Genomic DNA, 243,793 nt, shown 5'->3' with positions numbered 1-243,793 from the left:
TCTTTAGTGCACCAGGTGGATGCTTCCTATTTGTGTGGTACTTGCACTACTCCAGTGGCTTGGGCAGGCTGGAGTTGTTCTTGAATGGGTATTGGGTTGGAAAACAAGATGAAGGATAGTGTTGAGAAGGAGAAATCCTTCATGAGTACACAGAGGTGGTCAGGGTGCTCTGGCTATGCTCCACCTATAGGAGTGAGAGACACTGGCTCACATAATCACAGAATCACAACAGGTTGGCATGCCTGAAGCTGGTGAGTGGGGTGTACGGGCTGTTGTTCTCAGAGTAGAACAGCTGTTAGGCTGGCCACTTACCTTTTCCATGTGCTAAAACACTCGATAGTGTTCTCTTTAACAGTGATGCTGAGCTGTGTGGAGTGGGGCAGATGCAACGCTGCAGGATGTTCCAAGTGCCAAGGATGATGGCTGACAGGACATGGCAGGCAGCTTCTCAGAGGAGCTTCCATTCAAACATGGCAACCAATTATCTGTACTTAGCATTCAGCCTGAATCTAAGGGCTTGCAGAACCCCTTTACAGCCCAATCCCATAGGGCCAGGACACTTTCCATGACTGCTCTGGCTGTACCATTTCCTGTTGAAGAAGATCTCCTAACAAGGCAGATAAGGAGGAAGAAGCTGACAGTGGTGAGCATGCCTGGCCACATGGTACTCACCACCCTGACCACATACTGCTGAGGAATAGTATTCAGGCCTTGGTGGATCAAGTCCTCACAGTTCACAATCTGCTGGTGCATCCACATCAGGCATCAGTTGGACCCAGCTCCACCAGTTGCTCCAGCACCTCCCTTTTCTCCTGGTCCCACCTGGCTGGCACAAAATAAAATTGCTCCTCCCTGAGAAAGTCAAAGCTGCCAAACAGGATCTTGGGGGAGGTTGACGTGGCTGACAGTGGTCTTATGGGGAGAGAGGAGGCTCATGAGGCAGCTGGTCATTAGAACAGTGCATAGGGTGCAGCACAGCAGCCAGGACAGTGAGAATCAGCCCCATTCAGTCACCACTTCAGAAACTGAACTGGTGTTGGCAGCCTCTCTGTTCTTGAGTATATCTCATCCTCTGATTGCCTGGGTTTTGGCTGATTGGATTCGGTCTCACTGTCATGCTGTGCTACAGTTACTGATACATGGTTGTAAAAGTCAGGTTAGTAAAAGTAAGAGTCTAAAATGAGTCCAGTTATCCAAGTATCATGGTTTCCCTCAGCTGTGAAGGAAAAAAAAAATACACCTGAGAATATAGGAGAAAGAGACTAGAGGAGAAAAGTGAAGAGGTCTCTTGCCTGTGGACAAAATAGATACTGCTGGGGACCATGGCTTTCAGTCAGTCTCACCAAAAAAAGTATCAAAGGAATAAGATGTTCCAATCTAAACTAGCCCAACTAAATTTAACTGTCATTTACATTATGTCTCCATTGAATGAATTCAAAATTTTAATGATTATTGAAAGTTAATTTATTATGAAATGGCAGACACTAAAGAATCACTTCCCTCAGAGAATGTACTATGGCCGCAGGCAGCTAATATACTTAAGGGCAGAGCTTAAGGGGGACACAGATGAGCTAGGGAATGGGCTGTCAGGAACCTTATGATCTTGAACAAGAACAAAAACAAACTCCTGCACCTGGGAATAATCTCTGGCAACATTACAGCCTTGGGACTGACAGGCTGGTGAGCAGCTCTTCTGAAAAAGATCTGGGGTCGTGGTGGACAGAAAGCTGAATATGATCCAGGAGTGTGCTGTGGCAGCAAAGAAGGCCAATAGCATCCTGTGCTTACAAGACCATAGACAGTACATCAAAGGAAAGGATTATTAGCAGTTGTGAGACCCTATCTAGAACACTGCATCCAGTTGAGCGCCCATCAGTACAAGAAGGACATTAATGAACTGCAACAAGTTCAGCAGAGGATACCAAGATGGCCTGGAACACTTGCCATGCGCAGAGAGTCTGAGGGAATAAGGCTTGTTCTGCTTGGAGAAGAGAAGGTTCTGGGGGCACCTAATAGCAACCTTCCAATACCTAGCAACCTTCCAACACCTAGGCAGGTGATCAAGAAGATGGAGTCAAGCTCTTCACAGAGGGAGTTGGGAAGACAACAGACTTAAGCTGAAATGAGACCTTCCAAATGGATATAGAGAAAAGCTTGTTCACCATGAGAGCAGTTAAGCATTGGAATAGGTTGCCCTGAGAGGCTGTGCGGTCTCTGATTACATAGGTTTTCAAGAACCAACTGAATAAAGCCCTGAATAACTTGACCTGACTCATAGTTGACCCGGCTGTGAGCAGGATGTTGGACTAGATGACCTCCTTGAGGTCCATTCCAACCTGAATTTTCCTACAATCCTATAATCCCCTAAATGAGCTAATTAAAGGAGCATTATGTTTGGGCATGGATTGTAATTTCCCTCTATTTTAGGTAGATCTTCCAGGTGATCTTTATCAGCTTGGGAAATTTCTACTTGTTTCCCTGTCCAAGTAAAGCCATATGAAGGGAGCTCTTCTCACAGGGAACAGTGTCAAGACAAGAATCATTGTACTCAAGTTGCAATACAGGAAATTTGTTTTGGATACAAAGAAAAAATTATTGCTCCAAGAGTGGGTCAGCACTGGAACACGTGCCTGGAGACACTGCAAAATATCCACCTTTGGAGATTTTTATAACTTGGCTGGAAAAACCTGAATAACCTGATCTAGCTTTGAAGTTAGGTCTGCTTTGATCAGGAGATTGGACTAGAGACCTTCACAAGTTCTTTCAAACCTAATTTCTTCTGTGATTCTATGATTTATGTGCCAGGCAGTACCAGCGAATCTCTCTTTCACTTCCATTCACCCATTCCTTGCAAAATTGTGTGTAACTCAAGTCATGTGCTCATACCTCTCCAGTTCCTTTTTGCTGCTTCTGGTACAAGCTCATGGGATCCAATTACTGCAATTATGTCTTCACCAGAACTGCTGTTAGTTTCAGGTAGCGTGTAAGATATCCACAGAATTCTTTCGAGATAATTACTTTTAAACGTTTTAAAATTTTTGTTACTGTGAAGAGTTTGGCATTGCCATGTAGCTTGCTAAGAATACAGTTATTCTATAAAGCTTTATTTTGAATGTAACTAAGATGTTCCTGTCTTGTAAGAGGCTTATGCTCCGTTATTAATTATCCTACAATGACAGGGAAGAAACAGACACAAAAAATTCCCAGCTCTTTCCCATACTGCACAGCATAGCAGCAGAAACCTTTTAAAAACTTTTGGTTGCTAGACAGTTCCATGTTGGGCTACAGTAACTGTTTTAATATTTACTTATACAAATTCTGCAAAGAACCCGACCACTTCTAGTTGTCACCCTGTTGGAAGGTTACCTCATGTACTTCAAAAAATACACAACAGGTAGCAGTAATAATAGGAGCAAATGACTCACAGAGGCACAGCTTAGACATAAAGCACTGGCAGCATCTCTCTAAGCAAAAAAATAAAATAAATAAAATAAAGGCATTCAGAAGGCGTGCTGCAAGAGGTATGGTGTTAATACCACCTTTATGTCTATCCTTTTTACAGATTCATAAATTAGGGTCACATAAACAGGATCGGTCCCCACAGCCATTATGTGTTTTTCAACCATACCAATATGAATATCCTGTCTGGGAAAAGACATCCTTACTTCTGGTAAACTTCTTGCCTCCTGAAGACACAGGTATCACATACATGCCAGTGATTCATCTGATGCTGCTTAACTTCAGAAAAAATAACCTCTCCTAATTACATATTGAGAGACAAGGTCAACAAGGCCAGACTCTGGATATGCATCCTATTTGACACTCACTCAGAATATGTGCAATTCATCATTTTCAATCCACCTGTGTTGTTTCTGGAATGCTGCCCAATGAACAACCTTCACAGCAGGATGTATTAAAATGGCTTTGCACGACTGCATGTTAACTGCCTGTTCTGTGAAGCTTCCAGCTTGGAATTTATTGCCCACTGACCAACAGCAGTGTGAATCAGCAAGCTTCTTGTGGCTAGTTAACTGCCTTATTTTTCCACTCCGCAGCTCTCATTCTAGACTGCACAGAAAGGCTGGGATGAGCTACATTCATGGTTATGGCCTCCTCAGTAAGTCCTAGGGCTGCTTTTGCTTCTAGATCTGTTACAATGTAAAGATGGACTAGGTGTTCATTTTTCAAGCCCTGAAAGTCTAGTTGATGAATGCCTGCAACAGGCTGCAGTTTTTACCTCCTCTCTCATCAGATAAACAGTTAAGAGTTGTCACTTACACTGCCCTACAAGGTGCTAAAGCAATATGGGTTCTTTAAATGCTGTGTGTACAGAATTAAGGACATATACAGGCATATGTGGCATGGTCCTATATGGGCTGTAAGGTCTTTGTGGAGATTAGGCCCATTGCTATCCATGATGACAGCCAATAATTAAAGGAAACAGAAAAGAAAGTGGCAGAGTAGAGAGATGTGAGGCACGCTGAACTCAAGCATCTCACAGCCAGAACTGCTACCCATACCATACACTGACAAGACAGCCAGAGGCCGCAGGGTTGGGGTGTGAGAGTCATGGGAATGCCACCATGCTGCGAAGCTAAGAGAAGCCCACAGGGCAAGGCCGGCAGCCAAGGCCCGGCTCCCTATAGCGTATCTCGTTCCTCCCCTGCCTCGCGGCGCGAGGGGGCGCCCAACGCAACGGCCCCCGCACCACACCGCCTCCTTCAACACCTCCCAAGCTCCCGCCTACTTCGCCTTAAATTTGCATACCAGGCCTCGCCCCTCTGTGTGACGAACCGATATAGCCCTACCTATAACAGCCGTTACTCCTCCCTTTTCTTCTGCCACCGATAACGGAAGCGCCCGGGAGCCTCAGCAGTGACGTGCCCTGAGCGGCCGGGCTCGGCCTGCTTGACACCCCCACCCGCCCCCCTGCCACTCCTCCTCACCCTCCGGGCAACATGTGGGGAGCAAGCCCGGGGTGGGCGGCCGATGCGGTGAGTGCGCGCGGGGAGGGGGATGGTGGAAACAGCCACTCCTTTCGTCTCGTTCCCCCTCCTCCCGCCTCCTCCTCAGCAGGCGCGCTCCAGGCCGCAGGCCGCTGTCGGCCCGTCCCGCTTTGCCCCACCCCCTGCAGGCGAGCGCGGGCGCCCTGAGAGACCGTGTTGCCAGGCTGGGCACGGGGAGGGGGGGCACATGGCGCCACCGCTCTCTTTGAGGGAGGACGAGGAGCCAGATAGGAGAGGAACTATTTAGCAGTCTCCCCTCATTCTGTCCTTGAGCTCTTACAGGCTCACCTCTGGAGAAGGGGTAGGAAAAGGGATGACTGCAGCAGCGGTCCTCTGCAGAAGTGATGATGCAGAGGGCATCTCCCCTCTGTAAGCTGACTCCTCAGCAGCAGCACAAGTACAGACCATGACCTGTTCTTTCTCCTCTGCCACCCCTTCTCAGCACTGTGCTGGGAAATCTTGGAAAAGTCTCCTTCTCAGATACTTTACTACCTACAGAAGGCCTGGAGTCTCGCTTTGGGCTGCTAGTGGACCTAGCTGGGAACTATACAGAGTTGCAGATTGTTGGTAAAAGAGTCTCCAGCACTAAAACACAATCCAACAAATGGATGTAGACAGCGCAAGAAAATAGAATAGCTATTTGGAGGCACTGTAAAGCATATTTATTATTCTGACTTAAAACTCCCTGAGAAATGAGCAAGTGTTAGCATTACAGCCATTCAATTACAGCACTGTCATGATATGACAAACATTCTTATAAGAAACTTTTTACTGTCAGAATAAAAGCTGCAACTTTTACTCAGTTTATAACTCCTGGGCCGCTAATAACAGTGCTAGTAATGGGAAAGTGCCTCTGTTAGCAACAGCATTGCTAATGAAATTCTCATTGCTGCATCTTTGATTGTTGACATTCTGGTCATCCCGAAAAACCCTTTAAGAGTTTCTGCTTGCTGGGCATACATTCAGAAGCTCTGGATGAAAAACTACTTACTCTTTATAAATGGAGTGGATTTTATTTTTAAATTCATCAGTAAATTGAGCAGTCTTATTTTAAGCGCATGGAATTTCAATTACCTTTCAGAGCAGCTCTCATGTTTTCTTTTCAGTGCTTACGATTTGCATCATTCTTCCATATTTAGAAGCATTGAGGAATCTATGCAAGATTCTGACTGGGATAATGTGTGGACTGGAAGTAACATTCTTGGAAGTTATGAGAATAACTCTGTCATTGATAAATTTCTCTACCTTTTCCCCACCCAGGGGCTCTGTTGCTCCCAGAGGAGTACAAGTGTGTTGAGAGGTGCAGATGAACATACCTTCTCTGTTTGTAACTATTCCAAAGCCATTAGTAATTTGATCAGATTCAAGGCCCTGTACTAATGTTGGATGGACCTGAGGTCTGGTTATTCTACTGGGAAAATGAGAAAACTAAATTTCTTTGAGGCACAAGTTACCTTTTTCTTTTTAGTTTTAAAGTAATGTAGACTCAGCCTGTAGGTGAAAATACGGCTTTTCTGTTTAAAATTGAGGCAGCTGTCCTTGTAGGTTTAAATAATGGAAGTAAGCTGTCAAGACCTTTCAGTATTGTGTGGAGTTCTCATTTCATCAGGCCTTTCTGCTGGAAGGAATGGATGCGCTTCCATTTTTGCTGAAGTCGGTGTTCCCTGAGATTCTGCAATTTAGAGATATCATGGAGGTCTGTCACTGATTTCCCTGTTTTCCAAGCATTTACATTTGTAGGAGCTTTTGCTAATTAGAAATCATGCCTTATTTGAGACATAGACTTTAGATATTTCCATGAAGCAGTTCCTGTGATTTTTGAAAACACCCTTGAAGGTTTGCTTTGGAAAAACATGGGGGAAGATAGTACTAGAAGAGCACCATCTGCTTACAGTTCCTGCCTGCATAGCACTGGCCAGTTGGCTCATACTTCTTCATCTCCAAGGTGCTTTCTGAAAGTCTCTATTGTTTTCTGGGTTGAAGTGTCCAGGAAAGCAAATGAAACATCCAGGTTGTTAGCTAGAGAATGTTTTGACTTATTTGTGGTGGAGTGTGGTGGGCCACTTTTTGGAAGCAAAAGTGAAGTTGAGGAAAAAGTTAAGAGTGCCAGCCTTGGTTAATCAGTTAGACTGGATAAATTGCTACTTCTTTATGGGAATAGGGCAAGCCTGTTTCTCCAAAAATTTTCCCTTCATTAGAATTTGTACTGTTGTTTATTAACTGGTTTTGACAAGTTAGGAGATCTATTCAAGTAAAATCAAATTCTTTCAGAATTTTCAGGATTTTATTGTTAAGTTAAAATCTGATAGGGGCTATTGTGAAGTTTTTCTGGTATAGCAATTGGTTGCTTTTTCTATGAACTTGTCCAGTTGCTTTCTGAACTTGCATAAACTTTCAGGAACCACAGCATACCATGCAAAAGGATTCCATAGTTTAGCCATCTATTTTGTGAAGATGTTTCCTTTCGTTTGTTTTCAACTTAACACTTACAAGTTTTGTTAGACATCCCCTTAGTCTGGTAGATAATATAATCAGTTATTCTCTGTTCGACTTTGCCATGATTTTTTAGCCTTCTGTTATACAGTTTCCTCAGTTCATTCTTCTGTCCTGAAGAATCCTAGCTTTGGTAGTCATTCATTGCGTAGAAGCCACTCTGCTTGTTTTTTGGCAGCTTTATCTGTACCTTTCATGATTTACTGTATCCCTTTCAAGGATTTTTTTTTTTTTTGGGGGAGGGGGGAGGAAAACAAACCATCACCAAATACTGAAGAATAATGCACTGTGGACTTATACAGTGACATAACAATGGTGCTTGTTTTAGTCTCTAATTTTTTCCTAGCAGCTCCTAACATCCCATTTCATTTGTTAACTTCTGGTGAGTATGTAGTAGATGTTTTTGTCAAACTATTCCAGAGTAGTATGTAAGTTGGAGCCTATTGTATTTGACTGGATTTACTCATATAGCCATCATTGTGAATTTAGCACCTCTATTTGATCTGACAAAGCCTATAGTTCTTGACCTGATTACGTGTTTATAAACATTTAAGAAAGAGTTGGCTTTGAAAATGTTTACCTAACTTTACAGGTAGTATTTTTTAAAATGGATAAGAAGGAAATCTCTTTCTTCAAGAAAGAGAAAACAAATATGTCCCATGCTTTTTTTAATTAAAGTTTTGCATTTAACGTTATTCTACTTCTTTATTCTTTGTTGAATTTCTCAAATAATGCATTTTTGCAAAGAGTATCACAGAAGACTTTTTTTGCATGTGTATGAACATTGCAGGAAATGCTTCAAAGAGCATCAGAAGAATTTTTTCCGAAGATGGAAAGCGCAGTTGAAGAGATGGATACATCAGACACCCAGTGGGGCTGGTTTTATTTGGCTGAGTGTGGTAAATGGCATATGTTTCAGGTAACTACATGTGAAGTTATATTAGCTATGATGATTTCCATATGTCAAACTACTACTGAATTTGCCTAAATCTGCTTTTGATTTGTTTTAAAGACTGATTCAAACACTCATTGCTCAGTTAGCAGTGAAGATATTGAAAAGAGCTTCAGAACAAACCCACAAGGATCTGTTTCTTTTACTACTGCAAAATTTAACTACACGTTAGACTTTTCAGGTATGTCTCTTGTTGTAGAATAAATGAAATAATGGAAGGTGTCAGATACACTGGTTGATATGTTCATTAAGCAAGTTATTTTCCTCATATCTAGTGCAAAAACTTGTAATTGGAAAGGTCTTTATTGGAAGGTATGTGTGAGATTTTGGAGGCAGCTGCAGTGTTATGTTTTCTAGTTTACTAAGAGTAAACTAGTTTACTGATAAGGTAGCATGCCTTGTGTAGTAGTGCTCCAGAATTTTACCTCTGCTTACCTTAGCTGCTGGTACTATCTAGCTTTCATTCATGGGTCTGGGAAGTTTGAACTTTGTTCTTTAACATAATCTTCCATTCAGAGTTTATGTAAGAGACATTGATGTGATGGAAACTTTCTGCAAAACATTGGCATTAAAGTGATTTTGTAAGTTAGCAGGTGCTTTAAGGCAATTCTGTTGCTGGAATACAAGCTGATACCTGAAGAGGCTTCTCTAGTAAAGAGCTTGCTTATGCTATATTATTGGATTCTAATGGCATTTATCAACTGACTTTATCTTATACAGAAGCCACTTCCAGGTCAAAGAAAATAAGTTTTTCAAATAGAGGAAAAGGGGAATGGGTAGAACAGTGATGTATTGGGAGTGAAGTACTACAGAAAAATAGGAGTTTGAAATATCTATTAAAAACCTTCTATTTTGCACCTGTAATAATAATAAAAAAAAACAAATACAAATGCTAAACAACTTTACAATACTCATAGGTCATGACTTCTTGCATTAAAAATAATAGGTATGTTTAACTGTTGCAGTATTGTATTTTTCCATATTACTTGTATTAAAGTTGGTGGAAATTTTGCCATTGATGATGGGGATGAGTATTTTCCCAATAGTGTTTTAACAATAAACATAATTCTTTATAGAGCATTTACAGATTTTGCCGGCTGTTACAAAGGATGATTGAGGCCAGTATTTCAAAACATTTCTCTAACATATTGATTTATTAATTGTTGAAATAGGAGTTCCTGTTAGGCAATTTTTGAAGTAGTAATGCTATTAAGAAAAATGACACTTAAATGTTTCATATGCTGTAGATGAATTCCAGAAACTTTCATCCTTACTCTTGTTTTATGCTCAGTGATGAAACAAACCAATCTAACTACCCTTAAGCAACGTCCAATAAAGCGAGCTCCTTTTTCTATCAGTGCTTTCAGGTAAGGAAATAAAATGAATTATTTGAATTATCCTTATTTGAATTTTATTTTTGATTCTTCTAAGTAAAATGAAACAAAAATGTTTTATATTGTTTATATTTATTTACTTATTTTTACATCAAACAATTTGAGAGGTAGAATCAGTTAGGAGAGCAAGTCAAGTGAAGAAGGAAGAAATTTCACAGGGGATGAGTGAAAAAAATGTTTTCTTTTTTTGTCTTCTATTTTGGGGAAAGTAAGGAGTATGAGATAGGAATTGCTTATAAGACATACTGATTACTCACATCCAGCTTACAGGGTTCTTTCTTTAGCCTTTGGAGTCCCTTGCTTTAAATACTTAATAAATCAGAGTTGCCACAGAAAAGCAGCAGCAAAGAATGGAGTTTTGTTCAATTTTAGTAATGATCTCATAAATAACTTAGAACAAATGTTGTAACAGTCTGAAAAGGTTGAGTTATATTTTTTTGCTTGCAGTTGTTTTGATCATTTTCACTAAAATATGTGAAATGACAAGAAATTGCATCATAATGACCAGCTGGTCTTACAAGTCTAATTGCTTTCGATTGTAAGTTTCTTACCATTTGATCAGTAATTACATGTAGTGCTATGCTGGTGAAGACTGGGTGTTTGCTAAACAACAAATTGATCTGTGCAGTGATAATACCACATAAAACATTGACTTTGTGGATTGTGAGATTTTTTTTTTTCAAATAGTTTCTTAGAAATAATTTTAATTCTGAATTGTAATCTGGTTTTACTTTCAGAACAAAATTTGGCATTTATTATAAATATTGCAGCAATCTACACTGGCGTTCTGAAAACCTTTTTGTTTTGTCAACTGTTAATTTTTCAATGGATGCTTGTTGTAGAATGCATGTAATGTTGTAGAAATTCAGTTTTGTTGTTCTGTTTATTGAAGAATTGCATTTAGCACTGCCTCACTGTATCCTCTGTTTTCATGTGATGACACTGTTCTTTACTTTCAAGAGATTGATTAATTTAGTTTCTTTTTTATGACATATACAGTAGTGTTTAAGCACATTTATGTATATGCTTAAAATACACGTTTTTGTATATAAACAAATTCAACCATAATTTTCAAGTGTACGCTTGTAGCATGATGCTCTTAAACACTTAAAATGAGGGCTTAGTTTCCAGAGTCTTAGGCCAGCTATAATTCCTGTTACTTTGGAAAGTTCAAGCTGTATCTACACTCCCACATTTAGAAATCAGTGTTGCTCTCCATATGTTGCTGAACTTTCTGACTACCTTTTCTGATTTACCTTCCTATCTTTTATTGGGTGGATGGTATATTAAAATTGTTCATTACTATGATTTGTTTAAAGTAAGCAAAGCCAGAATTTGAATACAAACTAAGACCTCTTGCCTTTGACCTTACATATTGTCTCTGTGAGAATTAAAACCCTATGTAATTTTGTATTAGCTTTTTCGTAATATATTGTACAGAATTGGCATTCCAGTGGAAGATGAAAATGCCTTGTCTTTGTGATATTTTAAAAAATTTTTTTTTTAAAGTTTCATCTGTGAAAATGAGGCTATCCCTATGCCTTCACACTGGGAGAATGTAAATACTGAGGAACCATATCAGGTAAGAGTTTATATGTGAGCTGGCCGAAGACGTGGTAATGAAATAATGCATCTCAATGAAATTGTACTAACCTTTTTCTTTCCAGCTTATTCCTTTGCAAAAGAAAACAAATGAATATAGTGAAGTTTCTAGTCTCTTTGGAAAAACAATGGATAGCAACCGAATTAAAAGAATTAAGAGAATACAAAATCTAGACTTGTGGGAGTTTTTTTGCAGGTGAGATTATTTTGAAAACCAATATTATTTTAGGACTATTAACAGCAGATATTGAAGACATGCAGCAGAAATGTATCTATTTGCTCTTATTATGAAGTGATTAAAATACTTCTGTTATTTTTTTTATCAGTTTTATCTTCATTTGCTTACTTGTCATTCCTTTGTGACTTTATTCAAAATTCCAGGCTCTGAAACTTCTACATGTGCAGAACTGTAATACTTCTATAAATACATTAAATGTGGATGTGGCACAGATCAGACTGATGTGTTGGAAGGTGCTGGCACTTATCATCTTCAAGTATCATTCTAATCTAACAAGTTGCATATAAATCAATATTTAATACCTTGATATATTGCTTTGTGAAATACACAGTTACTAGTTGTAAAGGAGAAAAAAATGATAGCAAAAGTTATCATACTGGTTAGAGCCATTTACTGCTATAGGTTAACATTCCCAAAAATGTTAGCTCTAGGGCATCTAGGGCAGAATGAATACGAACTGGAATTTTGAGGAATATATAATTCAGCTCTCAGATGCAGCCATACTGAAGTTAATCATTCCAAGATTTTTTTTAATTAGTGTATTGTGTTTGGCACTGCTATCATTCTCTTAACAGTAATGCCAATCTCTTGGAGATTGTCAATCAGTAATGAGTAAGAGATTGTCAGTAATGTCAATCTCTTGGAGAATTTGACAGATATTTTTAACTTTTAACATTTCTATTAAGTGATTTGAACTAAACCTTTTTTATTTCTTTGTGAAAAGGTTGAGAAGTCCCTATTCTTTCTAATTAGAAGCATCACTCTCTTCTGAAGGAGAATAAGATGCTAGACTTTTTCAGTTTCATACAGTTTTTAAAGATAGGAAGTCGTTGAGGAAGAAGTGATTAGCCAAATGGTAAAGAATATGCGAAAGTGCCAGGAGATTGACGTGTTAGCCTGTGGATGTCAGTTATTTGTGTCTTAAAAAAAAAAAAAAAAAAAAAAAAAAAAAAAAAAAAAAAAAAAAACTTTTTTCAAACTCCTCCCTGTCTGAGTTTCCTGTGCTTACATGTGGTCAGTGTTCAGGATGTCTGTGTGGTAGAGGCCGATGATATTCATAGTGAAGTAAACAGGAAAGGAAAAAAAAAGCTTTTTGTGAAATGAATCTCAACAGGCTTGTATTAGTCGAATTTTAGTTTAAAAAAATATATTTGGGACTTGTCAAATTTCTCAACTTTATGAAAAACATGGTAGGATTAAGTATCCAATTAGCACCTAATCATGTCATTTCTCCAAGTTTAATGTTTTTCCAAAGCTATTCCTAATTTCTCTGCTTTTCCCTTTCATATTGTGCTGGGCTGAAAGAATTGCAAGTGCTGAAGTTTTGTTTCCACTTCTTTTCTAGTATCAGTATTAAGCAGTTGTATTTGACAAAGGTTGTCAGTCTTGTCTCTATTGGGCATAGGGTTGTTAAAAATAACGAGTTTAAATAGTGAAGAAATACTGAGGAGACATATACCAAAAATTATAGCAGTTGTATGCTTTGTTTTTTGAAAACTCTAAGTTTTTATATATTGAGATATATCATGAATATGCATGAATAGATTAATTCAAATTCTTATTTGAGAGACATAGCCTTCTGTTAATTGTAAATCTATACAGATATAGTTACATATTTAAATATAAAGACTTATTTGCTTGGCCATATGTTCTAACATTTATTTTTCTGTTGTATAGTATATCAGCTTTTAGTTCAAATTAAGATTCTGTAGCGCTCTATTTATACTATTTTAATGTGTAAATTTTTGAGACTAAGAATAGTAAGCAGACTTTAAACTAGATATCTCCGGTTCTGAGTTCCCAGTACAGATGAAAACAAAACAAAACAAAACAAAAAAAAAAAAAAAAAAAAAAACACGGAAGATTAACGACTCCCTCCCTTTCCCCACCTGTTAAAAACCCAACAACTTTTTGCTTAGATAAGAAACTGATGATCATTTGGAGAGTCTGCTAGTTTTCCAGGTTGGACAGTGGGTAGAATTCATGATTTAAGAATTCTGAGTCTATGGATTTTGTGCTATAACATTCTTAAAGTATGATACAAGGATGGAAATGGTAATTTCACACATCATTGCCATATGACTGCAACTACAAAACTGTACTTTTTAGTAGCTGTATCTAAATAAAGGTATATGAAAAGTAATTTTTCCTTTATGAAAAAAAATATAATTGACTATATAACTAACTAAACTAACATAGGAATTGCTAGGATACAAGTATGCAATTAAGGCTTACTGCTTTTATTTCTCTGCAGTTGCAAATTATATGTTACCATTCTGTCATTTGCAGTAGATAGGCTTACACATACTGATGAAGAGATTATTGCTCAGTAGTATATTACACAGAGATAAGAATTCAAACATTTTACATTCACTAAAAGTTCTTTTCATGTCCTGAGAAGAAAAGTGGAAGTAATAAAATGTGAATCATAGTCTAGCATTTTTTTTTTGACTCATGCATTCTAAATCTGGATTTGTAGTGGAAACGGAAAATAGCACTAAATAATACTAAAACAATGTAACAGGATAAACGCATCTTTCAAGCTGACTACTACAAGATTATCTGTCACTACTGTTAAATGTACTAATGAGCAAATTATGAGTAGTAACAACTAGTAAGCATTCTTTTGTCACTGAGATCACTGGCCATATTTAGAAGGAATCTGCTTATGTACAAACAGCATGTCTATGCGTATTTAATTTTACTTTAGATTTCTCCTTTCCTAAGCAGACTGGCTGTATGAGAGTCTTCTGAGTGGTGGGTAGGCAACTTTTGTTTTATTGGATTAGCTCATTGCTGCTGGTGGAAAGTGTTAGGTGATGGTTTTTTTAGTGTAATTAGACTCCTAAAGATAGAATATAGTTATAGTCCAAATCAACAAATGTCCTCCTGTGGTGTTTCTGCCGTCTACAGAAACAACAGACTGCATTGAGCAGATCAGGAAGTTATCAGGTCAATAATTAAAAGAGCATTGTTTGAAAGGATATTTGCATCATTGCAGAGGTCAAAACACATTTGTTTTAATAGCTTCCATATTGTTCACTATTTTAAATTAGTTTTATGATTTCTAACTGGTCAGAGATTTGTGAAAGACTATTACAGAACATTTTCAGGCAATTGTAATACACCTGTTCTATTTTAAGAAAAGTTACTCTGGGCTATCCTTATACTTTGTCAGGGATCAGCAGGCAACCACACAGAGTGCAAAAGACTACTTGAAAAATTTCAAATGGTACTCTGCATTGTTGACATTCGGGTATGAGGTGGAGCTGCTGAATCTTGAGAAGAGCAGCAGTTAGGCAGGGAATCTTGGCTCCTGGGTTCTGTTGAGTTGCAAATGCAGTAGAAGTGGGGTGCCTGAACTTCTCTGCTTCTAACAAAAAAGATACCACAAATAAGTTTATTAATGACATCTCCCAAATGCTTTTGAGTTTCTACTGCTGCTCTTCTGGAAAGCATTTTTTGCATGCGATATTAAAATTTATCAATACATAGTTTATTTCACTTTGCACAATGTTAAGAAAAAAGTCCAATAAAACAGAATAAAAATTTCAAGCCTATGAGATTATCTATCACTCCTATTAAAAGTACTAGTAAATAAATTGAATAATGGCAATGTAACACCTTTGTACACAATAAAGATTCTTTGTGTCTCTTTCATTGGGCCTCATTGGTAGACTGACCTTTTCAGGTTGCATCTAAACTGTACTTCCCCAGTTCTGGCATGCATTCCAGTTGTAAGCAAATTGTTTAATTGCTAAGAATGTGCCTTACTTTCCATCTTCCCTCATGCACTATGCTTTTGTGGGAAGAAAATCCAGGTATACAGACAAGAACACAAACTATGATACATTCTAGCTTGTTTTTTTTCTGGACAGTCAAGGGCTCATGACTGTGAATAGCTAGTCGTTTAGACATAGCTCCAGAGTCCAGTTTTTCATGGATCTTAGTGGAAAACCTAGCTGATAGAAACTCACTAGAACAAAAATTGATGGAAAGTATGTCTGTCCTTTATTGTAGGAGAGCAATGGTCTTCTGCCTATGAGAGTGTAGTATTGGTTGATGTGTAATATATATATTGATTAAAAAAAAAAAAAAAAGATGTAATCCTCTCAAAGCAGGACCTATCTCTGTTAGGAAGCATGTGAACCATTAATTCATAAAACAGTTATTAAATGATCCCATAGACGTAATTTTAGGTAACACTTTAGATAATTTTATTTTAATGGATTTTGTGATTTTTAGTTGGATAATTATACTTTATAAGCTACTAACTGATTTTATCATGCCATATGCTATCTAAGCAGATGAAGGGAATGAAAACAAAGCCTGTCATGGAAAATCAATCTTTTTCTTTCAGTAATAAATATGTAGAAAATGACCTTTCTGAAAATAATGGCAAATAAGCAGAGCTGAGAAAATTGCTTGGGGAGGGGAAAAAAAACATTTTTTGGTAAACTTAGGTTATGAAAATAGTCTACAGCATCTGGAAACTTGTGATTTCTACACATTTATCTTAAGAATTCTGGTCTGTTTGAGAATTAGATATATCTAGTCACTTGTGAAAGTGGAATTTATACTGTTTTTAGGTCTATCTTCTCTGTAGTGTTTTCAGAGTAGAAACTTAATTTGATTGTACAGATGTTTGTAATGCTATATTGTTTCTTCTCTGTAGGAAAAAGGCACAACTGAAGAAGAAAAGAGGTGTCCCCACTATTAATGAGCAGATGTTATTTCATGGCACCAGTAATGAATTTGTAGAGGCAATATGTATTCATAACTTTGACTGGAGAATAAATGGCATGCATGCTGCTGTATATGGAAAAGGTAAATATTTTTGTTACATGCAACAGTTAACAATACTAAACTTTTAAGATTACTTAAATGTTTCCTCATAATGTTCTTTGAATTATTCTCTCTATATATGTGAAGAGCTGCTTAATATAGCTCTGACTTTAATATAGCTCTGACTTTGAGGTCACATGTAATTAAGAAAGCTAGGATGCTGTAAGCAATTTAATTTTAACAGCTGGCTGGTAGGGCTGGGTGGGGGAAACAGCAAGCAGTGCTGGCTCACAAGATGACCTCCTTACTAAAATGTTCTCACCAAAAATATTTGGCTAATGTTTTTGTTATCTAATGATGTAGAAAATAATCATTGGATTGCTAATAAATGTTAAATAATGGACATCTTGCATCATTTTCATATCTCTATCAGTGTTCTAGTAGTAAAGCTGTCATGATAAGAATGTCATCAGATTTTTTTTTGAAAGGGACATATTTCGCAAGAGATGCATCATATTCCAGTCGTTTCTGCAAAGAAGATATAAAGCATGGAGATACTTTTCAAATTCATGGTGTGAATCTTCAACCTCATCTGCATAGACCAGATAAAGTCATGTTTCTTGCTCGTGTATTAACTGGTGACTATATCAATGGTGATTCAAAATACATGCGACCTCCTTCAAAAGATGGAAGTTTTGTGAACTTGTATGACAGTTGTGTGGATAATACCTGGAACCCAAAGATCTTTGTTATCTTTGATGCCAACCAAATCTATCCTGAGTATTTAATAGAGTTTTGTTAATTTTGAAAGGAGCTGAACTAAATATTTGTTTGTGTCGTTTTTTGACATTTTTTTTTCTTTTGCAAAGACAACAATATAAAAAACATGAAGATTGAAAGGACAGAGGTGAAGGGGAGGGGAAGCACATGTTGAGGGTGGAACTGTTAAGTATCTAAAAGACAATGTCCAACTCCTTTTAAAATCTGTAAATAAACTTTACTGATACCTTTTTCAAATGTAGGGATTATAACAAGTTTGAAATTGCTTAGTGAGTATTAAATTGGGTGTTAGTAAGTTTTCAAAGGCAGGAGTTATGTTCTGATTTTTTTTTAATATATTACAAGTATTTATTCATGTGGTAGAAATGTCTATGATACAATATATATATGAATGAAATTAATCTTTTATAAAGACTGTCTTTATAATTCAAAAAAAACCTAAACGGGACTTGGCTATATGTGTGTGTCTGTGTGTATGTGTATATGTGTGTGTGTATTGTGTAGGAAATGTTGCTTGCATTTGGAGAGCTCTTAGTTTGAAATCTAAACCGACAAAGAACCAATTTGGAGAAGAGAGATAAAAGGACCTAAAGTTCACCAAAGCTGCTATGTTTAACTTTACGTACTTGGTAGTGCTTCAAATATACTTGCAAAATTACAGAACTGAACTTTGATTTTGACTGAAATGATGCCCTAAAGTTGTTACGGTTCTTAATTTTTTAGGTATGTAACTGTTAAGCTCAGTACTGGGATATCAGTTGTTGAATAATACACTTGGCTTTTGTTCCCCAGAATTTCTTGATGTTTTTGGTATTGAGTGTGTGTACCCACATGTGTGTGCAGTTGGCTTCTGTACTTGTGCTGCTGTGTTTCTCATCTCATCAGAGTTGAACAATAACTTTGTGCTGGTGTACATGCTTTTGCTGAAGGCAGTGTTTAGATTAACTTTACTGAGAATAATACAGAGTTAAACCAACAATGAAAACTTCAAAATAAGGCATCCTTTCATTTTTAAGAACTTTAATAAAAAGCTTTCAATAACACTTGTGCAGAATAGTTCTCTGTGAATCAAATTTTCATAATTTGTATAAGTGTAAAGTTAAAGAGCACTTTTGTCATGTAGAAAGAAACAAGATTTGGGTAAAGAACAAACTTGGCTACCCAAATACCTGAAGAAGGAACAGGGGAATATTACTGTGAAATACACTGAAATGTTAAATGATTTGCCGTGAAAATGTGTCCCTAATATTTTTCTTTGATTAAGGACTTAGGGAACACAAAGGGTCTAACAATGGATTCTTCAAGCCTAGAAGCTTGAATTTGATTATGACCAATAACAGATGCTTACTGAAATAGTATATGATACATAGCCATGGCAACTATAGAGTGGTCTTTGAGTGGTCTGCCCTGGAATTATTAATGTACTTCTTGAGTCAGAGGCTGTATTTAAAAATTGTGTTCACGAAGCTTTGCAGTCTGTATGACCAAACCTGCTGAAAATCATATTAAACCCATGGAACTGAAAGCAGAACATGGCTACATATTTATCTGGCATGATAACTGCACAAGCATCTCTTCTTTCTCCTTAGCCCCAATACAGCTATCTGTTAGTGCATCTTGCACAAGTTGGGCCTCTTTTTTTGTATTTAAAATTTCATAGAAGCTTCTTTTGCCTCTGTTCCTAAACTATTTAGGACAAAGGTGTATCTTGGTTTATCTTAGCACAATAGGATCTGTGATCCTTGATTCCAGCTGGAACCTCATGCTACCATGTTGTGGCCATGATTAGTATTTGGATTCAGTAACATGCCAGCTGTGCAGAAGGCACATTGCTTCCTATATCTCAAAATATTTAATAGCAAATCATGTAGGGAGTTTGTGTGTTACCAAATTCACTTTATTTTTATACAATATTACATAGAACATGCACTCTGTGAAACTAACAAATACATGTGCTGGTGTTCCTTTGATGTGGTCTTTCATTTGTTCAGAATTTTTAATTGGACTTTGTAGCTAAGAAAATGAATTTTTTTATAGTGTCTCCTGGACACAAAATATTGTAAGCTGTACTGAGTTTAACTTTTTTTTTTTTTTTTTTTTTTTTTTTTTTTTTTTCCCAGTAGCTTGTGTGCTGGTGTCTTGCTTACTACCTAAATGCAATGAAATTGAACAGTAGAATCTTAATTTGTCAAGTCATGGCACAATTACAATTCTCTTTCTCTCTAACTCTTCAGTATTTGAATAGCATTTAAAATACTAAGTTGGACTGTCCTTATTAAAAAAAGAAGCGTATATCTGTCACTTAGTTGGAGTTATCTCTGTTATGAAGTTTGTGATCTTTGTGCATTTTGTAGACTTATTCAGCTGCAGAAACAGATTGCTACATTACTGCCTACTATATAGTGGTCTAGTTCAATGGCAGCAGACAAAATAGTATCTGTTGCAGTAATTTCAGATACATCCTTTACTTTTCCTGCTTACTTGGCTTAATTTTGTTAGATACCCTTCAAGGAACATTCTCTGTGTAGGGAGTAAGGTGGTGGTGTTAGTGGATTTTTTTTCCTCTTTTTCTCTTTTCCCTCTCCTGTTGGGGCTGTCCTCTTAAAAGTAATAATGCAAAGACTAATTTTTGTAAACAACTCTCCATGCAGTTCCTCACTAGCATGAGAGATTTTGTTGCTGTAAGGGTATGTGAAGTGTGAGGACACTTGCTTCATTAAGGTTATCAGCTCAAGGACATTTTCAGTTCAAAGGGCTAATAAGTGAAAGAAAACAATGAACAAAACACAGGGACACAAAGCTAAGCAGTAAGGAAGACAATGACAAAGAGCAAAGCTCTACAGGCAGTAACTGACACCCTATTAGCAAACTACGGGGCATAGCTCTGGAGAGGTCCAACTTGGACTTTGTAACTCATGGAAGGGAGAAATAAGACTAAGAGGAAGATATGGGATATTTGAGAGGGACCTGTGGGACTATATAAGGCTTATTAAGGAAAGTTTAGGGAAAGGAGATCAGGATGGAATAAGGAGGGAACATCAGGGAATAGAAAGGAGGGGAGATAAAAGGGGCCAGTTGAGTGTAAGCAGCTGCTAGTCAATATTTTTGTCTGCCAGTGCCTAATCACTGCAATCTAGCCTATATGTGTAATCTCACTCTTTATACCAAGTGTGAGTGCTGCACAGCTTGGGTGCCAGCAATTAGAAATGCTGGAGTGAGTAAATTAAGTGCCAGCAACTAGAGTCAGACCATGGGCTATAGCTTCCTCCAGGTCTGTGGTATCAGCAGCTGGAGTGGGGACTACAAGCAATAGGGCTTATACGCCTGGGCATTGGCAAGTGGGAGGACTGGAGTATTTATACTTCCCCCCCCCCCCCCCCCCCCAAGCTGGTGTGTGTGTAAAATTCACTAGCAAACTTCAAGATGGACTTTTTGGTGAGTAGGAGGGCCAGGGTCCAGGCATAGATATTAGGCAGTCTGAGAGTCGGTGGGGGTATTTGAGAGAGCCATGAGTATGAGGATGCTGGTGAGATAAGTGTGTGAGTTGATGCATCTGTTAGCTAGTAAGCATCAAGTCAGACTAGCTGATGAATAGACATGTGTAAGGCATGAGAGGACCAGGAATCCTGGCATAGATACTAGACAAGCAGAGAGCTAGTGCTGATATTCAAGGAATCTTGAATATGTGTGTGCTTGTGGATCTGTAGTTGCAGATGTTTTCCCTAGTGAATTTCATCAGCTTAGAGAGGAGAAATGGAATCTGGCTATCTATACTTTTTTATGTGAGTTCTGTTTTTATGTGAGTTTTGGTGGCGTTATATGTGCTTGTTAAAAGACAGTGCCCTATCTGTGGCAGTCTGTGTAGCTGGCCGTGTTAGTGTCTTGTATGAGTGTGTGTGGAATACATGTTCAGCTGTGTGACTGGTTGAACAAACAAGAAAGCAGCAGCCTAGGAGGGAGAGGCCTCTGGCACACTGATCTGCACTCTAGCTACTGGACAGGAGGAATTCTCAAGTCCCAGAATCTACTGGAGGAAGTGGCCCTTGTAACCGCCTTTAATGCCAGTCTTAAAATTCACTCGACCAGCGTGTTGGTCAATGATATAACCATGATTTTTTTATTAACCACTGCCAAAACAGCAGACCGCTAGAGGAACTTAGATCTGATCCAGTGTAGCCATCTACATTTGACAAAACATCTGCTATTTAGAGACATTAAAAAATAGTGGAGACTAGGCAGAATACTTAAATATTTTTGTGTTCCTCCATGGATCTCTTGATTGTCCTTTCTCCACTGACACAACTCTAGAGAGTGGGGAACTTGAAAGACCTAACTTTTGAGGAGCCAAAAATTTGATAGCTCAGTTGTTTGTGTTTGGGTTTTTTTTTTTTTTTTTTTTCCACTTCAGCAAAGACTGAAACTAATTATGTTTATGAATTCACTGACTTTATTTCTGCCTTTTACAGTTTTGAACAGCTTATGTCAGCAATCTACACTAGAGGTCAAACATTTTTTTGCAGAAAAACTGTATTGTATAGCAAGTGGGGATAGACTGTGGTCACAAAAGCAGTGTCCTTGCAGGTTTTCAAAGCAGTTTTTATTCCAGATGTAGATCTGGAGTATGGTACTCAAACTTTTCCAAACTTGAGTATAGGGCAAAAAATAAAGAAATTTGTGAGCTATGCAAGAAAGAAAAGGACTTTTCAGCTGTAAATTGAGGGATGATTGTGTCATGTAATACGCTCTGCAATTCTAGTCCCACACTTGTCCTAACTTGGGGATATAGTTAGAGTGGTCTTGCAGCCCTTCTGCATTACACACCCACATTTCATTCTTACAGAATGAAGGCTCATAGTAGGATTATTTCTACCTGGTTTTCATCCTAACACCTGAGCAGGAGGCAGCCAAGGTGAACACAAAGACTGGAAGCCTCTAAGTTCTTCTGGGTGGATCCTTTACTTTTAAAGGACATACTTGAATGTACAGAAGTAGGAAAATATTCAGTGTAAGGGAGTGAACAAGAAAATTGGTGGTGTAATAGAGATAGGGTGTACAGTATGGGAAAAGGGTGATCTGATGTACAATTCAAACTAAACTCTGCTGGTTCAGACTTCAATCATTTCCATGGAATACCATAAAATAAGTCTTTTCCTTGTGTGCTTTGAGCTGATATTTTTTTGATACTGTTGTCACATTAAATAAGACAGCAAACCACCTGGTCCTGGCTGTTTGCAGAGCTGTTATCAATACAACATTTACCCGTTGGGTTCACATTTAAAGGTTTCATTTACAGCTAGTGAATTTAGAGTCATTTGCAGAAGAGCTTGTGACTAACCTGATGAAGAGCTTGGGTGTTATTTTTTAAAAAAATATTTATTTTTTTTAACTTCACTGCTCAAAACAGCTGTTTTAAGCTATGTCCTTCTCAGCTAGTGGCTTTAAGTAGAAATGTCATTAATTTTTGTTTTTATTTTGCCTGCCTGTTGCATGAGGATGGCTTTGAGGCTTTTTTGTTTCTTTGTTTCAGTATTTTTCTTTTTAAAACCAGTTTAATTGATTTGCGACTAGAAATAGATGGAAGAAGAATGAGAAAGCAGAAATTGGTCAGCATCCAGGGAGCTGCTTTGTTCATGGGCTGAGAGTGTGCCTCTCAGAAGGCCGATAGTGGAAACAAAATTGTATATCCAATTTAAAACAACAGCTAGACAGGTTTGCTGTTTCAGTCTGCAGGCCAATATATGCCAAATTGTACTTAAAAGGAAAGAAATCATGTAGAGACCAAAAAAAACCTAACTCTTCTCTTTACTCAGGTTCTCCACTGATAAGGTTTTCTTCCCTTTTGGCTAAGAAAGCAATGTAATATGTAAACAAATTACAGGTGGTGATTATGTGACTTATGTCCTGATTTCATGAACAATAGACGACAACATAAGGCCTGCTCACCTCTGTCTTTCTGTTCCCCACCTTCTACTTTTGTTTATGTTGTCATAAAGTAAACCAGATAAAAGACGTGTGTTAAAAACTAATTTGGGGTGAGGCAGATGGTGTGGATTATTTAACAATGCAGCTCCCTTTTCTGGTCTCTCACTGCTGCATAAAAAAACCTTGCACAGAGGAGAATGGGAGAAGGTGGTGAGATAAATGTGACAGGAATAATGGACGTGTCTCTTTGGCGGTAGCTCCAATTTATGGTCTCTACTGCATGGAATGTTGTCATCTGTAAAAATAAGAATTCACCACCTCAAACTGCATGAGAAGGCCATCATGCTAAAGCAGGCAGAAAAGACCTGAAAGATAACACCTTTACTCATCAATAGATGAATGTGTTGTAGTCACAATATGATTGCTTCATATGACAGACTAAGTCCTTGAAAGAAGGATCACCTAATTACCTAAAACATATATGGAAAAAAAATCAACTTTAACAACATTAATTGGAGTAGCCTTGCTTATAGTTTAAGGTGTAGGAATTGGAACAGTAGTTAGCTTGTACTTCCTGGTTTTCTTGCTGAAATGAATAGGAACAAGAGAAGAAAAACCTGGAAAAGAGATAAATGTAAAAAAAAAAAAAAAAAAAAAAAAAGTCACTTTTCAGTCTTTTGTCTAAGATTAAGTGTAGTATCTGTTCTTATCAGTTTAATATCTGATATGTACTTGATGAAAAGACTTTATCTTAAACAGATTTCTGGCTATTTTTTTTCCAACTCACTAAGCGGGCACCCATGTCTTTGCTAACAGGTTGGCAAGCCTAGTAAGGAGAGCTTTAAACTAGGAAGGATTGGGGAAGGGGAGAGTTATAGAGACATTGTAGTCAGCAAAACATAGCTCAAGTCAAAATAACCTCCAACAAGTGCATGCAGCCAAGGAAGTATGCACAAGATGTGACTGTGGGGGATCCTCTTGCATGCCTCCTGGGAAATCTGCTGGTCAATTACCTCTCTGAAGTGCCTGTACACAAACGCACGGGGAATAAGCAGGAGGAACTGGAGGTGTGTGTGCTGTCGCAGAGCCATGATCTCATTGCAAGTACAGAGACATGGTGGGATAGCTCGCATGACTGGAATACTATCATTGATGACTATGTGCTTTTTGGAAAGACAGGCCAGGAATTCGAGGTGGTGGAGTTGCTCTTTATGTGAGAGAGCAACTGGAATGTATTGAGTTTTGCCTAGCGGTGGATGAAGAGCAAGTCGAGAGCTTATGTGTGAGGATTAAAGAGCAAGGTAACATGGGTGACACGGTTGCAGGTGTTTACTACAGCCCACCTAATCAGGAAGTGGAAGTCGATGAGGCCTTTTACAGACAGCTGGAAGTAGCCTCACAATTGCAGGCACTGGTTTACATGGTTTACACAGCTAGGCTCAAATAGTTCGGGAGGCTCCTACACAGCATCAGTGATAACCTTTTGACACAGGTGGTTGAGGAGTCAATGAGAAGGGGTGCACTGCTGGACGATATACTAACGAACAAAGAAGAACTGGTTAGAAACGTGAAGGTTGGAGGCACCCTTGGCTGCAGTGACCATGAGACAGTGGAATTCAGGATTCTGCATGGAGGAAGCAAGGCAATAAGTAGCATCACAACCCTGGGCTTCAGGAGAGCAGGCTTTGGCCTCTTCACGGACCTACTTGGAGGAAGCCCATGGATTAAGGCCTTAGAAGGAAAAGAAGGAAGCAGAAGTCCAAGAGACCTGGCTACTATTCAAGCATCACTTCCTCCAAGCTCAAGAGTGGTGCATCCCTTTGAGCAGGAAGTCCAGCATGGCGGGCAGGAGACTTGCATGGATGAGCAAGGAGCTCCTAGCAAAACTCAAACAGAAGAAGGAAGTACACAGAAGGTGGAAGAGGGGACAGGCCACATGTGAGGAATACAGGAAAGTTGCCAGAGTAGGCAGGGATGCGACAAGAAAGGCTAAGGTCCATTTGGAATTAAATCTGGCAAGGGATGTCCAGGATAACAAGAAGGGCTTCTTCAAATACAACGGTAGCAAGAGGAAGACTAGGGAGAGGGTGGGCCCCCTGCTGTATGGGGTGGGGGCCTTGGTGACGAAGGATACAGGGAAGGCAGAGTTACTGAATGCTGCCTTTGCTTCAGTCTTCACTGCTAAGGGCAGTCCTCAGGAATCCCAGACTCTGGAGACAAGAGAGCAAGTCTGGAGAAAGGAAGACTTTCCTTTTGTTGTGGCTGATAGGTTAGAGATCATTTAGGCAAAGCTGACATCCACAGATCCATGGGCCCTGATGTGATGCCCCCACAAGTACCAAGGGAGCTGGCACATGTTGTTGCCAGGCCATTCTCCATCACCTTTGAAAGGTCGTGGAGAACAGGAGAGGTTCCTGAGGACTGCAAGAAAGCCAGTGTCACTCCAGTCTTCAAGAAGGGCAAGAAGGAGGACCCAGGCAACTGCAGGCCAGTCAGCTTCACCTCCTTCCCTAGGAAGGTGATGGAACAGCTCATTCTGGATGTCATCTCCAGGCATATGGAGGAAAAGAAGGTGATCAGGAGTAGTCAGCATGGTTTCGCCAAGGGGAAATCCTGCTTAACAATCTGATAGCATTCTATGATGGTATGACTGGCTGGGCAGACAAGGGGAGAGCAGTGGACATTGTGTACCTTGACTTCAGCCAGGCTTTTGACACTGTTTCCCATAACATCCTCTTGGGCAAGCTCAGGAAGTGCAGGTTAGATGAATGGACAGTGAGGTGGATTGAGAACTGGCTCCAACACCCCAGCTCAGGCAGGGTCACCTAGAGCATGTTAGACAGGGTCGCATCCAGATGAGTTTTGAATATCTCCAAGAATGGAGACTCCACAACCTCTCTGGGCAACCTATTTCAGCGCTCTGTCACCCTCACAGTGAAAAAATCTTTTCTCATGTTCAGATGGAACTTCCTGTGTTTCAATTTGTGCCTGTTGCCTCTTGTCTTGTCACTGGGCACCACTGAAAAGAATCTGGCTCCATCCTCTTGACACCGTCTCTTCAGGTATTTGTATACATTGATAAGATCTGTCAGTCTTCTCTTCTCCAGGCCAAACAGGCCTGCTCTTGCAGTCTTTCCTCATAGGTAAGATGTTCCAGTCCCTTAATCATCTTTGTAGCCCTATACTACAAAGCCCTCTATTGTCACTATCAGGAAACTGCTGGGAAACCCTCACTTAGCTTCAGAGGTAATAAATACTCAGTATCTACCACAGTGTACCATGTGTATGTATATCAAGAGGAAAAGGCTTAGTGGGTTGGGTGCGAGGAAAGAGGAAAAAGCCTGATTCTTTGCAGTAGTGCCCAATGAAAGGACCAGAGGCAATGGGCACAACTGATGTGCCAGAAATTCCATTTAAACACGAGAAAACCCCTTTTTTATTCTGAGGGTGGTCAAATACTGCAACAGGTTGCCCAGAGAAGCTGCAGAGTCTCCCTCTTAGAAGATTTTCAAAACATGACTGGATAAGGCCCTGAGCAACCTGCTCCAGCTGATCCTGCTTTGAGCAGGGGGTTTGGAATAAGTGACCAAAAAAGTCATTCTATGGTTAAAGCTCCATCTTAAAGAAACAATGAAAAAAAAATCTATATTCTTTTATTCCTAAGATAGCCTTGCAAAACAGAGTTATACCGTTGCAACTTTGGACTATATCTCTATCTTTAATGTCACACTAGCATGAAAAGTCAAACATTTTCTTTACTCTGGAAAGTGAAGTGATTCAAGAGCAGATCAAGCTGCAGGATGCCCAGTTTCCTAGCTGTCAGTTAATCTAATTTCTGTTTTTATAGCCAATCTGTACTTTTCTTGCATTGTGTTTACATCTCTAGTTTCTATTGAAAATATTGACTTTTCTTTTGATCCCTAGGAATAAAAAAACCTGAAACATATGATGAAAGAATGTTGAACTTTACTGTTGTGCTACCTCACGTTGTGCAATTTTAAAGGCAATTAAAATCTGCATCACTGTGGAAAGGTAGGCTTGTTATTAACAGCCTTAAAGTAGAAAGAAACCTATACTTTGCATCCTAACAGTATGATGGCTCTCCAGACTGAAATAAGCATCCATCACCACAACATAGACTGTTCTTTATGTAGGATGAGATTTTTCTTTTTATATTGTTTGGCATTTCCTGACTTAGTGTTGCAAGCTGTCCTGTGCCTAGCACCTGCTGCTGTTTTTAGTTCTGGCATTTGCATAATCCAATGGTAGAGACAGTTGTCCAGTTTCTAACTCATTTTAAACATAACTGTCAGAAAGATCCTGGCTCTGGAAAATATGTTTTGTTTTCTGCCCTTGTATTTTTCAAACACTCTTGCTATTTTTTTATTCTTTGAAAGAAAGCAAGTGAGTTTGTACCCTAGACTTCCCTGAGGACAATTTTGGACAGATATAAAAGGGTAGAATTCTTTAAAATATTCTGTTTACCACCATAATTTAAGCCTAAGAACATAGGCTTCTTTATGCTAAGAAGCAGATTCATGCATATGAAAGAGTAAAACCTTTATCCTTGGTTTCTTTTTCTTCTTTTTCTTCCTTGCAGTTAGTTTCATAATCTCTAACACCATGGATTTGATTCTAGCTCTGTCTGAAGAACAGATTTCTGGCTGCATAAATCTGTCATTCTTTAGTTGTATGCTTAGCAGTTAGGCAACTGAGTGCACATGAAGGTATGTGATCAGAAACCCCTGAGAGAAATCACAGTCACCATGAAGGGCAGTTTTGAAAGCATTTTTTTACTCTGAAACATGTTTCTTCAGCATCTTGGAGGCTGAGGTTTTCCAGGTAGTATATATGCACCAGGTATACCAATCCCACTGAATTTCAATGGGAAAATTTACCTTTATACTGTATGTGAAAGTAGTTCATTCCTTCTGTGGCTTTTCTGGGGGTTGATAATTATAGTCCCTTACAGCAAGCTGTTGCTAGTCCTCTAGGAAACATAGATATGCTCCTGATGCTCCTAATTTCTGCCACTCCTCCTGCCTATGAAAACTTTGATCCAAGCCCAGTATTTTCTTTAACTCTTTTCTCCACCCTGTTAAAGAGAAAAGTAAAATCAAAAAGATATATTTTAAAGCTGAGGACATAAAATGAGTGGGTCTCTTATTGCCATGATCTTCTATTTCTAAACACAAGAACAAGAAGCTGATTGGGAGCTGCCAACATGGATTTACCAAGGGCAAATGATGCCTGAACTTTCAGTGATGAAGCGCTGGTTGTGTGAACAAGAGAAGGACAGTGAGTCTTGTATCCTCTGACCTTAGCAAAGCCTTTGAAATGGTCTCACATAGTCTCCTTATCACCAGCCTGATGTGACACAGGCTGGGTAAGTAGATGAAAAGGTGCATAGAAAATGGTCTGATGGCTGAGTTCAAAGAATTGTGACCAGTAGTGCTAAGACTAATAGTGGCATCTCTCAGGGATCAGTTCTGGGATCAATACTGTTTAATGTCTTCATTAATGACCTGGATGATAGGGTAGAGTCCTCTCTTAGCAAGTTTGCAGATGACAGCAGACTGTGGGGAATGGCCACTAAGCTAGAGGGCAGGGCTGCTATTCAGAGGGACTTGGACAGTTCAAATCATGAAGTTCAACAAAAATAAATATGAAGTCCTGCGTCTGGGATGGAATAACCCCATGTAGCAGTACAGGCCAGGTCCTGACTGTCTAGGAAGCAGCTCTGCAGAAAAGGACCCGGAGGTCCTGGAGGACAAATTGAACATGAGTCAGTAGCATGCCCTTGCAGCAGGGAAGCCCAACTGCAACATGAGTGATACTAGTAAAAATGTAGCCTGCAGGTCTGGGGAAGTTCCTCTACGGGACACTTGTGAGACTGCATCTGGAGTATTGTTGCCACTTTTCGGTTCTCATTACAAGCAAGACATGGACATACTGCAGCAAGTCTACAGAGGGCAACCAAGCTATCAGAGGGCTGGAGTATATGGTATGTGAGAGGCTGACAGAACTGGGTTTGTTCAGCCTTAAAAACAGAAGGCTCAGGGAAGATGTTATTGCTGTTTGCTGTGACCTCACAGGAGGCTACAAAAAAGACAAAGTTAGTCACTTCTTGAAGGTATGCAGATACAGGATGAGAGGCAACAGAAACAATTCAGAACATGTGTCTGGGAAAATGCAGAACAATGTTGAGGTGATAAGCGAAGGAAGCTAGCCAGACCATGCTGTGGGAAAAGGAGTATCAACAGGCCATGTTGCCTCATAAACATGGTCACGCAGTTGGGCCCATGCCAGAGCGCTGCTACACCTGGGCTTTGAATTGAAATTAGCGATGAACTCAGTAGACATACTGCTCTTCTGTATAGTACATAAAAACCTTTTATAGTACTCTTGCAATGTTCCTCGCAATCAGCCAACACTCAGTGGTGTCTTGGATTTCAACTGGGAAACTTCTGGGGAACTCCCGCTTAGATACAGAGGTAACAAATGCTCCGTATTGACCATGATGTGCCTTGTGTTTGTATATCTGTCCCTACCAGGAGTCCAGGTGGTGCCCTTGCCTCATCCTTACAATTGGCATAGTCAGAAGGATACATAAACAACAATGCTGTGGCCGAGGAGAATGAAGAAGGAGGGCGAGTGCCAAGGAGGGGCTACTCACCTGCGGCTGTCAGAATGGCTCCAAACTGAGTGGTGGGGGCTGGTAGCTGCATTGCTTGCCACTATGGCAGTCCCGAAGGACTGCCAGAGTTGACACAGGGGGAAAATATAATTCTGAGGGCTGTTGAATCTGCATTAAATGCTATGTCCTTCTGTGCTGCTTTGGAAGCAGCTCAGAAGCTAGCTGGACAATTAGTGTGGGCACTGTTGATAGGCATTCAAGCCTTAGATCATAGAATCATAGAATCAGTAAGGTTGGAAGGGACCTCTGGAGATCATCTTGTCCAAACCCGCCCTGCTCAAGCAGGGTCAACTAGAGCATGTTAGACAGCGTTGCATCCAGGCAGGCCTTGAATATCTCCAGAGGAGACTCCACAAGCTCTCTGGGCAACCTGGTCCAGTGCTCTGTCACTCTCACAGTGAAGAAATTCCCCCTCACATTCAGGCGGAACTTCCTGTGGTTCAATTTCTGCCCATTGCCTCTTGTCCTGTCACATGGGGCAACTGAAAAGAGTTTGTCCCCATCCTCTTGACACCCTCCCTTCAGGTGCTTGTACACATTGATAAGATCCCCCCTCAGTCTTCTCTTCCCCAGGCTGAAGAGGTCCAGCTCTCGCAGCTGTTCCTCATAGGGATAGTATCATCTTTGCAGCAATGAGTAAAAGACCTGGAGAAGGAAACTGGAGATTTGTGTGATGCAAAGGTGGTAGCACAGGAGCTGATTACAACCCAAACTCAAAAGAATCTGGAATTAACCCAGAGGGTAGAATGATTAACTGACAAACACCATGTGTGCTGTACTAAAGCCCTAGTTACAATTGTGCAGGTGAAAGCAATAATAGCTAGACCTTCCTGGGACCCAGAGGGGTGAAATGGTAATATTTGGAGTACTTTATCTGATTCAGAGGATGAATTTGAAGGGGAGCCAGCTGCTCCTCAGGTCCAACCTCTTATGCAAATCATAGAATCACAGAATTGGTAAGGTTGGAAGGGAGCTCTGGAGATCATCTTGTCCAACCTCCCTGCTCAAGCAGGGTCACCTACAGCATGTTAGACAGGGTTGCATCCAGGCGGGCTTTGAAGATCTCCAGACAAGGAGACTCCACAACCTCTCTGGGCAACCTGGTCCAGTGCTCTGTCACTCTCACAGTGAAGAATTTTCCCCTCACATTCAAGCAGAACTTCCTGTGGATCAATTTCTGCCCATTGCCTCTTGTCCTGTCACATGGGACAACTGAAAAGAGTTGAAATGAAGCTGAACTGAAATGAAGGGGGAGAGGCAAGTAGATGGGTACACAGTGGAGCAATCTAGGACATATTCCAGCAGCTGCCTGGGAAGTCTTTGTTAGCCTGGTTAATGAGAACATGGGATGCAGGTATGAGATCTATTACTATTTTAAGAGAGGACCTGAATTTAATGAGCCCCTTATGAACTGATGCTCAATTACAGTATTATCTTACCAATTAATTTATCTGCAGGATGAAACAAGAAATGTTGTTGCAGCTCCAACGTTATATCAGTGGTTATGCACCACTGTGGTAGGTGCTTACCTGTCCATGGGCAAATTAGCCGCTACAGTGGGAGCATGGTGTACTTTTGAGGAAGGGATCAATGTGTTGCAGCAGCTAGGGTAAGCAGATGGAGATGGACTGGATAGTGTGGAAATAACATGGCAGATGAGAAACCAGTTATTAAAGGCGTCTTGAAGTACCTTAAAGCCATTACTGCTTGGCATAATAATGCCTTCAGCTGGGACAACAGGGGCTTTGGTAAACAATATAAGGGATTTGGCACTTGTTGGTGAACCAGGTCCTAAGCAAGTGAGAGCAGTTTGGAATTCCAAGGCAAGAAAATAGGCAGGGACCACTAAATCGACGGGAAGGGTAATGAGGCAACAGATAGGGGCTGATTTGCTGCAGGCAGGGGTATTACGTGACAAGATAAAAAGTCTACTATTGACTTCTTTAAGCAGTGGCCGTGGTTGCCTGCTAATCAGCAATATTGAACACAGCCTGCCACTCTCCCACTCTTTCCTCCCCACCCCTGGAAGCTCCACTCTTACGTACCCTTGTGAATTCACTGGCACTCTGATGGAGAAATTGCTGTGCTTGCTTTAGTAGATACTGGGACAGAAGTTACCATACTACATAGTATAGTAGCTCCAGGGACAGCTACCACCTATAAATGTGGGTTGGCAGAACTGGTCACCCTAGAGATTCAGGCTGTAGTTATGTTAAAAATTCACAAAAATCCCCTATTTTCTACCCCTGTTTCATTAGCATCAACTCATGAGTACATTTTCAGAGTCAACGTGATGATACTCGGCAGAGAGATTCAGACCCTGCAAGGATTGTTCTCCTTTGAAAAAAGTCCTGCATTACCACAGTTACAATCCATTATTCTGATTAGAGGGTAACCAAACTGGGACCCAGTGGATTTACTGGTTCCTCCCACTGTGGTGCAAGTGAAGCAATATAGAATTCCTGGTGGGGAAAAAGAGATTCAGGAAACTATAGACACTTTACTGCATGCTCAAGTAAGACACCATGCCCTGTCAATAGTACTATCTGGCCTGTTTGGAAGCCTGGTGGTTCATGGCATATGATTGTGGATTATAAAGAGTTAAATAAAATTGCCCTACCATTAACAGCGGCAGTACCTGACATGGTAACTGCTAGAAGGAGTAGGGAAACATCTACAGGAATGGAAAGCTGTCATTGGTTTGGTGAATACGTTCTTCTCCATTGCTATATCCCCCCCAATCGCAAGATCAATTTGCATTTACATAGGATAATAAGCAATATACTTTTCAAATCCTTCCTCGAGGCTATAAACATAGCCCTACCATTTGCCACCGGATGATCTCAGTTGATCTCCCTTCTCTCCTTACAGAGTGTACCATCCATCAGTATATTTTGATAATGGGACTTTGTAAAGATCGAGTATGTGAACAGCTATCATTGCTAGTACAGACCCTACAGGAGCGGAGGCGGGCTGTAAACCCCAAGAAGGTACAGGACATTAGTGTGCAATTCTTAGGGATACTCCAGAGGGGAAAGATGAAAACTATCCCTGGGAAACTGTTCAACAGTACCTTGTTCCCACTACTGTAAAACAACTATAAGCTTTTTGGAGTTCTGGTGGAACTTTTTACCCCGTTTAGTGTATTTAATATGGCTGCTACAGCATTTGACCAAAAAAAGTAGCCAGTGTCAATGGACTAAAGAACAGCAGCAAGCCTTTGACCTGTGCAAAGAGGTGGTGGTTCAACAAGCCAAACTATTCACTCCGTATGAGGGACAACCTTTCAAACTAGATGTCTTGGGGCTTGTGGCAGCAACGTGTGCATGCAAGGTGAGAACCTGTAATTTTCTGGTCCCATTGCGTGCAAGGGACCACAGTAAATTATACACCTCTGGAAAAACAACTTTTGACTGTGATGTGGGCTTTGCAGGATACTGAATGAGTTATGGGATGTGACCCAGTGACTGTTCACATCCCCATCCATCCCCATTCAGGCATGGGTAACTGATGATACAGTCAGAGCCCATGTGGAAGTGGTCCAAACTGCAACTCAGTGGAAATGGAAACACTGTTTACAAAACTGGTTTAAGGGGTTGGGGAGAAAGGACATGAGAACCCTGCATACAGCCTTGCTAGGGGAAGTACATTTTGAGTTGGGAGCGTATGTCTCTATTGTCTGAGCCAGAGGAGCTTCCCCTCCCTGCTCCCTCAATAGAGCCATCGCCTGTCCAGGAAGCTCCTCCTTTTGAGATACTTTCTCCTGAGCAACTTATGATTACTGAACAAAGAGTTGTAAGCTTACATTTAAGATTTGACTGCCCTTCACAGTGTGTATGGTGTTTTCACCTTTGATATCTGTTCAGATAGTGCCACTCTTATTGACCTCTTCTCAAGAGATATCTTTCCAGGTATCTCTATCCATGCCAGTGAATGTCTCACAGGGAGCACCCATACTGTGAGGAATTCTGATCCACAGTGCTGGAGTGCCTCAAGTTCAGCAAATACCCTCAACACTCTTTAGCCAGTGTGTGGATACTGACTCCTCAAAGGGAAAAACAGCCTGGCACTGTTTTAGCAGATGGTCCAGGAGCCACTGTTCTAGTTCTTCCTGATGGCTATACCATGCCTTTCTTCCTTCCAATCAACAGGTTATCACCCTGGCAGTAAGTTGCTGTTGGAATGTTGCCTCTTGCTGACCATGACAGATGCTATTGATCTACCAGACCATCCAGCTTTCCCTGTAAATATATGGATTGGGATTGCACAAAGAAGATCAGCTAACCTCTCTGCTTTCTATACTGCAGGAGGATGACCTGTGAATGATGTCTTAACTACACGTTACATAGGTGTACTAATCCCACTCACAGTATTGCAGTTATATTTTCTAAAAATTTTTGGTATTACTGTTACTCCCATGAATTTATATGATTTGGGCACCTTTTCCCCAAAGCTGACACCTTGAACTTTCTTTTTTCATTTCACTAATATATCTAAAGTAGATGCTTACTTTCGCTTTGTAAATGCTACCTCTTTTCTGTGGAATGTAACCAATACACAGTAAATTTATAATGACACTGTGAATATTACCTATACATCTACTCACCTTGTACTATCATTAGAATGGTTCCTTCTGTGTGGCACTACAGCACATACCTATGTGCCGGCCAATGTCACAGGTGGCCCATGCGCTGTAGGTCATGTCACTTTAAGCATCTTTCCCTTTTTGATGGAGTGGCAGAGGACTCCATAGCATATCCTAGATGCCATGTGTAACTCCCATGTAAGTTTATTTTCTCACAGGAGCCTTAGGCCTATTGTTAAGCTTAGCTAGGATCCCAGAAGTGGTGACGCATAATTATAAACAGAGCATGTTGCCTGTGTTTTAGCTTAAATTGGACATCCAGAGCCATTGCTCTTTAAAAGAAGAATTGGGGGCAGTACGGCAAGGAACACTGCAAAGCCGTCTAGTGGTTGAATATCTCCTGCTGCAGTATAACCACAGATGTCATGACTTCACCAGGATCTGATGTTTTAACATCACTGATGAATTGGTGTTTATTAAGAATGATATCAGCCACTTACAAGACATTATCCAACATATCCAACAGGACAGTGGAGGTCCCTGGCTGGCTAATTGGTTTGGCTCCTAGTGGGATGGCTGGGCCAGCTCATATAAAGAGGACTCTTGTTTGTCTTTTGCTTTGTATTATGCTACGTTTAGATTTCATTGCTTTGTAAATTCCCTTGCCCTCCTACTCCATGCCCTTCTGAAGACTGGGACAGCCTGTAACTAGCTTTCCATTGTGGGGGTGGAGTATATGGGAAAATGTGGAAGACTGTTGACGAGGTAGATGAAGGAAGCTAGCCAGACCATTCCATGGGAAAAAGAGCATCAATGGGGCATGTTGACCCATAATCATGGTCTCACAGCTGAGCTTGTGCCAGTGTGGTGCTACACCTGAGCTTTGAATCAAAATTAGTGATCAGCTCAGTACACGTACTGCGCATGTGTATAGTACATAAAAACCTCTTATAGTGTCCCCTGCAGCATTCCTTGCCATGGACCAATGCTCAGCAGTGCCTTGGATTCTCCTGTGCCTTTATTACCTCAATCAAGAAACTGTTGGTGACCCCCTGCTTAGATACAGAGGTAATAAATGCTCAGTATCGACCATAGTGTACCTTGAGCTTGTATATCTGTCCCTGCGGCACCCCTGCCTCACCCTTACAACATGGAAAATTCCAATCAGATTTAAAGATATGTATATGTATTCTTACCTATGAGGACATTCAAACAGTAGAACCAAAGAGGCTGTGGAATCTCCATCCCTGAAGATGTTCAAGACTTGACTGGACAAGTTCTTGAGCAACCTGATGCAATTTGACTAATTGAGCAGGACTAGAAGACTTCCAGAGGTCCCTTCCAACCTAAATTATTCAAAATTCTTTGTATTTCTGCTAAGAGGTTGGTCATGCTGTCTTTTAAGTTTCATCAGAATTCTGGATTGTATACCATCTGGGGCTGCTTAACAAATTCGTCAGTTTGTTTTAGCATCTCCTCTTGTCAGCTTAGTCTCTGATATTGTATTACCAGAAGACAGGAGATCTTTGGTAGCTCTCTGTAGAAGGATTGCATGCTGAATGGGAATAATTCAAGATTGGAAAGGTGTGTGTTGTGATTTTGAGATCCTGAAATTTAATATCTGCGCTGAGATGTGATGAAAATACGGACCACTAAGAAAAACAGAAGCATGTATCTTCATTATTTAAAATATTTTCAAAGAAAATATAAGCCACACCCTGATCATCTGAGCAATACCAATATATCTAGTTAAGAACAGAGTTCAACACTTGAAAAAAGTTTAAAGTTACAAAATAGCTGTTCTTAAGATTTGATTTGTTTCATTTGTGAAGTCCACCATGCTACATGACAACCTCAGAATAGCCACTGTCCAGCTCTTTATCCTCTCTGATAGAGGTTTGTAGCAAATGTTTACAGAGTAAGAAGTGCAAGTATAAAGTGGCATTTCCTCTCCTACAATGCGTCAACAATAAATATTTTCAACACTTAACTAATCTTGATTTTGCATTTAATATTTAACAGCTCTTGTGGGAGCTTTCTTCCATGAATTTGTTTAATCACTTCACCATATCCATTACCAGTGAATTCCGTAATTTGTGTGTTATGAGAAGCTTCCTGTTGTTAGCACATTGCCTGATGATTTCCCTTCAGTCCACAGTATTTTGTGAGAAACATAGTGGAGTCAAACAGAATGATTGTTCCCTTTCTCATAACAGAAAACATAGGAGTGCTTGTTTGTGAAGAGTAAACAACAGTCATTCTTGGTTTGACTTCTCAGTGCTTCCTGGTAGTGTTTGGAGTAATTTCTTTGCTGGTACAAGGGTTCCTCATTTGTTAACCTCTGTTCCTACAGAAGCTGTTTCATAGTCTTGCTACCCTTTTCTGTACCTCTTCCAGATCTTCCACACTTTTTGAATAGGAATATCCACTTTATTACCTACTTGGGTTCATATTATAAGACACTTCTGCAACTCTTCACAATCAATTTGTTAGTACTAATTATGTATTATCAGTCAATCTCCTTTTATTTTGAAAATGAGTATTTATTCACACCTTTTATTTTCCTATCTTTTCATTACTTTTTAAGCCACAAGAAGGCATTTCCCCTTCTCTCATGGCAGCTTAGGTCTTCAAAGACCTTTTAATGAGGGATCTTGTCAAACTTCTTGAAAATCTAAATATATTTTGTCTACCCAATCCCTTTTGTTCATGGGACATTGGTTCTTCGTGAATTCCCTCTGCAAAAACCATTTTGGCTCTCCTCCATTCTAATGTATTGACGTTAACTTTTTTTTTTTTTTTTTTTTTTTTTTTTTGATTTGGTCAATATGTCCAGTATGGCATTTTACAGGTTGGTAGTTAACCATATCCATCACCTTCCACTCCTTTTGCAGTGTACTGATTTAATCAACAGTTCAACATTTTCATATTTAAATTTCCTTGGAACATTTGGGTGAATTACTATCTTTTTGTGATATGTTACAATTTGTTGTATTGTGTCCTAAGGCCACCTAAGGCCAATGCTTCAGTTCCACAACTGTTCTTCAGAAAAGGAAGTTATTTAATCTTCCATACTGAACATCAGTTCATCTAGCTTTTCCAGCTTTGGACGTAGCTTTGCTTTATCTCTGTTGTCTACTTGCTACACAGATTCTGGTGGCAGGCTTGAGCTTCTGGTTGTTTCACAGCGTTTTTAGTGTTAACTGCAGCGTTCCTAAGTTGCTCTTCAAAATCTTAATTGTCCTGTCTTACGATTTATGATTTTTTCTCCATTTTTCTTATTTTTAAACAACTACTTTCTAAATAGCTTTTTACCTGTAGTTGCTTCCTTTATACTGCCATTTAATCATGTATAATTGTGTGAAGCAGATGGTTTTGGAGGCAGTCTGTTTCATAGCCATTTGTGGCTATGTATGTACACTAAGCAGGTAATATAATACCTTTAATCATTATATATGTAACATGTTATATGCCTATAAACATCTTTATGCCACCTGCCATTATACTGGTATTTCAGCTGTCCCTTTTAATTTCCTTCTAAGTATTTCTCTGTTCACGGAGATGCTTATTTTGAAGTCAAATACAACTGAGTGAATTGCTCTAGCAAGTATGCTGGATTGGAATATATCATAAGGACCATGCCTTAAGAGCTCTTCTGATGTTGTGACATCTACAGTGATGAGAACTAAGCTGAGTTTTTTTCTCTTCTGAGGAGGGGAGGGTGAGTTCTCAGAGAATCTGCTCCCAGACGCAGACACAGCCTAGCACGACATTTTTCTTTCTTTTTTTTTTTTTTTCAAAATATAAAACTCTGAATCAATTGGATGTGAAGTCAGTTCTGTTGTCATCTTCTGTATGTGGGCAACTGGACTTGGGCCAGTTTGAGAAGCTGGCTCATTTCCATCAGCTGCACCTAAAGATCCTGTTGTGGACGAGCTGACTCACACTCCTTTAAACCTCTCTGCCATATGCTATTCAGGTTACATGGAGATAAGTCCACATGCTTCCCCCAGAAAGCCATTTGCCCTTAGTCCTGGCTGCAGGTGCAGCCGGGAACGGCAGTGCCTAGTGAAGTTCTCCTGGCTCTCCAATGTGACTCAGGGGCAGCTCTGGGTTGGCCCTTCTGAGCCAGAGGCAAACATAACCCCACACTTCACCGCACCGAGCTCCAAGCGTTGCCGGGGAGGCGGAGACTGGCGGGAGGAGGCCAGCTCACCGTGGTCCCACCCCCGCAGCACGGCGGGCCAGTAGTCGAAGATGCCACCCCCGCCCCAGCGAAGTTTAGGAAGTTGTTTCGACCTTCCTCCGCTCTTACTGCAACACTAGCTGAGGCGCACACAGGCGAAGGCCGGCCACACTGGCCAGCCAGCAGGGCGGGTATTGTACCTTCGCCTGGGCACCTGCAGGGAGCAGCGGGAGGTGAGTTGGGGCCAGAAGATTCTGGGGAGGAGAGAGAAGACGGTGCAAAGCCAGATGCTCCTAACTGAGCTGCTGGTGGAAACGCATCCGTGGCATCTGCTTTGCCCTTCTCTGCAGATCCAAGGTGTCTCAACAATGCTCTGCTCTTTCTCTGCACTACGCTGTTTGCAAGTTTTGCTTCCTGTGCAGGGCTGTCTGTGAGAGGACATCGCCTTGCAGGCGTCCTGGCAGGGCTTAGCAGATGCTGGCACCTTGCCAGTGATAGCTGTTATCTTTGTGTTTCCTGAGCCCAAGTGCTGAGTGATGTCTCTGCCCCTTCCTTTTGGAGTGGTGGCTGCTTTTACAGCAGGGTGGGAGGCATTTGCTGTGACGGAGCTTAGAAGAGCTCAGAGGGGAGGCCAAATCACCCTGACTGGTCGCTCAGCTAGCACTGCTGAGCTGGCTGCAGTGCAGCCATAGTGAGGCAGTGTTTCTTCAGCCTCTGTGAGTGTTGGATACCACACTAGTAGGCCCTGACCCTTCTTGTTAACCCTAAGCTCACTCTTTTGCTGGAAGGCAGCAGGTTAGAGCCACAGTGGTCACCAGACCAGACCCCACTGTGGGACCCACTATGCCTTTTTCCCCTTCTCTGAATAGCTGTTATACCAACACTGGAATAAAATGAGGTGAGAAACTTGCATTCAGGAAGTTATCTAAGTATGCTGGAGTGTGAAATGTCATGGTTCCTTCTATATAAAGAACATTATAAAGGTGGTGCCCCAAAGTGCTGTAACTGATATTCTTCATAGTGGTTCTACAACAGTCCATATGTAGCTTCACACAGAGGCCAAATGAGTATCTGGGCAGGAACTCATTTCTGTCCTGGTTACTTTTGAAGCTGTCTAGCTGGTTTTTAGTGTACACTTCCTGCAAATGGAAAAGTTAATTGACTGAAGTTGTGGATGGTGATTGCCTTCAGGGTGGAGAAAAATCCACCAGCTGCTCACTGAAGCTGAAAGCGATACTGTTACTGATAGTTACAAAGACAATGCTTGTATTCCTTTACACTAATTTGATGTCAGTTTTACACTACTTGCCACCAGTGTGGTACTGATTTAGTTTTCTGTCTTTCTTGATATTGAACATTTTTTATAACTCCAAGTGATAGCTATAAAGGAACTTTTTGCTGCCAACACATTATTATATTTCTTAATATATTTAAGCAGTGTAGCAGATTTTGACTGCAGATAATGAAACTTGAGTACTGCTACAGTTGGGGAATGGTCTGATCCCTCTGTAATTCAACATTCTTAATCTTTAATGATTCTTTCATCCAGAATAAGCACTCTGACTAATTTAACATACTTTTCTACTTTCTTTTCGCAACTTTGTGTTTTTTAACATCAGTCTCCAAGTTAGTTTCACTTTTGCTTTTAGCTGGGTTGTATGAATTCTGGTATATTGGTAAAAGTTTATTGATTGTCTGTGAGATGTCCTAAGCACTCAGATATCTGGTCCCCAAACTTCTCACTTGGGACTTCAGTATTGTTCAACTTGAGAAGATAGCTATTACAACCAAAAGAGTGAAAATTAAATGTCAGTCTTCTCTGTACTAAAGATAATTTATTAACAGAAAACACAGCTTACTAACAGGAAAAAAGATCAGTATTTCAGCTACAAAGACCAGATGTATTTCTTGCAACTGATTAAGTAGCAAAAGAGATTTAGGGCAATAGTAGTTAACAGTCTCCTAATCTGGAGGATTAGTCTACTAATCTATGGAGATTTAAATTCATTGTGAATGAAATGAAAGAGATGATATATCTGGTTATGTTTAAGACACTTCTTCCCCTTTCTTCTGTTGTGTTGTAGACTGGAAAAGATCTATAAAGAAAGTAGCAGAAGTTAATGCACTAGAAAGTATTACTGTACAAGCTTTACTTGTGGTTTCCTCAGCCCACAAGATTTCTGTAGTGCTTATCAAAATTTTCTCTCTTTTCGTCCTCATGTTTTCATTCACTGACAAATGATAAGCTCTCATGATTTTGCAGTTTTCCATTGCTCTCCCCTTGTCTGCCCAGCCAGTCATACCATCATAGAATGCTATCAGATTGTTAAGCAGGATTTCCCCTTGGTGAAACCATGCTGACTACTCCTGATCACCTTCTTTTCCACCATATGCTTGGAGATGACATCCAGAATGAGCTGTTCCATCACCTTCCTAGGGAAGGAGGTGAAGCTGACTGGCCTGCGGTTGCCTGGGTCCTCCTTCTTGCCCTTCTTGAAGACTGGAGTGACACTGGCTTTCTTGCAGTCCTCAGGAACCTCTCCTGTTCTCCACGACCTTTCAAAGGTGATGGAGAATGGCCTGGCAACAACATGTGCCAGCTCCCTTGGTACTTGTGGGGGCATCACATCAGGGCCCATGGATCTGTGGATGTCAGCTTTGCCTAAATGATCTCTAACCTATCAGCCACAACAAAAGGAAAGTCTTCCTTTCTCCAGACTTGCTCTCTTGTCTCCAGAGTCTGGGATTCCTGAGGGCTGCCCTTAGCAGTGAAGACTGAAGCAAAGGCAGCATTCAGTAACTCTGCTTTCCCTGTATCCTTCGTCACCAAGGCCCCCACCCCATACAGCAGGGGGCCCACCCTCTCCCTAGTCTTCCTCTTGCTACCGTTGTATTTGAAGAAGCCCTTCTTGTTATCCTGGACACCCCTTGCCAGATTTAATTCCAAATGGACCTTAGCCTTCCTTGTCACATCCCTGCCTACTCTGGCAACATTCCTCCCATGTGGCCTGTCCCCTCTTCCACCTTCTGTGTACCTCCTTCTGTTTGAATTTTGCTAGGAGCTCCTTGCTCATCCATGCAGGTCTCCTGCCCGCCATGCTGGACTTCCTGCTCAAAGGGATGCACCACTCTTGAGCTTGGAGGAAGTGATGCTTGAATAGTAGCCAGGTCTCTTGGACTTCTGCTTCCTTCTTTTCCTTCTAAGGCCTTAATCCATGGGCTTCCTCCAAGTAGGTCCGTGAAGAGGCCAAAGCCTGCTCTCCTGAAGCCCAGGGTTGTGATGCTACTTATTGCCTTGCTTCCTCCATGCAGAATCCTGAATTCCACTGTCTCATGGTCACTGCAGCCAAGGGTGCCTCCAACCTTCACGTCTCTAACCAGTCCTTCTTTGTTCGTTAGTATATCGTCCAGCAGTGCACCCCTTCTCATTGACTCCCCAACCACCTGTGTCAAAAGGTTATCACTAATGCTGTGCAGGAGCCTCCTGGACTGTTTACGCCTAGCTGTGTTGTCCTTCCAGCAGATATCAGGGTGGTAGAAGTCCCCCATGTGAACCAGTGCCTGCAATTGTGAGGCTACTTCCAGCTGTTTGTAGAAGGCCTCATCGACTTCATTTTCCTGATCTTGTCGGTGAACACTGTCAATTCTGTTGACAGTATTAGAGAATTTTTTAAAGAGTCATAAGAATTGTTTGCATGACCAAATAATATTTGTTAACCATTTTATGTTTATAAAATACTAAATTCTCATATTTTCTTATCTGCAACCTGTCTGGTAAGTGTGGAGACAGAAGTAACTTTTGTTCCTGCAAAGTTATGGGATAAATGATAATCTTCATTTAAGTAGCAGATGATAGAGAAAAAGGTTTTTGCTTTCAGATATCAGTAATTATGAGTCAGGCTGTGCTCTTGATCCTTTGCTGATGTTGGTAGGAATCTTCCTATTAATTTCAGGAGAGCTGAATTTCAGTGATCCAAAGGCAGCAGAGAACAGCAGATGGTGCTATCTTCAGTATAATAACTATTAAGCCCAAGTATTACTTTATTTTTTAATGATGTAATCACTCCTTCTTTACATCAAAACTGAAGAAATTATGCAGGCATAAAAGTAATATTAAAAGAAGTTACTTCATGGAGTTGAATAATGTCAATATGTTAACATAACTAAGTGTAACAATAGTGACTGCTACCTTTATATTTAAATTTCACCCATTTCTACCTCATCTGTATTAATATATTACTTTTTGTTGTTTTATAGTTTTTACAAAGAACAAGATCATCAGGTAAGACAGCCTAAACTCTGGATAGATTGTGCCATGTTTCATGTTTCAGGAAGTCATACTAGTGATATGGAGTTAATACACTGTTATCTTTAGAATGGGTGACTTTTATTCCAGCATGCAATGTTAAGGCATATCTATGGCTAGGAAGTGTTAGTGATCTGCTGCACTACAATGGAACTTCCCCCTGCCATAATCCTTGGAAGGGTGAGTTTGCATTTGTTTATGAATCTAGCAATTCTAACCTGGGCATTTAATAGATGGGTTCCCGTGCCAAGCTGCAGATTAAAAGCCACTATGATACATTTTCTGCCTCTACCACAAGAAAGATGCCCCTTTTGTATAGCAACTACACAAAGAGCTCTTTCCTTTTCTTTCTTTTTTTTTTCCCCTTTAGTAAGAAGAATTTTTTGTGACCCTTAAAATTAATGACTGAGACATTAAGGATGGTATCATGCAATGTGACTGAGCAGAATTAACAGCTTTCTTCTGCCCAAAGTGGCAGCCCTAGTCTGTTCTCTCTTCCCTGCTTCCAACCACATAGTCTTTGTGCTGTGGCTTTAGGCCATGATACTTCTCTGACATGGTGAGCTCATTCAGCTTACTTAACCAGCAGAAAATGATGTGCTATTCTTACCTTTCTGGGGTAGTTCTTTCCCACATTTAGTAAGCTGAATCAGCAAAGGGTCAGATAAACAAAGTAGAGGCTAGCTTACTGGGAGTTCTATCCCATATGCCGCACTTAGTCACTGTCACATTTATTGTGCTCCATGTCTCAGTCTAATAACTATTTGACTTCCTTCTCATGCTCTTCTTCTGCTATACCGCTATTATATATTTGCCCTGTTGTGTCACAGACTGCTCCTTGCTCTGATATCTCCTTTTTAGCAGACAAGAATGATTGATTAGCCATACCATTACACAGTGGGAAGATACCATGTTGCTGAGCTGTGGCCAGGGTGCAGGCTGCCTTGAAGGGCCTGTGATCTCCAAGGAACCTGGCCAAAAGATATTTACCCTACCTGAAGCCACATGCTATAGCCCTTTTTTCTCAGATGACTTGTCTTCTCTCTTCTGTGCAAAGTCGTAGAGGATGTCAGGAATGTTGAACAGTCTTGCTGAAGAACTTTTGTTAGTTAGCATGGAGTGCAGCATAATGGAGGTAGGGATCCTGCATAATTGCAAGAACTAGGTTTTGACCAGCTCACTCACAAATGAGGAAGTTGTATTTCCACTTGAAAATAATGATGACTTAAATTACAATTAAGAAGCCAAAATAATGCATTTCTAATTGTGTTGCAAGGGTTGCTTTTTGTAGAACTATACAGAATGAGGTACACTAAACCTTCCAATCACGGATAATGCATAATGGTTGAAAGATGTAACATACTAGAAGTAGAATGTATGTTAGATTTCAAGTAATTTCAAACCAAATTTTTGTTGGTTTTGGTGCAAAGAAAACATTTTGGTTTTCAATCAGAAGTTGTTACAGTTTTAGTGAGGATTTTTGGAGGAGGCAGAATGTTTCAAGAATTTTTTTGTAAAAATGATGTACTTTACACCTCTTTTCAAATGTTTATGTTGACTAGATTTCATTAGCTGAAAGTGGCTCCATATAGCAGCAAGTCATAATGAAATCCTGAAAGATAAGTCAATTGAAAGGAAAGTATTTTACTTTACCAAAATATTTTCCAGGACTTCAATTCAGAGGTGGTCTGTTCTCAAAGCAAATAATTTGTCAAGAGATAATACTTTCTGCAAGAACATCGTATTACAGATTACATTGTTCTTTAGTAGAATGATGTATTTTAATGATTTGCGTTTACTTTCAATGCTGGGGACAATGAAACACAGTAAATTGTGCAGTCAAGTAAAGCCAATTGACTGTTGTTTTCACCCTGCTTGGAACGTGTTCTGTGTGTTGTAGGGTCCTCCTTCTTGATAGTAGGTTTTGCTTAAATCATAATCTCAAATAACTTTTTCTATTTTGTAAAGAAGTCAAAGAAATGGTGAAATAGGATATATTGATTATGCAACTGATAATGTAACTACCGTTTACATGCTAACATTTACAAAAACAATGCTGCAGCCACAAATGTTAGCCAATGTCATTGCCCAGAGTAAGTAACTAGCATGTGTTTTTATGCAATAAGGTTTTACTGAGGGGTTAGAGCGCTAGAGAGGAACATAGGGGAATACACACACACTTACACCACCATCCTGCTTGAATGTTTGACAGGTCGAAAGTTTCCTGAAGAGTCAAGGTTCCTGCAACAGGTAGGCAGGGAAGGAACAGGAGAGGGGGAAAACATCTTTTTGAAGAAAATGTCCTTGAATCAGGCAGTAAGACCAGGTGAAGGGAAAGAAGGAGAGCCTGGGTCCTTGAAACAGGCAGAGGCAGCAGGCAGGGTGCTCACAGCACTGGTGATCCCAAGATTATTCTACAGTAGTGATTTCCAGAAAACCTATTGTCTGTTACTAGCAATGGCAGTACTATTCTTACTGAGTCACTGGGCAACGCAATCATTCCATCTGATAGTTTCCCTAGTAGTGTACTGGAACAGCGTTTGATTATTCTTAGTTAGACTTTCCACTACAAGTAGATATGGCGCCATACTTACTTTAATGTAATATTGTATCAAGAAACAAGAGGATTAGGGCTCCTGAATTACTGGGAAAAGATTATTGATGCTTCTTGTGCCTTTTTAATTCCCTACATAAGCAGAATATTTGGGTTCCCAGCATGACAAAGACACTTCTTAAATACATTAAAAAGGAAGCTTCTGAAGCAATGAAGCAAGTGGAAAAGGTGCATTTCCACTAAAAGTCTAACCACTTAGAGAAGTTTTTTTTTTTTAACTCAAGGAGCTTAACAGCACTTAGGAGGTTCTTTTAACATCATGGTGCCTCTTCAGTATTATCCCTAAGAGCTGCTAATATTTAGGCACCAAAAATGAGAGAAGAGGGTCCTGGAAGGCGAGTGAGAGGTTCTGTGATTATAGCTGCCTGTACATTAGTTATTAGTGTCTCCATATAGAAGGAGCAGAATGAAGGTTAGATGAACCTGCTAGCTATCTTTTGTTACTTCTGTTACTTCTTGATATCTACATTTTGCCCCATGGACAATTTTGTTTACTGCTTCCATAGAGGCTGTACAGACAACTTTCTTCTCTGTCTGTGTGGGAAGCTGACATCTGAGAAATACAAATTTTCTTCCAAACCCAGTGAAAGCTAATTGTTTGGATGTAGATGTTAAAAATAAAAAAGCTTAATAAGGATGAGATCTACAGTTGGAGAGTTGAGATCCCGCATGATCATGCACAGAAGAGAGGTAGTATTTTTTATAAGGCTTGAATTTGTAGGTTGAGGCCCCCATCTAGGGGCAAAGCCAAGTGAGGAGTAAGGCACCGTACCACTCTATGAAGTCCTCTCTAGCCACATTTGGAATCATTACTGCTGTCATTTTTAGCATCTCTTCTGTTTTCTCCTGTATTTTCCAAATACATTGTGGAGAATGTGCTTCTGATATATAGCCTGTTTTTCTTCCTTGTTCTTTAGTTTTAAGTCTTTTCTTTTCTTTAACCAGTTATCTGAAAAATGAATAATTCCATTTATATGGTTGCCATGTCAGTATTTATAACCCACAAACTCATCTCCCAAGCCTTTTCTCTCCTTAATTTCTGCTTCTCTCTCTTTCTTATACTGATGTAAATCAGAAATAATTTTATGGAAATCTACACAGCTATCACAGTATAAATGAAGCTTTGGGTATGTGTCTTGCAGAACACTGAAGCAGACAAACATAATTGTCCCCTTTGGCTTTAAAATTTACAATCAGGGCTGGCTGAAGGATTTCTACTAAGTCTATTTTAAAACAGAATTTGGATGTCCAACTCAAATTCACTCACAATACAGGAATTTCTATATACTTAAAAATTTCCTTTTCTATGCAAGTGGATGCACAATTCCTTCCCTGCATGCCTTAGCTGCTCCCTTAAAATTATCTTCATGGCACATTGCTTTCTGACTGTCCTGTTGTACTTCATAGGAACTCCATCCTGCCTGAGAATTCTCCCCTCCACAGTTAAACTCCCCCACCTATGTTGTACTGTCTCCTAACATGAACAAGATTGTGCATCATGAAAGAAGCTACCTGGTCAGTGAATTCAGACTATGAAGAAAGGAAGCTGTTAGGACACACTTGCATGGTTTTGCTTGAAAAATCAAATTTAGTTGGAGAAATGAAAGTCACATTCTTCATCTTGTTAAGTCTAGGTGTTCATATATATGGTTAAGTCAGACTTAATAATGCTTTTGTGAATGCTTAAATGGTAATTGTTTTAGTCAATAGAGGAAAAATATGGATTTTTTCAAGTGCATGGCTTTGTGTCTTTGATAGTTGTTACAAATACAGAACTTGAATTTCTGTCTTGAGCTCAAAAAATCACTTAAAATGGCTAAAATGACTTTGAGGTCCACTAGTGTTGTCTTCTTTCTTGAAGGACTTGCTACTTTTTTTTAAATGGGCCTATCGCTGGGCTAATCAGTCTGTATCCAGGCAGGTAAGTAAATGATCTGATTTCAGAGAATAATGAAAACCAACCTTCTTTCAGTAACTTGGGAAAAGGAATAATGAGAAAAAAAATGCCCTTTTTCTGTGAGAACTATTTATTTTTGAAGTGATTCTTTATAAATTATTCATAGATTCGGACAGAATCATAGAATCTCCAAGGTGTTGAGGTTGGAACAGAGATCTGGAGATTATCTAGTCCAACTTCCTCACTCAAAGCATTGTCAACTAGAGGAGGTTGCTCAGGGCCACATACAGTTGGAGTTGAATATCTCCAAGAATGGAGATTCCTCAACATCTCTGGGCAACTTGTTCCAGTTTTTGACCACCCTCACAGTACAAAAGTTTTTTCTTATCTTTTCATCTGTCTTTCAGAGATATTGAGCAACTGAATAACCTTTGAATTACAATTAGAGTTCAAATAAAAAGAAAATTAAAAATAATGTCCTAAGAAAATATATACTGAAACTCAAAAGTCTGCATCACATTGCTAACTAAATAATTGGATGATACTGGTGTCTTCATATCTTTTTCTTTTTCTTTCTTTTTTTTTTTCTTTTTTTTTTTTTCAGTGAGCCATATAACATTTCATAATCTTTTTTCTCTTTTTTATGTATAAGTGTTGAAAAGTCTTGAAATTAAACTTTAGGACAAAAAGTGTCTACCTATTGTGGAACAGAGAGAAGCTAAAAAAATTCTTTATTGAAATACAGAGACTCAGAAATGGGAATACAAGTAGAATAGCTTCATACGTTTTTAACAATCAAAATGAGGGAGAGTAAGATTGTCACAATACATAACTTCTGAAATCTGTGGATCAGCACTGCTATGTAACTCTAATGTTTGATGATTTATGGCACTAGACTGGAAAATCATGATGGATCAAAATGTCAGTTGGAATATTGGCAGTGACCTGCCTTTTGAAAATCAGTCCAAAAATGCCTCATGATTAACCAGCTGTAAGAAAACTCATAAAGCTCACAACCTTTACTAAGTATTAATTGGAGCTATGCTTGTTTATATCAGCTCATGGTATGACCTATTTTTACATGATGCTATGTTTGTAGTTAAAAGAATGGATATTAAAGATGTTAACATATAGTTTTCAAATTGTAAACAGTTGATTTGCTCTATCAGATGGATGAGCAGATGAAGCTACTTTTATTATTTAGAACTGACCTTGGAATAATTACAGTGGTGCTCCAGTAATGGGGCAAATTGCAGTTTTAATCTTTCATGTTATTACCAGGATTTGCAAGGTATCAGCACACTTTAGGGATTAAAACAAACTGTACTAGCTGTGGAAGCAGGTCTAATGATTAAGAATATTAATGCATGCTCTAATTTAATTTCCTGCTATATTTAAGATAGTGGGTGACTTCTGCTTGCAGTGTAGCAAGTTTTACGGTGTGTGTGAAAGGTGGGGCAACTTCCAAGAAGGTGAGGCTCCTGTAATGCACGTAATTTTATTTTGTGGTATAGAATTATTTAGAAAGTATGGTGACGTTTTCTTAATCATATCTGTGCTGTTTGCTAAACGTAAATAACTTTATCAAACAGTGCATAGTGGCTCTTTGTTCCACCATTTTTTATTCTGTCTTTATTCTTTCACATGCAGTTTACTGTTAGTTGAATAGTCATTTTTTTACTTAAGAAAGTCTATACTCCTGTGCACAAATACAGGGACTAGCAACATTTACTACAGTGATTAGCTTAGAAAATTCCTGCAGTTGTGGCCTTCAAGAAATTGCTGAAGTTTGAAAAAGAAAAATTTGATGATTATCTAAAACCTTAGGCTTGTGAATCAGAGCTTGTCAAGACCATCTTTAGGCTGCACTTATCCCACTGAATTTTGGTATCTTTGAACCTAATTTAACGTTAGTGTCACTGGTAAGTTGAAATTGGTGGTCTAATTTTGATTACCTCTTACACAGTGTCAGTCAAGAATTTAATTTATAAGTGAAATTTTAGCCGTGTAAAAGCAAAATGAAAGGAGAATCTGATCCAGATAATACTGCCGCAGTCTGAATGTGGCTTGCTGGGACGAAGTAAAGATTCATCCAGCTCAAATACTGTTTCCAAGACTGGCTAATATTGGAAACTTTTGGAAAGGGATTAAGAAACAGAGCAATGACAGAGTGATCTTTCCCTTAGTATAACTTTCTAGTTGACGATTGTTAACAGACTTTCTGAGCTAGAAATTTTCTAGCTAGAAAAGAAAGGGCAGTTGTAATAGCCAAATGCCCCCTCTTATGTCTGAAATATTTTCCTGTGTCGGAAGAGAACAAGGCTTCAGACATGTCTCCTTATCCTCATGTGTGTGACATGGGACTTTGAATTAGGAACCCACAGTACCACCTCAGAGCCCTGAGAATCCTCAATAGATTCACTGCAGCGTACCTTAGATTCTTTGTTTTTTCTCTGCTGTCTTTCCAGGTTTGTTTAAGGTAACTATCAAAAGGTAGTTGTATGTTACCTATATGGGATATATGTTAAATGTCCCATTATATAATCTTATCCTGCATGGTGCAAGATCTCTCTCTTCTATAGCTTGTAGCCTTTCGGTGCGATACTGTTACATGTTTTGGCATTTATGTAACAAACATGGTGAAACACACAGGGCCCCTGAATGGACCCTCAAAATGATGGCATTTACTAGCCACGTTCATTTTTCAGGGCCTGCTTGGGTGTATCAGCACAAGTTGTCTGAGAAGCTTACGGTGACTTTTTGGGTGTAGAGTTCAGTGAGCACCACTGGAGGGATCACACATTAATGAAATGAATGTTGTGCAATGCCAGAAGGTTGCATACATACTCAGGAAAAACATCTTTATTCAAATAGTTGGTATCTGTGTTTATAGAGTATGCCTGACTGTACTACATGAAAACTGAAGTAAGGCCTGTTACGAGAGGAAGTTTCCTAAAATAGAATGGCATTGTATATGGCCATCAGTAGCTTTCTCTTAAAATGACATTGCTGTTTTTTTTAAAAAAATCTGCTCTGCCATGTGATGACTGTCTTGAGCAATGGTAGAGTTTAGAGGTCTGCCATAGGAAGCATTTTGACAATTGAGTTCTGTGGTTATGAAACACCTTATTTCAGCTTTGGAGAGTATTTGAACTACAGTCCTGGGATGATCAGAGTTGCAAGAGAGAAAGAGAGAGAGAAGAAAAAAAAATTCCAAGAACTGTGTGCTCACCTACATGGGAAAGAGCCCTAGAGCTAGATATGCTAAATTTACCTACATTTGCAGATATTCTCCAAATGGAGTTTCAAAGTGCTTGAGTGATTTACTCATCTAAAACACAGGATGAATTGAAGTCAATGGCACTATCCAGTATACAGTGCTTTTGTACTTACCTACAACATGGAAAGCTCATACACTTGGAACAATCTGACATGGACCAGCTAGTAGAGAAATCACTTTATAGAAAGTCAGAACTAAATGGAAAGCCACTGAAAGCCAGAAGCATGAGAAACTGTACATCTAGGAAGTTAGGGAAAAATAACCCTAGGCACCAGTACAAGCTGGGGGCTGACCTTCTGGAGAGCAGCTCTGCAGAGAAAGACCTGGGAGTGCTGGTGGATGACAGACTGACCATGAGCCAGCAATGTGCCCTTGTGGCCAAGAAGGCCAATGGTCTCCTGAGGTGCATTAGGAAGAGTGTTGCCAGCAGGTCGAGGGAGGTGATCCTGCCCCTCTACTCAGCCCTGGTGAGGCCTTACCTGGAGTACTGTGTCCAGTTTTGGGCTCCCCAGTATGAGAGAGACATGGAACTGCTGCAGAGAGTCCAGCGTAGGGCTACAAAGATGATCAGAGGGCTGGAGCATCTGCCCTACGAGGAACGGCTGTGAGAGCTGGGCCTGTTTAGCCTAGGGAAGAGAAGGCTGGTAGTAGAGAGAGGTAATATAAATTTTCACCAAGACTCTTTTGGAGGATGATTGTACTCCTTCATGGCTGAAAGTCAAAGCCCTAGCTGATGAGGGTGAATCTAAATAAATATTTCAGAATTGCATAATCCATTCTCTTTCTCTAAATTTTATTTAATTAATTTAAAGAATATTATTCATCAGGTTCCCTCAGTCATCCATTATCTTCCATTCATTAGTTATCATATGGATGTGCTGTATTCCAAAGCACTGGATACAAATTGTGATATAGGGTATTAAGATGATCACAGTCAAAAGGATACCACCTGAGTACTTGTTGTGTCTTTAAATTGTTTTTTAATTTTGCATATATTTCTTGTGTTTTCTTTTTGTTCACATTAACGGATTGTCTATATTTCTCACTAAATTGGTTGATTTTGCTTTGAGATTCCTCTTCAGAGCTAGTTTTGTCTTCCTCTCCTTTCTCCAGACTCTCCCTCCTGATTTACTATCTCATTTGAAGTGTCATTACTCCAGACTGTTAAAGGCAAGCATATTCAGAAAGCTTTTTCTTCTAGGCTTTAGTGGCTAGTCAAAGAGATGGCTGTGTGGAATGCATCATTGAGAAGGTCTGATTTGCTCTTTTTCTTATCTTCCATGCACAGGTTTCAGATTAGAATTTGTGAGTAAATGATATAGTGGCATTCCAGAATAGTCCTGTGACCAGACTCTGACAATGGACAGAACACGAGGAAATTGTGCCAGTCCTGTGTCCCCAGGAGATGCAGAGAGGAGCAGGACTGGAGAACAGGACCCAGAACAGACTGTATTGGGAAAAGCAAAGGAGTTCTTTCAGATATGTGATCTGGAAGGCAAAGGCTTCATCACTCGTCAAGATATGCAGGTAAAGCAAAATTGACTATGTAAAATAGTACAATGAGAGAAGCTCTTAACGGCCTCAGAAAGTTGAGACCAATTAACTTAGAGTTAGAAATCATAATATCACTTTGATAACTTTAAATATATATTTAGTATATGAAATAAGCATTGAAGTCTTACATAATCCTTACATTTTTTTCCCACATACAAAGCCATGAATAAATGGAAAATCAAAGTAACCACAATTCAAAAGAATGCCCCAGGAATTTAATTCAATTTTTGTTGAGAAAGAGCACATTCATTACTCCAGCAAATTTATTACTTTGTGATTTGCCCCAATGTCATGAATATATTCTGTCCATGCATTTTCTCCTACTGTTTTTTTTCAGCAAAAGAATAGGTAAACAAAGTCATTCGCTTTGTTTTTACCTGTTAAACAATGTTAAACTTGGAGTTTGATCACATGTAGGAGGTATAGGAGAACAGTATTTTAGTATTTCAGTGTTCACAAAAATCCTACCAAATTATTCTTAAAATAATTATAGCATTTTAGGGGCCAAATCCAGAGTTGCTGAAGCTGTTGCTGAAAAAAGCCATCAAAAAAAAAAAAAAATCTTTTGGATTAACTGAAAACAGGATTGGGCTCTTATTGCAGAAATTACAAAATGATTTAACCTAGTATGTGGAAGAAAGTGAAAACTTACTCATGCTTGACATGCAAAGCATCATTTCATTCTGTTAATTCATTCTCAGTTTAGGAATAATGGGTGAAATAAAATTGGAGAACAGTAGCAAAAATAGGTTTAGGGAGCATGGAGCAAAATAAATTCAACTCAGACTACTACCAGCTGATGTATCTAAAATAAAACTTAGAATCCTTCCATATCTTCAGAAGAAAAGGTGCATCTGCATGTAGAAAAACAGGACTGAAATGGTAACTGCCCATGTTGGAAGAGCAAAAATGCAGTAAATGCTCTGATTACTAGCCTTCAAGAGCCTTCTGTCCCTTACTAGCCCTCAAGAGCTTTGTGTGTGTTGCTGAGTTTTGTGATGGCCTGTGTTAATCTGCAAAGTTGAAAACATAAAGATGTTTTCAACATTTGATCTCACCATGAGTTTTTATTTTTTTTTAACCATAGCTGACAACCATACCTGACAACGTTGGTATAGTAGTAAGTGTCTGATTCATTTAATACAGAAATAAGGATACACAGAGCACTGCAAAAGATATTACTTTGTGTTTCCTTTTATTTCTTGCTGATCTGATTAAAGAAAAATATTTCAAATGCAAACCTACTGAGATACTGGGGTTGTCATTCTTGGAGTCAAAACCTGAGCAAGTCAGGAGTAATTCAACTGAAATCCATGCAGTTCCACTAGGAAAAAAATAGAGGGAGACCCATCTCCATTTCATTTTACAGTCAAATGTAAATTTACAGTGACTGTGAATAAAAACATACAAAATCTGGAAAATTATAAACCAAAGTCTTTTTTATTAATTACAACAATTCAGTAAGCCTGATCTTTTGAAATCAGTAGCAGCCTTTTCATCTCCATCATAATTCAGTAGTGGACTAATAGAAATTTAGGTAAGCACGAGTGATGATCTACAATGTTTTTCTGATGATTTGTTATCCAAAAGGCTTGCCATCCCTGCAGCAGGTGTTTGAACATGACCTCTCTGGTCTCTTTGATTTTCTGGTTCCTGAATGCACTGCTGTATCTGTGCCATTGTGTTGGCTACTGAGCAAGGATGTCACCTTTCTCCCAGCCACAGAAGCATGGCCTTACTAGCAAAATGCTTATTATTGTCAGAATGAACTGAAAGACTATGAAGGCCCTGTGTGGGTTCAGTAGTTGTTGCTTCAAAAGAAATCTGATTTGACCTTTGCTCAGAGCACAGCTTCATTGAGGAAGCATTTTAGGCTATATCAAAGTTGAATATGCTGTGGAAATATGCTTAGTTTTCACAACTGAGAACCTGGTTCTAAATGAGCTCTCTTGTAAGTTATCCGTCTATCAGTCTAATTACAGTATACAGCTATAAGCTGTGGATTTGCAATATGTGCAGTTTTGTTTTGTAGCTTTAATTGAACAAGTACTGCAGCAAAAGTTAATGACAGGAGCAAACAGCAGGGCTGGTTGCTCTGCAAGGGACAGTTTGCTGGAAGCTGAGGGTGATAACACAATGGACAGAGACAGTGGCCTTGCTAGTAAGGGCCCAGTGCCATGGTACCCAAGTGAGGTGAGCAGAGCAGGTCTGGTGTTGGTAACCAGGGTCAGACACAGTCCAGTGATTGCCAGGCAAGTACATTGTCGCAAGACAGGTCTGAGACCCAGCTGGGCAGCCAGCCCACAGGTCAAGGTACTAGTCTGGATCAACAGAGGCCATGGCTAAGCACAGGCATGGCTGTGACACAGCAAGAGCTGTAGCTTAGGCAGGAGCCTAATGGTAATATTTCAACTTAAAGCAGCTCCAAAAGGAATGAGGTCAGTCCTTGCTGAAGCTTCCCTGCAGTGCTGTTTGGGACTGCTCCATCCAAGGTCACCAGATGAAGAGGGTTGCCCTCAGCTGTGCTGTCTCTGTTACCCCGGCAGTCAAACCTATAGGAGGGGGTATGCGCTCAGGTCCCTCATGGTTGTTTGGAATGATCATATCACTAATAGAGCTAGCTTCACGCTCTGCTTAGAAAAGGATATACAGATAAATTTAATGGGTATGATATGTAAAAATAATGATACTCTGTATTGAACAGCTGAACAGTAGAAATATACTGTTACAGTTATTCAGTATACATGATTTGGATGACTTGCTAACTGCAGTCTTTGTATTTCAGGCATGAATTTGAAGTCAGTGTAGTTGATTTTCATTGTGGTTTTTCATGAGGTTCAATCCCTATGACAAAGACATAATCATTCAAGTAAATCTTTTTTTTTTTTTTTTTTTTTTTTTTTTTCTGTAAAAGGTATTCACTTTTGCATCCTGCTGTTTGTTAGTTCTGTACTGCTTACTGTTAATGAGGCAATACTTTAAATATGGAATGCTAACATTAAGCTTTTAAATCCTTAGTTGTATACTTGATCTGAGGGCTGATTTTCAATGGGGAGTGCAGAGTATCTAAAATTTATAGTAAATAGTAAATCTTATATTAAAGATTTACTCCTGCCTGATTATACCATGCTCTTTATTTTGAGATTATGTTAATACTGCTTGTTTATAATTTTTCATTTAATTTCAAAATTTTATTTTATGTCAAACATGCTCAATTTTCAAACAAACAAAAGGTTTTCCAAACTTTCAAGAAGGCAAATTCTACCTGATATTTGAAATCACAGCTTTGCATTTGGGCCTTGATGTTATCATGAGTAATAGGGATTAGTTTTGTTTTATTTTAATGCACAAAGTACAGTAGGGTTCAGTTCTTTTATCTGTTTGACCTCTGTATTTTTATTTAGCAGAGTAAAAGCTTGGTATTGTCAGTTAAGTAAGACTAGATGTCATTAAAGCACAGAGATGGAATAGGTAGGAATGCTGATAAATTCTCTTTAAGTACTTTTTGGATATAAGTTTTTTCCTTCCTTTGTTATGAACCTCATGTTGGACAGAACTATATGTTTTTACAGTAAGTTCAAGACGAACAAGTAAACAAAACCTCACATATGAGATCAAGAATAACATTTTGTTTCCATAACAAAAACTTCTTTAAATTTTTTTTGATTAATAAAAAACAGAGGTTGGGAAAACTTTGACTTAATCTTACAACAATGCCAGCTGCGGCCCCAGACCTGTACTTATCAGGTCCAGTAATTAATCCTCAGAGAATTTAAAGGAGCAAAACATTGCTGTATTCTTCAAAATCTCCTATTTTCATATTTATTCAAGGAAATAGATGTGACTACATCATTTCCTGTGGTGTTTTGCATTGCAAATTTAGTATGCAAATTTGGTTCGGAATTTGAACTCTACAGTAGGGTGCTGAAGCTGTAACTGGAAAAGCGTATATTTTTGTGGCAGGACTGGTCTATATGGTCCCAGCTGCTTCTTTCTTCCTCTACCTCACTCACTCCATACTGCCACAGCTGTATATGAGCTGCATGGTGAACCAAATACCACATCCTGGTAAAAGTATGTTTTTTTAATCTCAATCTAGTTTGCGGCAGGGTTCACAAGGAGTTGTTCTGGAAGAGCAGGTGGTTCCATGTATGTGTGTGACACTGTGACAGGAAGGGGCAAGTATATTTGCCTGTACCAGGACTCAAGAAGCACTCATCCAGCAATTTTGAAAGATCTGTTAGTGGGAGGAGAGTTTCTGTTTTTCTAAAAGTAAAAGGAGTAGTGTCTGAACACCTCTCTCATCATTGCAATGTAGGCTATAAGAAGTTTACAAAAGAAGCCAACAAAATAAAATTTTCCATTTTAATCTAAGTAATTAAAATCTAAAGTTTTGGGAAGATGAGTTTGCTTAGATGAGACATTGATGATAACTCAGGTCTATCTTTGGTGATTTGATTTATACTGAATGCAAATCATGTTTCCTTAGTTTTTTGGAAGCAGACAGCAATGGACAATTACCCTACTCAGAAATTCCCTCTGGGCCATTTCAGATAGTTTTGTGCTCTAGAAGTTCTATCACTCTTTCTAAGATCATGTTCAGAATTCTTTTTACTTTTCTTCTCTTTAACTCATACAGATTTATAATTTATATCCTAATCTGCAGGCATCTGCAACCAGGGAAATCCTGGTTGCTACACTCAGCCCATGCTTACTACATGGCCTGCTATCTTGGATGGTAGTTTCTGTTGTTCTTGGATCAAAAGAGGTTCTGCTGACCTAGAGTCTTTTCTTCCAGTGAGAAAAATCAGTTCTTTTGGTCCAACAAATTTTATCAAGCTATTAGCTTGCCATTTTTAGATACAATATATTATATGTACAATAGGGTTCAAGGAGGGAATTAAGGGATTAGCTAGTAAAGCAGAGAACTTCATCAGTGTGTATTTATATTACTTCCTTGGCTGAGGAAGGGTTTTATTCCTTACAGTGAGTGCTGTCTCCCAGAGTGCATTCTTGCTAGTCTAGTTGTCTGCTGCTCCGGCATTCTCCTATTTCTGTGAATCTTTCTCTATCATTAAAAGAAGGACAGTAAAATCATTAGGGCCATATTTAGAGAGTAATGTTTTCTCTTCTTTTACCTGTCTGTAGGTTCTCAGAAAAAAAGTTATTTTGCAGAGCTGGTTTCATAAAGTATGGTCCTTCCTGTGTGAGTCCACTGCATTTCAAAGTAGACAGATATGAACAAAGCAGTAGGTTTGCTCCTTGGACTGTGTAGCTTCCTTAGATTTGTTTTATTTGGTTTGCACATTCTAAAGCTGATTTAATAAGAGAATATACCTTTTATAATGTTCATGTTTAGGAAATCTCCTGAATGACCTCATAATGACAACGGAACTGGATTTACAAACCTACTGGCAGATTTATCCAGCTGCATGATAACCAAGGCATTTTGCCAGCATGTTGATAGTCCACTTCGAATTATACCTCTTCGCTGTGGGCTGGAATCCAAGTCACCTGCTTCCAGAGAGAATGTTCTTACTCTTATATCAGAAAGGATTCTCTGGCAAATCTCCCTCAGTTGATATTGTTTCACTCTTTGTGATGTATTTAAATATTCACTCTGGGAAACAAGAGCACCTATCCTTCTGTATTATGGAGATTATTTTCTTGTTCTATAAATTATAAAACTGTCCTCTTATCCTGTAATAGCGGTGAAGTTGCAGCATATTTTTCATTCCAGAGACTGCATCATGAGTTACCTCTTAGCCTGGAAGAACTTGAAAAAGTTTTTGTTACGTTGGATGCTGATGGCAATGGCTCACTTACCCCAAAGGAGTTCACCACAGGATTCAGTGAGTTTGCAAAGCATGTCTCCTATATAGAGCTTTATTCATTTTCTTTACTCTTACCTCAATAAAGAAGCATCATTTCTTAAGGGTACAGGTAAGATACACACAGGGAGCCAGATTATTCTCCAGATATAGCAGGTCTATATTACAGACAAAAGAAGTGGTCAAATTATGTCTATAGGAATCCATTCTGATCAGAGGGCTTTCTCTCCCATATAAGACAGAAAGTCATGGCACAATATGAAACATATGATGTGGCAATCTGAATCATAGCTCTTCTGACCTGTCAAGCAGAACAATGAAGAAATTTTGGAAAGTTTTCCTTTGGGTAAAAAGTCAGGTCTTTTATTTGGTATTTTGTAAGGCCTGATATGAAAAAAACCCATGAAATTATTACATGAAATACCTTTTGGCAGGGTTAATATATGCCAAGAATGGTCTAAATTGGTAATACTACTGCTATACATACAGCTGTGAGAATGGTTTCTACAACACATTAGTATTTCAAGGGATGCTACTTTATTTCAAAACAAACAAGGTGAGGCAATTGCTAGTACTGTATGGTGCAAATCTACGTATAAGGAAGTTCTTCGTGACTGCTTGCTTTGCAACAGTGCTCTTACCATCATGTTTCCTGTTTCTGTGAAAGGGTTGTTTTCTCCACAACTGTGAGGTTTCAGATAAGATGTACAGTGTTAGTGAGGCTGATTGCTCAAAAGGTTTACCCAGAATTCAATTTTCATAGATTCATAGAATCATAGAATCAGTAAGGTTGGAAGGGACCTCTGGAGATCATCTAGTCCAACCTCCCCACTCAGCAGGGTCACCTAGAGCATGTTAGACAGGGTTGCATCCAGGCAGATTTTGAATATCTCCAGAGAAGGAGACTCCACAACCTCTCTGGGAAACCTGCTCCAGGGCTCTGGCACTCTCAAAGGGCAGAAGTTCTTCATCATATTCAGGAGGAACTTCCTGTGGTTCAATTTCTGCCCATTGCCTTTGTCCTGTCGCACAGGGCAACTGAAAAGAGTTTGTCCCCATTCCCTTGACACCCTCCCTTCAGATACTTACACACGTTGATAAGATCCCCCCTCAGTCTGCTCTTCCCCAAGCTAAAGAGGCCCAGCTCTTGCAGCTGTTTCTCATAAGGCAGATGCTCCAGCCCTCTGACCATCTTTGTAGCCCTACGCTGGACTCTCTGCAGTAGCTCCATGTCTCTCTCATACTGGGGAGCCCAAAACTGGACACAGTACTCCAGGTGAGGCCTCACCAGGGCTGAGCAGAGGGGCAGGATCACCTCCCTCGACCTGCTGGCAACACTCTTCCTAATGCACCCCAGGAGACCATTGGCCTTCTTGGCCACAAGGGCACATTGCTGACTCATGGTCAGTCTGTCATCCACCAGCACTCCCAGGTCTTTCTCTGCAGAGCTGCTCTCCAGAAGGTCAGCCCCCAGCTTATAATTTTGTTCTTAAAGTTTAGCTCTGCTGGCTATATTACAAACATCAGATTTGATCATTTTCTCTAGAAAAGTTTATCTTCCATGGGTGAATTATAACATTTAAATTCTACAAATAGGACCTTCATTTTTGTTTACAAATCACCAATAATTAGACATTTTTGTTCTCTCATGTCCCATCTCTCCCATTTTAGGGATTGTTCAAACAAAGAATAATCTTGTTAAGGAATATACTCTAATCCTAGTTAAATTTGCTCTTATTTTAAAATGAAATGATGTATTACTGCCTTTTTTCATAACTAAATTATACATATTTCATAGATAAATGAAGTTTATTTTGGTAAGTTACTAGTCTGTGCAAAACCAAAAAGTTCTTTGCTGTTATTCTTTCTTACCACATCATTTTTAGGGAAAAAATCTCTTTTCCTGTAAGCACTGAGGGTGTTTCCCTTCCTCTGAAATTAGATCAATGAAATTTGATCTTGGGTGTGTTGCTGTTAAATAATATTGTTTCTTATATTGACCTCTGATAGTTCTAAACAACTTTTAACGTATGTAATTTCTAATTCTTAGGCCAGTTTCTTTTGGGGCAGATGGCTTTAAAGAAAGAGATACAGGAATCAGAAGGTGAAACAGCCTGCATACCTAAATGGGAAGAGAGTATGAGTGATGATGAAGATGAAGAACAGGAGTTCTCAAATCTGATGGACCGACTTGGAGCTAAAAAGGTTTTAGAAGAGTGAGTCTTCTCAGAAGCAATAGCAGATTGCATGATCTTTTATGATTCATATTTATGGTTTGATTTAAATGAAATTCAAGTTGAAAGATAGGAATCAAGGCCATTCAGTAACATACTGATTCTTTAAAAATGAATTTTCTTGGTTGCCAAAGATGATAAAGTGTCATTCTACCTGAAACTACCAAGAGCAATGCTCTTGCACCCCAGGCATGTGAAGTGTGCCAGTGCCATATGAAAGCAATACTACCAAAACACTGGGTATTATAGTTTTTGAACATAGATAATTACTGATACATACTTGAGAATCCACAGATGCCACTGATATGAGCTAAATAATGCATGGTAACCACTTTCTTGGCAAGGACTGCATTTAAAGTTTACTAGTTAATCATAAACAAGAATGGGTTCTCCCTTTTTTTGTACCTTTTTTCTCCTCCACACATAATTGTGTGTTGTGAGTGCTATGATAGTGTCCATCTCTTTCAGGACCAGGATGACTCACTCTTCTAGGTGCTATATAAACACAGAATTAGAAAAACATACACTGTTCTATGAGCTTACCATGTGTTGGTGTGACATTCATTGTTTAGTCACTGTGAGTGTTTAAAATCAAGGAAAGTATAGGGGCAAAAATGAGAGAGAATCTGGGTAGATAATGATAATATCTAAGAAAGGCATCAGTGTTCCTCATCGTGAAACAGAAATACTCAAAAGCACTTCTGTTGGCCAGACTGCCTGCTATAGGCAAGAGTTAACTGGCAGCCATCCTGAAATATTATCATTATGAAAAGATTTTTATCTCTTACTTTTTCTATCCTCATCCTCCTTTGTCCTTTAAATGTAGCATTCTCTGCTGGCTAGGTTCAGCCTACAGAGAATGAGGTGAGACTGAGTCAGGACAAAACAAAGAAAAGAAGGGGATTTTGGCAAAGTTTTATAACCTATTACCATTCACAATAGAACATCTTTTTCCAGTGTCTGCTGAACATGTTGGAAGCAGAACATTCTGTTTTTACATCTTTAAATTAAAGTTTTAAAGATGTCATGTTTTGGTTTCTTTTAGCAGTCCACTGTGGAATTAAAATAAGTTGAAAATGAAAATAGACACTAAAAATGCATTTTATGGACATGTCTAAGTAACTTAGGAGGCTGAACCACATTCATTTCTCATGAGAAAGTGTTTTTGATTAGCTTGCCCTCTGCCCCTTGTCCCCTGGAACTGGTGAGAACTTCTTTACTTCTGACAGGAGTGATGTGACTATGCAGTGTATCACATTTGTCTCCTTGCTTCTCCATCCCCAATGAGATGAAGTGTATGACAGGCAATCACCAAAAATGCAGCTCCTGTGATACCCTACAAGCATGGCCAGGCCTTATGATGAGTTTTTTGGAATAAATGCAAATAGAAGGGAAGTCCTTTCCATCAGTTGCCACTCACCTCATCCTTTCCAAATCTGAGTCTTTATAAGTAGCCCATGTTTTTATTAAGCCTTGTGTTCTGACTTTTGATACTCTGAAGCTTCCATTGAGTTACTAGGGTGCTGCGAACATATACTGTAGCCTGAGAAACTCTCTTAACAAATCCTTTCTAATCTCTTCTTCCAGTGAGAATGATGTGAAACAGCTTTGGTTGCAGCTGAGAAAAGATGAACCTCATTTACTTTCCAATTTTGAAGAGTTCCTGACTAGAATTTTTTCCCAATTCCATGAAGCAGATGATGAAAAGAATGAGTTGGAAAGTGCTCTAAAAAAGTTAGTACTTCTCTTTGTTGGGCTATCTTACATACTGTGCACCTTAGAAATAAACAAGCCATCTCAATGGAGAATTGAGGTAACAAGAGTTACTCCAATACAAAATTTTATCTGTAATAAAGAGTACCAGTAAAATTTCTAATAATGGTTGAAATTAGCTTCTCTTTTCCTATTAACAAATTGTGTTGATTGAACATCTTTGCAGATGTCTACTATTTCATTGCCATTTTAAGATGATATTAAGCAACTCACATCTAGTTAGAATAAAACATTGGATTCCAAAGGAGTATCAGATTTACCAGTAAATCTAGTAAATTGTCTGTGTGCTTTGCAACCATTGCATGCAGAATCACTATAGACCCAGATTAACTAGTCAGTGAAATGAGATTTACAGCTGCTTTAAGATGTTGAATCAGCACAAAGTACAGATACAAGTGAAAATGCAAGTAAAGAAATATATTAAAAATATATACATATCCAGTATAAAAAAACCAATGTCAATAGTATGAAAACAAATATATGAAAATAAATAGGTCACCTATATATGCAGTTATCTAATAGAAAAAAGTAGTGATCCTCAATATAAATAGAATGCAAAATGATGCTTACAGTTGAAGTACCACTGTGTTTTTGTTACAAAGAGTCATTTCTGAATTTCAGGTACTTACAGATCTGGAACCTTTTGCTCTTTCAGGGTGATACTTCAGTATTTTTATTCTCACACTGCGAGTGCCTTTCCTGGGAAAATGTGAGAAAAACTTGTACACTTACATGTGAGAAAGAGTGAGATATGCTACTTCTGTAACTTTCCTTAAGTCATTTTTCTGTGAGAAGTTTTAGTACTCTTGTGGTATATGGTACAAAACTGCAAGCATACTTAGACCTTCAGTATACTTACATTAGCCTTTTTCTCTGCTCTGGTAAAATTTCTTGCAATATTTTAGAATCACAGAAGCAGCCTTCAGACTGGTTTGATACATTGTACCAGATTTGAACAATCTGCTGTGATAACATTGCTCTGCAGCTGTATATTGGTACTATCAAAAGGTACTGCATTTGAATGTATTGAGCATGGTCAATAAAACCAACTGGTTCTATACCAGTAGTAGAATTTCCATCTAAGTCTACAAGGTTGATTGTAAGCCTTCAAAGACAGGCAGCCAGCTGGAAAGAACCGAGTGATAGTTAAGGCTCTGTGCTGTGCTAGAGATTATTAGTGACCACAAATGTGGGGAATTTGGGTTTTTCTTGTTGTTGTTGTTTTTTTTAAAGAAGTTTGGTCATGTTCTGTAGGAACCAAAAGAATAAAAATATCTATTCAATAGTTCTGATAAGCACACAGGAAGAACGCTCAAGACAAGACCATATAGATGTGGAAAAACATTTTTTTTTTATACCCACATACTTACAACCACTAAGATGGCTAAGTGCTTAGACTGGCTAGGATTTACTGTGGGGATGCAGAAGAAGGTAAGGGGTACTGATTATTGAGGTCTCATGATGTCTCCCAGGTTCTTCACGGTAGGTGACAATTGCATCTTTTAAGAATTGCCAGTGAATGTGATCTTTCATCTTTCTATCCTGGCTCACCTCTGAGAGTCATTAGGCAGCACTGCATTATTCACAGCCTTTTGTCTTCTTTTCTGTATGTAGACTGTGCTGTTGTTTTAGATTGTTCCTTTTTTTCTGACCTTGATGTCCTGAGAAGCTGCACAAACATGTGCTGGGATTTTTATGACCTGCCAATCTAGATGCCATCAACCCAAGCTGTTCTTTTATCCCGTGTTTTTACTTCTAGTACTTTCACAGAAGCTATTTTCATTCATACTTCACATTGAGGGAAGCTAAATCCAGTGATCTAAGGGGGGATTCCTTCTGTACTAGTCCAGTAAATGTAGGCTGCTGCTATTCCCATTTGTCAGTCCAGCTAGTATTGAGGCTGAACAAGTCACACATATGGAGACACAAGTGGCTGCACAGACCAACACAGATGGGAGAGCAGTGCCTTTACGGGCACCCAGGTAACAAAAAGTAGCATTCACAGAAACATGAAGAATGACAACCTGATCTTATTTCTCTCCTCTAGTTGATAAGGACTGAAGTTTATCAGTGAAAACACACACTCCCCCTTCTTCCCCTTCATTTTGTTCAGAAACACACCTGCATTCACAGATCCCTTGAATTTTAGCATGGGCTGCAAGTCTGGTGGATACTCATTGTAGATATTCATCCCTGCACTGTGGGACCTTTACACAGTTCTCTGGGCCCCTTACACAGTTATTGTCTCAGACCTTGGGTCTTTCCTGATGTGGGCCTCCGCCTGTTCTCTGGCACATCCAACTTGATTGAAGTTTGCTACCAATATATCTAGTGACTCATCTCACAAGCACACTGATGTTTGCAGATCCTTCAAATATTAATATGGGCTTTTTAAATCCTTCCAGTGTCCATGCCCAAACTGTAAGTCCCTTACTCCAGTCATCAGCTCAGACCTTGGATCTATCCAGGTACAGGTCTCCTTCTGCTTGCTGGCTAGTCCAGCTTGAAGGTTGCTAGTCAATAACACCCATGCAATCAGACATCAGGTTCACAGAGAAAATAGTTAGAAATGGGATTTAATAAGAAGATAGGATAGTCTGTAGTGATCAGACACCAAACTTGACCACATAACCATACTTATAATCAACTTGCTTACACTTGGCTGAGCCCTTCTCTCCATTTTAACTTCCTGTTCTTCCCCTCCCACCAATCCACCCTCACCTCTTTCTTGTTTCCTTCTAAATAAACAACTTGTCTCTAAATACTTTTCTTCTATTGGTCCCAGCTGAGTGGCTTGACTGTTTCTTGTGTAACTTCCCCTTAACCACCCGTGAAATCCAGCTGGTTCTCATCGGGCTATCTGTAATTCTTATGTGTTTCTCTTGTCACTTTCTCACCCTGTTACTTGTTACTTTTAGCAGTTTCTCATACAGTATCCAGTAGTTGCTCATGTTCTGTTCATTTAGTTGCACATTAGGCTAGGACTGAGCTATTAGTTTGCATTGCTTAGCACTTAATTTATACTAACATTAAGTGTCTATTACAAACCTGTCTTGCTAGAGGTCAGTAAACTAAGTTGTACTACATATATACTACATGTAGCAGCATGATTCTGCATCTTGGAGATTCACAGTGCTATATTGGGTGTTGTTCAAAGAGATAGGGTTGATTTCAATGTGAATTTTCTAAACATAACATATATAAAAATTAATTATATATATTATATGTATATATAAAACCTATGTAGTAAGTATAGCTGTTTTTACAGAGCTCTCGCAGAGTGTTTACTCTGTTGTACTGTCTACTGCTGAGCCTATTAAGATGCTAGTACCCTTGCCCTCTGAAAACTTAAACTGTGGCACTGTTCAGACTTAGCATGTGACTATTTTACCTACTTAATAACAGACCATAATTCTACTATTAAAGGTCTGCCTTGGTATTCCACGTAAACTGAACATCTCTGGGTTTGTCAGATATTAAGCTAATCCTGGTATTTTATACATCTATAGATATATAAGTGGTAAAGATTATTACTGGAGAAGAAAGTTTCATTTTGTAAAGAGAAATCAAATATGTTTCTAATACATTCACAGAAGTTGTCAGTAGTAGTGCTTTAGACTGAGTACTGTACCAATATAACCATGGGCAGGTTTCTTCTGTAAGCTGATCTGTAATTTTAGCTCAGTAGAACAACACTCAGAGGACTACTGATGTTTCTTGAAGGAAAAAAAGCAAAAACAGCAGTGTTTTTATTCTAAAACTGGTGTTATTCTCCTCACTGGTGTTTCTAATCACAAAGAAATTAATGATGTGCTGTTTTCTATGTGTGTAGATTGTAAGGCAAAAAGCGAACATGATGGTTATTTTGCCTAGCTTCCTCCTATTTAAAACTCTGGATTATTTCTTTATTTCTTTTGATTTAAAGTGAAAGATTTTTACTACAGTAAGATATCAGACTGAATTTTGTATATATATCTGCTCTGATACTGGAATCAGCAATAGCTAAGCTGTGCACTAAACTTGTTTAATAATAACTCTATACATTCACCCATTTTGCTTTTGGCCCCTGTACATCATGTACATTTTTTATTTGCCAGGTTAAGTTAGTTCTCCTTGATTTCTGGTGTTTGTATTTATTTTAAATATTAACTTAAAATCTGATGACTTCTTAAATTTGGCAGTAGTGCTTTTTAAATAATAGGCTGATGTATTGAGTAGGTGAAAAAGTAGCATATAAACTTCTTTGTTAATAAATGTAGGGTAGATAAAATAATCCAAGTCATGCCCAAATAATGTTGAGATTGGAAAGGGCAGTTACCACTCAGGAAACTGGAGTACCCTTGGAGTATTGGAGTATTTACTGAGAGTTCCCAAGTTTGCAATGGTACAATGGTAGCAAAAAAAAAAAAAAAAAAAAAAAAAAAAAAAAAAAAAAAAAAGGAGAGCCTGAGAAAAGGACAGTATGTTTTTGCCAAACCAACGACTCAAGTACTAAAGGCACTTCTGGTCTCTGCAACTCAAGAATCACAGAATCGTTAAGGTTGGAAGGGACCTCTGGAGATCATCTAGTCCAACCCCCCTGCTCAGGCAGGGTCAACTAGAACATGTTACACAGGGTTGTGTCCAGGCGGGCCTTGAATATCTCCAGAGAAGGAGATTCCACAACCTCTCTGGGCAACCTGTTCCACTGCTCTGTCACTCTCACAGTGAGGAAATTCCCCCTCATGTTCAGGAGGAACTTCCTGTGGTTCAATTTCTGCCCATTGCCTCTTGTCCTGTCGCTGGGCACCACTGAAAAGAGTTCAGTCCCATACCCTTGACACCCTCCCTTCAGATACTTACACACGTTGATAAGATCCCCCCTCAGTCTGCTCTTCCCCAAGCTAAACAGGCCCACCTCTCGCAGCCGTTCCTCATAGGGCAGATGCTCCAGCCCTCTGACCATCTTTGTAGCCCTACGCTGGACTCTCTGCAGCAGTTCCATGTCTCTCTCGTACTGTGGAGCCCAAAACTGGACACAGTACTCCAGGTGAGGCCTCACCAGGGCTGAGCAGAGGGGCAGGATCACCTCCCTCGACCTGCTGGCAACACTCTTCCTAATGCACCCCAGGAGACCATTGGCCTTCTTGGCCACAAGGGCACATTGCTGGCTCATGGTCAGTCTGTCATCCACCAGCACTCCCAGGTCCTTTTCTGCAGAACTGCTTAAAGCAGGTCAGCCCCCAGCCTGTACTGGTGCATGGGGTTATTTCTCCCTAGATGCAGAACTCTGCACCTGCCCTTTTTGAACATCATGAGGTTCCTCTCTGCCCAGCTCTCCCACCTGCCCAGGTCTCTCTGAATGGCAGCACAGCCCTCAGGTGTATCAGCCACTCCTCCCAGCTTGGTATTCTTGGCAAACTTGCTGAGGAGGCACTCTGTCCCTTCATCCAGGTCACTGATAAATAAGTTGAACAAGACCCGCTCCCATACTGAGCCCTGGGGAATTCCCTAGCCTCAGGCCTCCAACTAGACTCTGTGCCACTGATGACAACCCTCTGAACTCTGCCTTTCAGCCAGTTCTCAATCCACCTCACTGTCCATTCATCTAACCTGCACTTCCTGAGCTTGCCTAGGAGGATGTTATGGGAGACAGTGTCAAAAGCCTTGCTGAAGTCAAGGTACACAACGTCCACTGCTCTCCTCTCGTCTGCCCAGCCAGTCACGTCATCATAGAATGCTATCAGATTGGTGAAGCAGGATTTCCCCTTGGCGAAACCATGCTGACTACTCCTGATCACCTTCTTTTCCTCCATATGCTTGGAGATGACATCCAGAATGAGCTGTTCCATCACCTTCCTAGGGAAGGAGGTGAAGCTGACTGGCCTGCAGTTGCCTGGGTCCTCCTTCTTGCCCTTCTTGAAGACTGGAGTGACACTGGCTTTCTTGCAGTCCTCAGGAACCTCTCCTGTTCTCCACGACCTTTCAAAGGTGATGGAGAATGGCCTGGCAACAACATGTGCCAGCTCCCTTGGTACTTGCGGGGGCATCACGTCAGGGCCCATGGATCTGTGGATGTCAGCTTTGCCTAAATGATCTCTAACCTATCAGCCACAACAAAAGGAAAGTCTTCCTTTCTCCAGACTTGCTCTCTTGTCTCCAGAGTCTGGGATTCCTGAGGGCTGCCCTTAGCAGTGAAGACTGAAGCAAAGGCAGCATTCAGTAACTCTGCTTTCCCTGTATCCTTCGTCACCAAGGCCCCCACCCCATACAGCAGGGGGCCCACCCTCTCCCTGGTCTTCCTCTTGCTACCGTTGTATTTGAAGAAGCCCTTCTTGTTATCCTGGACACCCCTTGCCAGATTTAATTCCAAATGGACCTTAGCCTTCCTTGTCACATCCCTGCCTACTCTGGCAACATTCCTCCCATGTGGCCTGTCCCCTCTTCCACCTTCTGTGTACTTCCTTCTGTTTGAATTTTGCTAGGAGCTCCTTGCTCATCCATGCAGGTCTCCTGCCCGCCATGCTGGACTTCCTGCTCAAAGGGATGCACCGCTCTTGAGCTTGGAGGAAGTGATGCTTGAATAGTAGCCAGGTCTCTTGGACTTCTGCTTCCTTCTTTTCCTTCTAAGGCCTTAATCCATGGGCTTCCTCCAAGTAGGTCCGTGAAGAGGCCAAAGCCTGCTCTCCTGAAGCCCAGGGTTGTGATGCTACTTATTGCCTTGCTTCCTCCATGCAGAATCCTGAATTCCACTGTCTCATGGTCACTGCAGCCAAGGGTGCCTCCAACCTTCACGTCTCTAACCAGTCCTTCTTTGTTCGTTAGTATATCGTCCAGCAGCGCACCCCTTCTCATTGACTCCTCAACCACCTGTGTCAAAAGGTTATCACTAATGCTGTGCAGGAGCCTCCTGGACTGTTTACGCCTAGCTGTGTTGTCCTTCCAGCAGATATCAGGGTGGTAGAAGTCCCCCATGTGAACCAGTGCCTGCAATTGTGAGGCTACTTCCAGCTGTTTGTAGAAGGCCTCATCAACTTATTTTCCCTGATCAGGTGGCCTATAGTAGGATACAGTGTCCCCCATGTTAGCCAGCCCTTTAATACTTACCCATAAGCTCTTGACTTGCTCTCGATCCACCACTATGCAGAGCTTGATGCATTCCGGTTGCTCTCTCACATAAAGAACAACTCCACCACCTCACTTCCCTGGCCTGTCTTTCCTAAAAAGCACGTAGCTGTCCATGACAACATTCCAGTCATGCAAGCTATCCCACCATGTCTCTGTACTTGTAATGAGACCACGGCCCTGTGAAAAAGGACAAAATGGAATAAAATAAGCCACACAGAATAGCAACTGAATGATTCAGGGGATGGAGTAGTGATTTTGAGAAGGGAAGTTGAAAAGGTGGGGCTCTTGAGCATGTAGAAAAAGTCTGGGGTGGTGATGCTTACAAAACCATGAAAGCAGTGGACAGGCTAAAGAGGAACATGGCAGCTACTTTAATTGGCAGAAATTAAATCTTTGTGAGTGTACTGATCCTAAACTCACCACCTGAATTTAGCAAACCTTTTGGTTAATGTGTTAAAAAACAACATCATCTTCCTTTCCTTTCTATTCCTGTTTATTCCATAGCATTACTGGAAGGAGAGAGATTACTGGAAGAGAAGATTCAGCAATATTGTTGAAGTTATGCATTGATCAAAACTGGATAGTTCGATCTGAGGGAATAGGGGTTTTAATCAAGACATATTTTGCATTTTTCACTTAACATGATAATGAGCTTATGGTTTTTATTATTATTCCATGACTGACTGTGGGGAATAGTTGCCAGCTAATAGATTGTTTTGTACTATTGCTCGTTGATCACATTACTTATAATTGTGTTATACTTGTGTTTAATTTGACCAGTGTTAAGAATGATAAGTCATGAACAAATGCTGGGGAATATTCAGCCTGCAGAAATGACATGTGCTTGTGTGCCAGGCCCATTAAAAAGTGAAAAATTCTTACATTCCGATTTAACTGCTGGATGTAGTCCTCATGGTACTGCCGTACCCCTTACTTAAATCTGCAGGTTATTAGTACTGCACTAAAGTTACTCTCCCTGTCTCCCAGAAGCAAAGAAATTCACGTAGGATTCTCCTGAAACATTGACTGCTGTGCAGTGTGTTTTACTTCTGCAAAGTAATAGGGTTTTTCATTCTATAATCAGCCTAGCCTTGATCAAAGTGACATCGTACTACATGAATACAGTATTTTTAGTTATGATCTTAGCATCCCTATATTTCTATTTAGCATCTAAATATTTGCTAATTCTTTATGAATTGGTGCCATTTTACTCCATTAACAAGTGCTAGTTTCTTATGAGCCCTTTCTTAATTTTAAGAAAATAAAGCTTGAGATCAGAACATGACCTGACTTACAATATAATGAGAGTAAGAGATCAAGAAGAACCTCTGGATTTTCTAGCACTCTCTATTTAGACCAGACAGTAGCATGAAAGCTGTGAAGCTTCAGCAAGCAGTGAAGTTGCAGTGAAAATACTTGCAAGCCTTTAGTTGGGAAACTTAGGTTCCAATATTGTTGCTAGTGTCACATGGAAGCTCTGTGTTCCTTGAAACTGTTTCGGCAGTCATTACAACTGCATAATGAATAGCCGCTCTATATGAAAACAGTAAATGTGTAGCTTTGCTAGGCTTTGAGCTGTTGAAGCTTTCTTCCCATTAAAAAAAAAAAATCTCTGACCTTCTTGCACATAAATTATTCTTTTCTTGTGCTTGGGCTCATTCCCTGGAGTTGTGTATTAAAGCAGAAATGTACTTAGCTGGTAATTGTGAGCTATGACTTCAAATAATGCTACAAAGACCCACTCAGTATGCTTTTATCTCTTATTAGGAAAATTGCTGCTTATGATGAAGAAATTCAGCATCTCTATGAGGAAATGGAGCAGCAAATCAAAAAGGAGAAAGAACAGTTTATTTTGAAAGTGAGTATCTGTCTCTCTCTCTCTCTTTTTTTTTTTCAGGAATAGATTCTCCTCCCACTTCCACTGATTTTATACTCATTCTGAGTGTGAAATGAAAGCTCCCAAAATGTGTTTCACAACAGAGTAGGAGAAAGAATCATTTGCATCACTGCTGTTTTTGCACTATTCCAATGCTCTGCAAATTCAAACTGAGTGACTCCTTGGGGGAGTATAGCTGCACTGTGCTCAGTGGTTGGTACATAGCACAGGCCAGTATTCTTTTGGATGTCAACCAAACTACTGTTTCATTGTGTTGTTGATTCTGCTACTGGTCCAACTTTTGGTCATGACCAGGAACAGTGATCTCAGGGATTGTTCACAACTAATTCTGTCATGTTCTGTAATAACTGTTTTTGTGGGGAAGGTGATAATTATCTCACTAAAGAGGAATAACATATAGTTATCCTTGTCCAGTACAATTTTGAGTATTCCAGTGCTTGAGATTCCACTGCTTCTCTGGGTAGCCAGAGGCAACCAATCATGAGCTAGTGTCTCATGCCTTTTTGTTTTCTTGGAAGCACTCATAAAATGAAAACAATAATGTTTTCATAAAACACACAGTACAGAAATTTTTGGCAAAACTAGTGCACATCCATCTATTACCAATTCCATTGTCAATTAAGTATCATATCTGAAAAATCTCTGTGTGGTCAAAGTGTATAAAGTATTTTTTTTCCAACATTAACTATGTTCCCAATTTATGGAAATACATTTCCGTGTGATTAGAGCTTAAACCAATTGTATAAGGAATCAGTCTTTTCACTTGCCTGCCACAATAGTGAAACTGACCCATATATTTTTTTTCCATTCCAGAGAGAGAACAGATTTAAGTGATGGATTAGATAATCCCCTAATATAAAGTGTCTATATCTCCTGAAGGATATAAAGCATTTGCAACTTTACCTGCCAGTAGTTGCTACAGATGAATTGGTTTGTATATTCTAAAAATAGCACATGACTGAAGTTTCATTGAAAATCCTGAAACAACAAAAAAGACTCTTTTCTATAAGAAGTGATCATTGCATCTCCTAATTAGTTGTATCTTTGAGGTAGAGCCATCTCTTTATATTTAAGTATTTCTATTGCACAATTAAATCAAGTTATAATACAATTATTTAATTAAATGAAATTGTAATTATTTATTATAATTGTATAATAGCCTTTGTATTAAAACTCGCCACTGAAACTAAAGTTTAATCAGCATTCACACTAGTGCCTGTCAGCCACTCCAGAAGTACTATTTCTTGGCAAGACTAATTTGGGGATTTGGGGAGTTCTAATGGTTAAATTCTTTGTAATACAAAGACTAACAAAGACTCTACAGCCTGGAGAGATGTACTGATGTCTTACAAACAGGGAATTATTATGACTGAAGAGCAGCACTTGAAAAATACATTAAGAGAAATTGTTAAGAACCAAATAAGTACAAATTGTTGCCTTTTAAGATATTTAATACCCTGCTGACTGAAAGCTGTATAGAAAGGGCAGTTAGTCTTTCTTTTTCATTTAGATATACATCCTTACATGTAAGAAGCCACTTAACATGCATTTGATTACTCCATTAAGTATACTACTGGAGGGGGGAAAAAACACGAATATGTAGGAACCCTTCCTGTGCTCACCCCTTTCGTGAGGGAATTTCGATTTTTTTGTTCAGAGAGCTAGCTCTTGAGGAGCTTATTGTGGGGGAAAGGGACAGATTCTCAGCTTGTACAAACTGCCGGAACTCCATTTTACTCAGGGGAGGTCTGACAATTTGTCCCAGCTGAAGAGGGTCTGAAGGAGTCATTCCAAATAGGATTGGGAGTTCCCAATGATTAAAGGATACTTGGATAGCAAAGAAATTGACATACCAATATCATTGGTAAGGATACTGCAGATTCTGAGGTCCTGATTGCTTGCTTGTGCCAGTGGAACTTCTGTGAATTTACTTGAATTAGATTGTTGTTAGTAATGGATTTTAAAGATAACAGGTAGTATTTCTTTTAGTTCAGTCTGACTACAATGTGGCAGCAGCCTGTATCACCCCCAGCAATCCAGATACCTTTTATGTCTTACATCTCTGAAAATTTAAATTGGTCCAAGTTGGTTTTTTCTGTGCATTCTCATTATTTCCCTATATCAACAATTGTCTAGTTCAGAAAAATAAATGGGCAAAAAGATTTTCAATGTTGCTGGTTTTTTTTTCTGCTTGGTTAGCTTTCTGGACTAGCTCACTGTTGGATCATCTGAGCAAGAATGCCAATGTAAAAGAGGAGGAGGGTATGTGTGGCTGGAGATGAGAAGCTGGACTGTAGGTAGCTTCACTAATTTAGTTGGCTAAGAGATTTAAGATCCTTAATCTCATGGCTGTAGACTCAAAGTGCCAAAGACAAGAGATTATTAAAGCCTCTTAAAAGTTCTGCTTCCAGTTTGTAAAGGCTCAAGACCTGCTCACGTGCAATAAGCATTTGCTCTAGCAACTGCAGTCATTGAGGTTGATGGAACTATGCAAGTTTAGAGTCTAGTATCATGAGTTATAGCATCTTAGGATTGAGTTAGTTCAGTAGCTAGTTATATTCACTGTTAGAAGCCTACCTATTATTTTCATACTTCACTCCTTCTGCGCTATTAACTGCACTATCTGTTAATTTCCTCTTTGCATTTTGCAGGACACAGAGAGGTTTCAATGCTACAGTCGAGAGCTGGAATGCAAGCTCCTATCGAAAGAACAAGACCTGGAACAACTGGTTCAGAAACAGAAAAGGGTATTAACCAGCATCCTCCTGTGTTATTAATACATCATTTTGATTTGTCCATGTGATTTTCGTTAGGTACCATTTTAGGTACCAAAAATCCAAATGCATCAAAAAGTTGTCTAGCTGTGTCCCTCTGTTGCTTTTGTGTTCCTCATTCTAGATACCTGGTTGCACTTGAAAAATGGAATTATGGTAGATCTTTTTTCCATGTGCTTCAGAAAAATGTTGTTTTGCTGTGCTTCTAGAACAGTCTTCCTTTTATATGATATAATGATAAAGATGATATAGGATATAATGAAAAAACTCTATGTATTCTCCCCAAGTAGCAGGTTGGTTTTATACAAAGTTAGCAGAATTCCACTGGTTTCGTTTGTGCTAGGCTTAGTACCCAGACGGCCTAAGAGCAGAGAAGAATGATTAGGGTCTTACAGTGTGGACCTTTCCTCAAAGCTTGTACCACCTGCAATTTGACTTGTTTCGGAGAATTTGGCACAATGAACTTTAAATATTCCTATCTGAACAAACTTGGCATGCTGCTTCTCTCTCTGTTAACAGTTTTAGAGCAGTGCATTTTTTTGGATGACAGTGGCGTGCCTGCTGATTGACATATTTTTAAGAGGGACTACGATCAAACCCACTGCTCTTGCCATTAGTTCACTAGGGGGATATCAGCTTGTTAAGTTCCCATATTCATGCTTAATGTAGTTTATATCTTAAAAAGCTGACCTAGTTGGGGAAGCAATACTTCTGTGTGTGTAAACTTACTGAAAAGTCTTCAAGGGCTGTGCATGAATGAATAGAAATGAGGAAGGGAAGTAATACTGGAATTTAAATGAGTGAAAGGAATGAAATGGCATGCTGTCAAACCATCTCTCCCTATTGAATTTAAATACAATATATATATAAAATTTCTTCTCCTAGTAGCAGTGACAGGAAGTCACACTCCTGGGAAGCAGGTTGAGAAATGTAGGAGGAAAAGATGAAAGGAGGGGACTCATGTACCTACCAGTTCTATAGTTTTTAGATCATCTTTGATAAACGATAAATTCTGATAAATGAATCCAGGTGCTGCTGAAGTTGATAGGAATTGTAGAGTTGCACAATTGTAAGAGGGGAGATCTCTTAAGGACCATGTCTTTAAGCCTGCTATTTATAAGTATGCAAGTCTACGTGATGAGGATAGGGGGCTGGACTAAGAATCTTGAAAAAATCTGCCTGATGTTTATTACCTTTGTTCAGTACTACTGTAAATCAGGATAGTCATATGATTTTATGGAGGCTGTTCACCACATTCCATTCCTGTAGGAATCACATTGCAACACTACAACAAATGAATCTATTCTTTTTTCATCTATTCAGATCAGACACTTTTAATCTAAAACTAACTGTGAAACTATAAGAAATAATTCATCATAATTTTGTAATGATTATGTTTTAATCTTTAATCTTTAGCTTCATAATAATGTTCAAAATTCCATTATCAATCAGTTACAAACAAAAAAAATTCTCCAAAACTCCTTACCGATGACTCTCTGAAATATTTATGTTCTAAATATGGTGTAAAAAAATGAGAAATTCTTCAAATGCTTACACTCAATTTTAAGCCTGATCTAATCAGGTAGTACTGGCAATAGACTCAGGAAATTTTATATTACAATTATTACCTCCCTGGCCTATCCAGGAGAGCATAAGACAATATCTGTGTTATTTTGTATTGCTACTATTTTTTAATTTAATTTTATATTTTCCTCTGCTAAGGATTGTATTGTTTATTATTAATACTATTACAGTATTTTCTACTATATTGGTAATCTTTATTGTTTGTAACTCCACCTACTCCATGCATATGAATTTGCATGAGTCTCAAGAATAGTACTATTGAATGACAGGATCTTCATATTTCTGTAAAAATTGAGACCGCTCCTTTTTATTTTTATTGGAAGGAAGTGTGTACTGGACAAAGAGGATTCACTATTAGGGATCAGTGAGAGATAATTGATCTAAATGAGAAACTCCATTTGAAACTTCTGTTATTCAACCAGCTGACTAACGCCCATTGTCAATTTTACATACAATATTTGGTTACTTTCTAGTACAGAGACGTACTCTGTCTATTTGAAGGCTTAAGTCAGTTTACTTAAACGTAGTGCTTTGTACGTATTTTTCTGTTTTCTGATGGTCTCTCAATTTTCTAATGACACTCATCCTTAGATCTATTTTTGTAGTGCTCATTTTCTAGTGTAGTGCCTCATTCATCTAAGCATCAATGTGCACTAGGTTAGCTTCCACATGTCTGATTGCCTTATCCAGAGCTCTCTCACACTTTCTCCTCCTCCTCTTGCATGGAAAAAGACTTTGCAAAATAAGTCTATTTTTCTAGATGGTAATGGTAGCTTTATCAAATTACAACTTCTATGGTAGGTTTGGGGAATAATCCAAATGCCTTTTTCTAAAATGCATTAATTATTATTATTATTATTTTTAACTCAGTGTCATTAGTCCTGTGGTGGAAATGATTATAAAAAATGTGAAAGGAAACTTCCAAACTTCCAGATGCAGGTTCTCTTATGAGAGTCTCCTGTCTGATGAAACTGAAATACACATTACATCCCATGCTGACTGTTTGCTGACAGACTACCCAGTTGTTTTAACTTAAAAATTTTCCCCCCTTGCAAGACAAGTGGCATTCTGCAGGCCAAGTTTCCTTAGTCTAGGGCTTTATGGCCTTTACCATTATCTTGAATTGCCTATTTGCTCCCATAATGCATGGCTTAGCTTAAGCACAGGGTATTCTCAGCAGTGCTCCCAAAGAAATATGTTATTGCTTTATAAAACCCTTGTAAGTGTTGCCAAACACTACTTTTAAAGTGTTCCCAAAGAGATGCATGATGGCATGTCTCAAAAGGAGGCACTGAGGACAGGCGATGGCCAGCCTAACATCCAGGGTACAGAATCTTGTATTAGAGGAAGAAAGTAGTCAGGGGTCAGGGAAACTGCAGTAAGATTATGCGCTTCTCAAATAAAATGATGGACTCTGAGCTGATGACAGCCACTCAGGAGCATGCTCTTGGGGTTCTGATTGAGAAAGCCATGAGAACTTCATCACAGCATTCAGCAGAATTTACAAAAGCAAATCAAGTGATAGGACTTGTTAAGAAAGGCATAGAGAACAAAACAAACCTCATCCTTATAGCACTGTGTAAATGTTTTACTCTTCACCTGGAATAAATAGAAAAAAATGAGAAAAAAGTACAGAAATTATGCCAAGAACAAAAGGAATGTGTGAAGAGTGTTTAATGTATGTCTCTTTGTGGGACAGCAATAACTAAAAGCATATTTATATTAGACAATCCCATATCCTTCCTCTGGAGTTTGAACTAGGGAGGTTTTTTCTCACGTTTTTGTCCAAAGAGTATATACATCATCAGCTACTGCTTGATCTATAATAATTGATTAATTCTCTTGGAGCTCTAGATCTTCTTTTGTATGACTGTGTGTCATGAGAGTCCCTCCCAATCACTTTTCATCCAGTGGATGACCACAGAATTTAATTTGCGGCTCCAATAAGCAGAGATCTGTAAGATCTAAGACATTCTGTACCAGGGGAATGGCCACCTAATTAATCTTTCTATTGCTTTGGAACCTCTGTAACTGAATCCTTTAAAGGTAGTGTTTGTTATCACTCATGAGGGTTGTATAAATAATTGGTTATACAGTGCAAAAATAAAGAGCTCTGTGAAACTGTATGAAATAACCCTTTTCCTTCTTGTTGTGTTCTGTGATTTAAATATTATGAGCAATTGCTCTTGAGCATAATTTGAGCATAATTGTTTTGCTCGTGAGAATAAGCACAGAAGATTGTTACCTCTGATTCTGGTAGTGAATGATGGCTACCATTGCATTTACACTACCAGGCCAGTCTCCATTGTAAGTTTTCAGATGGCTGTAGTTTTCTATGTGTGATTTCTGCCTGCAACTTGCCACTCTTACGCTTTTGCTGCTAAGACAGTTTGTGTGGAAAGAAGTGGTCTGATGAAAATCATGGCTTTTTAAAGCAAGAAAAGGACTTTACTACGGTAAATGATACAAAACTGCTGCTATGAGAAAAATAGCTTAGATGTCATCTTTTTAGAGTATCTTAGAGGTTTTGGATGTGTCTTAAAATAGCTACAAATTCTCAGCTTATCCTGCTTCCATAGTTCTGCCCAGTTACAGGCACCTGAAGACAACGTTTTCAAAAGGAAGGTCTTAGAGAATCACAGCTGCAGACTCTTGCCTCGTCTGTGGTACCTGTGTTCAGTACGTCCCATTACTGTATAGTAACGGCAGCTGTAAAAATATGCAAGGCATTGGAATGCTCAATGCAGCTTAATTATTAACCTTAAAAATTAACTCTACTGAGTTATTATTAAAATTTACCTTACTTAAGAATTTACCTTGTTGCTCTAGTCATCACGTCACTGCACACCTTTCTAACGTGTAGTGTTATATTCCTGATGATAGTGATTAATACAGTCTTGCTTCTTACGGCCAGCTCAGGTTACGAATGAGATTACAAGCAATGTGGACCGAATAATAGAAATGGTCTTTTTTGTACAGAAGAATGAGTTTACTGAAATGGTGCTAATGTATCTTTTGTATCTTGTATCTGTCTTTGGAAGGCTAGTGGAAGACTGGCCTCTTTAAGACTAAATTAAGGCAGGTTCAGAAAAAGATCCTTTGACTTTACTTATCATTTCTGGACCACAGTTAGAGCTATCCTTGTCTTCTGCCTAGAGATGTGAAGACACTTGTAATCAAGCTTGACTTCCATGAATGGTAACAGGAAGCAAATTTAAAAATGGCAACCTGAGGTGTATGGACTGGAAGTGATGTATTTTATATGGGCAAAATACTTCAGTCAGCCCAGGCCACATTCAGAAGATTTAGCTGATGAGTTTACAAACTTGTAACAACAGTCAACAAATGCAGTATTTGGGATTAGTTTTCTGGAGGACTGAGTCTCCTTGTTCTTCAGATGGACTTCAGCTGGAGCTGTGAACACTTGCCTATAGTGTGGTGACTAGTAGTGTTGTCAGTTCATTGTGATCACTTTTTGCTTCTCCTCAAACCACTGTTCTGATGAGAAAATCTAGGTACCTGAAGCATCTAGGCTCTTTACTTAATTAGAATAGATTCTTTCATTCTGTCAAGGACTGTTTCATACTAGTGTACATTTGACATCCCTTAAAATGCCTGCTAACAATAATAACAGTAAAATAAAAAGCTTTTGTACATTCAGGTCAATAGTGCTTTCTTTCAAATGAGATGACCTAATTTTAGTCCATGTTACTTTTTCTTGCTCATCTTAACTTGTTCTTTTAGTACGGAGAAACAGATTGAACTGGTTTCTTACATGCAGGAACTATTGTGCTCTGTTTCTCATGGCATGTGTTTCCTTTTTATATACTTTGTAGAGTGACTATCAACGTGATAGCTCTAATTCACACTTCCTGTCAGAATTAAGCCTAACAAGAATTTTTAACCAGAACTCTGAATCATTCTGTGTTGGCTTTGTCATGATGGGAAATAATCTGAAATAGCAGTTGTGGATGTCAAGTAAGTATTCCTAATCAGCCCTGTAAACATCATTTTGTGGTTTAGCTTGGTGCATTTTGGAACTGCTTGAAATTCAGTCACAGAAAGGGTGTAATACTTTGTTTTAGGATGGCATGACAACGTATTCAAAGCAGCAAGAGAGTGCAACAGGAAAGTGCTATTATGCATTATCATCATATGCCGGCTTTGATAGAAGTAGAGTCCCCATTCAACTAACCTCTGGTCTTAAATTGAAAAACCTCAAAGTCAAGATGCTTCAGTGAGTTATAATACTTTGTATTGTCTTTTTTTCCATTCCAGTTAGAGCAACAGTGTACAGAACTTCTCAGTGACAAGCAAGAAACCAAAGCAGAGAACACGAAGCTGAAGCTGACGAACCAGGAGCTGCTGAGAGATCTGCAGAAAACTTCTCATGAACTGAATCTGGCTCAACAACAGTTACAGATGCTTCAGGAGGAATCAGCAAAGCTACATGAAGAAAAGGAAATGTAGGTTTCCAGCTACTGTAGTACTAGGGCGTTTGCTTGGCATGCCAGTGAACCTCCTTCTCAGGGCACTCAGTGCTGTGACTTAAGTTTGCATCATATGTACAGAAACCACCAACAAAACCAAGTGCATTTCTGGTGACTTTTCCCCACATAATTTTCGTGTTTTCTATAACATGTCTGGTTTCTGCAAAATCTTCTACTACTTCTTCAAAATGTGAATGCTCTGTCACCTAAGTTATTTGTAAGGGATGTTTTGGATTAAAAATCAGTTAGTTTGATTCAAAAGTATGCTTTAGTTTTGAAATATCAATAAGATTCTTTACAAAAGTTACAGTTGTGGCACATGATGTTTTGTCCTCTTCAAGGTTAAGTCTGTCTAGGACTCACTTCTCAGAATGTACTCTGGCTATGAGACAGCCAGGATGTACTTCTTTTCTTCATTGAAAGCAAGGCTAGTGTATGATTTCTGACCAAGGAGCCTGAAAAACAAGATAGAAAACCACTTATGCAGCTGAATCACAACTCACACAAGACCTCATAGTGATATTCCTGAACTATCTTTCTTGGTATTCCAGTTTAAATATTGGATTTCAATTTCTATCTCCGAATTACAAAAAAATTTTACAGTAAGAAATATTTACAATTCATTTTTGACAAATGTCTTTTAAGTGACTGCAATCTACTTGTCTTGTTCTGGCATTCTACACAAGGCAAAAATCGTGGTGTCATGAAGCTGTAATTTGTAGATGTATTCACTGAAGTCTGTCTAATGGAGTTCATTTTCAAAAGAGCTTAAGGTTGTATAAAAGCATATTGCTTCCGGTGGAGAGTAGTTGAATGCCAAACCATGCTGCATATCTTGGTGGAATCAACAAATTTCAGCAATGAACTACATATAACATCAGAGCTGTGTCTATTTGGCAAGTTTCAATATAGATCATGATATTGGATCAAATGTCATATTCTTTTTCTGCTAAGCTTTGTGCAAAATTCTGGTTAGTTATTACTAATTTAATCTTTCTTGAGGGTGTAAATAGTGAACTTTGACAAATAGTTGTTAAAGATCTGGCAGTATGTGCCGGAACACTATTTTTAAGTTTATATGTTTGACTTGTAGTTTGAAAGTAGATAGCAGAAATATTCCTCTTTGAGGTGTTTTTTCCCTTTTTGAAGACCTCTCTTTTCAGATCCAGACCAAAAACTGTGAGATGATCTGGTTTTAAAGCTACAGAGGAAATCTGCCAGTGATTGAATAACGCTACTGCATTTACAAAGCACTTTGAATTCAATAGCGTTTTATGGAATTAGAACTCACCCTTGCTCAGCTGCATCTACAGTGTTGTTTTAAACATCTATTCAATCTAATAAGACCTGAGGTGCTGAAGCAGGTTTAATATTCAGATTCTGCACAGGAAGTACTTCAGGTTTCACAGGCTTTTCTGCCTGTTTTCAGGCAGAAAACATTTAGGGCCAGGCACTAAACTGTATTAAGTCATAGCAAATGGTGTAAAACTAGTGTAAATGTCTGAGACTGTGGATCAGTGTTTAAGGTTGCACACCAGTTTAGAATAGGAACTTAAAAGAACTTGTATGGAGTGTAGACATATGAATCTGAAATATGATCCCAGACAAACTAATTTTGTATAAAGCATCATGTGATCCTTAATGGCCAAGAGTAAGGAGATCTTCAGTTGTATGTCTTCTCTGCCTTCAATGCAAGTCCCAGTACCAGCATATCTTAAGCTCTTTGAATGAACAAATTCTAATCCCTCTAATTCTTACACTTTCTTCTTCTAACTCTAACTGCTCTGGTTATACCATTCTACACATTCCTCTGCTGACTCAAACTGCTCAGATCCCATGGGCTTTCTCCTGAATAAGCTTCTTTATAAATTAATAGCCATTCATGTGGAATAAAGGCTATGGAGTTGGAGATGGTGAAGTCTCAAATTCAGGTACACAGTCTCAAATTTAGGAGGATGCATTTTAGCAATGTTGTTACCATGGTTAGAACAGTTTTATTTCTTTATTTCCTTCTGTCATAGGGAAGTATACAGAGTCACAGAAACCTTACAGAGGGAGAAATCAGGACTTCAGAAGCAGCTAGATTTCTTAAGGTAATGTGAACCTTACTTATAAAAACTTCTTAGATTGTTCTAAAGCTATACATTAATAGATTCAGTTATGCTGGGATGATGATACAAAATCTAGCAAAAGGGATGTTTTAGTACAACAGACAGTATGTTCTTATGTCATTTGCACCTTCACAGCCCAAACCTTGCATATAGCAGCATGCAGTAAAGTTGAGAGATGTGCTTTGTTTTGATGTTATGGATAGCCTCTGTTCCAGAAACCAAGCGTAAAACAGCAGCCATGAGCTGTTCAAAACTGGCTCAGCAGCAAAAGCCTGGCCACAGGATCATTGAAGCTTGCTGAAAGGCTCATTGTTTCTAAAGTAATGGAAGCACAGTCAAAATGAAGACACTGCCAATGAGTGTATTTGTAAAATTACATCGAAATATTGCTAGCTAATCTTCTCTGTAACAGTTTGGGACTGATATAGAACTTAGAATTTAGCACTCTTGGCAATTACAACTTTTTAATGTGCAACACTGTTAGTTTTTGTTTGTTCAATAGTAAGTTTACACAGCTATAGATTGTACTTGCCTGCAGGCCTTCAATTTACTGCATTTACTTTCATTAAAAAGTTACCTAAAAACAACCATGCTAAAGTTTGAGGCTAGGTTTGCAGTGTATTTGTACTGCGTCCAATTTTGAGCTCCCCAGAACAAGAGAGACATGGAACTGCTGCAGAGAGTCCAGCATAGGGCTACAAAGGTGATCAGAGGGCTGGAGCATCTGCCTTATGAGAAACGGCTGTGAGAGCTGGGCCTGTTTAGCCTGGAGAAGAGCAGACTGAGGGGGGATCTTATCAATGTGTATAAGTATCTAAAGGGAGGGTGTCAAGGGGATGGGGACAAACTCTTTTCAGTTGTCCCATGTGACAGGACAAGAGGCAATGGCAAAAACTGAACCACAGGAAGTTCCGCCTGAATGTGAGGGGGAATTTCTTCACTGTAAGAGTGACAGAGCACTGGACCAGGTTTCCCAGAGAGGTGGTGGAGTCTCCTTCTCTGGAGATATTCAAGGCCTGCCTGGATGCAACCCTGTGTAACATGTTCTAGTTGACCCTGCTTGAGCGGGGGGGGGGGGGGGGGGGGAGGGGTTGGACTAGATGATCTCCAGAGGTCGCTTCCAACCTTACCAATTCTGTGATTCTGTGATTTCCCAAATGAGTCTGCATAGGCCACTCTATGTGACATAATGTCCCCTGTTCCTGGTGGTGGGGCCACATCTAGAAACAGCTGACAGCAGTGGTTGTTTCTGTTTGTCAGTGTTGTAGTGCTCCTCAATCTCTTTTATAGTCAGGTCAGCAACAGATGATGACACTGAGTGATGCATTGGGCAGATGATCAGAGCTGGCTAATGCCTGGAGTATCCATTTCTTATTGTTTCCACCTCTCCTCTTTAATGAATGGAAGCTGGATGCTTCTTAGAAAGACTTTCCAATGCCAGCTAGAACTGTAGCCCTCAAAGGGACATAAATGACCTTCAGAGCTGTCATCAGATGGACGGAGAATGTATTCATTACACCCTCTCCTCATTAAGATGAAGAATCTACTGTGAAAAGCTTTAAACCTTCTAATTTAGAGTAAATGAAGGTATGTTGACCAGAATTGGTTTCCGTGTGTTAAGGCATTTGTTTTGATAAACTGCAGGCTGAGGGCCAGATGCCAGCAGGTTTTGATCAGCGTAGCCCTACTGGAGCTTTGCCTCAGATAGAAAATCAGCTGTGTGAGAATGTAAATGAAGCATGGTCAAGGATGTATATATGCCAAATTAAAATGCATTGATTTTGCCTTCTCCATTGTCAATTATCTAGTTTGTCTCCTGATGTCAAGTAGAAAAGACAGCTAGTGCTAAATTCCTGGTGCCACTGTTTCTTTTATTTGTTTGTTCTCTCCTTGCAGGGAGAGGAACAAACATCTCAGAGATGAACGTGACGTATTTTTACTGGTAAATAGCCATCATTTCCATTCCCAGTACTGAGCAAACACTGGTCAGAATATCCTCAAAAGATGGTGCTTAAAATGTTTTAGGAGCTACATTTTCGGAATTATAACGTTGAAGCTATCTTAAGGGAGATGAACCTTAATAATAGCCATAACAGGAAGCTAAGGATGCAATCATGAGGGAGTGAGATAATCTCTTCAGTCAAAAGTAGCTAATCTCTTGAAATATCTATATAGCAGTACAACGTATGAATACCTGAATCAGTATTTTGGAAAACTTCTAGCCTGTTGGTATGGGCTAAGAAGAGATCCAGTTAACATTTTGTTCAGCAGCAGAGAATGGGCTCCAAAGAAGTTCCAGTAGTTCCATGACTTAAACTAAGGCCACTCAGTTTACACTTTTTGTCTTTTTATTCCTATAAGAAAATGCTAGTGTAAATCACCACAGATTTTTTTGATTTATTTTCAAAACATTATGGTGATTATTCTGTTTATGATGGTCCACTTAATTCACAAAGATTAATTCTTATGGGATCTGGAGTTTATGTGTTCTGATTGTCCATCAGTGTCAATTCTAAAGCATTTATGCTTTTTAGGTTTTTTTCTACAATGTTTCTGTCATAGTCATTGCACTATTTCAGCATTTGCAATAAAGGCAATTATCCATAATGAACAATAGGAGCTAATTAGTGAGAAGAATTCTCTATTTCTGCAGAAGTGCCAAAAAGGTGTTCCAAAAGCCAGCTGGAAGCAAAGATCAGGGTCTGTCATTGGAAAATACATAGAGGGCAAGTTATTGCCTAACAGGTAAGGGTATATTTTTTCCAAGTGTTCTGTATTTGAATACTATAAGGCTTATACAAAGAAGATATAGAATGCTTTTTTTTTTCCACTATAATTTCCTTCTGATATCACTAAGCCTTGGGATTTTTCAAAGCATGTATTTCTAAAGTGTCTGTCACTGTAAGATTAATGTGCTCTTTAAGAACTTTGGAAATAAAGGGCCATAGTTTCACATAAAACAAGTGTTCTGTCTGCAAAGGCAAAAGACTTTCAAAGCTTTGTGTGAACATGTGCTGGAAGGTACAAAAGTTTGTCCATTACCTAATGTTGAGGTGGTAAAATGTTCTTAGTATCTGCTCCTGAAAGAGCATGCCTCCTCAGCTCTTATTGCAGAAGAAAGAAGTCCAGTGCTAAAGTGTAATAATGTGGGATTGATAAGACATGGAGAATTTAATTCTCAGCTGTGTGATTGTAAAATTGAAATAACAGGAACATGATGGTAATCTCAGTGAAATATTAGTGTTTTCTTTGGGATGAGGGGAGCTGGAAAGAAGATTATGGCAGCACTTGGGAACAGAGGCCAAGACAATGTCCCTGCAGACACAGATGCATGAAATTTAAGGAGGACAAAATTTCAGAGATAAAATTTAATGAAGTTTAATATAGAGGCGTGATTGGCAAAAGCATTTGCAGCACAAAATCATAGAAAGACGTAAGTGGGAAGGGTCTGTGGAGGTCTCTAATCCAATCTCATGTTCAAAGCAGGACTAATTGAAAAACTTAAATCAGGTTGCTCAGGGCTTTGTTCAGTTGATTCCTGAATGTCTGCATGGAGACCCCACAGGCTCTTTGTGCAGCTGTTCCAGTGCTGTCCTGGGGATTTTTTTCCTCCTGTATCTAGTCAGAATTTCTCTTACTGCAACTTTCATCTGCAGCCATTGTGCATCTGAGAAGAGTCTGGATCTATCTTCCTTTCATTATCCCTGCTGTTGAATCCCTGCTTAGCAATTTTTTCTCTGCACTCAGCACATCCAGCTCCCTCTTACCTGCTAAACAGAGAATTAGATTGTACATAGAAAGGATCTAGCTAAAGTAGTTGTTTTATTCTTTCAGGATAGGGGGAAAATATCCCACACCAGAGAAATGTACCATAGCTAGTCCATGAAATTAGAAATGAGGCTAAACTTATTTTTTAAAATTCTGGTCCAGGTTTTCCCCAGAAGTTATTAGCTTTCTCCATGATGCTTGTTCTCTTCGACCACACTATACATACATATAGCTTGTACAGTAAACTGGCTTTTTGACAGGTAATTGACTGAATTAACTGTGTGTGCCTTAAGTAGTAGAAAATATAGGAGGTGAAATTCTATTACATTAGAATAAAACAATAAGAATCCAGGCCTGATATGGTTTTGCGATGTATTTATTTTTTATCTTTGTCTAGCCAGTCATTTGAAGAAGACGATGTTTTCAGTAACTCAGTAAAGAGAAGGGGGTCTGTTGAGCCAAACGGATTTCTCTCTGTAGAGCCTGATGCTGGAGCTACTGGAGGAATATCTAAAGCATCACATCTCCAAAGAATAATATCAATTGAGGAAGATCATCTACCTCAGCTTCTTGAGAGGCCAGTGGATAAGCAGCTGAACAAATGGACTGGAGAAGATGAGAATACTCCTTCTGAGAAGGAAATAAATAAAAAAAACATAGAACAATCTATGGAACATACACCATCATCTTCCAGAGGGCAGCCAGTAGGGAAGGAAACACTGTCAAATGTAAGGAAAGAGGACCTTAGGAAGCATGAAATAGTGTTGAAAGAGATACTGTAATGTGTTATTCTCAGAAGCTAAAATCATTTAACTTATTGTTTATAAGTCTGACAAATTAGACAACTGATCTGCATGAACAGTGAGATGTAAGTGTATTCCAGATAAATTTTGAACACAATTTTAAAAGAAGGGAAGCTAGTCCTAGGAAAATGGTTGATTCAGACAATGTGTGCATGGACTTATGTCTTTTTATGATTGCTAAAGTGAGAGCCATCAAAATAACTCATTTCTGGAAGGATTTGTTGAGGATTAGAAAACAGATTCTGAATGAGTAACTACCCTGAGTGTTCAGGGTAGTTACGCCTTATATTAGGGGGAGATGATAGAAGAAGATTCATTCAAGGATAGCAGTTGTCTGAAAAAGAAGTAATTCTCTCTGAAATATTTATGTGGAAAAGTTGTTCTCTTTCCCTCCGTCCCCCCCCCCTTTTTTTTAACCAAAAATGGTATTTGTTACAATTTGATGATTTTGAGTCAGCTTCGGTAGCTGGAAACTTGGATAGATTTATTACCAAAAAATGAGAGCAAATATCCTACTTTTTAATTAACATTTGAGAAGACTTTAATTGGGAAATTGAAATCTAGATTTGTTTTAGCTCTAGTTTTTATATGACTGTTAACAATGAATTCCCCAGGCAGTAATGATCTATAAAAAGATATGCAGAAAAGTACATTTCTTTGTAGTCTAAAATCTTTCTTGCACTGCTTCAGAGCTAGCTGTGCTTATGATCTAATTTTAGTATTGTTATTAAGTAATCCATTGTTATATTCTTGAAACATACATTAAAAAGATTAAGGTATAGGAAAAAATAGGTATGCTTGGTCATAATTATATAGTTCTTTTCAAAGAAGCAAATATATCTTAAAAATGATGGTAAAATTATACCATGATTGCATAATAAGTTCTAACTGGTACATCTTAATAATAAAAAAAAAAATCTGAGGCACAGAACAAACCTTCCATTTATAAAAAGAAGTTTGTCAAAGCCTTCTCAAAGCATTAATGTTATATAACCACAAGAAACTTAGTTCTGTTGTCAAAAGTAGCAAGATGTCCTGATTTGTGGTGTATAGCTCAATCTGAATTCCCCTTCACTTAATGTCAGGTGGACCCTTCTCAACAAACAGGTGTGCTACTGAACTGAATTACTACTTCATTAATGGGAAGATGTCCTGACACTAGAAACTGCTTGAAAACAAATGATGATTATGCTATTATGCATTTAGGATTTTAATTTAGAGAATGTGTTTATTATTATGATATTAGATAGCAGCCAGAAAATCTGTTATCTGGTTTCTTAAACAGAACTTGAAATATTGACATAGTTCTATGTGTTACTAAAATCATTGTGTCTTATGACTGGAGGAGCATTTGAGAAAGGAAGTGGTCTAATTGACAGGAGATGGGAAGGTGGTAGAGGAAACTGTTTTTTTCTGGTTCTGTGATGTGTCAAGGGTAAAATCATTCCATCTGGTTATTTTTCCCCTCGGTTGAATAACACTGAAATCTCTGGGATAGTAACTCTCTTTTGCACTATAGTAGAGAATTAGCAATCTCGGGCTTTTCCGAACTTTCCAAATCTTCTTTTAAGATTGGACAACAACAACGAGTTTACTCTCTATGACTGTGTATGCTTGACTCCTGTTGAAATCATTAGTCACTATTTGCATCCTTTGAAAGGTTTTAATTTAATATGTACTTCTTATTTACTGTATCATGTTTTAAAATTAGGACATGGTATTTAGGGGCAAGAAAAGCCAAGTAGGTCAACAAGTCCCACTAGGACCTGCCTGTCCTGCCTGCTGAGCTTGAGGAATGATGCTCTTTGAAAGCATATCCTCTCAGCTGGATAGAATCTGGACCTTCCCTCAGAACTCATTTATTGATTTTTTTTCCAAAAGCAACTGAAAGCAAGGTAGGAGTGGAGAGAAGAAATCAGCAAATGTCTGGTTGATGAAAATGTTTCATTTCAGTTTTTAAAGAAACATTGTGAGGATAAGCTGGAAGGTCATTTCCAAAGGTCACTTAAAACTGATCTTTCTTTGTTTTCTAGGAAATGTCAGCTCTAATGAGTTGGCCCAATCCTTAGTTTGGGTTGTTTCTTAGATTGCATTTTTAAATTTAGTTTGAAAAAAGCCCACACCCTCCACATTATAATACTCCTTTCTAATAAACTCTCAGTCCATATGGGGCTGAAGTATGTGCTTCCCTACATGGTTCTCTTGGCCTACTGACCCAGTTGAAAGGAGTGAGCTGGAAACGCTGATTAGCTCCAGCTATAGTGAAGGAGGGGAACCCACCAGTGACTACTCAGTTGACAGCATCCTGTGCTCAGGGAGGTCCCCAGGCTGTGTGAGTGTCTGACCACATCTCTGTGGCACAGAGATGGGCAGTGCTCCATGTCTCTTTCTGTAAACCAGCTGTGACCTGATGAATTTCTCAGATGGCTTTGTATTTCCTGAATACAAAAAAAAAAAAAAAAAAAAAAAAAAAAAAAAATCTTTTTGTTAGAATTTAGACATCAGAAGTGATTTTGTTCCATCCAGTACTAGCACAATGATTTCCTTTCCTGACTGCATGGCTGAGACAGAAGGAGTGATATCCAATTAGTAAGTGTTCCCAGGGCAGCTCTACGTATAAACCTTATCCGAAGCTGATGAAAACTTCAGAAAAGCACTTACTCCACTCTTGCTGCATTGTGATTTACGAGGAGTCTCAGGGGCATATTTCAGCCAGCCTGTTTGTCTCCTTCCTGCTCCAGCCACTTCCTGTCTTCTCTCATGTCTTGCTGTTCAGAGGATGTGTAGATGCCTGTACAGTCTAGAAATACTTGTGCAAAGGAGGCAAAAGTGTTCCATGTAATCATTGTCATGTAGCTCACTCACAAAGGCCGTCCAGGTCCTGTGGCCTACAGTGAGGTCCTGTTGTTCTCTGTTTTGCACTAGGAAGAGGAAGGGTCTAGGAAGACCTGTGTTTTTTTAATCCATCACCATTTGCATTCTTGAGTCTACATAACTTTGTATCACTGCATTCTGTGATCTCATTCCTTACTATACTGAACTCAGACCTCTCCTAGCTGCTGGCAATAAGCTTTCCTATTCATTCACAATCAGTTATTTAGCTGCTTGTGTTTTATGACCTACTGCATCTTCAGGGAGAGTAGAACCAATGTAATTTTTTTCTCCTTTTAGAAATGAATAAGCCTATTTACATCCTAAGGGCTGTTTATGGAAAATGTCTAAGAGTTTGCAGCAACATATGGGGGCCAGCAGCAGCTCTGGAATTAACTGCCAGGCAAAGCATTTTTTTTCTTATGGGTTGCTCACAAGAAGAGGTTACAGTTAACATGAGCATAATGCAACCAGAAAACACCCAAAGAAACCACAATGGACATTAAAGCAACATTTCCTGTCCAAAATCTCTACCTGTAGAGACTCACTGAGGTGCATTTCCCCTCCCCCTGCTCTTTCAGTACAAAATATGGACCACTGTATTTTTCCACATATTCCACATTTGTGTTCAATTGCATGAATGCCAGGTGTGTTGCTGTATGTTACTGACCTGGCTGTTGTTTATATGAAGGCCACTCAGTAGACAACACATCTAGACTTTTTCAGACTGCATTGTAATCTAAAGGAAAATTTTCATTCCGCTTCTATTCCATTTTCCCATCAGCACTTTGTTCAAATAGATTATAAAGTAACTAACCACTTAATATGCAGTGTTCAGATGCAGTTTTGGAATTGTGTTTGATTATTAAGATGGGTTACTTTCATGAATAGGCTTGATACATCTCAATGGAAAATGGTTACCTGGTATATAGGGAGCAGAGCTGAAGACTTCTGGTGTCTGCGAGTCTTAGCACACTGAGGTGTGAGTGATCACCAAGGACAAGCTATTTCCTATCAGCTAGTCCATTTCTTTAGTTATTGTTCTCAGAATCACTGCAAAAATTGTGCCAAGTTGATGTTTATATGTTAATTTGTTTTTATTCACAGAGGTCACAGCATAATGATCACTATTGGAAATCAGCTAATAAGCTGGGAATGTTTTATCTGTAGAACTGAAAATTTGCTTTATATAGATGCATGTGTATTAATATCAGCTTATAGTTGCATTTTTTTTAAGTAAAAGTGAACAACAGAGGTGAGGACTCTTTGTATAGTTATAAAAAGGGGCCAGTCCCTGAAAGAGATGTGCCCCTATTTGGGCCCTCAAAACTTAAGAGTAGTGAATGTATTTCTTTCCTATTATGGAAGACAACAACTCTAATTGCTTTTTTATTCTTTTTTTCGTTCCTCAAGAGTGGCTCTGTAGTTTTTGCTCTTTCCTGTAATGCTTCAGTACATTTGTGCAAAACATTTGCAAGGCCAGATTCTATGTCATGTTCAAAGAACTGTGACACAGAGAGTCCAATTCCGATGCCTTCTTGAAGTCAACAGTCTCAAGGATTCCATGCCTCAAATGCCTGGCAGAGGTCTCTTCCTTCCCTTCCCTCCACTTCCCTCCTATCCTCTCCTTCACTGCAAAAAAAGGAGCATCCAGATCTTACTCCCCCTTCCTGTAGCATTAAGCATATAATTCATATCACACTTCCTCTCATCTTTAATATACTACAACAGCAAGTCACCTAGGGCACCCCTGCAAACTAGCTGATGCTGCCTCATTCTTCCTGAAGCAAGCCATTCTGCATACAAAGAGACGGGATTTGTGAGTAATGGCCTACTTAACAGAGTACATAAATACCTACTTAGCTTAGTACGCAGTAAACAGGACATGGATAGGCAGAACAGATAATTCTTCCTTCTGCTCAAAAAACTAAATGGCAGAAACTTAGTTGAACGTTAGCAGCCTCATTAACTGGGCTTTACTTGTTCTTTGTCTGTCTTCCCTCCCCAATCCCCCATAACTTTAAACAAACATAAATGTGGAGTACTACAGAAGCTCTTGATGCCATAGTAGTAGAGAACCTGATGATAGATGGCATAAGCCAAAGTTACGACTTTGCTTCTGTTATCTGGGTGAAGATGCACTGTTTCTACTGTGTCAGTAGTATGGGATGGAAACCACTGAACAGAAAAGTGTGAAGCATATAGTTTTGATTTCCAGGTATGAAAATAAACTATTTTGATTAGGTTCATGCCTCCTCAGTGCAATTTGAACCAAAGTTTGTATTCAATATACCTCCAGATCTCAGTGAGCCAAATTACTCAACTTCAAATGATCTGGAATGATGCATGGAAATCATCTGAAACCCTGAGTTATTTCAGGAAATAGAATTCTGCTTTATAAGTAATGGAGAACATGATGAGATAAAAGCTTTTATTTTTCCCACCTCAGATTAGCTTAAAAACAAGGCAAGTTGGAAAGGCAAGAGAATTCAGAGTGAGAGTGGTTGGAGACTAATGTTTACTCTTATTTGAAGGAGGAGAGAATAAACTCTGTCCCAGACTACTTGTTCAAGATTATTTTTGTTGGCAATTCAAGTGTTGGAAAGACTTCATTCTTAAGGCGATTCTGCGAAGATCGTTTTTTCCCAGGCACATCTGCTACTGTGGGTAAGTTTAAGAAACATTACAAATATTATTATTGCTCCAACTGATACTAGGCCTGTATTGTAAAATGCAAATGCACAGATGTTGTAAAATCCTATATCCAAAAGGGTAGTAGGACATGCAAAGAGAACTCTGCTAAACTGGGGAGAGATTATTGACAGAGAGAGTTCAGATTAGTCCCTGTAGCAAAATCCTTTCATCACTGAAGTCAATCAGAAAATCCTACTGATTTCATTGAAGTAGAATTTCCTTGTAGATCTCTTTATTTTGAAATTAATATCCTATACACTAGACTGCACTGTATTGTACCATCCCACCTCCACCCCTCCAAGGAATCCAATTTTGTTCTAAAAGAGAAAGTAGCATACCTGAATTTTGTTTAAAGATTTAGCATTATATAAAGCAAGAAAGAAATATGTTAGACCAGTCTTCTCAAAGACTAGCACCTACAACATACATGCATTGCCTGAAGTTGTAAGCCAAGCTTTCAGAAGTCAGGCTTGTAATTAAGGTTCAAAAAATAATCAGATTATTACAAGGCAGCTGAATTTCTGTAAATGACCAGATTCATTATATTTAGTTTGTATATAGGCTTTATTTATTCTGTAGCAGCTATGAAATAAAACTTGTTCACAATAAAAGGTGTTTTAATCAGTGGATTCATCTTGCATTTGTGACAAGTTAAGAGCACTCAGGTGAACAGTTGCTGTAGCCTCCCTGACATATGGAGTAAACTGAGACACCTCAGTTCAAATTTCTACTGGTGCGTTAGGTGTCTAAGCTCATGTTAGAGTCAGTGAAGATCCCAGGGGGATTTGCTTGCCTTAGCATAGGGATTTAGCCCTCATTTTAACGGTACTGGGTATTTTGCCTGGCCCCCAGCTGCTGCTTTGGAAGAGTGTAGGTCTCCTGGGTGTCCAGCCAGATTGAAACAAATATACTGAATACCTTAGGGCATTTTCAGATAGCATTAGGGATGTACAAGCAAGCAGTTGAATCTGCCTCCCCCTCCCCATCAATCCAGTCGGAGGAGTCAAGAGAGCAATTCATATGATCAGGCACCCTAATGTCTACTTCACTGCAAGCTTAATAATTTCCTAGACTCCTAGTTCTTCATTGACTAAATTTCCACTCTAATGGGAACTTAGACACCAGAAACCTACATTTAAGTCTTCATCTGGTGATACATCCTATCCATGTTAACTTGTTAAATGGTTGTAGGATTCTCGTGGCTCTGAGCTCTTATAAAGTGTGGGCAATTGCCTGGAACTTCCAGAGGAAAAGCATAGGAATGAGTCTGATCTTTTCATCTTTTAGCTGCCATCCAATAATGTCGCAAATGCAATGACAAGAAAGTGTTTGTCACAGCTTTGATTCAGTCTTCACATCTACGGGTTTTATAAGTTGAATGACCGGCAAGACAGTTCAAAAGTAATGTGAACAATCTAGAGAAGAGTATATTTCTCAAATTTTTATGGAATAGCTCAAATTCCTTCCCTTGAAATACAACTAGTGAATATATCCTCCATCCAGATTTCTAGATTACCCATTGAAAGAATTCAAGCTTGGATTCTTCTACATTAATGCCAATGGTAAATCCCTTTGATGTGGCAGAAGGCCCCAAAGAAATGGTAGGTTACCTCCTAAAGTCCCTTCTAACCTGAATTATTCTATTATTCTGTTCTGTGATACAGTATGATGTGGTACAATAGATTGCAGGTTGTCAGTAGGAGGAGGCAGTGATTGATTAATGTTGAAGACTCATTATTGTTATAAATATCCAGAAGATGCTTATGTCATTCCTGAAGGGAAGAATTGGGAGAGAATTCATTTTAAAACTTTGATAAATTTGCTTCATTTGCATTTAGCTACATGAAAGTTAAGAGATTAACCTAACTATAGTCTGCTCAGCTCTTATATGCTGTAGCAGAGAGGACATTCTCCAGCTATTCAGCCCTTCCATCTTCAGTGTTCATCTTAGATTCTACTGACCCCTTAGTGTGATGCCTTGAAGAGCCTACATGGCTGGTTCTGACAAAATGCTGAACTTTCAGACAGCTAAAGTTATACAGCATGAATTCCAGACTGAATGGCTTAGACCGCTATAGACTATCAGATGGACTCCTGAATCATGTTTCTTGATTTGAAAAGTTGCTAATCTTACAGCCTCTTCAAAATTCAGTCATTCTATTACCATTCAGTATTTTATTACTGAAGATCTTTTGGCAAGTAAAAAGGTCCTATTGTCTTATAGGACCTTATTGTCTTAGAGACTATACAGAGAGACTAATAGAAATTTGTATTTCTCTATCAGAGACATAATTTTTGTCTCTGTTACAAAATGTATTAATTCAACTGTGTGAATTTATTTTACAGGTATTGTTACCATTTGCTAGATTGGGTTTTCAAAGATCTAACTGAGCATATAAAGAGACAACCTACTTTGTACTTCTATTGCAGGTGTGGATTACAGTGTGAAAACAGTCACAGTAGATAGTAGCCAGGTAGCCCTGCAACTCTGGGACACTGCTGGCCAGGAACGGTAAGAAAAACATTCCAGGATTTTATATGTTTGAAGTATCTGTTTAAAGATTAGCAAGCAGGGTCCTAATCTTCCTTCTCAGTAGAGGAACAAATGTAGGAATATTCTTAACAGAGCCAATGAAATCACAATATGGAACCTTCCATGGCATCTATAACATGTCCTGATTTGGTGCAGTATCCACTGAAATGCTGCAAAGTTTCGTACCATACAGCTTCTTCAGGAGGAAAGCTGATTTAAAAATGTGCCTAGAATTATTTCTATAATTATTTCTATAGCAGAAAATGACTTCTGAGTTAAAACTGAGCTTTTTCACCCAAACAATTCATTTCTAGTTCAGTCTTTCCAAGTTCCAGTTTATAGTGTTGATTTCCCTTCCCCATCTCCTTGCCTATCGTGCAGTTTTCTACTACTAAAAGCAAGGATGATGATGATTTGGGTTTTGTACAGGAAATGTGAAAAACAAAAACAAAAAACCCCAGAAGTCTTGCTATCTTTAGACAGAGCTCTTTGTGACGGAGAAACTTCTGTTGTGATTTCCAAGCCTAAAGTGAAGGAGAATGGGAGAAGGTGAGATACGCAACTTGTTACTGGGAATAACCTATAAGAATTAGACAAGGCAGAGCAAACTTTTCCAAACATTGTCTCTCCAAAACTATTTTTTGCAGGTAATTTATTTGCTGTTGCAGTCATTGGTAGTAAGAGCGTCATTCTTGAGCCTTCTGCTAAATATGAAAAGGGGGCTCATAATTTAGGAAGAATGGGATTACTTACCACAATTTATAATATTCCTCTGCTTTCAAACAAGATCTGCAGTGAAGATCAGTATCACAACTTCTCCATCCTCTAGTTTATGAAATTATGAAGTCAATATATAAGCAAAATAAATACAGATTTAACCCTTACAAAGATTAGAACGTTGGAAGAAACTGCATGGCAACATACTCCATTCTTTTTTTCATTTGTGTTTTACTGGCTTGATATGTAATGTGAACAGACAAATTAAACTCCATTTTTTTGGATTACTGTAAAAACAGTGCAGTATTTTTCACCTATATTGGATGTGTAAGATGTGTAGATGACAAGCTCTACAAAGCAATTTTCTAGTAGTTGTATGAATAGTCCATGGATTTAAAATGTAAGTAATTAAGTGGTGGTGAAATTTTGGGCCCTGATTTAGGAAGATGTATGTTAATACCAGCTCATATAGCTGTGGCCTAAACTGAGCTGAGAGAGGGATAAATGCACAAGATGCCTGCCTGACTCTTGAGGGGATCCAATGGGATCCTGATGGCTACTGTCTAACAGATAGGAATTACATTGTCACTTTATTGCTTCTCTTAGAGAAGAGACCTATAAACAGATTCTTACTTGCAGGTACCGCAGTATTACCAAGCAGTTTTTCAGAAAAGCTGATGGTGTCATTGTGATGTATGATATAACAGCAAAAGACACATTCACAGCTGTCAAGCAGTGGCTCATGAGCATTGAGGTAACATGGCATAGTTTTAAATCTGAACTACTGTGTCACTAGTCTCTATCTTTCTCCAGACAGGGAATGTTAGCTGGAGTAAAGCAGAGAAGGCACGTTTCTTGTGGTAGCAATTACATTTTTATTTCTTAGTGTCCAATAAAGCCATTTTTAGAAGCTCTATGACCATGAAAATAATCATAGTTCTAGAGTTTTAGGGAGTAAATATCTCCAATGAGTACTGATTACTGGATCAGTTCCCTTGCTTCTGGCTTTCCTTCTACTGTACATAGAATGAGGGGAGAAGAGGGAGAGAGGGAGGAAGCCCAGCATGGTGTCTGCTGATTTCTCATCAAGGTTGTCTAGCTGAGGACTCCCATTGTTTCACTGCTAACATTTGGAGATGCTTTGATTCAGTGATACTATCGGTAAGAAACAGTTTGGCAACCAATTACATAGCCCACGGGTAACTGACTGTACTGGAGAAAAGCCAGAAGCCTATAATATCCACATTCTGTGCTGTAAAACTGTCTCATGGTAGAGAACTCAGTTTCCTAGGATAATGATAGGAGAGATCATTCTTTTAACACTAAAAAAAAAAAAAACCAAAAAAACAACAAAAAAAAAAAAAAAAAAAACAAAAAAAACAGGGTGGGTTCTGTTACTTAGAAATTCTCTTTTTTCTCTTGATACATGTCTGTGGTTCATAGACAACATACTGAGAGACTAGGCGGCTGAATTTATTTGTGGCCACAGGAAAAAATAAAAATAAATAAAACTGAAGCTGCTGCCATTAAGGCCTGAGTTTTTAGAGAGATCAAAATATGATGCTTTCTACTTGCTCACTGTTGCTGAATATTGCTGCTGGAAAAGTACGAGCCAAATTGGTCTGCCAGGATCATTTAGCCATATTTTGTTGGACCCGTGTTCTAGTGTAAAACACTGTTTTCTGCAATGGCCACTGGGTGGCTTTGCTGATTGAAATTAGGATTCAGTCGTTCAAATTTTTCCTAACGACCAGAGCATTTCTCCTCTTAGTAGCGCCACTGAGCTACTCAGAATCAGTTCCGAATCAGCAGTTGTTACAATTATGGTAAAGCTGAGAGGAGTATTCAAATTTTTGATGAAGAAAAATCAAATGCTGTGATCAAACCCTTAGTGTTTTTTGCAAGCTAGAACAGTTCACTCATCTTTATGGACTGATTCCACTTACTGCTTTGCCATTCAGCCCACTTTATGAATGTATTCACTGTGATGTTTTAGTTAGTAATAATTCTAACTATGTTCAGAATGAGTTTATATTGTGCCTATTCTGTGTATTTTTTCTCTCCAGATACATTATTTAATTTATTTGGCAGAATTGTGCTCAGATGTCATTGTTATTCGCCCGTCTATGTAATTAAAAAAGCAGTGGCTATGTATGAATAGTGTCAGAGCCTGTGCAGCATCATAGCTTTTTTCTCTCTCTCTTTTTAATATGAAGCCCAAATGTCTACTGTGCTGGCCCATTAATCAAGAATTCTGAGCATTTTAGTGCAGTCTCTAGCAGAATCTGTCTTCTTCATGTCCTTAGTCCAACTTCAGTGCCTGATATGTTCCTAAGAAAAGTGGCACTTCCTGACTCATATATTGTGTCTTAAATTTCATGTTGCACTTTGACATTTGTTTGTTTATCCTCCTCTTTAATTCCTTAAAGAAAATGCTTCAGCTGATATTTGTTCTTTGATTTGCAGGAGGCAACTGGGGAGAATGTACCTGTGCTTTTGTTGGGTAATAAAACTGATAATGAAAAGGAACGAGAAGTCCCCAATGGAATGGGAGAGCATTTAGCTATGGTACAGTACTCAGAAGGAAAATCCTTATAAAACTTGAAGGTGAAGGCTGTTGAATTGAGTCTGAATGTGTCTAAATTCATAGAAAAGCAGATTATTTTTAATCAGACAAATATTTTTAAAGGTGATGAACCTTGCCATACCATCAGTCTAGCTCTCAGTGGTGTAAATGCTGATATTAAGTAGTTATAAAATCATCTAGATAAAAAAATTAAAAGGCGAGTGGTGTCAAAGATATTAAGCATTCATTCTTATTCTCTCTTTCTCTCTCACTTTCTCTCTTCCTTTTTCCCTTCTTTCTCTCTCATTTATCGTTTTATCTCTCTCTTTCTTTTCCCCTCCCTTTCCTCTTTGGATTGAATCTTATGAGTGGGATAATTTGGGAACCTTTTCTCCCTCCCACCTCCTTTAAGACCACAGTAGACTTCCATTGATAGTAGGAGTAGAAAGTGTGTTTATTATTAGCATCTTTTCATCAAGTAGAGAGAAGAAGTAGAGTTAGCAGTCCGCATCTGCCAGAGCACTGAGCATATCCATGGGCCATAATTTAAGCATCAAAGGACTGCAAATAGCAAAGATATTTGTTTATATTCCTATATACCATCATTTTTTTTCTTTTGAGTCTCTCTATATAATGCATATAATGTGAATGCCACTGCCTCTAGAATATTCATTTATTTAGAAATAAGTCATCCTAGTGTTCGTGAGAAATGAACTGAGGTGGGTAGGAGTATAGCTGAATTAAACTGTGTGTTGAATTTGTTTGTCATATGAAAATGGATTTACTGCTCTCGCTGTAATTAGAAGGTATACTACAATGAATAGAAGGTAAGTAAAATGCATAGAAGGTAACTAGAAAAAATATTTTAAAAATCTGAAATGCAGTTAAACTGTTCTCAATTTTTAAGAAAGATTACTGCTGGGCACCTTGCTACAAATGAAAAGTTTAGGGCCAAAGCTCTTTTTTTAATCCTATTTTGAGAATTCTCACAGTCTTGTATGAGCATACCTCCACATTCAGTTTTTTTGTCCATTATTTTGCCTCAACTTCATCCCGCAAAGGTTCTTCCCTTGGGAAATCTGTTTGGTTTTCTTGTAAGCATTGCAGTGCAGTGAATTTCAGGTCCTGGAGGCTTCTAGCTAGGTGAGACTAGGACATATAACACTGAATCCTTCTTTGAAAAAGCAACTGACTCATAAACCATAAATGGCAAAGTAGGTGTCTTATGTGTCATTTAGCTCTTTCCAAAAATTACATTAGCAAAACAAAGATTAATCATTCTGCATGATATGCAGAACTCACACCCCACCAGGCCATTAATTCTAACATGTTATGCAAGAAAATAAAATCTTTTACATAAGTAAAAATAAACAGTGTCAAATGAAAAATGGTAATAATCAAATGAATGGACCCGAATGACTCATCTGAATATTTGATTGTGCCCAGAGGAGCTAAGGGAAGGAATGACTGGTGACAATTGGCTAGCTGAAAAGCAACACAGATATAATTAAATATAAAAAAAAACAGTTTGCTTGTTGAGCTTATAATAACCATTTATTTTAATGAAATATTAATTCTTGTTAAAACTATGGGTTTTTTTTCCTATAAAGCCACATAACAATGTCTCTATTAGCTAATCCAGTTGAGTTTCTTACTTTGTGAATAATCTCACATATTTCTCATAAGTTCCCCAAAATACACTTGATAAATCCGCAGAGCCATACTATGCAAAAAGGACCCTTAGCCTGTCTGTACAAAGACTCAGGTCAGGCAGTCAACCCAGAAGTCCAACAGTTTTTGTAGACTGTCTCAAGTATATTAGGTTGCAGAGGATGGGATTGTTTAAGCTAGTTTTAGTTAGCAGAGAAATGTGTTCTTTCAGAGGGCGTTTCAGCCCAGCTGTTGTAGCTCTTGCTTTGCTTCAGTCTCTGATCTTACAAGTCAGTGTACTATAAGATACAGTAAGAAACTCAGGGGCTCCCATTATTAGGGCACACATCACAAAGCTTGTCTGGCATGGCAGGCAGCACAGTTCTTTATTAAAATGAAGCATGGCAGCCTGAAAGGAGTCCTGTCAATTTCTCACCATTTGAGGAGACTGGTAGTTCCAGCATGATATTTCAGAAAAAGGGGAATAATGTGAGGATGGTGATTCTGGATGGCATCTGAGAAAAAGAAGATCCTGGTGAAGCTTGTCTGTAGCTGGATGAATGTAAGAATAAACATTATGATGGTAGTGATAATTTTGCAGTATTGACTTTGCAGGGGGAAACAGTAATGACAACCAATGTTCATATCCAACACCAGACTGACCTGAAAGAAAGCGTCTGAAACTATTATTAAGAAATGGTAAAGTTAATGGGATATAAAGAAGAACAGAGAGGAAAAAAAAAGAGAAAAGGCTAGTTCATTTGACTTTCCTAATGAAAAGTCCTACAAGGAAATCTCCATTTAGAAAATTTCTCTTTAGCTTAAGCCACTGATCAAGAGACAGTTCAGATGAGCACAATACAGAGAGTATTCAGAGTATAATATGGACAACTCAGAAATATCCTATGTCCTGGTTGAGTGGAGTGCTTCCTCAGCAAGTTTGCTGATGGCAGCAAATGGGGAGGAGTGGCTGATACACCTGAGGGCTGTACTGCCATTCAGAGATACCTGGATCTCTGAATGGGTGGAGAGGAACCTCATGAGGTTCAACAAGGGCAAGTGCAGAGTTCTGCAAATAGGGAGGAATAACCCTAGGCACCAGTACAAGCTGGGGGCTGACCAGCTGAAAAGCAGCTCTGCAGAGCTGGACAACAAGTTGACTATAAGCCAGCAATGTGCCCCTGTGGCCAAGAAAGCCAATGGTCTCCTGGGGTGCATTAGGAAGAGTGTTGCCAGCAGGTCGAAGGAGGTGATCCTGCCCCTCTACTCAGCCCTGAACTGCATCCAGTTCAGGCTCCCTGTTACAAGAGAGACATGGAACTACTGGAGAGAGTCCAGCGTAGGGCTACGAAGGTGATCAGAGGGTTGGACCATCTCTCCTATGAGGAACAGCTGTGAGAGCTGGGCCTGTTTAGCCTAGGGAAGGGCAGACTGAGGGGGTATTTGTCAATGTCTATAAATACCTTAAGAGGTGGGTGTCAAGAAGATGGGACTAAACTCTTTCCAGTGGTGCCCAGTGACAGGACAAGAGGCAGCAGGCACAAACTGAAACACAGGCAGTTCTGCCTGAATATGAGGAAGAATTTCTTCACTATGAGAGTGACGGAACCCTGGAACAGGGCCCAAAGAGGTTGTGGAGTCTCCTTCTCCGGAGATATTCAAGACCCGCCTGTATGCAACCCTATGTAACATGCTCTGGTTGATCCTGCTTGAGCAGGGGGGCTGAACTAGATGATCTCCAGAGGTCCCTTCCAACCTTACTGATTCTATGATTCTGTGATTCTATAACGAGTGCTAAATATTCAAATAAAATGGCTTATGATAAAGGTACTATGCTGGCCTTCAGGCAGCATGTTTTCATTTTGGCCCAGCACAAGCCTTCTGAATGATCCTCTGTTGCTCAATAAATCCTTCTGTATCTCTTTTCCTCACCTATGAAATAAGATGACAGTGCTTCCTTTGTCTGCCTTGTCTATGCAGCCTATATAAGCTTCATGGGATCAGGATTGTTACTGTCTGCTCATACAGTGCCTCTTACATCAACTTGGCAGTACCACTGTAATACAGATAATGCAAATGAGGGAGATGCACTGCTCAGTGTGATACTACATGGCTACACTCATAGGACAGAAGTTGCCCAGCTCCCATTAGTCACCAGTTCTGCATTCATTTTCCTCCCTGTTCTTTAGATGCCTTCTGATTTGTATATAATGTTTTAAAATGAAGTATTTGCCACTGTTCTCCCAGGTTGAATAGCTAATTCCCTGGATAGACATGGATTTCCTGAGTGATTAGTTAGATGTGTTCTGCCTTCTGCTACTTTAGGTTCTTGTTGTGCACTCTGATTTCCCCAATTCAAAGAAATGACATGCTGAATTTCCAGACAGTCTTCCTCCTCCTCCTGAGAGGACTCCTTCCTGAGAAAGAGCTGTTTTCTAGGCTGACAGAAATAAGTAATTAATATCAACTGTGTTTAAATTGTTATCTCTTACAATGCATTTTCCCTGCCACTTGGCATTTCTTGAAAAATCCATTCTGATTTCTGCCAGCATCAGTGGTGTAATCACTGCAAGTTTTCGTCTAATGAAATTCTGTCGTATGTGGGAAGAAAGGCCCAGTATCTGGGCCTCTCTCTTCTTGACTGACTCAAAGTAGCCAGATATTGACCACAGTTGGTTTTCTGGTAGGGTTCTGATCACCTGAGTGGAAAAGGAAGTGAGGAATGTAAATTCGATTTCAAACTTTTGTTTGTGTGGATAATAAAAAATTTGAGCAGGTCAACTTTTATCTTAAAATTTTCTAAGGATAGCAAGACAATTGTAGGGTTACATTATTATTAAAAATCATATAGAGCACTAGTGCTTTCTAAAAATGATCAGTAAAGTACCCATCAAAAGCCAGTATTCCCCAATTTCCCCCTTCTTTCCTGTTTTGTACTTATCTGGCCACCCAAAGATTACCACAAATGGTTAAATCCTGGTGTGAAAACAAATAGAACAAATCACTGACAACATGTTCAAAATTGACATTTGACAATATTGGAACATTTTTAGCACTACTAAAATAAGCTACCATATTGTGGAACTGTTATTTTCCACACTTTTTTTTTTTTTTTTTTTTTTTTTTAATTTCATGAAGATGATGGAAAATTTCAAAAAGGTTTGTAATTTTGGAAGCATGGTTTATTTCTAAAAAACTAAACTGAAATACCCAATCATTTTAATAGGAACTTTAGGAAATCTGAATTTTAAATGCCTTATGAGGGGTAGTTAAATAAATACAGATGCAGTAACCATACTCAGTGGCAAACAAATTAAAATATGCAGATATATGTGATTAAGCTACGGACTTGTTTCCTTGAATTTGAATTTAAGGTTATAAATAACAAGAAGACATGTAGAAAAGTGGAAACTCAATAGATGGTGGAACTGTGGATGACTGAAAGGACATGTGATAATACTGTGGAGGCAGTATAATATTGAAACTGGTCAAATGTCTGTTTTGGAGAGGATATGTTCCTTTTGTCATTCCCACTCAAACTTCTATTGACACCACTGTTGCCAGATTAGCTTTTTGTGGTAAGATGATCTCTTGCATCTATTGTGCTAGGATTGCATCCTTTGTAGTGCTGTACATGTCTTTAAACTGTTATCCTTTATCCATCATACTTAAATGCAAAATCCCTAGAGGCTACAAAATCAAGGGTGCAGGCTGACTAGGGGATGTGAAGAAGATGCAGAAAAATGTCACAAGGAAAAAAAAATGAAATAGACTTGATTTGTTGTTATTTTTGCTGAAAAACTTAACTTTCCATTTGGCTATTGGAAAGCATTGGCTTCAGATTGTTGAATATAGAGAGTTTCTGTTGAAGCTTTCCAAGATTAAAAAAAAAAAAAAAAAAGAAGAAGAAAAGTCAGGGGTATTTTTTTCACTTGCTCTGACAAGCACTCAGTGATGTACCAATTGCCTCATCATTACAAGGAAAGTTCACAATACTTCAGCACCTTACAAGACATGTTTGCATTTGAGCCTTTGACAGATCAATTTATCACAGAGGAAAGCTACTGTATAGAACAAATATCTGCTGAGAAATGCATCTAGTTGCTTTTTGGGGGTACACATTTGTCTTATTTTATTTTATTACTCTTTACTGTTAGCTGCAGAATGTAGTCCCAGTTTTTCCTATAGCCGGTTGGACAAACTGACCTATTTCTTCTACTTTTTCTTCATTCATGTGTTTCAGTGTATCTGTGTTATTCTTTTAAAACTGGAGTGAGGAGATGTGTGAAACTAACTGAAACAATCTTTCTGTTTGATCCTAGGATTACAATTTAATTTTCTATGAATGCAGTGCATGTTCTGGGCACAATACCAAAAAGTCTATGCTTCACTTAGCTAGGTAAGAAGAAAACAAAGTCTGCAAGCTGTAAATGCACCTGACTGTTCCCTGTGACTGATGATAGAATGCTTTCTGTTTACTGAATTATTTTCATAGGAACCTAAGGTGATAATGTTTTTGTTCCTTTTAAATTGGTCTATAGCCTGATCCTATTTCTCCAACCAAGCAGTCCCTCAGGTCCACACAGAGTCTCATGTAAGTTAGTCATACTCTTCGTGGACCCAGAATGACCTGAACTGATGCTAGGAAAACTGTGTGTGGAGGCCCTGGTATGCTTTGATTGTTCTTGCAGGAAGGTGTTGGAGATTTGAAGAAATATAATTGGAAATGGATGCTGCTGAGTCCTTGTAGTAGAGAGTTGGATGTGCTTCTTTCTTTAGTTTGCTCATGACAGCTTAAATTCAGCTGTCTGCCTTGGGTCTGAAAGAGGGGGAAAGGAGGATTTTCAAAACTATATGAAGATAAGGGATGAAAATACCAATAAATCTGTCTTCCCGGAATTCCTTATGCTGGTGAAAACAGGAGTAATGAAAGGGCAGATCTTTAATACTTTTACTCTAGGTGGTGAAATTTTGAAAGTGTGTCGGAGAATTGACAAATATCTACGTACTCAGATGTGTGTGGGGGGGTTGCTCAAGTCTCAGACATAAAAGGTGTCAGACATAAAAGTCTCAGACATAAAAGATCTGTTTTGATTCTCTGAAATACTGAATAAAATACTAATAATCAGTATGAAAAACTTTTTTCCAACTGAATGAACAAAGTATATTTTGTGATGTGATTCACAATTATTTTATTCTGTTTTTGCTTCTTTATTAGATCACAAACTTCTGTCATTTCTGTTAATCTCTGGACTACTTTATGTGTGGAGGAAATGTTTTGTTTTGATCTCTTATGGGTATTATTGACTTTTTCTCTAATTACTTTCTGTTTCTTTCCTCTAGGATTTTAAAGGAACATGAAGATAAAGTGAAGGAGAAAACTATTCAGCTTCAACTTGATACAAATAAAAAGTCTTGCTGTACTAGGCCATAAAAGGATGGTACATGTTTAGAAAAAAGTTGTACATTTATACCACACTACAGTACATCAGATTTTTCTTATCCTTCAAATATCATTTTTGGTGTGTTCTGAATATAGGTACAAGTGAACCTTAACATTTTTGTATGCTCTGATCTTTACTTTTGCTAAGATTGTCTTTAGTTAGCTGACAACATATTTGGAGAAGTGATAGTCTTTTTTTATTCTGTTTGACACCTAACATCACTGAGTCCTGCTTTGTGATCAGGTTCATAGAAGCTGCTTCAATATTAATAAGAAGAAATCTTATAGGAAGGAAACCACTCAGAATGTGAAGTAAATTCTCATTGGCTTGGATGGCTTATGTTCTGAATACTTCATTCACTTCAGTGCTGGATCAGATTCTTTACATCTTGACTGTGTGCTGACCTTCGCTAGTTTTTGTTTTTTAATTGAAATTGGCAGGTAGTTGGTTATTTAAAAGTAACACACCAACAGCTGCTAAGTATAAGAATATGTTTTAAAATTTAGTATGAAATATGCATGAACAAGGGATAGAAGACCTCTGAAGATTCTCTTAAGTAGCATTAACTGATTCACCCTGCACATCGCTGCATATATGTCCTTAATGAAAAAAATATCCTTTGCACTTGGATGTGCTGGATCAGATATGTCTAGGCAGGTTGGTGAAGTACCATGGAGTCTTGTCCAAGCTATCACCAAATAAACTGGTATGTTGCCATGGTGTGAGGTGGTGCAATGCAGAGATTTCAGCTTACTTTCCAGAAACAGTAGTCATGATAGTGCACTGCTGTATTCTGGCTAGGTAGCATGGTGCTCAGAGAAAATCAGCCTGGGCTTTTCATGATATTTGACATGACTGTATTGTTTTGGATTTCAGAGCTTGCTCAGATACCTCTACTTGGCTATGGTTTACTTTGTACTTTTCACGGTGCCCCTTAGAAGTCCCAGAGCAACCTGAGGACAACTTGAACATTCAAGTTAGTTCCCTTTCATTAGTACTAGTGTCCCTAGATAGGAAGCATATTTTGCTGGTGCAGATGGCTATAGCATAAAATATTTTATAGCTGACTGAACAGCTAATGATCTCCAAATGTCTGTAACAAAAGGTTTCATGCCAGATGTTCCTGAGGCAGAATTTCAGAAATAGAGGAAGATCTTGAGAAACATTCCAGCATTTGAGGAGTATAAAGCACAAATCTCAGCAAAATGCAATGGCATATTGCTCATTTTTTGCAATTTTAAGAACAAGTTTCTTCTCAGGTACCCAAATAAGTTGCTGATTTTTAAAAGCATCTGTTGTGCAACATTTTCCTTTGGTTTAAGTATATGCTAGCACTGGGATACAATGCTTGAGAAGTCAAATCCTTCTTATAGAGATCTGCTTTAGAAAATCCCATTCTACCCTCCATCATAAGAAACCTACATCTCATAATTACTTTTGGAAATCTTTGTAGAATAAATGAAATTGAGCAACTTGAAAGTGGGTTATACAGCCAGAATTCAACAATCATTCTTGTTGGCATTTGTCTTTAATGCATCAAGCCACTGTGTAAAGCATTCAAGAATGATTATGCATGATGGTAAGCTTGTTGGAAAAATGAAATGCATGCTATAGTTTTATTTCATTAAAATATCAGAAGCAAAACTGTAGGTGTTTTATACGAGAATGTTACAGATATACATTGTATTTTCAAATCATTTTCTAAATGTTTCCAAAAATTTACTTTTAGCTTGAGTAATGAATCAATTTGAAACTAAAGAGACTAAAGTTAAACACAAGTTTGTTAATTAATTCTCTTAATTTATTTTGGAATAAAAGCTTTTACAATAGTTCACTGTGCTCTTGGGATTTCTGTCTGATCTGTATTTATCTAGTGCCAAGAAACTGATACCCTTGACTTCAGCAAGGCTTTTGACACTGTCTCCCATAACATCTTCCTTGGTAAGCTCAAGAAGTGTGGGTTAGATGAGTGGACAGTGAGGTGGATGGAGAACTGGTTGAAAGGCAGAGCTCAGAGGGTTGTCATCAGTGGTGCAAAATCTAGCTGGAGGCCTGTGGCTGGTGGGGTTCCCCAGGGCTCAGTACTGGAGCCAGTCTTGTTTAACTTATTTATCAGTGAACTGATAAAGGGACAGAGTGCCTCCTCAGCAAGTTTGCCAATGATACCAAGCTGGGAGGAGTGGCTGATACACCTGAGGGCTGTTCTGCCATTCAGAAAGACCTGGACAGGTGGGAGAGCTGGGTGGAGAGGCACATCATGATGTTCAACAAGGGCAGGTGCAGAGTTCTGCACCTAGGGAGAAATAACCCCATGCACCAGTACAGGCTGAGGGCTGACCTTCTGGAGAGCAGCTCTGCAGAGAAGGACCTGCGAGTGCTGGTGGATGACAGACTGACCATGAGCCAGCAATGTGCCCCTGTGGCCAGGAAGGCCAATGGTCTTCTGGGGTGCATTAGGAAGAAGAGTGTTGCCAGCAGGTCGAGGTGATCCTGCCCCTCTACTCAGCCCTGGTGAGGTGTCATCTCAAGTACTGTATTTAGTTCTTAGCTGCCCGGTAGGAGAGTGACATGGAGCTTCTGCAAAGAGTTTAGCATAGGGCTACAAAGGTGATCAGAGGGCTGGAGCATCTGCCCTATGAGGAATGACTATGAGAGCTGGGCCTCTTTAACCCGGGGAAAAGAAGACTGAAGAGAGATCTTATTAATGTGTTTAAGTATCTGAAGGGAGGGTATCAAGGGAATGGGGCTAAACTCTTTTCAGTTGTCATATGCAATAGGACTAGAGGCAAGGGGCAAAAACTGAACCACAGGAAGTTCCGCCTGAACGTGAGGGGGAATTTCTTCAATGTGAGAGTGACAGAGCCCCGGAACAGGTTTCCCAGAGAGGTTGTGGAGTCTCCTTCTCTGGAGATACTCAAGGCTTGCCCAAATGCAATCCTCTGTAACATGCTCTAGTTGACCCTGCTTGAGCAGGGGTGTTGGGCTAGATGATCTCCAGAGGTCCCTTCTAACCTTACCAATTCTGAACAGGAGTTTGCAGACTTTCTCCTACAGCAATTCCTGTTCCTCTGCCAGCACTCATATGTCCTCCTCTTCCTGATGGATTAGGATCCAGCTCTGACCTTCTCAATTCATAACCCCAAATTTGCTGTCACCGTATGAGCATAAACTGTTGTCTCCTTGCTATGCAAATGCTATCTGTCATGTGTTGATGTTTCAGCTTCACAAAACAGGTATGTTGCTTGCCTGTCTACAGTCATTCTAAAAAGAAACAAGTGAAATTGTGGGTGATTTGTTCTAACTGAGATGCTATGGCAGAGGCGATGGCAGCAATTATTGGATAATCAGTCAATTATGGAAGTAAATAATTGCTTTAATAAGGCCTCATTAATTAATGACACTTATTTGTCATGCCAATGAATGTGAAAAATGTGCCAGTGTTTGATGATGATACAGTATTTCTGCTAACTGATCAGCATGATATGTTATTGTTAATCTAATGGATTACATATGCTTTTTCTGAACTGCCATTTTATATTTCTGCAGGAATGGTTTGTGATTAAATTCTGTAGCGATCTTAATCCAGGGGGTCCACTTCTAATGCCAAAGCAGTCTTGTACTGGGATTGCATTTGCATAAATGCAGTTCAGAACTGAACTGCAGAAGAGGATGGTCTTCCATGTGAAGACTGAGGGGTCAACTCTGCCTTGATTTTGCTGACTGCTGTGCTCCTTCAAACACCAGGTCTGATGATTCAGAGTCATGGCTTGAACTGTATCTCAAACATATATTCTGCAAGGAAGTAAGATTGTGTGGTTTCGTTCTATTTGTCATCTCAAAGTTAAAATTTTTTTTTCTGTTTCACACTCATATCCCAGATTTCTCCTCCAAGCTTTCTCAAAACAATGCTATCGTCTTCACGTTGTTCATACCATCATATAACTCCAAAATTTGTTTCCACTGAAACATGAGAAAAATATTAAACATGTTACAGTGAGGGAACAGAGAAGCAAAGAGAGTCAGGGAAATTACATAGGTACATGTAGAGTTAGGAGTGACAAACAAAATAGAATAGCGGAGACTGTAACATTTCTGAGGTCATTAAAAGCCTGTTCATTTCCCTTCAGCAATATCTGGCCCCTGGAATAATTTTCACCATTCACTGCACACGTCTTGGAGACTTTATGTCTGAAGGATTGGTGCTCTGTTTTAGCAGCTACCTATGAACAGTAATCTGGCTCTTTCTCCATCTCACATGTTCATAGCTCACATTTTCATCTCATTTTTGTGTCTATCCTCAGAAGCAGAAGCTATCCCTAAGCAACAAACTTGTTCCATGCAGCTATGTTACTGCCCTGTTCTCAACCAACATGTGCAAAAATACTAATATTCTGGGGAACTGCTGTCTGCCATTCACAATCTCTTTACTCTAAAGCAATATGTGATAAATACATTATAAAATTGTTTTTCTTTTTAAAGTGATTCAAAAGTATTGTTAGACTAGATCTAAAACTTTTGGATTTTTTATTTAGTTGCTTTTTAAAAACACTTACAAATGCTCAAATTCTAGGAAGTTTGAAAGTGGCCTAAAAGATTTCTCTTCTTCTCACCTGTCTATATGATTTCTCTTGTGTTAAAATATATCTGAGAAATGTTGGAAGGAAACATTTCAAAAAGACTAAAATCTCACTTTTCTAATTGAAGCTAGACTGAAAGCTTAATGTCCGTTGAAAAAGAAATCACCTAGCTCTGTTATATGTGACGCACACTGGCATAAACCTACGTGTTGTATACCATCTTGAAAATTACTCATAAAATGCATCCTCCATGCCTTAACTCTTGTCTCCAGGGCAAGAGAACCAGAAGTTCACTTCAGCTGGTGACTCCTGAAGTTACATTATTTGCAAAACCCTTTGATACATTTGTTAGGCACCATGTAACAGCAGCAACATACACCTACACTCTGCCACAGAACAAAGTAAAAGAGGAAAAATTGCAGATAGATAGGTGGTGCAACTCAGCTAAAAGGCTGAGATGCAATGAAGGGTTGTAGGGAAGAGAGGAGCTGCTATGAGGCAGCTCCCAAGGTGGGAACTAGTTGTGTTATTCTACTATCTAATGGGAAGTTAAATTGAAAACAGAGCCAGACTCTTCTCAGAGGTGCACAGTGAAAGCATAAGAGATGATAGTCATGAGTTGTAACAAGGGATATTCCAGTTGAACATAAGGAAAAACCTGTGAGATTGGCACAGCTCTGGAACAGGTGCCTAGAGAACCTGGAGACTCTCCATTCTTGGAGATGTTCAGAATTTGTCAGGACAAGGCCCTGAGGAACATGAGTCATCTTTGAAGTTAGCCCTACTTTGAGCAGGGGCTTACACTAATGACTTCCACAAGTTTCTTCCAACACAAATTATTTTAAGAGTTTCTATGGTAAAATATCCCCAGCTCCCTAAAAATTTTACTGGCCCCCTACTCTTTGCTTTCCAGGATACCTCCTTTTTTTTTTTTTTTTTTTTTTTTTTCCCTCATTCCCCCTTTCCACATATAGCATGAGTCACAACCTGCTGCTAAAGCAAGCTGAGAAAGCAGCTGAGTAAGGAGTTCTGAGTCTTTGGTTCCCCTGAAGAAGGCAAGTGACAAGCTCTGATCAGATAGATCACTTTGGTGCCTTTCTGCTCTACCATCATCACCACATTCTCCCTCAACTCCTGCCATGTCTCTATAAAAGCAAGGCATGCTCACCAATGAGGAGAGTCTTCTAAAACCTAATTCCCCATTTCTATAATATTTATGTGACTTTTAATTTGAAAGTAATTTTGATACTGTGTTTTTTTGTCTATTATATGAATGATGCTGGAACAAGCTTTTCTTAAGTTCATCTTTCTCATTAAGCTTTATTTATATAATTAATAAAATTTGGCTTGCAGTCCTTTATGATCACAAAGAATATGCTACCATCTGCCAGCACGTGCAGTACTTGAAGTTACTAAACTTACACAGGCAGATTGTCCTTTCTGTCGCACTGAGTTTAATCCATATAAATTGAGTCACCTACAAGGCTGTCAGAAAGAGGTTGACCTTAAAGTATACATACGTATTTTTAATATGAGTAGTAAGTGTTAAATGTCAGGGTTTGATGCATGTTGTGCATTAAACAAAAAGACTTACAAATTATTGCAGTCGCAACTTTAGGATTAAGGTGAGACATTTTACAGGTAAAGAAGAGAGTGATTGATTCATTATCTTCTTAAAGCAGAGACTAATTCTTCATTATATACAGCAAATACCACAAATCTTTTCCAAATTTTCTCTCTGAGTGAAGAATTAGTTTCTCAAGACAAATCCTGTAAGAAATAGGCTCAGAGAAGTTTCTTCAAACTAGCTCTGTAGTAAAAATATGCTCAAGTCTTGGGTAATACTGCTGTCTATGTTCTGGCCCATTTCAACCATTTTTAAAAGGCTAAAAGTATAAAAGGGCTCTAAATGCCTAGTTCTGCCTACAGGAAGGTCCCTAGAACAACCACTGTGAAAACCAGCTATGAAACTCCTCTCTAAGAACATCTGTCAAAGACTAGGCGGAACAGGGAATGAGAAGTGCATGTGAGAATGGAGTTAGAGTATACAGTTCTGTAGAGACTCCATGTACGTGTGGAAACATTGAATGGTCCTCTTAATATGGAATCAGGACATCTATCTCCCTAATCCTATAAGCACTCCAAGTGTGCAATTCTACCTTTTAGAGAAATACTCAGTATCTAGTTCCCTTTGGATGCTCCTTTGTGTTTGAAGTGATAGGACAGTCACTGAGAAGAGTTTTGATAGTCCTCAGATCTGTTTGTGGAAGCATCTGCCTTAAGATTAGAATCAAGCTGGTTGCACCTGGCCCTCAAGCTCCCTGTGTTTGTGTTTTCATTCTGTTGCTTAGAAACTCTAGTACTGCTTTTATTCACCTGCTCCCTGAGCAGCTTCCACCATGTACTAAGTGGAGGGACTAGTGTCTGCTGTGCATCATTAGTTCTTACTCTCCATTCTACCCAAAGTAGTGCTGAGGAGATGTTCAGTGGTTTCGGTTATTTCTCTGGCTTCTTTTAACATGTGAGAATGCTGATTTGTTTCATGTATAGCATAATTCTTTAATAAAAAAAGAGATACCAATAATGCTAGCCTATTAAATCTTGTGTATGCTGAACTCGTTGATGCTATCAGCATCTTTGTGGTAGGTACCATCTACAACAGCCTAGGAAGTCTTAATTTTCTTCTAATCACTATGATTTGAAGATACTCAGCACTGCTGTAGGCACTTTCTGTTCCTTATGGGATGGATGGAGCTGTAAAACTGTGATATACTTATGATATGAAGTGAAGAAAAGCATAAGCCACATTCCCAAAGCTGAATGTGATTTAAGTCTGGTCATCATCTCAGAACTGTGCCATCAACCATACTGCCAGGGAACTGCAACGCTGGAGTGAATGGGCACTTGCAGCAACAAGCCATGGTGACAGCTGCAGAATAGGGGTATAAATCTCACTGTCAATAACTGGAAGATGATGCAGGAAAGCAAGTACACAGCACTGCTTAAAATTCCTCTTAGAAACTGGTAAATGATCTGTTCTGGTCAAGTTTTCTCTGTTGTTCCTTGTCTGATGATTTCTGTCATACAAAATGGGTGCATTCAAGTGGAAGCAGGCAGACACTTGTAAATTCTCCCTTTTCTTCATGATTTATCCTTCTTTGTTAAATAAAATTTTCTCCCCCCCTTCCCCACTTCTCTATTACTATAGTAAAGATTCATTCATAAAGATTCAAGGAGGGGGCAGAGAAAAAAATCCAGTAGAATTCCTTACCTTGAAGTCATAGAATCACAGAAGTGTTGATGGAAAGGGACTTCTGGGCATTTTCTGGACCAATCTACTGCTCAGAAAGCAGTTGCTATAGTTATGAGTGACACTTTGAAACTAACAATAATATTTGAAGGATAAGATCCTAATCATTTTGTTGGGAAATATGTTTATTCCTATCCCAAGCAAATGAAAGTAAAGTGCTTTAAAAGAACAGTGATGAATTATGCTGCGAACAGTATACTTTGTTGTTGAATTACAGTTTAATTTCATTCTACATAGATAGATATCATGTACTAGGATCCCTAGACCATAACCTTTAGACTATAAAAAAGTGGAGGTACTGTACAGTTTTCTACTGAAGGGAACAGCAATATAGTTTTCTAGAAAGTGAAAAGTTGACAATCTTATACTGGCAAAACAAGAACCTACAAAAAACTTACTAATGAGCAGCATTTTTAGCTCCTCACATCTTCTAGTTTGCTTCATTTTCAGGTATTACAAAGACTTTTTAGGCAAAAAGCTTATCAGTCTCATCCAATACATGATGAGAACATGATTTAGTGACTAATGCCATGGAGACTGGAAGATGCGTGGATAAGACCAGTAATACAGTTTTTGATGAATTACATGTGATTAAATGGTCAATATTCATATAGTAAAAAAACTTGATGCATATATATCAAGGATTTTAAACAATGTTTTAACTCTAAGCAGAAGATATTGAAAGAAAAGCAATGAGTTTGAGGGAATGTGGATGCTACAGATATTTTAGTAGTATTAGAAGCTACAGACATTTTTTAAAGACATTACCTTGTTCCAACAAAGAGGAACCACTGCACTCTTAGAACTAGTATTTGCATTTTAAATTGACTTATCTATAACATCAACAAAAGTAAACACCAATTGCCTATTGTTTTTTGAAAATGATTTTGTATTAAGAATCTTGTGGAAAGGAGAACTGAAATATGGCATGGCCAAGAAACATGAATTACTCACCATTTTAAAGACTTTGCATTCATCACATTTAAATACCAAGTATCTGACTTCAGAGGGTCTCATGCAATGCAAAATCCAGCTATAAAAACTCACCACAAAATGTTTTCAAGGATTGAAAGTTAATGTTCTTTAAAGCTCTGGCAGACATCCACTTGTGAAAGTAAATTTTAAAATTAATGATCCATATTTTTCCAAATAAACATTCTAAAAAAATAGCTGTTCATTCTTCTGTTAACTTGCAGTTCTTACTTATACTTTGCATAGCTATAATTTTAGACAGTGAATGATAGCTGGACCATGCCAGTGCCTAAAGTAGTGCCAGAAGTAACATTATTATTTTTCCATAACTGTATAATGAGAAGTAAATAATCACAAAACTAATTCCTATTATGAAGCAACAAAATGTTTCTCGTGTAGTGTGTATATATACACATATATATATGTATACACACACACACACACACACACAGAGATATGTATATATAGTATATTATATTAAATATAAGTTCAATAATATTACCATGGCAATGTGTTGTAGTGGTCTTCTATAATAAGGAAACTGTCCTAATCGCCTGTAACATGCAAAGCTTGGAAGAACCAGAAATTCACAGGAAGTAGTACAATTTGTATATGCATCTTCTGCCATCCTAAAGCTAACCAGAATTCTCAAGACTGTTGCTTATTTTGCCTATACGTTTGACAAAAGCCATGGTTCTGTTTACTGTACATTCACAATGGGCACCCAGTGCTCTGTACTACTGCAAGAGGGATCAAGTTACCATTTTCCACCAAGGTAAACATTCTAGTATCTAATATGATAGTCTTGCAAACAGTTATTCCTAGATTGAAGTTCAGCAGTTCAAGACTTGATGCCATTCTCCTTTTCATCTCTCTGAAAGGTTTCTTGCTAGCGCATTTTGTAGTCATTAGATACTGATGTTTCACATAGCTGTCCTTTAAAATCCAAGTCTACTGTGAAATCCAGGTCACGCTGTAATAAGATTTAAATGTAACATGTAAGTAAGACATGTAACATGTAAGTAGCTTGGTGTATGAATTCAGTTATGGTCTCTCATAACTGAAGAGATGTGCAGACTCAGGAGATGACTACTATGTTTTAAAATTTCTTTTGGTTTTAAATGTTTCTAACACTGAAGCAGCAGGATATAGGAAGTGTAACAGCATTCCTCACGTAATCTATGTTTATGGCATCTGTACATATTCTTCTCAAGATTGCTTTAGTGGCCTGGCTTTAGTGGCTACAACTAGGAAGCTCCTGCAATACTATGCTAATGTAAGTATCCTTGAATAATTCTTCAAGAGTTTGTCCCATTGAGATACTCAGTCTAGGGCACAGAACATTCACACTAAGAGTTGTTACAGAATAGATGTTCTGGTGAATTTCCAACTGTAGACAAGACCTCACTTGTTAGTTGTTCTTTATCTTGTATTTACATGTTGTTTGCAGAGCAACACTACATAGCCCTACAGAATGAAGCTTCTCTGTACAGGTTTTTTAAAGGGCTTGTATTTCAGAAGAACAAAGCACTAGAAATCATTTTGAAATCAAGAGAACTAGTAGGTGGTTAGTCTTGTGATAGCAATTAAGAACACATATAAGCATCTAAATCTGCTCTCAGGTACTTGGTGCTAAGCAAGCAAATTAGAAGTGCATTCTTTTTTTTTCCCCCATAAGAAAAGGGTAATAATACATTCAACCTGAAAGAAAATGATCCATTCCCCCAGGACAGCATTAAACTCGAAACAGATTATTCTCCTCTACTGTCATGATAAGGGACAAGCTTCAGCCTTAAATGTGATCATTTTAATGCCAAGTTTGTTTTGTGTTTATTTCTTCCCCTGTATCACCACTACTACGAAAACCAGAAAACTCAAGACTTGCTTATTTTGCCTATATATTTGACAAAAGCTATGGTTCTGTGTACTGTACATGTACAATGGGACCCCAGCCCTCTGTATCACCTGCAAGAAAGATCAGGCTACCACTTTCCATCAGTGCAAACATTCTAGTATCTAACATGATATTTTTAATATTTCTAGTGCCTAATATGACATTTTTACTACAGAAAAGGAAAATAAATGCAAAAGAAGAAGGTAATGTAATGTTAAGATTTACTGCAGCCAAGGAATGGAAAATGCCTACAGTTGTAACAGCTACATGAGTGGATTGTTACCAAGTTATTTAGCTGATTGCATATTTAATACAAAATGAAGAGGTGTTGCTCAATATTTTGGCAGAAAATTATGCCATTATTTCTCCTAGGAGTCATACTTCTCATGTCTTGCTCTTCTCTACAGGCACAGGTCTTCAATCAGACCATATCTCATAGTCTCCTCAGAAGGTAGAAGTGCTGAATCAGTGACATAATTGATGAGGAGAAGAGATTGAACCATATCAGAGAAATGGAAGAAGTGGAACTACAGCTCTCACCAGTCATTATAGCATGATATGTGTCATGTTTTAGGTTTAATTTTAAATAAAACATTAATATTTTCTGTGGAGAGTCATTTAAAAAAATTGATATAAATGCAAATTGAATTTTTCCACAGAAAATTTTCAACTAATTCTACAAGAGAGATGTTTAGTCCACGGGAGCTGTTTCACTGATTTTCTTGTATCTTCAGTTAGGTCCTGCAAGTTGCATTCTGACAGTTACAGGGAATAGATTTTGAAAGGGTATACCTTAAAAAATACTCATGGGCCAACAACCACCTTTAAGAAAAACAAAAAAAATTTTTTTTTTGAAAATGTGACTCCAGTGAGCTGAGTTCCTCTGACAGCGCTCTGTAGAACTTTGATAATCTGAAATCACCATTGTACTTAGTGATACTTATTATTACAGCACGTACCAGCATGCACTTACTGGTACATACACATAACATTTGATGTTAATACTATGTCATTTGCATAAAACAAAAGCACTTAATGGGCTAGTAAGTATCCTTATCACAGAGACTCTTATTTCAGCAACAAAAACCAGGTATGGAACAGATTACTTGTCCAGGCAACCATGTAATTTGATTGGTGAGTTCATGCAGAAGTTGAACTGAACTTTTTTTTTCTTAATTCCATACAGCAGAGTTCTTGGGCATTGAGATTTTTTGAAAATCTGCCTACAGACTTTGAACTAAAAGTAGTTACTCCTGATCATCATGTGTTGGCAGAGGGAAATTTACTATTGGTTTTAAAGGGAGCCTTTCCTGCCTATGTCACAAAATGTGATCCAGGCTGACTGCAGAGGACGGCTGACTTGGTGATGTAGCTGGGTTCTTGCTTCCTTCTCTTGCTAGCTGAGTTCTGGATCATTAGCATTGCATTACTATTCCTATCATCAGGTTTGGTTAAGGCTGTGACTAGAGGTCTTATTAATTAACATGAATTTAGAGCCTTTATCATGTTCATTGTTTATTTATTGATGATTATTTATTGATGATTATTTTTTGTCATCAATAGAGTTGAGAATTAGAAGCAGTGATGCTAACTCACCACATTTTTTGCATTTGGTTTCATGGATATAGTCCCATAGATTTCTTCCCCTCGTCTCACAGTTAGATAGTCCTCTAAGTAGAAGACAGTTTGCTTCCAGTGGGTATAGGGAGCATCAGGTGCTAGAAAATATATATGGGCATTACTTATAGAAATTTGATCATTATCTTACAAATCATATTAGACTTACGAAACAACTAAAAAAAGGGTCTTCTTCTCGTTGGATGCTTTAACTCGTACACTACAATATCAAACATACCTCACAACAACACAATTTTATTGACTTTCAGTAGGTTGTCCTAGGATTTTTACTAGAATATGTCAGAAGTGAGTCACACTCAGCAATAAAGATTACACAGATAATGTTATTGAGTATTTTGGACACTACTTTGATGCTTTCTTTTCAACCCAAACAAATGAAAGTTGTGGAAATCTTTGCCAAAAAGTATTTTGAATGTCAGAAGTCTAAATTAGTACTTAAAATAATTACACAAAACCTGGAAGAAAGGTCCATCAAAGACTATTAATAACAATGACACAGATGAAACCTCTCACTCATGATAGAGCAGATTTTATTTTTCCAGGAGGATATAGCTAGGTAAAATTGCATTTCCCCTTTGATCTATTTTTAGACTTTTTGAGGTCATATGCCATAGGTGGGTACTAATCTAAACAATTTTCCAGTAGAATCAATTTTATGTCCTTTGTAAGTGAGACATAAATTCTGCTAAATATCTTGAGTAAATCTGGGGTTCTTATGTAGAAGTATTTTAGGTATTTAACTGTGTCTTTAAAGGGGAATATATTCTCTTCACTTGTCTTCACTTTGTACCTGAGTATGCACTAGACAGCTATTGTATATCCAGATTTTTTTTGTCCCCAAACCCAGTGCATGTTTAGGAGAAGCTACAGACTAAGTAGGCTACAGATACTGAGGAGGACAGCCACACATTTTGCATTCCCACTTCAAACCTGGACCTCCAATTTTGCCCTATCTGCTATTCAGAAAAGCTTGCCTTTTCAAGCCAGAGAGAACTGTAATATAGGATTATATGGTTCCTCTGAATAATTTTCCAAAATTTGGAATTCTTAGTGTCACAGTGAACTAAATAGCCTTTCTACAGAGTGACTTGCTCTGCACCTCACTCTATCATGATATGCTTCTGGTTCCTGATAAGAAATGCCACCTCTGATCATTGTATGCCTGCCCCTATCGCACAGCTGAAGTACAGCAACATGAGAACTGAAGGGTGGTAGCACTGTTTGTTTAGCTATTCTTTCACCCTAATTTATGTTACTAAATAAAATCAATTTAGGAAGCAACATCAACCACTGGAACCAGTTAGAACAGGTTGCTCTAACTGAGTTTTGGGTATCTCAAAAGATTGAGTTTTCATGACTTCCCTGGATACCTATTCCAGTATTTGATCACCATCATGGTCTGTTTTTTTTTTTGCCTTATATAAGATTTCTTGTGTTACAATCTGTGTCCATTACCTCTCATTCTTCCATTGTGTACCTCTGAAAGAGAATGGTTCCATTTTGTCTACCATAAAGAAGTCAAAGTAATAAGAGCCTTCTCCTTTTTTTTTTTTTTTTTTTTTTTTTTTCTTCCAGGTTGAACAGGCTGTTTCTCTCAGCTTTTCTTTGTGTGCCCGGTGCTCCCACCACTCACAATCTTGGTAACCATCCAAGACTTATTCCAGTATGCTTTTTGTACTGGGCAGCCCAAAACTGGACCTAGTACTTCACATGCAGTTTCATAACTGCTGAGTAGAAGTGGGGAATTATTTCCCTTAACCTGCTGTTTATACTCTGTTATTACAGCTCAGGATGTGATTGGCCATATTTGATGCAATGGCACACTACTGATTTATGTTCATTTTGCTGTTCATCAGAACCCATTGGTCTTTTTCAGCAAAGTTGTTCTATCCAGAGATAGTCTATCCAAAGATGTTCTATCCAATCAGCCCCAGACTCTGTTATTACATGGGATAATTTGGTCCCAGTTTCAGAACTTTGCATTTGCCATTGTTAAACTTTGTAAGGGTTTTATCAGCCCATTTTCCAGCTGACGTTGGTCCATCTAAATAGCAACTCTTGCTCACCATCAGGTGAACTGCTTCTCCCAAACTGGTATCATCTACAGATTTGCTGAGAGTTCACTCTAGCTCATCATGCAGGTCATTAATGAAGATGTGGAAAAATATTGGCCTTACTATTGGTCCCCCTGTGAGATGCTACTAGTAACTGGCCTCCAGTTGGGCTTTGGCTGCTAATCACCACACTTTGAGTTGACAGTCCAGCCATTTTTCAACCCATGTAGTTTTCCACTTATCCAGGCTACATCTCACTAACTTAGATGTAAGGATGCTATGGGAGATTGTGTCTAAGGCCTTGCTAAAGTTAAGGTATTCAGTATCCATTGCTCTCCCTTATCCACACAGCTAGTCATCCCATGGCAGAAGGCATCAGGTTAGTTAGGCATGATTTGGCCTTGGTAAATCCATGCTACTCGTTCCGATCACCTTCTTGCCTTTCATATAGCTGGAAATAGTTTCCAGGTAGATTTGCTCCATTACCTTCCTAGAGACTGAGGTGAGACTGACCAGCCTAAAGTTCCCTCTATCTGCCTTACTGCCCTTCTCAAAGGTGAATGCATCATCTGCTTTTTCTAATAATCAAGAACCTTCCCTGATCATCATGACCTTTTAAAGATGATGGAGTGCAACCTTACAGTGACACTGACCAGCTCTCTCAGATCAGGTGGATGCCTCCTGTCTGGTCCTGCAGATTTATATATGTCCCTGTAGTACTCATGGTACAACCTGAGGCAAGACTCTTGTACTTCTATCACTATCATAGTATAGCAAATCCACCTGTCCAATGGGCTGCAGAACAGATTTCCCATTATTTTAGATACTTTGAATAAAAATTAACCCTCCTCGACCAAATAATAATTGTCTTAGGGCAATTGGAGGGCACAGCAGGGACTCAGAGGAGGCCCTGAACCAAGCATTGGGCCCATTGGTTCCCCCTAAATTAAAGACCAGAGTGGTTCCTGGATCTGCTTTATTTGGTGATATAGCTGTAGCCTCACTCTCATCAAAGAGGGCCAGGGTTTAATAAATAATCCTCATCAAAACCACAAAAAACTCAGGCATGCACTTATAAATCTTAAGAAATTAACTTTGCCAGGATATGCGGTTAGTGGTTCTTCCTCATTTGCAAACATGGTGTCCAGCCTTTCTACTTTGGTGGGCCATACAGTCTACTGGAGAGTAGCTGGAGAGCTACAGAGAGAGCAACTGGAGTTGCTAAGGTAAGATGTTCAGGGAACTGGTGACCAACCAAAGAGAAGCATTCTAGAGGCAAAATGTAGCATTCGATAAGTAATTAGAGACAGAATTTGGAGACATAGCAAGCCTCTCCAAGCAAACTTCCAAGGTCACTAGGCCACCAGCAGCTACAAGACCCAGTTGGAGAAAGAACGATGAGAAAGTGCAAGTCATCAAAGATGAAGGAATCCTGGCATGGGAGTATGAATAAGCATCCAGAACCTCTGAAGTAGCAGCTTGTGAAAGCTATAGATATTAGAGGAATCGGGCATATTCCTCAAGGTTTTCAAGCACTGATGATGAGTCTAGTTCTTGATGCAAGCTTAGAAATATTGGAGAGTGCAAATCCTTTCTCTTCGTTTTTTTGTGAAGGGCAGGCACATAACAGTATGCACATAACTTTGGAAGTTGTGGTAAGTATGCAAAAACCTCTCTGCAATTGGAGAAAGGAAAACATTAAGAAAACTTGGTATCTGCTCTAAGTTTTTGTTCAAATTCAGCCTCTTCTCCCTAATACCAGTTATCTTCTCCTCTTCCTCAAGTGCTTATTTCATATGTGCTTAGGGAAGCTAAGCTCACCTGGAACATGCTGGTGGTCTAGCAGATTTTTTCTGTCCCCATTCCAGAGTGAGCCCTCTTTACTCCAAAGACCCAAGAATCAAGAAAGTCTTTACCCCTTCCACCCTTTGCTACGCTGATACTGGAGCAAATCCGTATCACAGAATCACAGAAATGTTGAGGTTGGAAGGGATCTCTGGAGATCATCTAGTCCAACACCCCTGCTCAAGCAGTTCACCTAGAGCATATTGCACAGGATCACGCCTAGGTAGGCTTTGAATATCTCCAGAGAAGAAGACTCCATAACTTCTCTGGGCAACCTGCTCCAGTGCTCTGTCACCCTCACTGAATATGAGGTGAATATGAGGTTCCATCCTCATATTCAGATGGAACTCCCTATATTTTAGTTTGTGCCTGTTACTTCTTGTCCTGTCTCTTAGTAATACTGAAAAGAGTCTGGCCTCATCTTCTTTCCACCCTCCCTTAAAATGTTTGTGAACACTAACAAGATCCCCCCTCAGTCTTCTCTTCTCCAGGCTAAATAGGCCCAGCTCTCACAGCCTTTCCTCATATGAGAGATGTTACAGTCCTTTGATCATCTTTGTAGCCCTACGCTGGATTCTCTCTTGTAGTTCCATGTCTCTCTTGTATTGGGGAGCCCAGAAGTGGAAACAATACTCCAGATGTGGCCTCATCAGGACAGAGTAGAGACAACCTCCCTCAACCTGCTGGCAATACTCTTCCTAATACACCCCAGGATACCACTGCCCTTCTTGGTCACAAGGACACATTGCTGGCTCATGGTTAACTTGTTGTCCATCAGGACTTTCATGTCTTTCTCCTCAGAACTTCTTTCCTGCAGGTGAACTCCTAATCTGTACTGGTGCATAAGGTTATTCCTCTCTAGGTGCAGGACCCTGCGCTTGCCTTTGTCGAACTTCATGAAGTTCTTCTCCACCCAATTCTCCAGCATGTCCAGCTCCCTCTGAAAGGCAGCACAGCCTTCTGGTGTATCAGCAGTTCCTCCCAGTTTTGTATCATCAAGGTCAGTCTACTCTGCAAACAAGTAACAGCTTGCAGGAACACTCATGATTTCTAAACTGGTCTGTGGGTCCTTGTCATCACTTTTGATACCCATTCACTGGGAGACAGTAAAGCAAAGAATGGCTGGGTTTGAGAGCCAGATTTGCTGACTGGACACATTTGACTGGCAAGCCTGAATCAAATCTCCTAATTTATTCAACAGCTGTTTCTTAAAAGACACATGTATGTTCATATGCATACAGGTAAATAAACACATTCCATTATTCCTTTACAGGTAAAACTATATCCTCACTGATATGAAAGACCTTTCATGTGGTTCTGGCAATATGAGCAGACTTCCTTTACTAATGTGTTTTTTCAGTTAAAATCACAACACAGCAATTACATCCTTATTTAAAGCTTTTTTTTTTATTATTTTACAGAAAACTGCAGTTTTGATTAATGGGCTACGTTCTCTTGAGAAAGTCAGCATTCTGTGGAAAAACAAATGCCTAAAATCCAAAGTGTTTTTAAAATTACACGAAATATTTCAGTGAGAATTCAGAAAATTATCACTTCAGGACACCACTGGTGTGCCTCACAGGAATAATACTGGCGTGGGAAATACTATGGCATAATATTTATATAGAAAGACCAGGGAAGTATAGTTACTGAAAAAATAGGAATATGAGGCACTGAAGAATATCATCCATATGGCAGTACTTTTAGAATCTGATATAAATATATATTTTAACAAAGTACTTTCAGCTTTGACTTTCTCAGGTAAGGGTTGAGAGGTCCTTTGAGGGGGATAAAAAAAGCAGAGGGATTTCTAATCATATTTAACTTATATCAGGCCCCATTTACACTATTTTGAATTGCACAATGGTACTAAGGGCAATCAGAGTCAGCTATATTTTGTTGTTCTCTTCATTAAAGCAATCATGAATTTCTTATGTGTGCTACAACACTGGCTGGTTTACTCACTCTGGTAAGTGATCACTCACAGGAATGGGGTTATTCCATTAAGTGTCTGCTCACCAGGGTAAGTAAGAGTTTCACAGTTAGGTTCTTAGGGCATATATACATAAACAGTATGTGTGAGGTTACATCTTGGGAAAAATGTTGGTTTTGTCCTAGGCTCTGAGAGAAGCAAGAGTTTTGTTGTTTCAGATTTGGGGGAACGTGGGACCAGAGCTACTATATCTTACAGAGGCAACAGCCCCCTGTCTAGTCACAGGGTCAAGATCTACCTAGTGATGGGCATGAACTCCTGGATCATAAGATCCATGGAGTTCTAAGACTGAATGCCATAGTGAAATTCTGCCACTGCTTTTGTGGAATTCCTGGAAGCAGTTGTCTTTTCTTCATCCTGCTCCCACTCTCCCCGAATGATAGTTGTTTTTATTACCAAAATAAATCCTGGTGGTACAATAAATTCTTGTGTACCATCTGATCAATAGCATCCATATACTGATATAAATAGAAAAGAAATGAAATGAAGTACAGATTACCTGTAGAAAATCCCATTTTCTTGTGGCACTTTGTAAATTCAATATTAAAATAGGTGACCAAGGCATGAATGTAATCATTACGCTGAATTTGGAGGCAGAATGCGGAAGTGAATGCCAATTCTTCAGTCTTCACTGTATAAATATCTACTTCCTATTTTGAGAAGAAATAAAAGAATCATATACATGCAGATGTCTGTGCCTATTCTAGGCTTGGACATTTTATCTGTTTTAAATGTTATGCGAGGTATTTAAACATTTTATTTAATGATCAGCAATAAAAACAACCAGCAATCCTTTACACTGCAAGATGGTACACTTGAGTGTATGGTATCATCAATAAATGATCCAGAAGGGAAAAATATGAAACTGGACAAAGCAGCCAATGATAGAAAGACCAGTCAGAGAAGTGAGTGTGCCCTTTGGGGTAGCAGGGAGGGGTTGTGAAAGTCAGCAGAAATCAACATAAAAATGTGCTTTGACAAATAGAAGAAAAATGGATGTGGGAAGGGTTCCAGTTCTAAGACTCCTTCTCACTAGAGGCTGTCAGCCTTACTCAGCATGAGGAAAGATGGCAGAATTAGGTTTTTAACAAAAAAAAAAAAAAAAAAACAAAAAACAAACTTCTGATGTAGGCATCTCTTACTTCCTCTGGAAAGGAACATGCATTGATTATGTCATGTTAAGCAGTGAAAGCATTTGAGGCCTGACAAGCTCTGCTTTCTGCTGGTCATCCTTTAAAATCTGGTGTCAAATAATAGATTCCATAGTAGGCTTACGGATTTTACTCTCCAGGGACATAGAAATAAATCATGTAAAACTTAATATAGCTTGAATGCAGTGTTTGAGATCAATGATATGTCTCCAGGATTCCTTGCTTCCAATGATATTTAAATGTTATTATTAACTTAAACGGAATGCTTTACCAAAGCTTAAGCTGAGTGCTTCAGATTGATCTGAGTTTCTGCATCCAGGTACAGTACTGCTTTTGTATGGGATACTTCATACACCAGTACTCATGACTGGGCTTATATTAAGTCTGAAATACTATTAATTGAATGCTCTAGGAAATCTTTCCTACTGGTATAGTTTTGGATATTCCCTTGATGGATCAGGTTTCACTGTCCCTATTGTAGACTCTTGTCAGGGTACATATGGAAAGAGCCAGATAGCCCAAAATATTTTTCTATTATCAGAAAGAAGAAACTCAGTTTTAACAACAAAAATGCTCTTGCATACAGAGAAATAAATGTTTGTTCTGTAGACAAAAATACAAACTTCCTCTATCACATCAGAATAAATCAGAAATCATATCACTGACTTCACTGGCATTACTTCAGACTTACACTGCAATATTGGGGAGCAGAATCTAGAATGTCCATGTAGAGGACTCTATATTTTGGCAGTTACATTCTATAATCCAAGAGAAGTCTATGAAAATAAACATAAAAATATGCAACTATATTTCAGTTATTGAACTCTTTGTGTGGACCACATATCTTACATTTCTGAGAGTCTGAAAACTTATGGTAAAACAACTTATGTCTTTATTAAGTGAGTTATTGTTTTGGCCTATTTGATTAGCAATATTGTTCAAGAAAAATTTACCCATAATGGAAATGATTCTATTGCTTTGCAAAGGTCATGGCAAACAATGTTGCTAGTGACATAGTGACTCATACTTTACAAGTGGTCTAATTTAAACCTAGGGTAGACTTAAAAGTTTTTTTTTCTCAAAAAAAAAAAAAAAAAAAAAAAAAAAGAACAGAAAAACAGACTGGAATGGGAATTTATGAAATCTGCTCAGGTTGTAGAGGTTAAAATTCCATAGCAACCTGTAAAATTATTTTTAAAAAGCTAGACTGGAGTGGTGGCTGTAGCTGTGGACTTCCATAATTTTTGGTGGCTTTTCAGTGGCATGACTGTGGAGAACCTGAGTAAAGTTCTCCTTTAGTTGCTGACAAGACATAAAAAAGGTATCTAGCTCACTTTCTCTGAGCTATTTTGGCTCTGCAGGGTAAAGTGTAATCAAAAGCAGTAGGAAATATTTTTATTAGAGAATTCAGAAGAAATGTCTCAGAAATAATGAATCAATGTGTTGGGGAAAGGTGCCATTTTTGCAGTCGTTTTTTGTAAGGACAGAAGCAAGCTCTCTTTTTTGCTATGCAGAATAGGAGATGAATTTGTTTATTGGTTAAATCGTAAAGCTTTGAAACTGGCCTGATCTCTGGTTTTGGTGCTCACTTGAAACTTTCTCTGGCTGCTATATATTCTTATATTAAACGTTACTATTCATTGAATGTTACTTAATTACAGCTAATAACCCAGGGGGATAAATGGGATAAATGTTATTGTGCATAAAATTGAAAGTCACGATTTAGCACATTTCACTCTAAACAATTTATGGGAAAAACAACAATAACAAAATGGGCATGGTTAAGCATGGGTCTGGTCAAAATAGAGTTCTTAAGTATACTAAAAGAAAAAAAAAAGAAGTGATGTTAAGCTGAGCAACATTAAAAGCGATAGAAATACAAAGGCCCAGATTGAGGCTGACACTGCATAAAGGACTACGAGACATTCCCTGCTGTGTTTCTCTGTTGCAGAGGGATTGTCAGAGGTTCAGTTCTTGTATGTACAAGAGTATAAAGAATGGTTGTTGGGCTGTCCTGTGCTAATTGCTTTAGGACTGAGTAATTGATGTATAGATCATTTAGAATCATAAGGATGATTACACTGAGTCTGAGATAAGGTGTTGCCAGCTGCTATGTATTCCTTGATTCAATGGTATCATTCCTAGCTAAAGGCAGCCTAACTGATGGGAGAAACAGTCCTGAATGTTTCATCTGCCTAAGGGAAAAATGTTGTCTGGCAGTCTGACCCATTTCCTCAGGCTTGTCCTAATTAAAGTTGTTACAGGGATGCAAGTAGGCTTCTTTTCTTGATCCCCTTTCCAGCTACTTAGCTTGCCCGGTTAGGATTGTGTGAGCAGGGAGATCAAATAACAATTAAAATCTCAGTGAACTGCTTTATTTCTCCCTGTCTATTCCTGTGATGAGTAAAATTCTTTCTATCCTCTCCCCTTGCACTGCCTGGAGATGGTCTGGACAAAGAGGAGATGGTCACCTAAACAGAGGGCATGATGGTGAAGGCAGTGTTTCTGATGGCAGGTAAAGGTGCTGAGCAGAAGCTGAAGGACAGGCACCATCCATAGCAGCAGTATTGTTGGCTTCAGGAACAGGAATGATCTGAAGCAAAATTAATTGCTAGGGAAAGGAGAAAGAGCCAAACAGAATCACAGAATCACATAACCACTGAATTGTTGAGGTGGGGAGGGACCTCTGAAGATCATCTAGTCCAACCCCCCTGCTTAAGCAGGATCACCTAGAGCATGTTAGACGGGATTGCATCCAGGTGGGTTTTGAATAACTCCAGAGAAGGAAACCTCTCTGGGCAACCAGTTCCAGTGAATAAAAAAACCCTCTTTTCTGAGAACAGTTGAGAAAATGACCTATATTGTCATGTGCGCGCGTGCGCGCACACACACACACACAGATGAGGGGAGTAGAGAATGCAATAGTCAGCCTCCCAAACACATTTACATTTCCCAAAGAAAATGTTTCTTTTCTTTCTTTGGAGTGGGAAAACTGGTAGTATTAATGGAGGGAGAGAAGGAATAACATTAACTTTCAGATGTTTTGGTGGGGGCAGTGAAGGGGAAACTGAAGTAACTGACTTTGTTTTGACTAAATGGCACAGCACACACTGGTTTTCTAGTAAATGTAATAACTGAGAAGCAAGCATAGCTATGGCCTCCACACAACAGAGGCTTCAGCCTCCTCACCAGGGCCCCTCCCCTGACAGCCCTTCCGATTTGCACAGGAAGAAATGCTTGAGAGTTAGTAGTGTTTGGAGGGGGGAGTATGTGGGAGAGAGGGCTGATCCTCCTCTCACTTTGATGTCTGCAAGCGTGACATGAGAAGATGGCAGGATAATGGAGGGTTTGTGAAGTAGAAAAAGAAACTGGTAATAAGCAGCTTGTTTAAGAGAGAGCTGTGGATGAGTTAAATTTGAGAATGCTGAAAGAAAAGACTGAAGAGGACAGCTAAAGAGGAAAGAGTGACAGAGAAAGTCATCCAAGGGAGGGAAGGGCGCTTTTCAGGTGGAGAAAAGAGTGGAGGAGAAAAAAGGAGAAACAAAGAATGGTGTTTGAAGACTCCGAACAAGTCAAAATGACCTGGAATAAAAGAGATGGACAGTGAGTAGGTGATAAGCTCCTTTCTTTTCTTTAAAAGAAGCTGAGGGAAAGGAATGTGTTTAGGAAGCTTTCTGAGGCTGCAGTGAAGCAAGAGGATAATCTCCTAGTGTGAAGTTGAATGACTCATCCTGGGTCAAGATTGCTGTGGGAGAAGAACATGTGATTCATTGGAGCTCAGGGACAAGTGCCTCACCTGTGTGGCTGAATTCCTTTCTGAGGAACAGTAATTTTTCTATAGAAAATACTGTTGATCCTTTGAAATTAGGCTCCTTATCAGTGAATAGTGATATTTTCCAGAATTATGGAAATGTCTCATAATACTGGATATTTGAGCTTATAGGATGAATTTTTTTGCTACTGCATTATATTCTCAGATAAACAAGAATGTGAATTAAAAATCACCACCTGTGTAAAAGATTTTGTGCAGGGAAGGCAGTCAGTACTTAGCACCATTAAGCATCTTAGTATAGTGTTGTGACCTGTAGGGGCTTTAAACATTTCCTGGGATTTGTGGAACAAATAGGAGCATAAAGGTAGCTTTTTCATTTTGTATTTTTCTGTAGTTATATAGTGGAGGAGATCCAGGAGCATTTTCCCACAGTATTTTCTATGGTAAACTGAATATGGCTTGTTCTTACATGTTTGTTTTTGTGAGTTTTTGCCACATTTTCTTATTGCAGGTTTTTCTACAGCTGTGTGAGTAATTGGTTTGTTGTTGTTGCTGTTGCTTTTGATGCTGACATCAGAACTAACAAGGAAAAATATGTTTTAGGTAAACCCCAAACCAAATGTATTTCTGTAATGTGCAAGGGGATCAGAAAAGAGAACCCAATTATTTTATTCCATCTGAAACAAACTATTCAAATTTTCAGGCAGTGCTGCTCAGAGCAGTAGGCATTCAGGAGACTTGCACACTTGTTCTGAGATCAGAACAGAATGCTGGTGCTGCCTCTCACACCTTAATGACTTTGGTGGTTACCTGTGATCGAAGACACTTTAGTCCCACTGCACTCCCTGCCTGACTTGGATAGGGGTTCATACAAAGGGCTCTGGCTTGCCAGAGAAAATCTCTTGCCCCTGGGATAGAAATTTATTTTTCTTCTCTAACTAACCTGGATAATATTTAAGACATTATTCAAAGGGAATGCTTCCACACCACAGAGACATATTTCTTGCCTCCTTTTATCCCCCTCAGTGTACATGCAGGTTAGTGGTCGCCTGCTAAAGAATTCCCTAAGAGGTTCAAGACTTGGATTACAGCCCATCCTGGAAGAAGATGGAGGATATTTTACTTGAGGCTCCAACATTCTAGATGAGTGTCATCAGACTATACTGATTTTGTAGAACAATTCAGATCATATAAATTAGCAGCTCAAATAACTGCAGAAGCACAGAGCATTGATTCATTAATAGGAATGCATCTAGTGACTACTAACTGATGAGCAGTGGATCTAGACCCTTCTGACAGGCACACTAGGTCAGGTGACCAAAACAGGCAGGTTGAACATACCTCGGAAAAACGCCATTGTGAATCTAATCTCATGAATAAGCCATGCTTTCTTGAAATTGCATAATAAAACATTTAGACAATTAAACATTACTGCTCATTTTTTCTCAAATTTCTTGGGCTGAAATTATTTCTTGAACTCACAGAAATGTACTTTGTGTAAATAAATGATGTGCAGAAATTAGATTTGAAAAATAAATGCAGTTTCAATTTTTCTGCTTCCATATTGCTAGCTTGAGCAAAGGCTCCCCACCTCCTACCTTTCATTGACTACTTTTCTCTTTTTTAGTGGTTAGTTTGTGAGATTAGGGGTGTATCCTGGAACTTCTGAGAGTGGTGCCAGCTTGGGTAATCACCCCATTTGCACCCAAAGAGCTATTACATGATGAAGCACCATTCAGTGTATGGACAGAAGATGTCAGGCCTTGTAGAGCTAAATATAAAATCTGAATAGGAGCTGTCTGAACAATTTTGTCTGTCTTTTTACACCCAGTTACTTTCAAAGACCTTTCTAGAAAAGGTTATGGATTTATACTTTAGTTAAGGGCATGCAGCTTTCATAACTTTTTATTACCAGAGAAGCCAACCCATTCTGCCATCTGATCTCTTGCTCTCCAGGCATATTTTATGCAGTCCATTTAAAAATCTTTTTTTAAGAGTGGTAAATTGATTTAAACTGTCATAAATGTCATGTAGTCATTCTGGTTACATAACTCTTTCTTCTGTGTATTGTGATTTTAAATTGCTTTTCCTTAGGCATTTTTTAGAGATAACCATCTTGTGTTTCTTTGCGTGAGGACTGTGCATTCGTGCCTGCTAACATAGAGTTTTTAATTTGTTATTTTTTTGGCTGCTTTAAACAGAGGTTCTGCAGACTGAAGGTAAGTCTTTGCTTTTTATATATAGGAATACTTGATGCTGTGTTACTGTCAAAAGGTGACATGGAAAAAAAAAGAAACTAAGTTTTTGGGATAAATAAGTGACATCTTGGCTACACGGACCTGATCCTCCAACTGCTATTGAAGCAAATAGCTTTACTCATGTGAGTAGTCCCCTTTGAGGAAGATTCCTCCTACATGAGATGAATTTCAGAGCTTTCATTTGTTCTTGCAGGCCACGGGTTCTTAGCCTGTGCTTGTGAACAGTGAGCTGTGACTTTTCTGTCTCATATGTAGAACAGAGTCCAAGCTATGTTCTGGCTGCAGATTGAGCATATTGGGGCTGGGAGAGCACAATAACATTCTGGATAAGGCTATGAATCAGGAAATTACACAAATAAGTAAGGGTCCAATTCTGATCTCACGCTCTAGAGTGAATTAGAATTATTCTATCCCAGCCTACCATTTCAGAAACTGATGCTTCAGCCTTTTTACTGCAAACAGAATTAATTTACCTCTTTTCTTTGGCATCTTTGCTTCAGTAATTTTCAACCTCTATTTACAAGAAGTTAGGATAATTAAAATGCATATCTAAGCACAATTTTATCCAGTATTTTCACATTTATAATTTGTGAGAATCTGAAGTTACAGTTCTACTATGATAGTATCCAGATGAGTACAAAGTCACAGGGACCATCTTGTATTTGGGTATTCCGTAAGTGATCAAGGCATTAGCACTCATGTTTAGCTCAGCTGATGTTATTTGGCATGTGCAACACATTAGTACTCACTAATTAAATAACACATGTATAGTTTTTGTAGTGTCACAGCATTCTATGATGATGGCTTCTGCAGAAAGAAGCACAGAAAGATAGTAGTAAAGCAAAAGCAGTAGGTCTCCAAAGAATGCTACAATTAGATGTAAATATTCATAATTAGGTATATTTGGAATTACCAAACCTTTATTAAACAGGCATTGGTCACCACTTGCTTTGGATCTACTATGTCCACCAAAGGCTCCTTCATGGCAACATCCCTAATACAGGTCATGTCAAAGCCGTACACATTCTCCCACCCTGTCAATGCAAATGGATGTGTCAAAAATAAGTAGTAATAATAAAATGGTTTTTCATTTTTCAAAGCATCTTCCATTTGAAAATATTTCTACCATTAGCTAACTTTCAGGTCTCCTCTTTAACCCTTTTTTCCCTGTCCCAGTGGCTTGTGTTACCATTGCCATTTTACAGATGAAGCAATTGTGTTTTTTTTTTTTTTTTTTTTTTTATATCTTTTATATCTTTTATATCTTTTCACAAATGGCCTTAAGTTTTGGGTGGCCCCCAAAACTGAGTTCTGTGAAATTTGTGGATGATTTTCAGGGCTTTAGATATTTTAGAGTATTGCCCCAAATTAGAGCATACTTCATATTGAGACTTGAAAATAGCCATAAGGAGTATTCTGATCTTTTATATCCATTCTGGATAATATTTCCATTTTTGTAGGTATTTGTTGGATCAGCTGTTTGTTTGCATGCTCTATTATTTATTTAAGTAGCCTTAGTTTCATCAAAAGAACTACTGGGCAGAGTAGAATTATAGCTGTGTTTAAGTATTTGGGGAATCAAGCCTTTAATCTGCATGTACATCATGACTAAATGCAAAATATCCTTCTTCTAAATGATATAAGATCCATGCTGATCTTCTATATTTGAACTATTCTTATTATTGTACAAAGAAGTCTTATCTTGCTGAGTTTTTTTTTTCTTGAACAAATGGTCCTGTAGGGAAAAGTACACTCACTCTACTGCTAAGATTGCTTAAAAAGTAAAAACAAAAACCTCAAAAAAAAAAAAAAATGTTTTCACAGTCTTCTGAATCGTATGAGTCAAGTTCCATTTCAAATAATGCTCTATTTGAAAACTTGAACTGAAAGTCACAAAGGTTGTTGTGGGCTATAGCCTGAATTGAATAGAAGAACATTCAGAAAAATGCTATGAACATTTTAAAAAACTAACAACTGATAAACAGCAATAGTGAGAAAATTTCGAATTTCTTTTTTTCAGAACATAGATTTGAACTACAGGTGTTCCCAGTGGCGTATGAGCAATAAGGTCATAGAACCAGTATGTACATATTTCTAAATTACAACAAATCTAAAAATGAATGGTTCTTTTATGTGTTATCTTTTTATTGGGTTGTCAGTTTCTCAACATTTCAGGGGATCAGATCCTTAATTCCTGTCATTATGAATACATAGGAACTTCAGATTATTTTATTCAGAAAAGATTAAAAAGGAAAGAATTTTTTAACACAGTTGTTGAGATCTCATTTATTTGATGGAATATCTTTGAAATACAAACTGTGGCCTCTGTTACAGAGACCTGATGCAGGAATTATGAGATAAAATTACACATTTTATATTTTGTAGGAAATCAAACTAAATAACTATAGCAGTCCTCTGAGGGAGTAAAAAAGTTTGAAAAATCAGAAATCAGTTTTTTTTAGAAGCTTCATATTTTATTAATTCTTAACCAATCCGGTGGTTCTTGAGTGCCCTATGAAATGCTCAGCTCTGCATTTCATGTGAAGGCAAGACAGAAAATTGATATGTAAGGAGACACGATCAAGAAGTTATAAACTGAAAAGAGAGACAAGGTGGTGGAAGAGTTAGGGAGTGAGACAGAAATAACTTAAGAAGATAAGGAGAATAAATGCTGGAGGTATAAAAATTGAAGGGTGAATGAGAACTGAAATCAGATAAGAAAGTATTTTAAAGAAAAACAACATTGTAGAAGACAAAAAGAATCTGAAACGTATTTTTAAAGGATGAAAAAGTGAATGAGTGGAAAAAAGGTGGCTTGTCTGTGAGAAAAGAGAAAGGTCTAAGGTCTAGAAAGGAAAAGGGAAAAAAGAAGAATGTATACGGGAATTTTCTAGGTCAAAATGGCCTTGATTCTTTTACAGAAAGAGTGTCTCCTGCATCCTTTGGAATCTGTGATTTTTTTAGAGGAATTTCACTATCAAGGTCCCAACAAAACTGAGAAAAGAATCTAGGCTGTGCTTGGGGAGAATTGACATAATTATCTCTGACACTTATAGATACTTTTTGTCACTGCCCCACTACACTGGGTTTGCTTTTGACTCAAGGTGGCTCTGGCATAGGTATTGGCAGTTCTGAGTAGTCTATGTCTGGAAGGAGGAAAAGGTCATTGGTGAACACTGTCACTGAATTTGATTAGAGAAATACTAAGCTTCCTTTACTGAGAGGAAATGAGGGGAAAATGAATATAAGTTATGTAATTTTATCCATAGGTTGCCTGAAAGCACTAATCTTATCCAAGCTTTTGCATGCATCCTTAATTAATAAAGCTGCTTCAGAATTTTGTGAGAATTACTTTTTCCTAAGAAAAAGTGCTTTTAAGTCAAATTAACCAGTTCTAAAAAGCGAATAAAAAAAGTAAAAATAAAAAAGTGAAGTAATGTGGAACTCACTCATTTTATCAAGAATATTACGACCAAATAAAATCAGAACTTGGGGGATCTGAGGTACAATAAGTAGAAGATAAGCTGGTAGTAATACCACGTGGTGATGAGGGTGAACCACATACTGAGGTATGAGGAGTGTCTGAGGAAACTGGATTTGCTTAGTCTGAGGCAGCAAAGGATTAAAGGGGGGAGGGGGGAATTTAATTACTATCTGCCACTGCCTTAAGAGAAGATAAAGCCAGACTTTCAGACAGAGGACAATCATCCTCTGTGACAAAGGACAATGGATGCAAGTTTCAGCAAGGAAAATTCTGACTGGACATTTAGAAAAGTGTTTCCCCCTAAGGGTGGTTCAGCATTTGAACAAATGCCCAGAGAGCCTTTGGAATCTCCATCTTTGGACTCTACAGGGCAGGGCCCTGAGTGACCTGATCTAACCTTGAAATCTGCACTACTTTGACCAGGAGGCTGGACTAGATGACCTCCAGAGATCACTTCCAGCAAAAATTATTCTTTGAAATTTTAAGGACAAAAACATTTTAAATATAAAAGAAAGGTCAATTTTATGTTTCTGAATTAAAAAAAAATTCCCATTAAATAAAATGAAAAACTCTGATCTTTATTCTTTATTTAAAAAGTTTCACTTAAATTTAAATATAGAGTTAGAAAAACATTGCATTTGTTTTTTCTTCTTCACAAATGTATTAGATATAATTTCTTATAGTCTTATTTCTTAATGTTTGCAATTCATTTGTATCTTGTTAATTTTTCTGTTTTCTTCTTAATTTAAAAACAAAGAATAGCACCCAAATGCCAAGAGAATATTGCAGATTTTAATGGCAGTTGTGTGGGATGACGTATTTATCAAAGCAAAAACAAAACTAAATCTAAACCTGACATTTTTAAACAGGTAGAGATATTGCTATAACATGAAGCAAAGTCTAGATTGTTTTCTTTTTAAATTACTGTAAGTTTCCTGAATTAATCTCCAGACTAGAATTTTCTTAGTGTTCAGATGTATATTGTAATTCCGGCCTGATCTACATGAGTTCTTGTTTCTTTTCAAAACTTTGTCAAATGAGCTTACAGCAGGCCAGTATATATCAAATATTTGTAGGGAAATGACAATAGAAGAGGATTATTGTTAGGCATGTACTTACAGTGAATTTTGAAGTCCTTGTACTGTCTGTCTTCTATTGCTACCACGTACAAAGCAGCTCGGTCAGGAAACATTAGCCCTCCAGGTTTCTGTTGATGAATTGTGGGGAAATGGATCTCGTAATCTATTCACCTGACAAAGATACCACATTTTGAACTGCACGTACAAAAAACAGACAAGCACCCCTTGCATGCCTTTGTTGTTTTCCTTCAGATTGTCATATCAGCTTTAATAATTCAGCAATTGTTGCAGCCTGTGGCAATGTCATAGATAAATAGTGTCTATATGAACTGCACCAACTGTAATTCAAAAGCATAGATTTTTTAGTTGACCAGTCTCCCAGAGATTCCCTTTGTTAGTCTTTCTGTTAAAGCCTAAGAAATGGGACTTGGAGGAATGTCCTTTTTATGGTGACAGTAGAAGAGAGAAGGCTTGTAGTTAGAAAATAAATGATGACTGCTCCAGCAAGGAGTTTGACATGCAGAGCACCTACCAGCCACTTGTCTCGTGCGAAGATGACTGTGTTTAACATTGACTCATAGAAAAGACAGTAACCCATCCACTCGCTGATGATGATGTCTACTTTATCCACAGGTAATTCAACTTCTTCCACTTTACCTTTAAATATTGTGATTACTGAAAAAAGAATCCAAAGAAATATGTTTCACATGATAAAACACCTGACTAGGACTTCCTTACCGCTGAATGTCAGGCTGACCCTTTTTTTCAAAGATTCTCTTCCTGACCCTGTGTAGATGAGGGGTGACCCCACATGAGTCAATGAATTTTAGACTACTTTAAAATTCTCTACATTGAGTGTAGCATTGCATCAGTATAAAAGAAAACAAACAAAGTAAAACCCATATATCAAAAACAACAGGCCTTACCTAGTTACCTGCAGGATCTCATTTTACCTGCACCTTAGAATTTGGAAATTTATAGATCACTGACCAAGAAATGCAATACCCCTTATCATAAATATAGTGTTACATATTTATGGGCTCATCACAGCTAGAGTAGAGATTTATGGAACTAGGATCTAATTCTCATCTGCTTTTCAAACACATCGTGCTGGTTTCACAAAGAGGAGACTGAGACTAATTTTTTAGTGAATCCCGACTCAGTTAAGAAAGGCAGTTCTAGTTTGACAGTATACAAACATGAAAGTCTGTGCAAGAATGGTTCTCTTATGAAAAATCATTTGTCATTCCTTTCTGCTTTGTGATTAAATCCTTCATAACACATGGGCATACTCACTCTGAATTTTCTATCCAGTTTAGATTTGGATGGCTTTCCCCATTTATCTAAAGTGACTGCTGGAAAACATTCCTGTCAGATATTTTGTCAGCTCGTTAGTTTCATATAGCCTAAAAAGATTACTAGAAGTTTGCTGTAGCAGTATACCAGACCCTCAGAGATGACATACAACATGGCTCATTAAATGCTATACATACAACAATGTTATGCACTACTTACAGAGGAAGGATGGGAGAGCAAAAGCAGGTCAATGAGCAATGAATAGAACTGGTTGATACTAGAGTGGATAATTTGCTTAAAGCAAAATGAAAGCTGGTTCAAATGTAGTTCAATTGTAACAATTATCTCCTTTCAGGATCACTATGTAAATTACTAATCATTCTTGTAATTTTTTGTATATATTTCCTATTTAAAAATGTATTATAAATTATTCAGAAAAGTAATTTTCAGCTTAGGTTTCTCTACTATTCATATTGTTTGTTCCAGTGGGTAGTCAGTCATATGGTTCTAGATTCTTCTATAACAGGGTAATTACAGGTACTTAAATTCTAAGGGTAAAACTGTGGTTAGGGAATATTTTACTTTCCATTATTAATGGATAGGATGACTGGATTGCTCTTAATAAGTAGCAATTAATAGTTTTATTGATGAAAGTGGCCAATATATAGTTTGATGAAGACAAAAGTGCTTTCATTTAGCTAGAACTGTTTCCTGTGCTACAGTGGATTGTGGGTTGACTGATTTTTAGAGCTTAGTCCATGAAAATGAGGTTTCATATTTCCAAAATATGTGCAGTATTAATACTACTGTAGTCAGACATGGCTACCTTATTTTCATAGCAAATCAAAACCGGCAAACCTTTAATCCAGCCTGGCCCTCTAAGAAGTTGGGAACATTCTTACTCAGACTGGTAACATGAGGTATCAGCTGGTGAGAGCAAACTGATTGGAAAAGAGTACAGAGTTCCCTCCTTCTTTTCCGTTTTAAACTTCTGCTACTACGTTTAGTAGTTCAGTAGTTCATCTATTGTCATACCTGTAGTTAAAAGCCCCAGTCAAGCTCTCTTTAGTGCACCTAAGAACATTCATTGTCTCTATTCTTTCAGAGAGAATTTTAGTGATGCTTAGCTACCAGTGTGACACTACTGCAGACTTCAAAGCCCTCTGTTTATATCTAGAACAGTCATAGCATGAGCAGCAGCAGTACAAGTTCCTCCCACCGCCCTTCGCTTTGATGAAACACCTTCATAAGGCACCATGTGGGAGCAGATTGGCTGTACTTAGCTGTATTGCATCTGTTCTGAAAACACTGGCGTGTTTGTTCAGTCCCTTTTGTTGGCTCTGCAGTTCTCTAAACAATTAGGGGAGAAAAAGTAAAATTTTCATAAGCAGCAAGATCCTTGGGTTTAGCACCAGGTCTCATTAAAATAAATGTGATTGTGGATCAGTGCAAAGTGTGAAAGTGTAAATGTTAGCTCAGTGGGGTAATTTGATTATACAGGAAACCAAACTGCAGTTCCACAGACTGCTGAGCCTGTGTTAATGAGTCACTCTTGCCAAGGGGGCGGAATCTCTGCTTCTTCCCCCCTCCACCACTTTTTCCAAGAACTTCATCCTGCTATTTACCTTGTACTGCCTCTGGAGCTCACTGGATTCTTCCTGGAGCTAATTTAACTCACTAAATGTATTAATCACACATGAAATGTACTGTTGCCACAGGATACTTCAGCTGCTCCTAAAATTGAGAGAATGATCCTTCAATAACCCTCACTCACTAACAAAAACAAAAATCAACAGTTTTGTTTTGCTTGAGAGCACAATGTTTGGTATAAAATCAAGAACATTTTCAGCTGCTCATTCTTCAGGGAATTGTCACTCTGGACTTCTAAATCAGCTATTAATTCTAACAATGGTTCCTGCAGCTGTAACAATTCCTGAACCAGGTTGGAGTGTGCTAGAAATACAAACTAATATGAATGACTTTCCAGTATGTTGTCTGTGCAGCTATTTCACCAGGGTTATACTGGGAACCTACTTGCCCTGCACTAAGAATGCACACTAATCAAGCTGAAGTGTTGACATTTCTTTAATGCCTTCTTCTTTTTGTGGCAATAAAGTATTTTCGAGTTCTTTGCTTCCTTCTTTTTCTGAACCAGAATTTACATACACTGACTGGCCACTTACATGTCACTGTTATGTTCATTCTGTTTCTTTCACACCATTTGAATACTTGCTGCATGAGAAATCCTCCCCCCCCCAGGAAGCTACTTGTTAGTCAGAAGCTTTAAGTGACAACAGTGAAAATTAGGGCAGATCTAAAACAGAACAGAAATCCAGTTCTGCACATGTGCTAACACTGCATTAGTGCAGACATAGTGGAGCAGCACAGGATGTAGCCTAGCCAGCTAGGATCTGCCTCGCTTTGCAGCAAAGATAAGCTCTTTATAAAGAGCACCTTGAAACTGGAACGAGCTCACAGCCTCGACTGAAAAAGCCTGATTTCTTCAGGATTTTATAAAAATATCTTACGTGCTGCAGTTGAGGGGAGAACTGAAGAGATGAAATAGAGCTAGTTGGAGATTTTTTTGTTAACAGCTTTCAGGAGGCTTTAATATATATATATTTTAATTGAAATGTTTCCAAAACCCTGGAAATTTCAACAGTTTTCCTTTCAATAAAAAAAAGTGTTTCAGTGACACTATCATTTTAGGAATTGAGAGTTTTGATATATGTGTGTGCGTGTATTTCAATAAGCTTTTTTTTTTTTTTTTTTTTTTTTTTTTAATTTTTTAGTTTTTTAGAAGTTGTAATCATAAGAAACTCCCAGTTAGTGATAAATGTTTATGGACTTGGAATACTTTTTGTTCAGAACCCCATTTCAGGTTGAATTTAAGAGTACATGTGTGTATGTGTGTGTATTGATTCTGTCTAAGAGACGAGGTGGAAAAGAAATGGCAATTCTGATGCCTGTTCAGCTCTAATATGCTATCTGCTTTGCTGTATCAAATAAGCAGCTGATAAGTTCCATTTACTTCTGTTGCCTGTAAGCTTAGAAGTAAAAGTAACTTCTTCTGTGAGCAACTATTGGGTATCTAGAATGAGGTATTGTTTTAGTTCTGTATTTACGTAAATAAATAAATACAAACCCACCATTTACGTGTAAATTACACAACACAAATTAACTAGAGAAAGCAAAAAACAGTTAGCATCCCTTTCTCCTGAAAAAATATACTTATGCATGTCTTACTGTTGTCCAAGTGGTTGGCCTTGATGATTTTTTCTGAGTAATCAGATATGCTTGAGCATTCAATCTAGGAAGAAAAACAGGAGGAACAGTAGTTGTGTGTTACAGACATCAAATATCTGAATAGAAACAATTTCTATTAAATGCAGCAAAGATTGTAAGGGATCTGTAATCACTGATAGCAGAGTACATCAAACCTTTCTGAACATTATTAAGATATTTAAACTGAAGCCTGTTTGTGAGCTAAACAGTCTCATATGAGCTAAACAGTCTCATACAGAAAGGGTTGTTATTAAAACTGTTCAAATGTGGAAAGAAGAGGTCCTAATTACATACAAAATGACATATTTTATCAACTATATTAATTTATTCCTGCTTACCTCAGAATACTGTTCCCCTCCCCACCAAATCTGCTGAAGGGAATCAATTAGCATGACGCTACATTGTTTCATCTACTTTAAAACAAAATACATCCCAACTCTGTGAATTATACTAAATTTCAAATCATGCCAATTCTAGTCTGTTTCAAAAAACAATTGTTTTTCTTCATGAGATTCTATCATTTTTGGCCATGTATGCTATAGAAAAAGAGTTAAGAAATTTTTAACATAAAAAAATTACTGAAGTTATTGTATTTCCAAAAACATCCAGATCTGTGTCTGTCTTTTCCAATGACAAAGATTGTATCACTTGCCACACTTCATTCAAAGATTCAGAATCTAATTTGGCTGTCACATTGGTTCTATAAACATTTCATGCTATTGGATCTCTTTTTTCTTTTGCAAGTATCTTTGTATTTAAACCTCGATCTTTAAATGAGAAGTGAATCAGGTCCACCAACCTCAGCAGAGTAATTACCAGTATTCCTGTGGTGGAGAGGTGTCTTAGTTTGTTTCTGTGTGGCCAGGAAACTGTGTGCTTTGAAGCACACATTCATTAGGTCCTCCAGTTCTTAAAATCAGAGGATTTCATTGAGCATGCTGTAGCTGCCTTCCGGAAACCCAAGCATGGGTAAAGATGGAGCTCAGCTGAATCTCGTCATAACATGGAGTCAAGACAAAGTCAGTTATACTCTTGGTCTCAGGAACTGAAAAGTGTTCCTGAGTCTCATGATATAGACATGCATATAGTTTATTGCAGGTATGAAACAGAGACAAGACCTTTGATATAATCATAGACATACTTTGTATGTCTGAAGAACTTGAGCAGGAGCATATGTGGCTTCCTCTTAGTTTTCTCTCTCCTGCAGGAGTTATACCTTTGCTTGTCCTTCTATCTCCCCACAAACATGAAGACAGTAGGAAGGTGGTTTCCAATGTAGAGTGGAGCATAGCATAAGCCTCAGCCCCTGCACTTCTGTTAAGAATGGAGACTGCCTTTAAGTCCTTCTTCTAGGACTCTGTGGGGATCAGGTGTAGGCGGACAACCAGAGTAAATTATGAAGAACAGTGTTTTGCAGATACAAGGGCATCTGCTTTGCTTAAGTTCTCCTCTGTGTTAACCTGGGAACTATACTTAAGTTCTCCAGTTCTACAGTAAGATATTCAAAGTTTTCCCACAACCCTTCAATTTGACTGTCTTTCATAACTATGAGCAGCTAACACTTGCTGGCAGCTCTCACAAGGTATTCAGTGCTCTCCACTAGACTTGGTAAGTTATTCAGGAGAATAGCCTTCTTCAGGTTAGAAACTCTGCAAGTTATTGATTATTCAACAGTACTGAGTATTCAACAGTTACCAAATCTGATGTTGGAATGCTGCTTTGCTGTCACATACAGACATTTAGCTAAGAAATAGGACTTTATGAAAATGAGAGAGCAACTTCAATCACTCTAAATGTTATATTCAGAATAAGGTTTCTTTAGGTAGGAAGGATCTTGAACTAAACCGTGTAGACCATCCCCCAGCATTATAGCAGGATTATGTTAACTAGCCATCTCTCCAGTCAGCTTTCTTCATTGTCTTATCTGTCTAAGAGTTATAATACTTGCAATATTTTACTTAATTTCTATATGAGGCAACTACAGGATCCACAGGCATCTCAAAATTCACAGTGTCAGAAAAGTGTATATAGGAAAGTTAACTCTAATGAGTTAGCGTGTCATAAGACTATAATGGAAAAATAACATTTTTACTGGCAAGAGCCCTGATTACGTTTGATTCAAATTTCTACTGTACTATGTTGGTTTCTCTTTTCTGTCAGTACTTTACTCAGAAAGACTGACAGAAACATATGGGTTGAAATCAGTGTGTGCACATAGAAAACCACAAAAGAGGACAAAAAGAATTAATTTATTTTAACTTTTAAAAAGGATTCAATCTCATATGGCAGATAATTCTTTGTTTCTTACCCATGTTGACTAGTATGAATTTGGGGATTTTTGTTGTCATTCTCTTCCTTGTATTCCTGGACATTTCTATTTCTTGCATGACTGAACAGATTTAATCTAAATCATATATTTTCACTACATTTCTCCATCCTCTCTGGCTTACATTAATAGCTTTAATCTTTTACTAAGAAAAGAATTACAATGTCTTTTATATTTGCCCTTAACTTCGTTAAAACATGAGCTGTAGTCTAAGTGATTTTTGCTTATGTTTTTGAAGGCCTTTTGACTTCTCTTAGAGAAATACTGCTTTCCCTGAGTTTCTCTGATTTTTGTGCCCTTTCAAAATCATGAGGGCAAAAGTTGTTGGTAATTATCTAATCAATTCCTAATTTACCTCTTCCAACTATGACATTAAACTGTCAGTAACACTTCATATAACCCTTTTCTCCCTAATTCCCATGTATTTAATTTATCCTCTAAGAGTCAGACTGTGCTTGCTGTTTTTTCTGGGACTTTTTCTGATACAGTCACCACCTATTGCATTCTCAGATTTCCTTTTCTATTTGGCTGAGTCCTCATCACTTTCTTATCATCCAGTTCAACTACCATCTTCCATATATCTTCATATCATGTGTCAGTTTAATTCCTGCTTACTTATACTGTCTTGTTTATCTGAAAGTAGCACAGAATTCAGATAGTTCTATTACAGAGAGTAACCTGAATTTTGTAGAACTAAATGCAATAGATGAGTTGAGGATCAAGGGATAAATTCTCAAGGATAGGATAGATTTTCATGGGATAGGATTTCAAGATTTTCAAGGGATTCAAGAGTTTTCACCCTGCCAGTGGTGCAGCACTGGAACAGCCTGAGATAGGATTTGGAATCTCCTGCCTTGAAGGTTTTCAGAAGTGAACTGGACGTGGCCCTGAACAAGTTTTAGCTTTAACGTTAACTCTGCTTTGAGTAGGAGGTTGGATTAGAGACTTTCAGATGTATCCTCACCTATGATTTATACTTTTTGAAGACCTAGAGATGATTCTAGCAATTGGTTGAGTAGTAGCAAGAAATAATTTCCAAAAATGAGTGGGAAGGGATGAGGAAAACCATACAGGGAAGTGGGTGAAATTTGACCCTGGAGAACGAGGAAGAAAAGAATTAATTTCAGTGGCAACGTGGTCAGGAAATCATCACTGAGCATTTTTCAATTGTTCCCACATCATACTATTGAAATATAGCATCTAGATGGCACACCCCCTGCCTGTGCTGAATGTGCTGAATGGTCCATGGGTAAGCTGACTCTGATGTGGCACTGAGATTTATAAGTGTCTGAGGCAGGGCCCTAAGTATAAAGAAAGCCAAAGGAATAATAATAATAAAAAGTATCCCCCCCAAATGCTCCAAACAAACAAACAAACAAAAAAAAATGCAGAAAAGTATTCACTTTTATTTTTCTGAGTGAATTTTCTGCTAGTGACATCTGTGTCTTCAAATACATGGTGGTAGCCAACTGAGTTTTGGTGAACAACTTTGTTGATAAAAAGTACACAGAGGAATAAAATACTGTTCCCTTTGTTTGAGCTATGTTGGCTCTGCAGCACAAAAAAGAAGTCAAAAGCAAAAAGAATTTGTGTTTGTTGTTTTAGAGCCACTACAAATAACTCTGAATACACTTCAGTGTATTTGTAGAAGCAAATCTTCAGAATAAGATGCTATTCCTCTATACTAAGTTCCCCATGGAGAACTGCGCTTTAAGGCTCATACAGCTCAATATATTTAAGGTAATAATTCCCTCTCCTCTCTTAAAAGTATTGCTCTGTCCAGGTTCTCTGAGTTGTAATGGACAAAGCTTTTTAAAGAAATTTGTTTCCAGGACTTCAAAGTTTCAGACCTTAAGAAGAATTAAAAACAGGCAAGATACCTCTCTGAAAATGAACGAGCCCTTTCTACATTTTTCTGCAGTCAAAATAAAATGCAAGTATGTCCTAAGATCACCAAAGATTATATACAAAAAAAGAAATTAATTCTTAATCTGGAAAAGACACTCTACTCCCAGTGATAGAAAACAACAGAACTCCAGTGGAGTCACTGTGACTTGAGCCATACAACAGTTTGGCTCCAGATCTAAGGAAGAATTTCAAATGAAGACAAGGAAACCAGGGTGAATCACCAAGCTAAAATCCATTTTACTTTTTTCCTTCTCAGGCAAAACACAACAAACAAAAACCAGAATATGAAGAAAAGTCTTCTTACCCCATATACCTTCTTGGCTCCCGCCTTTGCAGCAAACATGGAGAGGATTCCTGTGCCACTTCCAACATCCAGTACAATTTTATCTTTAAAAACATGTTTATTGTGATACATGGAGTTTCTATAGGTTAATGTGCGCACTTCATCCTTTAGCATTTCCTATGGTAAAAAAAAGCAGTGTGCTCATTCTCAATGCATTCACCATTGCTGCTGAATGCATTTTCCTGTTAAAATGATACATTCAAACATTATTAAAATCCCACCTGAAGAGTTATGCCAAGTATTTTGGGGTGCACACATCAAATCAGCTGTAAAATGCCAGGTGCTTAGAAGTGAAATCTTAAGAATAAGCATGACTTCATTCATAAGATTCTATTTCTCTAGGTATTAGTTCACTGTTACAAATGGTAACAAAAAAACAACCAAACAAACAAACCAAAAAAAGAATCTGACAGCACTGCTTTAAGCATGGACAGAAATCTCCTATAACATGCAAAACCTAGCATCTCAGCAAAGAGATGTTCCGAGCTTCCTCTTTCAACAGAAATAAATCACTTCCTTAAGCATTATAAAAAGGTGGTCTTGAAAACCTTGCCCAAAGTGATGCAGTAAGTCCACAGCAGAGCTTGGAAATAGCATGCTCTTTTTGGACTCCATTTTACTCTCCTATTCATTTGTTCCTATTACCAATTTCCAGAAGACATGTTAATGTGTAACCTAGATAGCTATCTCATTATTTTAAGCTGTCATTGTTAGGTGCTGATATTTGTTTCATTGATTGCAGTGTATATACATTTCTTTCCTTTGACACCATGAATTACAGTAATCAATAAAACTATCAATAGCAAGTGCTGAGGTCAAGATGTGGGTGCCATTTTAAAGACAAATGTAGGTCATTCAATATACACTTTAACATTTTTTTTCAAAAATTCATCTATTAGCTCTAAAGAGCTGAACCTTTGCTTATACTACTGCCATCACTTCATAGTTTAAGCAGGCAGGCAAATAGCTTTTTGAAGTTCAGGATAAAGGGAATCAGCCCACTGCCCAGCAGATGGAAGCACTAGTGCACCAAATTGTTACATGTATCATCTGCTTGTTTATTTGCAGGAGATAATACTTACAACTGTAGATGAATAAAGGGCGATTTTGTCATTATGAAACATGGTCTGGTGTCAGGCAAAGAAAGAGGCTGAGAAATAGTCCAAGGCCGTACATTGTCCTAAGTAGGAATGCTCCCTGGGAATGTTTTCTGGTACAATTTCCATTTCTCATGTTTCCATAGGATTGTTACTTACATCATGACATTGCTTACTATTGCCAGATGGCACATTATTAGAGTCTGCTTTTACAAAGCTACAATATTCCCTGAATACATAATCTGCTATTGAATCAGAGAATTGCTGAGGTTAGAAGGGACCTCTGGAAATCATCTTGTTCACGCCCCTGCCCCTGCTCAAAGAAGGTTAAACTAGTGCAAGTTGCTCAAGACTTCATCCAGTCAGGTTTTGAATATCTAAGAATGGAGACTCTACCATCCACATCTGACAAATCTCACAATAAAAAAGCTTTTTCTTATGTTAATGTTTAAAAGGAATTTCTGGTATTTTAGTTTGTGCCCATTACCTCTTGCTCTTTCATTGGATACCATAGAGAAGAATCTGGCTCTGTCTTCTTTACTTCCTCATTCATCAGGAATTTATAGACATTGATAAGATCCTCCCTGAACTGTCTTTTCTCAGGCTGAACAGTCCAGTCCTCTCAGAATCACCTCATATGAAAGATACTCCAAAACCTTAATCACTTTCTTGGGCCTTCATTGGACCTACTTCAGTATTTCTTCTACTGGGAGCCCAGAACTGGACAAAGCACTCCAGATGTGGTCTTGTCAGTGCTGAATTGCTTTCCTCAATCTGCTGGCAATACTCTTCCTAAGGCAGCCCAGAATGCTGTTGGCCTTTTTTGCTGCAAGAGTGTATTGCTGGCTCATGTTCAAATTATTGTCCACCAGGACCCCTATGACCTTTTACGTAAAACTAGCCAGTAGGTCCCCAGCATGTGCTGGTGAGTAAGACTACACCTCCCTAGGTGCAGGACTTTTTTCCCCCTCTTATTGATCTTTGCAATATTCCTATCAGCCTTTTTCTCCAGTCTATTGAAGTCCCTCTGAATGGCAGCATAACCATCTTCTGTGCCATTCACTCTTCCTAGTTTTGTATCATCAACAAACTTGCTGATCATGCATTCTGTCCCATCATGAAGGTCATTAATGAAGATGTTAAACAGTATTGGCCATGCTACTGACCCCTGGGAGACACCTCTAGTGACTGGCCTCCAGCTGGACTTTGTGCCACTGATCACAACCCTTTAAGACAAGCAGTTCAGCTGGTTTTCAGTCCATTTCACTATCCATTTGCCTAGTTTGTATTTCACCAGCTTGTGTATCCCCAATGTTATGGGAGACAGCGTTAAAAGCCTTTCTGAAGTCAAGAGAAACAGCATCCACTACTCTCTTCTCATCCACGGAGTCATTTCTTTCACCATAGAAAGCTATCATGTCGGTCAGGTATGACCAAATCTATGCTGAATACAACCAATCATCTTGCCCTTAATATGTTTGGGAATGATTTCCAGGAGGTTTTGCTCCATCACCTTCCCACGGTTTGAAGTGAAGTTGATTGGCCTGTAGTGCCCCTTACTGAAGACAGGAGTGATAACTGCTTTCTTCTAGTCCTCAGGAACCTCCCTCAGTCACCGTGACCTTTCAAAGATAATCAAGACTGGTCTTGAGATGACATTAGCTAGTTCCTTCAGTACTCATAGATGCATCTCATCAGATCCCATGGACTTGTGTACTTCCATTTTGTTTAAATGTTACATAACTTGATCCTTCTCTACTGAGGGTAGGTCTTCCTTGCTCCAGACTTTGCCACTGCTTTTAGGCACATAGGATTCCTGAAGGTAAATCTTACTAATAAAGGTTGAAGTGAAGAAATAATTTTTCATGTCCTTTGCCACCAGATCCCCTGTTCCATTCAGTAGTGGGTCCTAATTTTCCTTTATCTTCTTTATGCTGCAGATGTTCCTACAGAGGCTCTTTACATCCCCCTCCAGATTCATCTCCAGGTGCATTTTAACTTTCCTAATCACATCCCTGCATATGTCGACAATGTCTTCAAATCACTCAAGTCACCTGTCCCTGCTACCACCTCTTGTATGCATTTTTGTTTGTTTAAGTGTAATCAGGAGCACCTTGTTCATCCATGCATGCCTCCTGTCATCTCTGCTTGACTTTCTGCACATCAGGATAGACCATTCTTGAACTTAAGGAGGCGATCATTGGAAATCAACCATCTTTCTTGGACCTCTCTTCCCTCCAGCACTGTCTCTGATGGGAATTTTCCAAGCAGATCCCTGAACAGCTCTAAATCTGCTTTCATGAAGTGCAGGCTTTTTGCCTTGTTCCTTTCTCACAGGATCCTGCACTCCACCATGTCATGGCTGCTGCAGCCAAAGGTGTCCCTGACTTTCACATACCCAACTAGTTCTTCCTTGTTTGTAAGTACTGAGTCCAGCAGAGCACCTACCCAAGTTGGCTCCTCGCTCACCTGTGTCAGGAAGCTGTTGTCATTGCACTCCAGAAACTCCTGAATTGCTAATGGCCTGATACATTGCTCTTCCAGCAGATACTTTTTTGCCCTGCTTGGTAGGGTGGATTACACCTCTTCCTAGCAGTCATCAATTCTTGTCATTGACAGAAGCTGCACAACATATTGACCCACAGGCAATTTCCTCTTCTGAAGACCTTCTCTTTCCCTGTTACGATTGAGGAAAAAAAAAAAACACTTGGGACCCCTTACCCCTGACCGTTGCCCCCTGAGGCCTGTAGTTGTTAGATATGCTTCAGGTCTTCCCTTTGGCAGTATTACTCATGTCCATATAGAAGAGCAGCAGGGGATAATAGTCTGAGGGCTGGGCAAGTGTCAGCAGTATCTCCACAGCGTCTCAAATCCAAGCCCCTGGCAAGCAGAAAACCTCCCTAGACAGCAGAACAGGTCAACATATAAAGGCATCAGTGCCCCACAGGTGGTAGTCTCCCACTAACATCACTTCGCACTTCCTTCTGGTGCTCCTGTATGGCTTAGGCCCAACCAGCAATGCTACTTCAGTGGACAACACTTCCAGCCCCTCATCTCCTATGAGTGCACTGAACCTATTCTGTAGGTGGAGCAGGAGTCTTCCTCCTGTTGCCAGAATTGATAAGCTTCCAGCCTTCACTATCATAGGAATCTCTATTTCCCAACCCAATTAGCACAGACTCTGGTTACATCTCCTTCAATACATTTGGGAGTTCAGACTCTTGTACCTTCAGGGTCTTGGAGAAGGTCCATTCAGTCTCATTCTTGTCACCTCCGATACTTTAAAGTCTATTGACCTACTCTTGCAGTACCTTTACTTGGTGACAGTAGTGCATATCACAGCAGCTCACATCTCTTAGAGGCAAGGAGACTGTGTCCCTTTGCCCCAGCCTCAATGAAAGACTCTGAGCATTCCCTGCATCCTGAGACCTACAGAGCTTTATCATTGCACTGGGATCTGGAGCTGAGCCAAATCCTCTGATGTGCCAGGGTAGTTGCTACGGTTGGCACTGGGGACCATACCCTGTGGTCCATCACCACCGTCTCTAAGCACATTAACACTGCTCTCTGCAGAGGTTTTTGTGCCCTTCTGTTAACAACTATGTGAACTGATGCAAATCATGCTAGTTAGATCTGAGATATCCAAGGCTCCTATAGAAATTTGAATGTCTAACAACACTCGGGTGCTAGAATGAGAATTTAGATACTTATTCTTTAGATTGCCTTTAATATCTCATCTTCAGTGCCTAGGTATGAAACTAGCTATGTAACTCTGGGTATCTATATTTGCAAAGCGTTCTCATGATTTTCTTTCACATTTTTGTCATTTATTCCAGCTGTTAGAAGGAGGGAGACAGCGAATCTGAAGCAGTGAGACTTTGGATGTTAAAAGATAGTGGAGATGCTTAGGCTGGAGAGATCCAGTGACTCTTGATCAAACATAGTACTTTTCTCTTCAGCAGCACCACAAACTTACCTTAGGACCTGAGAGTTACACAAGATCCTGTTTAATTCATATATTGCTACTGCTGTGAAAGTTTCTGTAATTCTAATATAGCCCTCATAAAATGACCAGTTCTACTGTCCTTATTGCAGACTGAAAAGTGTTTTCAGTATCTGTCTGTGGTCTCCTCCTCCCACTCAGCTGTTTACCTTCTTCCAGTCTTGGATTGAAACTCTGAGTGCTAGACCAGCAAGATACAAATGGCAGGTATAAACTTTCTGTTCATGTGCAAGCCCCACACACAATAACTAGAGTAAAGAAATAGATATGTTGTGTGAATGAACGACTGATTTCACGTTGCTTACCTTTTTGTGGTGTGGACTCTAAGAACTCGTCCTGTTGGGTCATGTAAACATACAATATTAGTGTCCTCTGTAGAGTTGGTCTGGTATCAATTTTTTGATTATTGAATGTGGTCTGCTGTATACTGTGAATTCTTTCCAGAAGTGATTTTTCTGGAGGCTATAGGCTTATATGTCCCCATTAATGCAGTCTGTTCATCCAAATAACATTACTTAGTTGCAACAGGGTGTGTATGACAGATTGAACTGGCTTTGGAACAACAATAGGCTGAGGAGGTTGGGATGGGACAGGGCAAGCCTAGGAGAACATGAAATACTGTCAAGAGCCAAAAGACTGCTTGACTTCCTCATGTCAGTTAAGCAGTTGTTCTGCTGACATCTGTGCTCAAACATGCAAGACAGCAAAGGATCTATCTTAACAATAAGGTAATTTCCATGTGTGGTTGAGTTAGTTTGCAGCCTCATCAATGTACTAAGGTACTCAAATGAAAATTACTACTGTACAGATAATTAAGGTAAGTTCTGTGGAGAACTAATATATATACATCTATGAAGATTTAAGTGAAACAGAGTTCTGAGTATGGGTACTCCGGAGAAGTGGGTGATATCTTTAACACTTAACCAGATTGACCATTGTGCCCCAGCACATACAGAAGAATGTAACTGCTGGCTAGTGAGAAGGGGATAAATAACTAATAAATCACCAAAAACTTTTTTTTTTAATTTATTTATTTCTATAATGATTAATGAGATAAAAATAAGTAAATAAATATTACCTCATGAATTCCAAAGTGAGCATAGGAATCAAAATAATAATCCCTGGATGTCATCTCTTCTGGATTGAGGAGTTTTGCCATCTTGCCCCGACCTGGGCAGCTTGGTTGCAATGGGGTGTGTATGACAGATTGAACTGGCTTTGGAACAACAATAGGCTGAGGAGGTTGGGGTGGGACAGGGCAAGCCTAGGAGAACATGAAATATTGTTAAGAGGTATCATTAAAACAGAACATTTCTGTCTATACCTAGCCCTTGGGTGACGTATTATTGTAACTAGCTATGAGATATTAACTCAGAGGACACCTGGATTATTATAAGTGGAACTTAGGGAAAATGTCTGCCTTCTCTTCCTGTTTTTTTAACTTATTTACCTTGTTTTAGAAAATTTCCTTAATGGCTTTTTGCTTGATGCCCTTCTGCAGCTATTTATGGCAGTGCGAAGTAACTGCAAAATATTAGTATCGGCTGAAGTGGGTGATTCTAACCATGCATTGACTAACATAACTGTTGACACAAAGCAGTTAAAAGCTGACTTTTCTCCTGTTGTGGCCTTTTCTGTCAAACTGCCACAGCTTTATGGATGGCAACCTGTAATAAATAGTTCCTCTAAAAGAAGAGCTGATAACCAAAGGATTTTGAATATAATGCTGCTGATATAAAGGACAGGGCTCTTAGTAGATTCTTAATAGTCAGATTGTGCAGAGTGTGATGTAGGTCTGAGAATGCTCACAAAGTCCCTCACATTATATGATAATTTCTCAGCATGAGCAGAAAGTACTATGAGGAGCTATATGGGATACACTATCCCTTACTTTAGTTCCTTTTCATTGGAGATGTAGAATTCCTGTGTTATCAATACACTCCTCCCCCACTGCACTTCATTTTTCCTTGGTATTGTCTCCAGCAACAAAACTTCAATAGAACTAGAACCTCCTTGACTTGGATTTGGCACTTATTGCCCGAAAGGCAGAAGACAGAATGTTTCATAAGCATTTAGCTTGAAAGAGACACAGAACATGGCAAGGCCCATGGTGTTTCTCCATCTTTTATTCTTGGCATGAAACAAAATGTTGAAAGCTGAGAAAGACTGAGTGAGACACTGCAGCTTCACGTGGGCATGAAGTCACCTGCCAACTATGGGTCAACAACTTCTTGTATTGAGAAAGTTGACTCTGCTTAAACTATGTCACACCTTTTCTACTTTTCTCTGGCTCCAGATTCAGCAGTTTCCCAGTGGGAACCAGATTTACTTCAGCCTCTCCTGGATAGTTTAAAAAGGTTTGCATTATCTTCTGTAGTTTGCTACTGTGAGAAATCAACTCCTTGTACACTTTCAGAATAGCATCAATTAGCCTAGTTACTTTGATATAAAAAATCACTTTAACCTTTTCTTCCCTTACTCATTTGATGATTTAAATGTGTTATCATTTGATGATTTCCTTGGTCCATGAATGCTAGTTACATTCCTGTAACAAGTTTCATCCAAAAGGATTTATAGAGGTGTTTTAATTATAGGTCTTTTCTATTTCTATTTCTTTCTTTCTTTTTTTTTTTTTTTTTTTGACTCTATGATCTTACCCAGTTCAACTTCCAGCCAGAATACTTATTCCTAGTTGCTGTTTATATTTTTGTTCTGCTTGTTATTGTACCCTGCAGTCCTTTCTGCATCTGTCTACTAATTTAAACTGTGAGTGTTCAGAATTGTGTTTTAATTTAACACGAACTCTGTAAGGTCTTATGCTTTTCTCCTGAATCGTATCCTTCAGTGTCCATATCATTTTACAAGAAAAAAAACCAAACCAAACCAAACCAAAACAAAACAAACAAAACATTCACCAAACTCTGTTCTGTTCCTCTCTTCAGTAACAGGATTTCCAGACAGAATACAGTACAACATAGGTAACGGCACAAAAGCTATCTATATTACTGGAGAGATGATCTGTCAGTTTTTGTAAATGAAACTAAAGGAGTGTTATCATCTCTATTGCTGTCAAACTGAAAACTCAGATGTGATTTTCTGTACAATAGATTCTGTATAATATATTTTCCATGAGAAAAGGAAATAGAATTGAAGGTGATTATTCTGACTGGGTCTCCGGCAGATCAGTTCCGTTCCCAGCTGAATGGAGTTTGCCTAGATAGGGTTGTGAGAACTGGATTTATTCTGACTAAAGATATAAAATAAAACTTAATTCATCAGTTCAGGCTAAGGAAGCCTAATTGATTTTTTCTGCTGTAAGGGAACTAACATTGTTATCTCATTGTTTGCAAGAGAGCCATATTTTTTCTTTAGAGGTTGCAGCAAGTTTTTGGCTGATTCTGCTACAGTCAAGGAGTGGCAAGATAACTTCTTTTATTATGCCACTGAAGCAGTATTAGAACTTCAACTCACAGTAATTTTCAGGTTTATCTGCAGTGCCTGGAGACTTACTGCTCTCAACAGTCCGTCTACCTCTCTGCCACAGGGTAGACACCTCATGTAGTGGAAAAAGTAGAAAACTGTCAGGTCTGCTTCTCACTTGTCTTTTGCAGCCCAGAATTCTGTAGTAAAATGTGTTGATGGTGGTTGTGTGAAAATGTTAGGCTGGAACACCTTTAACTTCTGTACAGTCCATCTGCCACTGATGCTATTGGTCTCATATCCATGTTCCACAAAACCAGGAAACCCAGAAAACTGGATGGTAAGTGATGATCTTCTCAGACAGCAGCACACTATGTCATGGAGACTTTAATCAGCTTCTTCAGCTCTGCTTTAGAATTTAGGAGTACAGCGCATGCACTTCAAATTTAATTGATGCTATTTTTTTGCAGCATCTGCAATAATTTCTGTGTGTAGCACTTTAATGCTGAAAATGTAAGACAAAAATAATCACAAAAGTAGTTTTGTGAGTGGGGCTCAGGAAATTGCTCTATCATTCCAAGTTTTGCTACAGACACAGTGAACAATTTCAGTTGAGAGGAACTGCATGGCCTATGACAGCAAACATCATGAGAAAACACTTAAACATAATGGACTATTACAAAATAAAGAAATGTGATGAAAGCTATTGTATCAGGAATAATGAAGTCTTCAGGTCTGTGCTTGTTGAGCTAAAAATGACTAAGCTTTTAGAAACATGGTTTAGTTGCTTGAGGAGAAAACATGCCTCCAGAGAAAAGCCATTTAGAAAAGACAGCTCTCTGAATTCCTTTCCATTCCTTTCCCTGAGAAGTATCCCTGATATGATTTACTAATTCAGTGTGTGTGTGTGTGTGTGTGTATAAATATATAAATTTTATATATATATATATCCTACGTGTCAGAAATGATTAATCTTTTAAATAACTCCTGGAAAGGGAAAGTACCTGGGCTGGCAGTAAACCTCACATTAGTCAAGAGGATCTAACCAATTCTATCCAAATTAACCAAACTTTTTACAAATATGGTTCCGGTCAGCTGCACACAACTCCAGAACACTGACCATTACTGATGTTGAAGTCTGAAAGAATGTAAACATCTACACTGGAACATATTCATCAGTGTGCTAAAGAAGCATCCCTCCAGTTTTACATCCCTCTGTTCCTCCTGCAGATGGAATTGGAGGATCTGAAGGAGCTGAGAAACAACCTTTTTCCACCACTACTATGGGATTTAGACCTTGGTGTTGTGTGTCATTTCAACACTTAAGTTAGAAGGAAACTATGCAAATATTTTCCTCCTTTTAAAAATTAAATAAAGTTTATTTCTTCTTTCTTTGGAGGCAAGCAGGGTAGATTACACATGGGTGAGATATTCTCATAGGTCTACTTTTTAAAAACCTGTGAGTTCCTGCAAAAGGAACCCTCATTCACTTCTCATAATCTCAGATCTGAATATCTCAACATAGGTTTCTAAAACAGTTAGTGATCAAATAGTGATCTGATTTTCAGCTACGTGGAAGTGCCCATCTGCTAAAATGGAAATGGTTGAAATTCTTTCTTCTCTCTTGAAAAATGGGCCTATTGATTTTAGGTACTTACACTGATATAGGTTTAGGAAGCTAACTGGATATACAGTTCCAATAATGCAAAAGAGAACTGGGTATTCAAAAATCACAAGCTATTTTGTAATTTGTTGTTTTAGGTATATCCATATACCTACAGAGAAGCAAGATGGGTTTGGGACCTTTATTAAGAGGTTTGTGACAAAAACTGAAGTATGGAGAGTACAAATATGCTTAAATTTCAGTGTAAGTTTTGACATTTCAATGGAAACACAGGACTGGAGATTAAAATTAAATTCTAGTTGTTCAAGCCACAGTGATTTCTCTTTGTCAAATTCTTAGTTATTTATGATATTTTTATGGGTATTCAGGAGGTTAGTAATAACTTCTGCCTGGACTTTTTATTACTAACATGTGCCTGGAAACTACTGTCATAAGAAACTCAGATTGCAGATGGTGTTATAGTTTAATTTGAATCAATTTCATCATTCATTTTTTTAAAAAACAAATTGCTTTATAGCATCTGAATGTTAAAAACAATTATTTCTTGGGTCAGATAGTTTTCCATGTCAAACTACTAGAATTGAGTATGCCTACTACTATTTTCATCAGTCTGAACTTAGTAATATGCACCTTTAGCATAGAAAAGATTACCATCTGATATGCAATCACCATAGCAGTTCCAACAATACAGCTTCTGCCTGCTGCAGGAGTAAGGACATAGCCAAATATGGTTATTGGGAGGTATTTTGCCAAACATGAGTTTACAACAGTTTCTTGGAAGTCATTACCCAGTGGCACAAGTTAAAACATCCCACAGTTCCTTTGACTCACGTACTCTCAAAGTAAGGATTACCCTGGGTTTGTGGGGATGTATCTTGAATGATCATTGGGTTAAACATGGAATCTGGTCCATTATCTAAGCAAGGTAAAATTTAATCTACTTTCTGATGAAATTAAGCCATCACAGTGTCTTGTCTGGGTCTCCCATTGATAACTTTTGAACATGTCCACACCAGTCTTATTTGAAGGAACAGTGGAAATTTCAAGCACATTTGTATTCCTACACATTTCTTGAAAGGCAGAAATTAAGTAGAAGGAAGCCCAATTTAATGATCCATTGAAAGTAAAGCACAGAGACTCCACTTGTTATTCTACTTACTAGCAGCTAATTGAGCCAACTAGTGTATGTTATATGTGCAATGTGTGGTCTCCAGACTAATCATACAGTGTGATCTAATGAAGATGGAGGAAGAAATCTAAGAAGAGCTCAGAATTGAACTGGAAGGTGAGTGAATAAAGTGCATGTACATGCAGAAAACAAAGCTTCATTAGTTTTCCTGCCCATGGAATCCCCTCCACCCCCTTTATTTTTGCCAAGGATGTGAAATGTCCAAGGAGTGTAATGTGGAGAAAGATCAAGGGATACCAAGAGAGAGAGACCAGGTGAGACAAACATTTGAATGTAGATGAATATAGACAGATATTACTGACTGGCAACAAAGACTTACATAGTAGGTAAATGTTTTCAAGAATTAAAGCCTTGAAAGATCAGTAAAGAGAATCCACCTTTCCTGGTGGATTTTCTTTTTCTTAGTGGAAACTTTGTGTTTGTGATATTTTTCAAAATCACCATAAAACAGCCTGTTCCTCAGCAGCCAAATATTTGCTTCCTGCTTCATGAAAATTAGGCTCAGTCAGTTTATTTACAATTGCAAGTAACTATGAGTTCCATGCAACTTCAAATTTATCCACTATATATAAATGTTAAGATTTTCTCAGGAATCAAATATGCTCTGTGAGATGTGACAGTGAACTGATTCTTAAAACTGCTTGTTTAGAAGCTACTACTTTTTCAGCCATTTCAAAGCTGCATGTTCTGAACTTTCCAGATGGAGTGTCTGAAATGCACAATGTTAGATGAACCTATCATAGACAAACCTGTCCACTTTTATTATCAGCAGTTAATTCATTGTCCATTACAGACAAGTAAGGTTCAGTGCACATTGCAATTGTTTCATGTTATCCTTAAGCTAATTGTGATGCTAAGAATATTGTGAAAACTCCGAGACATATTCTGAAATCCAAGGCTCCCTTGTGTGCTCCAGAATAAAGCCTCAGTCTAACAGAACAGTGACTGAACAGACATACAAGGATCTTATTTATACAGTAAGTGGTCAAATCCCAAACAGGACAAAGTAGAAGCAAACAAGTCTTCAGTACGATAAAAGCATGCTAGCATATTTAGGCTTAAGCAGAAATAACACCAGCTCGTGAGAAAGAATGCAAAGACCACAAAAGTATGCAAATAATGTGGAAATGAATCTCTACCAACAGCTATGCTGTCTCTCTCCAAATATATAATGTTAATTTGTTACAGTGCAATGGTCTCATTACATGACTCAGGAATCTGAATTGCAGAGAATGAAATAGAGGTGAATTTTAAGTCACAAAAGAGACCAGCTGTGGTGTTCTATGGCTGGATATTCTGAGGTTTTGTTTCCATTCTTCAGTTTGGTCAGAAATGGAAAGGGTGGATTCATTCATGCCCACTCTGGTTATTTTGACACAAGCTTTGCACCTATAAGTAAATCCAGCAGGCTGAAAATACAAGCTAGACAATCAGTGCTATTGTGTTTAGAAGAGACATTCCAGAACTCTCACCCTTTTTCTGGTCAATACCATATATCAAGACAGATAGGATCAGAAAGATTTCTTATAGAACTCTTCTGGATATGATATCTTGCTGAGAAGCATGGGCTTTCTGGTTGTTGTAGGTTACAACATCCTTTCTCCTGTTCCAGAATCTGGACTGAACAGCTGACTCTGCTGTGTGGGTTATAGAACATAAATTGGCAGCATAAATTTTTCACAAGGCCAGAGGCTCTGGCAGGTTGTCTCTTCTGATCTTACATAGATTTACAGATGACAACATTGCACTTTCTGACAAAAAAAGGTGAGAATTTAATTTCATCATTCTTCTTTCCTGTGGGAGGAGCTGAAATGTAACGGTAAGGAAGAACAGAAATGTACCTTTATGAAAGGTCCTCGACCTATAAGATTTGACTAGGTGAACTTCTGAAATGGTCATGGAACTTAAAATTAAAAAAGGAGGTCAGTTGTGAGAGCAAAGAATGGTGTTACCAGTCATGTCTTACATACTTGGTTTTACGGCTATCAAAGTTTGAGGCACACTTAATATTTAAAATTGCTGTTAAATTTTAGGGAGCACTTACACTGACTGATTGATCACTATGAATAGTTTTCCTTCTCTTCCATTCAATTATCCAGAAAAAGAAAGTAGATATAAATCATGTTGCATGTTTTCCTGGAATGTGTTTTCCTCCAGAGGTTTTTAGGAGCCTTGACAGGACCAGAAATACCAGACTTTTGCAGCAATACATCCAAAGCTTACTAGAACAAAAGTGATCAAGATCTACAGATACAAGAAGGGGAAACAGCCTGGTGTTCTGAAAGGTCTGTCAGAGTCTAGCTGTTGTCTGAGTACAGGGGAAGGTTTGAGGTATGTCTATTGCCTATCTGTTGAAAATCAAGAAAGAGAAAAAGATGATAGCACAATTTTCCTTTTGAATTAGGCTATAGTTTCTGGGAAATAAAGAGCTCTCCAAATTTTGAGCATTATTTTACTTCTCATTTGCATTTCAGGGAATTGCACAAGGTAAAGAAATATCTCTGCACTATTAAAATGCACCAGCTGTTCCAGCTGATTTTAAAATGTTGATCACAGTCTCAGGGAATCTAAAAATAAACCATACCAATTGCATTCCTGAGCATTCATTGCAAAGTCACCTCTAAATCTAGTGTAGACAGTTGTTAATATAAAATGTGTATTACCTGCACTGATACAGACATTTTGATGTCCCATCTGGCCTGATTTGTGTAGACCTTTCAAGGGCAAGTATTTCTATACCAACAACAAGTAACAATCAGGTATGCCATGGTGTTTGGGGCCCAAACTCACACTGCCACCTCAGACTCCAATAATCAGATTTGGTATGGCTGAGTGAGAAGATTGTGGAAGTGTAACACTGTTGAAACAGTGCCATCTTAAACTGCAAGAGTTATTCTTTCTCTTCCCCTCAGACTATGGAACCTCAGCTGTCCAGCTGGTGTCACTGCACTATTTCTGCAATGACAAGTTCAATTGCTGCAGGTAGTCAACTAGCACCAGCCTTGCCTTGTTTTTTGAGTCCTGAGATGGGATGGAAACACTTGGATTTATGTGTGACTGAGTGGAGTCTTCAAGTTCTGCCCATTCAGCACCAATTCTAGAGCACCTGGGCACTATGAGGTAATTTCCTGGAGTATGAGTAAATAATCAGTCAGTAAATAATCAAACAATTTTCTAAGTTTACCTTTACTCCTACATTGTACAGACCTATTTGGACTAGCTGGGAGGAGGATCTAAGCTTCTCTTTGTTCTGCTTTTGTTGGCCCCTTCCTTTCTGTGTGCATCAGAGAGAACTCATCAATGTCCCCTTAATACTTCCCTTCTACAATGTAATTCACAATGTAGACAGACTGCACTGGAGAATAAAAAGCCTGCCCTTTCACTTCTCTGCAGACACCAACTGCTAGGCCCTTTAAAATAAGCGTCCACGGTTTGTCACCCTGGGAAGTTGATATAATGCCGCATAAATTCTGAATTACAGACTATTTATCATCTTAAGCTATAAAGTCGTGAATGATGCGTAGAGATCTATAATCAGAACATTAGAGCCCTGGTAACAGATGACAGTTAGTTGTATTTCCAGGATAACTAGGAAATTCAGGCTTTTCTGTAAGAAAATTTTTTGTCAGGATAAGGTCATTTTCTGACTAATGAAACACTAACTTTGTTAGCATTTGTTTTCACTTTGCCATGAGCTAGGGAGGACATGCTGCAGTTATGTGGGAGCAGTGTGTAGAAATGTTAATGGGACTGGTGTTCTTTATTAATCTCCAAGTGAAGACAGATATTCAAATACCAAATTACTTTTAAACTCCTCACTTCCTAAGGCTCAGATGATTGTCGAAATGGCAGCAGAGGCTATAGGATCATCTACTGAAAATACCAAAATGATACTCTGTGAAGAGGAAGAGTTTGTTGCAGTTAATTGGATAAACAGTTACAAATCTATGAAACCAGAGATGTGTGAACATTTGTGTAGATCCTGCATTAAGACTTTCTTATTTTTTGCTATTATTGTTGCTGCTGCATTAATGCTTGTCTTGCTGAACAGAATCAGGGGTCTAGCATGCTATATGATGTGAAAAATGCATAGCAAATGTTATTTCTCATTCTGAGGAACTCAAGACAGATACAAAGTATCTTTAAGTCACTTTGCATCACTCTGACAAGTGCAGGAATTTTGGCTGAGAAAAGAGCATAGGTGTGGGAGGGGTTACAGCACCCTGTTATCACTGCTCATAATCTGTCTCTTATGGTGGAGGAGTAGCTGTACAACTAGTACTCTCTTCCCCAACCCATCACCATCATCATCATCATCATCATCATGTTTTGTGACCTAGGAATAAGAATCAAAAAACTGTAATAAACTATAAAAACTAGTTATTTTTAGGTCTTTATTAGGGAGTAAACTGAAATTAGCATGAAAAGGATAGTACTTCTAGTTTTAGAGGCTAATTATCAACAAAAATAACTAGAGTAGTCTAGTTGTGCAAATTATTTTCTTAGATTAGCGGAAAGGCAAGTCAAATTTAATGGAAGCCTTTCATTCACTGCAAATAGAAGGCTTACCTAACCAAACTCTTAAGAAGACTCACTTGAAATAAGGAAACAGCTTATAGCTGGTTTAGAATAAAATGATAGGTAATATCAATTAATTAGTATAACTATTTTATGAAATAAACTCCAGGCCTAATTCAAGCCTCTGTATGAGAAATACGAATAAGATTTCAGGCATTATTTAGCCAGTTACTTAAAGGGGTGCTGGAAAGATAATAGTTAAGATGCATTGACTTCGGCTGGACTTAAACACTTTGCTGGTTTATAGTTGCAGTAGATAACATAAGTAGGTGATAGGCTGCAGAAGGAAAGATTGAATCCAATGTGTAGAGAATGTTTTGGTTCCTCTCTCCAGTGTTTTCAATCCAAACAGCTGCCTTTTTGTTTTATTTCTTCTTCTTTTTCTTCTTTTTTTTTTTTTTTTTTTTTTTTTTAAGTCTGAAATGATATTTACTGTTCACGAAAGGCAGAAGATTGGCAGCACTGAAGAATAAAGTCCTCAGTTTATCTTCATAACTGAAACATTTACCATTTTCTCTGCCAAGGTACCTCAGTCTTGTTGAATCTCCATGAGAATGAAGAGAGGAGAGCCCAGACCCATTGCTTGCACTGAGACTACAAAGACCATAAGGTCTTACTGGCATCTTGTATTTTACTGAGGCATGCTCCACATGTAAGGTCCAAGATCTACAGCTGTTGTTCCGTTCATCAGTCTTTACTCAGGCAAATAGGATCTTCCCTTGAATGGTATTACTTTATGAGAAAGGGAAAACCAGATAGGCAAGGAATGCAGTGTTAGTGATGCCATTATGTTTGTGATAGGAACCTAGAGACTGGAGACTGGAAAAAATATATAACAAGATCTGGGTAACCCAACTGTAAAGCAAACAATCAGTCCTGCTGGACATCAACAGCACCTCTTGTTTGTGACAGGAAGCTACCACAAAATAAAATGCAAGTTCAAAGCAATGCTTATTCATTTCTTTCTCTCCATGTGGACACTGGTGCTGAATCAAAAATGCCTCAACACGATTTAGCTTTATCTACTTCATTGTTTGATAAAAATAGCACTTCTAGTGCAGCATAGGTGTCCACTCATGGAGCTATTCCACAATGGGTATTCCATGATCTTTTTCTAAGACAAAGTATTGTTCAGATTCTGCCAGGAAAATTAAATGGAGGAGAGAAGAGGAGAGGAACTCGTGGCCAAACGATCACCTCACATATAGACCTGTAGAACAATGTGATTTCCAGATGAGATGCATGGAAGTTTTCACGTATGGAGAACACTGTGCTCTGTCAGCTCAGTAGAATGAGAAGTGCCTCCTCATAATTACTAAATTCTTTATGTACCTGGAAAACTTCTTAGAAAGACAAATGATTGTTTTCACAAACAAGTTATTCTTCTGACATTCCTTAGAGCTGCACGATAAATTGATCCCTATGAATGAGGTTATGGTGTAACTAGTACATAGAGAATTTCAGGTTTTATTATACTGAGCAACTACTTTAATCCATGGAGTTGTTATAGTACCTCTGAGAGTAGCAAATTTCCCATGTTTGCTGTTTCTCCACACTTGCTGTGGCCATGCTATTTTTAAAGAGGGAGCCAGGCAACTTGTTTTATTTTTAATAGCCTTTGTGCATACAGTCATCTATGCACTTAGCAAATCTCTAATGCCTTGAGATGCCTTTGCATCTGGTATCCAAGCCACTCTCTTCCTTTGTACACCTCAGAACGACAGCTCTAGGAAGACATTACACTCTGTAGGCTTTGCTAAGCTTTAGGATGGCGGAGGGGAAAAAAACTCCAAATGGTTGACTACTCTTCCTAAGTAGGAACGAACTCCTAAGCCTGGCTTTTGCTCTTATCTCATTTAGTTTAGTTTCTCATTTAGCTCATTCGTAAAAAAGACTCAGCCTAAAGAATACCTAAATTTATCCATTATTACTTTTTAACTTCTACAGGAAAAATGAGGACAGAAAGGAGAACAAGACTAAGAAATGACAGTTCCTAAGCGGAAACTGCAGAGAAAATCAATGCACTGATTTACACTGTTTAGTGCGGCTTCAGAACTTCCAGCAAATACACACCAATGCTGAATAGAAGTCCCACATCTGGCACCTTCAGTTATTGAACAGTCAAAAAATAATCTGCTTCCCTGCACAGAGCAAAGGCACTACCCTCTGCCCCCCAGAGCTGTAGTTCACTGGCTCTTAATATATAACAGCACAAGTTTTATTTTGACCTCCTGCCATAACTAGGCTAGAAGTCCTTTGTCCTCAATGTTGGATCTAAGTTCACCTCACTGTATGACTTTGAAGCAGTCAGACATCTCTTAGTGTAGGTTACCCGTGTAATACATCCTTTCTGCAGCTCAGTATTTCTGTTTGTAATGGTTAGAATAAGTCACTTGTGAGGAGATTCAAAGCAACTGTGGAAAGATCTTTGGGGAGATGATTAGCAGAAAGCCTTTACCTTGTGCGTAGGAGCTCTAGCTGCTAAAACAAAGAGATGAGCTTTTCTGCCTCACAAAGCATGGGTAGGTGTGCAGTGGTAGGATAGTTCTACTTCTGTCATGTCTTGGTCACTGGGAACTTCAGGAAGACACTTTCCCTTCAGTATTTTCAAGGGAGAGTGCACTTTCTCTTCTCTCTCCAGACTTTTCTTGGAGTGAGAATATTTTAATTTTACACTGAATGGTTTGAGCATGTTAGTTAAGTTATGACACACCATCCACCCTGAAGCACATCTCTTACTATTTGCTAGGGAGCTGTCTCCATCCTGACTTTTGTTGTTGCCATTTGTTTTCCCTTACTAGCTCTTTCCGTTTTCATAAGAGGCTGGGTGTTTTGTCTCAGGTGGTGCTTTCATTGATGCTGTTTCATAAGGCAATATATGCTATTGTGTGCTGACACGGGACACACACTTGGTTAGAACTAAACAGAAATCCTTGCCTGATTTATGGACATAATGTAGAACTCTTTCTTTACAAATGCCCACCTATGACTGTCCTGACAAGCATCAGTGCCTCTTTGCAACAAGCAACTGCAATTTGCACCACAAAGTGGCAGTTGAAGAAGCAACCACTGTGAAAAAAACAAAGTTGTAATGTGGTTAGCATATTCACAAGAGTGCACATGAAATAAGCATGTATGGTCTGTCTTCTACCTTCATGATCACTATTGAAACAGAGACCACCAATGGTTCATAGGAAGATGAAGATTTTGGCTGGTTCATATTTATCTGAATAGCTTTCCTAAGTTGTTCTTACTGTGTGAAACTCAGTCAGCATATTCTTACCACTGATGAGGGTGGAAGATATTCCAAATACACTGGCAAATGGCCCATAGGTCTTTCAGATGTAGCCACGTACTGATAAATGAGGAGCACTGATCAGGGCAGAACAAAGGGAGACAGCAGGGCAGAAAATGGGGGAAATGTTTGTTTGTATAGGGCAGAATGCCTTGCCTCCACTTCTAAAACATCTGCCTTTGACCAACCAACCCAACTGCCTGACTCATCTGCTTTAGTTGTACTCCTCACTCCCTAGATATCAGGGGCAGCCCATATTGGCCAGATAGACAGAATAATCCTTTCTGCAGGCATGTGAGGGCTGTCTGCATTCTGCTGTGTTATTTCTGTAGCTGCTGCATGCCCTCCCATGCTTTTCTGTTGACATCCTGTGTGGGGTCTGATCCTGCCTTCCTGTTTGGAAAAGCTTTGGCTCTGTCTAGTGCATTCACAGAAGCAGAAGGAGAGCAAGACTCTATATGTATGCATGACTGGCTCTTCTTTCCTTCTATTTGTGAAATAATAGAGAAGTTATTCAAATGATTTCTGTAGCATTACTGCAGACACAAGAAGTTCTTCTGAAATGAGAAGAAATATACTGAGATGAAGTATAGAGCTAAAAGGAAATTATTGGAGACAATATGAGTTGAAAATGTAACTGACAGTAGAAAGATTTGTATAACTGGGCTTCTGTTCAAATTAATTCTGCATTGATGCCTGTGTAAATAGGTTTAGCAGCATGAAGACTGCTATTTCTTGATTCAAGTGCTTTTGATTTGTGATTTTCACTATTATTCACAGGTCTTAACTTAAAAATGTCAGTCAGTGAATCTCAGCTTTATAAAAGTTCTTAGTATTCACAGTTGTGAAGAAAACCTTGAAAACAATGCATTCTCTGGTACTGAAAGGCCTATAAAAGAAACCTATTAACACAATTTCAGTATCTTTTTTTAGCCAATTTCATCACTTTTCCATATACGAGGTTGGCATTATTGCTCTTTAGTCACAGCGTGGGCACAGCATGAAGAGCAGCAATGCAAATTTTCTTAATGCACCTGCCCCATCTGTGTTCAGATACTGGAGTAGGCATTCAGTTTCTCTATTTTAAGTGCTGATGAAAGGGCCAAAAATGCTAAGAAATTCTACTCATTGTTTAGGATAACTGTGAGTCAAAAGGATAGGACTGAAAGTTTCATTTGCTAGTGTCCTGGGCATTAGCAAGACTTAAGAAATAGACAAAAATACTGTAAGTAAGCAAGACAATAGAATCAAAATTCGTTTTCTCCTTATATCATGCTATTGGCCATATCAATGAATTCAGATCTGCCAAAGCTGTTTTATCTATTTCATGTATCTCAGGACCCCAAGAACAGCATTTCGGTCATTCCACTACTACTCATGCCTCATTCCCAAGACAAAAACCTCTTTCCCATTAGGAAGCAGAGTGGTGATTGCTACACAGTGTTGGAAGCTACAATAAATTAACATGGGGAATGAGAAAAGAGGGTTTTGGGGGAAAACATACTCCCGGGAGTATCTTGTCTCTTTGATGTCTCTTTAAATATTTCTCCAGTATATATGAATAGTTGTCAGCTGAGTGGAACAGAGGAGGAGAGGCATTAGAAGCATGAGCTCTCACTTCTGAACTGACTGTACATTTAGAAGTAATGGGAAAGGAGAATTTTCTGACAGGGAGAAAATTCTGAAATAAAATTTGAAAAACACGTAGAAATGTATTTCTCACAGGAAAAAATAGGTGAATCAGGGGTCAGAACTTTTGCATAAATGAAAATAGCAATGGTTGGCCTGTTAAAATTATTGCAGAGACCTTAGCAGTGAAGTGGCACATCTACACACTTTTAATCACATGAACATACTGTACTGAATGATAATATAAGGAAAGTGCAGCACCTGTTCTTGGATCAATTTGTTTGCATAGAAGTCCATACGTGCCCAGAACAATCACACTGACTGTAGATTCTTAATAGAGGGCTCTAGGTTGACAGCCGAGATACCAGAGGTTCTATCTAGGGTCAACGGAAAGAAAGATGCTTCTTTAAAAGGTAATTCAGATCTGAGATGGGCAGAGTTGACCTTCTGAGGGGCTTGTCTTTGTTGACTAGACAAGACAAGCAGGCCACCAACTCAGGTAGCTTGTTAAAGCATTTGGAGTTGTGTGGGCTAAATCTAGCCTCTTCTTCACCCATTTAGAATAAAATGATAATAAAGGTTTATTGACTAGATGATAGAAGACATCAGGACCATAATAAATAAGCTGTGTGTATTTGTTAAAACAGCATGGAAAACAACTTATTGCCAACAAGAAAATCCCAAAGCAGGGGCTCAAATAATTGTTGAATCTTTTCAAGAGCTTAAGCATTGCAAAAGACAAATAAACCATTCAGCACCAAATCAAAAACAGCCCTTATTTTTCTCCTTTTAGTGCAATGCACTCATTTTCAGCAGAATAATTATAAAGTCTCATGAGATTCAGAAGAATGCACCTGTTCCATCACCAGAAATATGATTGACACAAATTGATTACCACAGGCAATAAGCTTTCTTTTGAATGCCATACAGTGGTCTATATTAAAGAAGAAGAAAAACAAGAAGAAGGAGAAGGTAGAATAAAGAAAACTGACACCAGCAACTTCCCTATCTCCTTAGAAAGGTCCCAATAATTAACACCGTTTTGACTACACTTAGGATTCCTAATGAAAAAATGTTTATTAAGTAGTATTTGGATCTTCAGCTGGTGTCAGAAATAATGAAGTAGTTAAGAGATTTGACCTGAAGTGGTGAAAGCTAAGTATGGATTATTGGCAGATAAATTAAGCAATTAACTGCCTTGATTTCCATCATTCTTTATTATCACAATTGAGACTGCAGGCTATAAAGCATTCTTCATTTTATTGAGAACTTATTTTGTCAAGGGTTGAGCAGAGTTAGTACCACTGATGTTAATGGTCAAAGCCTAACCCTTTCACATAAGTCTGAATCCAGAATAAATGCTTTATTTCATTTGAATTACTCCAGGTGCATGTTGCTGTAAGTAAAAGCAAGTGTAGTCAACAGAGATGTGAACATATTCAACATTTCACAGAACAGAACACTTGAGGAGAACAAGTGGCTGTGTTTCTGTGTTGCAGATTCCTAAATTTACTAGAATTTTTAAACATCAATTAGGGGAAGAAAAAGACTGCAGCCTATAAAATGTGTATTGAAAACTCTTAGATTTCAATTTTTATTTATATTTAGCATTTGTTTTGCATATTAAATGCCATTTGAATATAAAATCAATGTTTGGGCTATTCTCTATTTTCATTTCTATTTTTCCATATGATCTGAGATCACAAAAAGCGGGAAATGGGTAGGAACAGGAATCACATCATAGCAGATTTCCTCTTTCTGGCCAAAATATTAATTTTCTGTGTTATTTTACTCATACTATAGTATACTATACCTTACATTCCCTTTATTGGGGCTCTAAGTGCCAGTGGCTTCTAAGAGAAACTTTGATTCCCAGTGGCCTGTGTGCTTTTAACACAGATTACAATTTCACATCTCTGAAAGGCATGCAATTAATGAACAGTAGAGATGCACTCAAGAGGCCCTAAATATTCCATATGGCCTGAAAAATAAAAGTAGTGCTTTAATGTTGGTATTCATTATCATGATATATACCTCAGGAAAACGTGTTGGTAATGATTTAGGAAACACTAGCTGCTAGAAAATTGTTCTTGTCTTTATGCGAAAAGTACTGTGTGCACATAGTATGGTGTTCATACAATTAAGAATTACCAAATGCTTTCAAAAATCCTCACCACAAATAAGTATTTGGTGCATTTATCTGTCCTTGTAATATTACACCAGTCATGGATATATGTAGAGATATAACATTGTCTTCTAAGAAAGAACAGTGTAACAGGTCTTGTTTATATATAATGAAAAGGATGACAGTGACCCCAGGATTAACACCACAACAAGACTGTAAATGAAGCAAAATTGAAATCTTATTTTAAAACTTTAATGATTTAATATATCATCCACATTTGGCTCAGTTAATCTACAAAGTACATCTAATTTTTCCATGTCATTTTCTTAGTAGATTTATAGTTATCCCAAGTATTTCACTGAGGCTTAAAATCCTAAGTGACTTAATGTTGGGTTATCATATTTGTCTGCAATTTCATGGACAGAAATACGTATACGTTTCAGAAAATGCCAGACCTGATGCACAGACATTTGGGATTTGTGTACACTAAATCCAGCACATTAGTGAGGCATCAAAATGACTGTACTGCAGAGTGAATCCCAGGCTTGTTTTATTTGTGGTGTGCAGAAAAATCTTAATTCAAAAAACAGGGTTCACTTGGGCATTCCAGATGAAGTATAATCTCAGGTAATCTTTCAAAATCCTCAACTTTAACCTAGACAAAAATAGATGTCTAAGTAAGCATGGACTTACAGTATTGCTAAAGCCAGGCTTTCAAAAGTACACAGGCAGAGAAATATTCAGAAATGTACGCCTATGGTTTTTCAGAAGTACTGACTGAGCCAGCATATTCCTCAGGGCTGAGATCATTAGTAGTTCAAATATTTAGAAAGCAAGAGACTAATGTGCAAGAGTATAGCACCTTATGGAGTCTAAAGATGGCAACAACAACATGAAGAATCTATTTTAGGGAGCAGCAGAAGCTGACCCTTCCCCACCTGCTTGATGATGAGCAAAGACTCTTTGGGTGTCTTATGTTCTGAATGATAAGCACATTAGTGCTCTCCCTAGCAGCTTGCTAATCCTAGCTGTCTTTGGTATATTAGCTGATAAATACTTGCTTTATCCTTTTGATTTGTATATATTCTGCCTGAGAGATTCTTTGGGCATGGCAAAAGGTGCCTGAAGAAGGTGACTCTCAGAGAATGATAACAACAGTGCATAAAATGCTGAAGAAGTTCTAAGAAAAAATATTTTTGAGAATCAACTTTTTCCATATTTCTGAATGTATTCTTATTGGTAAAAATTTTAAAATATTAATGACCTCTGTGAGAATAATTAAGCTGCATTTTATGCATTTTATTTAAGTTGGTCTGACTTAAAATCACATTTGAAGTGTGCTAAGCATCTTCTTCTGTGAGAGATTTCTGTGACCTCTGTGAGATTTGTAGGTGGGTCAGAACTTCAGAAAACAAGACCAGCTATATATTACTGCTGAAGCAAAGCTGTAAAAGCTTGAACATGAAACAGACATATATTTTCAAATGTTCCCTTTCTGCACTGGGAGTTTGTGTTCCTGACATTTCACCAAGTTAATTCATTCTAAATGTAACTTAGAACATTGTTAGTGTTATATCTGAAATGTGAGCTTATTTTCTCAACTTGAAATGGAAGGCTGCATCTTCCCGTAATTCTCCATAGCTAAACTGAATTTTTCAGAATATTTACCTACAAAGGAAGATAGTCAATACGAAGGATGTTAGTGAAAAAAAAAGCCAGAATTTTTCTGTGAAATTGCCTTTTAAACACAGAGTTTCAGTTACTCAAACTATTTCATCATAATGTAAACAGATACATATATATAAATTAGCTTTCAATGTGATACCAAACTTGAACAAAAATTTTATCATTTTATAGTATTTCAGTCCACAGTGAGATAAATGCATCTTCTGTGCCATAATTCTATACCACTAACAGCCTTTGTGCACAAAGAAATGAAAGTCATAGCAAAATTTTAATTCCTGATTCCAAGGTTGTTACGGAATATATTATCAACACACATGTAAGAAAGAATAAATGATTCTGTCATGTGTGTTGTAGTTTTGATTTCATGTAAATATATAACGTGTGCAGGTGTGAGGTTTTTGTGTGTGTGTGTGTGTGTATATATATACACACGCATATATATAAGGACAGACACACATAAGTAATTTTGTAAGTAAGTATATTGATGTGTGCTGTGTGTCCTTTTCTGTCTGGCTGAAATGACAAATGATCACAATCTTAAAGCTGTTATTCTTATTCAAGATGGGGAGAAAAATAAATTTATTTTCTGGAGAAAGTAAGTACCAAGACTTTCCTTGGTAGACAAGGATCAGGTTAGGAAATGCTTAAAGAGACTGGACATACACAAGTCCATGGCATCTGGCTTTATGCACCTATGAGTGCTGAGGGAGCAGAATGGTGTCATTGCAAGGCCACTCTCAATCACCTTTGAGAGTTCTTGGTGACTGGGACAAGTGCCTGAGGACTGGAAGAGAGCAAACATCACTCCAGTCTGAAAAAAGGGCAAGAAGGAAGATGCAGGGAACTACAGGCTGGTCAGCCGTGACCTTAGACCTAGAAAGGTGATGGAGCAACTAATCCTGGTCACCATTTCCAGGCATGTGAAGGATAAGAAGGTGATCAGGAGCGGTCAGCTTGGATTCACTAAGGAGAAATCATGTTTAACCAACTTGATTGCCTTCTATGATGGAATGACTGGCTGGGATGAGAGGAGAGAAGTGAATGTTGTCTACTTTGACTTCAGCAAGGCTTTTGACACTATCTCCCCTTACAACCTCATAGGCAAGCTGATGAAGTATGGGCTAGATGAGCAGACCTTAAGGTGGCTTGAAAGCTGACTGAATGGCTGAACTCAAAGGGTTGTGATCAGTTTTACAAACTCTAGTTGGAGGCTGATCATTACAGGTGTCCCCCAGGGGTCAATACTGGGCCCAGTACTGTTCAACTTATTCATTATGATCTACACAATAGGGCAAAGTGCACCCTCAGCAAGTTTGCTGAATCTGAGAGAAGTGGCTGATACATCAGAAGGCTGTGCTACCATTCTGAAGGACCTCAACAGACAGGAGAAATGGGCAGAGAGGAACCTCGTGAAGTTCAACAAATGCAAGTGCAGAGTCCTGCACCTAGGGAGGAATAACCCTATGCATTGCTACAGGTTGGAGGCTGACCTGCTGGAAAGCAGCTCCGTGGAAAATGACCTGGGGGGTCTTGGTGAACAGCAAGTTGAACATGGACCAGTAACACGCCCTTGCAGCAAAGGTAGCCAAAGGTGTGCTGGGGTGCATTAGGCAGAGAGTTGCCAGCAGGTTGAGGGAAGTGATCCTTCCCCTCTGCTCAGCAGTGGTGATGCCACATCTGGAGTGCTGTGTCCAGTTCTAGGCTCCACCATTCAAGAGGGATGTGGATTTACTGCATCGAGTGCTGCAAAGGGCTACTAAGATGATAAAGGGACTGGAGCCCCTGTCGTATGAGGAAAAGCTGAGAGTTGGGACTGTTTAACCCAGGGAAGAGGAGTAAGAGGCTCATGTGCGATCTTATCAATGTGTATAAATACCTGAGGCAGGAGAGTGTAAAGAAGACGAGGCCAGACTCTTCTCAGTGGTGCCTAGTGATAGGGCAAGAGGTAACGGACACAAGCTGAAACACAGGAAGTTCCATATGGATATAAGGAAGAACTTTATTGTGAGATTGACAGAGCAGTGGAACAGGTTGCCAGAGAGGTTGTGGAGCCTCCTTCTCTGGAGATATTCAAAACCTACCTGGACATGATCCTGTCTAACATGCTCTAGGTGAACCTGCCTGAGCAGGGAGGTTGGGCTAGGTGATCTCCAGTGGTCCCTTCCAACCACAACCATATGTGATGCTGTGACAGAGTCCTGGTTCACAGGTTCCAGTGAAATTATTTTTTCTCTAAGTTGTACAGAAGTATGAGGAGGGTGGTTAAATATCCTGCTAGTCTAGGATTAGATTCTGCGTGAATATTCATACTCAATGCTATTGACACATATAAGCACCCCAGTGTGCTCAGCTTTTCTTGCATTAGTAAGAGGATACATAGTGAAGTGTTCAAAAATCTTCAGCAATCTATGTTAACTCCAATAGGCACTGAACTGTGCCCATTAAAAGGTGTCTGGTTATTGTATTTCAAAAGCAGTTTTTGATAACAACATAAATAAGACTTTTATAGCTTTGTATTAATAAGAGAATAAGATTTTTCTATTTCAGATCCATCTTTTAAGCACATTTAAGATAGAGATATAAGAAATTATACTGCAAACACTTTTATACAATCATGAAACAATGCAGAAAAATGAATTCTTTAGCAAAAAACACTGCTGATTCATCCTTTTTAACACAATCATTGCATATACATGTTAGCTGATTTGGAGTCTGTACAAATCATAAATAATTCTGCTTAAATTGATGTATTTACACTACAGTAAACCTGCTTTGAGATCAGAATGCCTTTGTTTCCAGCAGGCACAGATAGAATAATCAGTTGCACCTTCTGGAAACAGATCTTGCAAACAAAAATACTTTTGTCTTCCATTTCATAAGGTGACAACTTAAAGACATATTTCATGGTTACTGAGGGCATTATTGGTTCTTTGTTGTGAAAGGAACAGACCTATCTGAATGAAGGGGACTTTTTTTCTTCAGCAGAATAATTGACTTGAGGCTATATGAAAGTATGTCTTCTGCAAAAAAAAAAAAGTTCTGGAATAATACAATTTCACATTTTCATGAAAACCCCACAGTCATGAGTGAGAGCACTTCTTCATTTATCTATCTTTTCCTCTTATTAGGTGCACTGCTTAAACAGACATTCTCTAAAGAAAGTAGGACAGAAATTGAAAGTCAAATATAAAGAAAACAGAAATACAATGCCCATTGTCACAGCATTACTTCCCTTGCTCTTAATGCTTAAGGAGTAATAGCATCTAGGAACATGGAAAAGATAATTGTGCATGAAGAAGAGATTGTGCCATTTATAAGTAGTTCACACTGACATCAATTCAGGGCATTTTGTTGTTTCTATCACTGTTTATACTGCCATAGCAGGTAGGAGACACTGTTACAGATCAAGACTTCATTATCCTAAATGCTAGGCCCCCAAAAACTTCTAAGACACTATGCAACCATGAGAGACAGATGATGAAGTGCAAGGAAACAGTCATGGAGAGTTGGTCTTCATGTTTATGTATTGGTCTGTATTTCTCAGTAGCCTAGCCTTCGTGAAGCATACTTGGAGATAAAGCAAAGGACAGATTCCAGAAAGGAACTGAAGTGGAGCAATGAATTATGATGACTAAGTGGTGTTGCTCTCACATATGACGGGAGAAAGCATTAAAGTATGTTTGAAAAAAATCTAAAAGGTGTGAGGAGGAGTTTGGCATTAGAGGTTAACTTTTTGATATTCAGTAAGAGGATAGATAGGAGATATGCTTTGAAAGGCCTTGAAAATGAAGACAAGTAGCTTTTTTGGATTCAATAGAGAATAAAGATTCAGCAAAAAGATGTAAATAGGCGAGTAATATAGTGAAAACAATAAGCTAGGAAAATGATCTTTTCAATAATGCTCAGAATAGATACAAGATAGTCAAGATTATGTGTCAGGTTCAGTAAGGAAGGTGTGATTGTGATCAAATATGTGATGAGAATTGCCTGTGTGAGCGTTTTATATGTTTGGATGGACAGGACAGCTGGTATCATGAAGCTATTTTGCAAAAGGCATCTCCACAGGAATATCATGCCTTCATCTTGCCCAAGAGCTGGTTACAATGCAAATAGGGGATAAGTGTAGTAAGCTACAGCCATCAGGAAAATGCAAACAAGAACTGAGGGTATTGAGGATGGCATGGACCATGGATCAAAAACTTTCAGGAGAACAATATCTGAAATTGCTGGAAAGGTATACTGTCATGTAATGATGGACTAATTTGATTAGTGGCCTGAACTGACATCTGTCTATCATCCTTGTGATAGAGACTGTGTGTATATGTGTGTGGGGGACACATTAACTTTTTTATGTGAATGTCTGAGACAACATAGAGTTCCTGAGTTGGAGCTGTTGTGTGTTGGAGCTAAGCTGCTTCTCAAGAGCTTGACACTGAAACCGGTAGGAAGGAGTGTTGCATTTTCTCTGGGCTGTACTCACTGGAGTGGTTATAGAATCTGATTTCAACAAATGTAATGTGTGTGTGAATGGATGTGAGAGTGAGTGAAAATCTTTACCTGACAGTCTATCCCTCTCTTAATAAACTGAGTTTAGCAGTGTCATGTCATTGTTATTGTGTTCCTTTTGCCCCTCTAACAGTAAGACTAACATGTAGTTTGGAATCGAGCACCTAGAAAGAGACCTGAGTTGAATGCAATGCCTATCCCAAAGATTTGTGAGATGGGAGGAATCAAGGATTGAGGAAAGAGGAAGCAGAAGAGGCTTGAGAGAAAGAGTAAGATAACTCCAAGACTGAGAAGATAGCTAGACATCTATATCTAAATTTCAGAGAGAGAGAGATAAATTTTAGTTCAGAGACACTGTGAATCACCTGTGAATCATCATGAAAAAGATGGTCATTTATTTCTTACTGTGGAGGAGGACATTAAAAAGATGTAAATGAAGAGTGAGTGCTCTGCAGTCCATGGACTGGATCCATTTCTTAATGCCCCTTCTTTTGTGGGCCTTTAAACATGGGACAGAACATGCTGATTCCAGATGAATTGCTCTTGAAGCTCTCTGCCTCTACTCTGTTTCCTGAGGATCTTACGTCCCTTCATATGATTGAAATTTAGTAATTATGACTAAAATTTGGACATACTTGTTTGTGTGATAGATACATGCTAGTTGTGTGAAGGGGAATTCTTGAACAGGTGATGGGGACATGTCATGCTGTGTAATCAGAGATGCACACTGTCAGAGGACTAAAATACAGTCATTCCCTTTTACATGACCAGGTGTTTACCTATCACACGTTGTAGAAAAGCATCTGTTTTGAACAGATGTACCTCCAGTCAATCATATGAAACCCTTCAAAGCCTCTCTGAGAGGTTTTCTGGCCCATCCTGACTTTCTATTACTAGAGAAGGAAAAGATATGGGAGCTAAGGACAAGATCCTTGCAAATGCCCAACAGAAAATCAGGGCAGGAGGGAAGCATTTTGGGAGGGACACAGAAAAATAATCATTAGGGCTGAAGCAAAAGGAAAAATTTCCAGAAAAAAATGGTATGCACGGTGTCATTTGAATCACTTGGCCTCCTTGGTTAATGATCAATGAAACAGTGTGCTCAGCACACAGTGTGCTGAATGAGTCAGATGAAATTTACCAAACTTAACACTGATTAACCATTTGTCAGATAGTACTGGATCTGGTAAAAACAAATTTCAATGAGGAATTTGAAGCAAGATTTAATACACTTCCTCTTGTTAACTAACTGAACAAATGTCCTGTGCTTTTCTGATACTCATGTTCTTCCCTCATTCATGGTTGGTTGGAGTGGATCATGTGACTAAAACTACATAGTACATCTTCTTATTCCATGACTGAGTAATCTACCTTATGCAGTCAAAAACTATGAAACATTGTTTTTCTTCTCCTTTGCATACAAAGAAATTGAGTTTTGCACAAGATCTTGACAGCTGTTGCAAAATATATATATATATATATTATTTCTTTATACAAGCTGTAAAAGGTAAATTGATTCACTCTCCTGGCAGACCTACCTGTTTCCTGATATTTCTGACAGCAAATTGAAGGAAATTATATATTTCTACTGCTGCTGCTTCTATGGTAGTTAGCAGCTTCTATGGAAGTCGATGTTGACTATCTTTCTGTAACTTTCCTTACTTCCTTTCCCCGTCCCCTCCCCCATTCTTCTTTCTTTCCTCCCTCCCTTCCTTCCTTCCTTTCTTTCCTTCTTTGCTTTTCTTTTCCCATCTTCACAAAATACCTTCAATATGATCTTCATCATCCTGTAAATTTATAAAACATATTCTATTTCATGACTAAATGTATTATCTTTCACAACAGGCCTTTTCACCTGAGGGTGACCTGAAAGGTCCTGTTTGCCAGTTTCTGACAGAAATGTCAGAGATCAAGACAGAATTACCCAGAACTGAAAAAGGTTTATCTGAAATTTTAGAGTCTGCAACATACTTCCTTGCCCCCCCCAAAATGTTCATTTTTTGTTTTTTTCTGTCTAAAAAACATTCTTGAGTCTCAGATTCATTCTTTCACATGCTAAGCCTGCTTCAGGCTTGCAGGGGATCTAGTGATTTATAGCAAATCAAGAAGAACCAAAAAGGTAATGCGCTGCTATCTCAGACTAGTCATCCATTCATATAAGGGATGATGATTACTATCTTTTTATAAAGATCAGAGTGGCAATGGACAGAGCATTCCTGACAATTGCTGAGCACCTGAGTACACCTTGCTACCTGTAAATTCAGCTACCCCTGATTATATTTAGAACACTGCAGCTCCTAAGGAGGCAACTATATCAAGACGTGGCTGAGACTATTCTCATTTGATTTCCTTCTGAATCATGTGGCTTAGCTGTATAGCTATGCAAGATACAAACTGTGATTGTGATTAAGAACCAGCATTACTTCTGCTGTCTCTCTCTTTCTAGGGAAAATAAATAAACAAAAAGTGCTTAATCCAAAATATCATTTTGATATAGATTTCGATTTTCAGTATTATTGTTTTTAAAAGTATTTATAGTAGATTTCATTTTTAAATCATGTAAGAAAAATCATTGACTTGTCCAGGAATAAGTACAATATGCCAGATACACAGCTGAGCTCAGTCAAAAGGATTTCTGTAGAATAAACTGGATGACACTACCTGGCCATATGCATTTAATCAGGCAGCCTTCTGCTATGAAGTTCTTTCAGTTAAAAAATATTAATTTTCATTTTACACACCTTATTTTCACAGAAATTTTAATAAAAAGGAGGTAATAATGGTACTAATACAATGGCCATTTACCCGAGAAGATGACATGCAAAAAGAGATTACTGAGTGCTGAGGTTGTTCAGTTTGTGGAAAAGAGACTAAAGGACGATCCATTATCAGTGTAAAACTCCTCAAAGGATAGTTACAAGGACAACCGAGTTAAGCTCTTCTTGGTAGCAGCAGACGGGATAACACCGGGCAAAGATCATTGCTAGGAGCTTGAGTGATTCAGATGGGACATTAGGAAAAACTTTTTCATTGAAAGGCCAGCAAAGTACTTGAAGAAGTTGCCTAGAGAGGCAGTGGAAACTTTGTCTTCGGAGGTTTTCAAGACTTCGCTAGAAAAAGCCATGACCAGCATGTTCTAATGTTGGTGATTATTCTACCTGAGTGGTAAGTTGCATGAGATGATCTCCAGATATCCTTTTTAACCAACACTTCTGTAATTTTGCAGTGATCGCTATTTATAAAGGACTCAGTGGAGTTACTCCTGATACATCTCAATGTAATTGAGTTTAGAATCAAATAAAACATACACATCCCATCCTGCAAGTAATATAATGTCTATTATAGGGCATAGTGATGAGGTATATGGACCCTAGATAGAACTAGTTCAGAAAGTGTTAACAGAAGGGTTAATACTTCCCTATGTGTGACTATTTGTGACTGAGAAACAGGAAAGTAGTAGCTGATCTTCATCCCCAAATAGTGATCAAGCCTCAGGGCATACAGATGAACTGTACCAGGATGGATATGATAAACAAGTAGGGTAGAAGCAGCAGGTCCATGTACTAGAAACTAAAGCAGATGGCAGGCTCTCCTGTCTTCCCTTCTAAGTGGGAAATCAAGGTCTGCAACAGAAATAAGTTTAAACTCATGGAATAGTGATGGAAGACCTTGTCTTGATTATACATTCCTCTGGGCTCTGAGACTAGATTTGAGCTTTCTGTTGCTATTAGAAAGAATGAAACATAAGCTAAGGGCAGAAAAGGGCAAGAGAGACAGAAGAACTGCTAGGCCATATATGGTTCAAGCGTGTACTGTAGTCGCTGGTGGAACACTTAGATACCATCCCTTGAAGAATACCACTGTTTTCCTAGTAGTATATGTTTACTTTCATGACACTGTTATAATGGAGGGAAATGTTACTATCTCTTTTAAAAAAGGGAGTGGGAATTGTGACAGAATGATTCAGATACACCTGGAACCTGGACAGGACAAGGAGAGCACTAGGCACTTAAGTGTATGGTCCAGACCTGGACAGCATGCTAAATATGAAGCCTCCAACAGCAGTATGATGAAGAGCTTGCCATTAGGAAAAGCCGAGGAACACAGTGGTATAAAATAATCTCTTAATAAACACGTCTTCACAGTCCCTGTCCCAAATTTTGGTATATCATCCAATCTTAGAAAAGCTATCACAGGGAACTCCTTTCCTTTCAATAAAGCTAGAAAAGAAGGTGATGCTCCTACCTATACAATAGTTCACTCCAGAAAGAAAGGCCCATGATAAATATAGTCCTCAACATAACAAAGCTTCTAAGAGCATGTCTTAACTGCAGGACAGGATATTGTAAGTAAGGGAGAAAAGTATTCTTACCTTTTTTATTGTGTTGCTGTCTAAAATTTTAGCTAAGTATTTTATTCTCTCCATAGTTTCTATGTAAGGAAATGTTGTTACTGAAATTTTCTCTTCATTTTGGAAACTGAAGACCTTAAGACCTTATTTATGACCATCTAACATGTCAGATTGAGAACATAAAGAAAAATTATCTTTCATTTTTGCACTTAACAGAATTTTCAGAAAAAGCGAATAAAGATGTAAATATCTGCTTGAATCTATGTTATTTTCAGTCCTGGAATCTAAATCTGCAAATTGTTGATGCAGTTAAACCAAAATAGATCAATTTTATATTCCAGATTTTCAAACTAATTTAACATTTTATATATATGCAGATTATGGATAAGACAGAATTTCAGATTTTTTTTTAATACGGAGTTTTTTCACATAATTTTTTTTTCACAACTGGGGTCTGAAAAAGCTAATGTAAAAGAAATAAAACTATCACCCTCCATCATGATACCCTTCTTAAATCTCAGTTTAGAGCTGAAATATTGAACTGAAATACTGTGAGAGGTGCCCATCCTCCTACAGTTACTGAGAAGTGGGAAAGTTGCAACAGCTTGGCAATAACATGCTGAGGGATTCCTTGGAGCCAGTTAGTGCCTGTTTATGAACAAACGAAAAAGCCAGGCATGGCTGCGATTAGTCAGTGATTATTCCATTCTTGCATGGTGAGGACATCTCTGTAGCCCCCCTCAAGTCACCCACTTAGTGGAGAATCTCATCTTTGCTTCCTTGAGATGCGTGCATCTTGTCTATTTTGCATAGGGCTTATTCCCAAAGAGGAAAAAAAAAATAAGGAAAGGACAGAACCATCCTACCCCCAAAGTCTAGCTCAAAGTAAAGCTGTCATTAAAGCTAGTGAGCAGGACAGCAGCCAGCAGGATGCTTTGTGAAATCAGAGGCAAGAGCAATTACATTCACTACTCATCCCTGCTGGCTGCAGATCAGGTGATCTATCAATGGACTGAACTTTGTTGCAGACTCAGAAAGACTGAGGCAAAATGTTATGAACAACTTAGGTTCAGTGCTTTTTCACCTTTCTGCATTTCCCTCTGCTCCCTCTGTCTCACCCAGGACCTCTTCAGGCACAAGCCTTTATTTTTCGCAATCAGGCTGGGTGGGAAGGCCTGGAAAGGCAGGTGAGTCACACTTGTTAACCCCACTTGGTCTGCGCGAGCAGATAGAACAATCAAAAAGATGGCCGCCTACAGAATTTCTTGCATTCTTCTTTGAAGAAATTAGTGCTTTTCAAAAAGAGAGGCCATACAAAGAATTATTATGACAAGCTCTGTGCAGACTGCTCACTAGTTCCTCTGACTCTTAAAGCATAGTCTTCCCTGGAGCTCTCTTTTAGCAGAGGCTGCATTACCACAATGCCATAATATAACCTGGTCCATGATGCCATGAAGATGAACCATAACCATAAAAAAAATCAGTCTAGTAGAGTAGGTGGATGATCCAAGCTGAGATACTTATCTGGGGACTTGTGCTCTGAGTGATTGCTGTTATTTTTCATTTAAGCATAAGCATTTTTGCATCTTCTTTATGTTGTTAATGTAAACCATAAGTTTCTTCCACAACAGAGCCAAAAGAATATTGTAGGACAATGTCTTGAATTTTTAGTATTAAATTTGAGTAAGGAATGGAATGCATTGAACTACACTGAGAAAATCTTCTGCTGAGCTAAATTTATGTTTTGCACAGCTGAAGTGGGTAGGATAAGATGGCTCAGAGTCATATTTCTGTTTCCCCACTCCTGAATTGGCTAGAAACCAAAACAGCCCCCATGACTACATGAGAACTGCCGTGTTACTAGCCTAAGTAGCATAGGCTACTTAGTTCTGTAAGGAGCACTGCACAGGATCAATACCTAGTGAAGTGCTATGCACCCTTCTTTGACTCAAAGCTGACTCTATTGCACTTGGAGATTTGATTATGCACACGGTGACATCATTCTTCACAGACATGATGGGTCAGCTTCCTGACTGCTTTGTCCGTAGTGCAAAACATCTAAGGGTTGGGCCACAGCTCTGGTCTCTTTAGCTCAGCTATACTACTTGCATTTAAACAGCTACCACAACCTCTTGCTTTTTAAAGATAGAAGATGCTGGCATGTGGAATACCACTCAATGAGGTTAAAGGACATGTCATAAATCACTTCTTCAGCTGGCTATCTGGCACCATGCCAGATATGTCATGACTTCCACTAGCCTGAGAAGCACATCAGAGCTACTTCTCTCTTGGGAAAAAACATGCATTCAGCGTTGTTCATTCATACACGGTGTTCTTAGGAATTTAGTAACACTAAGCAGTAGTATCCTACATCGCCTTTTACTAAGACATTCCAGAATTCTACAGTATGGATGGAAAGCTCCGATACAGGGAGATTAAATGACATGCCTAAGGTCATCCATTGGCAGAACTGGGAACACAACTTAAAAGTTGTGTTAAACAGGAGCTCATGATTTCAACATATTTTATCACCTGTTCTCCCATCAGTAGTGGTACAGCAGTCAGGACACTGTAATTTCCCCATTTCCAATGACAATGCAATTACTTTCACAGACTTGAATTCCATGAGGAGATTACATTCATTTGTATGGGGAAGAATACAGCTCCGCTATTAAATACCAATACCCAAAACATTCAAAAGGAAAATGGACTTTTTTTCTATCTAGAGAAGAATGCTTATATAACAGGACATTCAGGTAGGATTCTGGATGGAAACCTAAGTTTATTTCACTACCATTCATAAATTGTCTAATTTCTCCATTTTTGGTTGTGTAACAGACATCCTTTCTCTCTACAGATATTGCAAAATCTTCAGTACAAGACTTGCCCTTTGTTACATCATTGTGAAATTGCATTGTACAAAAAGAGCGCATTTTCAGATCCTAGAATCTACGCTTTTTCCATATGGAAATGGTGATTTCCAGTAGAGACTAACCTGTTACATGCATATCTCTGTTGAATGTGTATATAAACTGTGGAGTTTTGTGCTATTCCCTTCACCTTGTTCCCAAACCACATTCACATACACTTCCACTTCCGAAATCTCACTTCTTTCAATTTGTTTCCCATGACTGATATCAGGCCTATTACTAATATGGCCTGCCTATATACTCACAACATTAAAAATAAGAAAAAAACCCTCAGAAAATAAAATCCCCAGCAGATCAGCTCTATGAAGTTTGGGGAAATACATATGTTCTCCAAAAAAACCCCACAATTTTTTACTTTGTTTTCTGTCTGAATGTCTGATTACTCCCAGAGGACTTGATGATGAATTTATTATTTATGTAGATAATCCTGTTTTATGTAGACAAGGCTTCTTTCATGACTAAAAGGCTTCTTTCATGACCAAAGATACAGATAATTAATTTTATATTTTGAGGAGACAAGCTACAGCTTTTGTTCCAATAGAACTCCTCTTGAAGTTAATGGGATGATCTGGAGGAATGAAGATTTTCAGAATCTTTTTCCTTCTCACTGAGCACACTTCTAAGAAGGGTATGAAACCATTCTTGCAAGCCTGACATTAGTGGGACTTCTAAGGAATTCAGGGACTCTAAACAGAAAAATACTTATGACTTAATTCCCCTTGAGTTTACTTTTTCCACAAAGCATTATTCTCAGGCTGCTAAAAACACACAAAAAAAGAACACTGAAACTTAGGGTCATGACTGAAACGCTGGCAGACATTCACTATATGCTTGCTGAATATAATTACAAAACCATTCTGAGCCTGTTTCAAAACACAACAGCACTAGTGGCTAGATTTTCATTCACTCAATGAGGCTTTGGATCAAAATATAAGACTATGTGTGTATTGATAATATAAATGTCTTTACAATCTGAGAGCATGGAAGCACGCTCCTGCAGGTTCCCTGCTAACATTAAGTATCCTCCTTGACTGGGAACTAATGCCAGTGAATGATTGCTTTCCTTTTTATTTGTATCCTTGTTTGTAGGATACAGTAAGTATTGTCTAATAGTGTCTTTGGTTTTCCTTTGTCTGTAATTGTGCTACCTTTTCTTTAAGCTTTTTGGCTAATAACCTCACACTAATAAAACTAATAAATAGGCTAATAAAACTTCTGATACAGGACCTATATTCTCTGTCTTAATATATTTTTTGTGAACTGTCCCACTATTGAAACAGAATGTGCGCCATATTTGACCTTGAAAAACTTGGTTAATGCTCTTTGTGCTGGATTTCAACAATTTGATAGACTTCTACTGTGAAGCTGTAACATACTTAATTTTCTCATTTGGAACTTGAAATCAATCTGAGTAAGATCCAGAAGGTTTTGCAATGATTTGGCAATAGAGAATTTTGACCATTTGTTAAATGTTTTAGTGGTTCATCTGTCTATGTAGTTGACATTTTTCAAATCATCCTTATCACCATGGCACCAAAGTACTTTAGAAATTTAATAAGTATCAGATCATGTGTATTAGTGAAACCCCATTAGTGAACCAAGTTTACACCATTCCCTAATTTCCTCCTATACAGTCCTCACTATGATAAATCCAAAAGTGAGATGCTTTACTTCACATTCCTTGTGTCACACGACGTTTACTAACTTCAGGAGAAAGTTAGAGAAATACAGATCTGACGGTCAAATTGGTATCATATGATTTTGCTAAATATAGATGCTTCAAAGGTTTTGGCATATTTTCTCTGGTACATTTCTAATTATTCAGACTAAATCTCTTAGTAGAAAAACAGAGTTTAATAACAATTAGCTGAAAATTAATAAACCAGAAAACATTGTCAGGTGTTATGAGCACATCAGCTCTGCCTTTCTAAATGTAGAAGCACAGCAGAAGATGCCTAATCTGCAATATTTTCATCCTCATTTCGTCAATCTGTCACTGATGAATACTCTATGGAGAAGCTGCACAGCATTTGCATATCCTCCTGACTGGTATACAGCCTTGGAATGAAACTAATGTTATAAGAAAGCCTTCTCTGTAAAAGCATATTTCAATGTGTACAGCACTGCACAAACAGAAAGACAAATGGATTTAAATGATACATACAAATATTGAGTTGAAATGGAAGAGGAAAATTTAAAGAGCTCCTCTCACCTGTTCCCTTGTTGCTATCTAAGGACAATTTCCATTGAAGGAGGGCTTTGAAAACAACTGTCTATGCTTCTACATTTCTACTTACAATGCTGTCTGGGATTCTGGGACCCTTAATGCAATATGTGCTGTCAGTACTATGACAGTTTACAGATGTGCAGCCTGACTCTTTGCTATTTATAGATGCCTCTTCCGCAGACAGTACATGAGGGGGTTGTAATGCGGTAACAGGCACATTCTTTGATTTATTGCTTATATTACATTAATTCCGCTCTATGCCTGGCATGGCAAAGGAGGCATACTTATGAAGGTCAAGTATGTCTTCCTTTGCAGAGAAAGTAGTATTAGGAGGTGAAATGTGGAGCAGGGAGCAGGCTATCCACTGTGAGGACTCTGTGGCAGGAAGATTTATTTGGCAGTACATTGGAGGAAGGAAGAATGGAACAGTCAAGTGCTCAATTACACTGGAGTGCTATTTCTGTTCTTTAGTACCTCTGCAGAGCAACTAGGGAGGGTGGACAGTGTCACTTATGCATATGAGCTGCAACCAGTTGAAGCTGGTTGGTGGTCGATGTCCTTGGGAGTCTGTACATGGCCATGCTGCATATCGAGTAACCATATGTTAAATGTTCAGGCAGAATGCTAGGCACAGTCTATTAATAGAAACAGGGAGTTTGGCATGCACTCATGCTTTTGCCTGGCTCCCTCTCATACACTCCCAGAGGCTGGGACTGCATCCTGCCTCCTTCCACATTCCCAGTGCCAAGAGGCTTTGCATGCTGCCCTGTCCCTTGAGAAGCCTCGGAGAAGTCAAGGCAGCCCCAGGAAAGGGATCGAGAGCTGCTCAGCCCACTGCTGCTGAGATGGGAAAGACTGAGGGAACTGAAGGTAATGGAAGGGAGGAATTACGAAGCTTCTGTCTTTTTTGCAGCAAACCGGAGAGCTCTCAAGACACCCTCTCAGTCCTAATGCAATGCAAAGCACTTCTCTGCACTGCTCGGGGCAGTCGGGCGCAAGAGGGAAAGTTCCTGTGCCCCTCCCCGGCCTTAGGCAGCCCCGCTTTCTGATCTCCAGGGTGCTGCAGAGATACAGCTTCTCCGCAACTCAAACGGTCCTGACAAAAAGCCTCCAAGCCTTTCCTCCAGCCGAAAAACACTGGGAGCTGGCCAAGGTACTGCAGAAATAGACCCTTCTCACTCTCTCAGCCCCTCAAAATAACCGTCCCCCTTTCTTACCGCCTGCACCACCATCACACTCAGACCCCTGTACACCACACAGAGCATCACCTCTACCCCCCACTGCGATGGCCCACCCAGAGCTTCCCGGGGAACCGAGAGAGCAGAGGGTCCACCGGGTGCAAAGTTTTCTGTCAGGTAGTAAAGGGGGCGGGGGGGGAAGGAAAGAGGGAGTCCGTAAGGGAGGCACATGCAGAAAATCACGGTAGCACCAGAGGCAGGGGAAAGCGTAAGGAGCAGGGAAAGTTTATCGGCAGTTACTGCAGCTTCTGCTAAGGAATCTGTGCCTCGGGCTGGGGAAGCTGGGATGCAGCGCTCTGCTCACGTCCTTACCTCGATGCTCTCGGCAGCGTTCTCCGCCATTTTCCTCCTCAGGAGCAGGCAGCGGGAGGAGTGTTTCATTCCCATAAGAGCTAGCCAAGGGACGGGGGCTTCAGGGCTGGTGTTCTGTTTTGTATTGTGTTTTCAAAAATCTCCAAAAGGAGAGAAAAAAATTGAAGGAAAACAGCAATTAAATCAGTCTGCTCTGTCCTTTTTGCTTTGTCCACAGGAATGTTTGCGTCCTCCTGGCATCCAGCGTTCCTTAGGCACTTTCGAGTTCTCCTCTTTCCCTCTCTCCTCCACCTCCAGAAAGCTTTCAGGACGGGTAGAGAGGCGGCACACGCTCTTCGGGTTAAACTACAGGGCAGTCGGGCTGAGAGTCCTCCCCTTCAGAGAAAGCAGTTGGGCTAAATAGGAGAGAAGCACCAGCTAAACTGAACTTGGGTATACGGTGACCAGCTGGGCATCTTTGCGTCCTGTGCCTAATCTTCCAGAGCCAGAGGGAGCCAGAGACAAAGCAACAGGACAAGGAAATCATAGCCCCCTTTTTTCCTTCTTTGGGCTTCTCTCGCTCTTTCGCTCCAGGAAGCTTCCTTTAAAGATGCTCACAGCATTTGCCACCCTCTTTCCATGAATGTCTTTAGAAACAGAAACCCCCTCCCCCCCTTGTCCCCCCCCCCCCCCGCTTTTGCTCTTGGGCTGAGCTCGCTGCCCTTCTCCAGGAATTGCATTGACGTGTCTTTCCTAGAAAAAAATTATACCAAGCCCTTCTCATCCCCTGCCATCGCCTACACAATTTCACACATGCATGCACCCACACATCTGCACGCACACACACATATTGTTTCTCTTTTGCATAGATATACACATTTTTTTTTCTTTCCCATCTCTCTCCCCCCCCCCCTTCTGAATCAGCACCAGTTTTCTTTGCAAAGACTCTGCAAGGGTCTTAGGGGGCCGTGGAAGAAATCTGCTTCAGCTTTTTTTTTTCCTCCGAGTTAAAGAGCAATCCTGCTTTCTTCTTTTTTCTTCTAGTGTATGTGAGTGTGCATTTCCAGCTTCTCTTTCACTTGAATTTTTCAGCAGAAGCCACAGTCCATCAGTAGACCCGGACTGTATAATACAGTCCCGGTTCGGACAGAGCTTCTGCTGAAAAGAGCAGGGAGGGGTGGTTGGAGGGCGGAGGAAGGGAGGAGGGAGGGAGGGAAGGGAAGAGGTCTTGCTGGGGAGGGAAAGGATTAAAGAGGGTAAAAGTGTTTTGGAGTTCTTTTAACCTTTCCCTAATAACATCTTTCTTCTTGGGAATGCGTTGATACTTCCACAAATGTTTGTCATAAAGTGCTCTCTGGCACCTTATGAGTTGTCAGCTGTGAGGGCTAGGTTTACCTCACTTGTTTTGCTGTGGGATAAGGGTGGGAGAGGGGGTGTATTACATAATTAATCTTTCCACCTTCAGTTTCCCCTGCTCAATCTCCAGCCTACTGTTCTCACTTCTTTTTTATTTTATTTTTTTGTCCTTATATGGAGGAGGTGAGAAAATAATGCTAGGGGTGTGTGTGTGCGTTGTACTCAAGATTTCAAGGGCCAAAACAGGATTACTGCTCTATGAACAGTTGAAAATCATTTCCTCTGGGAGTGCTAATAGAAACCCAAAGAAGAAGTCTGAAAGATTACTTTGGATACATATTTTAAGCACATATCCAGTGCAGATGATAACGTCAATCTCTGATCATGATAGATGTGGATTTTTTTTTTGGTCCCCTAGCTCCTATTTAAAAAAAAATTTTAACAAGAATTTATCCTCAGCTGACCTCTAGAATATGTCATCCTGTCAAGAACTGCCAGAGGAACAGGAGGTTTCTGCACACATACGCAGGCAATATTCCTGGGGATTCAGGAATGGGGACATGAATTAAGGAGCACAGAGCAAAATTATTCTCTACTCTGATCTAATGAGGGAGTGAGGTCAAGGAAATTAAATGAGCAAATTTCTCCTTTGGGCTTCAGAATAACCTACAGATACTTGCATTTGGGGACACAGTGTCCTTAACTGGAATCAGTAGGTATAAAAATAAGTTTCGGGAATGTGTGATAAATCACCTGGAAGTAAGCAAGCCAGGGAAGCATAAGGAGATGTGGTACACTGAAATGGCAAATGATAGATGAGAACATGCCACATAGGGAGTGATAGTATCATATAAAAACATTTCAGAATACAAGAGTATTTTGTAGAGACACATGCCATATGACCAGAGACTGGACCTCCATGAGATACCTTGCAGAGCCATTTGATCATTCAGTTGTTCAAAAGTCTGATTTCCTGATATTATTTTCATCTCACATTTATTCTAATATCTCAAACCCTTTCATTAGCTCTACATAACTGCTATTTTTTTCAGTGATCATCTTCTGGACCTCCTTTGTTTATATGTAGAGTAATGTTTGCACCTTTTGTCCATAAGGTTCAAACCACCGCAGAAGTGGATGCAGAGGATTATTTCTTTTCTTTGGGATGTTCATAGAGCTCTTAGAGGTCTCAAAACCTTCAAACAATGAAAAATCCTCCAGCTGCTGTCCATAGAAACCATTCTAGAGTATTCCAAAGGCACCCTCAATGTCTTAGACTATTTGTTATGAAGTGCTTTGACTTCTAGGTGGAAGGATAAGCAAAGAAATCTAATGAATAAAAATTATGTCCCTGCAATCTTTATCACATGTTTTTCTCTGCCATGTTATGAATATCTGGTAGTGAGCGTATGCAGTCTCAATCAGCATGAATTTAGGTTGACCTGCATGTTTTACTGTAGCTTATCTATTTTCAGGTAATATACATGGCCAAACTTAGCCTAACAATACCATTTACAGTAAACCATTATTCTGTATGGAGAACAAGAAGTAGATTTTTCAAAAGAACTCCAGAACGGATTTTTCCAGTGTTCTTTGACAACTAGGTCTGTATTTCTAGTACAGCTCAATCACTCTTTAATCAGTTAAATGAGCATCAGATTTTCAAAAGCACTTAGCAACTGGCAGGCCAAGATTTGATATGGATATTTCCTGCTTCCCCCCCTCATATCCTGTGTGACTTGCCCTGACACTTAACTTACCTTGTCCTTCTCCACCTCTATGGCAAAACACATGATGCCTGACTGCTCAACCCTGAACTGGCTTCTGGTGCTTGTCAGATACCGGGAAAGCTTTCCAGCCTCCCGGTTTCCAGCATAGAGAAGAAAGAGTGTTTTGGTCCTCAGCTCCTTTAAAAATCTGACAAATAGTTGGTTTCCTCACTCCTTCAGTCTTCCTTTTGCCTTCTAGATTTGGCTGAGGAAACTACTTTCAAAACACACACTATTCCAAGAAGAAAATTATCTAACCTTGAGGACAAACCCCAGGAACAGCAAACCTGAAGAATATGAACTTTCGTACTGTTTATGTGACAAATTCTGTCCTCAGACATGTGAATACCAATTATACAAATGTATCCTTATCTACAGATGATAGCTGACCATTGGAACTGAGCTGGGGTACATATTTCTGCCCCCTGATTTGTTTTAAAAGTCAAGTAAAATGGTATTGTCATAAGGAAAATTCCACCATAGTCATAGTGCATGACTATATTTGTAACGCAGCCAGGAGATGTCAAAAGCATTCTAAATTTAAATATATCATATGTAAAGTGCATATGAAGGCCACAAAGCATTATAAATGGATGTGGTGTGATGCTGAAGAGAAAATAAAAAGAGAAGCTTTATTACTTCATATTTCCGATAATAGCAGCTGTAGTTGTGGATGCTCTGTTGCTTATTGAGTGTGACAATAATACTTTACTGGTCCTCAGAAGGCCCAGGCTTATTCCTAGTTTTGTCATTAGCTTGGATGAAGTGCAAAGTTCTGTATTTGAGGTGTAATAATTCCATACATCAGTATTGGCTGAGAGGTACAGCAGTCCTGATAGAAAGTGCATAGGAGGTACAGGGTGGTAGTGGTGCCAGGTTGACTATGCCCCTCATGATCTCTCATCATATATTAAAAAAAAGGAAACGACTTACTTAGTTACATTAGGTGGAAAGTGGTCAACAGATCAAGAGAAGTTATGATTCCCTTGCTACTTAGCAGTGGTGAGACCATGTCTTTGATTTTGTATCGGTTCTGGGTCCCTAGTTAAGGATAGTTACTAAGATGACAGAGCCAAGCTCTAATTGGTAGTGTCAGATTATATAAAAAGTGGCAACAGCTAGAAGCTGTGGTTTGGGACATTCAGATTGAAATGCCACTTCATTTTTTAAAATGAAAACTAACCCTTCTTTAGGCTTTATACCTCAAGGACTGTCTCTTTTTTTCAGTTGTGCTTGTGTGCCAAGGATGACAGCACCAGAGTATGTGAGCTGCTAAAGATGAATCTAAAAACATACGGGAATAGGAGATTACACTTTTGCTCTGATAAAAGCTTTCTTCCCAAATTAAATATTTGGGAAGAAGGTTGCTGCTATACTGTGCCCTATTGGAATATGTACAAAGTACTTCATATGCAGACAATTTGGTATCATTTCAAGTAGGAGGCAATGCCATTAAATCCCATTAAAACATGAACAGGAAATACAAAGATGAGCAAAATACAAAGTAGAGCAAAAGAAAATGAGAATAAAGAAGGGGATCAGGTGGAGGATTGGCAGAGGAAGGCTGGCAGAGAAGGTAAAAAAATATGCAAAGATGTGCATAGGGAAGCACAGGGTAGCTGTGGTAGGCAATGGCAGTGATGGAAAGGCTGAAGACAGAAGAAGATAGAATAAGAAAGTGCTTTAAGGTCACAGAGAGCGTTCATGTGGCCTGGATCAGTGTTAAACTGATTTCAGTGGAATATTCAGTCGTATAAGACAAATTCTTTCCATTGGGTCTTTTAAGCTTTCCTGCCTCCCCTGATTCTGCAACTCAGTCCATTTCTGCTCATGTCACAAGAAAGATTAAAGCAGGAAATTTCACTGTTCTCAATACCTTGCATCTTGATAAAAGGAAGAATACAAAAGATAATCAGCCTGGAAAAGACATCTCCTTCTTCTGTTTGACCTTTCTTACATGTTGTATTTGGGAAAGAGAGGAAGGGGATAACTCTAAGACTGGGAGCAATCGGACTCTAACTCCTGTTTCTGAGTGGAAGAGAAAATACTGTAGCACAGACCTCTTCCTGCTCCAGAATCTCCTCCCTCTAAATTTTGCTTGTTATCTGATCAAAGGAAGACAGGGAGCAGGTCCTTATCTAGTCTTGTTTTGTATTGTTCTTTCCAGTTAGTAGCCCTGCATTAACTGATGCCTGCTGAGGATTCTATTTATGCTGAGGATACTATTCTACACACTCTAACACATTCTAACCTGCTCTGGGCATTACTGCTTCTCAGAGTTATGTTAAACTACTCTTTCCATGGCTACATCCTCCACTGCAAATTTCCAGAATCTCCCATTTCTTCTTACAGTTCTTTACAGTATGTATTTATTTTGTTCTTTTTCAGACAGACTTTATTCTCCCAGCATTTTCTCCTGCTAATAGGCATTTTCAGTACATCCTAGGTATATTTTCAGGTCTTTGAAAAGATTGTGTTGCAGACTTCAAGAAATATAAAATCCAGCACTTAAGGGAACCCAGCCATTTTCCCACTGTCTCATAACCCTTCATCCTTTGCAATCTTCCTATTCAGTTTGTTTTTCCCATTCAAAATTATTACTGTCTGTTTGTTTTTGCTGGATTTGGTTAGTTTTACCTTAATTGTAGCAATTAACACTGGGGATTCTTTTGGTAATAAATAGTGTTAGTCCCTATTAAGTGGTGTTACACACTACACCTAGATTCCTTAAATACTCCTGCATGATTTTCAGCATCTCTAATACTTTTGGTTGAAATATTTGTAACTATGTTGTTAGTTTTAAACTACTGATATTAAATTTGAGTGAGGAAGGGTCTATCAGAAGCTAAGGCTAAGCTGATCTGAGATACCTCATAATTGCCACAAGCCAAGAGTATATGCACAGACACTTATCACTGCTCTGTTAATTCACTATAACTTGTTAAACTATGGAAAACTAGTCATAAACTGAACCCTTAGCTATGCATACAGTGATGAAACACCTTGACCCTTGCAGACTCATTTCCAGAATTTTTATATTTTTTCTAAAGTTGTAGACTTCATTTTATTTAGAGAAAGAAACTGCATTTTACCATCAAAAAAAGGAAGCTTCATTTAAATTTAACCAAAATATTCCTTTCATTATTTTGTTCATAATGAGTGCTGAAGTGATAAAAAGTTGTAATTGGGTCAGCTTAAAGGTTCTGCTGGAAGAAAGTTCTATTCTGAAAACCCCTATATAGGCCACCAAAGTGGGTCTCCCATCCTCAGTGGGTTAGAAGGCTTAGAGGAGCTGGATGGCTACTGAGAATTGAAATTACCTCCAAAGGTAGAGATAAATAGGTATAATATCCTGAAGTGCAAAATGCTGACCTGTATAATATGACCTTGTTCAGCTCCTGCCTAATTATTCTGAAACACATACACTCAGAATGGACAACAAAGTACTTTTGAAGTTTGATATTAACGTCATCCTCAAGCTACAATGAGACTAAGATATACCATAAAAAATATTTTCCCACATTATACAGTTGGTTTCCTATCTTCTCAAAGCTCTCAGGTTACCTTTCTTCTGCAATGAGATGCAGAATTTTTAGTTTCTGAGGAATCAGTTTACTTTTGTTGAAGTTAATAGGTGGATGTTGAAAATCACTTTTGTAAGACCTATCAAAACCCCACATGAGATAATTTAAATGGCTCTTATTGATCTCCTTAAGATAGGAATCAGGTCCCTGATGTGAAGCATCTCATAAATCTCATGACTGGGCTGTTGACTATTCATGTTTCTTTCACTTTCCAGACATCTTGCATTTTTTTTCCTTATATATTATTTTAGTAGAGTAAAGCTAAAATAGCAAGATAGAATTATCAGAATCAAGTCTTTTTTCCAGGGTGCTTATTATTGTGGCCAGACGATTCACGAGCATTTACAGCGTCCTATGTGATCAGTATCTGACTTTGTCTTGGCAAGTTTTTCTTTCTTGCATGTTCAACCTTCAAACTTCCCATGTGATTTTCTCTCTCTCTCTCTCTCTCTCTCTTTTTTTTTCTTTGCTGTGTTTGTTGAACTTCACTTTTGAAAAATACTACCTTAGCCATTTCCAAATCTTCACTAATTTACTGCAGTACTGGAGCCTCCCTTGTACTTCTATGTTCCCTGACATATAAATTAAATTTCTTTGTAGTCTTACTAATATCCTTAGCTATAACATTAAGTCACTTTTCTGAATCCTTTCTCCTACTAATTTTAACATGATGAACTATGCCCTTCAGTTCTCTTTCCTTTTTTTCATTTTTGCTGCAGCTTGCATTTTAAACTTCAGAGTTCAGAGCATTGTCTTAGGAAGACACACTGGCTCTTTGCTCTTACACTGAGGATTCGTGACAGTTTTAGGTTTCTTTATTCTTGTTTTTTTTTCATTTTTAAATCCTTACCCAAACAACTCCTTCACTTCTTCTTAATGATAGTATGTCTTTGTCTTCTCATTAGCACACTGAATACGTCGACTCATGCACATTCTCTTCTTTTCTTTCTCATCTCATATGTAGGTCAGTAATTCCACAACTTTTAACTCTCAAAATTTCACACATGATTCTTGACAAGCTTTGAATTATATCATTATAAAATCTAAAATCGTGCTGCTTACTACGATGCTGTGGAGCGCTCAGTATATTTCTGCACACCATGGAGTAGAGTTGTAAGTTATATATGTAAACATAGTTTGATGGGCATTTCTGGAGCAAATGTTGCTGTCCTACTTTTCACTGGGGATCAGCCTTTAAGCTGAAAAAAGCTTAAGCTTTGAATTCTGGGGAATATATTTTGAAATTAAGAGGGAATATAACTTCCTTTTTTTTTTTTTTTTTTTTTTTTTTAAATCTGGAGACACTTAAAAGCCCTATTGGCAAAGAAGAAAAGTAGAAACTGAGCTTTATTCAAGTCAGTCTTGTACTCAAAGCTTAAAAAGCTGCCAGTCTGGTGATAGTCAAAAACTTCTGAGTGAGCTGAGAAGGAATGGAAGGAACTGGGAACTGCCTCTTCAGCACAAGAAAAATACGGATATACAGGATGAGTCCAGTGAAGGGCTATTACGATGATTAAGGGATGGGAGTATCTCTTATGAGGAGGAGACTGAGAGAGCTGGGATTATTTGGCCTCATGAAGAAAAGGCTTTGGGGAAGGGGATCTTGCCAATGTGGATAAATACCTGATGGAGGCAGGGAGTAAAGAAAATGGATCCAGACTATTCTCAGTGTTATCCAGTGAAAGGACAAGAGGTGATGGGTACAAACTGAAATAGAGGAAATTCTATTTAAATATAAGAAAAAACATGTCTGAATTTAATTCAAGCAAAATATTTTGTTGCCTCGTAAATATCGAATCTTAGCAGATTTTTTTCTTCTTAGGCTACTATTTATGACTAATCTATTTAAGTCAGACAGGGTTAAAGAAACTTAACTAGATCACACATTAAGTTACAATAGTTACAGCTACTCTTCTCTTTTCTTTCTTTGCCCAATGGCACTTTCGTATATCATACTGGTTTCTGTCAGCTTCTGATTTTTAATCCATTTTCAAGTTTCTGTTATTTTTCTCTCATCTTTGTTGGGGAATAGAATACAGACTTCTTGATAGGTTGAAAAATGCCAGATTTATATATCTGCCTCTTTTAGTGGTATGCATAAAGCTTGGAAAGCATTTTAAATGGAAGATGTACGAGAACCACTTAGAGAGCTTTGTCAGGCCTGGTAAATTGCAATCTGCTTTCTCCATCCTTTCTTTTCCATAAGTGTCCTATACACTAAGTCATTCTGCTGTGTGTCTCACTTGTTGATGTTACAAACAGTTTTCTTCTAACCCACTCAAGTTCAGCCATCACTGTGGACAAGTCAGTGAGTCAGGTGGTGATAATGGGCTGGATTTTTTTTTCTTTCCAGTTCATTTTTCCCTTCCTCTTCCACTAAGGAAAACAGAAAATTCTGTTGCATCTCATTAAAACACACACACACACAAAAGAAAGTTTGATATGTACTATAGGTGTTACGTGGGCTGACAGCAGTTTAGCTTATTTTCTAGAACCAGTCTAGAAAAGCTAGGTCAGCAAAAGCCAGGTCATACAGTACTGCCTGATGATGACTGCAATGTATTAAATCCAGTCAGGCTTTGTCCAGGTTATAGCGTGTAGTCAGCATTTTGAGATGCCTAGGATGACGAGCTTTCTGGCTGCAAACAGAGTTCAGTCTTCCAGGTTAATTGATTGTGTTGTGGACTTTGGCAATACTGACCTGGAGATTCTGCTAATTCATCTGCAGTCCCTGCCAGAGGGAAGATAGATTTATTTATACTGAACTCTCTCTGTTCTTTCTCCCTTCGAAACACCATTGTGATACGGCTCCAGTCTTCACTAATCTCCTAATTTGAATGCCCTACTGGGTATCAGATGATTAACAAATCAGTTAAGACTGTCTGTTCAATAAAAGAAACCAGTAAACAACAACCTTTGCTAATGGTGTACTTTGTGCATAATACAGGCATAATATTGTGATATTTGTGTTTATGGTGCCCATCTCTCCTTCTTCAAACTAAATAAAACTGAAGCTGGTAGAAGCAAGATCAAAAAAGCCAAACTTGAGTTGGGCATGAACTTTATACATAGCATTCCTGTATCTTTTTTCTGAGAGAAAACATTTCATGAACAGTGTATTATAGTTTTGCCAGGAATGTTCAGAGACCTGCTTACTACAATAAAGAATGTCTGGGAATACAGATGTATAGAGTATCATTTACTGAAATGAGAGTATAACCAGTGAGTATAGTAGTTAGTCACAGTTTGCATGATTGTGAAAGCTTTCTTCTGAGAAGGGAAGAGAAAGCGGAACAAGATCATAGCTAGTATTACCAAAGGCAAGGCAAAGCTTCTTTAAAGGAAGAGATTTTGATAGCAGCTACTTTAGTAATAATAGTGGCTCAGAGAAGCTCATCAAGTTCAGGACCCCATTGTTCTGTGTATTTCCCTTCAGACCCTGCTTCAGGTAGTTTGCTAAGTAGATGACAGTGATAAGTAATAGCATTCTTTCTCTGTTTCTTGTTTTATGCTAGTGTCACAGAGCTCATGAGAATTAGATACACTGTACAACAAATTCCAAGAGAGCTGGGCCAAAGCCAGTAACTGTTGCTAGGTCTATTTTGGGAGTAGACAGGATCTTTATGGGCTAGCACGTCTTTCCTAGCAAGCTGGAAAAGCTGGGAACAAAATTCAGACTGCTAGATGAAAATGGCATGTAATCAAAAATAGAAGATGTTGAAACTGTGCTACTGCAGAGTTAGAAAACTTCTTGCCACTAAGCTAGTTTGTGTGATCCATTCTTTTTAACTAGGAACACTGCTTACTTCAGTGCGCAAATGGGAGGAACAGAATGGTTGGGTTAAAAAGAAGGCTAAACCAATGAAACTCCAAATAAAAATATTCTTATCTTTACTGAAATCCTGGGGTTTGTGAGAGGTTCGGTAACAAACAGAATCTCTTCAAAAAACTATATCTCTTCAAAAACTATCAGAAAATGACATGTACTCTCCTTTGCACCTAATTTGTCCTGGAAAAAAATAAAAATGATTATTCATGATAGATCATTCCTCCAAAGAAATACTTACTTGGTGAGGAGGAAAGAGGAAATCTAGGAGAATCTAAAATACAGAGGGCTCATGATACAAGTCAATTTAAGGTAAGTTTTTAAAATGACATCTGAAAGGTCACGTTAATTCAGAGAAAGTATAAGCTCAGGAGAAATTTGGGACACACTGTTGTCAAAAATAATATGCTAATCTTCATTTTCTGCTGTCAGGACAACTAAAAAAAAACAAACTTAAGCCACATTGATCCTAAAATGGTCTCTGCAAAGTATGATCAAGAACGAACTTTTAAAGGTCATTTCTAATAGAAAGTTATTGACCTTTCTAACATACATGGGTGAAATGCATTCATAGTCAGAATCATTGTATTCTCATCCTGTCTCTGCCCTGATTTAGTGATGATTTTCTCCCTGTTCCAATTTTTTAATGTTTAATATTAGACTGTTTACTCACCTATCTTTCAGTATGGAGTATTAATTAGCTGATGTCTGTACATGCTTATATTATACAAAATTATCTCTAAATGAAAAATATTATTCAAAATCTTCCTTATATGGAACAGAAGGAGGAGAGAAACTACCTGGATTATTGTATTAGATACTCTAATAGGACATGATCATATAATGCTCTACCAAATACTTATTCTATGCAAACACCCATACACTGCAATTCAAAAATGCTTCATGGTCCAGTATGATCTTACAACTTGCAGCACTGAAGACCAAACAAAAATTCTCAAACTATAATTTACAAAAGAAAAAGAGCAGAAGGAAAGAGCAGAAGAGTAGGGTATGGTCAAATAGAGGGCACTATCAAATAAAGTAGCCTCATCTTGGTTACTCCTTGGGCTGAATGTGTTTTGTATGACTTTAGATCAGATTTTAAATTATGTTACTTCTCTGAGTGATACTCTACCATATCTAAAGGTTGCTTTATCTTCAGCATGAGTATAGATATAAGCAAAGAGAATAAAATTCTCATATCTAAAACTTTCTAAAACCAAAGCAATCCCATGACAAAATTTAAAAAATGAATTGTGCAATAAAAATGAAATTCAAGTTTATGGCCAGGGTAGAGGCCTGTGAAACCTATAAATTATAGATGTACAAATCAAGATATTCCGACCTGAGGAGCTTTCAAGCCTGGTCATCTTGACTTAACTAAGAATTATTTGTGACTATCACCATCAGTGCAGACTATACAGCATCAACTCCATGGTATTATATACTCACAGCTAATTTTGTGTTTGCAGTGATCATGATTACTGTTGTATAACAACTGACCATCAGCAAGCATGTTGATGATGACAGAATTTAGTAAAAGTTTAGTTTTACAGTTTAAAACTGGCCTGATCTATCAGTTTTCTAAACAATTCTATCACAGCAATTCTAATTCACTAGTAAATACATATTTTTATATATATTTATGAGATACACTCATTTGAAATGAGTTACAATCATAGTATATAGCTAGGTAACAGGCCTATGGCAGAATGTCTACCCAGCACAGTCCTTAATTCCATGAGTTTCTCTGTGGAACTTCAGAGATAGTCTCTATCGGGATGAGACAATAGACTGATTTGAGACAATGGACTAAACAGAGACAAGATGACTGACTGAACTCCTAGTTGCCTTCCAATAAGATATTGGACTGTTACAGAAGCTCTCCATCTAGGAATTTCAGACAGTCCTGGAGGTTCCACCAGACAGTTCCTGCACTGCACAGGCCAACATTATTAGCATGTTGTTGTCCCAGAGACTGCCTCAGTTAGTTCCTGGCCTTACGTTGTTGTATGTAGTTGTTTGCGTTGTAACTTCTATTAGGTAGGTGCCTCCCACCTTCAGGGGTGCATGACTGTGGAGGACTTCTAGGGATACCTGGGACCAAGCTTGCATGACCGGACCTGGCATATTTAACACCCTACTCCTCCTGACTGCTGCTTCTGTCAGGAAAGAAAAAGGAAGTGAGGATAACCACTTTTCTGTAATTTTTTAGAGTTCTATGTATCAATAATTACTCCTTCACAGAGATAAAAAAATATCAAAACTCCTTCACAAACATTCAAATATTGCACAATAATTAATGAGTACTTTTGTCTGCCCTGACCTTAACCACAACAAAATCCTGCGCACTCTGTTCAGGAGAAAGTGGCAAGTTATTTTGTTATTTTCTTTATTTGCATGAATGTATTGTATTAATCCTAAACAGGCTCTTGAGGGGATCTGTGCTGGCTTGGAGGAAAGGCCTCTTTCCCAGACAGACATTTGCAATTATTTCCATTGCGCATCTTCCTGCCTTAGCATCACAAGGCCTGATTTGAGCGTGCATGCCAGAGTGGAACAGAATGCTCAAGAGATTATCAGAAGAATACAGGCTTTTTAATCCTTACATCACAGAATCAGATTTAGTTGAAGTTACTGGTTGTAGAATTGCTGTCCTCTAATGGGTATGTATCTGAGTCAGTATGTGAAATGAACTGATGAGCTTAAAATGCAACTTCACCAGGCAATTTTCTCAAAGCCAAGACTAGTCGTCCATTGTTGAAATTTTTGTTGCCTGCATACTTGCTTGTCTGGCTGCAGGCTAAGCCGGACAGGGGAAATGGTTACAATTACAATACTCTTTCATTTGTTTTTTTCACAGGGAGGGACATTTTGCTCTTGGAGAGATTATTTATATTCTATTCCAGTTTGCTAAACCAATTCACTGTTTGGCTGTAGAAAGAGTAGAACCAGTACAAACCAGCTGGAGGGGTAGATCCAAAAGGCAAGGATCATCCCACAAATGGGGGAGGAGGAGAAGGGTCATATGCCTCATTCTTACCTCTACAGAACCTGAGTCATAAAGTCATGGTTGGGATCTCTGTGTGGAGATCCTGGTGACAGACATCTCCAAGCATACCCCCATGCCTTCATCCCGTCCTCAGGTTTATGATGTTTGGGGAAAACTCAGACTGTTTGAAGACATGCTCCCTTTTCTTCAGTCCCCTTGTATAATTTAAGGGACTACCTATGGCCTTAGAGACTGTATTTAAAGCTCTCCTGACTTTCCTCAGGTCCTCAGTTAGAGGTTAGAATACTACAGGAATGTTCTAAACGATACTACATGTTGATGTTTCACAAGAGATCTTGAGCCTGCTGAAGGTTCTCTGTACAGGAACTTACCTTAGTCAGAATTTATGGTTGCTTAAGTAGCACTAAACAAGTGGAGCAGGAATAATATTATGGCCCATTGGATAGCATTAGAGCTGTTTCTTTTTGAATGACATTTCTAAAGTAGAAATGTTGCTAGATTTTTTTTTCAAAGTAATAAAACCATTCATATGTTTTGAATAGAGAGCATTTCATTTGAAGTGTTTCTTCACTGGCTGAGAACTAAAGCATAGAATAAATTCTGGGAGCCTACTGATCTAAAAGCAAATCATGTATTTCTAAGTAAACAAACATGTACAACTAAACTGAGGACTAAAAATGTTCAGGTGGCAGACAGAAATGTAAAGGTCACTGTTTTATTTAGAAACAGGACCTGAATATTAGGCTTCTAAATCCCAGTGATGACATCTGCCAGATCTTTGAAACTGCTGAGCACTAAACAGTTCCTTCTGAATCTTATGCCTGAAAAATCCTGGTAACAAATATTAGCATATTCTCAGGTGTCAAATATGCAGTTGTGTCAACTAACAATGCAGACACTCCTGGAGATAAAAGGTGAATGTGGAATTTAGACATAAGAGAAAGAGAAGGTCAATATCCTCAAGGACATGGCATCTATTACAAAGCTATGTAGAGACCAGTATTCATTATTGTACGAAAGGAGACTGAAAGAGTTCAGCTTATTTAGCACAACAAAACAGAGGCTGAGGAGGAAAACAATTACTTTACAAATATATTAGGAATAAACAGAAGAGCATGAAGGAGCTAGCTCAGATAAAGGACAAAGTTATCACAAGAACAAAAAGGTATGAACTTATGGCTAAATTTAGGCTAGTAATTAGCAGTTATCTTCTAACTCTCTGAGCAGGGAGTCTGGAATAATGTGCTGCTAGGGGCAGTGAGGCAAACAATCTACCTGGTTTTAAGATAGTGCTCTACAGTATGATAATGTTTATAAAATGTGGAACCTGTTATTCAGGTCACTGGGCTTAAAAATCCAGCAAGCTTTTTATGTCCTACCTCCTCGTGGTATTTGTGGCTGTACAGCCACTTTTATTTCTAATAATCCATATTATCTCCTTGTTTCAATAATCTTCCACAACTTGTCTTTAAAGACATGTCATTGTATGCTCAAACTAGGCAGGAGTCATCTTGGGACAACTTCAAACTCATCAAAGACTTGATCTCAGTTGCTGATTCTGCAATAGCAGAATACAACTTTTCCTCAAGTTGTATCTCTTGAATCTGCATTAATTATGAAAGTACATCTATAGATATTATTTTTTGATATTAAGAAGTTACTAGAAAGATTGATAGCAGTGGCTGCTTTCTGTACCATTTGGTAGGGATGCTGTTTAGGGTGAATTACAGAATGCTCTTGCACTTCTCTTTGCTGAATCCTGGCTGAAGTTTTTCAGGCTATTAAGCAGGCAAGGATTTGGCTTATAGAATCAATATTAAGAGGTAGAATGCTGAGATAATATAAATGGATATGTAATATTTTGACTTGCCATACTCAACTTTGACAAGATAATATTGGCACAGAAGAGATCAATATCAAATTAGAGGCTAGAGTTTTTTTAACACACTTTTTTTCTTATTTTATTTTGAGTAATGTAAAACAGTGCAACAATCAGCCAGGAAATGTTGTCATTTCTGCAGAGAAAAACACTCTCAATTCAGAGTTCTTGCAAGTGGTTAGCTCTAGGTGCTTCTTAAAGATTCCTCACTGTGTCAGAAAACTTTTTCACCATCTCTGAAAGAAACAGCTGCTGGTGAAGTAACATGGCTGGCCCCAGGCATGTAACAGTTGGGTAGAAGCTTACCAAGTTTATGATGTTTATCATTTGGAGGAAAAAAAGATTTGTATCATGCTACTCAGCTACACCAACACTAGGATTTTCCCATGAAATACCAGCTTGAACTTTACCATACAGTTTATGAAGCTGCTGGAGCTCTCCAGCAAGTGAAAAGGAGGGCTGGCAGAAATACAATACACGACTGGAATAACATCAGCAAAGACATGGCATTGTACTTTGCAGAGAGGCTATTATCCATCCCTCTCCATGTTGATGGAATGTATGAAGCTTCAACTGTTCTCTCTCCATCCCTATGCATGGCCTACAATCCTGAATCTAGGAAAATGAAGCTTAAAACAGATCAAAATACTTACACTTCTTGTACAGTGGGGGAGTTAGCACATATTTTTGAGGCTTGTCTGTGGGTTGGCACTAGGAAATTTCCATCTGCAGCAGGCCTCACATCTCTACATCTACATGGATCTTGTGGAGTACCAGCTGGTTGGGGACTTTCTGGTTCCATTATTGCATGGTGTTCCAACTGCCAGTAACAACAAGATCATTACAGTGACGTATGACAAGTCCTTCTATGTGCCAGAGAACTGACAACAGACTGTTTATCAGACAAACTTGATAAACATTAAATTAAAGACCCACCATAACAAGAATATTTCATTTTAGGCTGAGGTGATCTTTTGTTCAGCTTCACAGGATTGGTCCCCAGCCCCCACATCAGTGTTGCAGCTCATTTTCCTAAAACTTACCCAAGACCAAACTTGTTAGAACCTGATTGATAGATTTTTAAAATGGGCTCCTGGATTTCCTTTTTAATTAATTTTCCCCTAGTCTCATTTAAATTTGAATTATTAATTTCATTATCTTTCATTAAAGAAGTGTTTAATAAGAGACAAGGCAGGTTCAAGGGAAAGGAAAGCTCTAAGCTGCCCTGCTGGGCCCTGAAAGCTAGGTGGGCTGGAGGGGACTGAGACTCTAAGACACTTCAATGGACCCTGGACGTTGGGCAGGTTCAAGGGCAGCAAGGATCTAAGGTGTCCTGCTGGGTCCTGGAGATAGGGCTGGCCTGAGGGGAGTGAGGCTCAAAGCTGTCCCAATAGGCTCAAGGAGAGTGAGGCTTTAAGGCATCCTGCTGTGCCCTGGAAGCCAGATGGGCTCAAGGGGAGCAAGGCTCCAAGCTGGCCTATGGAGTCCCAGAAACAGAGTTCTCCAAGAGTGGGAAGCTCATGCAGAAGCACTAGGAGGAAGTGGCGAGTAATAGTAGCGGGAGATTCCCTGCTGTGGGAGATGGAGGCCCCCATCTGCTGAACTGACTAGCCATCTAAGGAAGTTTGCTGCTTGCTGAGGGTTCTGATCCAGGATGTTGTGGAAAGGCTGCTAGTGCTTCTCCAGCCCTTGAACTATTCCTGGCGCTCTTCCATGTGGGCAAGAACTCCAGGAAAAACCTGGAGTATATCAAGTGTGACTACATGGCTCTGGGGTGATGGTCCAAGGTAGGGGTCCAAGGTGTTTTTTTTAAACCTCAATCCTAAAAGGGAAAGAGAAGGGCTTGAGGAGAAGTGGAAAGTTCCTATGGGTCAATAACAGGTTGCACAGCTGGCGTCAAAGACAAGGATTGATACACCTGACCAAGCAGGGCAAAAAAAATATCTGCTGGAAGGGCAACAGATCAGGCCACAGGCAATCCAAGAGGTTTCTGGAGTGCCTTGATGACAGCTTCCTGACGCCGGTGAGTGAAGAGCCAATGAGGAGAGGTACTGTGCTGGATCTCACACTTACAAATAGGGGAGGGCTGGTTGTGGATATGAAGGTCAAGGGGCAACCTTGGCTGCAGTGATCACAAGATGGTGTAGTTCAGGATCCTGTGAAGAGGGAGCAGGGCAAAAAGCGGATAATAACCCTGGACTTCAGGAGAGCAGACCATGGGCTGTTGGGGACCTGCTTGGAGGAATCCCATGGAATGGATACCTGGAGAGAAGAGGGATCCAAGAGAGATGATTGATTTTCAAGGATCTCCTTCTCCAAACTCAAGAACAGTCTCTCTTGATCGGCAGGAAAAAAAAGCAAAGGTGGCAGGATACCTGCATGAATGAGGTCCTCCTGACTAAACTAAAATATAGAAAATGAAGACAGCAGGAAGTGGAAGCAGGGACAGGTGACCCAGAAGGAATAAAAACTCTGTCTAAGTATGCAGGGATGGCTAAAGCCCACCTGGAGTGTGAAAGGCAACAGAATGGCTTCTGTAAGTACGTAAGCAGCAAGTGAAAGGCTAGGGGAAAATGTAGGCTTGCTACTAAATTTGGACAGGGGCCTGGTGGCTAAGGACATAGAAAAGGCTGAAGTACTGAATGCTTTCTTCATCTCAGTCTTTACTGAGAAGACCAGCCTTCATGAATCCCTAACCCTTGAGATCAGAGCACAAGTCTGCAGCAAGAAAGCCTTTCCCTTGGTGGACAAGAATCAGGTTAGGGATTACTTAAACAAACTGGACATACACGAGTCCATGGGACCTGATAGGATGCACCCACAAGTGCTGAGGGAGCTGGAAGATATTGTTGAAAAGCCACTTTCAATGACCTTTGAAAGGTCGTGGTGACTGTGACAGATGCCTGAGGACTGAAAGAAAGCCAATGTCACTCCAGTCTTCAAAAAGGGCAAGAAAGAGGACCCAGGAAACTACAGGACAGTCAGCCTCACCTCCATCCCTGGAAATGTGGTGGAACAGTTCATCTTGGATGTCATCTAAGCATGTGGAGGAAAAGAGGGTGATTAGGAGTAGTCAGCATGGATTCATCAAGGAGAAATCAAGTTTGACCAATCTGATAGCCTATGATGGCATGACTAGCTGGGTATATGAGGGGAGAGCAGTGGATGTTGTCTACCTTGACTTCAGTAAGGCTTTTGACACTGTCTCCCAGTCCCGCAAAGGGCTACTAAGATAATGAACGGACCAGAGTCTCTGTCATATGAGGGAAAGCTGAGAGCTGGGACTGTTTAACCTAGGGGAGAGGAGGCTTGTGTGGGATCTTATCAATGTGTATAAATGTCTGAGGGAGGGAGGGTGCAAAGAAGACTCTTGTCAATGGTGCCCAGTGACAGGGCAAGAGGTAATGGGTGCAAACTGAAACACAGGAAGTTCCATCAGACACAGCCCAGTGATTACCAGGCAAATTCATAATGATAGATACAAGATAAAGGTTGGAAGTCAGTCTGCAGTCAGTGTCCGGATCACTGGGGTCCATGGTCAAACACAGCTGTGGAATATTGCAAGCAGGGACTGAATGCCCACGAACTGAGCTTAAATGGAGCTTCTGGGCCCATGGGAAGGGTGTGTGAGTGGACTCCCTAGGTGAGGCTGATCAGGGCCATGAAGGCTTATTTGTGCACTCAGGGCCCTGACATAGGAAAGGATTCTGAACTTTCTGGTTTGGTTTAGGAAAGAGACAGGCAGAAGGAGAGGTGCAGGAGTGATATAGTGGATTCTACTTAACCCAAGTGCATGGCACCAGGAGGCCAGATGGGATTCACCCAACACTGCTGGAAGTGGCCAATGTGACTTCAAGGCTGCTGTCTTTCTACTGTGCAACTTCATGGTATTCAGTTCCCATCTATTGTTGATAGATGTGTGAAAAAAGGCTAACATTACATCCTTTTTAAAAAAGAGAGAGAAAGAACATTGGAACTATAGGCTGGTCAGTTGCACCTCAGTTTCTGAAATGTTCATGGAGTACCTTCTCTTATAAACCATCTCCAAACTCATGAAGGACAAGAAGGTGTCAGTAATAGTCAGTACACATTTACCCAGGCCAAATCATGCTTGACCAACCTGATTGCCTTCTGGGATTTAAAAAATAATTTAATGAAAGAAGACTTCAATAAGATTTTGGACCCACTCTCCCATAGCACTCTTATTTGGAACCTGAGGAAGTATGGGCTAGCTGAACAGCTCTCCAAATATGCTGAATATTGGCAGGAACACCATTGGTTCTATGTCTAGCTACAGACCTATTAGAAATGGAATGTGCCTGAGTCAATACTGAGGCTCATACTGTTCAAATTTTCATCAATGCCATGGGTGTTGTTCCAGCCTCAGCCTCTAAAAATATGTGAATGGCACTAAAAAAGGAGAGAGCCTACGTGATGAAATCAGAACTTCAGTCTGTAGGACCTTGAGAACTTCCAGGACTAGGTCCACAGAAACCTCGTGAAGTTCCACAAGAAGTGCAAAATTATGCACCTGAGGTGGAATTGTAATAGTTAATTCCAGGCTTCACCGCAGGCTGGGGATCCCTGCTGAGAAGACCTTAAGGTTACAGTGGGCACTAAGTTGAATATGAGCCTGCACTCATTGCACTGTCATTGGAAGACAAGTTGCATACTGTGCTACATCAGAAGGAGAGTGACCACCAGATCAAGGGAAATTACGATCCCTCTCCACTAAATAGTGATTTTGCACCTGGAATGCTGTGTTCTGTTTTGTCTTGCTCTCCCTGGAAGATCTGAAAAGAAGCCAGTTCAATCCAGTTAGTAGTACAAAAGTTGTTCAAAGGTAACACCGTACAAAGTGCTAAATCAGCTAATGAATAATTATAAGATGCTTATATGAGCATGTAAGTCTGGTATGGAACCATCTTGTACTGTAACATGACAAGGGGACTGGTAGAACTAAGAATTGTGGATAGATCTGGTTAGTTATTTAAAATAAAGTATTGAATAAGTAACAGCTTACTATTGCTTAAAAGTTGCAACAAAAAATTGCTCTGATTCCCTTCTTGTGCTTCCAGCCAAGTGGCACCTTATTGCTAGCAATAAAACTTTAAAAACTTGGAAATCTGACTCCTGCTGCTCATTACCGGTGCCTGTGAACAAACAAAAGAGAAAAGATGATTCTAACAAATGAATTTTGGAATACTCTTAAGCATTAAGAATATTTGACACCCAATACCCCATTGATTAAATACAAACTTTAACATCAGGCTTTGGTCCCATTTAGTTTATGTGCCTAAGCATTCTTCCTGACCAGGATCTTCTAAACTGAGATTTATAAAAGTAGTCTAAGGAGATAGACTTAATTTTCTCCTAACCCATCATGATGCAAGAATGGAAAAGTTTGTTAGTTAGACACTAATGAGCATCAGATCCACTGACCACAAGAAAAACGAAACAGATCAGTTGGCTTTATCTTATTGTTCATGTAGTGTGACTCACAGAATGTAGGTTAAAATAAATAAAGAAATCACGAACAGTAGAATATTATATATGTTTCAAACTGCTATGTTCATCTAACACATTGTTGTAGAATATCATGAAAGATATCTGTTAAAATATGCTTAAAAAAAAAAGAGAGAGAGAGAGACACTACAATGGAATTCTTAGCCCTCTTTAGTTCCTGGACACAAAATATTCTAAAATTTACCTTTTTATCATAGACGATTGCAGTTTCAAAAGTTTGCAATTGGAAATGGGAAAGGAACTCCTATGACAGAATAGAACGGAAATATTCTAGAATAGAAAATCTGACAATATTTCTAATTTAGGTTTAGGAATATTATTTGCCAGGTTGCAATCAATATTCCACATTTACAGTCTAAAATCTCAGGATCGGCATTTTTACAATTAAGCTCATTCTGTTGCCAATATGTATTAAGTATTGTCTACTTAAACAACCAGACCACTATAGAAACTACCAGATCACTATAGCTGGATTCAATCACGGAAGTGTTGACAAGTCAGTTTGCACCTTAACAAGAGAACATCATATTCCCAAAAGGAATGGAAAAATGCAAGTCAGGCCATGAGCAATCTGAGGTGAGCTGTACTGTGCCAAATTTTATTTGTAATTGTCAGGGTTAATATGATGCATTTTTCTGGTTAAATCTAATCTAGTAGGATAAGATTTTAATTACTAAATGTTAACATACCTCAGTTTTTACTCCTTTCAGCCAACGAGGCTATCCTTTTTCTTGAGGATCTAGTAGGTATAACAGTTTGGGCACCTGTTCCCTTCCCTTCTCTGAGCTCTCCTTGTCCCATGCAAAACCTCTATCACTTTTACAGACAAAGCTATATTAGAGATGAACAATTTTGTTCAAAAATAAGGGTTGATTTAACTGACAATTGTAAATGCGGCAATCCAAATTAGACATGCAAGCCCTCATTCTCAAATCTTTTGAGGTAAAAGTACAAAGCACTGGCCAAATAAAGCAATTTATATTCCTCAGGGATATAAATTCCAGTTGGAGGTCTATCAGTAGGGGTGTCTCCCAGGGATAAACACTGGACCCAATACTGTTCAACTTATTCATTAATGATCTAGACAATAGGGTAGAAGGCACGCTCAGCAATTTGCAGATGATATGAACCTGGGAGGAGTGGCTGATACACTAGAGGATTGTACTGCCATTCTGAGGGACCTCAACAGGCAGAAGAAGTGGGCAGAGAGGAACCTCAACCTTCAGAAAAGGAAAGCCTTGCACCTAGGGAGGAAAAAACCCATGCATCGGTACAGTCTAGGGGCTGACCTGCTGGAAAGCAGGTTTGCAGAGAAGGAGGCCTGCTCTAGGTGACTCTGCTTGAGCAGGGAGATTGGACTAGATGGTCTCCAGAAGTCCTTTCCAACCTCAATCATTTTATGATTCTGTGATGGTGTGAAACTATGTTTTCCAATATTATATCCTATTAAAATATTAAATTAAATGTTTCTGCTTACAAATGCTTTAAAATGTGATAGAGATCTTTACAAAGATTTTCTCTACCTCATAAAATCACTCAAAGTTAGTGATCAATGGATGCTGTACAGAATACTTAAACTGGCAGTGCACTAGTCTTGGGTTGCACTCCCTTCTGTTCAGGTTTTCCCTATTCCTATTGATCTAGCAATTGCCTTTGGCAACTTGTTCCTCCTCTAGATATAGAAAAAAACTGTCACTTCATTTGCATTGACCACCCAAAATAAAGCTAGTTTTTCTCCCCTCCATTTTAGGTATAAACATGAGCTGTAAGTACATTTGTTTTCAAATTCTGAAAGGCACGCTGATCAAAATCACTGTGTTTCTACAGATAACTATGAACAACATTCGTCTACTTTCTTACCAAGAATTTACTTTCAGTGCAAATAATTTGATAAACTACTTTCTTATTATATGTTATTCATATAAAAATATGAATATATACTATTCATACTATATACTATTCTTCTATAGTCAACATCTTTACAGCAGCTTTATTCAACCATAAACATAATTAAAATCCTTTCTTTGAATTTTGAGTTGAATTCCAAATTTTTTATCAAAATGCTACTTAACACATATGATGAATAAGAACATTTCTCATATATCAAATAGGAAATTCATCACTTTTAAGATGCTAAGATTGTCAAAACTGAGAATATGATCTGAATACAGGCATGATTGCTGTAACAAGTTTACACAGAGACAATGTGTCTTCTTGGTTTTCAAAAGAAAGACTGTATTATACAACCAATTCAGAAGCCCTCATTATAGAAGAAAGTAACTAAAATATACAAAATAGAATATCAAAGTATGTGAATCTGCATTTCAAATTTTTCTAGACTCAAAATAAGTTGTTTTATTTAGCTAGATTTATTTTACTCTACTGTGCAAAATGAGACAACACAACTTTCTCTTACAGATTTCACTAATGTAATTCCAAATGTGACTTATGTAAGCCTTTTTATGCTGGTGTTGCAATTTGTGCATGAAGTGGATTTAACTATTTGTAGCTGTGACTCGGCATGAATGCTAGAGAGCAAAATCTTGTTATAACCAGTACAAAACTGTTTAAAATTAAGAATGACTTTAGGCTTGGTTTGGGAAGGGAAAAAAGGCCTATGAATTTCTATGTGCTGGCCCAAAATAAAAATCTTCCATTTGTCGGAATACAAAGTCAGAGCAAGGCTTGCACAGGAGCCCAGGCTGCATCCCCCTACATTTAAGACATCATCCTTGTCTAAGTTTCAAACAGAATTAATTACTCACAGACTAAGAGCAGATGAAAATCCACTCTTATGATTTCAGAAAGGGCATATTGCTTGATTTGGACGAATGCAATGTGTTATCCAAGCAGCAAATTTGGCACTCCCCATTCTATGCTAAGTGCAGTGTAGCTCTGTGTGGTGGCAAGATTAAACCCTTAGTATTTATCAGAAAGGTTTTGGATTAAACAGAATTAGAGAGTGAATTGAAGAACAGCATCTTGAGACAGCTCTTTCAGAATAGAAACACAACACATTAGCAAGAGTAAGGTGAGAAATTCTGTACAGCTGCTTCCTGATCTACTGTTGAATGATTTCAGCCTCCAGAGCTGTCAAATAGGTCAGTGCTTGACACAAGTCCTAAAAATCACTTAAAATAGGCAGATGATTTTGATATACACATGCTTTTCCTTGATTTGCCAAGAGATCTTAGGGAATTTCATAGCTTAGAAGCACAATTAATCTGATAGGCAAAGCTTCCTATGTTTTTTCTGACACCTGTTTTGTGAAGTCTTTCTCATCACTGAAAATCCAGAAGATGCATTTTATTTTCTGGTTCATTGTGAATTTCATTTCAACAGTTATTAAATTTTGCCTTACTATATACTGAAAAGTAATTTCTTTCAATGGAAGCATGTATTCTTCTCTTCTCCTCCATTCTCTCTGCTTAAAATAAATGCATAGAGATAATCATTGGCTGTGTATTTTTGTAGTGCATTACACACAGTAGCTATAGATTTTATTCAACAGTCCTACCTGGTCTGTCTGTCAATTCTTTTTCCTTTGTACATACACTTGTTTACAGTGGGCATATGGACAGAAAAAAAAAAAAATAAAAAGAAAGAAAGAAAGAAAAGAGGCTAAAGGCCACAGCTGCTCTTCAAGATTTTCTTAGGTTTTCTCAAGAGGACAATTGTTTAACTGACTAATGCCCTCTACTGTAAGAAGCCTTTGCTCTTACTGTTGAGTCTCACCACATGTTTGGGGATTTGGTTTCTATCTTTTTTTTTATTTTCATTTTTTTACTTTTGCAACAGATGCAATTTTGATCCACTTAGGAACTTTGAAGTCTTTATTGTCTGAGATGCATCAAAATAAGATCTCCAGGAGCAATAACATTTTGGACTGAGTTAAGAATCTTCTGTAATGATGTACTTCATTATCTATGAGGACAAAGCACTACAGAGATGATAACAAGTGAACATCCAGAAATAATATAATCTGATCAAAGTGCTATGCCAGTGATCCCAGTTAGAAAATATATTCCATCTAAATCTTTCATTAAGTGCTTCTATCAGTTTATCAGGCCAAAAATCTCAGATCTAGAAACTTTTGGGTATTTGTGAGCAACCACTTTAGAAATTCCTAGGCCTTTGGTCTTATACAGCCTTATTAATTAGCACAGTCATACGTAATCATGCACGACTAATGGTCTTAAATAGTCACAGACTCATTGTCAGGCTTTTCTAAAGGGATAGAGAGAATACAGTAGGCCATTTATGTTAGGGGGAGGCCCTACAGAGGCAAGACTGATGCAGCTCCATGGCCCCAGATCCAAACCGTAATGAGGCTGAGCATGTACTCCCAGTACATGCAGGCACACATGTACAATATATATATATATATATATAAAATATATATACTGCCGACCATGCAGCTCAACACAGACAGACCCACACAGCAGTCATACAGCAAACAGCACCAACTGCCTCATCTTTTTCCTCTCTGGCTGATCAGAATGAAGGTCTGTTAGTGGAGAGTATATATATGTATGCAAAGTAGATGTCTCCAGTAGCTGTGCTGAGACAGTCAGACTATCCAATAGCTGGACCTGGATCCTTGCTCCTTCCAGGTGCCTCTCATTCAGCCTCTAATGTTATGGTCTCTCTGGCAGTTGGTCTGGATCTCTTGGTCCCTCCAGTAGCCAGCTCTTTCTGTGGTGTCACTCTTGGAGGGAAACACACACAGTAGTCTTAGTTGATCCACCTCTCTGGCAGTTGGCCAGCACTCCCCTGATCCCTATGCCAGGCAACTCTTTCTGAGGTATCACTCTTAGAGTCATACATGCATACCTGGCTCCCAATTCACTTAACCTACTCACTCATTCAGCTTGGTAATCTCCTAGCAGTCACACACTGACTTGCATATCTTTGCTTGCTCCAGTTGCTGGCAACACAGACACAGAGGTCCTATGACCCATGGTCCAACTCTAGCTGCTGGCACTTAAGCCTGAATACACACATACATTCACAAAGAAGAGAGTCCCTCATCCAACAAAATAGTTATAAGATAGGATAGACTGCACTATTTTGTTGCAGGGTATGGCCAGACAAGCATAGGGAATGCAATTCACATACAACTGGCCCTTCTTATCCTTATATCTCTGCTTTCCCACATTCGTTCTTCCTCAAACCACCTTAATCCCTCCCTTTCCTTGGCTTTGATTCCTACCTGGCTTACTATAATGTCCTGCACAATCCTAAGATTGCTTCTCCTGCATCCTAAAATGTCTCATATCCCCAAGCTGAAAAATAATTGGAACAGCTGCTACTGTTGACCCATCTGGTCAGTTTCACACCTGTACAATAGGGCTGATGGCTCTTCTGGGACAGCCCTGAGGTTTGGGCAGGGACCCTTTTGTTTGACAGGTTTATGGGGGTTCCTCTACCTGCCACAGTCTATCTGTGCTCCTTCATATGACCTTCTTCGCATCATCATCTGTGTGCAGATGAGCCTTTGGTCTGTTGAAGAGAATGATCTACTTCAGGTCCAATGGCAAAGCTGCGAAAGAGAAGCTCTATGAACTGGGACAGGGCAAAGTATCTGATAAGGTAGGTTCCTGTGAATAGGCCCCTAAGAGAAATGATAGCCCAGGCTGACAACAGCTGTGAATGGTCTTTGCAACTGAGGCTGGAGAGTGTTCCCACTTGCAGTGACTGTAGCACAACCCTCCCATCTTTTCCCCAGTAGTAAATTTCAGCCTATATACCCCATGATATGTTCATGCTGACTTGCTTTTTAGCTTTAATCACTTGCACAACGTGCTAGTCTCTCGCACTTCCTATCTGAGACAAGATCTTAAGTATGGTTTGTTTAGAAAACAAACTGTAAAAATGGTATCTAGGGGATCCCTGTCTAATAGTTCTCAACAACTCTGTGCAAAATGTGATTATAAACTGCTTTTTCCCTAAAGCTCTCATCCTCCAACTCAAGCAATAGTCAGACTTCATGGTTTCTGTCCCATATATGTCCATCTGCAAAAATGGCTATGGAAGACATACTCTGTCTTTAGTGAATTGTATGCAGTTGTACTTTGCAAAAGGCAAGCTCAGCTGCAACTAACTGATAGCAGGTAAGAAATTGCTGAAGCACAAGACCAAACAAATTCAAGCTCCTGAGCTTTGTTGGGTCCACAAGGAAAGCAAAAGGCAAATCTTTTTGTCACTCTCATTTTGAATAAAAACATAGTGTAAATCAAACAACTCAGAATCGGCAGTCTCATGCTGTCACATTTTTTTAGGTTTATAACATAACAGTCAATACTTTTAGGATCCTTTCTGTCCATTTCAATGAGGAGCTTTGAATCTTTTAGAAATTCAATTACAACTAAAAAAAAAATCACTAAAAGACTATTCAGCTAGCTTTATCTTAAGGGTTTCCAGCAGTATCTGTTTTTGAAAGTTTCTCCATTGCATCTCAAAAAAAAAAAAAAAAATGCTATGCTATGCTTTGCTGAAGGACAGGCTTTGTTATGGTTTTGTATTACTTCTACAGCGTAAGTAAAGGACACAGAATGCAGTACCTCTCCGCTCTTTTAAGCAGAGAAGCTATTTACATATGTTCTTATTAGCAATCTACTTTCATTAAAGATAAAATCCACTTAACTCACTGTGGAAAGATCATTCCTTTCCCTTCTGATGACTGCCCAGAATCCCAGAAAACCCAGTCATCACAAGACCTCCTTCAAAGATTAGGCTATAAGCAGGAACAGCAAATGTACCAGACACTAGAATATTCAGATAATCACTTTTTCCAACAAGAGTCCATATGCAAGCTGCTATCACTGCATATTCCCCCACTTGTTGGACACAAGCAAAAAGAAAATGTACACAACAAATTGCTGTAATCAGGCAAAACATACATACTCTTATTTGGTCCACTTCATTAGCTATTGAGTCAACAGATCTCATCTAGTAGCACTTTCAATCACAGTCTCCCAAATGTATATTCTTAATGTACAAGAAAGCTTTGAGGTTTATAAAGATATGCTATGCTGTTTATGTTGGCCATACAAGGCTTTTTGTACTAACAATTTGGTAACAGGTGGCACTGCATGATTAAGAGTATGTTTTCTGTCCTTAGTTCCCCATAGAACAAAGCAGGATTGCTTTTTGGGAGGATAATGGTGTTAGGCAGAGATTCCTGGACAAAAGTTGCTTTATGTGATCTCAGTCATCTAGCTTCAGCAAAAGATGAGAAAAGATGAGAAAGTTACCCTCTGAGTACATTCAAGATCCGTGTTACTGATTTCTCTTCCCATGAGTAGCTAACCTGCAAAGGCTGGGTGGAAGCTACCAGTGCCACAAAAAAAGGACACACAGCAAGCACAATGTAACATCACCAGAGGCCATCTGTTATGCCCACTGTTCCTTTGCTGGTGACAGCAGTACAGGAACTGACAAAATGGGCCAGGAACAATGATTAAAACAGTCTCACTCACTGATTGTTTTTCTTCTAATCTAATTTTGGTAACTACACCATACAAATACCTTGCTACAGAACATTTACAAAAAAATGGGCTGATTCAGTTCCACTATGATGCTTTAAGTCATGTTTCTTGATAGCAAGAATCCAAATGACAACCTCTCTTTTACAAATGACAAATTTTTGTTTTGCCACATAGCTTTGTTTTTCCCAGTCTAATTCTTCTCTCTCTGCTTCCCCCTCTCTTGAAGCTTCTTTCTAAACTTAATAGCTTATTTACTAGTGTTCTAAAATGTAAGAAGTTTGTTTCCCAAAGGATTTTTACACAGGTACAACAAGCAAACATCTAAGTCTTCCAAGCAGCGTTTGCCGTACCTGGATGCAGTTAGAAGGAGAATGTTATAAACAGGATAAAATATTCTGTGCAATCTAACACTTAAGAATACTGGAGGGTACCACAGGAAAAACTCAGAGATATGTTCTGACCTTCAGAGTTCAAGTGCTCTAGCCATTCACCATAATTGCTTCAGAATTCTGTCTCTCACCTATGAGCAGTATTTAATTCACAAGTGTCTGTGGATTTTTGTCTACAATCTTTCTCACCACCACTCTGTCATCACTGTTTAGATAATATATAGAGAAACACAGTATAAAATCCCAAACTGCAATTTTCAAAAGAACATTAGAGACTTTGGGGCCTAAGAAATATCCAGAACAGAGCTGGATATTTAATGTTAAAAAGTGAAGGCTGACATACTTAACTAATGAGGTTGGTCTGAATTCAGACTAACGCTGGATAACATGTCACCTGAGTTTTATGACCTGTCTCTCTGCATCTGATGTTGCGTAATGGCCCTGTGTGCATCAACAGGCTCCCCCACTTACTTTCCACAGCCAACATAGTGAACTAGTCTGTGCTACAGGCCAGCTGGCTGTCAGCCAGATCTCCAGCAAGACAGTCGTGGCCACATTGTTGCAGTTCCAAAGAACTGCAGAGCATTGAATAAGGTTTTAGGGCTATGGGTCATTGTGCTTAACAAAGGGGGTGACTCAAGCTAGGACCATCCTTGAAAGTCAGGAGATTATTACTGCTGTGTTTAATGTCTGTAAGGTAACCCCCAGAGAAGTGGTAAAGATTACACACATCTGACATAAATCCTTATACCCCCATCAAATCCTCAGTGAAGGGTGTGGGGAGGTAGGATGCAGGGGCTGCTACAACTGAAGGGGGGGGGTGTTACAAAAGCCTACATGGCTGTGACCTGCCTATGTATGTTTGCCAGAGCCTCGTGCAGGGTTTTAAGGTCAGTCTAGAGGCTCCTGTCCAACACGGGGGCAAGGCTCCATGGTGCTCAGCTTAGGGCTCAAGATGGCCAGCCTGAGTTAACATACGGGGAGAAATAGTAAGATTACAGAGAAATATAGTTCGAGCTGCTCATGGCATGTAGAACTTGGTGATGCATTCAGGCATGTAGTAATACTTCAGTTTCTTGGCCTGTTATAGTAAACTCAATTTTCTTTCATCTAGAATTTTTGAACTCATAACCTACTTTCATTGAAACAGATGTCTACAAGAGTGGACTGATTTAGAGAAAAAATTGAATAGATACAATAACTTTTTCCTCTCAAGACATGGCCTCTTGTTATTACCAAATGAATATGAAACATATGCTGAATTTATTTTCAGGAAGCATGGTGAGAGGGCAAGTGAAAAGAGAAAGGCTTGAAACCATGCTATGAACATAGACTGAAAGTCATGCATAAAACTGAGGCAATAAAGGGCCTGACAAGTGGGCCTGCACTCTGTACAGGCAGAGAGCAAAGCAGGCAGGTAAAAAGAGCAACCTGAGAACTTCTGCATACTACAGAGGTTTTTCAGAGAATACTGCCACAGCCCATTATTGGCAAGACAGGAAAGAACACACACATCAATGTAGTGCAAGTTCAATCCACTTTATTATTCTACCTATCTAGCTTATATATCCTTTCCAGCGGGCAAAGTATCGCTATTGGTTGTCTAGCATTGTCCAGGTGTATCTGCTCAGTCTCTAACGGGCTGCTGTGTAGACTCCCTTCCCAGGTGCACATACTTCTGCTTATCTTGGTTTCTCAATCTTCTTGCCTTCAAGGACTTCTTCTTCGGTGACCTTGAGCAGCCTGTTGCTTATTTCAGCTCTTCATACTCCTGTAAAATAGCCAGGGCCCCGACAGAATACTGTGCAGAAACAGTATCAAACAATAATTTAAGTTGTACAGGACCTCTAGAAGTCAGCTGGTACAAACTCTGATTCAAAGCAAGGCCAACTTTGGAGTTAGATCCAAATATGAAGTTAAATCTGTTAAATTATGGTCATATCTAGACAAATTTTTAGCATCTCCAGGGATACCAAAACTTCTCTGGGCATCATTTACCAGTATTTGACTGCCCTCACTGTGGAAAAGATTTCCTGATATCTAATTGGAATAGCTCACATTCCAATAAATTTTGTGTGCACTCATAGGGAAGAGGGAGACAAACTTTCCTTATATCCTGCTGTTAGGTCACTGAAGACAGCAAAAATATGCCCCCGTCTTCTGTTCTTAAGATGGAAGAAATCTACCTGTCAGCCATACTCTCCCTGTATGCCATATGCTCCAGCTAGGCTCTGTCAGTGGCTCTCCACTGTAGTCACTCCAGTATGTCAATCTCCTTCTCGCAATGCAGAACCCAAAACTGAACATGACAGGAGAGATGCAGTCTCTCAAGCAGAGAGTAGAGGGGAATAAACACTTCCCTTGACCTTCTGGCTACATTGTTGCTGATGCAGCCTTGAATGGTCTTGGCCTACTCCACAAGCACACACTGCTGAATCATGAGGATCCCCAGTTCACTTTCTGCAAAACCAGTCAGCTCTCAGCCTGTATCGCTGAATGAGATTTTTCAGCCTCAACTGCAGGACTCTGAATTGGCCTTAATGAAGTTCCTGTCAGCTAATCTCTCTGGTTTGTTGAGACGTTTTTGAATGGTCACACTACCCTCCATCACAATGCTCTATTTAATCTTTATTTAGAGCAAAGAAGGCAACAGAAGTTTCTCCCAATCCTTTTTGATCCTCCACTTTTAGTCAGATGAATTAGCTGTTCTACTGAAGAAATCTGGGTTGGCTTCTAGCACTAGAACCAGAAAAAAATATATGTTGTTAAAACTGAAAAGCTCTCTAAAATAAGGAACTCTAAATCCTGGGGGATACCCTAAGTCATCAGGCTATGATGGTAGCTTTGAGTCCTTTTTTGCTACATGTATTGAAAATTATTTGGGCTGGGCGATTTCCCATGAACCCCTTTGTCTTTCAAAGGGACTACTTTTCCTATAACAACCCTCCTAACAAAGTTTTAGGATTTAGAGCAGCTACTGAAACTGAGCATTTAATGTATAATTGAATAAAGATTGTTTATTACTCACAGTCCACTTACTTCATCTGGAAATAATCAATAAAACTTCTCAATAGCCAAAATACATTGGAGGAGCATAGGAAAAAATTTTTGCATTAAAGTTCATTCCCAAGATATAAAGGTCATGTCAAGCAGGGGAAGTTTTGAGGACCTGAGGAAAACAAATATCACTCCTGTCTTCAAGAAAGGCAAGAAGGAGGATCCCAGGAACTGCAGGCTAGTCAGTAATAATCTAGAAATGGTCCCTAATAACTGAATATTACAGATATGCTAGGTTAATAATTTTATAACAAAGGACATTTTTGGTTGATCCTTCTAAATTTACCTGAATAAAAAATTTAAAAAGCAGCATCACCAAGTTATTAAGGAGACGTATATAAACTATACATGTAATCCTATAAATTCAGATCCATGTATCAGTCAGCACAGAATTATAGCAAGTTCAGAAGGAATGAAGAAGACTAGCAAGTCTATGCTTTGAAAGGTATTTGGAATACAGTGACTACAAGAAGTGAAAAATTGAAGACCGAAAGGACTGAAAGTTTAGAACTACAAGCAATTAAATCACTTTTGCAAACTATGTTCTCTTCAGCACCTGGATGTTCATTATTAGCCACCAATGGAAAGCTGAGAAACCTCATGAAAAATTGCAAGAGTATTTAAGCATTGTAGTTGAATGCAAGAGGTTGTGGAATACCTAATATCTGAAGGTTATTATTGTTATTAGAACAAGAACTGCACAACCACTCTGGGCAACCTGTTCCAGTGCCCAGTTACCCTCAAAGAGGTTCTTCCTTAGATTCATATGGAACTTCCTGTGTTTCAGTTTGTGCCCATTACCTCTTGCTCTGTCACTGGGCACTGCTGAAAAGCACCTGGCCTCATGTTCTTTACATCATCCCTCACTCAGATATTTATACACATTGATAAAATCCCACACAAGCCTCCTCTCCCCTGGGTTAAACAGTCCTAGCTCTCAGCTTTTCCTCACATGACAGAAGCTCCAGTCCCTTAATCATTTTAATAGCTCTTTGCAGCACTCAATGTAGTAAACCCACATGTTTACAGCACTCCAGATGTGGCATCACCACTGCTGAGCAGAGGGGAAGGATCACTTCCCTCAGCCTGCTGGCAACTCTCTGCCTAATGCACCCCAGCACACCTTTGGCTGCCTTTGCCACAAGGACACATTGCTGGCCCATGTTCAACTTGCTCTTCACCTCCCAGGTCCTTTTCCACAGAGCTGCTTTCTAGCAGGTCAGCTCCAAGCCTGTACCGATGCATGGTTTTTCCCTCCCTAGGTGCATCTCATGGTCACTGCAACCAAGGTTGTCCCTTGACCTTCACGTCCACAACCAGTCCTTTCCTGTTTGTAAGTATGAGCTCAGCAGAGTACCTCTCCTCATTGGCTCCTCACTCAGCTCCATCAGGAAGTTGTCATCAAGGCACTCCAGAAACCTCCTGAATTACTTGTGCCCTGGTGTGTTGCCCTCCAGCATATACTGGGATGGTTCAAGTCTTCCATGACGAGCATGCTTGTGAATATGAGTCTTAGCTCTCTGTAGAAGTCCTCATCTACTTCACTTTTCTGATCAGGTGGCCAGGAGCAAACACCCACAACAATTCACTTCTATTGGTCTTCCCCTTAATCCTTATCCATAAGCTCCTGGTTGGCTCATTATCCACCCCCAAGCAGAGCTTCATGCAGTGCAGCTGCTCTCTCTGCTCCTCCTCCTCCTCACTTTCCTGGCTTGTCCTCTCTGAAGAGCCTATATCCATCCAACATAGCATTTCAGTTATGTGATCTATCCCACCATGTCTCCGTGATTGCAGTGAGATTATAGCCATGCAGCTGCTCACAGATCTCTCCTGTTTAGTCCCCAGACTGCATGCAATAATGTTCAGTCACCTCAGAGATGAACTCAAGAATGCTGATTTCCCAGAAAGCATGTGAGAGGTTTCCCCATAATGCTCTATTGTAGGTGCTACCTTGCCTACATGCAAATGCTTGAGGTGCCACACTTAAGCCCTGATTGCTTTTTATATGTTCCTTTTTGTTAACATCACCCCTAGACACATCACTCCCTCACATGGCTGCTGGTAACACTCTCTATCCATCCTTCCTAGATTAAATCATTCCTTACCAGGTTAGCCAGCCTGTTGACAGAGATACTTTTGCTCCTCTTAGTGAGGTGATTTTTTTCTCTCCTAAGCAGATGTCAATCCTCAAACAGGGTCCTATGGGTTACACAAACCAAAGCCCTGTTGCCAACACTAGCTGCACAGCCAGTTCTTGACACAAAGTATCAGTCCACTCCTCCTCACAACCCTCCCTCTCACTAGCAGGATTGAGGACGAAACCACCTGGGCTTCTATACCCCTGACCATCGCCCCCAGAGTTATATAGTCATGTACGATACTTCCCAAGCATCTGGGCTGGACATGATGCCACCACAGAGAATCCCTCAAATTTAAATTGCTCTATGAGTCTATGATCATGGAGATTTCAATATTGCTAAATAAAAGCAGTGACTCTTCTCCAGTATGCTAATTATTTAATAAAAATTATTTTAATAGCTAGAGATTTAGCAAAAACAATTGCCAGAAATTGCAAATGGGACACTCAAAAGTTAAAAAAAAAAAATAAGGGAAAACCTGTACTGAGTGCAGTGTACTTTCATGAAGTGCAAAGCCATGGAAGAGACTGCTAATTCTCATACACTTTTCAAGATCCTGACTAACTCCATTCAAAAGTAACCAGTTAATAAATGACAGATGGATCAGCAATGAATAAATGATGATAAATGATGTTAATGATTTCCTAAGTCTATTCTTACACTTCAAATAATGTATTGCTGGCTGTTGGTCAAGGATGCAGCCATTTCATGTTCTCAAATTTTTCAAATATCATTAAATATAGAGTGATTTTCACCCTTCTGTAATGCTAGTTGTTCAGAAATGGTGTCAGTGATACAGAAGGAACTACAGTGCCTCTCTGCTTACAATTTTATTGTCCAAAGTACTTATTTGTATTATTTGATCCCAGCAACTGTGAAGAGGAAACAGGAATGATGTGGTTAGATTAGGATTGCAAAGAAAAGCAGGATGACAAATGAGAGGTGACTGGGCTATAGTAAAGAGATTGACTTATGCCACGTAAAAAATGTGCTGCTAAAAACTAAGTAAATACCTCATCAAAACACTGAAACAGGTACAGAGACTAAAATGTAGCTTACTCACAATAGCATATTACAGGACACTTGCTACATAAGATCTATGCACCATAATATCGAAACAGTAAGTAGCATATAAAGATGCCTGGTAAATGCCTGTGAAGGGAAACATGAATTTTCCTTAAGTGCCAGATAGCACAGAAAATTGAAACCAGGCAACAATGAATTATTGAAGCAAAGAAAAAAGTTTATTATGCTAAAGCAATTTTTAGATGACGTATTTGAAAGTTCAATGAGAAAATCTGGCATGCTTCAGCAAAAACACAACAGCATGCTATTTAACTCCAACAAGATTTTGCCAAGTATTTCCTTCCATTTTCACAAGTACAGAGGTCAGCCAATCAGAACAGTTCTTCAGCTTATTCCAGACACCATATCTGAAGTTTCCTGCAGTAATATCCCCAATTTAATAGGATTTCAGTTCTTAAGAAAGATGGCCAAGATTTTTGGGGCCCAGCCTTTCAAAGAGATGGAAACAGATGCTGTACTTCATCCAGACTCTAGTGACCAAAGGAGATCTTCCAGCTAATATAAGGACATTCTAGCTCATATCCCAAGACTGTGTTTTCAAACACTGATAAAAGCTAAAAGATACAAAGGCATGTCTTGTGGGATTTCCCAAATTTACCATAGACTGATTTATAGTTTTTATTACAGAAGAAGCATCATTTTCAGGCTGATTTTTAAGAACTATGTATGTTCCAGCAATTCAAAGACACTGTGATAGTAAAATGAAGAATGAATTTCCTTAAAAGATCTAATTATAAGTATTGATTTTCTCACCATCATTGTCATTGGATTTTATGGCATCCGTAGATAAATTAACTTTTGAAATAATTATTGCTTTTCTTGAAAAGCAATATTTACAGCAAACATTGACACCAGTGTTACCTCTTGAATATTTCATTCATCTGCATTTTCCAGTCAAACTGGGTCTCTCCCTAGCTTTTATCCTTCTTCCTGATTAAAAGAAAAGCCCAGGATATAGAAACTTCAACCATAATATCAGTGCATCAGTAGCAGCCTCCAAAACTACTCCACTCTGATCTGTTTTGTCCTGACAGCCAGTGGTTTATTTCAATCACATAACTTGTGCTTTGTTAAGCTTATGTGCCTGTAAAAATTATGAAGTCTATGTCTCTGTTGATTTATGATCTTGTGTGCAGAGCAATGATGATTGACCCTGAAATAGAATGATCCATTCCACAAAATAGGAAAATGTGCTGGAGATACAGTTTCAGTAAGTGAATTCCACATTGGCCTTTCTGTTTACATTCTAAAAAGAGTGTTTCTATTCCCCCACTCTAGTTGATTTATGTTGATTGTAAGTTATTCAAAGCATAAAGTCTATCTTCCCTGGAAACTGTGTGCCCTAATCTTACCTGATGTTCCTGAATAGAATAATAATTGTAAATAGGTACACTGGTGTGAAGTGTAGCTTGCTCAGGTACTGTGTTTCACAAAGAATATACCACTCACTCACTGATTATTTAAAACCTTTAGGTACATGACAGATTGGAAGAGAGTTCAAAGACACTTTTGCTGACAGAGGAAAGACAGGGCCTTATACACTTACCAGGGAGAGGGAGAACCTATGAGGTTAATTCCGTGCCTGTGGTATTTCCAGTCCAGACTGAGATGTACTGCACCTCCTATCTCTAATCAGGAGGCATAGGGTTTGATACCCAGCTCTGCTTTATTTATTATGCTTGCTACCAATATGCAAAAAGGAATTTAGAGCTCATACATGGAAAAAATGCACAGAACCTTGCCTGAAAAATCATACAACAGGACATCACAGTTTAAAAGAATTGGATGTTACAGTAGAGAAAAAAATGCAGAAATAGGCAAAACTGACACAACCCAACTCAGAGATACGTAGCTTTGTTTTAAAATTTCTGAACAACATTATGCCGTGACAAACACCATGGCTGCTGAGGGTTGTCTGGGCTATACTGTTCACTAGTGACACTTCATTTGTAGAAAAGCTACCTAAATCTCAAGGTTATGTAGCAGGAGAAAAGCAGAGCAAAAATAGAATCCAAGTTCAATGTAAAGACTTGCTTTCTATTTTTGTTCTGGTACTGTCTGCCTACATGACCTTGACTGAGACTTACTTCCGTCTTTATGAAGCATTTAGAGATCTAGGAATGAAAAGCACTGTACTGTACTGTCAACTCTTGTGAAGCTTGTCTTCACAAGATATCCAGCACCCTCAACTCCTGCTGCAGCCATGGTGTTGCAGCAAGGCAGAACCTTCCAGAAGGAAGTCCTTGAAACCAGGTATAAAATCGACTATTTTTCTTGCCTCCTAAACAGCACTGAGGTTTAAAAGATTAGTACTTGTCTTTGCCAGCACCTCCTCTGTCTATATTTCCTTAATAATGTTCAGATGGACACAGTTATATCCTGTGAACTGCATACAATTCATTTTCCTGAGATTCTCCACCTTTTTTTCAACTTGTGAAGAATGGAGCTGGGGAAGATGTTTCCCCATCACCTGCTGCTGTGAGGATGAACGCAAAAAAATCATTTAATTTCTCAATAAACTCCTTCTCCTTCACTCCAACCTCTTGCCCAGCCCCTTATAAAAAATAAGGAATACATTCCCTCTCCATTATGCCTGCTACATTTAGAAAATGATTTAATTATTTGTCTTTATATCTTTTAGTATTTCTGTTTCAGAATTCCTTTTGCATTGTTCTTACATCTTGATTTCTCTTTTGCTCTGGGCTGTATTTTGCATCTCAGACACCTCTGATGTTTAGGATCTTCATGTTCACATACATTTTCCCACTCTACATGTAAGCCTTATTCTGCACTGTGTGTATCCATTTTGACACTAATGAGATATCCTGATTGGTTGCTCTTGATCCATGTCGAGAGAGTTTAATTTTCCAACTTTTTTCTTTCTAGCTTACTGAAAACATCCCAAACTTTGTCTTTTTGATTTAAACTTTACTTGTCTTTCTGATTGCTGAAGTCTTTAGACTTTGGCACACAGGCTGTCTGAAGTCATTCAGAAAGTTTAATGGCAAGGTTATTATGAGTTACCTTCTTTTCAGCTGTTCCTCCTCCTCATTGAGTCATCTTGGGTACAGTCCCACTCAGAAAAACACAAGCATAAAATTGAAACCAAAATAATCCACTGATGGATGATGACTGATTTGGAGACATTTATTCCTTCAAATTTACGTGCTCTGGATCTTAAGGAGTCCACACAGCTCTTCCTTGGTGCCACAACCTTGACAGAGACAAATGTATATACAGGAATCTTTCTTATTGGCTGAGGTAGTTTGAGGAATGGATTTCAGCTCCCCAAGAGATTAACTTCATTCAGAAGAAGAGTGTTCATGATAGGGTGAGCGCTGCCAGCTTCATGCAGCAGGGCCTTCTCCTAGTCCAGCAAAGTGATGTATATAATTTACTACAATACAAGCTGTTAAAATAACTGCTGTTTATATAGGTTTCAGAAGGTATCACCTAACACTAAGAACATCACTAAAAGCAATTTTGAGATGTTCTGTTTCACAGTACGAACCATTACTGCAAGATCCACAAACATTTAAACACAAAACTCCTATTTAGATACCTAATTCCCAAACAACTCATGTTTTAACCCAGTTACTTTAAACCAGTCTCATTACCTTAGCCAAAGCAATCTAACAGAGTAGCCTAATGCAGAAACTACTTACTCTTACATCAAAGCTTGCTTTTACATCAAAAGATTTTGAAATGCCTCAGAACACATGCATATTTCTGTTTTTTTGCAATTAAATAAACAGAGTAAAGACAGGTTTTCAAAGCCATTCAGTTTGGAACATATCTTTGGGAGAGGAGCATTCAGTTAGACTCCTCCAGGACATGATTTTTAGTATTAAATCTTTACTTAAACACTTACAGTAGCAAATGAATGTCATTGCATCTGCAGCTCTTTTGCTGCTGAAAATGAAGCTGAAGAGTTTTCAGGTGGAACTCACAAAAATAGATACCCAAAATTAGCGGATGCTTTTGTGTTAAACTAGCATACGCCTCTGCTGACTATCCTTCCATCCTATGGACCCTACCCTGAATTGCTTTCTGTCTTCTCCCTCTATCTATTACCAAGGGATTAATATATTCTTAAAATGCAGTGACTGCAAAAATTAATTGCAAGTAGAGCTCCCACTCTGGAGAATAAACAGTTACAAATTCATTTTGAAATTAATTTTTAAAATAACAATAGTTTAAAAGTAACAACAACTTAAAACTTAGACTATGTAATCCATCTGTGCCATTCAGTGTGTAAAGTGATTACTTTTGAGATACTCACTAGAGTAAAAATATCCTAGTAACAAAACTACAGAGCTTAGTCGGCCAAATTCTTGAGTCCTCATTCACTGTTTCACTGTTTCTTCTGGAAAACTTCCTAGTGACTAAAAATAAGAATTCAATTAAGGCTTACATTCTGACACACTAAGAATTTGCAAAAAAAATTTTGAGAGAGGAAAAAAATTAGACACAGCATTAGACACAGCAAGCACAACACAAAACTCAGTGAACCACAAAGTCATAGGCAAGCTATAGGAGGTGATAAAGAAGATCAGCAAGACTGTCTCAAGTGTCTAATCCAACACTGTTTGGTAGAAACAAAAAGAACTTAACCTGACCATGGAACTGTTTAAATATGCTTGCTAGTCAGTTACTCCAGTTCTGCTAGCTTAAGTATGGTTTCCATAAACCTTTCTTACCCTTGCCTGGGACATCCTGAAAAGCAGAAGCAAAGTAGAAAGCAAGATGTGATGTTATAAACAAGAATTTCCTAGCATTACGAGATCTCATTTCGCATTTCCTAGAGCTGGGCCTCTTTAGCTGGGGAAGAGAAGAGAAGGCTGAGGGGGGATCTTATCAATGTGTACAGGTACCTGAAAGGAGGGTGTCAAGGGGACAGGGACAAACTCTTTTCAGTTGTCCCGTGTGACAGGACAAGAGGCAACGGGCAGAAGCTGAAGCACAGGAAGTTCCGCCTGAATGTGAGGGGGAATTTCTTCACTGTGAGAGTGATAGAGCCCTGGTACAGGTTGTCCAGAGAGGTTGTGGAGTCTCCTTCTCTGGAGATCTTCAAGGCCTGCCTGGATGCAACCCTGTCTAACGTGCTCTAGGCGACCCTGCTGAGCGGGGAGGTTGGACTAGATGATCTCCAGAGGTCCCTTCCAACCTTACTGATTCTATGATTCTATGATTACCAAGAAACCATACTTACCCCAAAAAAGAAATTAAATACAAACAAGAGGTACTTCAGATAAACAGTCAGCCAGTCATCTTACTAAGTTTTGTTGTAATAAGACTGTCAAAAACCTTAGGGAAGGAAAAGAAAATTAGATCTGAGTCCACACACTCGTATAAGTGTACATATACATACACATACATGTAAATACTTCTATATACAGATTAACTTTTACAGTCACTCTACCCCAAATGCTCTGCTTGTAAGCAAGAAATTAAAGTCTAATGCTATTTTGAAAAGCACTGCAGTTCAATTTCCAACAGCATTATGGGACTCCAGATTTATTGTATCTCAATGACTTCTGAATCAAATTAAATCAGCTGAGAAAAGGAAAAAAAAAAAAAAAAACACAACTATGTGTATCTGTTTGAAACTCCTACTCCTCCATACTAAGACTGTGTTCTCTGCATCAGACTGAGTGTTCTTCTTTTTGCAAACATTACCACTTCTAAAAAAGATTTTGTAGATTAATATATAGCTGTCTTCAGTTCATGCTCTCAATGGCACATATAAAATCCTCATCACTGTCAATGAAATGAAATAACTACAACTAATTGAAAATCAATAATCAATTATTTTGAAGATGCAAAGGAAGGAATATAAAGCAGCTCTCTCCAGCTGATCAGATTAGGTAATCAGGCTGTTTGAACCCAGTAAATGAAATAAAAACATGTATTTGCCATTAATGTCATCATGCAGTTATTGACCTTTCACAGATTCATATTCTGTCTTGGTAAAAATTCATGCTCTGTAATGCTAAACATAGATACTGCTCTAGAAAGAAGGGTAGCAATAAATGCAATGTTCCAAAGTAAACTATAATTTTAAATTAGGCTTTTCTGTGATAATTATTTAATTTAGCACAAATATATAAGAACAAGCATTCACCGTAAATACGATTCAGCTTTATAGCTTCTCCATCATTTTTTGATCACAGAAATGCCAAAATTACCATTACTAATTAACCCACTTCAGTATACTGGGAAAAGATATCCTAGAAAGAGTTACCAATGGGGTTTACACACCTATTTTAGTTTTGTAGTCTCCATTAGCCAAGTAAAATGATTAGCTCCTCCTTTTGCTCTCTGGAGGAACCGCTGTCTCTCTCTATTGTGTAGAAAGATGATTTTCGGCAACTCTGGCACCATGTGCTTAAAATCAGGCCACAAGATTCTTCCTCTGGAAGTGCAGCATTGTAAGCCAAGGTGATTCTACCTCTGACTCTGTGTTTGACCTATGTACACGGTTATGTAATAAGAATTTTTCTGACCTAGGCTTAACTCTGTTACATAATTACTCAAAAGAACCAAAAGGAAATTGTGAAATTTAATCTGGAGTGATGCAGGGGTAATGTAAATTGTGACTTTGGTCACCTGCACTCCGTGTGTAAGAGTGAGACAAGCTCTACCAGTAGATGAAGTAAAGAATCAGGCTGTTTGAACCCAGATTTCTTCCTTTCCAGAACCGGAATTGACTCGATCACTCAATGTGCGCAGAGCAGGGACTACACCAGCACTTGTCCATAAAGAGAAACCATCCTGATCAAACTGAGCTTTTATGTTTGTACAACGAACTACTGTGTGTTGATTATAAGACACTCAGTTTGTCTTCTTATCCATTGACATCATAATCCTACACATGAGACAAGCACAGATTTCATCTTATCTTTTTGAAATACCACAAGTAAAAAGATCGTTTGGAAGAATTTTCTGGAAAACAAATGCTGCGGAGATTTTAACATCTTTCTAACTGTAAAATACTGACTGAACTCAAGTTGTTAAGATTTTTTTTTAATGAGATATGCTACAAGAAGGATTTGGGCTGTTTATATTGAAGGTAGGAGGTGTTAAAATTGGCTTCTGTGATGTAACTGACTGACTATAAAACACGAAGGAACTTTTCTATTCCTTGTTAGAGCTGCACTTTCAGAAAGCTTTTGAAAAGAATCTCAAATGCATTACTACATGTACAATCAAGTTTAGGAGCAAGAAAATGATTAATAAAATGGGTCCACATGAGAGCCTGAAAGCAGGCTAGAAGTTGTAGATAGGTGCTTTTCTCGAATTTGATCAGGGGCAAGAATAGTCATCTTACACCTTCATTAACAGTTCATGAAAAATAGAACATGTAAAATCATTAATGCTGCAGTTAATAGAAAACAGGTAAAGTCAAACAAGTGTAGACAAATTAATAAACAAGCGGATTAAGAAACGAAATACGATGTTTTTTTCAAAGCAGTATACTTGAGCAAAACAAATGCCCCTAAAACTGAAGTTTTAGTTGTTTCCAGGCCAATGTGTGGGAAAGAAGAATCATAGAATCAGTAAGGTTGGAAGGGACCTCTGGAGATCATCTAGTCCAACCTCCCCGCTCAGCAGGGTCACCTAGAGCACGTTAGACAGGGTTGCATCCAGGCAGGCCTTGAAGATCTCCAGAGAAGGAGACTCCACAACCTCTCTGGACAACCTGTTCCAGGGCTCTGTCACTCTCACAATGAAGAAATTCCCCCTCACATTCAGGCGGAACTTCCTGTGCTTCAGCTTCTGCCCATTGCCTCTTGTCCTGTCACATGGGACAACTGAAAAGAGTTTGTCCCTGTCCCCTTGACACCCTCCCTTCAGGTACCTGTACACATTGATAAGATCCCCCCCCCCCGCCCAGTCTTCTCTTCTCCAGGCTAAACAGGCCCAGCTCTCGCAGCTGTTCCTCATAGGGTAGATGCTCCAGCCCTCTGATCATCTTTGTAGCCCTACACTGGACTCTCTCCAGTAGCTCCATGTCTCTCTTGTACTGGGGAGCCCAGAGCTGGACACAGTACTTGAGATGAGGCCTCAGCAGGGCTGAGTAGAGGGGCAGGATCACCTCCCTCGACCTGCTGGCAACACTCTTCCTAATGCACGCCAGGAGACCATTGGCCTTCTTGGCCACAAGGGCACATTGCTGTCTTATGGTCAACTTGTCATCCACCAGCACTCCCAGGTCATTCTCTGCAGAGCTGTTCTCCAGGTCAGCCCCCAGCTTGTACTGGTGCCCAGGGTTATTTTTCCCTAGGTGCAGGACCTAGGGAACCTAGTGTACTTGCCCTTGTTGAATCTCAGGAGGTTGCTCTGCCCAGCTCTCCAGCCTGTCCAGGACTCCCTGAATGGCAGCACAGCCCTCAGGTGGATCAGCCACTACTCCCAGCTTGGTATCTTTGGCAAACTTGCTGAGGAGGCACTCTGTCCCCTCTTCCAGGTCATTGATGAAGTAGTTGAACAGGATAGGACCCAGTACTGAGCCTTGGGGAATTCCACTAGCCACAGGCCTCCAACTGAACTCCATGCCACTGATGACGACCCTCTGAGCTCTGCCTTTCAGCCAGTTCTCAATCCATCTCACTGTCCACTTGTCTAACCCACACTTCCTGAGCTTATCTAGGAGGATGCCATGGGAGACAGTGTCAAAAGCCTTGCTGAAGTCAAGGTACACAGCATCCACTGCTCTCCCCTCATCTACCCAGTCAGTCATGCCGTCACAGAAGGCTATCAGGTTGCTTAAGCAGGATTTCCCCTTGGTGAATCCATGCTAACTACTCCTGATCACCTTCTTTTCCTCCATATGTCTGGAGATGACATCCAGAAGGAGCTGTTCCATCACCTTTCCAGGGATGGAGGTGAGGCTGACTGGCCTATAGTTGCCTGGGTCCTCCTTCTTGCACTTTTTGAAGACTGCAGTGATATTGGCTTTCTTTGAGTCCTCAGGCACCTCTCCTGTTCTCCAGGACCTTTCAAGATGATGGAGAGCGGCCTGGCAACAACATCCGCCAGCTCCCTCAGTACCCATGGGTGCATCCCATTCGGGCCCATGGATTTTTGGATGTCAGGCTTGCCCAGAAGATCTCTAATGCTATCCTCCTCAACCAGAGGAAAGTCTTCCCTTTTCCAGACTTTCTCCCCAGGCTACAGTATTCCTGAGGGCTGCCCTTAGCACTGAAGACTGAAGCAAAGAAAGCATTCAGTAATTCTGCCTTCTCTGTATCCCTTGTCACTAGGGCCCCTGCCCCATTCAGTAGTGGGCCCACATTTTCCCTAGTCCTCCTCTTGCTGCTGATGTATTTGAAGAAGCCCTTCCTATTGTCCTTAACATCCCTTGCCAGACTCAATTCCAAATGGGCCTTAGCCTTCCTCACCGCATCTCTACCTACTCTGACTGCATTCCTATAATTCTCCCCAGTAGCTTGTCCCCTCTTTCACATTCTGTGTATTTTCATCTTCTGTCTGAATTTGGCCAAGAGCTCCTTGCTCACCCATGCAGGTCTCCTGCCCTCTTTGCTGCACTTCTTACTCATAGGGATGCAGCACTCTTGAGCTTGGAGGAAGTGATGTTTGAATACTAGCCAGCTCTCCTGGACCCCCTTTCCCTCTAGGGCCTTAACCCATGAGATTCCTCCAAGTTGATCTCTGAAGAGCCCAAAGTTCACTCTCCTGAAGTCCAGGATTGCAATCCTGCTTGTTGCCTTACTTCTTTCCTGCAGGATCCTGAACTCCACCATCTCATTGTCACTGCAGCCAAGGCTGCCCCCAACCTTCACATCTCTAACCAGTCCCTCTCTGTTGGTAAGGACAAGGTCCAGCAGGACACCCTTCCTCGTAGGCTCCTCCACCATTTGTGACAAGAAGTTATCATCAGTGCATTGCAGGAGCCTCCTGGACTGTTTGTGCCTTGCTGTGTAGTCCTTCCAGCAGATGTCAGGGTGGCTGAAGTCCCCCATGAGAACCAGGGCCTGTGATTGTGAGGCTACTTCCAGCTGTGTATAGAAGGCCTCATCAACTTTCTCTTCCTGGTCAGGTGGCCTGTAGTAGACACCCACAACAGTGTCCTCTGTGTTAGCCTGCCCTTTGATCTTCACCCATAAGCTTTCAACTGCCTCCTCCTCCACCCCTAGGCAGAGCTCGATGCATTCAAGTTGCTCTCTCACATAAAGAGCAACTCCACCACCTCGCCTTCCTGGCCTGTCTTTCCTAAAAAGCACATAGCACATTCTCTCTGAATGGCAGCACAGCCCTCAGGTGGATCAGCCACTCCTCCCAGCTTGGTATCTTTGGCAAACTTGCTGAGGAGGCACTCTGTCCCCTCTTCCAGGTCATTGATGAAGAAGTTGAACAGGATGGTACCCAGTACTGAGCCTTGGGGAATTCCGCTAGCCACAGGCCTCCAACTGAACTCCAAGAATCTATACATACCGGTAAACTCAGATTGTGGCTTCTGACCTAAGGCACACAAGCACTAACGAAAGCAATTGCACAGAGTACCTGCAGAACACAGTGCTCTCACTCACATTTTATTCTTTTGTGTAACATAAGTCGGGCTATGTTTGAAAGACATCATGCATTTCCAGTGAGCAAACATAAAACAGACAGCAAGCCAAATAAAGTGATAAATGAAAATGAAAGTTTTATATGTCAGGTGAGAATCAGAGCATACATAGTTTTGTGAAATGATTACTAAGATCTGACAGCACTGAAGCAGTTGAACCTTCAAAAAATGATAATAAAATTTAAATTGTAGTTGTGGGGACAAGGAGAGACCAGGAGACAATGCACATTTAAATTAAATAGTGGGTAAGCTGAAAGTATTATTTCACATAAATGAGCTAGAATGGATGTCTCAGCAAGGTACTTGGAGTCGATTTGTACTCATGCATTTAACTAAAAACAGGGTAACTGTATGGAATGTTGCAAGTTCTATTCCAAAAATGATTATGTAAAAATTGCACCTTCCTACTCAACAGATCTGATTGCTGTGTTTATTCAGAGTCAGATCTATTTACCTCAAAGATAAAAATATGCCCTTGCAACTTTTTATTCCTTGTCCCTGCTCCTGGCAGAGCCCACACAATTCAGTGAGGAGACTAGATGTTATTCCTTCTTCTGTAACAATTAAATTACTTTGCAAGTTTTCGCCAGCTATACTTGTAAGAGCAACTGAAACACGGATTAGGTGGAAATACTAAAGGATGAAATTTTGTAGTCTGAATTATGACATAGACCAGAAATAATTTTACTGGTTCCTTCTGACCTTAAATCTATATGTGAAAAATTGACTTCCTTAAAAGTTATGGGATTTTGACTGTTGACTTCCGTCAAGCCTAAACTCATGCCTTTCATTTGTAAAGCCACTTGAAGACACCATGAATATCTGGATACCACAGCGGACATCTCAAAAACAGAGTTACTGCAGTGTTTTGCAGAAAAAAATCTGAACTTTGTTCTCTGCATTCGTACTGAGGTAGTGGGGCTGGTTTAATTCTCATTCTCTCAAAGATAGGAAGGGTGAGTTCACAGATGTGTTTTACCTCAAGTAAGATGCTACTAGTGTTTCCACTGTTTCTCAGTGCTAAACAGCTTTAACTGTACCCTTAAATTTTACCAACCACTAAATTTGAAAAAGAGAAAACAATTGAGGTCTCTGATCAGACTACTCACTTCTGGATTATGAGTTCCCTGGGACAATGAACTTGTTCTGAGATTGAACACAAGACTGATTGTTGGTGACAAGGCTGTCGAGTGTCAAGTCAACACAGGTATTTTCTAAATAGAAGTTTCTCTTATAGCGTCTCATTTCTGTCATAGTCTTTCCAGGCAAAAATGCTTTCCTAATGTTACCTTATCCAATTGACCTTAACATACACGGACATGAACATTAATTCTCTATTCAGAGAATAGAGTCCTTTCTCCTTCTGTTATTTCACGGCCTGACTAGAACTGATCACTAATAAATTCAAATCTTTCATTGCCAGTGCAATTGTTAGAGATATTCTCCAGATTCTCAGATATTCTTTACTGTTTGTAACATTACACAATGGTGCATATTCCTTATATAAGTATTCCAATTACATATGTCATATGAACTATAAAGATTCAGCCCTTCATTCTATCCATTGTTCCTCATTTAATCTTTTAGCTTTCCCAAATGGATACATGAAATTTTAAAATTCAATGCAAATTTATTCAATATTAGATAAGGTGGTTGGGATTAAGATGATAATTGAAATTTCCTATCTTCACCAGAAACTTCTCCTTTTGATAACATGCACAGAAAAGCTTGCTCCAAATCTGCCTCATCACAAAAAAAGAACCTCCCCCCCCCCAAATATAATTTCTAAGGTAACTGATTGTTTCTCAGTTCAAAATAAAGGCAACATGAGTAAAATGTTTCTGTCTTCCAACTGAAGAGTCTCACAGAACGAAAACTGGTTCAGAAAACTACATAATTCTAGAAAAAGAATATGCAGCACTTACCTCAGAAATAGGTCTTATACAATATATGCACCAGAGCCAAATTCACTCCCCAGTCAAGAACACACACAATGCAACTTGAATCATTACCAGCAGCTAGCACTTGACTTGTTTATGATTTAATAGGCCCTAATGGCTGCTGCTAACATACAGGAGATGGACCAAAACTGGGGAGAAGCCTTACTAACTATTATTTGCTCAAATAGTGCCAGTAAATGAAGGGAAAATATCCAAATTGTATCGACATGTTTATAGTAAATAGGAAAGAGCTGAAGTTAATCACATTGGCAACTGTATCTTCACTTTAAGCTTGAAATGTGAAGGTTTTTTTTCATTTCTCAAAATCAGTAAATATAACCAAGCTTTTCATATCTTCATCTTCATCTCAGGAATTATTATCAAAAGCCAATGTTGATTTTTTTGTGTTTGGCCCTACTAACTTAAAAAAAAAAAAAATCATTTCAACCCCCAAACAAATCCTCCCCTACAGGATCACAGTACAACCAGAAATTTCAAAATAAACAATAGCCTCACCAAAAATATTGTAAATTGAACAGAAGAAGCTTCAGAAAATTTCATAAAATTTTCATGAGGTTGTCAGAAATTATCTTGTCTGGAGCAAATGTAACATTTACCTCAGAAACACTATGATCAGTTAGAAATCTGCATTCACTAGCACACTGAAGTCTGAAAATCATAACCTGAGAGTACGCTCAAATGAGGCTTGACGCTCAAGTGAGAATCCAGAAGAGATAGGAACTTAAATTTATACTATTCAATAGCAGCCTTAACGCATTTTCAAAAGAGGAATTTATTTGGACAGATTTTTGTCAAATGTGAGTCTATAGATCTCCACTGTTTTCAAAGGAGCTAGGTGGACTTAAAATAAGACATAATATTTCACATGATGGATATTCAGGAAGCTAATACCTAAGTGAGAAGGTACAGGTCCCACATATTTTCCTATTTTTTTTTATCCATGAGGTAAGAAAACAAAATATGAGATTTGATCTAATAAAATAACTTAAGTGAAATTAAAATTAAATAATTTTTCAATCATTCACCATATCAAAGCCCTAGTAAGAGAGCTCTATACAGTTCTTACCCAAGAGGTCATATTCATATTTAAAAGACCTGCCAGTGGGAAAAAATTCCATAAGCACAGGAAATGCTGTCATTGAGCCCATTGCAATAAATGATGTTACTATCATACCTGCAGTTTGCTAGCACAAAGCTTACACCAGATCTTATGAGTGCTAACTATTTCACTTCAGCTTAAAGTCAAATGACTTTGAGCTACTACACAAGGTAAAAACAAGTTAGGCTCAGGGCAGGTTATTATTATCATATTCAAAATGGATGTCTGATTAAGATCTGGGACTGCCTGGGACAGCACGATATCACTGGCTGTCTCCATACTTTGCCTACAGCAGAGCCCTTAAAGCTCAGACCTGCTGTTGGAAGCTAAGGTGGTTATTGGTGGGAGCCAGGTTGAAGTGGCAGTTACCTCCACACCTTTCAATACCTCTCTTATTGGTTATCTGCCTAACAGTAGCAATACACTCGAACCTTTCTCCTCTTCTCTAACATAACATCTGTGGCAGAATTATATAATTTTGAATTTCCTGCCGAGAAAGCCATCTGCAGACCTTCCTGTCTTTGTACTGAAATAGTGAGGAACACAAAACTGATCTGCTTTAATGATTACGTAGCAAGAATGGTAACTTTTAAGGGATGCTACCACAGTCATTTCTATAGTGGTAGACTGCAGAAATCAGTCAGCTGAGAAAGATCATCTCATTACTTTAAGGACCCTACTCTGAGGGCAGTTTAATGCTGAATTAGTCCTTATTGATTTGACGGGTATTCAGCTTGCAACCCTAAAATTGCTCAATTATTCCAATAGGTTTGTCATGTCAACACTAAAATGTTTTGCGTTAGGGGGCCACTCTTGCCACTTGTGATGATGAGCCTAATTCTTCTAACACCAAGATTAAATTCATTGAAGTCAATGGAGTTTCACGGCAGTACTAGCATGAGAGGATTCATCCCATGGAAATCTGCTGTAGCCAAAACTGGGTAACAACAACTAAAAACCTTTTGTATTTTGCTTATTAATTTCCTTCAGCTGTATCTGGTCATAGAACATAGCTTACACTTAATTTTTAAAGCTCCTGTGAATTACATATTAACCTGCTCTTACCTCCACACTTACTACTGTGAGTTATAAAACCTTAATTAAGGAATTAACTTCAACTCTTTCTGTCAACAGAACTTTATTTGTTCAGTTGTCAATCCTAAGAGAGCTAGTGTCATGTAATATAGACCTAACCAAATATAGATACAGATATAACTATACTGTATGTATACATACATATACTAACTACACTGCAATGCAGAACATTAGATATCTGCATTTCTCACTTTGCAAATACTATTGTTGATCTCCATTTTTTCTGCCATTTTAGATTTACCAACACATAATACAAGCCAGCCTTTGTCAAATCCTCTGCTGCCTCCAAACCAGTTCAAAACTGCTCTGCACTGGCAATTTAGAGTATAATTTTTAAATAAGAACAGATAAATGAAAATTGATAAAATAAGAAGAAAGTAAGCCTGCTCATCTGTGAACTTCTATGTGAAAACTATTGCAATGATCAAGTAATACCTGAAAGGTACTTTGAGTTTCTAAAATTTCAATATTCTTTTTCTTTGCTACAAGAAGTGAAATGAATGTAGAAAAGCACATGGTAAGCAATGATGTATCTAGCTTGATCAGTGAAACCGAACATACCCATGTTGAAATGCTCAAAAAGAATATTTGATATCTGGATGTAATTCAGAAGGAAATTAAACCATACGGGTCAAGTTGCATGAAAATGGAACATCTGTATTAAGAGGCCCTCTGTCAGAATCCAATACACTCTGACCAGGTTCTTTTAGATATTCCATACATATGGCAGGTGAAATGTTTAATATGAAAGTTTAATTTAAAAATATTTGATGTTACACATGATTTTTGATTAGGCAGAGTGATACAGCAATATTCTGAAATCATAATATAAGTGTAATTGTTATTACCTATCTTGATGATATGCGCACCGTCATGACACTGGATGTCCCCAGTCGTCAGGAAGGAATACATGGGTTGAAGCCAGCTCCAGCCCATTGCTCTCTTCAAAAATTCCTTTGTTAGCTGTTCTGGTTTTATACTCTGTGTTGGCCTGAGCCACAGATACACTTCTCCCATGCTGGTCTGGCTAACTTCAGGGAGACATTCACATTCTTGGTTCAACTAAGAAACATTTTCAACAAATTTATGGCTACTTATCAGCTGGATTCTTGGTCTAGATCTATAGTCCCATGTAAACCATTCACCAACACACTAAGAAGTGCTGTTTCTGAACACATTCAGGTTTGAATCCTGATTAGGAGGCCTGTAAGGTGCTAAGAAAGGTAAGTGCTTCTGGAGTGCACTTGCTGCCATCATCCAAGAAAGAAGTCTTGAGATGAACAAGAACAGTTGAGAACTGCTTTGGGGGAGACAGAAGAGGAACAACAAGTTGAATAGTACAGGCCTAAGAATGGTCAATGGCTCATTCCTCACCCTCTGAAAAAGAACCAGTGACAAATCCATTCAACAGTGAACCAAAATACATACTCCTCACCTACCTCCATAAAGCAGAACAAATTTAGGATTGGTTTCCTGAAGTGATATACACTTTAGCAATACAGCAGAGCTCCATCCAGAAGGGTAGTCTGAATGAACCTTATGAATGGGAAAAATTTAGTCAATCTTTCTTATCCAGTGGTATGAGAGCTTCTTTCAGCAAGAGGCATGCAGACAGGAGGCAGTGTGAAAGCAGTGTGGGTTGTTTTAGCTCACTGTCTGGAACAGTTTTGCTGATACAAACTTATTCAGACCCTATGGTGTAAAACTGAAGTTTTCTCTGAAAAGAACTCTCTTCTTTGCTAGTGTCCCATATTTTACAATTTTCTCATTGTCAGCCATCATTAGAACCTTACTATTTGCCACTAGTCCTCTTGTGTTTTGCTCTGCTGATTTTCTGTCTTGTTGTTTTATTGTTCATAGTTATGCAAATGTCAAAAACATTCCTTACAGGGGTCAGACACTCCTTACAGGGCTCAGGGACCTCATAGTTACATTGTCAGCACAGTCAACTGATAGGTACTCTTTGTCAACACACTACTGCCTTATAAATGGAGCACTATTTTCACCCCAAGGTATAGAAAAAACACTATGTACCAATAGGTCTTCAGGTGTGAATGATTAAGTTTGAACAAAAAAGGGAACTGTGGAGATTTTTTATGTTTATTAGAGGATAATAATGGCAGGAAGGGAACAGGCTGATTCTATCACATGCACCCAAGAGTCAGCTGTTGAACAAACACATGCTGTTGCTATGAAAAGACTTTTGAAGGACTCTCCTATGCCCTCACATCTTTCAGTCTTTCATTGCATCCCAGCTAAAATAGGATGTAGTAGCATGTGCATAAACCAACTGAGTCATGTGCTTGTAACAACTCCCAGGGAATCCTATTTTCTGCTGTAAATGATTGTCTGCAAGGTCCAAAAGACTGATGATGTGAAAGAAAGTATGTCATTGTTCTCTCCAAGCTCTTCAGTCTCTGAAAGAGAAACAGAGATGAAATCTAGAGAGAAGAGGTGTTTCAGTCATTAAAGGAAGGAAATGACTCTCTGAGAGAGAACAAGAAGCCCGCTTAATAAGTCGCCATTTTCACATAGACATTTATTAGAGATAAATGGTTACCAGAAAAGCTCTATAACTAATACAGCATAATGAGGCCAGCTGGAGCTAGAAATCAACAATTAAATAGATTAGTCTAATGTATCATAATGATTTCAGTAGCAAAAATTAACCTATCTGAACTGTTAAATAATTTCCATTTTGGTTTCAAATATATACAACCTATAAAATTTAGAAGATTTTGAAGATGGTGATATTTTTCAATGAGCTTTTAACTTTCAAGTTAAAATGTTTAAAAGGGAATCAAAATAGCTTGAGTTAAATGCACCAAGGACTATTCCAATTCAGTTGAGACTCAAGACTCCAATTCATCTTTGCTGGTGGTTCAAGATATTATTACTCCCTACTTGCTAGCTACTACAGATTGCTCATGCCCACAGCAGAGCCACTGTGATAGGTATGAGCAACTGATGAACAGCAATAAAGCCAGCTCTACTTATATGACAAATACTTGTCTTTAAATAAAAGCTGTAGTGATTCTAATTCATTCTCACATGAATGTATCTTCTCGTTCTCCATGCAGAGATAACTGTTGATTTTGTATGATCAATCTTGTATTACTCTCAAATGTCAAGCAAAAAGCAAAATTCTTTTCTAATACTCTGGAGATTTTTAGAAAAACACAAATGACTGATGTTATAAATTTACATGGGATCTTTTAGGTTAGGGCACCTTCCTGTATGAATCAGGCCAGAGCACTTTTCTGGCTAATGCTAATCACTGAAACTCATCTCTTCTTAGCAGACACATGCTGAGAAACTACTCCTCAAATAGTACATTCAGCAGAGACCTAACTTGCCACTGGGATACTCTCAAGTGCTGGATTTTGCAAGAGCAGTCCAGGATCCCATTAAGGCTTCTTATATCGGAAAGGCTGGAGTACCTTGTTCTTCACTGATCTCACAATCACCCTTAACATAAACATGTCAAATAAAGGATCTATTTAAATAAGCCACATAATTACAAAGGCTTCATGTTCCCAGATTACTGACTGCCATCCACCTCTTTAAAAATGCTAGTGCCTCTCAGGGAAGCCAATGCAATCACCTCCCTCTCTAAGTACAGAGCTTGGTTAAATCATAAGCAAACCATCAGCTTACAGCGAGCATGTCACCCTTTACACCAAATGATGCTAAAATCATCAAAGCAAAGCATTTAAGACTGAACTTAGTATTTTTAAACATGCATGCATATTGATAACTAGGCCGCATAGAAAAATAAAAGTAAGCTAAAACATATGACTCATTACAGTCTACTGGCTGAAACTGCTATTTGATTACACTCATGTCCCAAGCATCATGAACAGATTTATTGGAACTGACTCTAACCCAGTTTTTGAGGGATACCATGAAAACCTCCTTGTGTCAAGCAACGAATACTCTTTCAGCAGAAATATCAAAGCACATTTAGATTAGGCAGTAGGAATAAACTGTACACACATGTATTAACATAAATGGAGGTACACAAAAAAGATGTTGTTTTAATCGATAGAGGTACTTAGTGTATAAATCTGACTGTTCACAGGGCAAAAAAAAAAAAAAAAAAAAAACCTTTCCAGATTTCCAATAAATCACATATATGGCTTTATGATAGCTGAATTTCAACCTGTAGATCTTAAAGACCTTACATTAGAGTAATACATATTCAGGTCTATACCCTGCATATTTTCTGTTTGAAAAGATTTGCTTCCTGGGAAGCAAGGAATAAAAAGAAAAATCTGGCAGAACTTATGATACAGACTACTGTCTTGGTTATCAGGATAATCAGGTTTGGTACAATTCTAAGTAATAAAAAAGACACCACAATCCACATCTATTTCATATGCAAATTTATGAGATCTGGAATAAACCTCAGTAGACGGAATTCTGGTCTACTCATGGAATACTAGCATCATTTTACAGATGGGTAAACTGAGACACACTACAGTTAGGTGATTGCTTCAGATCAAGTATGAAGTAAGTGCCAGGAGCAGAAATACACTTCTGGAGTCCCTGTATTCACTGTCCTAAAGAGCTCAGGAAGGAAAAAAATATATACATTAAAAAGCTAAGCTCAAAACTACTTTAATGTTGTTTGTTTCCCTCTCCACTACTAACTTTTATTTTCAGCCTTTTTTTACGTACTCTTAATTTAAATTATCTACCCAGCAAACATACATTCTGTATCACAACGCTCAGGTCTCCTGCATTTGGTTACTATTTGCACTACATCAAGGCAATAATTGGCTGAGAAGCTTTACTCATCCAAAGCCTGTTTTGATTGATTGGTTGAGATACTTTAGAAACAGTCCTGTTATGAAATAAATACTACAACTTCATTGCAAAAATAATAAATATATTATATTGTGATACGTATTTATTAATCATAATAAATAGCTCTATCTAACTTTAGGCAAATTGCTATGTATTAGAGCAATATAATATAATTCTTAATATTATTTGAACCCATTCTTTATATTTTTCTAATTAAAAGCTGGTATATTCATTCAAACCAAAAAAATAAAACATATATCTTTATTCAACAGCAGTCCTTTACTATGTGCTTCTACTTGAAACAGATCCACTAATGTATTCAACTGCTTCTTCTTAGTTCACTGCTTCCATCTCATTGGTTTTAGTATTATCCCTTTAGTTTTATATTGAATATATGACACTATATTTCAAAGGTTTTATTTTTAATATAAATGAACAATGCCTAATAGGAACTATGTGCTCAGATCAGGCATTAAATTTTCTTTGTGACTCTGATCCACAGTACTTAGAAAGAAAGGAAGCCTGACCTGGTTAATATCATTAGGAGCCTTTATAATGAAATTAATTAAGGATAATAATACTGGTGCATGAAGCAAGTGAGAAGCATTCATAAAGGCCAGCTGCAAAGCTAAGCTGGCAACTGCTTAATAAAGGAGTACCCAGATATATTCCTTTCAGAAACCTTGATGGTCAGGATAGGCAGGTGAGTGGAAAAGTAATCAGAAGAACCTCTTTCTCCGGTTTCCCTCTTTTCTGTAACTTTTCTCATTTCTACAAACCATTCAATACTGTCTCCACTATAGTCAAGTGGGAAATTTTGCAATATACTGACATTACCTTTCCTTCTGCATTACCAGGCTTTATGTTCCAATTCTGAAAATGCTACTCTTTGCTTGTTCAGTCCCCTGTCAGGGTCTTAACTGAATGGCAGGATTAGGGCCTCTGCTAGTTGCTCTCTTGCTGAAAAATACCTCTACAAAACTCAAAAAAGAAACACTTTCATGTGATATTTCTTTTTTTTTTTTTAGAAGTTTGCCACCAATTTATTATTTAAATGGCAAGTTACCAGAGAGATATTTCTTAAATTAGCCTATTTTCAATGACCAAATAACACAATGAAGTCATTTCTTTACCACTGAAGTTAACAAGAAAGAACTCTGCTTGTCTCTGAAGCATACAGTATCTGAATTTATGTTTTCTATCACTATTCTCATGACAGTGCCTTTAAGGCTTTTACCTGCTTAGAAACCCACAAGGTCACTTTCAGTCCAACAGATTCTAGACTGTGAGAGCTACTGCAGTATATAGATGACTGCTTGTACAAAAGTTCTAGGTCAGGTTGCAGTACACTTTATTTTCTAAGATGACAATCCCAGATGACAGTTGCCCTGCATGTATTTGTACATGTAGGTAATGCATGGAGGGGAAGAAAAGCCCCGCATAATTCACTCTTCCTTCTTCCCTAATGAAAGGGACAGGTTCCGGATCCCTTTCACATACAACAGCTATCTCATGCTTTTGCTTAGCATAAGCTTGGTTCCGAGGCTGATGCAAAACAGGTATAACTGCATGAGTATTCACAGAGTAATGCAAGAGCGAGTAACATTAGTTCTGATGCCCTTCTTATTTTGACTTGTAGGAAACTGAGATGGACAAATCCTTCTTGAGAGACACGGTCCTCAGGCATAGTCTTTAACTACTCCAGGGTCTCCCAAATCTCAACAGCCAAAATACTTACTGTAAAACCAACAAATGTCCAGGACAGCATTGATGCCATTCTGAAATCAGATTTCACCAAATGGTGCTGAGGTACTTTCAGTGCATTTGCACTTTGCAGGGTGTGAAGGCAGGGGTTACAGTCATACAGAAATCCCTTAAGGGATCCCTTAAGAGAAATTCCTTAACCATTGACAAGAGAATACATGGAGGTATAGTTACAAGCAGTAGTGCCTAAATGTTTTAGGGGTTGTATCTCCAAGGAAGTGGGAAGTCAATATTTCCATTGGTCTACAAGTAACTGAGTTCAGGAAAAAGCAAGCAAACAAGAGTTACCTATTCTTTCCAAGACCACTTTTGAGGGATTGGACTGTTAAAACTGCAAATGTTTCTAAGCACAAGTTTGACTGCCTAGGGAGAAGCTGGGAAAGTAAGGAACTAGTCTGGGCAGAAGAGCTAGTGAGGTGATTGTGAGATGCTTTTCACAGCAGAAGTCCAGGGTGAGGAGCACAAGATATAATTGGGGAAAGCATCTGTATTACAAAAGAAGAAGGCAAGGTCTGGGAGGGAAGCAAAAAGGAGGTGTAATACCTGGGGTACAACAGAATGCAGAGGGGCTGGCTCATTTTGGGAAGCTGCAAGTGCTCAGACAGCCCTCAGGAAAAGAGGGAGGCCAGTGTAAAGCCACTGAGGCAAAGCTACGCCTGAGCATGTTGCCCTTGGGAGAGCATGTAGCCTGTGAAAATGGGCACCACCAGTGCCAGCTCTACTGCCTTGCCACACCGGCTACTTTCATACTCCTCTTTCACTCATGCTGCATGAGTCCTCTGCCACTTTCCCCTGCTCTCTCCCAGTGCTTGCATCACTTCTCTGGTAAAATAAATAAATAAATAAAATCAGCTTCTGTGTAACCAAATAGCCACACAACAGCTTCCCCTCCCCCTCTTGCCACTGCAAGGACAGCATTGCTCTCCCTTTAATCCTGCACACATTCCATGCTTGCCTCCACTTCCCCCAAACCAGATCTGCTGTAACTCCAAATGAGTATGCCAAACAGGACCAGTAGCAAACACTAGCTGATGAGAAGAGTTTGCATCCCACTGGGCACAACTGATAAAGCAGCCCTGCAATCTGAGCACAGAGCCTGTTCCTCCCTTCCTTCCTCTGCCCCCCCCCCACCCACCCTCAGCCAACTGTCTCTCGCAGTCTGAGGATTTTTCAGCCGGTACAGCAGCATAGAGTTGGGGTGTGCCTCGCATGATTTTTATATGTAAAAGGCAAAATAAAATAAAATAAATAACAGGGGAAATTAAGCAGTCATAGAGTCTGTTTTTCCTTTGCCTTGCACCCAGGTCTAGTATTTGCATTAAAATACTGCTACTCTGATCTCCTAGCTCTTTGCACCCCACTCTCTGCCCTGATGTAAAGAATTTTCTAACTGTGAAAAGTAGTAGTCAGGTCTTCAAAGATCTTCTGATCTCTACTGACCTAGATAGGGGAGATAAGTAATGAGTTTACATTCAAGGGCAAAAATTAAGCTTGGGACCCTCTCAGTGTCTTGTCAAACAAAGGCTTGTGGCAAACTGTTTATCTCCTTTCTACTTGCTGCATCCCTCTATTACTCTGTCAAGACTGGGACAAGATTCAGAATGGGGACACATCTCCTATTTCTTCTTGCAGTAAGGTTCTTTTCTGTTGCTTATGAGTTATAGCAGGATGGCATGAAAATTAATCACGTGTCCTGTGCAGTCTAGTTTCTATGCTGCCTGGCTTAGAGTGGGGAAAGAGCTATTCACAAATTTTTACAGTTAAACATACCAGCTGAAGGAAGGAAGTGGCAGCATGAGACAAAATGCTACACACATGATCAACACCCATTAAGTCACTGGGGAAGCATGCACTGCGTATGATCTGGAAGCACAGTCTCCTCAAAACCAACACCTATACTGTATAAAGTATTGTCATTCTCTTGGCTTCAGAGAGCTGCTGTTAAAAAATAATCCTTCGAGCTACCAAGAGAATATTCCACCTATAATGTGCTGAAAATTAATTTGAGTGAGGTCTCTCTCTCTCTCTTTTTTTTTCCCCCACTAACAGTAAGAAAAAGAAAGACATAGAATAGTTCTATTGTTTTTGACTGATGCATTTCATCCCCTCTGCCTGGCCAGTTGTAAATTGCCACTACTAGAGATTCTGTGTTTCTGAGGAATATAAAATATTTTGAGCAGTGACATGAGTTTTGAAGTGGACCACATGAGGCAAAATAATAGATTTTTTCCAACCATGCCCTGGGTTAGAAAGTCTCAAAGTCTCATTGAAGTTTCCATCCTCCTTCACTGCAACCTAAACATATCACGTTCAGCTAGATTTGGCAGAAATAAATGCTGTTTTGCAGCAAAATAACACTGACTTTTGTTTGTTTGAGGCATGATTTGACTTCCCTTCATGGTGTCACTGAAGACAGATTATTTCTGCTCTGGGCAGAAATATTTCCAGTTCTGGGCTCCCCAGTACAAGAGAGGCATGGAGCTACTGGAGAGAGTCCAGCATAGGGCTAAGAGGATGATCAGAGGACGGCAGCATCTCTCCTATGAGGAACGGCTGCATGAGCTGGGCCTCTTTAGCCTGGAGAAGAGAAGACTAAGGGGATCTTATCAGTGTCCACAAACATTCTAAGGGAGGGTGTCAAGGGGATGGGGCCAGACTCTTTTCAGTGGTACCAAGTGACAGGAAACAAACAAACTGAAACATAGGAAGTTCCACCTAACTATGAAGAGGAATTTCTTTCCTGGAACAGGTTGCCCAGGGAGGTTGTGGAGTCTCCTTCTCTGCAGATATTCAAAACCCACCTGGACGTGATCCTGTCTAACATGTTCTAGGTGACCCTGCTTGAGCAA

General features: G+C 38.9%; 3 protein-coding genes and 1 pseudogene across 4 annotated transcripts; 3 read left to right on the top strand and 1 right to left on the bottom strand.

Annotated features, from left to right (window-relative positions):
• Nucleotides 1–4,845: 4,845 nt before the first annotated feature.
• Nucleotides 4,846–17,487, top strand: PARP11 (poly(ADP-ribose) polymerase family member 11). Of its 2 annotated transcripts, XM_062571090.1 has the most exons (8): nucleotides 4,846–4,994; nucleotides 8,290–8,418; nucleotides 8,512–8,632; nucleotides 9,743–9,818; nucleotides 11,355–11,427; nucleotides 11,513–11,643; nucleotides 16,361–16,512; nucleotides 16,959–17,487. In XM_062571090.1, exons 1-8 carry the CDS (start codon nucleotides 4,959–4,961, stop codon nucleotides 17,270–17,272), a joined length of 1,032 nt encoding a protein of 343 aa, XP_062427074.1. In that variant the 5' UTR covers nucleotides 4,846–4,958; the 3' UTR covers nucleotides 17,273–17,487. The 2 variants fall into 2 exon arrangements, with proteins under 2 accessions (XP_062427074.1, XP_062427082.1); XM_062571098.1 differs by lacking the exons at nucleotides 4,846–4,994; nucleotides 8,512–8,632 and having other exon boundaries at nucleotides 8,320–8,418.
• A 6,346-nt stretch (nucleotides 17,488–23,833) lies between these two features.
• LOC134135788 (U2 spliceosomal RNA) lies at nucleotides 23,834–23,975 on the top strand (annotated as a pseudogene).
• A 14,821-nt stretch (nucleotides 23,976–38,796) lies between these two features.
• CRACR2A (calcium release activated channel regulator 2A) lies at nucleotides 38,797–105,259 on the top strand. Its single transcript, XM_062571077.1, has 18 exons — nucleotides 38,797–38,873; nucleotides 52,088–52,264; nucleotides 58,032–58,143; nucleotides 60,173–60,338; nucleotides 61,944–62,090; nucleotides 71,004–71,094; nucleotides 73,785–73,880; nucleotides 79,770–79,957; nucleotides 82,003–82,074; nucleotides 83,989–84,034; nucleotides 84,746–84,837; nucleotides 86,258–86,588; nucleotides 92,069–92,201; nucleotides 94,659–94,740; nucleotides 96,118–96,232; nucleotides 97,945–98,046; nucleotides 104,017–104,093; nucleotides 105,038–105,259. Exons 2-18 carry the CDS (start codon nucleotides 52,097–52,099, stop codon nucleotides 105,126–105,128), a joined length of 2,109 nt encoding a protein of 702 aa, XP_062427061.1. The 5' UTR covers nucleotides 38,797–38,873; nucleotides 52,088–52,096; the 3' UTR covers nucleotides 105,129–105,259.
• A 9,627-nt stretch (nucleotides 105,260–114,886) lies between these two features.
• PRMT8 (protein arginine methyltransferase 8) lies at nucleotides 114,887–184,608 on the bottom strand. The gene is made up of 10 exons (XM_062571064.1): nucleotides 184,534–184,608; nucleotides 150,502–150,687; nucleotides 144,285–144,440; nucleotides 139,708–139,771; nucleotides 135,698–135,840; nucleotides 135,206–135,293; nucleotides 131,521–131,636; nucleotides 123,921–124,071; nucleotides 117,488–117,609; nucleotides 114,887–114,970 (listed from the first exon to the last, which is right to left on the bottom strand). Exons 1-10 carry the CDS (start codon nucleotides 184,606–184,608, stop codon nucleotides 114,887–114,889), a joined length of 1,185 nt encoding a protein of 394 aa, XP_062427048.1.
• Nucleotides 184,609–243,793: the final 59,185 nt, after the last annotated feature.

This window comes from Rhea pennata, chromosome 1, assembly GCF_028389875.1.
Source record: "Rhea pennata isolate bPtePen1 chromosome 1, bPtePen1.pri, whole genome shotgun sequence".
Taxonomy (NCBI): domain Eukaryota; kingdom Metazoa; phylum Chordata; class Aves; order Rheiformes; family Rheidae; genus Rhea; species Rhea pennata.
Note: the sequence above shows the minus strand (reverse complement) of the source record. Positions and strands in the feature narration are given on the sequence as shown.

What these genes read in the sequence shown, in the direction of transcription:
- PARP11 (XM_062571090.1), top strand. Translation starts at nt 4,959, where the DNA reads ATGTGGGGAGCAAGCCCGGGGTGGGCGGCCGATGCG. An exon ending in CGGGGTGGGCGGCCGATGCG is followed by an intron (nt 4,995 to 8,289) that starts GTGAGTGCGCGC and finishes TGAACATTGCAG; the next exon opens with GAAATGCTTCAAAGAGCATC. An exon ending in GTAAATGGCATATGTTTCAG is followed by an intron (nt 8,419 to 8,511) that starts GTAACTACATGT and finishes TTTGTTTTAAAG; the next exon opens with ACTGATTCAAACACTCATTG.
- CRACR2A (XM_062571077.1), top strand. Translation starts at nt 52,097, where the DNA reads ATGGACAGAACACGAGGAAATTGTGCCAGTCCTGTGTCCCCAGGAGAT. An exon ending in AAGAACAGTTTATTTTGAAA is followed by an intron (nt 71,095 to 73,784) that starts GTGAGTATCTGT and finishes TGCATTTTGCAG; the next exon opens with GACACAGAGAGGTTTCAATG. An exon ending in GGAAGGAAACACTGTCAAAT is followed by an intron (nt 86,589 to 92,068) that starts GTAAGGAAAGAG and finishes TCTTATTTGAAG; the next exon opens with GAGGAGAGAATAAACTCTGT.
- PRMT8 (XM_062571064.1), bottom strand. Translation starts at nt 184,608, where the DNA reads ATGGGAATGAAACACTCCTCCCGCTGCCTGCTCCTGAGGAGGAAAATG. An exon ending in ACGCTGCCGAGAGCATCGAG is followed by an intron (nt 150,688 to 184,533) that starts GTAAGGACGTGA and finishes ATGTTCTCCTAG; the next exon opens with GCTTGCCCTGTCCCACCCCA. An exon ending in GAGCCAAGAAGGTATATGGG is followed by an intron (nt 139,772 to 144,284) that starts GTAAGAAGACTT and finishes TTTTCTTCCTAG; the next exon opens with ATTGAATGCTCAAGCATATC.